The sequence below is a fragment of the Neofelis nebulosa genome, chromosome 7 (assembly GCF_028018385.1).
Source record: "Neofelis nebulosa isolate mNeoNeb1 chromosome 7, mNeoNeb1.pri, whole genome shotgun sequence".
NCBI lineage: Eukaryota > Metazoa > Chordata > Mammalia > Carnivora > Felidae > Neofelis > Neofelis nebulosa.
The window spans coordinates 107765886-108049960 of NC_080788.1; the positions used below are offsets into that span (position 1 = coordinate 107765886).

At 37.7% G+C, this 284075-nt stretch overlaps 3 protein-coding genes and 2 long non-coding RNA genes across 23 annotated transcripts; 3 read left to right on the plus strand and 2 right to left on the minus strand.

The window, feature by feature from the left end:
• The first annotated feature begins 887 nt into the window (after nt 1–887).
• LRRC9 (leucine rich repeat containing 9) lies at nt 888–120143 on the plus strand. 9 transcript variants are annotated; one of them, XM_058739205.1, is made up of 33 exons: nt 889–1472; nt 10275–10352; nt 10608–10826; nt 11994–12134; nt 12690–12753; nt 13060–13130; nt 17587–17769; nt 24857–25012; nt 27541–27737; nt 28601–28732; nt 34607–34783; nt 35532–35649; nt 44044–44173; nt 46133–46255; nt 47946–48061; nt 51709–51921; nt 58728–58847; nt 67191–67382; nt 68496–68621; nt 71241–71375; nt 72824–73001; nt 75029–75249; nt 76675–76797; nt 80974–81104; nt 83569–83677; nt 84362–84501; nt 88043–88179; nt 92988–93205; nt 97103–97171; nt 105468–105608; nt 110462–110606; nt 112036–112204; nt 119882–120142. In XM_058739205.1, the coding sequence occupies exons 2-33, from the start codon at nt 10305–10307 to the stop codon at nt 119937–119939; spliced, it is 4500 nt and encodes a 1499-aa protein (XP_058595188.1). In that variant the 5' UTR covers nt 889–1472; nt 10275–10304; the 3' UTR covers nt 119940–120142. The 9 variants fall into 9 exon arrangements, 8 of the variants coding, with proteins under 8 accessions (XP_058595193.1, XP_058595190.1, XP_058595192.1 ...); XM_058739206.1 differs by lacking the exon at nt 119882–120142 and adding an exon at nt 113045–114609; XR_009264501.1 differs by lacking the exons at nt 112036–112204; nt 119882–120142 and adding an exon at nt 104717–104846 and having other exon boundaries at nt 888–1472.
• On the minus strand, nt 36816–136954 carry LOC131517299 (uncharacterized). Of its 8 annotated transcripts, none has more exons than XR_009264502.1 (7): nt 136772–136954; nt 134619–134668; nt 125141–125227; nt 122208–122369; nt 110191–110251; nt 80746–80899; nt 36816–37023 (listed from the first exon to the last, which is right to left on the minus strand). It is a non-coding gene; the product is annotated as an uncharacterized LOC131517299 (long non-coding RNA). The 8 variants fall into 8 exon arrangements; XR_009264504.1 differs by having other exon boundaries at nt 136598–136954; XR_009264505.1 differs by lacking the exon at nt 134619–134668.
• A 79-nt stretch (nt 136955–137033) lies between these two features.
• On the plus strand, nt 137034–184387 carry PCNX4 (pecanex 4). Of its 4 annotated transcripts, none has more exons than XM_058739214.1 (11): nt 137034–137484; nt 150465–151209; nt 156958–157137; nt 157221–157735; nt 157972–158072; nt 158194–158316; nt 163900–164260; nt 174178–174281; nt 177323–178359; nt 178735–178921; nt 182263–184387. In XM_058739214.1, exons 2-11 carry the CDS (start codon nt 150512–150514, stop codon nt 182512–182514), a joined length of 3558 nt encoding a protein of 1185 aa, XP_058595197.1. In that variant the 5' UTR covers nt 137034–137484; nt 150465–150511; the 3' UTR covers nt 182515–184387. The 4 variants fall into 4 exon arrangements, with proteins under 4 accessions (XP_058595197.1, XP_058595198.1, XP_058595200.1 ...); XM_058739215.1 differs by lacking the exon at nt 137034–137484 and adding an exon at nt 146897–148190; XM_058739216.1 differs by lacking the exon at nt 137034–137484 and adding an exon at nt 151795–152208 and having other exon boundaries at nt 151109–151209.
• Nucleotides 184388–188497: 4110 nt separating this feature from the next.
• Nucleotides 188498–206967, minus strand: DHRS7 (dehydrogenase/reductase 7). Its single transcript, XM_058739218.1, has 7 exons — nt 206703–206967; nt 199585–199737; nt 196430–196536; nt 195752–195991; nt 193128–193250; nt 191705–191920; nt 188498–188722 (listed from the first exon to the last, which is right to left on the minus strand). The coding sequence occupies exons 1-7, from the start codon at nt 206833–206835 to the stop codon at nt 188675–188677; spliced, it is 1020 nt and encodes a 339-aa protein (XP_058595201.1). The 5' UTR covers nt 206836–206967; the 3' UTR covers nt 188498–188674.
• Nucleotides 206968–252376: 45409 nt separating this feature from the next.
• On the plus strand, nt 252377–265911 carry LOC131517301 (uncharacterized). The gene is made up of 4 exons (XR_009264510.1): nt 252377–253320; nt 254546–254618; nt 259803–259865; nt 262421–265911. It is a non-coding gene; the product is annotated as an uncharacterized LOC131517301 (long non-coding RNA).
• Nucleotides 265912–284075: the final 18164 nt, after the last annotated feature.

The following is a 284075-nucleotide window of genomic DNA, read 5'->3' on the forward strand; positions in this document are numbered from 1 at the left end:
AACAAATTCCTGTGAAATAAGAAATGTACAAGGAAAATCAGTCTATTTTTTCCATGTTCGTGTTTACAGTGAATATAGAAAAAAACAATTGAATCATGACAAGTATGTTGAATTGTTGATAGTTATAAACGGAAAGAGACATTTTTAAAATCTGCGCTTCTATTTTTCTTGAGAAAGTTTAAAACTAGTCTATTGAATGAGGCGGCCATCTGGTGACGGAAAAGAGCACTACAGGCACTATTTTGCATGAACTGAACGTCATAAATATTCTATGCAAACCAACTGAACCACAAAAAATTCAGCAGCGCTGTCCAACAGAAACATAATAGAAGTCGCATGTGTAATTTAAAAATTTCTAATCGCCTCTTTTAAAAAGTAAAATTTTAATAACGCATTTTTATTTAACCCGATATATCAAAAATAGTACTGAGTCTTCAAAATACTTGTGTATTTTATAGTACACTTCAATTCAAGTGTTCAAGAGCCACGTGTGGCTGTGGCTAGTGGCTCCCATATTGGGACAGGCAGATCTAGAAAATGAAATGACAGCTACAGTTCCTTTGATTTTCCTTTTCCTGAATGCATTCATTTCTCAGCCCTTCTCACCCTTTTAAAAAAAAGTTCCTCCCTGTCCCTCTTTAAGTTCTACTTTATTTTATAAATATGTTTTGCCTCTTGAACATTTTGGAGTATTTAAAGGACCCTCCAGAGCCGGTCCAAGAACAGTAAGAAGACCCTTGGAGGGTCCATCTCCTCTCTAGAGGCACCAGGGCATTTGCCTGCCTGCTCCGTCCTTCGATTCTGCTCGTTCCGCGCTCTGCAGCTTAGGCGGTGGTCAGCTACATTCTTGGGGCTCCGAGGCCACGCCAGGGCCGGGAGCGGGAGGGGGGATCGGAACGTGTCCTGGCTGTCTGGTCGCCTTATGACATCACAGCGACATGACTTTTAAGGTTCCAGTTCAGCAAGGCTCCGGCCTTCCAGGCCCCGAAGGTTAAAGGCTTTCAATGGGAGAGAGCCGGGACTGGAGGAAGCCACACGACTAGGTCTCTGCCATCATGCCCACAACTCGTTGCCTCCGGTCCGGTCCTCCCATCCTGCGACAGCAGGCGAAAAGCTGCGCGCGGGCACAATGACACCCGCGAGCAATAAGCTCCCCGCCATTTCCCAGCAGCACCAGCGGGGTCTTCCGGGTGGACCCCTACCTCTGCTGATTGGCTGGAGGTTGCGGCCACGTGATCCAGAAACGGATTCGGCCGCTGCTTTTCCCACCCCTTGATGTCCCCCTCCCCACTCCAAGGTCGCTGGAGGCGGAGGGCAGGTTTCCTAGGCAACCTCAGCTGGTCGCGTATACACACCAGGCCCTGGATTAGAGAGGGTGTCGTGCCTGCTGTTGCAAGAAAGGGATTAGGAAATCGGAGTGGACTCTGCTCTGTCTCGGATTGCCCTGGAATCCATCCTCTTTCTGGGATAAGGTGAGTGTGCCTCACCTTGTGGCCTTCGGGTGTCTTTGCTTCTCCCTCCGGCCACTCTGCCCACCCCGGAGAGGAAGATGGGAGAGAAGAAACACTGTGGTCAAAGGACCCCCCGTAATGGTGCAACGGAGATGGTAATAATGAGACAGTTCCATGTCTTTATTGAAGGCCATCAGGGTGACCAGAGCAAAGGTTAAGAGAAGAATAAAAGAGAAGGTGGCTCACAGTCACCTGTGCAGCCTTTCCCGCAGACGTTAAGGTACAGAACTGAGAGAATCAAGTGCTTATTGGCCAAATTTGATACTGCTCACCTAGAGCCAGAAAGGTGTTTGTTTGGCCCATCAGTGCTAACAGGTGGATTCTGATCTCTTTATACCCAAGGGAGGAGGCAATTTGACCATACAGGGCTTCTAGTTTGTAGAAAAGAAACTTGATTTTTCAGAATAATACCCTACCCAGCTCTCATGGCAGACAGAACATGGTGCTTTATACTCTAATTATTATACTCTGGTCTTGTATGGCAAATATTTACATATTATTATATTATATTCCAAGTTATACCATATAGGACCCTGTAGCATGACAATTAATTCAAGCCATTTAACAAACTTTTATGGAACACCAAGCAAGTGCCAGGCACAGTGATAGGTTCATTGACCCTGCCTTCGGTGAACATGTTACCTGGTAGGGAGGAAGGACTTTCAAGCATCACAGTAGAGTAGGACAGGTGCTATAAATAGAAAGTGTGCAGGCCTTAACAAGGAAGAGAATGATTATAATACTACCAGAGAGAATTAAAGTCTTCATACAGAGGACTCTTGATTTAAATTTTTAAGGATGTATGGAGTATGCCATAAAGTCAAGGGAAAAAGGCATTTTAGGAAAGGAAGACTGCATATGCCAAAATGCAGAAATGCCCCAGCCCATTCAGAGAACTATAGTTGTGGCCAGACTCTGAGGTGTTGGGAGTTTGTGGTTGATGAGCTTGACAAGCAGGCAGGGGTCAGATCATGGATACCATGAATACCTTCCAAGGAGAGTAGCCTAAATAGATTTACCTTTTGGGAGGTTGGCTGTTACAGTAGTGTAGAAGGTGGATTGGAGGGATGGATGTAGGACTGTAAGGAGAGCATCCAATTAAGGTGAAGTGATAAAGGCCTGAACTAACGCAGAGGCAAATATGATGGAGAGGAGGGGGAAAATGATAGACATTTAAGAGGTATATTCAGAAGGATTTAACGAGCAAGTGAATATGGAAGAAAGACTAAAAGAGTGGTTAAGGATATGCCCCAGGGTTCTAATATGGATGATTACAAAGATGGTGCAATTTACCAAGAGAAAGCATACACTAGGAGAAGAAAGCTGGCTGGAAAATATGACTCCAGGTTTGAACGCACTGAATTTAAGATGCCTGTGACACATTCAGATGTAGCTTTCCATATTGGAAATTGGATTTGCACAGGAAGGAAGTTGCACAGCAAAAAGGAAGATAAAAATTAGTAATTTTCACCAAGAAGGAAACAATTGATCAGAAAAGTAGATTTGAAATAACAAGTAGAGGGGCAAGTGGGTGGCTCAGTCGGTTAAGCATCTGACTTCGGCTCAGGTCATGATCTCACAGTTCATGAGTTCGCGCCCTGCTTGGGCTTCTCTCTCTCTCCGTGTCTCTCCCTGCCCTTCCCCTACCTGCACGCTCGCTCTCTCTCTCTCTCTCTCTGTCTCAAAATAAATAAGTAAAAATTTAAAAAAATATAACAAGTAGAGAGAAGACACGGGGAAAATGTCAAACCAAAGAAGAAATCTTAAAGAAAGGAGTCATCAACATTGACAAACGCCATGTCAAGGTCAAGTTAAATTGAGAGCTGAAACATGGCAAGTGTCTTTGACAATTAGAAGATTATTGTTGACCTTGGCAAAAGAAATGGTTGTGGCCTGACATATCATCAGTCAGACTGTAGTGAGTTAAGAACTGAATGGAGGTAGTGAAGCATTGCTAATGACTACTCTATCTAGAAGTTTTTCAGCGAAAATATCTAAACCCAGCTACTCATAGAATACAAGATAGGAAGACTTTTTTTTTTTTTAAGACAGGAATGATCTAACATTCATGTATGGAGGGAAAAGAAACTGCAGAGAAGAAAAGGTGGGAATATATGAGGAGGAAAATTTGACGGAATAGTATTCTGAAAGAGACTGACGAGGATGGGATCAGTACACACATTTTGGACAAGAGAAAGAATATTTTCACTAAGAGGGGAGTCAGGAAGGGAAAGAAATACATTTTTAGGAGGAAAAGAAATTTAAGGAATGTAAATCTGATGTCATCACTGTTCTCTGTGAAGACGGGAGACAAGATCATCTGCAGAGGAGGGGTGGGAGGGAGAACCTGAGAAGAGTGGCAGAAGTTTAGAATAGTCCCTATGTCATGAATCCCCCATCTGTATGTCTAGCCCTACTCTCACTAGGAGAGGAAGTCGAAGAGGAAAATATAAAATGTCTGTTGTTGAAGACGGAGGCAGCTGAAGTAGAGGCCATGCATTTGTAGTGACTTCAGCTCCGTGCTGGTTATATGAAATGTTTCAGCAGCACTTCACAGTGGAGAGGGGGAGGTGATTGGATCAATCTGAGATCGGAAGAGTGAAAGTTATAGAAGCTCCTGGTGGCTCCCGGTTCCCTGAAGGAACTAGAGGAGACCTGTGGTCTCTTAGATGGTCAGGCCCTGAAAAGAACTTCCCCAAAGTGGAGGAGAGTGGGATGGCCAACAGGACACAACTCTTGATGAAATCAGAAGCTTCAGCTGGAAGCCTTGGGTCTACTAATGACTGGAGGAAGCAGAGGAGGCTTATAAGTACCAGAGAGGTTCAGGCTCCTCATAATTCAGGTGCAGTTATTCAAATTATAGAATTGGAAGCTTTGTAATTAAATTTTGTTTTGCTAATTAATATTGGATTAGAACAGATTTTTTTCTAAATGAAGGCATTGATGAAAGAAAATAAGATGAAGTGGAAGGTAAGGCTGATATCCAAAATATACGTATTTTCTCTATCAAGAAAAAGTAGTCTCCTTGAATAAATAGAAGACTAATACTGTAAAGATGGAAGTTCTCTTTAAATTAAGCTTTACACTGGAATCTCAAAAACCCAAGTGAATTTTTAAACACTAAATACAAAATAAACATAAATTTTGTTTGGAAAAATAAATGAAAAAGTAGCCAAGAAATTTTTAAAAAAGAATATGATGGAAGTTAATATAAATCACAGTAATTAAAACAGGATAATACTATAGGAATAGATAGAGCTAAGGGAGAACACAGATTGGAAAGTCCCAAATTAGGCTCAAATATATGTGATAATTTAGTAAATAACAAAGGGAACAGTTAATTTCTTTCGAATAGACATCTTGGACATGGACTAGATAACTGGAATTGCCATTTGGTGACTTTGGATGTACTGAGGACAGGCTTTTTCCTTGTGTGGTGGTGGTGGGAATGCAGGCTTTCCTTTAGTGTTCACAGACATTAAACCAGAATGTAAGGATTTCTTAATGATGAGAAGGGGTGGTGGTACAAAGCTCTCCTTTACTTAATATGGCATCTGAATAAGCCTAGGGAGGGAAGATTGTGGCCCACATCTATGGACGGGCCTCTGATAGAGTACCTAATCCTCTCAAAATTGTTCCTTGCTAAGTGCTCCATTGCCTGGCTGCTCCTGCAGCCTATGCTGTAATATATGGGGGGGGGGGGGGGGAGGGAGGGCAAGAATGGGTTAAAGAGACAGTTGCAAGTAAAGATCGGTATCACCTTCAATATGGATCCATCATCTAACTACTTCTCACCATCCCCACTACCTCCACCCCACCACAACCACCATCCTCTCTCTCATGTTATCACAAGTGTTTCTTAACTGGTCTCCTTGCTTCTACCGTAGACGCCTACAGTCTATTTTCAACAGAGTAGATCTGGTGATCCTTTCCAAAACTTAAGACAGCTCATATTACTCTCCCCCCCAAAATCCTCATAGAGATTTCCATCTTACTCATAATACTAAAATGTAAAATCTTCACAAGGGCCTACAAATCACAAGACAGCACATGATCTGTCCCTGCAATACCTTTCTGATGTCACATCCTACCTGTCTCTATTTCACTAGCTGTGTTCCAGCCATATCATTTTCCTTGATATTTTGCAAACATGCTAACTATTCTTTCATCCTGTTCTCCTGCATCCATGGATGCATTTTCCCCAGATTTCCTCATAGCTCACACTCCCTCATTTCCTTCACCTCTTTGTCCAGATGCTACCTTACTAGAGAAGTCTTTTCTTTCCTCCACCCCCTATCATTTTCTGACTGGTAGATATTAGTTCCTCAACACAAATGTTAATGAATAAGTGATGAATTAGTAGAGATTCCAGTGTATTAGAATAATTTTCTGGCTCTTATTTTTCTTTGTGATGCTAGCTGGGGCCCCTCCCCTTCTCAACTCAGCATGGTCAGACTGTGTCTCCAGTTTACAAAGCCTGAGTACAAATACAGACTCTGATATAAATCTCAAAGTCTTTTGATTTGGTTCCCTTGGATGGCTTACAGCCACCATCTTCCAAATCACTGCTGGTCTGAGTTTGGGGAATTTTTTCGGATAGTTTTATAAAACTTCTTTCCTTGGTACGTTGAATTTTGGGCTGGTTTATACCAATGGGCTTTTCTCTCAGACTCATGCCATCTACTTCATTTTCATTCAAAAGATGCTTTGCTAATAAAATACTCAAGAATAAATTAACCAAAGAGGTGAAAGACCTGTACTCTGAAAACTATGAAACACTGATGAAATAAATTGAAGATGACAGAAAGAAATGGAAAGATATTCCATGCTTATGGATTGTTAAATCCATAAATATTGTTAAAATGCTTATACTACCCAAAGCAATCTACACATTTAATGCAATCTCTACCAACATACCAACAGCATTTTTTGCAGAACTAGAACAAAAAATCCTAAAATTTATATGGAACTACAAAAGACCCCAAATAGCCAAAGCAGCCTTGAAAAAGAAAATCAAAACTGGAGGTATCACAATTCCGACTTCAGGTTATATTACAAAGCTGTAGCAATCAAAACAGTATGGTACAGATACAAAAATAGACACGTAGATCAATGGAACAGAATAAAAACCCCAGGAATAAGCCCACAATTATATGGTCAATCTTCAACAAAGGAGGCAAGAATATGCAATGGGAAAAAGTCTCTTCAACAAATGGTTTGGGAAAACTGGACAGCTACATGCAAAAGAATGAAATTGGACCACTTTCTTACACCATACATAAAAATAAACTCAAAATGGATTAAAAAACTAAATGTGAGACCTGAAACAATAAAAATCCTAGTTGAGAGCACAGGCAGTAATTTCTCTGACACTGATCATAGTAACATCTTTCTAGATATGTCTTCTGAGGCAAGGGAAACAAAAGCAAAAATAAACTATTGGGACTACATCAAAATAAAAAGCTTCTGCACAGCAAAAGAAACAATCAACAAAACTAAAAGAGAACCTACTGAATGGGAGAAGATACTTGCTAGTGACATATCTGATAAGGGGTTAATATCTAAAATATTAACACACAAAAAACCCACAAATAACCCAATTAAAAAATGGGCAGAAGACATGAACAGACATTTCTCTAAAGAAGAAATACAAGGTGGCCAAAAGGCACATGAAAAGATGCTCAATATCACTCACCATCAGGGAAATGTAAATCAAAACCACAATGAGATCACTTCACACCTATCAGAATGGCTAAAATCAGAAACTCAAGAAATAATAAGTGTCAGCGAGGATGTGGAAAAAAAGGAATCCTCATGCAGTGTTGGTGGGAATGTAAACCAGTGCAGCCACTGTGGAAAACAGTAGGGAGGTTCTTCAAAAAATTAAAAATAGAACTACACTGTGATACAGTAGTTGCACTACTGGATATTTACCCAAAGAATTGGAAAACACTAATTTTAAGGGATATATGCACCCTCGTGTTTATTGCAACATTATTTACAATAGCCAAACTGTGGAAGCAGCCCAAGTGTGCACTGATAGAAGGGAAGGATGGATAAAGAAGAGGTGAGATATATATATATATGGAACATTTTTCTGCCATAAAGAAGAACAAAATCTTGCCATTTGCAACAACATGGATGAATAGAATATAAAATGCTAAGAGAAATAGCTAGTCAGAGAAAGACAAATGCCATGTGATTTCACTCGTGTGGAATTTAAGAAACAAAGGAACAAAGGAAAAGAGAGAGATAGACCAGAAAACAGACTCCGTTTTTTTGTTTTTAAGTTTATTTATTTATTTTGAGAGAGACAGAGTGCGAGCAACCAAGGGAGGGGCAGAGAGAGAGGAAGAGAAGTAATCCCAAGCAGGCTCTGCACTATCAGGACAGAGCCCAATGTGGGGACTTGAATTCACAAACCGTGAGATCATGACCTGAGCCAAAACCAAGAGTTGGATGCTTAACCAACTGAGACATCCAGGTGCCCCACAAAACAGATTCTTAACTAGAGAGAACAAATGGATGGTTACCAGATGGGAGGTGGGTGGGGTTATGGGTGAAATAGGTCAAAGGGATTAAGAATACACTTATCACGATGAACACTGTGTAATGTATAGAGTGTTGAAGTACTACGTTGTGCACCTGAAACTAATATATCACTGTACATTAACAATATTGGAATTTAAATAAAAACAATAACAGCAACAAAATACCTTTTTGAACATCTCTGACAATCAATGCCCCTTTCCTAGCATTGTTACACATTCCTTTCTTATTTTCACATTTCCCTAGTCATTTTAGTGGGATTTAGGGAGGGAAGAGGGATTTAGGGATGGACTCAAGTCACCAACTCATTTTTCTTAAAATTTAAATTTATGTACATGTATATAATTATGATTGAATGAATGAAAGTAGACATATACTTTTAAAATACATATTTAAGTAAAATTTTGTTCTAAGTATAACATCTGTATAGATAGCACACAAAATCTTAGGTATCTAATTTTATTTTCTCAAAGTGAATGTGTTCCTTTAATCAGCATGCAGATCACAAAACACATCTTCATCAGCACTCCAGAGCCCTTCTTTGCCTCCTCCTAGTCACCCACCCCTGAAAGGTAACCACCACTATCTGGGACTGCTGCTAAAACCATAGATTGGTTTGCTTTCAAATTTTATATGAACAGAGCCACATATTATGAACCTCACTGTGTTTGTGTGTCTTCCTTTGCTCAATATTGTGCTTGTGGGAATCTTCCATGTTGTATACAACAATAGTTTCTTTCTCATTCCACCTCTAGGTATAAACTCAGACTAAATGTGCACTAATGTCTCTTATGATAAAAATGTTCAGGGAAGCACCATTTAACTCCAAATTGGAGACAGTCCGAAAGTCTACTAACAGAATGAATAAATGATTTATTATAGTCTTACTTTTTAAAGTAAGTTTATGTATTCTTACTTTTGAAACATGCTTTTGAAAAGGTTTTTTTTCTTTTCTAGTTTTGCCTAGATCTATCCCCGTCCAACCTCTCACGCCTATTATATGTAAAAATAGACATACTCAGTTGTTAATATTAGTTACCTTGCACGCAGCTTTCACCTGCATGTTAACAACTCATGTTAACCACTTTGTATGTTTATATGTTTTATCCTTTCATAATCATACACACATGCATAACTACATATACATATATATGTATATTTATATACATATACATACATATACACATACACAGACATATACACATATACATACATATATACACATATGCATAACTGCGGGGGAATTAGTGTAAAAAGTGGGATCATGATATATATCATATCTACATTTTTGCTTTGTCATGTCATCATATTAAAACCTAGACTCCTATATTTTAAAAACAGTATGTGTCTAGAATAATATAATGGATATATTAAAAAATACAAAAAAAACTGAGTTAAATTTTATTGTAGCTATTAGATATTAAGCAGTTCATTATCATCTAAAATGAAAACACTGGCTCATTCATTTTAATAAATATTTATTCCCATACCAGGTATGTCACTAGTTCCTGAGGTTTCTTTTCTTCCCTAGTATACTTAGAGAGCTATGTTCAGTTTGGGACACAACAGTGTAATAGGAAGGATAAACTGGAGCCTGTTCGAAGGAGAGAAACAGGGATATCTCTAGTGAGAGAACTAAAAGACATGAGCTGGGGAGTGAGGTAAAGTTGTAGATGAGAGATGACTGTGTTCGTCAATATGGAAGAAAAATACTTGTTTTATTTGAACCCAGGAGGTAGAATAACAGTGGAGTGGAGTTATGGACAGACAGAATTAAATTCAAAATAAAAAAGAACTTTCTAACAAAGTTTTAGAGATGGAATGGACAGTCTTGGGGCCCAGACAGATACTTGGTATTACACTGTGTGAAAATTTCAGGCCACATGTGGGTGGTTTCACTTCAGTAGCTTTAAGATCCCTTTCAGGGGCGCCTGGGTGCTCAGTTGGTTGAACATCTGACTTCGGCTCAGGTCATGATCTCACGGTCTGTGAGTTCGAGCCCCACCTCGGGCTCTGTGCTGACAGCTCAGAGCCTGGAGCCTGCTTTGGATTCTGTGTCTCCCTCTCTCTCTGCCCCTCCCCTGCTCATGTTCTGTCTCTCTCTGTCTCAAAAATAAATAAAAACATTAAAAAAAATTTTTTTTAAAAAGAGCCCTTTCAACTTGGAATGACATGACTCTAGAATTTATTTCAACTTTTCACTTTCCTTAACAGGTATATTATGACCTTTATTTTTAATGGAAGATGATTGAATGTGAAAACCTAAACCAAGAAGAAATAATTAAGGAACTGGTGAGTCAAAGCCAAATTTATTTTCAACTCCATTTGCAAGAATGTTAAGTGAACATTTTTATACTCCTTTCTGGAGCTTATACTCCTTTCTGGTCTACCCCATGACCTTTGGAAACAGAGAAAAACCATTACATGGTATGACTTTCCTTCTTGTAAAAGTCAAAAATGGCATTGGTGCAATTGGCAATTTATAATTTCTAATGGCAAAAATATTTTCTTTTAATAGGTAATAACCCAATTTCTTTTTTGAAACAGTGTTTATGCAATGGTTTGTCTTACGAGATGGTTGGACAAGAAGGATCAGATATTTCAGAACTGGAGATGTTTTTCTCAGGGTATCCCCGTATAGTTGGATTATCATTATTTCCTAATCTAACGAGTCTCACCATTGTTGCTCAAGATATAAAGGAAATATCAGGACTAGAAACTTGTTTACAGCTTAAAGAACTTTGGATTGCTGAATGCTGCATAGAGGTAAGCGTAAACACAACCTTATGTGAAGTATTTTATGCTGAATTCTTTGGCTTTGGGAAAAAAAATTCCTTGAAATACATGCATGAGTCATAAATGAAAACAGATGAATGGGGGCGGGGCATACATGATGAATTACAATAAAACCCTTCACCCTGTAAAACAAAACAAACTAAACAGATAAATGGGTAAAATACAGAAATAGATTTCTACAAAGGAGAAAATAGAAATAAAGACATAGAAATAATAGACATATTCTACTTTTTAGTAATCAGATCAGATCAAATAATGCCCAGTATTGCTTAGTAGTAAATTGGTCCACTTGGTCAGTATTGGTTGTATGAAAATTGTAACATCTGTATTGAAAAGCAATACTGCAAAATGTATCATGAGTCAAGGAAAGGTGCATACCTTTTGAGTCAGAAATCCCTTGTTCTCAGATCTTATCCTAGAGGAGTAATTCAACAGCAGAAAACAACGGTATGCATGAAGTTATTTGTTATAGCACTATTTATAATATTTAAAAATGTGAAATGAATATTCTGCAAGTAAAGGTATTTTTAAGAAAATTATTATAAACTTCATGAGGCTGCACCTTGGTGGCCCAGTCAGTTGAGTGTCCAACTTTGGCTTGGGTCATGGTCTCACAGGCTGAGGGAGAGAGTGTTAAGCAGGCTTCATCCTCAGCATGGAGCCCAATTGATGCAGGGCTCTAGCTCACAACCCTGGGATCATGACCTGAGCCAAAATCAACTGAGCCACCCAAGCACCCCTGTATTTTTTTCTTTTTTTTTTTTTTTTTTTTTTAATTTTTTTATTTTTTGGGACAGAGAGAGACAGAGCATGAACGGGGGAGGGGCAGAGAGAGAGGGAGACACAGAATCGGAAACAGGCTCCAGGCTCTGAGCCATCAGCCCAGAGCCTGACGCGGGGCTCGAACTCACGGACCGCGAGATCGTGACCTGGCTGAAGTCGGACGCTTAACCGACTGCGCCACCCAGGCGCCCCTGTATTTTTTTCTTTTATAATGTTTAGTTCATTTTGCTGGCTACAGGTTTTTCAACAAAGTGTGATTTTTAAAAGAAAATGTGCTTATAATATACTCTATTGAAAGGATTAATTCTAAAACAGAAGTTAACACTATTCAGTCTCTTTTTTTTTTTTTTACAGAAAATTGGAGGTCTTCAAGAATGTAGAAATTTAGAAAAATTGTATTTATATTTTAATAAAATTTCCAAGATAGAAAATTTAGAGAAATTATTGAGATTGGAAGTTCTTTGGCTGAACCACAATACAATTAAAAATATTGAGGTAAGATAATTTCAGTCATTTATATGTAAAGTCAATTGTTCCTGTGGAGTTTTAACCACAATGTCCTAAATAATATAATGGTTAGGGACCAGAATATTCGTGACTAGTTTAATAATTGTTAAGAAAAACTAACACGTATATAGTATTTTATAATGTGTAGAAACTTCATATACATCGTTTTCTTTGTTCCTCCCACCAAGCCTGGGAGGTAAGGTATTATTTCTTCTTCAAAGGTTAAAAAAAATAGAGATTTAGAGAAATTATATGTAACTTGCCAAGGATTATAAACACACTCTGTGTGATGTGTTTTTCTTCTTACTCATCATCTTCTTTTCCTCTCCACTCCTGTCCCCCTTCTCTCCTCCTCCAATAATTCTCTCCATATTCCAGGGAAACAAAGATGGGTTCACTGAGACACCTACTTAGCTTCTGTGTTTGTGAGGTACACAGTACCCAGTGCTCAGAACACTTGGAGAACCAACCAGATAGATCAGATCATTTATAAGTATATATTTTACTAACTTCTTCTAAATTCTATATTGTCTAAATTTTTAGGGCTTGCAAACTTTGAAGAATTTAAATGACCTCAACCTTGCTGGAAATCTAATAAGCAGCATTGGTATGTACTGTTTCATTTGGAATATGAGCTAATGCTACAATAATTTTTTATCAGTATGAAAAGTACATTCTTAGATTTCGTTTTTAGACTCTTGTATGATAGTTTGCAAGGCATTTCTAAATCTGTGATTACAGGATGTGAAAATATTACCCACCAACCAGTTATTACTAACTATACAATGTTATTGTTAGTCTTACTTATATGCAAGCCATGATGATCATATATAACTAAAAAATATTATAGGATATGAGCAGGAGGTAAAATAAGAAATTTGATTTTTCTTTCATCTTGTTTTTTAAATTAAAGGTCGATGTCTTGATCCCAATGAACAACTGGAAAGATTAAACCTTTCTGGTAACCAAATATGTTCTTTCAAGGTATGTTTAAGTGGAACAGTCTACTTTTATTTACCAACCTAGATCATGAACCATCTTATTGCAGAAAATGTACTAAATAGTTCCCTTTTAAGGAACAATTTAATTATTTTGGACTAGCCAATACTCTTGGAAATTTTACAGGCAGCTGATTAAGTTAGCCATACTGCTCTGACACTTTTAAATCTAACACTATTTACTTGCCTTTGTTTTCCTCTGATCTTTCTGGCTGCACCTCTTCAGTTTACTGGTGTTTCTTCTCCTGGATCTAAAAAATGGACTCTTCCAGGTTAGGCCCAGGATCTTTTCTCATTGCTATCTATGTTCATTCTCTAAATAATCTCATCATATCTTATGACTTTAAATAGCTTTTATTCATTTATTACTCCTAAATTTCTACTTTCTCTAACAGCTATCTCTATTTCTACTTTCCCTAATAACTCCCCAGAACGACAGACATCTCCTATCCTAACTCAAACTGATTTCCCCTCCAATGAACCATCTTCTCCTGCAGCTTTCTCTACCTCTCTAAATGGCATCTCCATTTTCCTAATAACTTAAGCCACAACCCTTAGAGTCATTGTTTTTTACTCCTCTTATTTCTTCATAACCCATATCCAGTCCATCAGCAAATTCTATTGGCTCTATTCAGAATATGTCCAGTCTGACCATTTTTTACCACCTGTATCTCTACTAACCTGGTTCAAGACACCATCAGCTCTAACCTGCATTTGGGGTTGGGGGGAAAGCCTCCTAACAGGTCCCCTTGTGTTTACCCTTTCACTACTTGCTCCTTCAAAAAATATGTGAGATCAAATAATTCTTCCACTCAAAACTCACTCTTGCTTCTCCCACACTGTGTCTCTGACGATGCTGCTCCCAGTTTCCCTTTTGTTTATTCCATTTCAGCTGCTCTGGTCTCCTTACTGGTCCTTGAATACAGCTATCACTGTCACCTTAGGGCCTTTGCACTTGATGGGGTATTCTTCCCCCAAATATCTTCATGGCTCATCTCCTCATTTCTTTCAGGATTGCGTTAAGATGTTATGTTCTTAGTGACCTCTTTCCTGCCCAATTTAGGTAAAATAACAGCAACCTTACTTCCCTCCCTAACCTGAAGCACTCTTATCACTCTCCCTGTGTTTTCTTCTTGGTGCTTATCCACATCCCTGACTAGAAAGAATACAAGCTCCCTGAGTGCAGGAAGCTTGCCTGTTTTGTTCACTGTATTCACAATGCTTAAAACAGTATTTGACATGTAAAATCTCAAAAAGCATTTGAATGGAAGAGAGGAAAGCAAAAACACTTAATGTTTATGGGATATAATATGGCTGAAAACGTGGCATTTGTAATTTCGATGGTGTCAAATTGAAAGTGCGTATTCAAACACTTCCTCTAGACAGTAACGAAGAAAGATGAGTAAATTTACTATAGAAATAATTTTGAATGGATCATTATTAAAATACACATTCTTTTACTCAGAGAAGAATATAAGATGCCAAAAAGCTATAAGAATGAGGCAGAGTGTTATAAGCACTTTCACCAGAAATTTTAAAAACATAAAAAGTTTAAACAAAATTTTATTGGTCAGAGTCAAGAGGAAATAATTGATATGAACACTAAGGGGTTGACAGAATTTCAGCAAGCATTAGAGGAGGATCTTCTACAAATACAGTGGGAGGGACTCTTGATCTCGGAGTCATGAGTTTGAGCCCCATGCTGGGCATAGAGATTACTAAAAATAAATAAAAATTAAAAATACATGCAGTGGGAGGTAAGCATTCTAAGGTGAGGAGAACATTATGCACGAAGACATGGAGGTAAGAAAATCAAGGGGTATATTTGAACAACATCAGCAGAAGAGAGCAGACGGAGCTATGAAAGATAAATTCAGAATCCTGTGGGAGGTCATTTTAAGCTGACTAACGAGACATGAGGTGCTTAGGGAAAGAGCATTCCAGGCAAAGTGTGAAGGACCTAAACGGTGGAAAGAGCATGGCAAATTCAAGAAACTAGAAGTCTGTTGCTGGGACAGAGTGAGGGAGAGAATCATGAGTTGAGGCTGAAGAAGATAAGCACACAGTGCTGTGAGGATAAGGTATTGTCCTACCAAGAAGCCATGTAGAAGTTTATCTCTACTCTGGCTAGTGGAAAATCCAGAAAAGTGTGGTGGTAAAGAGCATAGCTACATGGAAAGATCTGTCACTTCTAGCACTGCCACAAGCCACAGGCAGCATTGTACTGTGGTAATATAAAGTGCAAGCAAAATAATAATGTAAAGCTTTTAGAATAATGACTAGCACACAGTAAGCACTCAATAGATATGCTATTTTATTATTACTACCATTTTAATTACATTAACCTATTCTATTTCAATCTCATCAAAAAATGAGGATACAAATTTGGATTGTAAAAATTTATTATATGGAATAAAACTTAAACAGTTCTCTAAAATAATGGCTATTTTTCAGAAAAACATTGAAACATGATTCACAGCAACTTTTACTATTGTCACATTAGGAATGTTCTCGAAACACTATTACCTTGAATTCTTATCTCTAACCTTTCCACCCACCCTAAAAAGATACTATCCTGGTGGTGATGGAATAACTTCTGCGCCACTTTCTGTCCATACCAGCTACCACAACCCTAACTTTTAGTGAGATTCTGTGCTTTTGTAGACTCCAGTGTCATCTGACTTTTGAGTGTAGGTGGGGGTTAGGGGAAGTTCCTGTGTAAGACTTCAAAGTTCCTATCCACCATAGCCCTGACTGATGGTCAAAGGCAACATAGCCACCCAGAAATCAGACAGTGTTTTCTCCTTGCAACAGTCTAATGGTTTACCTTCCTTGCTTCTGCAGAATTTGACCAAATAATTCTTTGCACAACTCTGTCCAGAAATCTCCATTTCAGAGCAGCTCTGCTTAGTCCTACTTCTGCCATGAGCCCAGTAAGAGCCTCAGGGCCAGCCAGTGAACCAAGTCACATTGGTCACCTGACCCTGTCTTACTCTTGACTCCAGCAGCCTGACTTCACTACTTACTTCCTCATTCCATTTGTACTTTATTTTTAGGACTAGTACCTCCTGGTTTTTGCTTTGGATTTCCTTTAACTCTGATTCTGAATCTACTAATTAGCATTACATCTGTTGAAGGCAAGCCCCACCATAGTACCCTTCTACACCAGGCCTCTGTCGTGAATTCTTCCTTAGTTTTTTTCAACACTTTAAAAATGCAATCACCATTCTAACCTTGTAGACTGAGGGCCAAAGCCTATATAGACTCTTAGCTTATGGACTTGTGTGTGCATAAGAAATTAGTAATAGAGTTGTGATAAATTCTATAACAAAGGTAAACCCAGTGGCTAAGAGAGTTCGTAGGAGGAGACTCTGCCCCAAGCTTGGGGGATGAAACAAGACTCCCAGAAAAGATGAGGTAAATCTGGGATGAAGTTCAATCCACTCAAAGGCAGCACGAATGAAGGTATAAAGATAAGGTAGGGTCTGGCACATTCTGAAATTTCAAGTTGCTCAGCACAACTAAAACATGAAATGTCAAAGTTGCAGTAGAAGAGGAAAGACTGAAGAGTTAAGCAGGGACCAGATACCAAATAAAGGAAGGTGTAAACAAGGACCTAAACTTCAGTGTAAAATATGTTCAGGAAAGACATTGGCCTGGAAGTGCATTATCAATCCCTTCCCCTCCACTGAATGTGAGGAAAAAGGGGCTCTCAGGAGGAAGCTAGGTTTTAGTTGCCATTAACTGGTAGAAAGGGCATTTACAGAAAACAAACAAAAAGTCCTAAAAATCAGGAATTCAGTGGTGCATATAATAGAACAGGTGTCCCCTAGCCTTTGATGAGAAAAACAGATCTGGAGGTCCAGGAGAATAGTAAGCACCCTTCCTAGGGTGGTAAGGGTGGGAAATGGTGGTGAAGGAAGCAGGAGACCTGCGGACAGTAGGGGCAATAGTTAGCAAAGGGGCTGCGTGGAGGAGGCACCGTTATCTTAAAAAATATATGTGCTCAAGTGACTGACTCCAAGGTTCCAGGTGGAATACATGATTTAGTAAATACTCTTTGGTCTTTTATTTTTAAAATGCATAGTTTAGAGAGTCTGCTATTTAACAATTGTTATCTATTCTTCATGTAGTTGACATGTTTTTCACTAGAGGAAAAAAACATTTTATCCATCTAAATCACTTTAAAATGTTTAAGCACATATTAAAATGCATTACATTAAATTATGGGTGATCTTAAGTGTTCAAATGGCTCCTTTAGAAATGGTCAGTTGTGGGATGACTGGCTGGCTTAGTCAGTGGATCATGAGACTGTTGATCTCAGGGTTATGAGTTCAAGCCCCACGTTGGGTATAGAGATTACTTAAAACTATAATGTATATAAAAAAAGAAATGGACAGTTGCAATTAATTAATTGAACATTATCATTGCTGTTGTTTTAGGACCTCACTAACTTAACCAGGCTGCATCACTTAAAGGATTTATGTCTGAATGATCCTCAATATAAAACCAATCCAGTTTGTCTGCTGTGTAATTACTCCACACATGTATTATATCACTTGCCTAGCCTTCAAAGACTTGACACGTTTGATGTGTCAGCAAAACAGATCAAAGAACTGGCAGATGTAAGTGCATCTTCAATCAGAAATCTGTGACTTAAGTTTAATTAACTGCTTCTTTCTGGCTATGTCCACATATGGTAGGTAGTAATATCTTGTCAGTTCTTGTCATCACCTCTACTTTTGTCCCAATGAGCTGGATATTTCATGTGAATATATATAAATAATAATATTAGTACTAGAATCTCAATGTTCTTGACAGTACTAGAAGGCAAAATAATAGAAAAACATTAGAATTTATAAAACTAAAAGAAATAAATCTGAAAAATGATCATCAGTGTTAAGAAGAAGTGAACTAGTGCTATATACATAAAAATTAATAAGGCCAAAGTAAAGTAGTAATGAAACAAGTAACCTCCTCTCATTTGGAATACTGCATATCAAAATTAGAAAATATCCATGGTTGATGGTAGTATTCTGGAATTAGGTAGACTTTAATATAATTAAGATGATTTGGGGCTCTCTAGAAGTATATCTACGCACACCGCCAGAATCTAGGAGATCTCTCAAATCTCAAATGGCTCAAGAGAGCCATTCCTAGGCGGCCACTGATGGTGAACCTCCCAGTAAAGGGGCTGGCTCCTTTCACATGCCACCAAAGGACCTATAATTTCAGGATGGAGTGCATAGGAATTCACCATATTTATTAATAGTCTTTCCAGATTATAGTTCTTCTTCTCCTTCCAGTCCAGTGAGCCACATTCATTTGTGCAGTTAATCGTCCAGTAGACAGGTTTTGAGTATCTAGAGTGTGGATGCACATGGATGTCCCCATATGAGGCCCTCCCCTCCTTTCCTTGTGGTTCATCCATCATGTCAACATAGATAAAGAATGCCTTTATCCATTTATCTTGTTTCTCTTGTCTTGCCAGCCTGAGGATTTATTCTTAGCTTCCATTCTCTCCTCTCTTTTTTCCAAAACTGAGATTATCCTCTCTCCCATCCCAGTCTGAAAAGTGAACTGTCTTGCAATATCAAGCAAAGGGCTAGAGTTCTTGTCTACTAGCAGATGTTCAGAGTCTTTGGAGATTCAGGGAAGAATGTCTCCTCTAACACCATTAAGTCAAAAATAACGGGAAAACTTCACAGTGACAATCATATTTTTTTAAGATTTCTGTTATCATCTGCAGAGTTCTACATTAGTCAGTTTCTTCAAAGGTGAGCTGGAAATGAAATTACTTGGCTTATTAACTTATCTAACAAATATTTAATACCTATTACATTCCAGGCACACCTCAGGTCCTAGAGATATAGAATGACCAAAACAGACAAAATCTCTGCTTGCTTGGAGCTTACACTCTTATGAGAGAAGACAGATACTCAGAAACTAAATAAAAGAACTAGTATGTCAGATAGTGATAAATGCTATGGAGAAAAAAGAAAACAAGGGTGAAGGAAACAGAATTATAGGTAGGGGCAGAGGGAGAAGTGTTGGCTATTGTATATAGAATTGTTGGGAGAGGATTCCTCAGGCAACACTTGGGCAGAGACCAAAGGAAGTAAGGGAGCAAGCTTTTCAGGGATCAGCAAATGCAAAGAATTTGAGGCAGGAGCCTGCCTCTCATATTTGAAGAACAGGAGGTTAGTGTGGGTGGAGCTGAGTAAGTGAGAGGAAGAGAAGAGATGAAGACCGGAATTGGGGGGTGGGGAGATCAGATGAGACTGTAGGATGTTAGAAAGACTTTGGCTTTTACTTTGAGTGAGGCAGAGCCCCTGGAAAAATTTGAGCAGAGGAGAGACAAAATGACTTATGTTACTTATGTTTTATAGGGATCCTTCTGGGGGCGCCTGGGTGGCTCAGTTGGTTAGGCGGCCAACTTCATTCAGCTTAGGTCATGATCTCACGGTCTGTGGGTTTGAGCCCCGTGTTGGGCTCTGTGCTGGCAGCTCAGAGCCTGGAGCCTGCTTCCAATTCTGTGTCTCCGTCTCTCTCCCTGCCCCTTCCCTGCTTGCTCTCTCTCTCTCTCTCTGTCTCTCTGTCTCTCTCAAATAATAAACATTTAAAAAAATTTGAAAGGGATCCTTCTGGCTAATGGGTTAAGAATAGAGGATTTGAGGGAAAAGATGAGCACAGAGAAACCAGTTAGATCCCAGTCACTTGGATGAGAGGTGTTGATGGTTTGATATAAGGTGATAGTAGAAGAGGTGGTGAAAAGTAGTCATATTCTGTAGTAGTTAGAAGGGGGAACCCATCTGGATTTGCTGATAGAGTGGATGTGAAGTGCAGAGGAAAGAAAGAAACAATAATTCCAAGCTACTGGCCTGAGCAACTGAAGGAGGGAAGAAGTCACTGTTTGATGAGATGAGAAAGAATATGGAAGAAGTCTGTTGAAAGGAAGAATCATGGTTTAATTTCAGACATATAATTTTGAGCAATCTTTCGAACATGTAAGAGGATATGTTCAAAAAGTAATTGGGTACATGAGTCTGCTATGTAAGAGGGTTGCCTGGGTTGGAGATATAAATATGAGAACTGAAGGCAGAAAGATGGTACGTGGAGCCAGGGACTGGATAAATCACCAAGGGAATGGTGTAAATGGAGAAGTGTGTCAGTTGGGTGTTGGAGACTGGGGAGGGAGGAGGAACCTGCTGATGAGATGGAAGAAGAGAACTAAGAAAAGCAGGTTCTTTTGACATTCTGCCTAAGATTGTCATACATTCGGTTTAGTCTTGTATATGTCAGAAGTAGTAGTATTTAAAGAACAAAATAAAGAATTGTTACACGATTCCTGATATCTTCTCTTAAATTATGTCATTATATTTCAGTTTTCCCAGTATAAAATATTTATCCTTTCTTCACCGTTTTAAGGCAAAAATAGGATATATTATATACTAATATTGCTCAACTTTTGATTTAGATCAAGATGATTTTTCACATTCAAAGTGTTTTTATGTAAGAATTGCATGTAGATTTCCAAGGTGCTTTCTTCATTACCATTCGTATGAAGACAGGTTGTGCGAGGGTGGTGGCAGTTCTCCAATGTGGTAAATTCTTGAGCAGAGTACTGTCGATTCTTCAAATTTTCACCCATGGCTGTGGAGTAGTTTGTGTAAACTATACGTGACAAGGAAAGTCAGGAGGACCAGCAGGGAGTCAGCATGGGAAAGAGGGAAGAACATGGGAGTTCAAGTCCGAAGACTTGGATTCAAGCTCCAGTTGCATCCATCACAACCTGCCACTCAGGCAAGGCATTTCCCTTCCAAAACTTCAGCTTTCTCGGAACTATTAAAATAGTGATGATAAAAATAGTACCTGTCCTAAAGGTTATTGTAGGGACCCAATGAGTTAATGGGCATAAAAGTACATTTGATTTGTTAAGTACTGTAAAAATAACCACTATGAAACTGTAGTTGAGCCTATGACTTTTCATTCTTTTTTGGTAATCAAAGAAGCAAATGGAACATGTTTTATCTTAACTTCACACGAACATGCAACTGAATTTAGCATTATAGTTAGACTATTTTACAAAAAAAAAAAAAACAAAAAAAAAACCACTTTTTTTTTTAAACTATAACGGACAAGTAATTCCGCCAAAGTGGAATGAATAGTGAAAATGAGTTTGACATTCTCAAAATCCAAACACAGAAAAGCAAGTTGAATATAGTAAGCCTACAAAGTTGATTTACTGTTTATGTACAGTTTACAACATAGTCTTCCCCATTTTTATGGAATCTTAGTATATACTCTCAAGGACAAAAAAAAAACCCTGATTAATAACTCTTATTGTTATGACACACTAAGTGATCATTGAAGAGTTCAGAAATAGTAAAATATCACAATTTATGTTCCCAAACGTAGATATAGGTATATTCTTAATAAAATATAAAAATAAAGTAGAAGATGGGGCGCCTGGGTGCCTCAGTCAGTTAAGCATCTGACTTCAGCTCAGGTCATGATCTCACAGCTTGTGGATTCAAGCCCTGCATGGGGCTCTGTGCAGAGCCTGCTTGGGATTCTCTCTTCCTCTCTCTCTGCCCCTCCACAACTCATGCTTTCTGTATTAAAATAAATAAAATTTAAAAATAATAAAGTAGAAGAAACTGTGCAAGGATACACTAGAAACTGAAATTAGTAGTTATCTGTGGAAAGTGGGGCACCTGGGCAGATGGGAAGCAGGTGTGGGAAGTACTTTTCATTGTGTATTTTTCAATTATTTTGGTGTTTGAAACATGAGCATATTACTTATTCAAAAATAAAAATTAAAAACAAAATAAAAGCAGTATTTTTTGTCCCCCCTCTGCCAAGGGACTCCCAAGTTAGATCTGAATTTTGGGCAAGCAACACATAATGTTTCAATATCATATTTATTAAACTTAGTTATAATTATTCACTTATACTCAAACATGATTTATTATTTATTTTTTTTATTTTTTTTCCAATATATGAAGTTTATTGTCATACTGGTTTCCATACAACACCCAGTGCTCATCCCAAAAGGTGCCCTCCTCAATACCCATCACCCACTCTCCCCTCCCTCCCACCCCCCATCCACCCTCAGTTTGTTCTCAGTTCTTAAGAGTCTCTTATGCTTTGGCTCTCTTCCACTCTAACCTCTTTTTTTTTTCCCTTCCCCTCCCCCATGGGTTTCTGTTAAGTTTCTCAGGATCACATAAGAGTGAAACCATATGGTATCTGTCTTTCTCTGTATGGCTTATTTCACTTAGCATCACACTCTCCAGTTCCATCCATGTTGCTACAAAGGGCCATATTTCATTCTTTCTCATTGCCACATATTACTCCATTGTGTATATAAACCACAATTTCTTTATCCATTCATCAGTTGATGGACATTTAGGCTCTTTCCATAATTTGGCTATTGTTGAGAGTGCTGCTATAAACATTGGGGTACAGGTGCCCCTGTGCATCAGTACTCCTGTATCCCTTGGGTAAATTCCTAGCAATGCTACTGCTGGGTCATAGGGTAGGTCTATTTTTAATTTTTTGAGGAACTTCCACACTGTTTTCCAGAGTGGCTGCACCAATTTGCATTCCCACCAACAGTGCAAGAGGGTTCCTGTTTCTCCACATCCTCGCCAGCATCTATAGTCTCCTGATTTGCTCATTTTGGCCACTCTGACTGGCGTGAAGTGATATCTGAGTGTGGTTTTGATTTGTATTTCCCTGATGAGGAGCGACGTTGAGCATCTTTTCATGTGCCTGTTGGCCATCCGGATGTCTTCTTTAGAGAAGTGTCTATTCATGTTTTCTGCCCATTTCTTCACTGGGTTATTTGTTTTTTGGGTGTGGAGTTTGGTGAGCTCTTTATAGATTTTGGATACTAGCCCTTTGTCCGATATGTCATTTGCAAATATCTTTTCCCATTCCGTTGGTTGCCTTTTAGTTTTGTTGGTTGTTTCCTTTGCTGTGCAGAAGCTTTTTATCTTCATAAGGTCCCAGTAGTTCATTTTTGCTTTTAATTCCCTTGCCTTTGGGGATGTGTCGAGTAAGAGATTGCTACGGCTGAGGTCAGAGAGGTCTTTTCCTGCTTTCTCCTCTAGGGTTTTGATAGTTTCCTGTCTCACATTCAGGTCCTTTATCCATTTTGAGTTTATTTTTGTGAATGGTGTGAGAAAGTGGTCTAGTTTCAATCTTCTGCATGTTGCTGTCCAGTTCTCCCAGCACCATTTGTTAAAGAGACTGTCATTTTTCCATTGGATATTCTTTCCTGCTTTGTCAAAGATTAGTTGGCCATACATTTGTGGGTCTAGTTCTGGGGTTTCTATTCTATTCCATTGGTCTATGTGTCTGTTTTTGTGCCAAACATGATTTATTATTTACCTAAAGTTCAAATTTAACTTAGAATCTTATCTTTTATTTAGCAATCCTATCTTTACCCATGTTCTCTTGTTTTAGATTTAAGAATTCAATAGAAAATTTTTACACTGACTCAAACATTCTTTATTGGATTTTCCATTTTCTCCAAATAGGCAAAAAATTAACACCACTTGCCATTTCTTTAATTACTGTTTTTCTTCTCAGTTGCCCTTCCAAAATAAGCTCTTCTTTATCAGGAATTTTTTATCTATTAATCATCATCTTACAAGCGTGTTTTTTCTGAACTGTTCTCTGTTACTGATGCCTTATTTTTTATAGAGGAATTTAGTGATTTCAATCTCAGAACTTCATAATATGTTGGGAAAGGGAATTCTTTTGGCCTGTTCATCATGCCATACAACTGTGTCTATTCTATATTTTATGCCAAATAATTCTGTTGGGATCTTGATTATCCACTTTCTAACAAATAAATCACATAACAAGAGCCTGCATCTATGAAAATACATGTCCAGAACAGTGTACAAGCCTTCCAAATTATTTAAGGTACAGATAACCTAATAAAGAGAAATGTCTTCATTATTTCGGGTAAACAGTTAAAACTAGGTCACATTTAATAGTGCATCTGATTTGCTTATTTTCTCCTCAGCTAGTTCCTTTTGACTAATATTACTTGCAGGTACCATTTAGCTGGTGTATTTCTTAATAGTAGATTTAATCTATTTATTATATATTTATTATAACTAGATAATCCACTGGTATTAAGATATTCTAGGTAATGGGATTAGATTGACAATTTAGTCATTTGCTCAATCTAAAACAAGTTTATTTAGAGCATCCTTTTATAGAATTGGGGGGAAAATCAAATTCTATTTCTTACCCATGCTTTTAAAAAATGAATAATGTTACATTTGCTTTTAATGCTTTTGATGTATTTTTCCCTAAGTTAATTAAATAGGAATAATGCAGTGACCTATTTGCTTTTTAGCAATATGCTTTATTAGCTAAATGATAAGATTTTATAAATTGAATTCTATCTGGAAGCACTTTATGTTGTCATCCTCGAAATAAATATGAATATGCCTTAACTTAAAATATTATCCACAAAGGAAATATTTGGAATTTTATATTTTGCTTATTGTTTAAATATAGCACTCTGTATAGCCGTTATCATTTCAGCTATCATCATTATGAGTTATTGGGCATGTAAAATTTTCCAGTGGTTATATAGAACATATCACACTCCCATAATGCTACCAAACTGAATAATGTTTTTTGCTTCAGCTGATCGTTTATTGGTTTTTATTTTCTCACTTTTAGACCACAGCAATGAAAAAAATAATGTATTACAATATGCGTATAAAAACTGTTCAGAGGCATCTTCATGAAGACCTTGAAAAATTGAATGAACGAAAATGCAAATTACAGAAATTGCCAGAAGAAAGAATAAAATTATTTAGCTTTGTGAAAAAAAATGTAAGATTCAGTATTGTAAAATTTTAGTGGCCATATCTTCAGAAAACTGGTGATAAGACAGCATTATCTTTTAAATTATATATATATGTATACACATATAGAAATAATTTTTTTATTACTACTTCCAAGTTTGCTTCTAAACCTTTGATTCCATTTGCTTCACCAAGCTTCATTGTGTGCTTAGAAATCTACAACTGTAAAAAGGTAGAGGCTTATAAATTTATAAATGTTTTAAAAAGCTGTGTAATTCAGTATGATTCTAAAAGTTATTGAAATCTATTAGAATTTATTTCAGCTGTATTTTTATTAGACATACTCAGGCTGTGCTCAAAATTAATTTTTTGGTCTAAAGTGCTAAAATTTCCCTTTAATAATACTTTTAAGGTATTAAAACCAGATGAGACCTTTAAAGCAAGCTGTACTTTGGTAGTTATATTATGTATGCTTTTTTTACTTAGAGTAAATTGGATTTCCTTTACCAACAGTAGGCTTTGAAAAATGAAGGATTATTAACCTCAAAATAGAACTTTTTATATATAAGAACTTACTGTATTTTTTTAAAGTGAGAAAATACAATTATTCTACAAGTGTTAGAAAAATAAATTATTTGGGGGTAGAGGAACTGGATTCTTAGTTTACACTTTACCAAAAAAAAAAAAAAATGCCACTGGGGAGAAAAAAAGAACTAAATTAAAAATGAAAAAACATGAAAAAAACTGAAGAATATATAGATGAATATGGTTAACTGATCTCAGCCTGCCAAATAAAAGGAATACTAGAAATAACAAAAGAACAGAATGTAGATCTGATTGCAAAAAATAAAAGTAAAATGCTTTGGTACTAAAAAGGATCATTAATAAAAATAAACAGTTTTCAGCAAACATGATGGGGCATCTGGCTGGCTCAGTTAGTAGATCATGTGACTCTTGATCTTGGGGTTGTGAGTTCGAGCCCCACACTGTGTGTAGAGATTACTTAAAAATAAATCTTTTTAAAAAACCATGATGGACAACCTTAGTATAAGCATTCATAAATAAACAAAACAAAAAGCAAATATTCAAATAGAAAAACTGAGCAAAGTACATAAGCTTCTGTTTCACAAAAGAAGAAATTAAAAAATGACTAAGATTTGAAAGAAGAGCTTAACTTGGTTATTAATTTCCAAGTGTGAATTAAGATAACAAAACCATTTTCTCCTATAAAATTGTCAAAGTGTAACACGTGACAGTACTCAGGCTGGTGAAGATGAGTGTGACCCTACTACACCACCAATGAAATGTAATTTGGGTCATATGTATTCACAGCCTAAAAAATGCTTGTAGCCTTTGACCCAGTAAACCTACTGGTAGCACTCTGTTCTAAGGATTTGGATAAAATTTACATACATAAGATATTTATCACTACACTATTAATAACAACAAAAAATTGGAAACTTACCTAATTGTTTAACTAAAGAGGAAGAATTATTCATTCTTAAGGTAGAGTAGTATACTGCCATTAAAAACCAAGTCTTTTAAATATATTTAATGCTCTTCCTAAAATAAGCAGGCTTGAATTAATAATATAATAGACATCCTTAAAGTGAAACATTAACAACATTTATTTTTGGATAAAAAATGAACCAGTATATGAAAATCATTTTATATCTATTTTTGTGTACAAATGCATGTATTAAGGAAAATCTGCAAATGTGAAAAATAATACCTGTAGATTAAATAAACTATAGCATTTTTATAAATATGCTTGATTTGCTTTTAATAGCTGGATATAGCCATTATAGAGGTGGGACAGATAATCAGTAAATTTCTATTTATAAAAATCTCTCCAATGTATCTTGAAATCCTACAAAGCTGGGGTTAAGGCAAGGCAATTGAGGTACTCACTGCAGGCCCAAAATTAGAGTGCTAAACACCTCAGTAATCACAATAAATCATATCTAATGCAATATTTTTTTTAAAAATACAAATGAATGCCAAAAAAGTCCACTATGAACAAGAAAAAACAATCAAAATTTAAACAAAAACATTGCCGTGCTGAGCCGTATATAGGAGACTGAGGCAAGAGGAAAAATATGCATCTCAATATACATGTTTTATATATTTTCTATGGTTGATTTTTTCCCAGAATACCAAAGTACTTAAAAAAAATACTGAAAAATTGAAAAGTAGGTGTGATAAATGTCACATTACCTTGAAGTTTAAATATTTTATTTATACCCAAACCAGTATTTGTTATAATTTTACTTTGGCTTTAATAGAAGGAAGCTCATCACTAATATTTAAAAATCAATTTCTTTGCTTTTCTCATTTCGATGAAAAGAACTGCCATGTTTGAAGTATTTAAGAATGTCCTTTGGTCAAAAGAAATTGACTGACTAAACTTGCACCAAAGTTGTAATTGCACATTTGGCATGTTTTTATGCGTTTGGCCTATTTATTATCTAGATTTCTATTTTATTTATTTAAATTAACTGTATATTTCATAATTCCACTAAAATGTTTTGCTCTATGGCACACTGATTTCAACAGCTGGAACGGGAACTTGCGGAACTCAAGGGATCTGCCAAAGGGCACGGTGATAGATCCAATAACAATAAAGTAGCTGAACTTGAAAAATCAAAGAAGTGTGAAACTGTCACAGAGGAGCCAAATCTTCAACAGAAGATACTGACCAAACTAAATGCCTTGAATGAAAGGGTAACATTCTGGAACAAAAAACTAGATGAGTATGTTTTATGAATTGTCTAGTTCAAATTTGAAACAGGAGAGGATAGAATGTTCTAGGCTATCAGTCGAGCTCAGTTCTCTTCCTCAGGGGTGGAAAGAATTATGAAGTAAAACACGGAATGTGTTTCTAGTCCCATTCCCAGCAGAGATAGACATCATTGATTCAAAGCCGACATACACAGTTTTTTACAGAGGCAATGCTTAATTAGGCACAGCAAACTTCCCCCTAGTGGCTTCTTGTCACATCACTGCTCTAGTGTCTGCAAACTAAAAATACTGATGGAGAAACTCGCCACATAGACCTGACTGAGCAAAGCACATACATAGTTGTCTGGAGTCACATAGAAACAAACTGGCTGAGTTTCAACTAGAAATATAAAGCAGAAGATTTAGTAAGTACCAATAATTTTTTATTTACTAGGGCATTAAATGGATAAAGTTAGTTTGCCCTGTAAATACTCCTACTGCTCCTACTGCTTCTACTACTACTCCTAACAGCTAACACTTATTTCTTACTCTGCCAAATTCTTTGCTAAGAGCTTTGTATGTATTTTGCATAGAATCGTCAAAAAAAAAAAAGCCTTTTCAGGTGTAGGTACTGTTAATATTGCCATTTTACTGAGAAACCGCAGCATCAAAAGATCTGCGAGCCATAAGCGGCAGAGCCAGGAGAGACTTCTAACCTTATTGCCAGAAACAGAATGTCTTTAACTTGGTTTAACTGTTAACACGAAGCTTTCTGTACCCATTGACAAACGCCTTATATTTTCATATCAGCCTTTTTTTTTAAATCTATTTTAACTATAATTTTAATGTTGTGATATTTAGGTTTTTCTAATAACTTAATTTTTCTCTTAAATAGGATTGAAGCAATTTATCATGTTGAAGTAAAACAAAAGAAGAAAAGCCATGGCTTATGGATCCCATTTTTGTTAATTGAGTTGGAAACTGTGGGAAATATCCACTTTGAAGAAGGCACTCGATCTGATGACTGGTAAATCTGTTTGAAATTTAATTACAGCCTTAAAAATAATTTTAGGTGCTTAGGGGTGCCTGGGTAACTCAGTCAATTGAACATCTGACCCTTGGTATCAGCTCAGGTCATGATTTCATGGTTCGTGGGTTCAAGTCCTGCGTCAGGCTCCATGCTGTCAGTGCAGAGCCTGCTTAGGATTCTCTCTCCCTCTCTCTGTGCTCCTCCCCCACTCATGCTGCCTCTGTTGCTCTCAAAATAAATAAACTTTAAAAAAATAAATAATTTTAGGTGCTTAGGATCATCAGCTAAAATATCAACTTATAAAATCTTAAAATGTCTAATTTTCAAAACACTTCTCATATAGAATGTTCATCCACTGAAGAGTAGCTGTTACCTATTTTGCCACCAATATGTTTTTCTGTTTACATAATTGCTGTGAGCTAATCTTCAGAACATCCTAATGATATTTCATTGCTCTTTACCCAATTTCCCTTAGCCCAAGAGCCAGAATAAATTTTTTTAAGTTTATGGCTAAGTATTAACTTTATATATGTTTATACTGTTCATTTCTTGACTGGACATGGCCCTGGATTCTGAATATTGTGTGAGAACCTACAACAGAGAAGGAACACAGGAGCAGGATTGGCAACAGCAGGTTGCAGACACTGGGGGAGGCACCACAGCAAATTTCCTGGGGGTCCATAGTCAAGGTCAAACCAGTTGTCTAGAGCTGGCTAGAGGCAGGGGGCACATGGACTCTCTGAGTTGAAATAAGGCATACACTTAAAAACCAGGAATTTGGGTTAAAAGTCCATTTAGGCAGAAATGCAGAGAGCCACCAGAAACAGGAAACGGGCATACACACTTCGTAATTGAAGCCTCCTGGTACAAACAAGGAAATGGCTGTGTTGCCTCAACTTGAGGGTACAACTTAGAAAATAATTCTGAAGGAAGGAAGGAAGGAAGGAAGGAAGGAAGGAAGGAAGGAAGGAAGGAAGGAAGGAAGGAAGGAAGGAAAGAAAAGGTTTGCAGCAGAAAATATCACTAATTATAACTTCCACATTTCTATAATCATTTCCTCAAAACTGGGGAGCTGTGAACAAGCCAAAACTTGCCCTACAACCCTAGAGCATACTGCGAATTTGGGTGTGTAGAGAGAAAGCAGGAAACACGTAAAGTGATTGAATGGACTTGATCCAGCATCCCAGCGGATTGTATTTGCAGTCAGTGTTGAAACAAACACTGACTTTTATGGAGTAAAATGCAAAATTCGTATTAACTTTTTATATGTTTATTTTTGAGAGAGACAGAGACAGAATGTGAGTGGGTTAGGGGCAGAGAGAGAGGGAGACCCAGAATCCAAAGCAGGCTCCAGGCTCTGAGCTGTCAGCACAGAGCCCGACGCGGGGCTCAAACTCACAAACTGTGAGATCATGACCACAGCCGAAGTCGGATGCTCAACCGACTGAGCCACCCAGGCGCCCCTGTATTAACTTTTTATAAATAAAAATATGTAATTGTTATGAATTACTTTAAGCCATAAGAAGTTCTGCCCAAGTAAGAAATAGACCGTTTAAGATATTTTCTCTTGTATCAGTACATCAATGGCCCAGCAGTTACCACTATTCACTTAACCACAATACTTGATTTTTATGTGCAAAGATATAAAGGGGATTCATCCCATTTCCTATATAAACAAATAAAGGCCTTGATTTTTCAAGTACAAAAATTGAATGGTGTCTGTCTGCAGGGTGCATGAAAAATTTTTCAGTCTTTCATTTATATTCACTCAACCTAAACAGATTTGTTTATTATTATTTCCGTTTCTTTTTAACTTATTGCAGAGTAGTCTCTTTACAAAACAAGTAGATTATAAGGAAAAAATACATAAAAGCAAAATGACTAAAAAGCCATTAGGTAACTATGTCAACCTGATAGTAAATTAGCTTGATGGATTTTGATAAGCATTAGCAATTGTTTACTTGGCTTTAGTAATAACAGCCTTGATCCATTTTAAGAAGAAAATCAAATCTACATTGGCAGAATTTGAAGGATTGTTTTTTACAAACTTGGCCACCTTAGCTGTGATTTTTTATGGATACTATGAAATAGCTCCTGAGGCGCCTGGTTGGCTCAGTCGGTAGAGTATGCGACTCTTGATCTGGAGGTCGTGAGTTCAAGCCCCACGTTGGGTGTAGTACAGTGTCTGCATATAGTAGGTACTTGGTATTTGCTAATCAATCAGTAAAGATAACTAAATGATTTCCTATGTGGTCCCTGCTGGCACACCTCCTACACAGAGAGCACTGTATAAAACAAAATAAAAGCCTTTTGTAGCAACCTGTTATTTTCCAAGTGATATTCAAACCTTTCACCCCAATATTCAGTGGGCTTCACCATATGGTGTTCAAACCATCCTACTACTTTTCCAACCCCTCCAGAGTCAGCCAAACTGTGTGTGCCTCACTGCTCTTGGGACACACCTGGTGCACCACCGTGGTTTCCTCTGTTCTGCTTCCTTCACCCAGAATACCTTACATCCTTGCCCTCACTCTCTATCATTGTCTGTCAAAACTTACTTTATCTTCAAGGCCAACATCAAGAGCCATCTTTTGTGAGGAATACCTTTGTCATCTTTATCAGATTAGTCATTATTATTATTCTCTTTGAATCTTCACAGCACTATGTTGCATCTCTCCTATCTTCTACTCAGTTATAATTTTGCCTATGTTTGTCCCATTACTTTTCTGCTCCATTTGTTTATAAACTCAGTGAAGATAGAGACTGCATTCTTATTCATCTTTGAATCTTTTCTATTGTGTTCACTTGCTCAGCATCCATCCACTGGGTTTCTACCATGGCCCAGATTCTATTCTAGGTGCTAGGGGTAAAAGTTACAGTTCCTGCTCTCATCCAGGCTGCCATCTGGTATGGGAGACTATGGAAATGAAGCAGTACTAAATTCTGGGATAATTGTTGGTCTGGAGAAGAATGACATTCAAACCAGAATGGGGGTGTAGAGAAAGTTTTTGGAAGTGGGGACATCTGAGGGAGATACTTTGATCTGAAATTTGAGGGACAGATAGAAGTTAACTATACACAGAATTAGGGGAAAGACTTGCTAAGCAGAGGAAACAGCATGTGGTGAAAAGGTATGGAACTATTATAATACATTTGGAGAACTACAGTATTTCCACATGACAAAAGCCTGATCATTAAAGCGCACCGCAAGCTGGTAGTTTGAATTTCGCCCTTAAGTCTTTGGGACCCCTTGAAAGAGAGGTATAAGAGATTTAGATATTATTTTATATAAGTTCCTACAGTTATTATTTGAGGTTCAGACTAGAAAGCATATATCTCAGGTCAGTAATGAGATGCTGCCCAGTGCATGTAGCACGTTACCAACAATGCTATGAGAAGTGTCCTCTTCTACGAGGAACTGATAATACGGAGTGTCACAGTACTTCCTAGTCAGTTATAGGTTTGGTTCTCCCTCCTCTAGCAGTATTCCGGCACTCTGTGAGTGATGTCTTCTCATCTCCAGCTTGATCAGGTGATTTATTGAATGGCTTTAGTTCTCTGATTCCAGATAGCACAGAGCCCATGTCGCATTAGCACGGGGGTTCCCAGTCTCCAGGGCTGTAGGAATTCTATGTGAAGAAGGGCTCAGCTACTGAATTTCCAGGAAGAGAAAAGCTCTATGAAAGGATTCCACTTCATGGAGTTTCCTGTGCCGTTCTTAGTTCTTGCATTCCTGGGAACTGAACTAGAAGCTAGGTATTGTCCATTTATCGCTTCTACCCGTTTACCCTTGTTACTATATGACAAAACTTTATCTAAATAAAATGCCTACAACACTTTCTATCAGAGTATAATAATAATAAAAATAGAGTGCAAGTAGTAATTAGAGCTTCAGTGGTTCCAGGATGTATTATGTAGGAGTGACTTGGGCTGATCAGGCCCAGACAGTGATCCCTCTATACATGAGCCTGGAGGTTTCCCACTCCTGGTGATGATGTAATTATTTATCGAGACCTCCGAACTAATTAGCAGCATCAGCTGGTTGCCACACTACTTATATGTATCTGTCTCCTAACAGACTGTGAGCTCCTCTGGAAATGGTTTGGTTTGGGCAGCTCACTTTTCAACTCCAAGGGAAGAGTAATTGGGCAGCTCTTAGCTGCACTGGTTCAGTCTTCGCTAGTGAGAAAGGCAGACACTCACTCTAAATGAGTTTGTCCCAGGGAAAGACCACCCACCAGGAAGCTCACCTCTGTGATCTTAGCCCACACTCATGCTCAAGCCTTTGTTGATATTGTATGCCAGTGAGGACCAGACATCTCATTACAGGTAAATGTATCGCATATAGGATCACTTAGCTTTCTTTTCAAATTGATCCATTTTATTTTATTATTATTATTGTTTTTTAATGTTTATTTATTCTTAAGAGGGAAAGAGAGAGAGCACGAGCAGGGGAGGGGCAGAAAGAGAGGGAGACACAGAATCCAAAACAGGCTCTAGGCTCTGAGCTGTCAGTACTGAGCCCAATGGAGGGCTCGAACCCATGAACCGTGAGATCATGACCTGAGCTGGAGTCAGATGCTTAACCTACTGAGCCACCCAGGTGCCCCCAAATTGATTCGTTTTAAAATCTCATCTTAGTCCAAATTCTGTGCTACTTTAAGATAGGGCATGGCCCAGTAAGGGCAGTAGAGAGCAGATGAGCACTTCCAATACATTTTCTTGAGATCTTCACATAGTTGGCCCCTTCTTCTCCTTTTCTTCACTCAAATATCTTCTCTGAAATATCTTACCCAGATCTATACTCAGTAGCCCCCACTCCAGTCCTTACCCCAAACTTCTCTTTCTTCAAAGCACTTGTCAGTTTAGAAATGATTTTATTTATGTATTGTTTATTTTTTGGCCAACTCCTTATAATATAGGCTCCATGAGAGGAGGGACCCTGCCTCTTTCACTTCTATATCCCTAGTTATGAAGTTATTGGCAGTAGTCCAAATGAGAGATGATGATGATTTGCAAAAAAGTAATAACAGTGATGGTGATGACATAGGGTTATAATCAGGATATTTTAGATGTAGGGCCAAAGAGATTTGACCAAAGAATTGGATATTGGTGAGACAGAGAGGAGGCAAGTTTCATTCCTGGGATGTTAACTTAAGCTACCAGTTAGATGCTGGTACCATATACTGAGATGGAAAACAGTCAGAAGGAGTAGGCTTAGAAGCAGGTGATGAATTAAGTTTTAGAGGCCTATTCCATATGCAAGTGAACATACCAACTAAGCAGTTGGATGTTCAAGTAGGGGTATATCCACCTAAATTGGGTAGAGATAAAGTCTGAAAGTAAAATGTTGGAATATATCCGTATATATAAAATATATTTTTTCTGTATATTGCCAAGGGACCAGATGAAATCACCTAGGAATAGTATTCATGGAAACAAAAGGAGCACCCAAGACTTATTCCAGGTGCAGTCCAACATTTAGAAAGCTGCCAGAAGAAAAAGAATCAGCAAAGAAAACCATTAAGGAGCAGCCAATAAGAAGAAAGCCAGAAATATATAGTTTCACTGAAGCCAAAAAACAAAGTGTTTCACTAATGAAGGATTACTCAAGCAACATGTCTTTCAGTCAAAACACATATCTAATCATTAATAAAAACAACTCTTACTTTTATGTTTCAAAGTTTAACATCTCTTTTATTGACTAAGTGTGCCCAGTTTGGACCAAAGCAGAGCTATGATATGACAATGTATCTTTAGCAAAAAATATAAAATATGGGTTATAACTTTTATTATATGTAACTTTGTGTTCTTCAACATTTTAAGGACAATGTGTTCTTTTCTTTATATATATTCTGTTTTCCCATATAGGTTTAACTCCTGCTATGAACTAATTCTCTCACGTTTTTGTACCTGGGACTTCAGGCCATATGGTATTACTGGAGTGAAAGTAAAACGTATCATCAAAGTTAACAACCGTATTCTGAGACTAAAATTTGAAGAGAAACTCCAGAAGTTTCTTGACAATGAAGATATGCACGATTCAGAGTAAGAAGTTAAATTCCGTAAGGAACATTTTTACAGAAGTCTGATTTTATTTTGTAAAGAGTCATTCTGTTTTAAAAGCTTACAATATTGGAGTGCCTGGGTGGCTCAGTCAGTTAAGTGCCCAACTTCAGCTCAGGTCATGATCTCACGGATCATGGGCTTGAGCCCCGTGTTGGACTTTGCTTGGAGCCTGCTTGGGATTCTCTCTCCCTCCGCCCTCTCTTCCCCTCCCCTGCTCGGTCTCAATCTCGCTCTCGCTCTCTCTCTCTCAAAAATAAATAAACATTTTTTTTAAGTTCACAATATTGAAAATATGCCTTGTTAGTAAATATTTCCTTTTCATGCATCTCCCTTGAGGAGGATGACATCATAGTTTACCCACACTGGGGCCTTTTTTAAGTTTTCATTCGTCCATTTTGAAAGAGACAGAGAGAGAGCAAGCAGGTGAGGGGCAGACAGGGAAAATCCCAAGCAGGCTCCTCGCTGTTGGCACAGAACCTGATGCAAGGCTTGAACCCACAAACCTTGAGATCATGACCTGAGCCAAAGTCAGACGCTCAACCAACTGAGCCACCCAGGTGCCCCTGGGGCTCTTTTTGAGACTGAGGGGGATTGGAGGCTTAGTAATGACACTGGAACATTCACTGTAAATGGGAAATATCCAGGGCAGGATATATGATTGTCTTATCTATGCCTAAGCTCTTTTGAAATCAATTCTCAAATTTTTTTTATCTTAATTATTCTTAAGGAGCTATCGAAAGATGCTGGAATGTCTTTTTTATGTTTTTGATCCTGAAGTTACAGTGAAGAAAAAGCATCTGCTACAAATACTTGAAAAAGGATTCAAAGACAGTGAAACGAACAAGGTAGCATAAAATGTCATTCAGAATAATGCTTTCTTCCTAATGAATAAAGCCCTGCCATTGGTTAGACAGGGCTTGGTTCTCAATCCTTTTATTCATATTTATAGCCAACTTCTGCTATTTCACAGAAAGCTTGGTGCTACAAAGTATAGTATCTTCCTTCTTTGGATTATACCAGAATAAGTCCATCAATTAATTTATCTGCCTAATATTTCTAGGTATCCTATTTTCATGGTGTGATCCTTTTGTTAATGATCTTGAAATCTATTTCTCTAATCTCTTTTAAACATTCTAGGGTCTTTTCCATCTTGAAAAAAAAAAAAGTCCATTCGCTGAACACTGCTATGCTTTCTGGTTGTCATCCTGTTTTTCTTTCTCTCTTACTGCCACCACTTCTTTATTTTCTACTTCTTTGTCTGCACCTTGTTCCCTGGTCACTCTGAGCTCCAAAATATCCAGTCACCCTTTCTCTGTCTTCTGCTCTCTTGCTGAGGCGGCTGTAACACCCTGTTGTACAGCAGTGCTCCCTCACCCTTTTCACATCATGGCGCACACAAAAATGATAATGTCATTGCATTTAAATCCTGGCTTTCCTACTCAGGAGCTAAGTGACTTCACCTCTATGTGCATTTTTATTCCTATCTATAAAATGAAGGTAATAATAGTATCTACTTCACAGAGTTGTGGTTAGGATTTAGTGAGGTATGCATTCAAAAGTTTTTGGATACTGGTACACCACTCCATGTTCATAACACCATTATTCATAATAGCCAAAAAGTCAAAACAACCCAAATGCCCCTCAAGACACAATGGATAAACAAAATATGATATAGCCATCCAATGGCATACTAGCCATAAAAAGGATTTAAATTCTGATACATTCTGATCCATGGTTAAACCTTGAAAGTATTACGCTAAGTGAAAAAAGCCAAACACAAATTTACAAATATTGTATGATTCCACTTATATGAGGTACGTAGAATAGGCAAATTGGTACAGACAGAAAGTAGAATAGAGGTTAGCAGGGGATGAGGATGGAAGGATAGGGAGTCATTCTTTAATGAGTGCAGAGCTTCTATGGGGATGATGAAAAGTTCTGGAAATGAATAGTGGTGATGGTTGCACAACATTGTGAATGTACTCCATGCCAATGAATTGCACACTTAAAAACGGTTAAAATGGTAGTTTTACTTCATGTACTTTTTACAGTTAAAAAAAAAAAATCACCAAAACAGCATTCCAGCCATTCAGTGGAGAATGGATTGGAGGGAGTAGGAGCTGATGGCAGGAGGTTACATAGGGGGGATACTGCAGCAGCAGGCCAGAGGGACAGTGGCTTCAGCAGGCTGGTGTGGTGAAAGTGCCCTTATGTACTTTCTGGAAGAGAAGAAAGAAAGAGGGGAGGAATAAAGGATTTGAAAAAGTAGAGTGGAGTGCTCAGGGTGATTCCAGAGAACTATGAACCATCATGGGCACGAAGGTTGGCAGAAAGATGAGGCTAACATTTCTGTGTGTTTCCTGCTTGCCCGACACTGTGCCTAGCGCCTTATCTCCTGCCGCTCCTTTAGGAGATGCGGTATCTCTAATCCTTCAAACAGCCAGCTATCCAGTATGGTAGCCACCACCCGCATGTGACTGCTGAGCATTTGAAATGTGACTAGTCGGAATTGAGATGTGCTAAAAAGTTTGAAATAAATCTCAGTTTTGGTATAGAAAAGAGATTATAATTTCTTATACTGATTACATATTGAAATGATAATATTTCAGATAGATTACATTAAATAGAATGTATTATTAAAATTTACCCAGTAAGTTCTTGGGACCAGTTCCTGGCACATAGAAAGTTTTTTGGGGTTTTTTTGTTTTGTTTTGTTTTTTGGGCTTTTTAAAGATTTTATTTAAATTTTTTTTTCAACGTTTTTAATTTATTTTTGGGACAGAGAGAGAGACAGAGCATGAACGGGGGAGGGGCAGAGAGAGAGGGAGACACAGAATCGGAAACAGGCTCCAGGCTCCGAGCCATCAGCCCAGAGCCTGACGCGGGGCTCGAACTCACAGACCGCGAGATCGTGACCTGGCTGAAGTTGGACGCTTAACCGACTGTGCCACCCAGGCGCCCCTAAGGATTTTATTTAAATTCCATGTGCCATACGTATGAGTTTCAGGTGTACAAAAGAGTGATTCAGCACTTCCATTACAGGTCCCCATGCTCATCACAAGTGCACTCCTTAATCTCCATCACTGACTTTACCCATCCCCCTCCCCACCTCCCGTCTGGTAACCATCAGTACCTTCTCTATAGTTAAGAGTCTGTTTCTTGGTTTGCCTCTCTTTTTTCCCCCCTCTATGTTACTTTGTTTTGTTTCATAAATTCCATATTAGAGTGAAATCATGTGGTATGTCTTTCTGTGACTGACTTATTTCATGTAGCATAATACTCTCTAGCTCCTATTATTCAGCCATAAAAAAAGAACATAATCTTGCCACTTGCAATGAGGTGGATGGAGCTAGAGAGCATTATGCTGCATGAAATAAGTCAGTCAGAGAAAGATAAATATCATGTTAGTTCATAGAAAATTTTAAAATAAGATTTACCATTATTCTCTGAAGTATTTGATACTATTGACTGCTCTTTCCTTTTCGAAACTCCCCTTTGGCATCCATAATATTACACTAATGTTATTCTCCTATTTTTCTGATTGTCATGTCTTTGTTTTCTTTTAATTCTTCCTCTTCCCTCTAAACATGAGAATACCACAAGATTAAGGCTTAATAATCTTGTTTTTCTCCACACATTGAGAAAAATTGTCTCATTAACATGAGAGTAACAATTACTCTCATTGTTAAAATCTTAGAAATGGAGTATAATTGGCTAGAAAAATCACTGTGTAGCATGTAGATCTAATAAGCCATATTTTTTATGCTATTATGTGCACACAGGAAATCAAGATAAATGTTTATGTACTGCATCGTTTAAGAGGTGGGATAAGATTAAAAAGCATGAGCTGTGTAAGCAGTTTAGAAGACAGATTTGGCTTAGGTTGGCAGTGACTTTGTAAGGCAGAGGGCTGGCTTACATCATTACTCTCTTTGATGCCCAAGGACTTGGTCAATAGACTTCAGGAGTATCATTTATTCCACTTGGCTTTCTCCAAAGTGTACGTCCTCAGCCAGCCCACCTCCTGCTCTCTGCTCTGACACCCACAGCTGCCATTCCTATGTGATTAACCGGTTTTATCTCCTTCTACAATATGTCTAAAACCAGCCTTTAATATTTTGTCCATAACCAGCTCTCTCCTTGTCTTATTTCTGCCAACAATGCTGTCACTCTCCACTGACCAGGTTCAAAGCTTTGAAATTATATCCAACCACTCCCTTTTTCATTATCCCTGTATCTAATCATTTACCATTTGTAGTGATTCTTCCTTTACCATATCACTTTGCATCCTTTCCCTCCCTGTTCCTATTGCCTGCCACCTCTTAGAACATTCCCTCTAATCTTTGCCAGTAGTTTCCTAATAGGCAACTCTGCCCTTGGTCTTCCCTCTATTCCTTCCACCTTTAAAAGGACAAATTAATCTTTCCTAAAACATTATTTTCATAGCACACACTGTATTGTTCTCATGATGAAAATCCTTCAGTCTCTTCCCATTACTCATGATAATGAAGTCCAAATCCCTCTGCCTTGCACTTAAGGCCCCTCAAAATCTAGCTTCAACCAGACTCCCTATTACCAAATACAACAAATATCCCAAATGAAGTATGTACTTCCTTTGTGATTCTCCTAAATATACCTCAGTGCCATGCCTCCTTTTGATGAAATGATCTTCCCTACTTTTTTCTTTTGGCAAACTTACCTTTCAAGTCTCGACTTAAGGACTTCCTCCTTTGCGAAGGCTTTCCTGAGTTCTCAGATAGTAGGATCCCTTTTACCTAGTTTACAGGTTTATCAGACAATCCATTAAAATGGAGAACTAGGGGGCGCCCAGGTGGCTCAGTTGGAAGAGCATGTGACTCTTGATCTCAGGGTCATGAGTTCAAGCCCCACATGGGGTGTAGAGTTCACTTAAATAAATAACACTTTAAAAAAGGAGAACTTTAAATAAATTATGTACTTAAGGAACACTTTAGCAAACTTAACATATATGCTGCTGAAGCGAGCACCCCTTCAGCAAACTTAAAACATATAAACTTACATTTCTTTTTTTTTTTCAGCTCCAACCTCTGCTGTTTTCTTTTTTCTTTTTTTCAATATATGAAATTTATTGTCAAATTGGTTTCCATACAACACCCAGTGCTCATCCCAATAAACTTACATTTCATTCATCTTTTTACATAGGGCCAAAGCCTCTGAGTATGAGGTTGAAACTCCTGATAATCTTTCTTACATCAGACCATAACCATATTACATATTAGTTTCAGTTGCTTTAAAGTTGAGCATGAACTTGAGTGCAAGAATCAATCTAGTTTTAGTTTGTATGCTCCCCCTTGCCACCACCAAACTTTTATATTTGCCCCATTTACACATGCTGTAGCAGAAGCTTTTAATGATTAGTCTCTACAGGATCTTCCCAATACTTTCCACTTATTTTTCACAGAAACAGCTCTCATCCTTGTTCATGTTTCATTGTTTTATTTCATGTGTATAATTTCAATAACAAATACAACTGGTATAAAACATTTAGGAACAAAATTAACCGACTTTCTGTAAGCATACAACACAACTGGGGAGAATAGAAGTACATCAGTTTTTTTTTAATTTTTATTATTGAAGTATAGTTGACATACAGTGTTATAGTAGTTTCTGGTGTACAACATAGTGATTCGACAATTCTATACATTACTCAGTGCTCACTAGAATAAGTGTAGTCACCATCTGTCACCATATAATGTTACTAACAGTATCACTGACTATATTCCCTATGCTAGTATTTTTTACAGTACCCTCTTATCCTTGAATTGTCACCATACTGTGGGATTTAGGAAGGATGGAAATTACTGCTTAATCCTGTGAGTCGGTTAGCGGAAGCTGGTTAAGTGGCAATCAGTGGCAGTTGAGAATTTTATTGTAGCACATTTGTTATACTAAAATACAATTGAGAGGAGTTAAGATGACACAGAAGTAAGCTGTAACCTCAAACACAGCTGTATTGAGGTTAGGTCACTTGAACACCCAGGAAATCGATCTATGGAGTGGCAGAAGGATCTCCACGGCAATCATGGTGTGCATCTCTCTACAAGACCTTGAGGACAGGGACTTTCTTTAGAGATTCCTAGTGGAAATCTGATTAATGAATGATGGATAGTTGAATAGATGGATGATAGTTGAATAGACAATCGTACCTGTTTCTATACCTTCATATGCTTTCTCCTCTTAAAAAGACTTTCTTTTAAGATTTCTGATTGGAATTATGTCTAATCTTTAAAGCCTAGCATTGATCCCTCACCTCTACAAAGACGGTTCTTAAAAACATTTCATTTAAAAAAGGAGATCTTATTTGACACATCTTGTGATGGTTTGTATTTTTTTAATGTTTAATGTTTATTTATTTATGTTGAGAGAGAGAGTACACAAGCATGAGCAGGGTAGAGGCAGAGGAAGAGGGAGAGGCAAATCCCAAGGAGGCTCCATGCTCAGCGTGGAGCCTGACACAGAACTGGATCTCATTGGATCATGTGACATCATGACCTGAGCCAAAATCAAGAATTGGACACTTAATTGATTGAGCCACGCAGGCACCCTGTGATGGTTTGTATTTTTAATTACTGGGTACAGTTTCCATCTTCCCCCCTCTTTCTTCTTTTCTTTTTTCCTTTTTTTTTTTTTTTTACATTTTCTGATTCTTTTTGTTGTTGTTATCTATTTATTTTTTAAATCATTTTATTTTTTAATCGTAAGTATACTCTTTAATCCCCATTCACTATTTCCCCCATCCTCCCACCTACCTTCCCTCTGATAACTATCAGTTTGTTCTCTATAGTTAAGAGTCTGTTTCTTGGTTTCTCTCTTTCTCTTTTTCCTTTGCTTGTTTATTTGTTTCTTAAATTCCACATATGAGTGAAATCATATGGTATTTGTCTTCCTCTGACTGACTTATTTCACTTAGCATTATACTCTCTAGATCCATCCATATCACAAGTGGCACAATTTTATTATCTTTTACAAATGAATTATATTCCACTGTGCATATATACCACATCTTCTTTACCCATTCATCTATCGGGGGACAATTAGGCTGCTTCCATAGTTTGGCTATTGTAAATAATGCTGCATAAACTTGGGGGTTCAAGAATAATTTTGAATTAGTGTTTTTATTTTGTGTGTGCAAATATCCAGTAGTATGATTCCTGGACTGTAGGGTAGTTCTTTTTTTAACATTTTGAGGAACCTCCATATTGTTTTCCACAGTGGCTGCATCAGAGTGCATTCCCACCAACAGTACAAGAGGGTTCCTTTTTCTCCACACCCTTGCCAACACTTGTTTCTTGTATTGTTGATTTTAGCCTTTCTGACAAGTGAGGGGTGATCTCTCATTGTAGTTTTCATTTGCATTTCCCTGATGATGAGTGATGTTGAACATCATTTTATGTGTCTGTTGGCCATTTGTATCTCTTCTCTGGAGAAATGTCTGTTCATGCCTTCTGCCCATTTTTTAATTGGGCTATTTGTTTTTTGGGTATTGAATTTTATAAATACTTTATATATTCTGGATACTAAGCCTTTATTGGGTAAATCATTTGCAAATATCTTCTCTCATTTAGTAGGTTGCCTTTTTGTTCCGTTGATTGTTTCCTTCGCTGTGCAGAAACTTTCTATTTTGATGTAGTCCTGACAGTTTATTTTTGCTTTTATTTCCCTTGCCTTAGGAGACATATTTAGAAAAATGTTGCTATAGCCAATGTCAGAGAGATTACTGCCTGTGCTGTCTTCACCATCTTCCCTCTCTCACTTGAGGACCAAGACCAGGCTATAGCTGCACAATGCCACGTACACAGCTTGTATCTAATGAATAGTTAGTGATGTTCATTGGAAATCTGATAAGGTTATATTTACTGGGATGTGGAATTTATGGTAACATGAGCAACATTTTAATATTTATATTTTAAAAACTTCTTTGGGGGGGCGCCTGGGTGGCTCAGTCGGTTGAGTATTCAACTTCGGCTCAGGTCATATCTCACAGACATGAGTCTGAGCCCTGCATCGGGTTCTGTGGTGACAGCTCACCCTGTCCCTCTTGTTCTCTGCCCCTCCCCCGCTCACACTCTCTCTCTCTCTCTCTCTCTCTCTCTCTCTCTCTCTCTCTCTCTCAAATAAATAAACATTAAAAAAATTTTAAACCTCTTTGGGTAACAGCTTTTAGTAAGAAAAAGTAAATAAGCAATTCAGCATTTATAGAAAACATATTTTTTAGATAATTTGGGTACTAATATTAAACTTGTAATAATTTCAAAACTCTGAGATAGTGACAAGGAGAAGCAGACCTGAGTTCAAATTATGACTTTGCTAATTTCTACTTCTGTCCTTGGATAGATTATATGATCTCTCTTAGCTCTAGGTTTTCTACTACTAAAAATAGAGATTTTATTTGTTCTTTAGAGCTTTCATAGCAAGTGATATGAATTTTAGAGTATTACTGTATTTCTTTTTTGTTGTTGTTGTTTATTTCTTTTGAGAGAGAGAGTGAAAGCATGAGTGGGGAGGGGCAGAGAGAGAGAAGAGAGTGAGACTCCCAAGCAGGCTCTGCACTGTCAGTGCAAAGCCTGGTCCAGGGCTCAAACTCAGGAACTATGAGATCATGACCTGAGCTGAAGTTGGACACTTAACCAACTGAGCCACCCAGGCACCCCTGTATTACTGTACTTCTGATAAAACATTTTTAAGAAATAAATATAGTCCCAATGCAAACTAAAATTTCCATGCATTAAGCACAATGAGATGTATCTGGAAAGCCACATAGATTATTAAACCAAGAACACTATTTATACCAAATCTTTATCCATGTATCTATATTTACCTATATCTCAAATATAAGTAAGAACCTACAGGGTTTTCTTTTTTGGAATTTACATGATTACTAGTGGAGTATCATTGAAAATGTGTAAGACTATAGCTCCTGCACCACACAGTGTTGTCAGTCCTGACTCTGGCTGCTTTTACAGGAACGAATACTGTGTATCACTTTTCATAAACCTATTTGCATGTAAATTTAAAGCATATTATATAAATGGCCTTACAGAATGAAGTTGTACCTGAAAGTTATCTACTGCTTTTCAATGAATCTAGCCCTTTTTTTTTTTTTTGCCCAGACACATAAACATAAACTAGTAAGCCATCTGTATTGAAGCTGAAGTACTGTCAGTTTTATAAAAATACTCAGCTTTGTTTTTTCTTTGCAGCTGCCTCTCAGAAAAGAAGCTGTTATTCTCGCTAACAGCCTAAGTATGTGTGAGGGTCCCAGAATTGAATTTCTACAGCAAAAGTACAAAGATGAGAAGAACTCTCCTGAGCATGAGCTCTTCAGGCATGGTAATACAAATATATGGTATTTCTGAACTTTTTAGTTTTAAGCCTTTGTTAATTATTTTCATAACATTTTTAATACTTGGCTTTATCAATCAGGAAGATTTTCCAGAAACTATTTTATTTAGTATTTACCAGTGTAGTGAAATACGACTTTCTGATCTGTAACTTTACAATTTATGAACAAATACTTACTGATTATTGTGTCAACATTAATAGAATGGGACTCATTTGTTACTCACATTTAATCCAATTTTATATGAAACAGGCTGCTTTTGTTCATTCGAGGGCCAAGCCAAGCCTAGGGTCCTCCTACTGCACCACCATCTTAGTTCCTTGCTGTCTACTTTTGTTCATTAACTTGTGTCCTAAAAATAAACTCAGTATATATGCATGCCTCTCTCTCTCTCTCTCTCTCTCTCTCTCTCTCTCACACACACACACACACACACACACACACACACACACACACACACCACCCCAAATTCATAGGAAAGAGAAAAGAGAACTTGGCACAATTATGCAGTAGTCATCATGCCAAGCACTTGGGAAGGCAGGACTTAATCATTTTCATAGATACAAGAAAACCTGGTTGCAAATCTAAAACTGGCTAAAGACAAACTGTAGTGTACAGATTTCTTTATAAATTGCCTCATAGAAGATAAAATTTTGGTACTTTATTCACAATGATCAGTACTTTATTTGCATCTTGAATATATAGATAGATAAAAGCATATGAGCCAATTTGCAGGACACTTCTGGGAGAGGTCCCCTTGTAACCACACACTGGGGAAAAGTCCAGCTCATTAGGTCCTCTTGCCTCACCCTTCCACTGTTCATGCTTCAGTTCCACCAGTATTATGGAATGTTTACTATGTGTTAAGCACTTGGTAGTAGTATGGATATAGTCTTTACAAACCAGACACAGTTGCTCCTTTATGGTATTGACAAATATTAATAAGCACACAAATAAATGTAAAATTAAAATTTTCATAACATAACAATTTCATAACAAAGAGGAAATGTTAGTGCATATTACCAAAGAATATATAATACGGAGAATTGACCTGGTCAGGAAGTAAGGGACACCTATTCTTTGGTCTCCACTATACACCTACTGAAGACTGGGCAGTCAGAAATTTGGTTAAATTAAGTCTATAAGAGTGATATTCTAGGTTCCAGACTAGAGCTCTGCTAGGATTATTCATGACAAACTACATGTGTCTTGCAGCCTTTCATTCAGTTAATGATAATCAGAAAATTAAGCAGATAATTGAATATAGAAAGAACTCCTTATTAAAAAAAAAAAACCATTTGCTTCTTTTTTCTCATGCTCTTCCATTCCCATCTTAAGAAACACCTCATCATGTTTTTCTAGATCCTTCTGAAATGTTTCCCAAAACAGTTAGGTTCTTTCAACTTGCATTCTGTAACTCGTATAGTGTAAAAAAAGTCATCTAAATGTTTTGTCTAGTGATTACAAGTTACATTATAGGATTCAGTGACTCCTAGACATCCTTAGGATTGAGAGAATCCAAAGGTTTCTTAGAAATCTAAAGGGAAAAGAAATGTTTATCCATTTAGTAGACATGTATTGAGTGCCTCCCATGATCTAAGTGATGTGCTAGGTGCTGATGATTCAGAGATGAATTTTTACCCAGTTAATAACAACAACAAAAAGTTTCTTACTTCCAATCACTTGATAAAAAACATTGCTAACTTATTTTCTTTCCTTATTCCTTTTCTGTAAAGCTTTGCTTTAATCACAGGAATCCTCTTTTATAATTATTTCATTTGTTCAACAAATATTTACCGAGTTTCTGTTTTGCTATACGATGACAAACAAGGTAGCAAGGATCTCTGCCCTTACAGAACACATAGTCAAGTCTGGGACTAAGAAGGAAGGTGATATGGGAAAATTACTAAAATGAATTACTGTTAAAATGATGTTTTATTCATATTTAGGCATCCTCCTCATTACAAAGGTTTTCCTTGGCCAGAGTGTTCAGGCTCGTGAACAGGACTCCATCAATCAAGCTAACTATCCAATGGTTAATTCAGTGTTTGCTCCTCGAAAATATTTACTAAGTATGTCTGCCGTAAAGAGAAATGTGCTTTAATTTTTCTGAATACAAAATGTTTGTATTTAATACAGATGTATAGAGCTTAATCTCTACTTAATAAAGTTTGTAAACTTTTCTAAAAAAAATCTAGTGCTGGCTACTAATGAACTATTTTTCTGTTCCCTGCTTCAAAGACATTTATATATGTGTGTATATAGATTTTTAATTTTGTGAACATTTATTTTTTGAGAGAGAGAGAGAGACCATGAGCAGAGGAGAGAGTCAGAGGGAGGGGGGACAGAGAGAATCTTAAGCAGACTCCATGCTTAGCATGGAGCCTGACACAGGGCTGGACCCTGGGATCATGACCTGAGCTGAAGTCAAGAGTCGGGTGCTTAACCAACTGAGCCACCTAGTCACCCTTGTAAACTTTTATATTTACACATCCATGCATACTGTTATATGAAATTTCATGTATTTTATACATATACTATGTATGTATTTCATACATCATATGAATATTATATACATATATGTGATATAATACAAATATATTACATATATATTATATATTTCATGTATAGTCTATGTATTTCATGTATATTATATGTATTTCAAAAGATAAACCCATCCTTTTTTTTTGAGAGAGAGAGAGCAAGCCCGAGCAGGGAAGAGGAAGAGGGGGGCGGGGAGAAGAATCTTAAGCAGGCTCCACACACAGTGTGGAGCCCAATGTGGGGCTCAATCCCATGACCCTGGGATCATGATCTGAACCGAAATCAAGAGTCAGAGACTTAACCAACTGAGCCACCCAGGCACCCCAAACCCACCCACTTTTAACAACAAAGGTTTTTGAGTAATACATTTGTCAAAAGTATATTTGAATAGAAAAATGACAAAGTATGAAAAGGAAAAGGACATGATGAAAAAAATTAAACCCTACTAGTCTATGTAGTGAAAAGGTAACTAGTAATTTCTAGAATTAAGAAACTGGCGCTTTACTCAAAGTCTACTAATTTAAATGTTAATCACATCTAAAATTACTTTAGTAGCAAGGTCTAGACTGCTATTTCACCAACTAGGCACCATAGCCTAGACGAGTAAACACATAAAATCAACCATCACAATCCACCCCCTGTCTATGTGGCACTCATACACACCTTCCTATGCCATACTAAATAGTCAAATAAATAAACTAAGAGTCAAAATGGGTGAGGATGGTCAAAAGTTAAAAACTTCCAGTTTTGAGATTTAAAAAAGTCTTAGGGATTGTAATGTACAGCATGACTGTAGTTAGCAATACTGTACTGGATATTTGAAAGTTGCCAAGAGAGTAAATCTTAAAAGTTCTCAGCACAAGAAAAAAATTGTAACTATCCTTGGTGATGGATGTTAACTATAATTATTGTGATAATTATTTTTCCATGTACACATGTATCAAATTATGTTGTAATCCTAAAGCAAATACAATGTTATATGTAAACTATATCTCAACTTTAAGAACTTAAAAATTAAAGGGTAAATAAAAACCTGCAGAAAGAAAATTAAACTGTCTAGGAGGGGTGGAAAAATAGGAAAAAAAAAACCAGTCTCAATAACGTAATAGTTGGAACTTACTGAATTTATTGTTTATTAATCTGTGTAATAATGAAAAAAGTATATTATGTTTCATTTTGAAGAGTGTTTTTCTTGTTTTGTTATTGATTTTACTCTAGATTCTATCATGGGACAGAGAAACTGTGATTGCAGCATTCGACAGTGCAAGTGGTTTGTCTTTGATCATGATCTTGTTTTGCCAGAATACATCGTTGAATTTGAGTATATTACAATGGTATGGATGTATTTTTAAAACTGGAATTCCTTAAGTAAGAAAAGAACAGAAATAGTAATTAACAGAAGTCTAATAATGTAGTGTCAAGTTTATACTATATATTTATACGTAAACATACATACAGTGGTTATTCTGTGAAGGGTTCATTTTCAAAAGAAATCATTATGACACCTAAACATTTTTATATGCAAATATGTTACATGAGTATATATGGCTGTAGTCTCACCAAAAAAGCTTCAAACTATATTGAAGGATATATAATAAACATAAAATCTGATTTCACCTCACCTGCAGCACCACTCCCTTTCATGAAGAAATCCACTATTAACAACTTCATGGGTTTGCTTTCACTGTTTTTTCTATGCATTTACGTATATAACAGCATGTAACATTTTACATAGTAGAATCAAGATCTAAGTATATTGTGATTTCTTTTTGCCTTTAATCATGTTTTGGACATATTTCCACTTCAGTACATATAGGTCTATACTTTATTCTTTTGGTGACTGCATTCTATCCAGTAATATCTAATTTATTTGACTATTCTCTTGTTCATGAAACATATAGGTTGTTTCCAGTTTTATTACTGTTTAAAAAGTATTTCAGTGAATATCATTATATATTCATCCTTATACAAATATGGAAGTTTCTCTGTAGAATAGATTGATACAATTGGATAGTCAAAGGATATACACATTTTAAATTCTGATACATTTTGCCAGTATTCTCCACAAAGCCTTGGCCATTTTACAAATTTCCAACAGTATGTGACAGAGCTTGTTTCTTTGCATGCTTACCAAAACAAGATATTATCAATCTTTTACTTTTCCACTCTGTGGGCAAGAAAAGGATATTTGATTCTTTAATAGGCTATGGATTATTTATGGTTTTATAAATCACTTGTTATTTCCTTGGACTTTTCTTCTTTTAAAATGTTTTTAATGTTTATTTTATTTTTGAGAGAGAGAGAGAGAGAGAGAGCAGGGGAAGGGCAGAGAAAGAGGGAGACACAGAATCTGAACCAGGCTCCGGGTTCTGAGCTGTCAGCACCCAGCCCAATGCGGTGCTTGAACTCACGAACCACGAGATCATGACCTGAGGCAAAGTCGGTCAGTTTACCAACTGAGCCACCCAGGCACCCCATCTTTTGACTATTTTCTATTGGACTCTATTTTTTTATATTGATTGGAAAAATCCTTATATGCATCCTGGATATTAATCCTTTATCTTATATATATGTTGCGAATATTTTATGTCACTTGTCTTTTAAATGTATTTGTAGCAAAACCTTATTTGTCATTATTAATTTGCAATTTCCTGGTTAATTTTTAAGAGGTCAGATCGCTCCAAATTTCCTGATATGGATTCTGGGTTTTATGTCTCATTACAGAAGGCTTATATAAATATCTTCTTTATTTTCTTCCAATAATTATATAGGTTGTTCTACAACTTTAAGTTTTTTTAAGTACATCTGGAAATTATTTTATGTCATGTGAGGGAGGAAGATCAAATAATTTTTCCTTAAAAATGGATAGCTACTTGACCAAGCATCATCTTTTTGTTCTATTTTGAAGTGCCATCTTTATTGTTAAAATTATTTTCATATATAAGGGGTTTATTTATAGATCCTTCTATTCCATTGATCTCTTTGTCTAATCTTGGACCCCTCCCACATTGTTTCGGTTATTACAACTTTGATGATATACTTTGATATGCGACAGGGTAAATTCCCTTTCCCTGCCCTCACTCATCTTTTAAAAATTTTTCTTGGCTATTCTTGAGCACTTTCTCTTCCAAAAAGAAGTTAGAATCAGCTTGTTAAGTTTTATTTTAAAATCCTATTTAGTAATATAAAAATAGGGAGGGGGACAAAACATAAGAGACTCTTAAATATGGAGAACAAACAGAGGGTTACGGGAGGGGTTGTGGGAGAGCGGATGGGTGAGGGGCATTAAGGAATCTACCCCTGAAATCATTGTTGCACTATATGCTAACTAACTTGGATGTAAATTTAAAATAAATAAATAAACACATACATACATACATACATACATACATAAACAAAGAAATAAAATCCTATTTAGGATTTGATTGAGATTGTATTGAATTTAAACCTTAATTTGGGACAAACTGTTCTGCAGTATTGGACTTCTCATCCAGGAACATGATAAGTTATTCCATTTACTCAAGTCCTCCCTACGGTTTTCTTTATTCAGGTTTTAAGTGTAATTCCGGGCACTTAGGCACTTATATTTTTACGTTGCTATTATGAATGAGACTGTTTCAGTCAAGTATGCTTTCAGCAAAGACCCAGACAAATAGTAGAAACCCAAACAAACTGTTAACATAACTCAAATAACAGGAAGTCAAGAGGTGGGCAGTCCTGGCTGTTGAGACTGTTCAGTGACTGATGTCAGCAAAGACCTTAGCTCCATCATCCATCTGCTTGCCACTTCATTAGCTCTTTTGATCTGAAGACTCAGTTCTTTCTTCACTTCCGGGAAGTTTTCTTCTCTTAATTCCTCCATTATCTTCTCTCTTCCATTCTGTGTTCAGCCCTCTGGAACCTTGATTGGTTAAACACTGGACTTTCTGAGTTGATCCTCCATTTCTTTTAATTTTCTCTCTCTCATATTTTATATCTCCATTTAAAAATTCTATTATTCTGGAAGATTTCCTCAATATTAACCTCTGCTAATTTGATCATTGCTAATTTGATCTGCTGCCATATCCATTTGGTTTCTCAGAGCATTTAGTGAATACTTTCATTTCACTAATTATTTTTATTTTGACTCTAAAGTGTTACCATGTTCCTTTCTCTTTTTTTAAGTTTATTTATTTATTTTGAGACAGAGAAATAGAGACACAGCACAAGTGGAGGTGGGGCAGAAAGAGAGAGGGAAAGAGAATCCCAAGCAGGTTCCACGCTGTCAAGCACAGAGCCCAATGTGGGACTCGAACTCACAAACCATGAGATCATGACCCGAGCTGAAATCAAGAGTCAGACACTTAACCAACTGAGCCACCAGGCGCTCCACTCAATTCTTTTCGATAGCAGCCTGTTCTATTAGGGATGCTTTATTCCCCCAGATTTTAAAATAATTCTCTTATGGACCATTTTTTTTTTCTAGAGCCACTTCTGTTTATGTTTTTTATGCTCATTCATCCACAGTTTTTACCATAATTACTTAATCACCTGCTAATTACCTAGAGCATCCTACTGCTATTTTACTTGTTCACTCTGAACATCAAATTTCTCTGGATCTGTTCTTCAGAGTGGTTTATCTCCCACATATGTTTTGGCTACAGGTTACATTTCTGCTCCCATTTGTCTGTCAGTTTGGTCCCCTCTGATTTGTGTCTCACAATTCTTAGTCTTTTGTTGGCACTCTCTCCACTGTTGAAAAATATTTAAAAATTATCTTTTGCCAGTTTTCAAGGACTTTTCAATGGGAGGGGATGAACATATTTGTTCTTAGCCCACAATTTTAATCTACTCTCACTGGTTTTCTAATGTGATTCTAATCATGATAGATATTATTATATAAACGAAAAAAACTTAATTAGTCTTTCTACATAGCCTATTTCTTATTCAAAGTGATAAATACAGCAACCAAATTTTCAATATTTTTAATAAATTTTTTTAGGTAAAGCCTCACTCTTTATTTTCTTCATTCAACAATGTTATTCTAGAAGAAAGCAAAAAAAATTCAGAAGGATCATTACTGTCTCAGGATTTGCAATTTGATGATGAAGTTATAAAAATGGATCCCAGGATCAAGCCCAGACCAAAACTTATTAATTTGGATGATAAAACAATACTTTCCCTTGCCAAGACTAACATTTACAGTCATATTGTGGTGAGTATTATAAGGAATAAAATTTGGGGACAGAAACCTTGAATTTGGAATCATAATCTACCATAAGAAGTCTAAAGATACTAAAGCACCTATCTGGTGATGCCAGTCATCATGCTGTCAAAATTAAAAGGACCTTGACCTCTCCTTCTTTGTGGACTAGATCAGATCAGTGTTGTCTGGTAGTAATATAATATAAACCATATATGTAATTGAAAATTTTCTATTAGCCATGTTAAGAAAGTTTTCTTAATTAAAAGTAAGATTAATTTTAATAAATCCAATTTTTCTAAAATATTAACATTTCAATATGCAATCAATATGGAGAGTCATTCATCAGTTTCATACTAAGTCCTTGAAATCTGGAGTATATTTGCAGATGACAGCACTTGCAGCCCATCTCAAATCAGACGAGCCACATTAGTGCTCAAAAGCCACATGTCACTAGTAGCTACTGTACAGGACAGTACAAGCCTAGAGGGTACCCTTCTAGTTTACAAGGGATTTTATTACTGAAAAAAAAAAAAAAAGCTTTCTTTAAATGACTAAGACAGTTAAGTTTCAAATCAGTTCCCAGGATTAGTCAACATAGAATATTAGAGATTTATCTTTACAAAATTAATTAACAATTTGAGTTACTATTGAAGTGACATACTTTATTTAATTTATTTTTAGTTAACATATAGTGTAATATTAGTTTCAGGAGTAGAGTTCAGTGATTCATGACTTACAGGTAACACTGAGTTCTCATCATAACAAATGCCCTCCTTAATACCCATCATCCCTTTAGCCCATCCCCCCACTCACCTCCCTTCCAGCAACCCTGATTTTCTCAATAGTTAAGACTCTGTTTTATGGTTTGCCTCTCTCTCTTTTTCCCTGTATGTTCATCTGTTTTGTTAAGTTCCACATATGAGTGAAATCATGTTATTTGTCTTTCTCTGATTTATTTTGCTTAGCATAATACACTCTAGCTCCAACCACATCATTGCAAATGGCAAGATTTCATTCTTTTTGAGGGCTGAGTAATATTCCATTATATAGAAATACATAATAGAATATATAGATAGATAATGGAATATCTATATCTATAGATATTCTATTATCTATATATATCTAATCTAATATGTATATATAGATATATAATGGAATATATATATACCACCATATATAATGGAATTATGTATACACACACACACACACACACACACACACACACACTCACGCCACTTCTTCTTTATCCATTCATCAGTCAGTGGACATTTGGGCTCTTTCCAAATTTGGCTATTGTTAATAATGCTACTGTAAACATCAAGATGTATATGTCCCTTCAAATCAATATTTTTTTATCCTTTGGGTAAATACCTAGTAGTGCAATTGCTGGCTTGTAGGGTAGTTCTATTTTTATCTTTTTTGAGGAGCCTCCATACTGTTTTCCAGAGTGGCTGCACCAGTTTGCATTCTCACCAACAGTGTAAGAGGGTTCCCCTTTGTCCACATCCTTGCCGACATCTGTTGTTTCCTGAGTTGTTAATTTTAGCCGTTCTCATAAGTGTGAGATGATACCTCATTGTACTTTTGATTTGTATTTCCCTGATGATGGGTGATGTTGAGCATTTTTTCGTGTGTCTGTTACTCAGCTGGATGTCTTCTTTAGAAAAATGTCTATTCATGTCTTTTGCCCATTTCTTAACTGAATTGTTTTTGAGTGTTGAACTTTATAAATTCTTTATAGATTTTGGATACTTATGCTTTATCAGATATATCATTTGCAAATATCTTCTCCCATTCTAAAGGTTGCTTTTTTCGTTCTGTTGATTATTTCCTTTGCTATGCAAAAGGTTTTTATCTTAACGAAGTCCCAATGTTCATTTTTGCTTTTGTTTTCTTGCCTCTGGAGACATGCCTAGTAAGAAGTTGCTACAGCCAATGTCAAAGAGGTTGATGCCTGTGTTCTCCTCTAGGATTTTCACATTTAGGTGTTTCATCCATTTTGAATTTATTTTTGTGTATGGTGTAAGAAAGTGGTCTAGTTTCAGTTTTTTGCATGTTGCTGTCCAGTTTTCCCAACACCATTTGTTGAGACTATCTTTTTTCCATCAGATATTCTTTCCTGCTTTGTCGAAAATTAGTTGACCATATAGTTGTGCGTCCATTTCTGGGTTTTCTATTCTGTTCCATTGATCTATGTTGAAGCAACTTACTATACACAGAGGCAACTCTACTGAGATATGAAGTCTACCTTCACACCTTGACTTTCAGATCTGTCCACTTCAAATCTGCTACCATTCTATGCAAACTACCATTATCTCTGACCTAGACTATTGCCATAGCCTTCTAATACTCTGTCATTCAACATTGCACAACTCCAGGAAGTGCAATTCACATTATATTCTATTAATGTGTTCTTTGGGTGCCATTCATAACTGAATATAACTCAATATGGGGGTTAGAGGGTACCACCTAGAGCTGCACAATAGAGGCTCTGTCCTGCTTTCACTTTGAGCCCCCAATTTATTCTGCATGTTGAAGCTAGAGCAATCTTTTCAAGATACAAATTTGCTCATATCTTTGTTACCCCTTACCACTCTCCCTTGAAATCTTCAAATGATTTTCCATTGTTTTAAAAGTAAAACCAAAGTCCTTAATATGGCCTATAAGATTCTGAATGGCCTGGATCCTGGCCTACCTTTCCAGACTCTTTCAATATTACCCTCTCTTTAGTTCTCCATGGTCAGCCTCCTTTCTGTTTCTTAAATGCATTCTGCTTGCATCCAACACAGATCCTCTGCACTTTCTAGTCCTCTGCATGGAATGTTCTCCCCTGACCCTCTTCTCCTAGTTAATTCCCACACATCTTTTAGATCTATACTAAAGCAAAGTTTTCTCTTACCTCTGAGTCTGCATCAGATTCCTTTGTTATATGCTCTGTGTCCTTCCGAGACTGTAAATTCCACAGTGGCTGAGGCTGTGACTATTCTTCGATATGTATATCCCCAGCACCAGGGCAGCAATGTAAGATGGTTCAGTGTGCATTGCACAAGAGGGCCAAATCCAAGGGGTACACTTTAAATCTATAGTAGTATATTTACTACAATTTTCTGACAACTGTTCATAGAATTTCTTGTGCTAACAAAATAAGAATATTGTGATAATTTTCTAAAAGCTGAAAATAGTGGTGTCTTGAGGAAAGGATGGATGCTGCTTCGGATCCTCTGTCCCCCACTCTCTCTGCCCCTTCCCTGCTGGTTCTCCCTCTCTATCTCAAAATAAATAAATAAACTTTAAAAAATAAAATAAAATAAAATAAAATAAGATAAGATAAAATAAAATAAAAACAATATCTTTACAGCAAATGGTTCTTACAAAGTGGGTTTGCTTGAACTGCAGAAGTAGCAAACAAATTAATATCTGATACACTGAGAAGACAAGTATCTGATTGATACTTGAGAAGACAAGTTATTCTCACATGACATTATCTTTCTATGTGTGCCCTGAAAGCTGAGATACAGATAAATATTCAGAAATTATTTTTATCTTGAAAGTCAATTACATTGTTCCAATGTGACATTTCTAGATCACTTGTTTATGAAGACAATTTTTTTCAAGTGACTATATAAAACAAAAAGAGAATGAAAAAATGTTTAAAAAATTTTTAATGTTGCTTTATTTTATTTTTTATCTTAATGTTTATTTATTTTTGAGAGACAGAGAGAGACAGAACACTAGCAGGGGAGGGGCAGAGAGAGAGAGAGAGAGGGAGACACAGAATCCAAAGCAGGCTCTAGGCTCCAGCTGTCAGCACAGAGCCTGCCATGGGGCTCAAACCTACAAACTGTGAGATCATGACCTAAGCCAAAGTCAGACATTTAACAGACTGAGTCACCCAGGAACCCCTATTTACTTTATTTTTGACCGAGAGAGAGAGAGAGACAGAGACAGAGACAGAGACAGAGACAAAGAGTGAGTGAATAGTGCAGGGGCAGAGAGTTGCAGGGGAGAGAGAATCCCAAGCAGGCTCAGTGATGTCAGTGCAGTGCCCGATGCAGGGATCAATCCCTTGAACCATGAGATCATGACCTGAGCTGAAATCAAGAGTCAGATGCTTAACTGACGGAGCCACTCAGGGGCCCCCAAAATATTTTTGAAAATAAGAAGTGTGGTCAATAGTTTTGAGTCTGCTTCTGAAAATATTTAGAAAACATCTTTTTTCAAGGGGGTGCTTTGGTCCAACTATGTTGTCGCCATCCACCAAATCTTCAAGTCTAGGAGATTAAGTTTGACCTTAACGAGTTATTATTAGGGAGGAAGGAAAGCTTCATGACATGATGGCAGCACCACCATCTGCATCATAAATGTGCAGTATAGCGATTATAAGAACATTCTTTGGGTTGACGTGGAGAAATTATTGTTTCTGCCCTATAAGGTAAAGAGTTCATATCTGAGTAATAAATTTTTTATAATAAAGCTTTAGTAATGAAAAGCTTAAATGCATGAGTTTGATTGGATTGAGCTTCCACAACATACATTTCTATAGATTTAAAGGGATTAAGTAAACGTTAAAAAAAAAAAACACAGCAATAGTTTAAAAAAAAAAAAAAGGTAGGCCTTCTTTAATTATCTTTGGTTTGTAAGATAAAAAACAGTGAGGAGGAGAATAAGACTTCAGAATACCTGGCTTGCTTGTGACCTCCACCTGACTGCCTTAATTTGATCAATACCCATAACACAAGAATGGAAGAACCTCTCATCCTAAACTTGCATATACTGCCTAAAAGCCAGGAAAACCTTCTAGGGCTTCTAGTAAAAATAATGGCTACTACAACAAGAATGTTTAGACATCACACCCTTTATTCTCCTTCCTTTGTGCCATTACTATAAGAGAAACCGAGGGTACACACACACACACCTCTTATTTTCTTTTCAGTCTTCCCCTCTAGATTGAGTTTTTTAGGACACCTAAAAATAAATAAAATATATAGAAATAAAGGTGGGAGATGGGAGGGAATGAGTGAAATAGGTGAAGGGGATTAAGAGTACACTCATTGCGATGAGCACTGAGAAATGTATAAATTGGTGAATCCCTATCTTATACACCTGAAACTAATATAACACTGTATGCTAATTATACCTGAATAAAAAAGAATATAGTTATTAGTTGTATGTCTGGCTTTTGCACCGATTTATTCATCTAGCATTTACTGAGCATTTGCTATGTTTTAGGCAATGAGTTAAGCATTGGGGGTTCAAAATGAGTTATCTTCCCTATCTCAAGGACATCATTTTAGCAGAGGAGACAGATATGTATACAAATACAAATTTGCAAAGGCAAATTTTAAAATTTTAGTATATCTTTAAGGAACAGGCCCTGTGTTTGTAAAGACCCTAACTTTGGCAACTTGTGGTTAGATTTAACTAAAGACAGACTGATGGTATGAATAGCCAGTGGATACTATTGTAGTAGTCCAAAGGACAATAATAGTCTGAACTAAAACACTTTTAGTAGTAATGGTATGGAATGGTTGGTTTGAGAAACATTTCTAGAATCAAATGCATATGGAAAAGAGGAAAACGGGGTGGTCAACAAAAACTTTTGGATAGATAGTCAAACTCTTAATCAGGATTGAAAAAATAGACTACCAGGCAGATATGTATGGAAAATGATGAATTCAGTTTGGACATGTTAAGTGTAAGGTATCTGTAGATACCAAAATGTGACCTGTAGAATAAAGTACTCTGCATAAATTGACCCTTCTTAACAATTTTAACTAAATTTTGACAACTATTTGACATTTAGATGTTTCTCCCTGCCAAGAATTTGGTTATATCCACAGTATAATAGGGCATAAGATGGTGGTGGTGAGTGAAGAGAGTTGGGAAGTAGATGCTTGATTTTATCATAATACCAATTTGTTGTGGATATTAAAACATTTTTAATTATATGAAAACATTTTTATATTAAATTATATTAAAACATTTTTCCTGTGCCACTGCTTATTCTGTAGACTATGCATAAACATAATCTTCACTTGATACCTCTCACGATGGTGTAGTGTAAAGACGGAAAAATGTATAGACATCAGGGTATCCTCTAAATATTAAAAAAAAAAAAAACCGTAATAACACTCATTTTGTCTAGCCCGGGATCAAATGGACAGGAAAAGTCTACGCCAAATTCTGATATGGAAACACTTTCCTACCTCCTTCTTTGAGTGTCTGTCCTCCTACTTTAGCATCCTCAGCCTTTCTTCTTTAGTCCTGTGCCTTCATACAGTTTTGTCCAATCAAGGTGTATCCTTGCCGTCTTCTCTCTTATGAGGTATCCTAGCCAATACCCAAAGTCTTTAGGGCCTATATCGTTCACTGGCTAGCGTGAGAAATAGATGTGCCTTAATAAATGTCTTAACAATGTAGTTAGCTATTTTCTAAAAAGAATTTTTAAGTCAGTTAAGTGTCTGACTCTTCTTGATTTCAGCTCAGGTCGTGATTTCATAGTCGTGAGATTGAGCCCTGAGTTGGGCTCCGTGCTGGGCATGGAGCCTACTTAAGAGTCTCTCTCTCCCTCTCCCTCTACCCCTCCCCCCACTTGTGCACACATACGCTCTTGCTCTCTTTCAAAAAAAAAATTTTTTTAGACTCAAGTGGAAAATCAAATTAATCAAGAACAGGGCCCAGTGATGCTATTATAAACTATACTTTTAAAAACATACATTAGATATATTTCTTATTGGCTCTCTCTCAATGTTAAAAAACTATGATATAGAATGTAATCTGTCTTATTTTTTTATTTATATTTCAATTTATTTCAGAGTCTGAATCTACATGGAAACAGCTTGAGTAAATTGAGAGATATCTCCAAGTTAACAGGACTTCGAAAACTTAGTATCAGCTTTAATGAATTTACCTGTTTAGATGATGTATACCACTTGGTAAGAACTGTCCTTTTGAAACTATTTAAGTAAAATAAAATTATTAATTTAATAGATAAATTATTTTTGTAATTATGACCTCAAATATACCATATTCAGGATTATACAGCTCAAATTGGGAACAAACATACATACATTATGATATGTTACTTTGTCTAAAATAGGTCTTGGATTCAGATTCCATTTGGAAAACCAATTATACGCCTGTGGTCATATCTGATTTCTAGCTACTTGAAAATAAATTTATTAAAACTACCCCAGATTTGTTTTTATTTTTTTTTTTTTTTTTTATTTTTAAATTTTTTTTTTTTTTTTCAACGTTTTTTATTTATTTTCGGGACAGAGAGAGACAGAGCATGAACGGGGGAGGGGCAGAGAGAGAGGGAGACACAGAATCGGAAACAGGCTCCAGGCTCCGAGCCATCAGCCCAGAGCCTGACGCGGGGCTCGAACTCACGGACCGCGAGATCGTGACCTGGCTGAAGTCGGACGCTTAACCGACTGCGCCACCCAGGCGCCCCCCCAGATTTGTTTTTAAAATGTCTTTTGGAAATTGTCATTTCCATTGTTTTCTCATTCTTATTTTTCTGCTCCTGAGTCCTTATTTCTTCATTCTCTAGTTTACTACTTCATATTGAAGGCTGTCAATTCTTCCCATTTGTTCATTGTTCATGTTGTTATTTCTCTTTTCCTTCTGCCTTGTTCTTTCTACCTGAATGTCACCCGCACGGACCTTGTTGAACTTGTGTTCGCCCTCTCACAGATAATAGGACAAATACAGTAATGCACATGTACCCATAGCTAAGCATCTTATCTGGCTTTTGTTTTCTTTGTTATGTATCATATAACAAAAATAATTACATATGTGGCTCCAGAACTCCAACCCAGCATCCCCTGTTTCCATGGGTCCCAGGTCACTGACATACCGTTTCAGAATATATCATCATCCTCAGCTCTTCATTCCCTACCTGCTGCTTTCAACCATATCAAAGCCCTTGCGTTGCTGCTTCTCCCACTCTGGTCAGAACTGTTACTTTGCTAACTGACCTTAAGTTTTATTTTTATTTATTTATTTATTTATTTTTTCAACGCTTTTTATTTATTTTTGGGACAGAGAGAGACAGAGCATGAACGGGGGAGGGGCAGAGAGAGAGGGAGACACAGAATCGGAAACAGGCTCCAGGCTCCGAGCCATCAGCCCAGAGCCTGACGCGGGGCTCGAACTCACGGACCGCGAGATCGTGACCTGGCTGAAGTCGGACGCTTAACCGACTGCGCCACCCAGGCGCCCCTTAAGTTTTAGTATTAAGCCCCCTTCCTTGTTTCTTTTGGTAAGCCGAGGTCCTTTGTAATAGAATCCCTGATAGTTTGGGTTCGATATACAGCTAAGTAAAGAAGACAGTTTGGGGTGCTTGCGTGGCTCAGTCGGTTAAGCATCCGACTTAGGTTCAGGTCATGGTCTCGGGGCTCTTGAGTTTGAGCCCCGCGTCAGACTCTGTGCTGACAGCTTGAAGCCTGGAGCCTGCTTCAGATTCTGTCTCCCTGTCTCTCTGCCCCTCCCCACCTCACGTTTCCTCTCTGTCTCTCTCTCTCTCAAAAATAAACATTAAGAAAAAAAGAAGGTAGTTTAATAGAGGTCCCAAGACTATATGTAAATGGTTGTCATGTTTTATTTAACTTTTTTTCTGATGATTTGCCAATGGTTCCAGAGGTTATGACAGCCATAATTATTTTGCTTAGGCACAAAATTTGATGAGTAAACTCTTAAGTCATGCAAGGCACTTAGATAGTGAGTGAGCTTAGCCAGCTTCTCAGCATGTATTTTGTAGTAGTTTTGTTGTTCTCCTTAGACGGAAAATTTTCTTTCAACATCATAGCTTCACAGCCTACTTATTAGATTAATATTACTGTGGACATTTTACAGGTAAGAGAACTGGACAAATATGCCTAAGTGGTGTTTTCAAATTTTAAGATTAGCAAAGGTAGATAGATAGATCTAGATAGATCAGATACATCAAGTATCTGATATATAATTATGTCTTGAAAAATGACTACAGGAATGTTAGGGGTGATCAGAGGGAGGAAATAATCTGTGTGTATTTTTTTCACCTTTTTATTGTAAAATAAAACAGATACAGGGGTGCGTGGGTGGCTTGGTTGGTTAAGCATCCAACTCTTGATTTCAGCTCAGGTCATGATCTCATGGTTCATGGGTTTGAGCCCTGCATCGGGCTCCATGCTGACAGTGTGGAGTATGCTTGGGATTGTTTTTCTCCCTCTCTCTCTGTCTCTCCTCCACATACCTGCTCTCTCTCAAAATAAATAATAATTAAAAAAAACAGATACAGAAAACTACGTACTTCAAGCACATGGCTTAGTAAATTATTATAAGGTGAATGTGCTTGTAACTAGCGCCCAGGTCAAGGAATAGAACTTTGTAAACTACAACATAAGCCCCTTCTATATATGCCCCATCCCTCCAAGAAATCATTATTTTGACCTCTCCAGTAATCCTCTCCCTGCATTTTCCCCCATAGTTTCATCACCCAAATGTGCATCCCTACCTAGTACAATAGTTTGGTTTTGCCATTCTAAAAATCGTTTAAGTCTCTTTTAATTTATAGGTTTCTCTTATAATTCCTTCTTTCCCCTTCCACTCCCCATAGTTTATCTGTAGAAATGCTTTGACCTTCCAATCCCAAGAGTGTCCCACAATTTGGACCCTGCTGATTTGCTTATGATACAATCCTACACAGCCCCCACCCTCAGTATTTTCTGCAATTTGGCAACTAAATCCAGAAATTGGATCAGACTCAGGTTCCATTCCTCTGGTAAGACTGTAAGAATCAGATCATGTGTGGTTGACTCATTTTTCTCATGCTGGTAGCATTATTAATGTCTATATCCATTAACTCATCAGTGATTACAAAATGGCAATATTTCTATTCTATCATTTTTTTTTTCATTTATTAGTTAGACTATTTTTACGTAAAGACATTTCCCCTTTTCTGTGATTTGGTTACCCAGTGGTACCACTCATGTAGAAAATGCAGAATAGGTGTTTATTTGCCTTTATTTACCAATTTTGAAGATAACGAATGGTTCTTTGTGATCTCCCAAAGACAAGCAATTCCTTTTTTGTTTTAATATCATTAGGAATGCAGGGTCTTAAACACATTTGATGAGAGTCCATCCATTCAATTATTATCATGATTAAAGCTCAAATTTTATCATCTTAACCAATGGAATCATCTTAAAGTTAGCTTCTTTTGCCATGACCATAGTGGTCTCTGATAGCTTCTTTGCCACCTGGCATAAAAGATGTTCCATGTCCATTTTCTGTATTTTCTTTTGTAGACATGGGATCAGCCATTTCTTCAAGGAGCCCTAGTTTCTTTTAGAGAAAAGTGGTATTTCAGGACCACAGTCTGGGTTGGTCATTGTTTCTAGGTCTTTCCATTGGACAGAACTTATTATGGGGAAGGTGTGTGTGTGTGTGTTTGTGTGTGACTATATATGTATGTATAACTAAAACTAACCTCATGTATTTATATTGGTATTTCCAATTCAGATTCAATACTGAAAACCTTTTAGCTTAACCTCTTCTCTGTTACTTACATCAGTATCTTTCTTTCTCTCACACCAATAATCCTCAGTTTCAAGGGTACAAATTGATAGCAGTGGACTATTTAATAACTGCTCATTGTTTTATCCCTTATTACACACACAAAAGTCTCAGAATAACAGCCCTGATACTCTCATCAATATGATTACTGGGAAGATTTTTTTTATTTTGTATATGTTCTTTCCATTATTCATTTTAAAAATGAATCAAAATGATCATTCTGTATATACTTTGTCAGAACATGTAGCCTTGCACTTTGTACACTCTCCCTTTTAGTTGTTTGGTAACTGTATATTTAATTCTTGTCACTAGTCCTTAGGTTGCTATCTCTCTAAACATTTTGATCATCTGAAAAATATTCTATTATAGATTCCTCAGGAAGGGCTTATGGGGACAATATCCCTTCCACTACTGCATGTAGATAATAGTTTTTCTATATCCTCTACACATGCAAGGCAGTTTTGCTAGATATAAAATCCTTGGCTCACAATTTATTTCCTTGGCCATCTTAAATGTTACTTGTTTCTTCTGACATAAACTGTTACTGTAGAAAAGTCTGATGACAGTGTACAATTTTTCCCTCATAAGTCACATGCTTTTTTCTTCTGGATGGCCAAAGAACTTTTTAAGTTTTTTTTTTTTTTTTTTTAAGTTTAGTAATTTTACTAGAATATGTCTTGGTATTGGTCGCTGGGCCAGTATTTCAGCTTCACAGTATGCTCTTCCAAAATACAGATTAAAATCATTTTTTCTTTCCTTTTTTTAAATTGAAAGTTTTAAGCCTCTTTTTTTGCTTCCTTGCTTCAGTTTTCTTCTTCTTCAGGGATGCACATTATCCACATGTTGAATCTTTACCTATCTTCACTATTTGTCACTTTCTCTTGTGTCCTTTTTATTTCTTAATTTAAAATTTTAAGTCGATTTGATTTTACAATTCTTTTTTACCTTCTGTTTCTCTTAAAGCATTACCTATTGTTTTACTTGCTTTTGTGTTTGACTATTTGTTTCTGAAATGTTTTTCTTTTATTTCAAATTATTTTATGGGTTCTTTCACCTTACTACTGAGTTTTTCTAATCCATATTTATATTATTTTTTATCTTGTATCATTCTTAACATCTTTTTGCTTGTTTTAAAATAGTAAGTTAATAGTCATGATAAGTTCTGAGCATATCTTTTTGGTGTTCTTTTATTGCCAACAACAATGTCTCTCTCTCCTTTCTGCACCCCCACCCCTCTCCCTCTCCTTCCTGCTCTCCTAACTTTGGGATTTGATCTCAATACTTTTCTGCTGCTCATTTTTTAATGAAATTATTTTTTCTTAACTTCTAAAACGAAGTGGAGTTAGGGAAAGCTTTCCTACCTTCACAGATCTCCCTCCTCTGTTGTTTATTTTTGCTTTAAAAAAATTATAGCACTTACTTTCTGACATTTCCCAACTCTACTCTCTTCCTCCACTTTGCTCTGAACTTTATCGTTTATTTGCATTTTTTGTCCTTATCCTGTTTAATTTTTGAGTTTATTCTTTGAGAAGGATTTTGTTCTAGAAGGGGGCCTTCTAGGGGAGTTTTAAGATCCATAAGTGCTGGACTGCCCCAGCTGCTTCAGACCTTTCTCCTGTGGGTCCCATGCATGCACTCAGTAATGAAGAGGGCAGAACTTCTCCCAGTTGTACTCAGGTTGGCTCCCATACTTTCCAGTAAACACTGGCAGCCTTTTGGGGTCTGTCTTGTTCTCAGGTCCATCAGATGCTGCCTGATGGTTCCTGCTTCCTCTCACATAGGCATGGATACCCCGTAGGGCTTGTGGTCGCTGTTGGTTTATCCCTACGACTTCTTTGGGGTCTTATTGGGCTACCTTGTCATGTAACTTTGTTATAAACGTTGTCCATGGAATTTGGGTTTATTTATTTATTCTGTTTTTGTGTGGGGATTCAGAGAGATTGAAAACTTATGCTGCCTCCACCTCTTTATTCTCCAGTAATGAGTTTTGTATGTGTGTTTAATATGAATTATGTTTATCTTGGCATTACAAAAAGTTATGATCTAGTTTAATCACTCACCTTCATTCTTTGAATTATTTTAATTTTTTTTAATGTTTATTTATTCTTGAGAGAGGCAAAGCATAAGTGGGGGAGGGGCAGAGAGAGGGAGACACAGAATCCAAAACAGGCTCCAGTCTCTAAGCTCTCAGCACAGAGCCCAACGAACTCACAAACTGCAAGATCATGACCTGAGCCGAAGTCAGACGCTCAACTGACTGAGCCACCCAGGCACCCCTCACATTCATTCTTCTGTCTTCTAAGTTTTTTTTAATTTACCTTGGAGATATCTCATTTTTACTCTAATTTTCCTTAAGCATGTCTCTAACATAGAGAGTTTCCATACCTGCCTTGCATGCTACAAGTTGCTTCTACTAGGTTGCAGAAAATAAATATATTATTCTTAAGTGTTCATCATCCTGGCCTTGCCTTGTAAATCAAAATACCCAACCTAACACTGTTTATATAATGGAAGACTTGGCTTCGTTAATGATGAAAACATATATATACTCTATGGTTTTTATAGCGTTTTTAAAAGTCTAAACAAGACATCCATACAATAAATTAAAAAGTCCTAGGCTGCATGTTTGTCATTCGCTCACCTGAACTATCAGGAAAAGAGTATCTGAAAGAAAACAATAAGAACAGATTTGTTTCTCTGAAAATAGCTCCACCATAGTCAGAGTAGGCCGGGGAAAGACAAATATATATATATATATATATATATATATATATATATATATATATAGAGAGAGAGAGAGAGAGAGAGAGAGAGAGAGAGAGAGAGATTATAGATCTATAATCTATATATATATAGATTATATATATATATATGGCTCTTTGCAATCTTAATCTAGATTATGTGCCTGATTTTTTATTGAAATAATACTTCTGTCTTATCTCTTCCAATGAAAAACTTATTGTTAAAGTGTTCTTGATGTCTAGAGAGAGCTAATTTATATTTAGAGAATGAACCATTATCCCTAAGAATAGTTAAAGGAGGTGTTGTGGGTTTTAATCTTTGTAAATTGGCTGTGCTATACTGTGATTTAAGGATTTAAACTGAAGCACAAGAACTATTAAGACAGAAAACTCTGCTACAAAACTGAAAATACTTAATATCTGTTTTATATCTTGGGATTACAAAAATGAAGATCCTATCCCCCTTTTCAAGGAAAGAAGACAGTTATCTTTTTATGATGCATGGTTCCCAAATGCTAGTCTGCATGTAAGTGCCAGAATTTGGGACAAGTTTTTACCACTTTATGATGAAAACTGGGAAAAGACAGGCCATGTAGTAAATCTTTATAAAGCCAGAAAGACTGTTCTAAGTCTAAGGACTTTATGTCCTTAAGGAAATCAAGTTCATTTTTAATCCATAGTAATATTACTTTTTATTTTTAAAAATATGTTGCAAAATATCTTCTTAAAGTTCTTAATCTCTTCTTTGTTCTAAGTCTGAATTAGTATACACCTTAAAAGAAAATTTTATTTGCAACAAATAGAAGTAACAAATTGAAGTCTTAAAGACTTCTTACAAATAACTAGATGAATATCTGAATAGATAAATGGCTAAAGACAAGACACAAGAAACAAAAACAAAATTTAAAAATGGCTCATACAAAACACATGGAAAGATGTTCAGCTTCACCGGTCATAAGCAATGTAAATTAAAATAAGGCAGATGAATTGGTGGGTATTTAAGAAAATGAACACTCTCATATTCTACTGTTGGAAGAAAAAATTGGTACAAACATCCTTGAATATTATTTAGCAGTATTTATCAAAAATTTTAACAATATAGAAATCCAAACTAAGAATCACATTTTTAAAAATCTCTTCTGAAAAAACATGAGAGTCTCAGTTAAAGTCTCATGATCATGGATGTCTGTGGTAGTGTTGTCAACAATTAGAAGCCACATAAATGTTCGTAGTAATATGTTTAAAATAATCCTAATTATTCACTTATTGGAATATTATACAATCAGTACAATATTGGAATATTATCCAAAACCATTTTAAAGAATACTTAATGATGCATGAATGTGAAAGGGATACAAATTTCTATGTAATACAATGTTTTGTGTAAGACTATGTGTGCATATAATTGAAACAATGTTTTCAGTGGCTCTTTTTTTTCTTTTTAAGCTTATTTATTTATTTTGAGAGAGAGAGAGAGAGCAAGCAAGGGAGGGACAGAGAAAGAGGGAGCAAGAGAGAGTCCCAAGCAGTCTCCATGCCGAAGGTGGAGCTGATGCGAGGCTCAAATTCACAAACTGTGAGATCATGACCTGAGCTGAAATTTCTACCTCTGAACAGAGGTGAATCTTTTTTAACCAGGCCATGGGTTCAATGGTATAAACCAGCAGCCCAGAAAGTAAAAGTGTAATTCCTTGTTTTGGGGGGATAAATTATCTTGTCAGTTACTCTTCAGTTTCTTTCCTAGGAAAACAAATACCTGCCTCTCTACCTTAGAAGGGTGAAGTGAGAATTGAGGGCTAAAAATAAAAGACCTGTAGCTCTTTGGGAGAATACATATGTTGATACCATAATGCAATGTATCTACTGTGTAGGTTTTCTGTAAGAATTACCAAAAAGCATGTAAATACTTAGTGAATCATAGAGACAAGAACTCTGTAAATAGAAACTGTGCACCACTTCTATTTGTATGTGTTGCAGTATAACCTTGAATATTTGGATGCAAGCCATAACCATGTGATAACGCTGGAGGGATTCAGAGGTCTGATGAAACTCAAGCACCTAGACTTGAGCTGGAATCAACTGAAAAAGTCTGGTGATGAAATAAATATGTTATGCAAACACACCGCAAGCCTTCTTAGTCTTGATATTAGGCATAATCCATGGCAAAAGGTACGCAGCAGATGTATTTATAAAAAAGCAAAGAATCATTTTTATTTCTAAGCCATTTTCTTGGTACTATTCAGCAGTAGCCAGAAATGGGAAAACTATCTTTGTTTTACTAGAATTCCTTTAAGTATTTTATAAGTTGAATTTAGTGTAGTGATCAAATGAATTAAATGTTACTATAAAGAAAGCTTTTTTTGATAAGGTCTAATAGTTTGAGAGTATGGTGGCTTTAAGAGTGTTAGATACCATTGCTATTTGCAAACTTTGGGAGGGATTATACAGTTCAGTGTACTAGAACCTATTGTAATGAAGCATGGGACCAAGAATAATAGAATACAGTGAGAGAAACAGACTATTAAGGGAGGGAATACATTTGTTACTTCCCCTGATAAACCTGCATTATAGAGGCTTATTTTCTGCTATAAAAGGAAATTTGATTAAACACTATTTTTTTCTCATCACAAAAATACAGAGATTCATGCTAAGAAATTTCAGTATTCAATGATTATATTTAAGGGTATCTCCAAGGATTTAAAATAAGCCCCAAGCCAATAATTTCAAGAATCCTCCTTTCCTTGCTTTTCAAAAATGAATATAAGACTGGGTTCAATATTTTAAAAAGAGGCTAATGATTGGTTCTGTTAAATTGGCCAAGTTACTGTGTTTATGTTGTTCTATTTCTTTTTTGCTCGGGAAAATTGAAGGGTATTTTTCTTTTGCCAAAGCAGACACAGAATGTGTACAGCTATCTTCCCGTTGCCAAACTAGATGCCAAGAGCTAAAGATCTATAGAGACTTGCACACGGAGCTGACTAACTGCTGATCTAGAAGAACAGGAGTTCACTGCCATTGTTCTCTGAGCACTTTTCACCACACTTTTCAACAGTTTATATAGCCAGAAGTCATCTGGCTTCAAACAAAACAGATTAGTTTTTAAACAGAATTTAATTTCAGCTACTGAAGAACTAAGTTAGGCCCTTATTTTTAGATATATGTAAGACAGTGGGAGATGCATAATTTTGAATTACATGGGAAGGAAAGAAGAAGCACACTCCTTTCCATGCCATAACATATGTAATATTTTGTAAAAATTAACCTTTTCTTATTTCTCCCAAGCCAGCCACATTAAGGCTGAGTGTTATTGGCAGATTAAAGGCTCTCACTCATTTAGATGGACTCCTCGTTTCTGAAGAAGAAACAATAGCAGCAATGAAATTTATTACTGGAACAAAGATTACTCAGGTTGGGTTTCACTGTTTAATATTTTTTGTGCTGTTTAGAATATACAAGTTATATATTCCATACCTTGCTTGTTTTTAAGATTTTTGTGTCTTCTTTTAGCATGCTAATAAAAAAAAAAACAATCAATATGTAACAACCATATCACTTGAACTTTTTTTCCTGTTTAAATGTATCTTATTTAAATGCCAACTGGTTGTATGGATTCTCATCCCTGCACACTACCCCCAAAATGCCTCCTGGGTAATTGTATTTTTTCCTAGTCAACTTGAAAACTCACCAGAGTCCTTTCTAGAGCCTACATGAAAACAAGCAACTTTCTGTGGACAAAGTAAGCTTAGAGGCCTTGATAAAGCATTTAGTGAATTACCTATTTAGTATTGACATTACTGGCTGAAACAAAACAAAACAAAACATAACATAATTAATGAACTTGGGCAGGGGGCAGGAAATTCCAATATTATCCAGATTAAGAATGCTGTACTCTGGCCAAAATAGCTGCAATCCTAAACATCTTTACCCTAGTTCTCTAGCTGTGTACTTCTTGTGAGGCATTTGAATATTAATTCCTTAATGTAATGTTTAATTTTGGATCCACTCAAAATGAAGAGAAGAAACTTTTTTGTTGATAAAAAAATATAATTAACTCCTGAAGAAGAGTTGGGGATTTATCCTACCAGAAATCAAAACTTACTAAAATCCTTTAAGACAATGTAGAGTTGGGACAGACCAATAGCACAGAATATAAAGACCAAATATAGAACCATACATACATGGAAACTTGATAAATTATAGAACTGCCTTTACAAACCAAGGAAGCTAGTCAATAAAAGGCACTAGGACAAGTGCGTTAAGACTTAACTGTAAAAGTCAAAATCAAAAATGTTTTAAAAGCAAAGAGCAGAGGGGCGCCTGGGTGGCTCAGTCAGTTAAGCATCTGACTTCGGCTCAGGTCATGATCTCACGGTTCGTGAGTTTGAGCCCCGCATCGGGCTCTGTGCTGACAGCTCAGAGCCTGGAGCCTACTTCGGATTCTGTGTCTCCCTCTCTCTCTGCCCCTCCCCTGTTCATGCTCTGTCTCTCTCTGACTCAAAAATAAATAAAAAACATTAAAAAATTTTTTTAAAAAAGCAAAGAGCAGAGATTATCATTATGTCCTTGAATGAGGGAAGAATTCATTACACAAGAAACCAAGAGCATAAATATAAAAGACTGGATTTGTCTACTTTAAAATTAATTCAACTGTTCCTTAAAGGGCACACCATAAAGAAAGTGGAAAAACAAGCTACATACTGGGAAAAGAAATATGCAACATGTCTAACTAACAAAAGATGCTATTTGCATATCCTGAATATACCAGGAAAAAGACTGCCAATCAAACAGAAAAGTAGGCAAAAGGTGCTGGAGAGGAAATCAGAGCAGCCAAATAATAGGAAAAGATGCTCCATCACATTAGTATTCAAGGAAATGAACATTAAAACTGCATGAGATAACAATTTACAGCCACCAATTGGCAAAAGTTTTAAATTTTTTTTTTTCAACGTTTTTTTATTTATTTTTGGGACAGAGAGAGACAGAGCATGAACGGGGGAGGGGCAGAGAGAGAGGGAGACACAGAATCGGAAACAGGCTCCAGGCTCCGAGCCATCAGCCCAGAGCCTGACGCGGGGCTCGAACTCACGGACCGCGAGATCGTGACCTGGCTGAAGTCGGACGCTTAACCGACTGCACCACCCAGGCGCCCCTTGGCAAAAGTTTTAAAGCCTGACACTATCAAGTTTTAGCAAAAATTTGAACTAAAAGTTACAATTGGTATAACCACTCTGGAAAACAATTTGGCATTATCTAGTAAGGCTGAATATATAGTTAACCCTATTACCTAGCAAGTTGTGTATATTCCAAAGAAACTCTTGCATGTATGCAGCAAGAGTCAAGAATATTCATAACAGCAGTGTGCAAAACTGAAATCAGCCCCAATGTTCACTGATGGGAGAATCGATAAGGAAATACTGTACAGCAATGACATGTGAATGAACTACAGCTACGTGCAGCAGCCTAGATGAATGTCACGAACACAATGTTGAGCAAAAAAGTAAGTCATAGAAGAATACATTTATATTATTCAATTCAATTCAATTCAATTATTCAATTCAAAGTTTCTAATATGTGTAAGATTAAATGATATATTGTTTATGGGCACAAACATAGGCCTATAAATAAAGCAAATGAATGGTAGATACAAAATTTGAGATTGTGGAGCATTGGTTGATTCACATGAGGTGAGTGATGGCTCTGGAGGGGAAGGAGAGGAAAAGGATTAGGATGGGGCACACAGGGAGCTTCCAGAGTGGGAGAAATATTCTAGCTCTGAAACTTGTTTAATGAATGGACTATATGGGTGTTTGTATTATAGCAATCTTTTATAACTATTATTTTGTAACGGTCTGCTAAAACAAAAAGTGAAATATATCTAGATATTGAGAACATTTTAAGGCAAAGAAAATATCATATTTTAAAATTATTCATTGTGCCACTCAGCAAGGAAAAAGTACTTTTAACTATATATAAATGAACCTCTATATTCCATTTCCTTTATTCATCATGTGTTTTTTATTTTATTAGTTATCGCTCTTACGGCATTCTAGTACTAAAGAGGAGAGACCACGGACACTTAGTATATGGCCTTCTGCCAAAATTCTGACACAGATTTCAAAATTGGGACCACATTTACATGTGAATGGAAACTGGTACTTGAAGGTAAAAATTAATTCTGTTTAACTAATATAAAAGCTTAATTTCAATTGATTTTTAAATTTTTTTTAACATTTATTTATTATTGGGAGACAGAGAGACACAGAGCATGAGCAGGGCAGGGGTAGACAGAGGGGGAGACATAGAATCTGAAGTAGGCTCCAGGCTCTGAGCTGTCAGCACAGAGCCCGACGTGGGGCTCAAACTCACAAACTGAAAGATCATGACCTGAGCCGAAGTCAGTCGCTTAACCAACTGAGCCACCCAGTCACCCCAATTTCACTTGATTTTTAATCAGCTTTGGTCCATGTGTCTTAAAGAGGGCACAGATAGGTAAGGAGCAGAAAACTGTAAGAGCCAAATTAAAATTAAACAGGGACATCAAGTCATGAGTGGTAATGTCATGGGGACTAGGCCTTAATGGCAGTCACCATAGAGCTGGAGATTTAGGATAAGTGTATGCTACAAGACCAAAGGGTAGATTTTGATAATGTATCAAAATAAGCAAGCAAACTTTAGAGCACAGAACCAGAGATCAAGCCAAAATTTTGGGTGACAAGGTAAAAGAAATAAAGAATTCTGGCATGACACTAGGGGAACTGGTCACAATTCAGCCAAGGATAGAGCACCAACAGCTTCTTTTTGTTGCACAGAGCATCCTTATGCCTCTTGCCAAAGACTGAAACTGGGTTAAGAGAAGCTGACCCTCGAAAAGGGAAGAAATCAATGGCATTATTTTATTACAGGATATATACAGACATTTAGCTGTGATGCATGCCCAGTGACAGCTCTGCCTGACCCCACGGCGAGTTTTGGAATTAGAACGGCCCTTTAAATTTGTCCCAAGTTGGGCTGAGATGGCCAGGTCTTTATATCCTTCCATCATTGGATTTGGGCCAAACTGGGAAGGAGCATGACCTTGCGCAAGGCAGCTCTCTGCAGCTGAGGCTGTCCCTGAAGGAGCTGACAGCCGAAATCTTTCTCCACAGCACTCCCAGCAGCTGGGACAAGTTTTTCACTGCAGGGGAATCTGACACAGCACAGTGTCCATAAGACCATATAAGTCCCTCTTGGGGTTATAATCTTGTCAAATTTTACCCTTTTGTAAGTTTCACAATGTCTTCAGTTCCTGAAGGAATTCTTTTTTTTTTTTTTTTTAAGTTTATTTATTTATTTTGAGAGAGAAAAAGTGAGCAGGGGAGGGTCAGAAAGGGAGAGAGACAGAATCTCAAGCAGTGCAGAGCCCAATGTGGGGCTCAAACTCAGGAACCATGAGATCACGACCTGAGCCAAAGTCAGACACTTAACAGACTGAACCACCTAGTTGCCCCTGAGCCCCTGAAGGAATTCCTTTGCTGTTACTTACCACATTTGAATGATTTTGTTAGCCTTTTTTAACATTGAGTTTCTTGATACCGAGTCAGAAGTAACATAAAATGTGAATTATTCTACAGATAACTGCTTTAAATTTAGATGGGCAACATCTCTTTGAAATCACAAATTTAGAAAAATTGGAAAATTTGAAATGGGCGTCATTCAGCAACAATAATCTCACTAAAATAGAAGGCTTGGAATCCTGTGTTAACTTGGAAGAACTCACGTTAGATGGAAACTGTATCTCAAAGATAGAAGGTATCTGAGAATTTTAAAATATTAAAATATGAATGTTTAACTAACAAGAGCCAAAAAGGAAAATGTGGAGGACAGAATTTTTTAGGAGGAAGATGTCTACAGAAGTTCCAAGAAGGTTTGGGGCAGAGTGTTCCGAACACTTACTAGTGGGATCTGTGACCAGTCACTATATGTAATGAGCCCAGCTAGCTGACTTTCAGCTCTGACTTCTCTCTCCTCTCCTCTGTCCCACCTATAACTAAACCTAGCACATTACAAACTAGAAAGTAATTAGTATCTGAATGAGAATGAATGAATGAATGAGGTGTGCTTTTGAAAAAGATAAAGCAGCCCAGTTGATTTTTCAAAGTATGGAATTAAGATTACCTTTGGAAATTTGAAGATTTCAACAAAAATGAAAACTACTCACTAGAGGTTGAAAATTATCAAATGTACTATATCACCTTTTATAGGGATCCACATAAAGTACAATGAAGCAGCTTTACTAATTAATGTTGGGTATGCACACACACACAAATATACACATTTATCTGGGTATAGAATATTTCTGGTTGTATGATGATTTCCAACGGCTAGAAAAGAGACTTAATTTATACTTCATTCACTTTTGAATTGCTGGATTATTTTTAGCACATGTGTGTACTTTTCCATAAAAGTAGAATATTCTATTTCAAAAAATTACATATGCAAAAGCAAGTATTAGATATCTTTAAAAACAGTGTGTATAACATTCATTATATTTTATTTTGATGGCTCTTAACAATCTGCTTATAAAACCTGCTTGATCGTAAGAATCACTTGGGACGCTTATTGAATATATAGATTCACAGGCCTCTCCTTTGTAGATTTGAATTACGTAAACCTGGGGGTAGCTCAGACATCTCTCTTTAGAACCATCACTAGTCTCTTCCATTCTCACAAAATAGGGTGTTAGTTTTCCTTTGTATGTGTAACTGAAAACTGTTTCCAGTTTCCTTTTTATTTCCACCCATCAGCCCACTGAAGGGAAGAATCCTCCAACCTATATTTTTCCTATTACCCACTTTTCAGAGATGATAGTTTTACCTCACTAAGCTTTAACAAATATTTCTCTTCTTTTTTCCAGACACAGATAAGTTTAATGTCCATCTAAGGATTTTTTTCTCTGATAGTGTTATCCCAACTTGCCCTAGATCAATTTACTCTCAGCTTGCATAGTCCCATGAATAAGGCTGGTGTGAAAGGCCAGCATGGATAAAATGTCCTGAGAACCAATTATTTGCCAAAAGCTATAACTGACATATTTCAAATGCAATTCCACTTAATTCCATAACCCCTTAGAGGTAGATTTCAGTATGTGCTTTTTATGGATGAGGAAAATGAGGCACAGAGGTTACAAAGTTTTACATAATATACTTATGATCCCAAATCTAGTGGTTCTACATTTGAAACCAACTCTGACTCCAAAGTTCTCTCTCATCTTTCAACTTGCACTATACTATCTGCAAAATACCTACAGCATATAGCATACTTAGGGGTTAGATTGTGGTGAGAGGTGGCATTTTCTCAAGTTCTGTCTTAAAGTAGTTTTAAACATGCAAAGGTAGAATTAGGCCAAGTGGTTCTTTTCAATACAAATAATGCCACAATGAGGAATACTTTCCAAAGTGCTGTATCTACTCCCTTACCTTTAATGTTTTAAAATGGGGGGCTGGTGATGATTTTGAGCTTTGTGTTATTGTGATGGTGAAAATCTTAATTATATAATTTGAAGGTTATTTGAAAGTGAAATTCAATATTTCCTACATAATACAGTCCCTTAATACCTAGGAAGACTGAGTCTACATAGAAATCCAAAATTGGAATTTAATATATTAGCTGGGACTTTATACACATTGTATCCTTCTTAAAAGTCAAAACAATGATAGTACTATAGAGTCTGTAAAGAGAAAATGTAAAGAGAAAAAGTAAAATGGCCAGCCAGTTATTTTTTAAACTAACTTTTCAGTGCTATCTGAATCATTTCTTGAATTCGCTTATTTTTCTAGGCATTTCCAAGCTGACTAAATTAACCCGCCTCAGCATAAATAATAATCTTCTCAATGGTCTGGAAAAACATACTTTTGATAACATGCTTCATCTTCACTCCCTTTCTCTTGAGAACAACAGAATTACTTCATTGAGTGGTTTACAAAAAGCTTTTACTCTGATTGAATTATACATAAGCAATAACTATATTGCTCTCAATCAGGAGATCTATAATTTAAAGGTGACTATCTCAGATGGTAATGTTTTTGTTTTTTTAAATATGTATGGTTTCTTTATATTATGAGCATAATGCATGTTCAATGTATAGGATTTGGAAAATACAGAAAAATGTAAAGAAAATAAAAATCAAGAATAACAAGGTTTACTGAATGTATTTGCATTCAATTTATGCGTGTATAAAAACATATGTATATGTAACCATGTCCCCAAACTGATAACCTACTAGGACAATTTTTTTTTAGTACTCAAATAAAATACCCAAGCCCCATCCCTTCTAACTAGTGCCTTTCTCAGTATTTCCAAGGACTCCTCAACCGGTTGGGGAGTAAGTCTTGAACATTTCCTGTTCTCAGAGGAATTCTTGATTACTTCTCACTTACTTACTGGTTCTTACTGGAGACTCCCAACTCTTTCTGGCCAACTTTGCCCAGCTTTGTCCTCTTTAATTCTCCCAAAGAAACGTCTAAAACTACTGTATAACTGAAGTTTTGAAGGCTTTCCTAAAGGTTTGAATAAAATGGACGTTTACTACAGCACAGAATAGGAATTCACTTCAAATACATTGTGTGACTTAACTATTTCTAAAGTTCAATGGCCATTTCCTACCACGGGGATTCTCACGATGGCCTCTTTCCTTTTGCTGATATCATACTGCTAGGGCTTGATCTCCTACCAAAAACTTATGTCTGTTTCCTGTCTTTCCTTACTTTCAGCCTTCTCCCCATCCTATTCCACAAATATAACTACTTCTTCTAAAGCTGCAGAGGCAACCTAATCAATGGTAGCAGCAACAAAATAAACCATTTTACATTGTGAGACAGAGTAGTGTTACTCCCGCTTGTCTTAACCTCTCCCAACCACATCTACTCTGGGCCGTTCCTGCACAACAAAGACACATCAAAATGTTCTAATAAAACACATTTTCCCTTAAGATGAATTCTGCTACTCTCTCAGAAGATAGAAGTACATGGGTTTATCCCTTATCAGAAGGCAGTATTTTTCATTCCTACTATATCTATATGCACACATGCATACTATTTAATAGGCCATTCTTCCATAAACAATGTATATTATTTTAAACTTAGCAAAGTTCCCTCCAAGTCTTTACCACTGATAGATAATATATTTAGCAGCAGTGTGCTAAAAGAAAGAGATTCTGATCATGTATCACATATCACTGAAATATTTTACAAAATTAAAACTTACTGGTCTGAAAGGATAACTCTTGCAATAAAACGTGTACTTAAAGTACTGTAATCACTAAGAAATGATAGAGTAATTCAAATATTAAAATTCCAGGGTAGTTAAACTCTTAAGGGGAAAAATCTTGCTGGAGTAATACACATAATGTATATGTGTATGGATAGATACATAGAGATAGAGATACATAGATATATCTTTAAATTTATGTGTTTTTATTACCCAGGGTTTATGCAACCTGGTCATTCTCAACATGTATGGAAACATTATTGTATGGAATCAAGAAAACTACCGGTTGTTTGTAATATTTCACCTTCCAGAACTGAAAGCTTTGGATGGAATCTCCATTGTAAGTTGTTTTTATGACTCACAGCATTTGGTCCAGCCTGCATATTTATATATCCATTGGCCATCATCATTTTGAACATTGCCTTATCACTAGTATGATACTCAGACTTAGGTCTCTAAAGCACATTTTTGATCTGGGTTTTTAAATATTCTCCTTTAGCCAATTTTCTTCTAAATTGAGATGGCAGAAAAGGGAAGATATTGCTTACATTTGCACCCATTGAATTCGATGCCTGACAAACATAAAGAGTATAGGGACAGGACAGAAAAATCTGTTCTGGAGCTCTACCATTCTCTTGGGCCTAAAAACAGCTCCCTATTTCCTAGAAAAATACAGTTGTTAATATTTAAGCAAAATATATTTGAACAAAAAACTGGTATGTCAGTGTTATTAGTAAACCGTAAGTAAGGCGATGTTGCTGTCAGATGGAAGGTGTAAGTCCAAGCTCCCCCACTTGGCCTCTGTTGACAACCTGAAGGCATGTGCTTTATTAACTTCTAAGCTCACATTGCCCATTGGCCTCCACTGACTCATAAATGCTCCGCCATTATTACTGTGTGGAAATGGAACAGGCTCCCCAAATATTCTCTAGTAACATTTGTGTGTGGGGAGGGGGTGCATTACTGCTGGGAGAGGATGAAGATCCAAGCCACTTGCTCAGCAGGGGGATGATAGAGAGGTGCCTTATTACACTAGGACAAGAGTGGAAGACTGTGTGCCCATCTGCTTTTACAGGTGTAGATGGGACCACAATTTATGCCATGGGTTTGGCTGGAGTAGACTCTCTCTTGTCTAAAAATTTTCTGGCTTGTTAGGCTTCCCCTTTCCTACTCTTTCAACTATAGAGAACAGGCATTTGTGTGAATTTTTGTTTTCTCTGGTTGGCATTTCTGGGTTTCTGGTTTCTCCAGCACCTAGTCCCGCATATAGGAGGCAAAAACAAAACCCAGTTGTAAAGGAAAACCCACATCTATGTGTTTCCTTTACTCTCAAAATTCCCCATACTCACAACACTTCTGACACCAGATGTGTGGGTTTTCCACATATGAGCAATTCTCTGAATTCTGACACTATGTATCTGGAGACAGGATCAGATCCCACACGCTCAATCCCCCAGCACTGCCCCACCCCACTTCACAAGTCCAGATTGGTACCTATGCTTCTGACTAACCGGCTATCAATAGGAGGTTCCCATCACTCTCTCCTTGGGTTTGATTAATTTGCTAGAGCAGCTCCCAGAACTCAGGAAAAAATTTGCTTACTAGATGACGGATTTATTATAAAAGGATATAACTCAGGAACAACCAGATAGAAGAGATGCATAGGGCAAGGTATACAGGAGGGGGCATAGAGTTTCCATGCTCTCTCTGAGCAAACCACATTCCCAGCACCTCCACGTGTTCACCAACCTGGAAGTTTTCTGAGGCCCCTTCTTTGGGGTATTTATGGAGGCTCTACTATGTAGGCATGGCTGATTAAATGACATTGGTGACTGATTCAACCTCTAGCCCTTCTCCCTTCTCCACAGGTCAGGGAGTAAGAGTGAAAGTTCCAACCCTCTAATTGTAGTTGACTCCCCTGGAAAACAGCCCCCATCCTTAGGGACTTTCTAAAAGATACCCTTTAACATGAACTCAGGTGTCGTTGAAAGGAGCTTGTTATGAATAACAAGACACTGCTTTTACCTTTATGGCTCTGAAGCAATTTCAGGAACTGGTGTCAGAAAACCAAATATTATAGCAAAACATGCCCCTATGTCTCTTATATAGGAAATCACAAGGGCTTTAGGAGCTATGTGCCTAGAACAATGGATGAAGACCAAATAAATATTTGTTATTGTATATTTTTTAATGTTTATTTATTTTGAGAGAGAGAGAGAATCCCAAGCAGTCTCCATGCTCAGTGCAGAGCCCCACATGGGGCTTGATCCCACAAAGTGTGAGATCATGATCTGAGCTGAAACCAAGAGTTGGACACTCAACCGACTGAGTCACCCAGGTGCCCCTATATTTATTACTATAAATCACATTATCATAGTACATTCCCTGATTTTTGATCCTATCATTTATAGCAAAATGATCATAAAATTCAAAAAACACTGTCATATTACTATAATCTCATTTAGTCATTATCCAGTTTGTAATCATATGAAAATGTCTCCCAGGGTGAAGCCACTCAGATTTGCAAGCTTTCATTGGATACCTTTTCAGATTCCACAAGCAGGAGTGGTATCAGAAAACACAGCTTCCCCTTTTCAGGCAACTGATATAATTATTTAAGAGACATTATCAGGGCACCTGGGTGGCTCAGTTGGTTGAGCATCAGACTCGTGATTTCAGCTCAGGTCATGGTCTTGCAGTTCATGGGATCGGCCTCTGCTAATTGCATGGAGCCTATTTGGGATTCTCTCTCTCTCTCTCTCTCTCTCTCTCTCTCTCTCTCTCTCTCTCTCTCTCCCTCTCTCCCCGCCCCCCCCCTCTCTCAAAATAACTAAACAAAGATTTAAAAAAGACAAAGAGAATATCATCTCTTGCTCTGAGCCTCTTTTGAAGTGTTAATGTAACATTGGATTTCCCTCATTACATAACTTACTTATTAATTTCTTTACCCATAACTGCTATTTCTCCTTCTCTCCATTTATACCCAAATTTTCCCCCTTTGGAAGGGACAATAGGCTGGGCCACTGTGCTGGCCTAGATTGCAGACAACAATACTAGTCTAGTAAGTGCATCCCCCTCAGTCAGATGGGGTGAGATTATACAGGTGCAGGACTGATCAGCTATTTTTGCCCCCCAGACAATACAACTAACATTCACTGTTAACCCCAATTTTGCCAGATGGGGTGAAGACAAAGCCCACCCCCATCAGGCCTTTAAGAATTTTAACATAAAGTTTAAAAACATAGTTGTAGTTTCTTGCTTAGGAATCATCCCTGTTTCCAGCCATAGTCCCTGATCAGGTAGGAAATAAAAGTTGAGGTGATGTGGAGAAAAATAAAAAGGATAGTGGTATATGAGCATAACCTTCCCTTAGCAAGGATTGCATAGTCACACCAGCATCCTTCCCCAGAGCCACCAGAAAAACAGAGAAGTCTATCCACTGGGGATAGCTTTAGCCCCACTCATGTTCACACTGAGTGTGAGCACTCTCGTAAAGGCATATAAATCAGCCCTTCATACTTTATCTTCTTGCTTTAGACAACTGACGTTTTAACTGCCTATTCCAATTCTCTATCGAGCTATTACTCTTGAGTAGGATATCTTACTGCCCGCTGTTGGACATTATGAGCTGTCAAGTGTGCTCCTTGGTCTGAAGAAAGAACAGTCAGCTGTCTAAATTGGCATGGTATCTTCTGTCTCTGTTCTTTTACAGCACTCTGAGCATTTGCATTTACAGTGGGTAAGCAAAACCCAGTCCGGAGTCAGTATCTATTTCTGTCAAGACTCTCTTGTAGCCCGTTAGGGCTACCAGAATGAGTCTGACTTGCCAAGTTTGTTCAAAGTCTTCCCACGAGGGAAATCTGCCACATGGCCATCTGCAGTCTCTGTCCCTTTTGCTGGCAGACAAAACAGTTCTTATTGGTATTCTGTGCCTCAGAGGGTGCAAGATAAAGATGTCTAGATTCAGTCCATCTCTGCATTGCTGTAGACCCCCAGTATTCACCTATTTCACAAACCCAGGTGGCCACCTTAAGTGAGCATATGGGGATATCTGCTTGTCAAATCCAATCACCTTTCAAACCTGGAAGGGAGTTCTGATGGGCATCAATGTGTCCTACTTTAATGTACTCCTCAAATTTCCATAGGGCCGTGCCCCATATGGGCATCTTTTAATAGGCCAGTTTTCCACTGCTCTTCTGCCTAACCATATGGCCAGGCCAGGAACAGTGGATAAAGGCCAAATATATATTTCTTATGATAAATCACAGCAATAGACCAGCGGACTCACCACAGCATCATTCCTCAGTCCCAAGGTCCCTAGCTGGTCTGCCTTCTTGTCTGCGCCTTTCAGTCTCCTTATATTTATTTTCTATATAATGTATAGGAGTTTTTGCTGTATTTAGTAGGAGGAATAGGGAGAAGTGAGTCCACTCCATTTTGACCTAAAACCAAAGAATTAATATCATTTAGTCATCTGTAAGAGAAGACATCACTTTCTAAATGTCCTTATATGTAGGAACCACCAGAGACTGAGTGTGCAAAAGACTTGTTTGGTGGCAGACTTACTTCTGACATGATTGCAGAACGACAAGGACATTCAAACTTCACCCAAATGCAAGAACTCAGTTGGACTTCATCATCCATCAGGTGCAATCATTTTATTATATGCTTTTTGATATAATTAAATATGCAATTATTGTAATTATCTAAGGTTTTTATTCACCTTATCCAAATATAACTAATAATTCAGAAAATCATCTTCCCTACTTCAAAATCTCATGCTAATTTCACCACTCATTAAAGTGCATTATCACACACTATGGTTTAAAATGTCAGCAATCTAAGACATTCTATGTCTTCTTCTCTAATAACCAAGCTTTTAAAATTAAAATTAAAATTAGACTAGGTTTGCTCCTCACATATGACTTTAACCCAGTGAAATCTGACTTTTAAAGCTACCATTCTTCTGATGTTCTTCTTCTCACTGTCCTCCTGGCAAATAATCCTTTTCTCTCCTCTCTTTTTCTTATTCTGCACTCTTCACAGACATCTTTAGCCATAATTTTAATTTGTGATGATGATCCTTTAAATTTAACCAAAACCTGAGCTCTTTACTTGAAAATTCAGTTGCTCTTTAGATAGCATCTAGAAGACAACATTCATCTGTTGTCACCCTAGCCAAAAATCTAAAGGTCATTTCTCTCTCCTTTGTCCTCCATTTATAATTGATCTCCATGCTCTACAGAGTCCATATTATAAGTATGTCTCATAATTCCCATCTTCTTTCTGTAGTCACTACCTTTGGCCTAGGTTGGGAAATGAACTATTTTAGAAACTCTCTTGATGATAGTTTTGGGGTTTTGTCTTATATAACCTTTCCTGAAAATCCATACCACCTTCTAAGATGCAAGTTTTATCAGGTCACTTCCCTTCTCAACATTGTTCAGTGGCTTTCCACTGTCTATAGTAAAATGTAAAATCCCTTTGTATGGCATAGAAGACTCATTCTATTTGTATCTCTTATAACCCTTACCTTCACTGCCCATTACTCTTTATACTCCAGAAATTCTAAAATATTTTAGTTCCTTAATCTCAATCACAAGATGCTGTTTCACATTTCTGTCTTTGCTTATGCTTGTTCTGCTAGCTGGAACTCTTTTTCTAATTGCCTGACAAATGCTTATAAATTCTCCAAGGCTCATTTGAAGGCTCCACTGTGTGCTGACTTCCCCAGATAGGTTTTTTTTTCTCCCTAATATTCTATTACATCTAACTCTATTATATCATTTTTCCTTTTTTATTTTAATTTTTCTGGATCCCATTTCATGAGGACAGAGACAGTATCTTTTCATATTTGTTACAGCTTTTCCAAATACATTGTCTGCACTTAGAAAATACTAATTAAAATATGTTGAATGAATGATTTATTAATGGATAAAAGTATGCCATAATTGTAACTACAGGGTTTAGGATTTGTTTAAAAAAGTAGTTAGGTTCTCAACAATAGCCAAATTATGGAAAGAGCCTAAATGTCCATCAACTGATGAATGGATAAAGAAATTGTGGTTTATATACACAATGGAGTACTACATGGCAATGAGAAAGAACGAAATATGGCCCTTTGTAGCAACGTGGATGGAACTGGAGAGTGTGATGCTAAGTGAAATAAGCCATACAGAGAAAGACAGATACGTTTTCACTCTTATGTGGATCCTGAGAAACTTAACAGAAACCCATGGGGGAGGGGAAGGAAAAAAAAAAAGAGGTTAGAGTGGGAGAGAGCCAAAGCATAAGAGACTGTTAAAAACTGAGAACAAACTGAGGGTTGATGGGGGGTGGGAGGGGGGGGAGGGTGGGTGATGGGTATTGAGGAGGGCACCTTTTGGGATGAGCACTGGGTGTTGTATGGAAACCAATTTGACAATAAATTTCATATATTGAAATAAATAAATAAATAAATAAATAAATAAATAAATAAATAAATAAAAGTAGTTAGGGTAACATAATTTACCCTTATGCTCTTCTCTATTAAGGCTCAAAGGACCAAGAAAGCCATGGACTAGGAATCAAACATATTTTTAACTACCAAAGCATTCTTGCAAAGTGGAATGCCATAAAAGTTTTCAGGAGATTGCACAGAAAACTCTTTTTTCAAAGACCTCACCTGCTTTCTTTCCCCTTTTCTTTCCCATCTCTAATGTATTCCTGGAATTTCAGAAATAATGTGTTTCACATATATCCTCTGCAGTTTATAACCTGAAAGTCTTACGATTTACTATATCAACTTCACTACAATTTCATGAATATGTATGTAAATTTATAAAGAAATAGGGATGTTTACTTTAAAAGTTGCTTTGTGATAGTGCTATGTTTATGTGGTAATAGACATGGTTTTTAAAGCATTCAAATTCTGTGTCATTCTCTTACATAAATGTCCAACAAAAACATGTATTTATCCAATTATTTAACCCATTCATTTTACACTAAGGCAATTATTTTTCATAGCACTTGTCAGATAGAGGCATTTTTTTCATGTTTTTGGGATTGTACATGAATGATTCACCTATATAATTTTCCTATCAAAATTATGAATGTATTTATCTCAATTCAGAACTGTGGATTTGATTCCAGTTGACCAATTTAGAAATGTATGTAATGTGAATCTACAAAACAATAATCTCACCTCATTCAGTGGATTAATCTATCTGCCTAATGTGAAGGTGAGTCACTCACAGATTTTACTTTTTTCTTTCAAGGTTTTCAGTGTGAGTTGTAATCTTATTTACTTTGGGTTCAAATATATTTTTGTGTTATTAAAGAAATTATTCCTAAAATTTTTTTTCACCAAGCAAGAGAAAGTACTACTTCCAAAATTATTTTGGTTGACCTCAGTTTTATGTGATTGTCTTATAAGCAGTAAATCTTCCTCTGCAGTAGGAGACGGGATAGAAGGGTGCCTCTACAGTGTGGGTATGGAATGAAATTGGAGGACACTGAAGTTCTCAAAGCAGCCTTATTGCCTCCTGTCTTATAGCTTTGGCTGAGCCATCTACAAAAGCCTTTTAAACATAGGGAAGTGGTGATCTCTCCAACTAAACAATTGTTTCATCTATATCGGGCTTGGAGAAATCAGGAGTGCAGATTGAGAAGCTTGAGCAGCTTTCTGGGGTCTCCATTATTTATTTGAAATATTGTCATTTCTTAGCAAGTCATATTATTCAAAAAAAACACATTCAAAGCTAAATACAGACCATTTGTACCATTTTAACACTGATATATTATTATATTATGTTGTATAATCCATTACATGTTAATAGTTTTTAGGATGTTGATAATCTCAAACTAAAGATATATATACAGCATTCATATTTGAACATCTGATTAATAAGGTATTCTTTCTGTAGGTCTTATGCCTCAACTATAATCATATTGAATCAATCATGCCCAGACTAAAACCTCAGACTCACTTGACCAACAGACAGCTACTCTACCAGAAAGTGCCTTCCAGTGGCTATGGACAACAAGGAACTTCAAAAATAAACAGGTACTATTCTTTTTCTCACAATTATATACAATTTTTGTTGGGAGTTTAAAAACCAGTAAGTCACATTAGTGATAGCAGTAACGTACATTTTTCTTACTTGATACTTATTTTATAGCTACATGCCAATAATAAATGTCACAAATAAAAAGATACTCAAAATAGCCCTTTGTCATTGCTTTTTCCCTGCTTCCAACATTTCATGCCCATTATATAAAAAAAGAAAATGAAGAAATGTTGTATGATTAATGTGTTTTAAATTGAGATACAATTCACATAGCATAACACTCACTCTATGTACAATGCAGTGTTTATTTTAGTATATACACAAAGTTATACAACTACAATGCAACCTCCATCTAATTCCAGAGCGTTTTCATCACCCCACAAAATAACTCCTTCCTTACCCAGTAGCATGAACTTAGGTTTCTTGTAACTTTTGTTTTGTTTGTGTTTCTAAATAATTCACCTGGTCACTTAATGCCCCAGCACCAATGGAAAAGATACTTTATAAAGAAAATGAGGACATACCTCCCACCTTCCTACACATTTTTGGTAGAACGTGAAGATATATATCCAAGACAAAATACTTTCATTCCAGTTATCCTAATGAAGAGCATTCCTAGTGTTTTCATCTATATTTATTGAAGTATAATTTACATATAATAAAACTCTCCAGGTTAAGTGTACAGTTTCATGGGTTTTGACAAATGTATTCAGTCACGTAACCATTCCTTCAATGGAACTATTCCCATCCCAGAAACTCGTATCTTGTTATAATACCCTCCCCCCCACCCCCCCACCCCCACACACCCTAGGTCCTGGAAACAACATTGATCTGCTTTCTATCCCTATAATTTTGCCTTTTTCTAAAATTTCATATGATTACAATCGTATAGTAAGGAGTCTTTTGTATCTGGCTTCTTTCACTTAGCATAATTCTTTTGAGATTCATCTATGTAGTTGCAAGTGTCAGTAATTCATTTCATTTTACTGCTGTGTTGTATACCATCATATAGATTATAAGACAGTTGTTTATCCATTTTTTGTGTTCTTTAATCTATTTTAGGATATATTAAGATCGAAGACAATATAATCATCTGTTAATCTGTGAGAGCAAAAAAATATGGAGGGTATAGATAGAAAAATCCCCAGAATAATCTTATTTTTTTATTCATTTATTATTGATGAGCCATGGGGTTGTTTCCAGTTTGTGGTTAGTTTGATCAAAACTGCAATGAACATTTCATTTATACACATCATTTATATTGGGGGCTATTCGTATTTTTCAACAACTTTACTGAAATACAGTTTACATACCATATTCACTCATTTTAAGTGTATAATTTTTACTAAGTTTGTAACTGTGCAACTATCACCGCAACATACTTTTAGAACATTTCCATCACACACCAGAAATATCCATCATTGTCCATTTGCAGCCAGTTCCCTTTCCCACCTCTAGCTCTAAGAAACCATTAATCCATTTTCTATAGAGTTGTGTTTTCTAGACATTTCCTATAAATATTATCATATAATATGTAGTCTTTTGTATCTGACTTCTTACACTTAGCATAATGTTTCTGAGGTTCAGCATGTATTCATAGTTCATTCCTTTCTAAGGCTGAATATGTTAGGTATTCCATTGTATTGCTCTGCCACATGACGTTAATCCATTCAATAGTTGATGGACATTTGGATTGTTTATACTTTGAGGCTAGTATTAATAATGCTGCTAAAACATTTGTGTAGAAGTATTTGCAAGCATTTGTATTTTTCTCTTGGGTAGAAACCAGAGTGAAATTCTGGGTCATAGAGTAATTTCATGTTTAACTTTTTAAGAAAATGCCAGAACTGGTTTCCAAAGTGGTTGCGCCATTTTACATTACTGAAAACAGTTTATGAAGATTCTCATTTCTCCACATCCTCACCAATACTTGTTATTGTCTTTTTTATTATAACCATTCTAGTAGATTTGAAGTGGTATCCCATTCATTTATAAGCATTTTCTGTCAATGACTTGGTTTTTCATTTTCTTAAATGGTGTCTTTTAAAGGAATTTAAATTTTGATAAAGTCCAACTTACCAACTTTTTCTCCTACAGATAGTGATTTTGGTGTTGTATCTAACAACTCCTTGTCTAATCTAAGGTCACAAAGATTTTGTCATGTTTTATTCAAAAAGGTTTATGTTTTTTCTTTTACATTCAGGACACATTTCTCATACATTTGTGCATGTTATGAGGTAAAATGTTAGTTCTAAATTCATCATTTTACATGTGGACATCTATTTCTTTAAGGTATTACCCGTGGGGCATGTGGGTTGCTCAGTCGGTTAAGCGAGTAACTCTTGATTTCAGCTCAGGTCATGATCTCACACTTGTGAGATCAAGCCCCAAGTCAGGCTCTGTGCTGGGCATGGACTCTGCTTAAGATTCTCTCTCACTCTCATCCCTTGCCCATGCAAGTGCTCTCTCTCCCCCTGCCAAAAAATAAATAAAATGAAATAAAATAAAATAAAATAAAATAAAATAAAATAATAAAAATAAATAAAATACTACCCTTTCCCCCACTGAATTGTCTTGTTACCTTTGTTGAAAATCAATTGACCATAACTGTAAAAGTTTATTCCTGAACTCTAAATTATATTCCATTGATCTGTCTCTCCTTTTGCCAGTACCAGACTGGTTTGATTACTGCAACTTAAAAGTTTTGGTGTCATAGATTATAAGTCCTCCAACTTGGTTCTTTTTAAAGATTGTTTTGGATATTCTGAGTTCTTCACATTTCCTTATAAATAACCATCTTAGAATAAGATGGCTTTTTTTTTTTTTCTGGGGGGAGAAATCTGCTGGATTTTTGATGCAGATTGCCTGGAATCTATTAATCATTTTGAGGAAAACTGCCATTTTAGTAACATTGAGCCTTCTAATCAATAAACATTGAATATTTCTCCACTTATATAGATCTTTAATTTATCTCAGCAATGTTTTGTAGTTTTCTGTGTATATATTTTATGTTGCTTTTGTTAAATTTCTTCTGAAGTATTTTGTTCTTTTTTATTCTATTGTGAGTAAAATTCTTAATTTCGTGCTCAGTTTATTGATGACATGTAGACATTCAGTTAATTTTTAATATTAATTTTTATCTTCTGATCTTGCTGAACTCATTTATTACTGCAATAATAGTTTTTTGGTGGATTCCTTAGGATTTCCTAAATACAAAATCATGTCATCTGAGAATAAAGACGGTTTTATTTATTCTTTTCCAATCTGAATGCATCTTTTTTTCTTGCTTGATTGTGCAGGCATTTCCTTTTCATTTCAAGTAATTCTTTCTGTACTTTGTCTTTACTATATAAAAATAGTTTTTATTTTAAGAATAAAAAGTGATCATTATATAAAATACAAAGATAATATTATTTAATTCTGATATACTAGTAAATTTTTTTAAACTTCAACTTATAGTAAGTATATATCAGACTTTTTATGATATAGCTTGTTTGAAACTAAGTTTATGGGCTCAAACTTACATGTGTGTTTCAGAGATACAACAAACAGTGAAAATTTGCCTCCAATAATGCATAGTTTAGAAGTTCTTCATTTGGGCTATAATGGAATTTGTAATTTAATTCAGCTACAGCTTAATAGACTAAGAAATTTAAAATTCCTCTTTCTACAAGGTGAGTAGCAACACTGTCAGTGTGTTTATTATTAAAAATTGATTTGGTAATCCTGTTTTAATATGCAAATATTAGCATCAACATTTATGCAAAACAGATTGACAAAAATATTTAGTAATCGCTAATGGGTTTTTCTTGGGTTATTTACATAATTAATGTAAATGCAATATTCTAGGGCTAGAGAATACTGCATCTGTAGCCCTAGAAAATGCAATGTACTGGCACTATATATGGTATTACATCATAATTTATTTTATATCACAGTTCGGTTAAAAAACCAATAGAAAGTAACCAGTGAGAAATTCACAAGTAATTATTAAACCCAGAATTGGGCTAAGCACTAAGAAATATACAGAAACACTATATTATTTTAATTATATATAAGATCATTGCTCTAAAGCAATTTAGGATCTACCTGTGGCAATATACTGAAAGAAAGATGAATCAGTTCTGAGTAACTATGCATTTCTAATTTAAGTGCAATAAGGTTAGAGAAAAGAGAAATTGAAACATATATGGGACTCTTTGAAAGACTGATAGAACTTAGATGGAAGGTGAACATGACCAAGAGTTTTGCAAGTAGTGTGGAGAAGAGTCACAAGAGCACAACTGTGGTGTCTATGGACCAACACTTGAAAAGGGACCAACCTGATAAAAACAGAGTATGCAGTTCTCTGAGAGAGGTATGAAGCTTCTAAACACGATCAATTTGAAGTATAATGCTCATTTTGCAACTGAAAATGAGTAAGAGTTGTAAATCTTTAGAAAAGTAGAATGAGAAGAAAAAAACAGTTTGAAACATTAGTCTAACAATAATTATTTAATGGCACAGAAGAAAGGTTGGAGGATCCATCACTGAGACATGTGGGAAGATATCTGTATAGTTGATCTGAGTATGGTAACTTTTTTCTGAAAGACAGGCTTTTCTAGATCATATTTTTAAAAATTTAATGCATCTTTTTGCCTATCAAAGGTGCTTATGAGTTGCTTTAAGACCATGGAGACTTAGCCTTAAAAGAACAAGAAACTGAGCACACCAATAACAAATTTTTTAAGATACACTGATGTACAAAGAAAAGCAAACAACCTAGCCCTGGAAAGTTTATTTTAATCTAAGACTATAGAAGGGAGTGTGTTCTCTTGCTGTGTCTAGCATGACAAATCAGAGTGGAGCAGCCTTATGCAGGAGGTGAGGCAGTTGACTGTGACAATAATGGCTACCATTAATTGGGTCATTAGGTAAAGTATTTGTTAGCATAGATTATCTCACAAAATCTACACAGCAATTCAACATGGTAAATAATTTTATATGCATTTTGCAAAAAAAGAAATTGAATCTCAGTGGGGTTAAATGATTTACCTAAGTTTGCACTAGTTAATGGTTTTCACCAGTGAATGGTGTCAAACACAGCTCTGTCTGATTCCAAAGCACATGCATTTTCTATCCACACAAAGGACATAGTAAGGGTCTGGGCTAGAGTCGTGTCAGTGGGAAGGGTGAGTAAAAGGTGACTCCAAAATACATTTTAAAAGAAGGAAATATTAGGACTTACTGACTAATTAAACATATAAGGAGATGAAAAATAGTTCAAGAGGTTTTCATGATTTCATTAGGAGACTGGGCAAAAGGAGGTACTAAAGCTAGATAAAGTCATTGTGAAAGGCTGCTACTTTGTAGTAAGGAATGATCAGGTTGTGTTATGACAATTTTGAGATGTAAAAATGGAAACTTTTTCAAGCAGTAGTAATGGACCACAAGTCAAGACTAAAAATTATACCAAAGGAGGGGACAAGTGGAGTCATAAGTGTATGTGCTTACTTAGGAAGTAAACACAGAGAAAGAATAAAAGGCCAAAAGAGATGTGGAGACACCCCCTCCCCTTATATACATCCCACTAATCCCCTGACCCAGCATTAAGAAGTCTGGAGAAATAAGACCCAGTAAAGCAATCATATAAGAAATGTTGAAAGAAAACCAAGAAATGCAGACCTTAGGCCATTTTTTTAAAGTAGGCTCCACACCCAACGTGGGGTTTGAACTTATGACCCTGTGATCAAGAGTCACATGACCTACCGGCTGAGCCAGCCAGATTTCCCAAGAAATATAAACTCTAAATATCAGAAAAAGAAAGGATGAACAGCCTCAAAGTCAAATGATAGGAAGAATAAGGTCTTTGAAAAAAATACTGAATGTAGAAACTGGATTAAACAAAAAGAACAACATTGGTAATTGTCAGATCAGATTTGTAAACATGCAAAGAGCAAAAATCAAAGTGAAAACAATGTAGAGGGAAGTGGTTGGATGGGCAGTGAAGATAACAGAGGTTGCATACTTGAGGAGCTTGTCCCTAAAAAGCAGGTAAGAGGTCAGAAGGTGGCTAGTGAAGTTATGAGCATATTTGGAGGTTTATAAAGAGGTGAGTTAGGTTAAAGACTGAACAGGAGGAGATGATTCTGAGATCAATCAAAGGGAGTACACAAATAAAAGCAATGATAAGATGAAGCCTGGCCAGGGTCCACAAGAGAGAGATTATGAACCAAACTTTCACCTGTTATGTTAAATTTGCAAGAAGATGAGGAAGGTGAATCTTGGGGGAAGGGCAGAGTGAGGCTGTACGGTAGCAAGTTAGAATCTTAAGGATTAGGAGTCAAATTTATCTAAAATATAACTATTTAGTTGAATAAGCGTGAGTTTTTCAAACAATGGTTAATGTTCCTAGTTAAAGAAATGTAAGATCCCTGAAATCACATTCAGCATAGTTTGGGAGTTTTCTTTCTTAAATATGTTTAATGAGCCTTCTAAAATGAATCCTGGCCAAAAGTATGCTATGGCAGACATTATTCAGTACTGGAAGCTATCCCATAATGATTTTTATACCACTGGCCTCAAAATATCAAAGGTGACAGTCTAAATGCATAATTTCATGAAAGTAATATATTAACACAACTGAGTCTCTTTTCTCTATCTGACTTACATAAACTTCATTTACAAGCAAGACACTGGTAAAGTTTCAAAGTCTGTGATTTAGTTCTGTGAACAATTTTATTGAAGGCTGTGATGTTATAAATTTCTCTAAAGAATAGAACAAAATAAGGTAAATTTGCCATAGCTCACCAATTCTGAGACACCTGCTTCTTATTTTTTAACATATCTGAAATCTGACCATGCATTAATGGATAGCATGTCATAGTTTACCTAACCGAGTTTTTTTCTCTTAGTATACATAAAATACTGACCTATCTTGACAACTGTTATTGTCTTAAATTCAATGAAATACGTTATATTTCAAGAAGAATTCCAACATCATGGAATCACACGTTCAGTCATATGTTAGTTTGCTAGGGCTGCCATAACAAAGCACCACAGACTGGGTGGCTCAAACAACGTACTTATTTCCTCACAGTTCTAGAGATGAGAAGGGCAAGATCAAGATGTCAGCAGGGTTAGTCACTTCTGAAGGCCTCTCTTTTTGGCTTTTAGATGACTTCTTTTCAGATGGTTTTCCCTCTATGTGCATCTGTGTCCTAATATCTTCTTTTTTTTTTTTTTTTTTAAATTTTTTTTTTCAACGTTTTTAATTTATTTTTGGGACAGAGAGAGACAGAGCATGAACGGGGGAGGGGCAGAGAGAGAGGGAGACACAGAATCGGAAACAGGCTCCAGGCTCCGAGCCATCAGGCCAGAGCCTGACGCGGGGCTCGAACTCACGGACCGCGAGATCGTGACCTGGCTGAAGTCGGACGCTCAACCGACTGCGCCACCCAGGCGCCCCTGTCCTAATATCTTCTTATAAGGACACCAGTCATACTGGATTACAGCCCACCCCAATGACCATAGCTGCCTCTTTAAAGACCCTACCCCCAAACAGAGCCACATTCTGAGGTACTAGGGTTAGGACTTCCACATACAAATTTGGTGGCGGCGGGGAGGATGTCACAATTCATCCCATAACAAACAAGGAAGATGAACAGTGAATGAAATATAGTGTGGCATAATAGAAGCAGCATTGAGCTTAAAATGTAAAAGGTCTAGGTCAGGCCTGGTGTTGCCACTTTTATGTCCCTGTGCAAGTCACTTAATTCCTCTGACTCCCAGTTTTCTGATTATTAAAAAATAATATTTTCCCTGTCCCATTTTGAGACTCTAGTAGAAAACACATTTAAAAGCATTTTGTCAAGTCAAGGGTCCTCTCATTATCATTATTATTAATACTTACAAAGCTATCGATTGCTACAGTAAAGAGAAATAATGGGTTGTAAAGGATTGAGATTTTATAGAATGTAATGTTTCATTCATTTTTAATTTTTTAATGTGGCTGTGGTGCAAAAATATGTTGAGAAATAAATAACAGCATAATTAAGGTTTATTCTTCCAACTTAACACAACAAATTCATTTATTTTAAAAAATATTTAGATACACCTATTTGAATACCCATTAGAAAAATCAGATATACTCAAGAAGTGTATCTTTTGCAGTGCTTTTTTGCAGTACTTTCATACATCTACTTTTGTCAATACCAACTATTTTAGCACTTAATTACTGAACAGACAGATTGGGTCAATTCAGTACATCGTATACTTCACATCTTGATCTCTCAAACATAAAGGAAAAATTTTAGCAAATGTTATTTGATGATAATGCTACCTTCCCACAAACTGCACTTCTATTTCTCCTTGGAAATACGTTCTTTTTAGCATTTTACTTTTTAAAAAATCATTTGATAAAAAATATTTAAGTGAAGATAGGTAGACCTTTGTTCAAAAAGTTTGGGCTCACTTGACATTATCATAACTTCTCTTTCTTCAGGGAATGAAATCAGTCAAATTGAAGGGCTTGACAATTTAGTAGTCCTTCAAGAATTGGTAGTGGACCATAACCGCATCAGAGCATTTAATGACAGTGCCTTTGCCAAACCAAGCTCTCTGTTGGCACTTCATCTGGAAGAAAACAGACTACGAGAGCTGAGCAAACTACAGTCTTTGGTAAAACTTGAGAAACTCTTCCTAGGATATAATAAAATCCAGGTAACATATTTTTTTTGTTATGAAATTACAAGACTTAGCTCCTCTGAGCATAAAGCTTCCAAACACATCAATGAAAACTTTGCTACTGTGTTACTTATCATTTATATGCCATATAAATACTCCATGAAGCGGAGACATATAAATAGTCTGTGATGCAAAGATGTCCACTCTGCTCCTAGATTTTAAACCCAACCAACCTTACATGTATCCACCTACTAAAAACAAGTTAGCTCTAAATGTTCTAAGGCTCCTCCAGCAGTCCTAAGAGATCTCTTTTGTTCTTGACTGCTCTTGTTCCAAGCTATTTATTTCCACATCTCAATCCCAGACTTCCTCTGGTTCTTTAAACTTGGCATATGTCCTTGGTCTACTTGATATTTGACTCAATTCCTGATAATGGACCTTGACCTGACTTTAATATTCCATCTCTACTGACTCAAGACTTTCTTATGTAAGGTCCTGCTTTAGTTTTACCTGTTCAGATTTCAACCTATCTCCAATGTCCTGTCCCAGTGAGCCTGACCAGACTCTCTGCCCAGACACAGTATGCAGATAAGAGGGTTGAAGGTATATATAACCTTATACAGCCCTAACATTTCTCTCAGTGCTTTGGTGATGATCTGTTAGCCCACCTCTTACCAATTTTACTGTTTTTGCCTATACGTCTAAGATAACCTCAAAGACAAAATAAAATGTGGATTGTCAGCCAAGAACAGAGACCAAGTATATCTTCCCCACATTTCATCAGTATATAGCATAGTGCCTGGTACATAGTAATTATGCAATCAATATTTGTTTGTGGCTCTACTTGCTACAGTTTAGAAACTCTTTTCTATAGTGATATAAAAGCCTGTTCAAGGCTAGAAGGAAATCATGAGCACTGTCCTTTTCTACATAGCAACTAGGAAATATACATACAGAGAAAAATGGCATACAACTAATTTATCAAGGTTCAAACAACATTCATCTGAGAAAAGCCTCCCAAACTGGCAATGATTCTTGCAAAGCTTTATTCAGAGGAAATCTAAACTGGGAAAATTTCAATCCTATGGGAAATCTTTCCATTAATAGTAACTGAACTGACACAAAGGATTGTCATATCAGACTTAACATGAATCAGATCATACCCAGTTTCAAGCTTTACTAATAATTTCAAGGATACACAGGGTCTGGGACATTACTGTGGCTCTCAGATCCTTTCTTTCTACATACTGTCTAGCTTACATTGAAATATAAGATCTCCAAGGGAGATTATGTGTGACAGATTTTGTGTGAGTGATCTCTTATAACAAGGGAGTGTTTCATTTATGAAATACCTCCACTTTATACTTGAGCTTACATGATATTTTATAGGGAGCCATGCCTGATAATTCTATACTTTTAGGTTTATTTGCTCTAAGCAGTCCTTAACCAGGGAGGTACTGCTAAGAGCATCTCATAAATAAGGACCTTTTTCCTAGTAAATATCATTGGTCCATTTGACAGCACAGCTATTTATCAGCATAACAGAGAGATTAGACCAGGGAACCTGCTTTTTCCCAGGAGTATCTGTGCCCCACCTCCCCATCCTCCTAAATCCCTACAGGAATGAATGAATGGCAGAATGGTTATTGTAACAACTTCCTCTCTAGTAACTCAAGCAGGATAACGCCCAGTCAAGGTTATTTTTTATCAAAATTTAATATAGCTAATGGACAAACTATATGACAAACCATGGGAAATTATACATACGTCACCGAGTGAAGGGGTATTGATTGTTTAGTGATCAGTCCTCTTTTGTTTATTTTTATTCTTGAAATAGTATTTTTCCTAGAACTTAGATTGATCATTTTACCATCAAACTTATTCTATTAATATTATAGTACCTTAACATGAACATACATTCAGCTGGGAAAAATGAACTAAGATGTGTAAAAAGGTTAAGTTAGAGATTCTGTTTAACTGAAAATATTGTGTTCTTCAAAATTGTAAACTCCCCATTCAAATTTTCTTTGGGGGAGAGATTTTTTTCCTCTGTATTCGTACCAACATGGGTAGGTGACACCAGCATCAACTTCTACAAATGGGCAATCAGATCAACCCTTGGGTTGATAAAGACTTCTAGAATAGAAGGGAAAAGGCTTAGAAAAATTAGGAAAACACTTCAAATGAAGGTATATGCAGCCCTACATTAACCTACTTTAAAATCTTTCATAAACTGCATATCCTTGATAACAGATTCTAGTGTGAAGCTTTTCACTTAGCCATCATGACCCATAATGTAGATTTGGAAAATTGTTGCCTGTAGTCCTGCCCTTACAAGTAAAATACCAGCAACACAACTGAAAGGTGAGTTATTTAATTCAGCTTTACAGTCCCAGTTGATTCCTGTGTCTAAATGACTCCCCTATCTGGCATCAGACAACTGTGTTTACTTTTAAACATCCCAGTAATCACCTGAAGCTGGAAATGACTCTAGGAAATAGTCCATTGCTATTTCTTGCCCTAAATGAAAGGCCCTACTTTGAGCCTAACTAGCTGCTACCTAAGCTATTACTATGATTGCCATAAGTGCTTATTCTGAGAATGTACTCAAAAGATAACAACCATTATATTTTGGTTAATGTTGAGCATCTGACTTCAGCTCAGGTCATGATCTCATGGTTCATGAGTTCAAGCCCTGCAACAGGCTCTCTGCTGTCAGCTCTGAGCCTGCTTCGGATCCTCTGTCCCCCTCTCTTTCTACACCTCCCCCACTCATGCTCCCTCTTTCAAAAATAAAAAAATAAACATTAAATAAATAAATAAATGGGAAGCCATTAGCCCTCTTTCCCAATTATGAACATATTTGTTTTCTTGATATATCTTCACACCAGCATTATCATCCACATATTTAACACTGTTTCTCATATTAATATCTTGACATCTTTGATTAGAAACTTCACTACTAAACACTGTTATACTCTGTTTCATTTGAGAAGATGATTGAGAAAAAGACTTTTCATATTTCTATGCTTTCCAGTCTTGCTTTGCTTCCACAAATAGGAACTACCTGTGGGTCAAATACATAATATCTCTATAGATAACTGACTGTCAGAGATTTTCCAAAGTCCTCCTAAATTTATGAGACTTCTATGATCAAAATTGAAAAGATCAATCACTGTAGTCAAATTCTACTTCCAAATGGTCTAAAATAGGTCTAAATGTTTTTATAGTTAGTAGATGAATTGGCTATGTCTACTTGTCAATCCAAATAAGAATAGGAGCATATCAATAACTTTATGTTATTACTATAAACTAGAAGCAAACTGAAGCTGAGCTTGTTGCCTAAATTTTTACAGAAATAGCATATAAAAAATAATTTTGCAAAACTTAAAATATACTCAACAAAGTTTCACCAATGACAAATAGACAATGTTAAATAATCCCATCCATACAGAAGACAAGTCATTCAACCAGAAAAATAGTTTTTCAACTATAAATACTCCCAGAAAATATATCAGGATGCAGTCCACTCAGTATCACATGTGCCTTTATGGCTAAGGTGTGTTTAAAATTATTTAGACTGGATTTACCTTCTTTTCCACACTTCTGGGTCAATCCTCTGGGGAATTAACCAACTATGATCTCAGCTTTAGATCATAACCTTTCTGAGAAGAAATTTGGTCTTTTCTTGCAAGTGCTGCTATATGGCCTATATCCCATGTTAGAATATTGTCTTTACCGATCATGCATTTTGAATTAATTGTACATAGATCTGTCATTAATCAACATTACAGGATTTGTCACTCAAGCTCACTTTGGAGAATTCAGCCATGAGCTAGCTGTAGTCCAACACTTACATATGATTACTTCAAATCAGTGTATATTTGAATATTTTGGATCTAACCAAATAATAACTTATTAACTTTGGAACAGGATATGACAGAACTGGAAAAACTTGATGGTATCTCTTCTCTCAGAGAGCTTACAGTTTATGGCAATCCAGTGAGTATGTTATTTTTCCAATTTATCAGTTAATTTATTTATAGTTGTATATAATTAATTTTTATATGTGAGAATTTTTTTATCTGTTCCCATATGTATAGACAGTTATCCAAGCACAATTTATTGAATACTGTCCTCTTACAACTTGTTACAATATAATCTTCCATTGTCACATATAAAAGGATCTGTTTCCGGATTCTATGTTGTATTCATTGGACTATTGTCAATCCCTGTACCAGTATTATACTGTGTTAATTATTAAAGTTTTATATTAAGTTTTGGTGTCCAGGAGAATAAGCACCTCCAATTTTCCTTCTCTTCCTCCTTCTCCTCTTTTTCTTTCTTCACTGTCGTGGCTGTTCTTGGCCCTTTACACTTCCTATGAGTTTAAGGAAACAGCTTTTGAAGCTATGTGAGAGTCTTATTGACATTTTAATTGGAATTGTATTCAATATATAAATTAATTTGGGGAGAAATTTGCCATATTTTCCTGTTGGAGGCTTTGGAAGGATTAAATAGGTAGCACTTTTATTTACCTAACATCTGAACAAATTGACAAATATGACAGTGGCAGATAGAGAGGTGAAAATACTTTGCTTAACCTTCGTGAGAAAGCCAAATGGGCGTGCTAACAGATCCCAGAAATAAGCAATCATCATCACCTGGTAACAGGAAATGCTTGAGTGAATTCTTTCCACATAGGAGGAGAGCTTCTGCTGGAGGAACAGCAGGCATTCTCCTAGCAATAAATTCTTTCCCAAGACAGGAAAGACAAGAGCTAAACATGCCCAGTCTAATCTTCCCAGGTTTATCAATTAAGTTACCCTGCTACTCTTGGTGGAAGAGTGAGGGATTGAGAGAGCCCACTAGTGCCACATCACAGAGCTATTTCCACCAAGAAAGAAGTAATAATAAGAGTCTCCCCTAATATTTGTAGTATTTAGACTTCCCATTCATAAGCATGAATGTCCTTACATTTATTTTATGTTCTTCAATAAAATTTATAGTTTTCTCCTAAAAGTTTTAATCATCTATGGTTTGATTTATTCTGTTGTTTTAATAGCTACTTTGAACAATATCTTTTTACATTTTTCTAATTATTTGTGGCTGAAGTACAGCAATTCTGATTTTTGCATTGTTCTGATTTTTGCATGCTACTCTATCTAGGAACCTTGTTGAACTCTCTTTTTAGTTCTAATGGATTGTACATTTTGTTGGATTTTCTCTGTAGACTATCATATTATCTACAAATAATGAGTATTATTTCTTTCCAATCCTTACATTTTTTAAATTTTCTTTACTTAGTGTGTTGACTAGGACCTCTAGTACAGTGTTGAATGAAAGCATTGATAGTAGGTTATTGACTTCAAAAATGCTTCTAAATTGTTACTATTAAATATGAGTTTGTTGTACATTATGGGTAGATAATCTTCAACATTTTAAAGAAGCTCCTTTTTTTATTTATTCCTGAGAGAGACAGTACAAGTGGGGGAGGGGCAGTGAGAGAGGGAGAGAGAGAATCCTAAGCAGGCTCCCCACCATTAGCGTGGAGCCCACGCTAGAGTGGAGCAGGGCTCCAACTCAGGAATCATGAGATGATGACCTGAGTCGAAACCAAGAGTCAGACGTTCAAACAACTGAGCCACCCAGGGGCCCCAAGGAAGCTCCTTTCTAATTGCAGTTTACTACCTGTTTTTATCATAAATGGTCATTGGATTTTGACTAATTGGCAATTCACTTTTTCTCTTTAATCTGTTAATATGTAAATTATATTAATAGACTCCAGTGTTAAACTGTCATTAATCCAGTGCTGAATACTATTTATTTGGTCATGTTTTATGCTTTGCTGGATTCAGTTTGCCAAGATTTCATGTAGTATATCTGTATTTATGGAAATAAGTAAAGTTATCCTATAATTATCTTCTTATGCTATTCTTTTAAATTCATCAAGGTTGTTCTTGCCTCATAAAATTAACTGGGAACTCTCTCTCTCTCTTGCTAGTCTATGAATTAGCATATATAGGAAAAATTCATTCATTTGAATCTGGGCTCAATATTTTTTGAAGTTAGGTTTTAAACTACTTATTCAAATTCCTTAATGGCTATAAATCTAGTAATGTTTTCTATTTCTTCAAAAGTCAGTATTGAGAAGTTATATTCTTCTATAAACTTGTAATTTTTTATAAATTTTAAATGTATTACTATATAATATTCTCCTGAATTTTAAAAATGTCCTCTATATTTATGTTTTGTCACCTTTTTATACCTAAATTTGTTGATTTTTACTTTTTCTCTTTTATTCTTGATAAGTCTTGCTTAAGACTTATTTTGTTTATCGTATTAGTATCTCCAAAGAACCATGTTTTGGATTTATCAAGTGGTTTATTTGTTTTTTATTTCACTAAGTCCTACCCTTGTTTCCATCTTTCAGTTTCTTGGAATTTACTTTTTTAAACATTTTTAACATTATTATTAAAACTATTTTTAGCATAATACTGATTCTGTGGTTCAGCTTTTATTTGTTTTTTTATTTTACTTCCAGTTAGTTAGCATACAGTGTTATAGTGGTTGCAGTTGTACAATGTAGTGATTCCACACTTAAATACATAACCTGATGCTCATTACAAGTGCACTTCTTAATCCCCATCCCCTATTTAACCCATTCCCCCACCCACCTCTCTTCTGGTAACCATCTGATTGTTCTCTATAGTTAAGAGTCTGTTTCTTGCTTTACTTCTCTCTCTTTTTACCCCTTTGCTCATTTTTTTTCTTAAATTCCACATATGAGTGAAATTATATGGTATTTGTCTTTCTCTGCCTGACTTATTTCACTTCACAGTATACTCTCTAGGTCCATCCATGTCATTTCAAATGGCAAGATTTCATCCTTTTTTATGGCTGAGTAATATTCCAGTGCGCGCGCGCATGTGTGTGTGTGTGTGTGTGTGTGTGTGTGGTGTGACATCTTTATCCATTCATCAATTGATAAGTCAATTGATGGCTGTTTCCATAATTTGACTATTGTACATGATGCTGCTGCAAACATCAGGATGCATATATCCCTTTGAATTAGTGTTTCTGTATTCTTTAGGTAAATATCCAGTGGTGTGATTGCTGGATCATCAGGTACTTCTATTTTTAACTTTTTGAGGAAACTCCATACTGTTTTCCAGAGTGGCTGCATCAGTTTGCATTCCCAGCAACAGTGCAAGAGGGTTCCCCTTTCTCCACATCCTCACCAACATCTGTTGTTTCCTGTGTTGTTGATTTTAGCTACTATGACAGGTTTTGATTTGCATGTCCCTGATGATGAGTGATATTCAGCATCTTTTCATGTGCCTGTTGGCCATCTATATGTCTTCTCTGGAAAAATGTCTTTTGTGTCTTCTGCACATTTTAATTAGATTATTTTGTTTTGGGGTGTTGAGTTTTACACGTTCTCTATATATTTTGGATACTAACCCTTTATTGGATATGTCATTTGCAAATATCTTCTCCCTTCAGTAGGTTCTCTTTTAGCTTTATTGGTTGTTTCCTTTGCTGTGCAGAAGCTTTTCATTTTGGTGTAGTCCCATTAGTCTATTTTTGCTTTTGTTTCCTTTGCCTCAAGAGACATATCTAAAAAGAAGTTGCTATGGCCAATGTCAAATAAATTACTGCCCTGTGTTCTCTTCTAGGATTCTTATTGTTTCAGATCTCACATTTAAGTTTTTAATCCATTTTGAATTTATTTTTGTGTATGGTGTAAGAAAGTGGTCCAGTTCCATTCTTTTGCATGTAGCTGTCAAGTTTTCCCAAACCATTTGTTAAAAAGACTGTCTTTTTCCATGGGATATTCTTTCCTGCTTTGTTGTAGATTAATTAACCACATTATTGTGAGTTCATTTCTAGGTTTTCTGTTCTGTTCCATTGATCTGTCTATTTTTATGCTGATACCATACTGTTTTGATTAATACAGCTTTGTAATATAACTTGAAGTCCACAATTGTGATCCCTCCAGCTTTGCTTTTATTTTTCAAGATTTCTTGAGCCTTTAAATGTCTTTTGTGGTTCCATACAAATTTTAGGATTGTTTGTTCTAGCTCTGTAAAAAAAATGCTGTTGGTATTTTGATACGACTTGCATTAAAACATATATTGCTTTGGTTATTATAGACATTATAACAAGACACAAAGAAGGGCACTATATAATAATAAAGGGGATAATCCAATAAGAAGATATAACAATTGTAAATATTTATGCATCCAACATGGGAGGACTCAATTACATAAAACAATTAATAACAAACATAAAGGGACTAGCTGATAATAATACAATAATAGTAGGGGACTTTAACATCCCAGTTACATCAATGGACATGATCATCTAAACAGAAAATCAACAAGGAAACAATGGTTTTGAATAATAACACACTGGACTTGATGAACTTAACAGATATATCCAGAACATTCCACCTTAAAACAGCAGAATACAGATTCTTTTCAAGTGCACCTGGAACATTCTCCAGAACAGATCACATATTAGGCCACAAAACAGGCTTCACCAAATTCAGGAAGATCAAAATTATACCATGCACCTTTTCTGACCACAACATTATGAAACTAGAAGTCAACCACAAGAAAAAAATCTGGATAGACCACAAATAAATAGAAGTTAAATAACATGCTACTAAACAATGAGTGGGTCAACCAGAAAATAAAAAAAATAAATTTAAAAAATACATGGAAACAAATGAAAATGACACATAACAGTCCAAAATCTTTGGGATGCAGCAAAAGTGGTTCTAAGAGGGAAGTAGATAGCAACGTAGGTCTACCTTAAGAAGCAAGAAAAAAGAATCTCAAATAAACAACTTAACCTTAAACTGAAGGAGCTACAAAAAGAACAACAAATGAAGCTCAAAGCCAGCAGAAGGAAGGAAAAAATAAAGTTTAGAATAAAAGATATAGAAACTAAAAAAATAATAGAACATATCGATGAAACCAGGAGGTAGTTCTTTGAAAAAATTAATAAAATTGATAAACCTCTAGTCGGACTCATCAAAAAGAAAAAAGAAAGGACCCAAATAAATAAAGTCACAGATGAGAGAGGAGAAATGACAACAAACACCACAGAAATATAATTATAAGACAATATTATGAAAAATTGTATGCCAAGAAATTGGACAACCTAGAAGAAATGAATAAATTTCTAGAAACATATTAATTACCAAAAGTGAAACAGGAAGAAATAGAAAATTTGGACAGACCAATAACCAGCAAAGACATTGAGTCAGTAATCAAAAAACTTCAACAAAAGTCCAGGATCAGATGGCTTCACAGGTGAATTCTACCAAACATTTAAAGAAGAGTTAGTACCCATTCTTCTCAAACTATACCAAAAAATACAAAAGAAAAGAAAACTTCTAAATTTATTCTTTGAGGTTAGCATTACCCTGACCAGATATCAAAACCAGATAAAGACGCCAAACACAAAAAAGAACTACACTCCAATATCTCTGATAAACAGAGATAAACATAGATGCAAATATCCTCAACAAAGTACTAGCAAACCAAATCCAACAATACATTAAAAAAAATAATTCACCATCAAGTGAGATTCATTCCTGGGTTGCAAGGATGGTTTAATACTTGCAAATACATCACATTAATAAAAGAAAGGATAAGAACCATCTGATCATTTCAATAGATACAGAAAAAGTATTTGACAAAGTACATCCATTCATGATAAAAAACCCGACACAAAGTAGGTTTAGAGGTAACATACCTCAATGTAATAAAGGCCATCTATGAAAAACCCACACCCAATATCATCCTCAATGGGGAAATACTGAGAGCTTTTCCTCTACGGTCAGGAACAAGACAGGAATGTCCACTTTCACCACTGTTATTTAACACAGTACTAGATTTCCTAGCCACAGCAATCAGATAACAAAAAGAAATGAGGAATCCAGATCAGCAAGGAAGAAGTAAAACTTTCACTATTTGCTGATGACATCATACTCCATATAGAAAACCTGAAAAACTCCACCAAAAAACTGCTAGAACTGTGAAATGAATTCAGGAAAGTTGCAGGGTACAAAATCAATATACAGAAATCTGTTGCATTTCTATACACCAATACTGAAGCAACACAAAGAGAAATTAAGGAATCTATCCCACTTAAAATTGCACCAAAAACAATAAGATGCCTAGGACTAAACCTAACCAAAGAGATGAAACACCTGTACTCTAAAAACTATAAAACACTGATGAAAGAAATTAAAGATGACACAATGAAATGAAAAAAAAAAAATCCCATGCTCACAGATCAGAAGAAAAAATATTGTTAAAAGGGAATTTACTTTAAAAAAAATTCTTAAGTAGGATGTCTAGTTCATTTTTAGGTTTCAAAACACTGCTTAGCAGCATATTAAAAGTTTTGATATGTAGTATTTTTCCTGTTCTTTATTTCTTTTTTTTTTTTATTTAAATTTTTTTTTTAACGTTTATTTATTTTTGAGACAGAGAGAGAGACAGAGCATGAACGGGGGAGGAGCAGAGAGAGAGGGAGACACAGAATCGGAAGCAGGCTCCAGGCTCTGGGCCATCAGCCCAGAGCCCGACGCGGGGCTCGAACTCACGGACCGCGAGATCGTGACCTGGCTGAAGTCGGACGCTTAACCGACTGCGCCACCCAGGCGCCCCTCCTGTTCTTTATTTCTTAAAATCTAGTCTCCAAAAGATTTCTTCTTTATTCCATGAATGATTGAGAGGTGTGTGTGTGTGTGTGTGTGTTGTGTCTGTGTGTGAATTTCAAACATATGAAGTGTTTTTTGTTATCTCTTTGTCATTTATTTCTGTTACTGTGTTTTGGTCAAAGGAGACAGTCTATACATTCTTTGGTATTTATAAGACTTTCTTTCTGGCCTATAATGTGGTTCATTTTTTAAACCTCTATTATATATATATACACTACATTAGAAAAAAATAGATTGTTGGCATGCCTGGGTGGTTCAGTCAGTTAAGTGTCCAACTCTTGTTTCAGCTCAGGTCTTGAGGGCGAGCCCTGCTTCGGGATCCACACTGGGCATAGAGCCTGCTTGAGATTCTCTCTCCTCCCTTTACCTTTCTCCTCCTCCCCCACTCACACTCTTTCTCTCTCTCTCTCAAAAAAAAAAAAATAATAATAATAATAAAATAGATTGTTTATTCATTCCCCTTTGATGGAAATTTGTCTCTTTTTGTCTCTTCTTCATGATCACAAGATGTGCTATATACTTTTTCTTTGCTGTCAGTCCCCCAAGAACACCCCCATATTCAGAGATTTGCTAAAAGAACTCAAGGGACTTAGCATATCATTGTACTCATGGCTAAAATTTATTAAATGACATAGTGAGGATTCACAGCCAGGTGATGAGGAAAAAAGACACAGGTGGAGTCTGGAGAATTGATAAGTAGGCTTCCTTATGCTCTTTCTCTCCCATGAGGGACAGAAGGGTCACATAGTACATACTCTTCACCCAGCAACAAAAATGCAGCAACATGTGTTTATGTTTCTACCCAGGAAATTCCACTACACTTAGCATTCAAGAATTTTGTTGGAAGTTGGTCACATATGTACCCAATGCCCATCACATACCAAAACTCCAGACTCCCAGAAGGAAAGCAAGTTGACCATAAAGCATATCATTTGGGTAAGCAGTCTAGGCACAGTGAACTACTTTTAATCACTTAAGGAATGGTGGGAACACTTCCAAAATCCAAGTACCAAAAACTAGTCAAGAGCTATCCTTGCAAGCAGACCTTTCTAAAGATAACAGTTTCAGGCCTACTATGTTAACTCTTCCTATATACCTTCTTATGTACACATGCAAATATTTTTCAGAGTAGGCTGACAAACTATGAAGGGATGGATTATACAATCCAACAGGTGTGTACTGAATTCAATTGGACAGTGCCTATGGGAAAATACCATATAAGTTTCAAAGTAATTACTCATAAATGAATTTTTATAGCATAATCCTATTCATGAGTTGAGATTGCCTGTAGTTAATGAACCATATTATATGCTCTAAAAAGAGACTACACGTCTAAATGGTAGTCTTGGTTAACAAAAAAGTTCTAATCTTCATTTAGTATAACAAGAAATTGAGAAATCTTTCAAAAAGGGAGCTCATATTTGTATCAGCTAACACTACAAATTAGCTATTATCTGTCATTTTTGGTGCCCAGGTTAAATTTCTTTCTCTATAAAGGTTAATCTTTGAAATAAAAGTTTTTTTAAGAAATACATTGTTATTTTTAACTTTATTCAGATTTGCAGAAAAACACTACATCGCCACATGCTCATATTTCGGCTGCCTAACTTACAGATGTTAGACGGAATTCCTGTGAATTCAGATGATAGGGCAAAAGCTGAATTTCAATTCTCTGAACTACAAGCAAAGAAAACTTCGGTAATACTTCTATTATTTATACTTTTCCTTTTAAAATATATCATTATTAACAAATTAAAACCAATTTACTGGGTAAATCTGGGCTATGATGTTCTGGTAGACTATTTTAGTATCTATTTTAGTGATTACTATCAAAAGCATCTTGATCTGGTGAATAGAGCATATACATACATGCAAATGCCAGGGAAGCTCCTTTTTCTAATAATGTAGTTTGATATAAAGAAAATTATTTAAAATCTTGGGGTGCCTGGATGGCTCAGTTGGTTAAGTGCCCAACTCTTGATTTCGGCTCAGGTCATGATCTCACGGTTTGTGACTTTAAGCCCACGTCGGACTTTGTGCTGCCAGCAAGAAGCCTGCTTCAGATCCTCTGTCTCCCTCTCTCTCTGCCCCTCCCTGCTTTCTCTCTCAAAAATAAATAAATATTAAAAATAAAATAAAATAAAATCTGTGTACCTCTTGCTCAATATGTGAGATAATGCTAGAAGGTAAGAAACTATAACATATCACTTCTATAAACAGAAACTAACAAACTCTTTCAGTTTAGCAGATAGGAAGGGAAGGAAGGAATTCTGACCTCAACACTCTGGACTATGTAGTTCATCTAACAAGGGAGATGTGTGCTTCTTTCTTGTCGGCCAGGATAATTGTGCCTTTTACCCATGAACGCTAAAAAGGTATCTGACCATGACATGAAAGAGTTTAGAGAGAGAAGCCACAAAGCATACCATTAGGAAATTCTGTCCTTGGCCACCAGAATTCTTCATGACCATCCTCCAAAGACTAAACTTAACCCAGAAAAGCTATAGTTTTTGAACAAAGAAGTAACCTTATTAGAGCTGTGCCTTTGCAAGATTTGAGAAAGAAGAGGCTGGAAGCAGGGAAACCAGTTAAGAGGCTTTTAGAGATTATGAAGACCTAGACTAGGGTGGGGCAGTTAAGAAGGTAAGTGAACCTCTAAAGTAAGTGAAAGCCAGAGAGCAAGGACATCAGTCAGTTAACAAATAACACTTTTGAAACTCATATTGAAAAGAAAAGATTACCATAGATGCTTTTACTTAATCAATGGATTACCCAGCACTCTCCATCCCTTCTGTAAAATAAATCGATTCCCAGAGCACACTGGAAGTTTGATACTAGAAGGCTCTTCTCCAGCCCACTTCTGCCTTCAGCAGATTTACACATTTATCAAGAGCTGGCTGTTTTGTCAAAAACGTATATGTCAGTTCTTTTATCTTAAAAAGCCAGATATGCTATAAATGCAAATTCTAAATTACTATTTGTATATTTCTATGATAACCAAAATAGGGTACTTTGGAAAATCTGGGTAAAGATCAATCACACACACACACACACACACAAATAGTGTCAAATAGGTTAGGAGGAAAATCTTGTAAAAAATGGGAGAAAATTATAGAAATTCAAACACAATATGTGGGAAAATTATTTTAAAAATTCTTGTGTTCAAATTTTCTCCACATGTCTTTAAATTCTTACTACTTTAAAGAAACCAAAACTGGAAGTTGTAGGCAAAACATTAAGGATAGCTTTATCTAAGAACAATGAGATAAAATACCAATCAAGGGACTCTTACAGAAAAGGCCTTAGCCATCACAAGATTCATGAGCGCATGTACATTTATGTTTTATGACTAAAAAATAGGGGTGCCTGGGTGGCTTAGTCAGTTAAGCATCTGACTCTTGATTTCAGCTCAGGTCATGATCTCATGGTTTGTGAATTCAAACCCTGCATCGGACTTTGTGCTGATGGTGGAGAGGCTGTTTGGGATTCTATCTCCCTCTTTCTCTGTCCCTCCCCTGCTTGCTCTCTCTCTCTCTCTCAAAATAAATAAAATTAACTTAAAAAAAAATTTTAAATAAATCTAAAAAATAAACATGAATTATATATACAATTCTTAGTTATTCCCTGATTTTTTTCATCAACCTTGACATTTTTTGGTTAACCAAGGAGCTTCTATTATAGGTCAAAGTAGTCACAGAGACTGCAAGACTTAAAGTTGTACAATGTTAATAAATATTATCTACATTAGGCAAAGGAAGTGGTTCATTTGTAGGTTATAGCTATAAAAATTCTAAAAATTATGCTTTGTGAAAAAAAAAATCTTAGCTACTAATTTGTATGACTTAACTAAGAAAGAGCACCATCTAATGTGATCTACTGAAATTACTGTCACAGGTCCTAGTCTTTCAAAAGAGAGCAAATAATCAAATAAAATTTAGGTCAGTGATCTAAGGCTCCTTTCCCCTGTCTATTTTATATTCCTGGAGCAAGTCATTTCTTACTTCCAGAAGTGGAAAACTAAAGGAAACTTGAGTTTCCCACTGCTGCTGTAATAAATTACTCAAATTTAGTGGCTTGAAACAACACAAATTTATTATCTTATAATTCTAGAGGTCAGAAGTCCAAAAACTGGTCTTACAGGGCTAAACACAGGCAGTTAGTCCTATATTTCTTCTGGAGCTCAAGGAGAGAATTTGTTCTTTGCCTTTTCAAACTTCTGGAAGTTATCTGCATTCCTTGGCTCACGGTCCTCTTCCAGCAATAGCATCACTTCCACTTCTGATTCCATCTGTACATCTTCTCTGTCTCTGACCCTCCTGACTCCCCTCCTTCTTATAAGGACTCTTGTGATTGTACTGAGACCACCTAGATAATCAAAGATCATTTCTTCACCTCAAAATCCAATGTAATTATGTCTGCAAAGTCCCTTTTGTCATGTAAGGTAATATATTCACAGGTTTTGGAAATTCAATGTGGACATCTTTTTTTTTTGGGGGGGGGGGCACTATTCTGCCTCCCATACCACATATGTGAGGGCTCCAGGTGAGAGAAGTATAAAAACTGTCACATTAAAATTTATAAATTGTATTTTAAGGTAATGTTGGCTAATTTGAAAAATTACATATAAATTCACCAAATTACATATAAAGAAATCACTTAGAGAAACTTTAAAGATCCTAATTTCCATATATATTTTTTTATTAGTTTCATGTAGCAGAGAAAATACACAAACTCAAATTTTAGTCGATAAGTATTTTACTAAAGGATTTGCTTCTTGGTTATTCTTTTCTATTTCTCATGTAGTGAACTCAGATTTTTCCCATTACTATATATGATATGATAATATGCCTTGAGTGAATCTAGACATGTATTCTTGCCATTTGAATCAGTGCCATATAAAAAAACTTAATTATTTTTCCACTTATTCTATATGTAAGCATTTTATTAAAAATTATTTTTTGATTTGTCTATACATGGTTAATAAAATAAGGGGGATATCCAAAGTCTTTATTTTAGAGAAATCCTTTTTTAGATCTTTAAAATTTTATAATGTTTATTTTTGAGAGAGAGACAGCACACACACACACACACACACACACACACACACACACGTGGGGGAGGGGCAGAGAGAGGAGACAGAATCCAAAGCAGATTCCAGGCTCTGAGCTGTCAGCACAGAGTCAGACACGGGGCTTGAACTCACAAATGGTGAGATTGAGACCTGAGCCAAAGTCGACACTTAACCGACCGAGCCACCCAGGCACCCGTATTTATTTATTTTTAATTAATCTCTACAGCCAATGTAGGGCCTGAACTCATGACCCCAAGATCAAGAGTCACATGCTCTTCCAACTGAGCCAGCCAAGTGCCCCAGAGAAATCTATTTTAAGATTCAGTAACAATGTTTATTTTCATGGCTAGAATAAAATTGAGCCATCATTTCTTTTAGCTATTCAGAAGACACAAAAACAATCCTTTTTCAAGTTTATCACTTTAGTCTAATTCATTTTTCTTTCAGTTACTGCTGTTCTTTCTTTTTTAAGAGCAAGTAAAGATAATTAACTCTAAAGTTGTCCTTTAAACCAAAACATTTTGGTCCTTTTGGTTTCAGAAGAAAATTTGACAACATTCTAGATTAGTGATGGGAAGAAACTCTAAAAAGGAATTAGTTAGGGAATTTGGGACTGAGCATCTTTAGTAAAAAGCCTGATACTTTAGTGCTCATTACAAAGCTGCATTCTTGTTGACACTTATTAAAACAGGGTAATTGGCCATTTTACACTAATGGCAAACACTTACATTTCTAAGTAAGTTGACTCATATATTCAGAATTCATATTTTTAAAAGTATAAACAAGGTCAGTCTTAAGACAGAGCAAGCATAAATTTCTAGGGAAACCAAGAGTCTCCAGCCTAAAATACTTGTCTCCTCTGTTTGCTGATTCCTGAAATTCTTTTAAAAGCCTCTTAATCCTCAACTAACTTAAAATGTAAACACCATTTAGAGAGTTAGCACATTCATTAAGTGATTGTTATAAGATGCTTTTCTTAGTCCCCATTTATTTACTTGTTTTTGAAAAACTAATTAACTGCAAGGCACCTGATGAGGTAATATGAGGATTATAAAGATGTTGAAGATATAACGCTTACTATCTAGAAATTCCTGCTCAGTAAAAAAGAAAAGAGAAGAGAAAAGAAAAGAAAAGAAGAGAAAAAAAAAAAAAAAGAAATGTTACAAAGGAGAAAAAGTTTAATTCTCATTTTCTTAATTCTACACTTACCTCATTGAGATCCTATGGAGAGAGGGAGATGCCGTCATACTAGTGATGAGTACAGTACAATCTGAAAAGACAGAACATAAGGTTCTGAGAGAGGTTAAGGGTTCAAAAGACTGTTTCAGTTTCTGCATCATACCAACTCAGTTTAGGCATATAACTCCTGACCTAAAAATTTTTAAATTATCAAGTGGGGCTTGCAGTAAGGACTAAATCTATTGATCTGAGTTTTGGAAATGAGACATTCATTCTTAACTGGTTTTATTTTATTATGTAGCTCATTCCTGTTACCAACTGTCCAATGGATGGTGGGTCATTTGGCCAAGTGAAAGCTCCTCCCATGAAGATAACAAATGTAATTCTGCCTAGTGGATTTAGCCATTACTTGGGATCTGACTTCACTTTAACTCCTGAAGCTGAAGGTATTTTGACAAAAAGTTTCAGAATGAATGTAAAAGCAAACAAACACTTCATTTGAAACAAAAATCTCACTTTGACTTCTAATACTACTTAAAATTGCATTTTTAAATTTACATTTCCTAAAATTGCATGTTTGTTCAAGTTTCATGTGGCCATTCTGACTTTAGAGTCTATAGTTTTGGGGAGTTTTGTTCAACTACTAATATTTTGTAACTAAACATTTGCTCGTAATGGGAACTTTGTGATACTTGCACAATTATTTTCTGAATTATGTATTTTCAAAGGCTTTGTTTTCATAGCGTATAACTGCTAAAACCAATTCTTTTGTACATCCTGCTAAAAGTAGAAATCAGAGGTTTAAAAATATCTGTGACAACAGATTCTTGGGGTACAAAGAGAAGATTGGATTTTATCCTTGAAACCACAAGTAAAGCATGCAGCTAATACTAGAGAAAAGTTTCAAGAGATACAGCTCGAAAGGAGGGAGTATATTAAAAGGACAGGGCATGGAAATGTATCCTTCTATTACATACCACATTTTAATTCAGGCTTAGATCAAACCTATTCCCTATTTCCATATCTTCACTGGCTCTCTTGTTGGTGAAAGTGGGGATAGCCACTCCTCTCAGGGCTCACCTTTTCCATTCCCTGTAACATTCCACTTTGCTTGGGACCACTGGTGGCAATAAAATTGAACATCATGAATTTATAAAATGATCTAAGAGCCTACCAAGAACAGTATATTGTTCTGTGTGATTATTTCAAGAAGAAACTCAGTTAAAAGAAACCCCAAATCATTTACTTTGTTAAGATGTTATTTTTTTAACTTATTTTTCATACTTCTACATACTAAATGGCTTTAAGATTTTAGTCACGGTGAGAATTTTTATGCTTCTGTCTGATAGATATAACTATTAGTAAAATAGGACATACTAAATTTTTAGCCTCCTTAACAGTACAATGTCCTCTTCGGGAATGGCATCAATATCTTTTTTTTTTTCCTGGCACTAGTTCAATCCTGAATTCATCTCCATAACGTCCTCAGATCTGTCTTCAAAATTTGTCTGTGACTATATTTGAGGTTTTTCTTGAAAAGTCTTATAATTTCTCTCCTATCTTCTGACTATGTGGCCCCGATTTTTATTTTGAAAAATTATGGTCACTTTGTCTGTACATTTATTACAGCACACAGCTCTAGATATTTATATTTTTAAAAATTACCTAGAAATAATCAAATAGATTCACTAACTCAGACATTTAAGCAGGATTGAGTGCTAGAAATATATTCCAATTCCATAATTTTATTTAAAATTTTAAATTCATGTTATGAAATATGTACAGGATACATTCAGCTCAAGGGCAGCCAAGCTTTATTACTTAATTCATTTCATTACTTACTGCTTCTCATTCTTTCACAATTCCTAATTTCAGACCAAAACAACAAGAATGCAGGGACTCTGACAAATAATCCTCGGAGCATCCATGCAGAAATAGCTTTTCGGCAACTCAGAGGAATAGATCCCTCTCCGCCTCTTTTATCACATCAGAATATGACATCTCCAACTACACAAATGTACCAGAGCAACCCAGATGAGGGAAGGTAAAACTATTCTGTGTTTTAACATCATTTCTCATCATTAAAAACAAAACTCCGCAAATTTGCTAGTCATGTATAAAAATAGAAAACATTATTGGATACTATTATTTATTTACTGAGAGCAGGGAGAAGCTGTCAGATAGCATAAGGCTTCTCCCACATTTACAAAACCTTTCCCAAAGTCCAGTATATTTACTTCATAATTCAAAAAGACTTAGAAATGGCTATCAAGGTAGAATAGTGCTCACCCGATGCTTACATGAGGGAACACTGAAATAAACACTTGTAATTATATTCTCTCTGAAGTCACTTCTCACTAAATGTGCAACATGATTCACTTACATTTTGAACAAGATAAATTCAACTCTGAAATCACGAAACACCAAGAATTTTGTTGATTCTTCAAACCTCTTCTTGTAGTTCTGATTTGCCTCTCCTCCAGTCTGGACCCTCTCCCTGGAGGCCAGCTCAGTGCCTAAGAACCTGCTAATTCTCATTAAGAATCCACTCTGTTCAACACCTGTCTGCCTAGATATCCAGTTATTACCTGTCCCCCAGCTTCTTTGGAGCCAAGCTCCAATTCATCTATTAGTGACCTACTCAACAGCAGATCTAGTGTAGGCCTGGCTCTTGATGTACTGACTTCCTTCCTATTATCAGTCCTCAGGATAACCTGATTTTTAAATGTCCAAAAATAGGATCATTTTCTCTACTGCACTGTCTTTTTGGAATTGAACACATATAAATTACAGAAATTATTTACTGCAGAATGACCTTAAAGTAGCTGATCCATTAGGAAAATAAGTCATATTATTTGACTTATAAATATCTTATTTCTGACAGAATTCCTGGCAGCCACTTTCCAAGATCAAATCGAATGTAACTGCCTAAAGAGAAATGAATATACACCAAGAAACCTATTTCTGTTTAGTAGTTGTACCAAAATTAGCAGACAGTGTTGGTGGAAATATAATATATAAGATAATCATGTTACTTATTTTACTGAAGCACTTCAGTTCCATATGATGATAATTTCTGTCACCCTGGTTGAATTTTACTTTAATATCACCTCTCTTAAACTTTCTTTATGATTATCTTAATTTTTCATTTGAATTTCTATATTAAAAAAATCATGAACCATTATATCCTACAATTTGAAAAGATAGAAGTAGCGTAAAACAAAGTCCAGAGAATCAAATATTTAGTGCTGATAGTGGAAGCATTTAGTTACAAACTCTTATTGTGGTCTGTCATATGAAGATACTAAGAAAAGGTAATTCTAGTAAATATGCATATTTTATTTGTTGAATATCTGTTCGTTTGAAGTTAACAAAAACTAAAGTATACATTTCTTACCAAACACAGCTATTACTAAAGCAAGTTGAGCTTTGCTCATTGAATTACAAACTAGTTTTTTAGGACTAAAATTGGGGAAAAGTACACTTAAGCCAGATCTGTCCTAAGAATTGTTTAGAGATGCAAATTATGGGCATCAGTAGTACTTCCTGAAGGTGGCTAATTGCAGGTGCAACCAGGCATTCGTGCTCTAGGAATAAAAAAGAACTATTTCAAATACAAAATGTGTTAATTGTACCCATAGTGTACAAGCAGTTTGAGGCTAAAAAGAACATATGTTCAAACTGAGTGGACACTTTTAAATTTGAGATCCTTAATAATTTATTTCACTGGAAATAATTTATCTAAAATTTTACACTGCATAGTACTAGGGCACATCACAAATAAATCAAATATGGTTTTGAATTTGATTGTTTTATTAGATACAGCTCTTTAAATTAATGACTAAATTGCCAATCATATTTTGATATAAATGGGCTCTACAATTCATGAATTATTCTACTAAAATTTTCCAAGTATTGGTTCAACACTGCATGTAGTTTTCATACTATTTTAGATGTTCCTTACATGAAAATAAATTTTTACTAAAATATTTGTATTTTTTAATCTACCTGGAAATAGGCTTAAAGATATTTTGGAAACTAATTCCAGTGTGTTTGCAACAATATTGTATCTTTTCTTCTTCAAATGCTATATATGCTTATGATTTAATCATGTAATGCTTAAAATTTCAAACCCAATACAGATTGATTTTATACTTTTTAATGTGTGGTTTTTAAACAACTGTTACTCTTAGCTGAAAATAAGAACCTTTGTTTAAAAAACAACTCTGCAGTTCTTATGATGTCCAGAAGATGTCTTTCTTGCCCTTTAGTTTTAACAACTGCTTCCCTTACAGTGTTTGGATGAGTGTCTGCTCTTCATTCTTTGTTACTAACTTGGCATCGCCAGCTTTTTTTCTTTGATGATAATGTATAAATCAAATACTGAATATGTGTTACTTTTATAATGAAAATTGCCTTTTCAAATAATAAATCTGGTGGGAAAAATAAGTGCAACTGGCTTTCACTAGACAAAAAGAATTTACAAGAATTAGAAAAGTATAAAGCAGGAAAACATAACTCATTATTCAGCATCCACTTAACATTTAGCATATTTTCTCCAACCATTTTTCCTATCCATTTGGAATATACTTGAGATGATCATTTGATTTTTATGTACTACACATTGTTAAATTTTGAGATATCATTTCTATTATAAATTTTTAATTACATCTGAATTTCCTGAAAGAAGTAAATGAATTTATAATACATAATTTGATATAACATTAAAAAATATTAACATGTATTTAGGCATTATTAGGCGACATACAGGAAATAGACACAGATCCAACCTTTAGAACATTTTAACATAAAATGTGATAGGGGCGCCTGGGTGGCTCAGTCGGTTAAGTGTCCATCTTCAGCTCAGGTCATGATCTCACAGTTCATAGGTTTAACCCCATGTTGGGCTCTGTGCTGACAGTTCAGAGCCTGGGGCCTGCTTCAGATTCTGTGTCTCCCTCTCTCTGTCTCCCTCTCCCTCCCCCCACTCACACGCGCGCACTCTCTCTCTCTCTCTCTCTCTCTCTCAATAAATAAAAATATTTTAAAAATGGGAAAATGTGATAAATTATTTCATATAAAAGCAATGAGGAAGATCATTACTAAGGTAATTTGCACAGTTCTGAATTTTTTTCTGCCATGATGGCAGATGACACTGACATGATATACAACATAATCCCCTGAAAATGCCTAGATAGGTTAAACTGTTGGTTATGTGCAGTTCATAAAATAATAGCTATAACTGCATCCCTTTCCTGTTCAACAAAACAAAAAAATGTAATTGAACATGAGAGATGTTTTTGTAGGAATGACTTTATTTTTGTAATGTTTTTTAATTTTTTTTTTATTACTTATTTTTGAGAGAGACAGAGCGGGAGTGGGAGAAGGGCAGAGAGAGAGAGAGGGAGACAAAGAATCAGATACAGGCTCCAGGCTCTGAGCTGCCAGCACAGAGCCTGATGCGGGGCTTGAACCCACGGACCACAAGATCATGACCTGAGCTGAGATGATGCCCAACTGATTGAACCACCCAGGCACTCCTAGGAGTGACTTTAAATCTGCCCTAAATTATTTAAGTAAGTAATTCACAAACTGAGCAATTTTAAGTTATAGTTACAAATTATTTGTAACATACCTCACAACTCATTACAACAAAACAGGCAAATAGTGCTTTAAATTTACAAACTACTAGCCCATATTTTACATAGTTTATCCTAATACCACTCTATGAAGTAGATAAGACATTTATTGTCTCCATTTATAAAGAAACTGGCTCAAGGAAAAGAGTAGATATCATACCAAATCCTAGGGTTTTTTTCCACTCCAAATTCATTACTTTTTCAATTACTACAAGTGAACTGACATTTAATTATTACTAATATGTAATCAGCAGTAGTAGAGCCCTAATGTATGTAAAAGCTATAAACTATTCATCCTCTTCCAGCTTAAGGAAAATGCATAATTTCCACAGTAAAATTAGTTCTTTGCCCCCAGCAAATGTCCTGACAGATTTATTTTGCATGCAGTCATATGCATGAATATAGACTTGTTTTAAATTAAAAAACATTTCCACAAACAACCTTGAAAACTAAAGTTAGGGCACTTTATAGGTTAGGAGCCTGTAACGCTGAACTGAATATAGATGATGTCAAAGTGATCTTCTGATTTCTGTATATGAAGATTGACCATAATAAAGTAATTATCCAATAAGAACTTTATTATTTACTTCTTTTTGTATTGTTCTAGACTTCTCTGATTGTTGACACAAAATTAACTATGGTCATGCACATATTTTTGCCTAGAATATTTAGTATGCACTGTGTGTATGTTTGCAGGCACTCATGACCAGTTTTAAAATAATTCTTGCATTTAAGTAACATGCCATTTCACTCTTTATTCATAATATTTCATACATTATAAAAACTGTTTAATGTTTTTAAACATTAGATCTTACTGTTTGTTAGTCATGCTATGGGCTCTTAGCTTCAATTAAATGTTACCTACATAAAAAGAAGTAAATTATTTACAGTTCTATAAGAGTAGAAGCAAGCACTTACAGCCAAGTTCTGTTGGTTATTCAATGAATCTGATCAAATCAGTTCTTTTTATGAGAAAGAAACTGGCTGGGTTTTTTTTTATTCCTCTTACTATAATACTTAGAGCTTCTGGATGACCTCTAAGTGCTTAACTACTCTTCTTATTCATCTCTCTGCATTTACCTTCACAAATAAAATATTTTTAAGGACTTTTTTAAAGTAATCTCTACACCCAACGTGGGGCTCTAACTTACAACCCCAAGATCAAGAGTCACATACTCTACCCACTGATCCAGCCAGGCACCTCAGTTGAAATATTTTTAAAGAAAAAAGTATAAAAATTGCAATTTTAGCTCACAGCTGCCTTTTATTAGAACTAGGTCAGCAAGAAGCACACAGTTATTTTATTAGTAATATTTTATTTCTGGAAGTTTTTATCTTATAAGAATATGAATTATAATATTCTTTATTATTCTTTGTCTTTAATTTGTGAATAAAAATACTTTGTAAACTACTGAAAAGACATTTCTCAGACCAAATCTGTGCATTTTTTATCTTTAAATTTTGTTTTGGTGATGATTTTTCCTTATAATTAAGATAAAATGAATGATTTTATAGCCAAAACATGAAATGCTGTAACCTCAAAATAGAATAGTATATTCTAAGGAACTCAGACGTAGCTTTGAAAGTGGTAATTATCTGAAACCACATTATTTATCACTTATGTTTTATGTATTAGACCATACCTTAACTATATGGTCTCTTAAGTAAATCAAAGGCCAACTCATCAATATCATCATTTTCCATATAAAATACATGTGATTCTGAAATGCTAAGTTTAAAATTAGAATAGATATTTCCTTATATTGTATCATTTAAAATAAGAGTGTTCCCATAGGCTCTGAATAAAATTCTGTTAATTAACTTACAAATGTTTAAATATATTTAATACCAGCAGAGTTACATTTTTAAACATTACAAAGAGAAAAAAAGGTTAGTGATGATCTTCCTATTTTTGTAAACCATTTATGGTTACATCTATTTTTAAGTAACAGTATCTATATTTTAAATAGAAAAAAAATAAGATCATATGGTTTAAAAACTGTAGATTTTAATCAGGGATCTGCATGTTTTAGAACTTGCTTATTTTAAAACATTTTTTCTAGAAAATGTTTTAGATAACTTTAACAGTTTGGCTGTACTATTTGATCCATCTTTAATTATAACATAATGCCCCCTCTTTCCTCAAAATGTTCTGCCAGTATGTTTCTCAAAGAACAACCAAAAGAGACTAATCTATAAAAAAATATATCAATAACATTTTTAAGTTTCCAATTATTTCTTATTTCTTCCCATCAATTTGGCTGAGAACAGGTATTTACAAACACTGGTAGCCTACTTTCTTATGGTCTTTCTTTTTTTTTTATTTTTATTTTTTTATGAAGTGCTTTAAAAGAGTTCAATCAACCTTAATGGTGCATTTTTAGTTAAGGAAATAGAATGCGGAGAAGTCAATTTGAGCTCCCAGACGAACAAGTGTCTTGAGAAAGAATAGGCATAAATGGGTTTAGAAAACAGGGAGAGTAGGAGTAAAATGCAGTGAGCAGAGCACTCAGGGAAGCCAGATACAATGGAAAGAGTAAAATACTGCAGAGCTTTTTAAGCTACATACAATTGGAACAATGGACTTGATCCAGCCATCTATGTTAAACTGTTAAAAGGTGAAAAGCAAGCTGGAATTCTATAAAGAGTGTTGAGGAACAGTAGATTGAAGAGCTTTAAATCTAAAGAGAATGAATGCAGTCATTCAATAGGATGGAAATGAAGTCAAAATTGGCATATTTCCCTGGTTAATTTACCTTGCGAAGGGCTCTGTTCAGTTTTAGGCATTAAGCCATTATTTGCAATGAAATAGTCTTTAAATTGCCACCTTTGGAGTTTTTAAGCAACACAGTGTACATCTATAAATTTCACATGGACATACCACATATTCATACACATATACATGAAAGTAAAAATACAACATATAGATCTCACATAATTGTAACAATTTAATACTATAGTTTACAGCCCACAGCACACTAAGTATGTCAAACTTCCCATTCTCCAAGAACAAAAAAGACTAACTTAGTAACAAAGATGCAAGTGTGCAAGTACAAAAACTTGAAAAAGAAAACTAATCTAGAATAACACATGTAACTCATAGACAAGAATGCTGTGAAATGATTGAATGGCTACATTATTTTTTATTAGCTAGCAGTCAATCAGAAGAGGTTTAATTTTACATTTTTGGAAAACTTTTACTGAATATGTTGATATACTTTCCTGATTTAGTAATTAGAATAAATGAAATTTTATCTTCAATGATTTATGCTAACTGGGCGACGGTTGTGCATGATTTACAATTTCAGAAAAATGTAGCTGAAGGAAGTGTGTGGCATGTATCTTGTACAGAGGATATCACCTTGAAAGTTGCTTATAGCCAAGGTCTGATGTTATATTATTATTATGTTTAATGAAGGTAGGAGTACATCTGTGGAAACAGATCTAAAACATCTATAAATAGAAACTAAGTAAGACTAAAGTCCAAACATGAGCAGGTTGGACTATTAACTCTCAAAAAGAATAATTATGAGAATGTTAAGTTATAAAATCATCATCCTTTTTTGTTACTACATACTTTAAATACTTATTTATTCTCTTTAGACTTAAGCATTAACTGACCAATACTGACATTATCAAAGATTTAAAGGGTAGCTACAACAGACTTCAACAATGAAGAGTTCCCAGTATCATGGAACTGTTTCAAGTTTTTAAACACTGATACTATTCCTTTGATATTTATCACTTATTCATTTGCATGTGTGATCAAGCTTACCACAGCTAAATGGCCTATATATTAAAGAGGTAAACACATGAATAATGTTATAGCAAAGAATAGAGGATACACAAGTAACAAAAAGTAATATAAATCAAAGAGCTGTCCTCCCACATAATAGATCACTTCTTTTCATGACATTATACCCTTATTGTTCTTTTGCACTTATAAAAGATGTATACCTCACCATCTGGGAGGCCAAAACCTCAATTATAGACAGTTATAAAATCTTCAATTGAACATATCAGTATAACAAAGAAAGCAATATCAGAACCAATCCCAAGATCTATGAAATTATTTCCTCTAGGAATTACAAACTTAGAAGACTTCAGGGACCTGCCAAATATGAAGGAGACCAGATATAAGAAAAATTCACAGCCAGAAATATAATCAACTGCACTTTCACTGAAATAAAATGTGCTAGTTTCTGTTTGCCCTCCCATATCTACTTTGCACCTTTTTCCTGATTTGTGACTCTAGAGAATGACTCATGGACAACATCAACCAGGGTTCTTGTTCTATCTGGCAGTTGGGTTAGCCAATGGAAGACACTGCAGTATATCAAAGAGAGTAAGAATGAATAAAATTTAGGCTTTAGTAGTAACTGTATTCCTTTACAAGGGCCCCAGCTCCTCTTGCGCTCTCCTAAAACTTTCTGGATTTTCACAAACTCCCACCTCTTACACTTCAGGCCTGAGGCTGTTGCAGATTTGCAATGTATCACCAATGCTGGTCTTTTATGATTACTCATCTGGTTTGAAACTGACACCTGACACCTTTTTCTTCCACAGAAAGATGTGTTTTTTGTTGTTGTTTTTTGTTTTAGAGAGAGAGATTGCATGTGTATGAGCCAGGGAGAGAGGGAGAGAGAGAGAGAGAGAGAGAGAGAGAGAGAGAGAGAGAGAGAGAGAGAGAGAGAGAGATCCCAAGGAGGCTCCACACTCAGCACAGAGCCCAATGCAGGGCTTGATCCCATGACCCTGGGAACATGATCCTGAGCCAAAATCAAGAGTCAGATGCTCAACCGACTGAATCACCCAGGCGCCCCTACAGCAAGATGTTAATGTAAGGCTGGAGTTGTGATGTGCAGCATGAAATATAGACTTGAATTCTAGGAACTACATTTTTTAATTAGTATTGTGGCCAAAAAAAAAAAAAAATGTGTTCACAAACATAGGAACTAATTATGGATAAAATCTTTGCAGTTTTTACATACTACTCCTGCAATGTCTATAAAATTCTGGTATTTCAATGAAACTTTACTTTTCAATTCACTAAATTCCATTTATAACAATTCATTCTCATTATCAAAATTGGGAAAACTAACTGCACAATTATTTCATGTTCATAAAGTTTGAAATCATGTAAACATTGCAATCTAGTCTTTAACTCCCCATTGTTAGAAGTGTCATGCTGGCCACCACTTGCTTTTCTGGAAATAAATTTTAGCCTAAGTAAGGGGGTTAGATTACTTCTTATCAAACTTGCAAAGATAAAATTTCTCTAGGATTGAGTAAAGTAAACAATATGTCTGAGTAACTACTAGGGAATGTTTTTCCAGAGAAATTTTCAGAGCATTTAGATGTAGTATCGGCCCAAAAGGCTGTCCTTAAAGCAATCTTCACTAGTGATCTGAGCCAAGAATTTTGTGGATGATTTGCACAAATCAATTTTCCTGGTTGAAAAAACTCTCTACAAAACCGTGGTTGACTAAGCACCAAACATATTGTGCAGCACAACAACCTATGGTATTGTGGATCTGGTTCATTAAGTTCTCAGTTCTATTCCACCCCCACCTGTACTGTAGTTTCCCCCTCGATTGTAGGTAATTTTCTATTTGGGGCTGAAAGCCTAAAGGATTATTTTTCTTTATTATTAAATCTTACTAACTATTGCTCTATGCTATGCTCAGAATTTTTCTCTTTCTTTTATTGGCGGCCAGTGTTTGAAGCTAATGGCCCTTCTCTGTAGTTGCTGATGGTGATTTTTTTTTATTATTCCTGTTGTTGTAGTTGTTGATTATTATGTTAGAAATTGGGGGACAGTGATTCATTTGCCTATCTTAATCTAGAAGTTCCTACCTGAAGATTTTCATGTCTTTCCCAAACACAAAAATAATTTATGTGCTACTTTACTGTCCAAAACACTGAGTAAAGTTCTATTAATCTAAAGGGAACGTAGTGTATTAAAGATTGTTTTTTATCAAAGCTAGTAGCAATAAAATGAGTTTGATTAGTAAATTCAAGAAGTATATACATAGAAACTTTTGAGGAAAGTTAGACAAAAAAGGAGATCCAAGAGAAGTAAAGAGTGTTTTGCATTTTTTCAACCCAAGGAGTAAGAAAATTAAGGATACTACCTGCCAAGGATTATGGTTTTGGTAAAGATTAACCTCATGACTACTCTTAGTTGTCCTGGCAATGGGAACCTCACCAATGAAAGTGGTATTATAATGAAAACAAAAACAAAACACCAAACTCATGCACATGAAGTACATGACAATCACAGGCAAAGTAACTCACGGTCTGGCTAGCTCTACCTTGGGAAGACGTCTAGGGATGTTGTTTGAGAGTGGTTTGTACTCTTTTTAATCAGTTAAGGTAATTAAGTGCTATGTATCCATACTAACTTACCCGTTATATTTATGGCACTCACAACCTGGAAGGGTTTTTGCATGGAGAAAATGTAGTTGCTTATTATCTTCCTGTCAAGTGTAAGATGGCTGGGGATTGAAGGAATTGTAGCTCCTTGTTTACATAGCTTTCCCCATCCTTTGCTGTGGGCCCAGGTTTACTCTGCACAAAGAGAAAAGTGGGATTAGAAGTAAGAGTCAACACAGAAGTTCCTTGCTCCCATCAAGAATCATACTGACCCCACAAATAGAGATAACTGGATTGTACATCTATGCTCTTCTCAGCAGCAGTAGAAAATGCCACAAATAATTTAACATTTGCACACAATTTTTCCTGTGACTTTTGCAAACATCTCAGCCATATCTTTAATTTACTGATGAAAAGAATTTCTAATCAGGTTCACCTTGACAAAATCTTTGTTTCTACTCAGAGTACATAATTGTCTCCTGCACTCAATAAACTGTGGTATAAGAAGAAATATATTCGATCTTTCTCCCTGGTTTCTGACACAACGCTCCAAAAACTCTTGGAATTTCCTGAGTGATATGAGTATCTTTTGTCATTCGTAAGGAATCCCTTTAAAGCACATCCGAGTTTATGCTAATGAGGTGACCCAGGGTGGGGCTCCTAGAAAGCATCTGGATGGAACTGATCATCAGAAAGACCAAGTGATTAGAGGGTTGGGACTTTCAACCCCACTTACAACCTCTGGGAAGGGGAAGCAGGGTGAAAGCTGGAGAGTAGAGATCTAGAACAACTCTTCAGTGAGGGCTTGATGAGCTTTGAGGTTGTTAAACCCACATGGCAGGATGGTTGGCACACCCAGTTCCACAGGGACAGAAGCTCCTACACTAGGGACACTTTTGGACCTTGCTCTGTGTAACTCTTCTTCGTCTCTATCTTCATAATATCTTTTATAAGAAGCTGGTAAACGCAAGTAAATGTTTCTCTGAGTTCTGTGAGCTACCTGAGCAAATTAGTCAAATCTGAGGAGTGGGTTGTGGGAACCTCCAATTTATAGCCAAAGAGTCAAAAGCACAGGTACCAACCTGAACTTCAGGCTGGTGTCTGAAATAGGGCCAGTCTTGTGAGATTGAGCTCTCAACCTGTGGGATCTGAAGCTATCTCCAGAGACAGTGTCAAAACTGAGTTAAATTTGTGAAACACCTAGTTGGTTGACTGAGAATTGGGAGAATTGCTTGGGGGTGTGGAAAAAACACACTGGAACATGTAAAGAATACTAGATAAATCATCTCTAGATAAAACTAACAGATGTCAGTATAAGCAGTGTATAAGCAGCATATTAGAATGGCCTCTAAGAATTGCCCCACAAGATACTTTTTAACCACAAATAGAACAATTGTAACTTTGCAGTAGAAAAACCTGGTAAACACCACTTTAAGTGATCAAATTTAATGTCACCAATAAAATATATCAATACCCTGATGTAATGCACTGATAAGAGCACATCAGTTCTGTGATAATCTCACCAAAAATACATAATCTGATCATGAGAAAATACCAGAAAAACTGAAACTAAGGGACATTCTACATGTAACAGGCCAATGACTTTTTAAAAAGGTCAGGGCATTGAGGGGCACCTGGGTGGCTTAGTGGGTTAAGCATCCAATTCTCAATTTCAGCTCAGGTCATGATCTCACAGTTCATGGGTTCAAGCCCCACTTCTGACTCCAAGCTGACAATGCAGAACCTGCCTGGAATTCTCTCTCTCCCTCTCTCTCTTCCCCTCCCCTTCTCATGCTCTCTGTCTCTCTCAAAATAAATAAACTTAAAAAAAAATACAAATAAAAAGGTCAAGGGCATTGAATAATGAAAACTGAGAAATTGCCGTAGATTGGAGAAAACTAAGGAGACATGACAACTAAGTGTAATATGAGGATTCTGAATTGGATCTTGGACCAGGAAAAGTACATGAGTGGGAAAACTAGTGAAATCTGATAACGTCTGTAGATTAGTTAACAGTAATCACCAATGTGAACAGCTCACACAATCAACAGGAAGGCTAGAAATCCAGGCTCACAGAATGAGCTCCATGGAGAGCTGAGTGGTTAAAATCACAGGTGTTGTCATGACATTGGAATAAATTAGGGTACCAATGCCCTGCTGCTACCTCGGTGTTACTGGGCCTTGGATGTTCCTGCTGCCATTAGAATGGATTCTAACTCTTCCTACTGCTTCACTGCCCATGATTACATTGAAAGCCCCAAGAAGATGGCCAAACGTACACTGCCTGCCAAAACCTTAATTAGGAGAGTTTAAAATAAGCATTGGTATTTTTCACCTTTCCGTGAGAGTTGTGGCCTGCCCACTGATGCTTCCACAGTGGCAAACAAATGAAAAGGATTCGAATGTTGGGCAGCTCAGTTGGTTAAGCTTCTGGCACTTGGTCGTGAGACTGAGCCCTGTGTTTAGGCTTTGGCTGGCTATGGAGACTGTTTAAGATTCTTTCTCTCTCACTCTCTTTTTTTCTCTCTCTCTCTTTCCCTTTGCCCCTCCTCCACTCTCACTCTCGCTTTCTCAAAAATAAAACAGAGTGGGCAGCTGAAAGATGACAAATATGCAGTACATGAAATGATTTAAACTATTTTATGTTTTTGTATTGTATTTTATTTATTTTGAGGAAGAGACAGCATGAGTAGGAGAGGGGCAGAGAGAGAGGGAGGGAGAGAGAATCCCAAGCAGGCTCTACACTCAGCTGGGAGCCCAACGCAGTGATCTCACAACCATGAGATCATGACTTGAGCCACAATCAAGAGCCAGATGCTTAACCCAAGCCACCCAGGCACCCCTAAACTATTTTAATGGAGTTGAACAGAAATATTGATGTTTATCTAGAAGTTTTTAAAAAGTGGCTTCACTAGAAGGTGTAAACTATGGGAGTTTGTTATTTTGTAAGGTAGGTAATTTCCTACCTTCTTTCTTCAGATTCCTTTGGGAAACTCTTCCTCAACTCTATGTTAGTGTGGGGGCTGCCGATGACAGGGGTAGGCACACAGGACCTGAAGTTGAGACATGGACATTGGCAGAGTGATTTCTTTCTTCAACTGCAATTCTTTTTTTTTTTTTTTATGAAATTTATTGTCAAATTAGTTTCCATATAGCACCCAGTGCTCATCCCAACAGGTGCCCTCAATACCCATCATCCACCCATCCCTCCCTCCCACCCCCCATAAACCCTCAGTTTGTTCTTCTTAACTGGAAGGATGTGTGAGTATGAAGCCTCTGAAGGCATTTGCCTTCTGCCACTAGGAAAGACTCTCTTTGAAGAATAAAGCAATGCAAACCAAGAGTGGAGAAAGTCCTAATAGTGGTCTTTGAGCCTCTGGGTGCTTTTTTTTTTTAATGCAGTCTTAAGATCTACTCTTGAATTTCTCAGTTATGTGAGCTAATACATCTTTTGGAGAGTTCAAGTTCTGTCATTTGCAACCCAAAGTATTCTGACATAGTGCAATGCATAAGATCTAGAAGAAATATACTTTCTGTTTTGAGTTCTAACAAAGAGTAATGAAGAAATACAGTATCCCCACTTCCCACAGCAGGAGTAGGAAGGATATTGGGTCATCAATTCATAAAACAGATTAGTTTTAAAAGTAAAGAAAATGCAACTCCTCTTAGAATCAAAGGAACTATGGCCTGGGGAAAGAAAAGCTGTTAAGTTAATTGCTTGAGAAAGTCAAAAGCAGGAGTAAAAATCCTAGATTAAAGTCATACCATCAAATCCATGTTTGGTACAAGAATTTCTTAATAGGAAAGAAGTAAGAGGGGTGCCTGGGTGGCTCAGTTGGTTAAGTGTCTGACTTCGGCTCAGGTCATGATCTCACAGTTCATGAGTTTGAGCCCCATGTCAGGCTCTGTGCTGACAGCTCAGAGCCTGGAGCCTGCTTCGGATTCTGTGTTTCCCTCTCTGTCTGCACCACCCTCACTTGCGCTCTGTCTCTGTCTCTCAAAACTGAATAAACATTTTTTAAAAATTTTAAAAAATAGGAAATAAATGTTTCATAAGGTTAATTCTTTTAATAAGGTTATTTTAAAAATTAGAATCTGGCCTGCATCAGGTGGTATAAAGCTTAAATAATGTCATAATAAAAGTCAAAGGATCCATTGTCAGATTTATCATTATATATCTATAAAATCCTAACTTCTCTGGAAACTCTGGTTTCTCACCTCTAACACAGCATCTCTAAAACTGTGATTGAACATTAAGAGTTCATTTCAGTCTGACAGTTACATTTTTTTGCTACTGCCAACATACATGAGCTTAGAAAAGCATGAAAAGTAGAATAAATTTCAAATCATACATTCGAGCATAACGCCATATAATTTGAGGATACTCATCTTAAAATTCTTTTTCCAATTGCCTTATGTATTTCATTTTTTCACTGTAGTGTACTTTTAAATCTATTGACTAACTCTTCTTTCAACTTTTGATGTATATCTAGTAATCAAGCCATAGCTGCAACCACTTAAAATTTTTTTATTATGTAATAAAATATACAGAACATAAAATTTACCATCTTAATCTTTTATTTTTTTGAATTGTGGTGAAATACACATAAAATTTACCATATGAACCATTTTTAATTGTACAGATCAATGGCATTAAGAATATTCATAGTATTGTGTAACTATCACCACTATCTATCTCCAGATCTCTTCACCTTCCAAAACTGATACTCTGTACCCATTAAACAATAACTTCCCCATTCCTCTTTTTCTAAGGCAACAGCTATTTTACTTTCTGTCTCTATGAATTTGATTACTCTCCTATAGATAGAACCATACAGTATTTGTCTTTTTGTGACTGGTTTATTTCACTTAGCATTATGTCTTCAAAGTCCACCCATGTTGTAGCATGTATCAGAATTTCCCCCCAAGGCTGAGTAATATTCCATTGTATGTACATACCACATTTTGCTTATCAATTCATCCATCAATGGACACTTGGTTTGCTGCCACCTTTAATGGAATAATGCTGCTATTGTAAATAATGCTGCTATGAAAATCAGTGTACAAATACCTCTTCCATCCCTGCTTTCACATCATGGGGAATATACCCAGAAGTAGAATTTCTGGATTTTATGGTAATTCTATGTTTAATTTTTTTGAGTAACTGCCATACCATTTTTCACAACAGCTGCACCATTTTATATTCCTACAAATAATGCACAAGGGTTCCAATTGAGAACTACTTCTATACATTGAAATGTTTTATTATTTTTAAATATGTTTCAAAAACATTGAAACGATCATCTAACCATGCTAATACAGCTATCATTTTCTAAAATCTAAGTCTTCTCATTTATATATCTCACAGAACTGTAATACTTTATACAATTTTTTATTTTTTCTGCATTCTACATCTTGAGCATTTTCCATATTACAAAGCCCAAAAATATCATTTTAATGTCTGTATTATATTCAACCAAAGGGAAATACTATTTTTTTCTTAATCATTAGACATTTGAACATTTAAGTTGCTTCCAATTTTATGTCATTAAAAGTATGCAATAAACAACATATGTTCATAAGTCCTTTTTCTTCTGAGGAATACTTTCTGTAGGAAGGTATTAATCAGTTAAAAAGTTTACATGTTTTTATAGAGTTGTGACAAATATTACTACATTTATTTCCAAAGGGGTCATAACAGTTTCTATTACCCTAGCAATCTCACCAGAATGACCCTTAACAGGAGGTAGTTATCTTTCCATGCATCTCTAATTCTCTAACAAGCTATCACCTAGTAAACACACAAAACGTGTTTACCAATTGAACTCATGAATGAATAAATAAGAATGGCATTTAACTGAATCTTCACCATTACCCAATCTTATTTGGTTGCTAATTTATGACAGACAGTGCATTTTAGATGGGGTTAAACTATTTTAAAGCAATGAAAAATTTGGCTTGCAAATCGGAAGGTTCATAAAAAATGAATCATGCCAGCATAAAGGTCTTTCTTGGTATTTAAACATGTTCCTATCCATTGCCAAGTGTAATGTAATTTCACTCAATTATAATCTTTCATTCTAAACATAAAATAGTATTGTGGGATCACTTTCCTAACTTGCCATCTTTTGTAGTATTGGGTAGATTAAACCTTTACTTAGCATTTATGGATCAGCAAACAAAATAGTATCAGCCATCCTCAACTCCAAACCAAAATGGAATTGACTCTAAGTTTTATCTTATTTTGTTCATTTTTCTTGTGAATTTCTATCCATTAAACCATGGGTTCTTTGACATTAAATAATGTTTCCTTTCCATCTTTGTATAAAAGTTTGCACAGTAGGAATCAATAAATATTTTTTGTATATAAATATATATATTATGCTATACATTTATTTTGTTTAATCTAATTGAGGATTTTAAAGAACATGGTAAACGTAAATTATATATGCATTAAAATACACATTAAAAGGACATCCTCTTCATGTTAAAGTACTAGAATAAAATTATCAGATAAAAAGGAAGACAAAGTATCCTGATATTCAGTGTAGTATTCAATTCTTCACAGGTTGTAAATTATAATGGGAATGTTACAAAACTGTCAAATTCTTCCCAAAGCAATCTTCAAGTTAATCAACATAGACAATCACTCTTTTCATTTCTATGGCAATAGGAAAATTTTAAGCAATATCTTTTGATTGGAGTTGTCTTGAAAATTGCTTTGTGTTGGAGGCCTTATTTTAAAATGCAACAAGCCTGAAATATTAAATGTAATTTGTCATGCAGCCTAGAGAAAGAATGAAGCATTTGGTACATTTTTCCTAATTGTTTCTGATTGCTGCCTGGGTAGCTCCAGCACTTCTCCATCTTCAAAATCAGCTTCCAGGGCTTTAACATCTTTGACCATTACTTTTAATCAAAGAGGCTGAACATAAAATAACGTGACTATTAGGTAGCAGAAATCTTAACAACACTGGCTTTAACATTTTTATTTAATTGACCTTAAAGACAGAGCCCTCAAAACGTAAATTGTTAATGAATTCTGATTAAAGTGACAAATTACCTAATGTTAACACTGACATAAATCACTGTCCCAGGAAAAGTGGTCAATACTAAAGTCAGCAGAATTTAGTTTTCCAATGATAATCATGTTTTGTTAAGTCCTGCTTAATAATAAAGTCCATTCTCATACTTAATGTGTGGTTACTTAGAAAACTAATACACATTAAAAATTTGCATGAATTTCCTTCACACTAAAAAGCACTGTTTTTTTAAATTTCCACTACTGTAATCTGAAGTTCCCATGTCCATTCATCCAAGAAGGAAGATATCACTTATTGAGTTCAAATTTGATAAGGAGGTGAAGAAAATATGTGCAGAGTCTAGTAAATAGGGATTATGAAAAGAGGACAAAATATTTCAGAATGTTCTCAGGTAGCATTGCTTTTGTTTCTGAACAGAATGAGTCATTTTGAGAGGAGATAGTAATGGGTGGGATATTCGTGCTATAATCAAAAGGAAAGGAAATTAGCCTAGGGCTCTCCTTGTTCACTTTCTCATGAGGCAAATATTCACTATGTGCTCCAGAAGAAAAAGGATAAAAATTCTTCCTGAAGGATTCCACATCACATTCAGGTACATATGTTTAGGATGTATATTTTTAAAGAAAATGTTGGGGGAAAGAGACACAGATTTAAAAAGAAGTCTTTTCATAGAGTAAGTGTAACTTTTAGGATTTCACGGTCCAGTGTTCTAGACCAGAGTATATTTAGGCATGCAAATGATAGAAGAACAAGTTGCACAGGGATACTGACTGAATTGTGCAATTAAAAGTGTATGCCTCTAAGCTAATTGAGCAATTCAGAATAAAAATATTTTCATTTGATTTTTTCAACATAGAACATGAGTTTTTTTTGGTTTTATTACACGTGTTAGGTCATATGTGCCCTTAAAAAAAGCTTGTCTCTAAAATTTTATTCATTATTTTTGCCAAGAGAAAAAGTTATATGGGAAACGACTTACAGGGAAAAAAATCCATAGGCTAGTTTTATATAAAAACCACAAATAAAAATTATCCATAGTTTCTTTAAGTTTTTATTAATATCAGTTAACATACAGTGTAACATTCATTTCAAGTGTACAATTTAGTGATTCAACACTTAACACATTCAGTACTCATCACAAGTGCCCTCCTTAATCCCCATCACCTATTTAACCCATCCCCAACCCATCTCTCCTGTTTGTTTCTTAATACATGGTTGCTTCCACAAGTTAATGCATCTCTTTCTTGCATGCTGCTCTTTCTGGTTACATTTTCCACTAATTACAAAGTATTTTAGGAGGAAAATTTCTATGTAAAAATGTGAATCCAATATTTGGCTTGAAGTTCATATGTAACAGAATTTTAACTTTGAAGACTGATAATTATTCTAACATTTGTTTCTGTACATTGGTTTTCATTGAGACTCAAAGCATAAAAAGCAGCTCTGGTAAAAAAAAAAATTAATTACTGGCATAAGTTTTATTAAAAACTGCTGTACTTTAAAATTATATTGTTAAAGATGAGCCAGATATGAAAATTTCTTCCATTAACACTTAGTTATTGCCAGTTCAATAAAATAACATTCCCATATATTTTATTTTACATATTATACATAACATACACTTTGTATAGATGCAAGTATTTTACATACACACATATCTGTAAAAATACATGTATACTTTACACATACACTAAAAATTAAAATTTTATATGCAACATACAAAGAAATTCTAATAATCTTGATAATGTATATATAAATTCAGCAAAGGCTCTAATTTACTATAAAATAAACTCACGTAAAGGATTCCTACAGATATATCACTGAAGTGGTCCAGATTCTAAGCAGTCTCTGATTACCAGAGCTCAAAATTTACCGATATGCCAAATAACTTACTGTAATTTTCAACTGAAATATAACATTTAAAAATAAATATAACATTTCTCTCCCTGTAAAAGCATCAATACTGTAACCACTTACTCATAGAAACTAGTAACTACATATTCCAATTAGTTTCTAGATAAAGGAACTAGTATAAAAACAAAAACCCACTATGCCACTTTTCTTGTTATATGATAGCTTGGTGGGTTTTCTTCTGGGGGGGGTATAGAGATATTTTTTTACTGTCAATTTAATTTTGTACATAATTTTATATTTAAGTATTATAAAAAACAATATGTATTGTTGAAAATATATTAACAGCACAAAAGAGTAATATAAAAAGTTCCCCTTCCCATCAAACCCCAAATTAACCTTAACTTCTATCATAGTTCCTCAGGTAGCCTTCAAAAATACACTTATACAAAGCATGCTCATGCATACATCTAGGTTTAATGTAAGATCATACTATAATTTTTGAATTATACAAACTATAATTTTTAAATGTTTTACTTAAGTTAGATATGTCTGCATAGCAATACATGTAGATATACCTCCTTTTTAACCTAATGTATTTAACCTGTTCCCTATTGAAGACTGTTTTGTATTTTGCTATTACAAACGTTCTAAGTACATCTTTGTACAAATATTGCTGCATACTTAGGTGAGAAATCTGTAAAGGTGGGATAACTGTTAAATATATTTCTAGACATGAAATTTCTGTTAAAGGCAACTGCAGAGCCAAGCAAAATTTCAAAGTGTATCTCCAATCTACTATCCCACCAAAACTGGTTATTGTTGTTGTTGTTATTTATATTTTATGTATACCTTTTGTCATTGATACTTAGTTTATGTACAAGGTTTTTATTTTTTTTTTTGTTCGTGTGTTTTTTATGTATGTATGGTGGTGTTTTTTTTTTTTCCAAACTGTGGTTTCATTTCCTATAAATATTTATCTGTGAGTAACCTCTAGTTTTCATATTTTTAAATATATTAACCTAAAGAGGGCATCACAATTTAAGCTGTAGGAAGTAACTCTAACCAGTGTGGACTTTTCCATTCAATAGCAATAATATCATCATGAGTCTGTAAAGATTGTGAGAAGGCATATAAACTTTCCTCTACCTTCAGACGAATTATACTAACTCCCTTTCCACCCCACTCCACACACATTCAATTACAATTTCAACCAAAATTTTATAAGGCAACTTGTTCGTTGCACTTCCTTATATGTTCATTCTACAGGAAAGTGAAGATAATGTTCACATGATCCTAAACAGTTGGTACATTTACAAATAAATGAGTTAGCAGGCAAATGCCAGGAAAAGGACATCTAAAAACTTCAGCTTTAGCTTTCGAAATGAGTATTAAGACATATCCTTGATAAAAGTGTCAATAGAAGAGGTTAATTTATGTTCCAATCTTAGTGTAGGACACTGGGAATAAACACTATGAAATCTGCACAGTCAGCTCTTATTTATGTGTACCAAAATATAAAGGGAAATCATTGTAAGTAATTGAGATCTATGTGTACCTTAATTTTTAGTAAAGAGTCAAATGAATGCGCATATGGATATTTACATAGAGTTTGATCTTTCAGTGATAGCTACATTCACAAACTCTTATGAAATTTAACCTAATTAAAAAATGAAACTCTAGCCTTTTAAATATTCCAACTTAGTGATTTTCAGTCTACCAAAAATTCTACTGTGCTCTTTTCAAACAAATACCTAAAAGAAGTTTCCAGTGGTGACAACTTTCTCAAGTAATATTAATTTAAACACTCCTGAAATTAAAATTTTAATCTTTGAAATTAGTGATATGAAATAATAATGAAATTTAAGAACTATATGAAAAATTTTAAATTCTTTTTTTTTTTTTTTTTTTTTTGAGAGAGTGAGAGTGAGCAAGCTAGCAGGGGAGGGGCAAGAGGGGGTGGGGAGAGAATCTTAAGCAGGCTCCATGCTGAGCATGGAGCCCAAAGCAGGGCTTAATCTCAGGACTATGAGATCATGACCTGAGCCAAAATCAAAAGTCAGACGTTTAACCAACTGAACCACCCAGGCCCCCCTTAAAAATTCTTAAAACCATAATCTGAGAAATTCTATCCTTCCCACTGTACACTCATCAGAAATTAATATACATTTTTCAGAATTATCATTTAGAATTTACAACATTTAGAATTTGTTGTAATTTACAACAAAGTTTAAAACCAATTAATGGCAAAGCTATGATTACAGTATACATTATTTATTTTATGGTCCTAATTATGAACGTTTACCTAGTATGAAATTTTTTTCTATGTTAAAGGAAGTTTCAACATTAAACTTTAAAGTTAACAATTAGTCACTCCTTGTCTTTAATTAATTTTATTGAAGTATAGTTGATATACAATGTTACATTAGTTTCAGATGTACAACACAGAGGCTGGACAAGCTCAAAAGTTATAGTATGCCAACTGCAAGTGCAGCTACCATCTGTCACCATACTACCCTATTACAATACCATTGACTATATTCCCTATGCTGTGCTTTTCATCCCTGCCACTTATTCATTCCATAAATGGAAGCCTGAATCTCTCTCGTTCACCCATTTTATCCACGCCACTATCCCCTTCCACTCTGGCAACCATCAATTTGTTCTCTGTATTTATCAGTCTGTTTCTGCTTTTTGTTTTTTTTTTAGATTTCACATATAAGTGGAAGAATGTGGTATTTTTCTTTCTGACTTATTTCACTTACCATAATACCCTACTCCTTATCTTTAATAGCCTCATAACTCAACGTCACCCAACCCATGTGCCTGTAAACACACTACAATTGCTACCCGCCACATGCCCATTCACATGGTCTTCATACACACTGAGATGCATATCATGTTTTGTGACATAAAGAAATTAGATGAAATGAGCCATGTAAGAAATAGATCATCTCATTTTATAATCCTTTTTTTTTCTCTCCTGATGGTTTTCTTCACGTTCAGTAATACCCAAACGTTGGCATTCTTTTTCAAATCTCATGATTCCAAATAACTTTTTTTTTGAATATGCTTCACGCCCATTGCAGAGCCTCACACAGGGCTTAAACTCAGGATCCTGAGATCAAGACCCCAGCTGAGATCAAGAATCAGATGCTCAACCAACTGAGTCACCCAGGCACCCCTCAAATAACTTTCTTTATGTAGAATACTCCTAAATCTCTATGTCTTGACATGTTTCCCAAGGTCCAATCCTATATTTGCAACCGGACATATCCCCCAAGTCCTTAAAACACGTAACGCCTCAAAGTGGATTATCTTTCTTTCACCCTCAAACCTATTCCTCTTATGCTTACTTTAGGGTTCCTCAAACTTTGTGGTCACACAGCTTGAAGGTTAGGCTCATCTTTTTTCTTTGGTCTCCTTAACTCCCCCAACCATCCCCACCCTGATCCAATCCTTTACCAAATCTTAGCTGTTCTATTGCCTTGCCCTGGAAGTGCAACTTTCAAATTCTCTGCAGCCACTTCTCCACTTTAAATCATCTTACCCTGTGTTGCTGCAGTTCTACATTATTTTCAGAGTCCTCTGGTCAATGACCTGTGAGCAATGGAGCAGAGTGAGGCTTTTATGATTTTAGGTTTGTCTGTTTTACTTTATGGCAAGAGGAGTAACTTGAAAATGAGCATTACCATTACACAAAAACAGGTATGCCGTGATAATGACTGGGTAAACATTTTCTCTGGCTGAAGAAGCAGGTCCAGATTTTTGGTAATGTTTCCTTGTATATCAATCAGCAGGGTTAACAGAAAAAAACAAAACAAAAACACGGATTTTTTGTTTAAACAAAACAAAAAAAGGATCTTGAAGACATACAGATAAACGCTCAATTCTAAATCTTTTATTTTACTTTTCTGCAGCTCAGATTCCTTATATTTGAAATGAGAATAATAAGCTATCTCATACGGTTAAGATTAAATAGGGTCCATAGGTACCTGACTTATGCTCTAAATATTTGTTAACTGAATGAATGGTGCTCTCCTGCCTGAAATACCTCCTTTCCCAGATCTTTATCCAGCTAACTTGTACTTATTTTATGGCCCCAGTGCCTATTTGTTCATCACACACTCAGTATTACTGATGTCCTTGTTAGTCTCTCATTATATTTCAGTAAATTCCTTGAGGATAGAATCCATGTGTTATTTGACTTTGAATCTGCAGCAATAGGTGTGATTCCTGGCAAACAACATCCACTACTTCAGTAAATGTTGAACGACTACTTTTTATACACTAGTAACCAAAGGCCTTGTACCATAAGCTTTACCAATTTTATTCTAAGGGCAAAGTAACCAACACATTGGAAAAAAGAAAAAATTAACAACCAAATATCTACAGCAGGTATCACAACAACAAAAATATTCTGATCGAATTCTATGTAATTGAAGGTGGCGAAAATACAGCCTCTCCTCATAAAGACAACAGCTCGTTCTCACTAAGCACTTAAACTGTGCCTAACTGAGCGATTTGGTTATTTAATCCAACCTACACAACTCCCTGTGCGATAAATTTTCTCTCTCTTATTTTACACGATTTGAAAACTGAGCACCAGGAAGACTAGGTAACCCCTAGATCACACAAGTAGGGAGCTGCGATGTCAAGATTCCAACAATTTGGGACTTCCTAATTCCAGAGCCTGTACCGCTAATCACACTACACCGACTTCTAGCAACTGCAGATGTCAGGTGGTATCCTGACCCATGATGACTAAGGCTAGTATGTGTTCCCTCAAAGTGAGGGAAACATTAGGGATGGACCAAGAGTACCTCTCCCCCTCACACTGAACTATGAAAGGTTCTACCCGCTAACTGTGTCAAGTATATGTACGTTATTGAAACTGCACAGGGTTTTCTTCCCACAATAAACTACCCTTTCCCTCTGAATAGAGTAATCCTTGGTTTTCTTTTCATATTAACACACACACCAATTTCCTTACAGCTTGAAAACCTAGATGCTCGAGAACCAAGCCACCATTTCCAGTGAAACCAGAAAACAAACCAAAAAAGGGCCGCATTTATAGTTTCGAGGTAAAGAGATCCAAACAAGGCAGTCCTTGAGCACTTAGAAGTCCCGAGTATGCAGAATTGCTAGTGTCAATCACACAGGAAACAGAAGTACCTTAATACTGACAAATTGGCTTCGGAGTTCCCTTAAAGGGCCTCTAAATCATTTGAGACCAATTTCCAATGTAATGCTCTAAGGGGCCAACTTGTAGACTTCCAACAAGCAATCCAGAAGGTGTCCAGAAGATGAGTAAGAAATCAAACTTCATGGAAAATGGAGGCGGTGGGCGCGGGGCATGTAACTTTAAACGGGCAAAACTAGGAGTTTGTGGCTACCTTCCAAAGATTCCCGTGTCTTACACTGCCACTAAGTAGTAACAGTGGGCCAGGGCTTTCCACACCCTCCCTCACTCCCCCCCGCCCCCCGCAATTAGGATAGGGGACTTTGCCTCATTTTATTAACAGATACCTTCCTCGTAGCATGATTCAATGATGGGCATTTTGGTTCCTTTAAAAATGCAGCCACAAATCCACTCGGGGAGAAAAAGTATGCAATAAAAGGGCAATAGCTAGGACGTATAGCCAGTTCCAAATCTTCCAAGCTGAAGAGGGCGTATGAAGTATCACTAAAAACATTTATTACCGTCCGTGTGCCGAGTGGCGATAGCCAAAGTGCGGATGCGGTTAATGCAAGTGCAAAACACCGAGCGGTTGGAGTCACCCTACACTCCAGAATCGGCGGTCAGACCGCCGGTAAACCAACGCTCGCGAAATGGCTGCCGTACGTAAATCGGCCAGAAAGCATTACTCCCTCCCTCGGGCACGTCACGTCACCAGGGAAACGGCGCTTTTGCGTAGGGGCGCGGCCCGGGTGAAAGTTCAGGGTTGGACCGGAGACCCCCGCCCCTGTGCCTTTGTGGATGCTTGTGGGCGCAAGGCGAGGCCAGAGTCCCGGAGTCTCCCACGGCCCCGGGTGAGGGGAGCGTGGGCCCAGGCCTGGAGTGAACAAAGCGCCCCTCTTCCCCAACTCCGCCTCGCTCGGCCGGCGGTGGGGTAAGCGCCCCGAAGCGAGCACGAGCCGGGGGCGGGGCGAGCTGGGGGCCCGAACCGCCCCCGAGCGCGATCCCGGTTCCGCGGCAGTGGCGGTGGCACCCGCCGGAGTTGACGTTAGCCATGGAAACGAGGAGCTGGCTCAGGCGTGACCTCGGGGAGCTGGTTGCCTGGCCGCTACAGCTTCTATGCCTTCGCGTTCGGGTCGCCGGCAGCCTCTGGGCGGGATCGCCCAACCCGGGTTTACCTGCAAAAATGCAGTCCCCGGGATGCCTTCGCACCGCCTCTGCCCTCGGGTGACTCGAGGTACGTTCGAACCCCGACATCCACCTGGGCATTTCTTGGTCACCTTAATTTCCAGGACTCTGCAGAGTCACGTTCTTGCAGTTTCAGTTGCCGCACATTTCTTGTTCTTCGCTATAAAACCTTCAAATGCTATTATTGCACTTTTTAGACGGAAGATGAACTCCGTGCCTAGAGGAATCAATCCAATGTGACTTTAAGTTTTTTCAGAAAACTGCTTTAGCCTGTTGAGTTACAGCGTTTTTTCTCTAAGAGACACTGGTCAGATGGAAAACGGTCCTCTGGGTCTTGATTGAGTGATGTCCTTGTTTCACCAATACAGTTTACAAACTGCGTCCCTTAGATATTCCTGTACTCTTTCCTTATGTCCAGCTTAGACCACTTTTGCCCCGGCCTGGTCAATTTACGTCCCCCTGAACATGAATAACTCTTTCACCCCTAATCTGCCTTTTTTCAAAACTCTGTCAAGGACCAGTGTTTACTTCAACGAAATCTACAACAGAGGTTATCTATTAGACCTGTGAATTGATTATTTGCTCTTTACCAGTCATTTCTCTTGTATTCAGCTATATGACATTAGGTACGTTCTTTTTGTTTGTTCGTTTTGTTAAACCGTTTTTTAAAGTTTGTTTATTTTGAGAGCGAGAGAGAGAGAGAGACAGACAGACAGACAGACAGTGCCGGTGGGGGAGGAGCAGAGAGAGAATCCCACGCAGGCTTTTGGCTGCCGGTGTATGCTGGGCTCCACCTCATAAAACCTTGAGATCATAACCTGAGCTGAAACCAAGATTCAGAGGCTTAATTGACTGAGCCACCCAGGTGTCCCAAATCATTCATATAATTAGGGCACAGACCATCCTTTGTATCATTTGGTGTCCACTGCCACCCATGCCAAATCTCCAAACTTTTATCATAGCATCCAGAGCCTGACTCTATGACCAGACAATGCCATTTTAGTAATTTAACCGGGGCACCTGTCAGCTACTCCTAAATTTCCTACTAGTTATTAATGGACAATACCTGGTCGGGGAACTTTTCTGTTTCTTTTTCTTTTGTAAAAACTAACACTACACTGTATGTTCACTAACTGGAATTTAAATTTTTAAAAAGTTTTAAAAATATTGAAGATTTTTAAAGAGTGTACAATTCAATGGTTTTTAGTATATTCATTGAATTATGCAAGTATTATTGCGGTCAATTTTAGAACATTTTCATCACCGCTAAAGAAGGCCCTTAAAAAGTAAAAACAAATGAAAAATTAAAGAAAAGGGGGACACCTGGATGGCTCAGTCAGTTGAGCATCTGATGCTTGATTCTGAGCTCAGGTGTTGATCTTAGGGTCATGGGTTCAAGCCTCACGTTGGGCTCCCTGCTGGGCATGGAACCTGCTTAAAAAAAAAAAAAAAAAAAAAGCCCTGTACTCTTCAGGAATTATTCCCTTATTCCCTACCCCACTTGTCACCAGCCCCACCAGCCCTAGGCAAACATTAACCTATTTTCTGTCTTTATAGATTTTCGTGTTCTGGACATTTCATATAAATGGAAGCATACAATATGTGGCCTTTGGTGATTGTCTTCTTACATTTAGCATTATGTTTTCAAGGTTCATCCGTGTTGTAGCCTGTATCAGTACTTCATTCTTGTTTATAGCCTAAAAATATTCCATTGGATGGATGTGCCACATTTTATTTAATCTGCTAATGGACATTAAGGTTGTTTCTACTTTTTGGAAAATTCATATTTCTGCTATGAATGTTCGTGTACAAATTTTTGTGTACACTTATGCTCTCATTTCTTTTAGGTAAATACCTAGGAATGGAATTGCTAGGTCATATGGTAACTCTCTGTTTAGCCTTTTTAGGAACTGCCAGACTGTTTTTCAAAGCCGCTGCACCATTTTACAAAACTACTTGCAGATTCTGTTTCCCCCACCACCTCACCAATACTTGTTTTCTGTCTTTTTGGTAACCAGTCAAGTGGATTTGAAGTGATACCTCGTTGTGGTTTTGCTTTGCATTTCTCTAATGAATGAGTAGTGATGTGGAAACTTGTGTACTTGTTGGCTATTAGTATATATTAGTATATATATATATTAGTATATATATGTCTATTGAAATTCCTTAAATTGATTTCTTTGTTTTGGTCACCATTGAGTTGTAAGGGTTCTTTATATATTCTAGATGTAAGTCCCTTATCATATATATGATTTGCAAAAATTTTTTCCCATTCTGGGGGTTGTACATTTTCTTGATGGTGAGAATCTTCTAGACATTTTCCCACTTGTGTTTATCTCTTATCAAGGAGTCCTACATGCCACTATCCTCAGGCTGGCTTGGCTAACAGAAGTTTCCTATTTTGACATTTTGGAGATTCCTGACAGGTCCACTTTTCCCTGAAAACTCTTTCTCCCAAATTATCCTTCTATTTCTCTAACCTCTAAAATTGCCTTTCATTTGACAATGGCTTGGTATGATCGAAAAACTCGGTCAGCCACCAACTGACATTATGTGTGGATTAAGTCACTTCGTATCACTGGTTCTCAGTATTCTTTTCTGTAAAATAAGTTGATTTATTTCTGGTAATCCCTGTGAATGGTAGACTTCATTCACCTGATACTTGATTTTGAAAGAAAAACTTGTTAATCACTTTGCATTTGTGATTGGTAAGATGTGTACAGTATGGGAGAGGTGGATTGGGATAGAAGCAGAAGTGTCAGCTGGCCTGGCACATTTGTGATGCACTGATGTGACCTTGGCTATTTTCTACCATTTTAGTTTTCCAAGAGTATGGAATGCTAACAATTCATATTCTAGTGTTATACATTTGGGAAGGATGATCCTTTGATCTATCTAGTTACCCTTTCCATCCATTGTTTTCTCTACAAACCAATTCCTATGAATTTACAGAAAACTCTTAGATTCAAAGATCCTCCCCAAATCTTGAATTTGAATAAATACCATTTTGTTGATCAGAGAGATGTTTTTGTGCTTGTTCTTTCATTTTAAGACTCGTTTTTTTTTTTTTTTTTTTAATGTTTGTTTATTTTTGAGAGGGAGAGAGAGTGTGCATGAGCTGGGGAGGGGCAGAAAGAGAGGGAGAGACAGAATCCTAAGCAGGCTCCATGCTGTCAGCGCAAAGCCTGATGCGGGGCTCAAACCCAGAAACCTTGAGATCATGACCTGAGCTGAAATCAAAAGTCATGAGGCTTAACTGACTGAGTCACCCGGGCACCCCAAGACTCTTTTTAGGTGCTTGAGTAGATTTTCCTTTTATTGGTGGTGAGAAGAAACTACTTACTATAGTAAGTGATAAACTATAACATGAAATGTGTTTTTCATGTTTTAGCACCAAATGCCTTTCAAAAGGCTCTTCAGGAATTTAGCTGTTTGCCATGGTATGCATTTAGTTAACATTTGTAATGTATTTTCAGAATTACAAATAAAAAATAAATAAAACTTTCAAAAAAAAAAAAACGCTCTGATAGTAACAGGTCATTTGATCCAGAGCAAATGAGAATTACTTAATCATGCATGCTTTTTGAGTACTCAAGGTTTGGCGATGTTGTTTCTTTTCTAGACATGCATGAAGTTTTTTCCCATATTAGTAAAGGTGGTGATGCTTAGAAAAGTAGAACTTCAGTATATTTCCTTTCATTTTTTTTTTTAGGTCTCTATTTAAGAGAGAGAGGGAGAGAGAGAGAGAGAGTGTGAGAGTGAGAGTATGTGAGCAGTGTAGGGGCAGAGAGAAAAGGAGAGAATCCCAAGCAGGATCCATGCTGTCAGCACGGAGCCTGATGCAGGGCTCAATCCCATGAACTGTGAGGTTACAACCCCAGCTGAAATCAAGAGTTGGACGTTCAACAGACTGTTCTACCTAGACACCCCTTCTTTCAAATTTTTTCATCAAGGTGCCCCTCCTTTCAAATTTTTTAAAATACTTTTGAGGAACATGGATGAGGCATTCTATTTATTGCTGACAAAGTTTGTGTAGGCATTTTTTAAACAAGCAGCAATTACTTTTTCTTGAAAAGTTTATCTTGTTTAATAATTCTATGTTATTTGTAAACTAACTTTGTTTATTGCTTATTCTCTTCATAATAATTCCAGAGTTACTTTTACCAGTAACAATTATTTGACAGGGAAATGATCTCTACCTTACTGGAGTATAATCTTCTTTGGATCAGACAGTAGCCTTATTACCATTACCTAGTACATTGTAGGTATTCAGAAGTTGAAATGTATCAAAATACTAAATTTTGTTTAACTATTTCTCTATAAAAGGAAGGATAACACATTTGTCTATATTAACAACTATCAAAATGAATTCTTTAATCCTCACCAGCATCTTCTGACAGTGCTTCAAGTACAAGTTAACATAGGGAGAGAAAAAAGATCATAATGTATGTCAGAGCTAATATCCTTCATGTATAAAAAGTTCTTTGAAATTAATAAGAAAAGTGAACACTTTTTTTTAACAAATTATTCATTTTTTTTTTTTTTTAATTTTTTTTTCAACGTTTTTTATTTTTATTTTTGGGACAGAGAGACAGAGCATGAACGGGGGAGGGGCAGAGAGAGGGAGACACAGAATCGGAAACAGGCTCCAGGCTCCAAGCCATCAGCCCAGAGCCTGACGCGGGGCTCGAACTCACGGACCGGACCGCGAGATCGTGACCTGGCTGAAGTCGGACGCTTAACCGACTGCGCCACCCAGGCGCCCCACAAATTATTCATTTTTAAAAGAGACAGAGCCTGAGTGGGGGAGGGGGAGAGAGAGAGGGAGACACAGAATCTGAAATAGGCACCATGCCTGCACACACAGCCTGATGTGGGGCTCGAACTCACAAACTATAAGAACATGACCTGAGCCAACGTCGAATGCTTAACTCACTGAGCCAGCCAGATGCCCCAAGAAGTGAACACTTAAAAAGAGGCAATTTACAAAGGAATTAGATGACGTTTATCTACATGTACACACATATGTATAGTGAATATTCTCAGAAAGATAGACCATGTTAATGAAATAATAAGATTCTATAAAAAGGAACATCCAGGCATTAAAGATGTACTCTTAGAAATTAAACATATGAGAGCAAAGATTTAATAAAATTTGACAAATATACTAGGAGATAGTAAGTTTCCTGAAAGTATAACAAAAATACAGTTGACGCACAAGGCAGACATGCTCAATATATGTGTGTGGATTCAGTGTCACCTCATACCTGTTAGTTTGGCTATTATAAAATAAAACGAAAGAAAAACTACAAGTGTTGGCAAGGATGTGGAAAAATCGGAACCCTTGTACACTGTTGGTAGGATGCAAAATGGTGCATCTGCTCTGGAGAACAATGTGGAGGATCCTCAGAAAGTTAATAGAACTGCCATATGATCCAGCAATCCCACTTATGGGTGTATATCTGAACATATTGGAATCAGAATCTCAAAGAGATATTTGCCCTCCCATGTCCATTGTAGCATTGTTTACCATAGCCAAAAAAACAGAAGCAACCCATTGTCCATCAACAGATGAATGGATAAAATGTGGTATATACACACAATGGAATATTATTTAGCCCTAAAAAGGGAAGGAAATCCTGCCACATGTGATCACATGGATAAGCCTTGAAGATATTATGGTAAGTGAAATAAGCTAGTCAGAGAAGGACAAATACTGCATGATTCTATATAAATGAGGTATCTGTAATTGTCAGACTCCTAGAAACAGTAGAATGAAGGTTGCCAGAGACTTGGGGGAGGAAGAAACAGGAGGAAGACTTGCTATATAAAGTTTTAGTTGTGCGAGATGAGTAAGTTCTAGAGATCTACTGTACAACATTGTATTGCTACTTAACAATACTGTATTATACACTTAAAAATTTGTCAAGAGGGTAGATCTCATGTTAAGTGTTCTTACCATAAAAAAATCTGAATCCAATAGAACAGAAAAAAAAGTGTGGATTCAATGAATGAAATTAACCAATCAATAAAAATAATGATAGATTAAAAACAAGTAGCCTTTACTAAACAAAAATTAGACAATTGACTAAGAAAACTTTAAATTTATTGTAATCCCCCGCAAACTACCACTTTTTGTTTATTGTTGTTATTATTATTTTATTTTCTTTAAGGGATTTTTTTCAGGTTGGTATCTTGCCTGATTCCTGCATTAAAGTTGAAAAATAAGAATTCCCTCCTAGTACATTGCCAGATTGATCTGTTTCTCACCCTTCTAGATAATGCTCAAATTCCAAATAAAGCAGCGTTTCTATGGCTATTTTGTTGGCCCACTTTCAGAGTAGCATATGAAAACAGCATATGGCCAAAATCAATGTTGTGATGCCATCTTTATCCCTTCATCTTTATTTTCACAGCATTTTTCCTCCTAAGCCTTGAGCCATTTTTCATTTTAACATGTTGGAGGCTGCAGCCATACAAATGCATCAGTCTGTTTAGAAATTGTCTCTGAGAATATATGCCAAATTCTCATTCAGGAAGTAAGTTTTAATTAGTCTGAATTTATTTTCCATTTTAGTAATCCAGATTAGAATTTAGAAGATCTCTCTGGGGGTACTCGGTGGCTTGGTCAGTTGAGCATGCCACTCGATTTTGGCTTAGGTCATGATCCCAGGGTCATGGGATCAAGCCCCATATAGGGCTCCTTGCCTTGCGTGGAGACTGCTTTAAGATTCTCTTTCTTCCTCTCTCTCTCTGCCCTTCACCCACTTGCTCATGTGCGTGTTCTCTCTCTCTTTCTCTCTAAAAATCGGAGATTTCTTGGTATAAAGAAAATATTTAAAAAATTTTCCAGGATCTGTAATTAAATTAAATATCTCACAATATCAGTTTATTTTTTTTGCTTTAATGAATTTCCAGTTTCTGTCATACAATCCTTCATATATATATAAATATACATTTATATATATTTAGTGTTTTATTTATCTTTGAGAGAGAGAGTGGGAGTGGGAGAGGAAGAGAGAGAAGGAGAGAGAAAATCTTAAGAGGATCCAAAGCAGGCTCTGCACTTACAGCAGAGCTCAAACTCATGAACCATGGAGCTCAAACTCATGAACCATGAGATCAAACTCATGAACCATGAGATCATGACCTGAACCGAAGTTGGGCACTCAACCACCTAAGCCACCCGGGGCACCCCCGTACAATCCTCTTTTATCTTTAAGATATTAGAAAAAAATATCCATACTAGAAGTAAGCTTTTCAGCAATCTGATATACTTGCTACTTGACAAATTTCCCTCATAATCTTTTTCCTTGTGTAGCGTTATTCATGACATTCCTCAATTGGTATACCTTTTCTTTTTTAAGTTTATTTATTTATTTTGAGAGAGGGAGAGACAGAATCCCAAGCAAGCAAGCTCCGTGCTGCAATGTATGCACAGAGCCCAGCGCAGGTCACAAACCCACAAACCCACAAGATCACAGCCTGAGCAGAGATCAAGAGTCTGACGCTTAACTGACTGAGCCACTCAGGTGCCCCCTGATTGATACATATATTTTTTAAATGTTTATTTATTTTTGAGAGAAAGAGAGCATGAGCAGGGGAGGGGCAGAGAGAGGGGGAGACACAGAATCTGAAGCAGGCTCCAGGCTCTGAGCTGTCAGCACAGAGGCCCATGCGGGGCTTGAACTGAGTGTGAGATCATGAGCTGAGCCGAAGTCAGACGCTCAACCGACTGAGCCACCCAGCCGCCCCAAGATAGATATATTTTTTAATTCTCCTTGGCTTGGCTAAATCTTTAAGATCATAATTGAAGCTGAGGCCAGTATTTCTCAAGCAATTTACAGAGAACACTACACACATGATCTGTTGCTAGATATGGTGGGAACGTTAGGTTTCCTGTTCGAGTAAGTTTGGAAAATTCAAATGATACATTTTAAGCAGGTTTGCAGTCGTGTTTTGTTTTGTTTTGTTTTTTTAACTTCAAAGATGTCTCTAAGTCTTTAGTTTGCTGATATCCACTGTGACTCTTCAAGATGATGTCCTAGTGTGTTATTTATCAAGCTTCTTTGACCATGGACTCCCTTTTAAGAAACATTGTGTAAGGCAAATAATTCTGTATCCTTCAGCCTTTCTTTTAATATCACATGAAAATAATTCAAATCTGTCTTGAGGGGACTCAAGTGTTAACATTCTCTTAATGCTTCATAATGTGCTCTCACTTCTTTTGTGATTGATCTTGCCTTATTTTGACTCTGTTACCTGCTGTTTTCTCTCTGCTTTTCACTCCTAGTATGAACTAGCTCCTTCTTCCTGACAAGAAGAAAGTTAAAATGTTGCATAAGATAGGGAGCAAATTACAATTGGATTTCTGTCACATTAAAATTCTACAGCCATTTACTTCTCTGTCCCAGAAACTCAGGCTCTCCCTCAGGCTCATCCTGTTCCTATAGGAACATACTGCTTTGGAATATACTGCTCTAGGCAAAATCTTCTCTGACCCAATAATACTATCAATAAGTGCCATTATTTATTCCATATTATCAATAAATTATTTTCTAAACATTTAAAAACTGAGAATAAAGAGTTTGCAAGTTTACTGTTAGTGGGGCAGGATATGCAGGAAGAAGGTTTTGAAAAAAAAAAACCGAACAGTAAACACTCCCAACTTCCCTTTTAAACAGCAGTATTTAGTGTTGTCTTTTAATTTTAATCATCTTATTTATACCATTAATGTATTACATGCCTCTCCATGCCAAGATATTTTGCTAAATATTATGGAGAATCGGAAGTGTCTCAAGATTTGGCCCCAGCCCACAAATAACTAGTTAGTAGAGAAAATAAATACAAATGAAAAAATAACAGGTAAAGAGGTGAGTAATACAAGAAGTGCCCTATGTTGATACATGTTACAAGATGAGAAGTATGGACAAGCAATATTTGTTATACAGAGAAAAGAGAGGCACAGTTTGACCTAGGCGTTCTGGGGAATTTGCAGAAAGGATTAGACTGAATGTCTAAAGTTGACTAAAATTACTAATTAGGGAAGGGAAGAAAGGGCATCCTAGGATGGAGAGAACATGAGCAGAGACACCACAGAGAAAAGGGTGGGATGTGTTTGCAGGGCAAGGGGCCGAGAGTTCCAGAGGTTATTTGATAATTTGAAAAGGTATCAAAATGTTCTATGTAAAATACACAGACACACAATCACATCGTAGTATGCTGTCTGGAACTTTTTACACCTATACAAGCTATATAAATCATGTATACACACAGGTATATATACTCTTTTTTTAAAAAATGCAAATGGGATCATCAATGTGTTTATTTTACTTTTCAACATGTCATGGCATCTTTCTGTTTCCGTATCAACAACAGATCTTCAGAGTATTTCACTGTTCGGAATATAATCACAGAATATTCCATCGAATAGGTAAGAACATTTAAACTAAACTCTACCAAAGATTCAGAAGTACTAAAAGGTAAATGAATATGGATAGTAACATGAAGCCAGATAATCTGATTGTAAGGTGTCTTCAGTTTCTGGCTTTCTGGCCCAGCGAGCCATTTCACCTTGTTTCTGATTTGCCTCAGTGGAGCAGGAGGGACCAGCTTTTACCTAACTCCCTGGGAAAATTTCAGGCACTTCCAGTCTCTTGAAAAATCCCAGGCCAGACATCCAAGTTCATTTTCCTTTCTGATGGCATCTTCTGTGGATAATTGAAATCAGAATATTTACACCTGCTCACAAGAATATGCCCTTACTTTACCTTAGACTTGTACAGAACAACATACCAGAATAAAGTACACTGAGCCTGACATCAAGACAGGAGATAAGCTTATTCAGAGGGGAGGGAAGCAGTCTTTTCATTCCTTAAGATTGAACCATCAATGACTAAGGTTCCATTTGGCCCTACGGTTATGTTATTTTGTGAGTATTTGCACGGCTGTCATGTAAGTAAAAGCTATGACTTGTTCTGTGCAGAACTAAGTCCAATGACTAGAAGACTAAATATGGTGTTTACAGTAAAGAACTTCCTAACAGCATAACAAGAGGTGTTCTAAAGTAGTCATTCTTAATGGCGACCTCCAAATCTTTCATGATGCCTGAAAACTGTCTCTAGGGCTGATATTGGTTGGGTAGGACTGACTTTCAGAAAGACTGTTTTAAACTGAAGAAAGAACAGAAGAAGAAAGAAGGAGAAAAAGAAGAAAGGCTGTTTTAAGATGGCTTTAAACTTGTGTGTATGTGGTAAAATACATACAACATTTACTGTCTTAACCATTTTTAAGTGTATGGTTCAGTGGTATTAAATGCATTCACATTGTTGTGCAGTCATCACCATCATTCATCTCTGACTCTTTTTATCTTGTAAAACTTTATACCCATTCAACAGTGACTGCCATTCTCTTCCCTCAGCCCATGGCAACCACCATTCTACTTTCTATCATTTTGACAAGTGCCTTGCCTTAGTGAAATTCTGCAGTATTTGTCTTATTGTGACTAGCTTTTTTTACTTAGCATACTGTCCTTAATGTTCATCCATGTTGTAGCATACTGCAGGATTTTTTTCCTTTTTAAGGTTGAGTAATATTTTGTTCATCTTTTCATCCTTTGATGGACACTGGGTTTACTTCTGTGTTTTAGTTATTGTGAATAATGCTGCTGTGAACATGAGTTACAAAAATCTCTTTGAGAACCTGCTTTCAATTCTTTGGAGTATATATCCAGAAGTCGAATTCCTGGATCAAATGGTAATCCAGTTTTTAATTTTTTGAGGAACCACCATACTGTTTTCCCCAACAGTTGTCTCATTTGATATTCCCACCAAGTGCACAAGGGTTCCAGTTTTCCACATCCTCACCAACACTTGCTGTTTTCTGTTTTTCTTATAGTAGCCATCCTAATGGGTGTGAGGTGGTATCTTGTTACAGTTTTGCTTTGCGTTTCTCTAATGATTAGTGGTGTTGAGTATCTTTTCATGTGTTTATTGCTATTTGTATATCTTCTTTGGAGAAATGTCTATTCAAGCCCTTTGCCAATTTTTGAGTTGGTTTATTCTGTTGTTGAGTTTTAGGAGTTCTCTATATATTATGGATTGTAATCCCTAATCAGACAGATATATGATATGTAAATATTTTCTCCCATTCTGTCGGTTGCCTCTTTTCTATGTTGATAGTGTCTTTGGTGTACACAATATTTAAATTTTCATGAAATCTAATTTGTCTGGTTTCCTTTTGTAACCTGTACCTTTGGTGTCATATCCAAGAAGTCATTGCCAAAGCCAGTATTGGAAGCTTTTATCCTATGTTTTCTTCTCAGCATTCTATTGTTTTAGGTTTTACACTTAACGTCCATTTTGAGTTAATTTTTGTATATAGTGTTAAAGGCCTAATTTCATTCTTTTGCATATCAATACTCAGTTTTCCTCACACCATTTATTGCAAAGACCATCCTTTCCCTATTACCTTTGTCACGTATTTGGCCATATATGTGAGGATTTATTTCTGGGCTCTCTATTCTATTTCATTGGTCTATGTCTCTTTCTTTATGAAGACAGCTTTAAACATAATTTTTCTTTTCCAACCCAACATAGGATCTCTGAGGTAGTACTTTGCTAGCTATCTTGTGTCAGGCAACTGTTTTTCAGAATAAGCTACTGAGTATATCCCAGGAAAAGGAAAAGTTGAAGGTGGAGAATCCACGTTCTTTGGTACTTCAATTTTTCTGGCCCTTAAATGGAAATAATCTAGATTAAAACACATATAGGTCCTATTATTGTTTCATGTTTTCCTAGTTTTGGTAGATTTTGGAAACTGATAACAGAAAGAGAAACTAAAAATTGAATCAGAAAGTGGTTTGCTTATGGTAACATAGCTAATAATAAGCATTTACTCTGATACCTAGAGTCTTTTAATTTCCAGTTTATTGTTCTTTCTACTGCATATTGAGCTGTCAATGGATTTTACTGAAATGTAACTATTTTATTTTTATTTATTTATTTAAAAAAATTTTTTAATGTTTAATTTTAAGACGGGGAGAGAGCATGCGAGCAGGGGAGGGGCAGAGAGAGAGGGAGACACAGAATCTCAAGCAGGCTGCAGGCTCTGAGCTGTCAGCACAGAGCCCAATGTGGGGCTTGAACCCCAGAACTGTGAGATCATGACCCGAGCTGAAGTCCAGTGCTTAACTGAGCCACCCAGGCACCCCCAAATGCTACTATTTTAGCAGGATTTGACTCTTTAAATTATCAGAAAATCCTAAATTTATTATAATTGCTAGATGATATGACTAACAGTATTTGTTTCCATATTCTATTTTCATTTCAATTCAAAGGAATCAAAGAGAATATGTTCATTTTATAGAGCAGAGTTTGGCCAACTATGGCCCACAGACTGAATCTGGCCCACAGGTATGGGTAAAAATACCATAACGCTTTATCAGAGCACAACCACTCATATCCATTTATGTATGTATTGTCTATGGCTGCTTTCTGCTACAACAGCAGAATTGAGTCATGTAGCAGAATTGAGTCATAGTAACAGAAATTATATGGTCCACTAAGCCCAAAATATTTACTCTTCTGCCCTTAGAGAAAAATTTTGCTGACCCTTATAATAGAGGAAAAGTTTAAAACCAAATATTGAAAACTCTTAGGAAAACGATTAAACCACTGGCAGATTTGAGTTGAAAGCACTGGCTTTTTGAATGTTTCTTTGCCTTCAAAATCTAAAAATGTCAATTTTAAGATCTAATTTAATTAGATCTGATTTCCATTAATTTAAGATCTAATCCCAAATAATAAGTTCTAGATAAATTATAATGAATATCCTTTTTTTCCCAAATAAAAAACAACTTTTCAACTGTTTGTTTAGTGCTGCATGTATGTCAGGCAATGGGGAGGAGCTAGCGGGTGAAATTATAAATCCTGCCCTTGAAGGAATTAAGGAGATAAAATAGAAATGTGGAGTTCCCCCCCATCTTTTAAGTATGACATTTTCAAGTAGTGACTTTTTTCTTTTTCTTAGAGACTGCTGTGTTACAGAAGAGGATGTAACTTTCAGAATAATCCTGAATGAGAAGGATGAGTCCAGATGTGCCTCTGCTGAATGATTACAAACAGGACTTCTTTCTGAAGCGCTTTCCACAGACCGTTCTTGGAGGCCCTCGATTCAAACTAGGCTATTGTGCCCCTCCTTATATATATGTTAATCAAATTATCCTTTTCCTGATGCCATGGGTTTGGGGTGGATTAGGGACACTTTTGTATCAATTAGGGATTTTGGAAGACTATTACACAGCAGCACTTTCAGGTGGACTGATGCTTTTCACTGCATTTATCATCCAGTTCACAAGTTTATATGCCAGGAATAAATCGGTGACCATAGAAAGAATGCTAACCACAGATATCTTAGCAGAGGAAGATGAACATGAATTTACAAGTTGTGCTGGTGCTGAGACTATCAAATTTCTCATTCCTGGCAAGAAATATATAGCCAATACAGTTTTTCACTCTTTTCTTGCTGGGTTAGTGTGTGGTCTTGGAACATGGTATCTGCTTCCAAATAGAATGTCCCTGCTGTATGGCAGTGCAGGAGGCGCTGTTCTACAGTTTGTCTTCGGATGGATTACATTATGTATAGGAGAATATTCATTAATTGTAAACACAGCTGCAGAGACTGCGACTTTCCAAACCCAGGATACTTATGAAATCACTCCTCTTATGAGACCTCTCTATATTTTTTTCTTTGTTTCTGTAGATCTTGCACACAGGTAATAAGCTACCAAATACTTTGTCACTTGCTTTGTTTTTAAGCATACATACACAGTATGAGCTCTCCTTAGTATTAAAAAACTGAATCTATGAAAGTCATCAAGACCAAACCATTGGGTGATAGTTGTTCTGATGATTAATCTCTTAGGAGTAATCTCTGTTAAACATTCATACTAACGTAGTAATTAAACCTTATTGAGGAGTTAAAAGAAAACTCTTTGGTAAGAGAAATCAGCAAAATTTCAATTCTGTGTTTCACTTTAAATAAGGAGCTGTGTGCTATAAGATAGCCTGGCTGAGACCTGTGAAAAGGAGATGGAATTTTCCTATGAGGGTATAATGAAGAATTTAAAATTTATACCATAAATATTATGTACAGATAGAGTGAATTTAAGATGAGTAACATTTCTAATTTTGTTATAATAACTATGTAGGATGAATACTGATTTTTTACAAATCAATTTGCTATAGAAGAAAAATAGACTTTTTTAACAAAACTGTTTACCAAACTGTTTACAAAATTGTTGGATAACCCCCTTTGCTCACCTTTTCTAAATCTGACTTTTCTTTCTCTGTTTCTGTAGATTGCAGCTTTCTCTCTCACAGGTTTATGTCCAGATAGAAATGTAAAGGCATTTAATGGACTGAATGTCTTCAAATTCATATATCAAAGCCTGTCCCCCAGTGTGATGGTGATTGGAGATGGGGTCTTTGGGAGGTGATTAGGAAAATGAGGGTGGGGCCTTGGTCTGATGGAATTAATGCCCTTATCAGAAGAGACACCAGAGAGCTTGATCTCTCTCTCTCTCCACCATGTGAGGATACAGTGAGAAGGCTGCTGTCTGCAAACCAGCAAGAGAGTTCTCAGCAGAACCTGACCATGCTGGCACACTGATCTTGGACTTTCAGCCTCCAGAATAATTTCTGTTGTGTAAGCCACCCAGTCTGTGGTATTTCATTATGGCAGCCCAAGCTAAGACAGATTTTGATACCAAGAGGTGGGTTGCTCCTGTAACAGATACCTAAAAGTGTGGAAGTGGCTTTCAAATTGGGTAATGGGTAGGGGCTAGAAGCGTTTTGAGGCTCATGCTAGAAATGTGGACTTAAAGGCATTTCTGGTGAGGTGAGAAATGAGAACATGTTCTTGGAAACTGGAGGAAAGGTGATTGTTGGTATAACGTGGCACAAAACTGTTCTAATTTTTATGGAAAGTAGAACTTGAAAGTGATGAAATTGGATAGAGAGTTAAGGAGATTTCCAAGCAAGTGGCTAAAAGAACAGCTTGAATTGAAGAAGGAATTGCTAAGCAAAAAATAATCAGAACTAGAAGATTTGGAAAATTTTCAGCCTAGCCATATTGCAAAAAAAATGAGAAAGCATGTTCTGAAGTGAGCACCAAGAGTGTGACTGGACTAACACTAAAGAGTTCAAGGGGTTATATGACCAGAAATACGGCCAGTTTGAACTAAAGCAGTCAGAGACCAGATGAAATGAACTAAGGCTGTTAGACTTCTTAGATTTGACAGGTCTTTAAGAAGAGGGGAAAAATGACCCCAAAAGTGATTCAGAGATTGTCAGGGCTACTTCCTTGGTTTCAACAAACTAGAAGCTGGAAGCCTTGGGTCTAGTACTTGCCCTGCAAAGCGTTGGGGGTGGGACCCACACCTAGAGCTGTTTGGGTAATGATGGCAACCCTGGAGGCCTAGAGGGCAAAATATGGAACCAAGAAGATTCTTCCTCAGCCTTAAGGTCTAATGGAATTTGCCTTGCTAGGTTTTGGACTTTTTTGGAACCTGTCACCCTTTCCTTCTTTCCTATTTCTCCCTTCTGGAATAAGAATGTTCATTCTGAGGTCACCTGGGTGGCTCAGTCGGTTAAGGGGCTGACTTCAGCTCAGGTCATGATCTCGCGGTCTGTGGGTTCCAGCCCCGTGTTGGGCTCTGTGCTGACAGCCACTTGGAGCCTTGAGCCTGCTTCAGATTTTGTGTCTCCCTCTCTCTCTGCCCCTTCCCTGCTCGTGCTCTATTCTCTCTCTCTCTCTCTCTCTCTCTCTCTCTCTCTCTCTCTCTCTCTCTCTCTCAAAAATAAACATTAAAAAAAAAAAAAAAAAAGAATGTCCATTCTGGGGCTGTCCCACTGTTTTATTTTGGAAGTACATAGCTTGTCTGATTTCACAGGTTCACAGCTGGAGAGGGATTTTGCCTCAGGATGGAGTGTACTTGAGTCTCACCCATATCTGCTTTAGATGGTAGTTAGATGAAACTTTGGACTTTAGCCTGTAGAATTGATGCTGGAATTTTTTAAGACTTTTGGACCTGTTGGGATGGAATGAATGTGTTTTGCATGTAAGAAGAACATGAATTTGGGAGACTGGGTTAGAATGTTAAGGACTGAATGTTTCTGCCCCCTGCCCTAACTCCCAATGTGATGGTATTTAGAGACGGGGTCTTTGGGAGGTAATCAGGTCATCAGGGTAGTCCTATTCTTATGGGATTGGTGCCCTTATAAGAAGAGAGACCGGAGAGCTTGATCTCTCTCCTTCCACCATGTGAGGATGCAGTGAGAAGTTGGCTGTCTGCAAGGCAGGAAGAGTGTTCTCACCATAACCCAACCATAATGGCACTGATTTCCCTGTCTCTAGAACTAAAAGAAATAAATTTCTGTTATTTAAGCTACCTGGTCTGCGGTATTTGTTATGGAAGCCTGAAATAAGACATTTAAAAATATTTAGCTATTTTGTATACTGAAACTGACCTATTCTTAGGTATCCAATTGCTATTCCTTAAATCTTAATCTCTTCTCATTGTGCTACATTTGTGGACCAGAGGACACTATAATATCCTTTTTCTTCATCCAGTCAAATATGTAAGGGAAAAATTAGTTTATGGGAAATTCATCTATAATTGCTCTGTTAGTACCATTACCATTTATTAGCTGTAAAATATGTTACAGTTAAATACTTGGTTTTGAAAAGTTAGGAATAAAATTAAGTTTACATGTGTATGTATACATTTGACCCCTTTTTAAAGATGGAGGTTTATAAGATTATTTTCACAATATAGATTCTTGAGTTACTGTCTCACTGTGCTATTTCTGAAATCAGAAATTATATACCTGCTATAATACATCTTTGCATTTAAATTGATGCTCCAGGTTCTTTAATTTCTTTTTTAAATCTCAGTTAATTTATAATTTGATTACCTTGAATTTCTGCATTACTCATTTCTGAATGAAAGGACATAAATGTTTTTAGTACATTGTAGTTGGATTTAATGTACAGTTTTAATGTTTACGGTTTGATCATTACAAAAAAGTTTTTGTTTTTTTCAACTAAAAGGAAAAGACAAAAGCAGGCCCAAATCTGTTCATATAGAAGAAGATGGCATATTTGTGCAGAAAAATTACCTTTCACTTGACTTAGAAATTTTTAGCTTCTGGTTAACAAACTAATAAAGAAGATGATCTTTATACAGTAGATATGATACTGCAGATAAAAATGTATGAAATGTGTGCACTGTTCAAATTTGAACAGTTGTCAGATATGTCAAATTGTTTCTTAATTTTATTTCAGAGAATGTAAAAGTTGAAGAGACAAGCCTCACAGTATAATAATATTTTCTCTTTCCCCATTCTTTATTCTACCCAGTACACTGTGTATTAATAATTTACTTTTTCTGTACATTTTCATCAAAGACTGGTATTAAATCTACAGTGCATAGACTCTCAGGAATTGTTTGAACATATGATGCATATTTATTTCATCTTAGCCACTATAAACATCTTTTTTCTGGACGTGGATATAGTGTAAAGAATTTGAAATTTTTTTATAGCTGTTAGAGTCAAAGTTTTTTTTTTTTTTTCTTGAGGTCTTAGATATTTTGCCCTAGAAGATTCCTATTACATTATCAGAAATAGAATTTAAACATATTTTCCATATGAAAGACTTGACCACAATAATCATTATTTGGGTCTGAGTCATAGAGGAAAGTGATCATGATGTGTGGTTGCTCAAAATACGAATGCTTATATTTATGTATGGTATTCTTGTATATAAATAAAATTTCTATGTCATTGCTTATTAAGAACAAAAAGATTTAGGGAGGTTAAATCAAACTTGGGTAAAATATTTCTTGAATATACATTATTTTTACACAAATTATACTATACTTAAATATATTAGGAAGAGAAATGTTGTCTTTAACAAGAAAAATAGCTACAGATCTGCGTGTTTTCCTTGACCTTCCTGTGGTTTATTATGTGTGATTTGATTTTCCTTTTTGTCACTTGAGTATTTTCTTCCCAGAATGAAATACATTTTAAAACTACACTACAAAAAGTATTGTCCTCTAATTTAGCATCATATTGTTAACCTTGTATTCATTAATTCTCTGCTTATAAAATTTGAAGGACATACATTATGAGACAGTGCATTAGCTGACATAGTCTTGATAGCTTCGGAGCAAACACATTATGTCATTATTATATCCATAGTTGCTATACATTTGCTTCTGGGCTGTTAACATATGCTTAAGTGGATAATTATTACAGAAGGTGCCTTTCTCCTTGACTTTGACTCCTAGCAGCTCAGGTATTCAAGTACAATTATGCTGTAAGTTTTGACATTTAGTTTTTTATAAGTTATCTTTTGAACACTGTAAGTACTAGGACATTATTGGTTTCTGGACAAAGTATGGTCAGCCTTGTTTCAAAAAAATTAGTAATATTTTGATAGTGTTTATGCTTCTGTGCTTTTGAGTTTTTGTTAAGTCATTCAAAGCCATCTGATTTTTAACTGGTAAATGCTGTACAAAGAACAAATTTCTCCACTTTATAGAAATCATCTCTAGTTTATGAAATTGTATTTTACAAGTTTGTATTCTCTATAAAATAAAAACAATATTATAAATGCTAGTTAAGTTCCCACACCAATCCACAGAGACACGTTCATAGCCTAATGTTGCCAACTTCTGATCTTGATTCTACTGACTTCAAGTTCTGGGACCTGGGGGTAAGAAAGTACTGGGAGAGTAGGAAAAAGAAAAGAGCTCTCTTCGCTAGCTACTAACGTTATGAACATCAGTAAGGCTTTGGCTTTCCTAGAGTTACTTACAATTTTAAATTAGAAAATTTTAGGGGCGCCTGGGTGGCTCAGTTGGTTAAGCAGCCGACTTCGGCTCAGGTCATGATCTCGCGGTCCGTGAGTTCGAGCCCCGTGTTGGGCTCTGTGCTGACAGCTCGGAGCCTGGAGCCTGTTTCGGATTCTGTGTCTCCCTCTCTCTGCCCCTCCCCCGTTCATGCTCTGTCTCTCTCTGTCTCTAAAATAAATAAGCGTTAAAAAATTTTTTTTTAATTAGAAAATTTTAAACTCTCAACAATCATTGGTAGAATTTTAGCCAATGTAGGTTAGACAATTACAGGAGAAATATTTTTGCTCTAGACTCAGTTCAGTTTTACAAATCCCTGAATTCAATTATTCAGTAAACTGCTTTTAATTACTTCTTTCCACATTGGAATCCACATATTTTCTAAGTGCTAATCTTGTACACAATTGAGTAGGGGTAGTGGCTGCTATGGGAGAAGGACAATGGTCACTATTTACAAATGTTGATATTTTGCAGTTTGGGACTAGGATCTTTTTGTAAGTGTTCCTTTGTTTTGGGGGAGTGGGTTGCATGTGTTTTATTTTTCCTGGGAAGATCCTCTCTCTATATTATTTTGTATGATTTAAATGTTCCCTTTTCTTATAGGTTTACGGTAAACATACCAGGTCTAGAACAAACGAATCAGATTTTACACATCTTGTTTATATTTTTACCCTTTCTGTGGGCACTCGGGACTCTGCCCCCACCTGATGCCCTTTTCTTATGGGCAATGGAGCAGATTTTAGAGTTTGGCCTTGGAGGCTCATCTATGTCAACCCATTTACGGTAATTATTTTAAATATTAAGGTTCTGTGTAACTTAAAGTATAATTTTTCTTTTCAATCAAATCTTTCTTTTTTTCTCTGCAGGTTATTAATAATGTTCATCATCTCTGCTGGAACAGCGGTAACATCGTATTTCATTCCCAGCACTGTTGGTGTGGTTCTTTTCATGACTGCACTTGGGTTCTTGCTGAGTCTTAACCTAAGTGACATGGGTTTTTTCTTCAAACACAGTGCAACTGGACACAGAGTTGGAACCAAATCTAAGGCTTTACCCAATGGGTCAGAAAAACAGTTTACTTGGAAGGAATGCCTTTTCTATATTATTATATTAGTCTTGGCTCTCATAGAAACTAGTTTGCTGCATCATTTTGCTGGTTTCCCACAGATTTCCAAAAACAGTCCTCAGGCTATTGTTGGCTATATTTTGATGATATTGCTTATAATACTGTGGCTACTTAGAGAAATTCAGAGTGTCTGTATCTTTGGAATTTTCCAAAACCCTTTATATCCAAAGAATGTGCAAACTGTGACTTTATTCTTAGAGAAGCAAAGAAGGCTTATGAAGATTGGTGTTATCAGACGGATTTTGCTAAATCTAGGTAAGAAGATAAAATCTAATTTTGTGTTTTAGCTAGGGAGTGTACAAAAATATTTCCATATTTTTGTAATATACAACATACAGGCGTTCATTCTTTTATGTTTTGGTTTGTTTATTAGTTTTTTTCAGTTAATTGCTTAAATGTGCTCATAGAAGAACACATATCAGCTAAAATAAAACGTGGTAGAAGAGGTTACTTTGCCTTAATTAAATAATGTCTTTTTTTGTTTGTCCTAGTGTCGCCTTTCGCTATGATAGCATTTCTTTCATTGGACAGTTCCTTACAAGAGCTCCACTCTGTGTCTGTCTCCATTGGGTTCACAAGAGCTTTTAGAATGGTAATCCTAATAAGCACTTAATAGTATTTTCTTATTGCTAAGCTTGTGATTTTGTTTATTCTAACAGTTTACTTAAATTATCCAATTCTGCCTAATAAAGTTGATAATTTTTGTACTGTAGGTGTGGCAGAATACAGAAAATGCTTTATTGGAGACAGTCATCATATCAGCAGTGCACTTATTAATCTCCAGTACAGATGTGTGGTGGAACAGAAGCCTGGATACAGGAATCAGACTCTTACTGGTAAGGATATGTTTCAATAGCTTTATTGAGATCTATTTCATATACCATAAAATCACCCACTTAAACAGTTCAGTAGTAGACAGAATTTTACAGCCATCACCATAGTCTAATTTAGACCATGTTCAACATCCCAAAAAGAAACCTCATGCACATTAATGTCATTCCCCCATTCCCTGTCCTAACCCCACTCCAGTGCCAGCAACCATTAATATACTTCCTGTATCTATGGTTGATTTATTTATCAGATCATGGATTTTTAGGTTGTTTCCACTTTCTGACTATTATGAATAATGCTGCTGTGAACATTTGTGTACACATTTTTGTACATGTGTTTTTGGACGTATGTTTTAATTTCTCTTAACTATATCTGCCTAGGACTGGAATTTCAGTTCATAGTAAGTCTATGTTTAACAGTTCAAGGTATTGCCAAACATTTTTCCAAAGTGGTTGCACTATTTTACATTTCTACCAACAACGTATGAAGATTCTAATTTCTCTACATACGTACTAACACTTGTTATTATCTGACTCTTTCATTATAATCATTCTGATGGGTGTGACATGCTATCTCATTGTAATTTTCATTTGCATTTCTCTGAATGCTAATGGCACATCTTTTCATATATTTATCAGCCATTTGTGTGTATTTTTTGGAGAAATGTCTATTCAGATTCTTTGTCCGCTGTCTGTGGATTGCCCTTATTGTTGAGCTTAAGAGTATTTTTTTAATGTATTCTGGATACAATTTCCTTGACAATATATGATAAATAAAAATTTTTTCCCATCTTGTAGGCTTTCTTTTTCTTGATAATATTCTTTGAAGCAAGGAAGTTTTAAATTTTGCTGAAGTTCAATTTATCTCTTTTTTCTTTTGTCACTTGTATTGTTCGGGTCACATCTAATAAACACTGCTGCCTTTTTCCAAATCATAAATATTTACTGTGTTTTCTTCTAAGAGTTTTACAGTTTTAGCTGCTACAGTTCAGTCTGTGATCTACTTTGAGTTTATTTTTGTGTATGATATGAGGTGAGTTCCAAATCCATTCTTTTGTATATGGGTATACAATTATCCCAGCACCATTTATTGAAAAAGCTATTCTTCCCTCAATGATTTTTCTTGGCATCCTGGTCAAAAATCAAATGAAATGTGTTATTTCTGGACTCTTCAGTTCTTTTCCATTCATGTATATCTATCCTTATGCCAGTCCTATACCGTCTTTATTACTACATTTTGTAGTAGGTTTTGAAATTGAGAAGTGTGAGTCCTCTACTTTGTTCTTTTAGAGATTGTTTTGATTCTTCCAGTTCCCTTGTATTACCATGTAAATATTAGTTTCAGCTTTTCAGTTTTTGCAAGAAGGCATCTGAAACTTTGATGGAGATTACCTCAAATCTGTAGATCAATTTGGGGAGTATTGCCACCTTAAAAATATTTATTCTTCCCATCCATCAACATGGCATGTTTTCATAGTTTTTAAAAAAAAATTTAACATTTATTTATTTTTGAGAGACAGAAAGAGACAGAGCATGAGTACGGGAGGGGCAGAGAGAGAGGGAGACACAGAATCTGAAGCAAGCTCCAGGCTCTGACCTGTCAGGACAGAGTCCAAAGCAGGGCCAGAACTCACAAGCTGTGAGATCATGACCTGAGCGGAAGTCAGGTTCTTAACCGACTGAGCCACCTAGGTGCCCCTCAAGATCTTCTTTATTTCAAAAATGTTTTGTAGTTTTCAGTGTTGCAAGTCTTACAGGTTTTATTAAAATTTTCCTAAGGATATATTTTTTGATGACATTATAAATGGAATTGTTTTCTTCATTTTTTGGTTTTTTTTTTTAATTCATTACTAGAGTATAGAATACAATTGATTTTTTTTTTTAATGTTTATTTTTGAGAGAGTGAGAGACGGGGACAGAGCGTGAGCTGGGGAAGGGCAGAGAGAGAGGGAGCACAGGATCCAAAGCAGGCTCCAGGCTCTAAGCTGTCCTCACCGAGCCTGTGGCGGGGCTCAAATCCACAAATTACAAGATCATGACTTCAGCCAAAGTCGGACGCCTAACTGACTGAGCCACCCAGGCACCCCTTGATTTTTTTTTAATACTGATTTTGTGTCCTAAAACCTCACTTCTATTAGTTCTGATAGATTTTTAGTGGATTCTTAAGACATTCTGTATATAAGATCATGTCATCTGCAAATTAGATATGGTAGAATTTTTTTTAAGGTTATTTATTTATTTATTTTGAGAGACAGAGAGTGGGAGAGGGGCCGAGAGAGAGGGAGAGAGAGAGAATCCCAGGAGGCTGTGCACTGACAGTGCGGAGCCTGACACAGGGCTCCAACTCACAAACCATGAGATCATGACCTCAGCTGATGTCAGATGCTTAACGGACTAAGCCAACCAGGTGTTCATAGTAGAGGTATTTTTTACTTATTTTCCAATCTAAATATCTTTCATCTCTTTTTCTTACCTAATTGCCCTGTCCAGAACCCCCAGTATAATGTTGAATAGAAGAGTGGACATCTTATGAGGAAAGCATATTCCATCTTTCTCTATTAAGTTGATGTCATTCTTTTACCATTAGACATGATATCAGCTATTGTAGATACTCTTTTTCAGGTTGACAGCTCCCTTCTATTTCTGGTTAATCTTTTTATCATGAAGGGTATTGGATTTTGTCTGATGCATTTTCTGTGTCTATTGAAATGGTCATGTGATTTTTGTCCTTTAATCTGTTAACATGGTATAATAAGTTGACTTCTGGTTGTTAAACCAATCTTGCATTCTAGGAATAAGTTTTGTTGTGATGTATAATCCTGCTTATATGTTGCAGGATTTGTTAGCTAGTATTTTTGTGTGGTTAATATTTATATGTTATCTGTAGCTGTCTTTTCTTGTCATGTCTTTGGTTTAGATATCAAAATAACACTGACCTCATAGAATGAGTTAGGAATTTCATACTAGTTATTCTTAAATGTTTGATCATATTTGATATGTATCTTAAATATTTTGTAGTATGTGGTATTTTGTAATATGGAAGCTATCTGAGACAGTTTTTCTCTGTGGGTAGCTCTTAAGTTACAAATTCAATTTCTTGTTACAGGTCTATTCAGTTTTTCTATTTCTTCTTGAGTTGCTTTATGTTTTTCTAGGAACTTGTCAGTTTCATCTAAGTGATCAAATTTATCAGCATACAGTTCATAGTATTCTCTTATAATCCTTCTAATTTTTTTCTGTAAGATTGGTGGTAAAATTATCTCTTTCATTCCTGATTTTAGTAATTTGAGTCTTCTCTATTTTATTCTTGGTCAGTATAGCTAAAGGTTCATCAGTTTTGTTGATCTCAAAAAACCAGCTTTTGGTCTCATTGATTTTCTCGATTTTTTAAAATAGTCTCTATTTTATTAATTTTTGTTAATCTTTATTATTAAAAATTTTTTTTTAATGTTTATTTTTGAGAGACAGAGCGTGAGCAGGGGAGGGGCAGAGAGAGAAATGGAGACACAGAATCCAAAGCTGGCTCCAGACTCAGAGCTGTCAGCACAGAACCTGATGTGGGGCTCGAACTCATGAGCTGTGAGATCATGACCTGAGCTGAAGTCGGATGCTTAACCAGCTGAGCCACCCAGGCGCCCCTAATAATCTTTATTATTAACTTCCTTCTGCTTACTTGAGGATTAGTTTGCTCTTTGTTTTCTAGTTTCTTTTCAACGTTTTTTATTTTTATTTATTTTTGGGACAGAGAGAGACAGAGCATGAACGGGGGAGGGGCAGAGAGAGAGGGAGACACAGAATCGGAAACAGGCTCCAGGCTCCGAGCCATCAGCCCAGAGCCCGACGCGGGGCTCGAACCCACGGACCGCGAGATCGTGACCTGGCTGAAGTCGGACGCTTAACCGACTGCGCCATCCAGGCGCCCCTGTTTTCTAGTTTCTAAGGTAGAAGAGTAGGTTATTGATTTAAGATATTTCTTCTGCTAACATAGGCACTTAAAGCTAGCTATAAATTTCCCTCTGAATACTGTTTTAGCTGTATCACAAGTTTTGGCATATTGTGTTTTTATTTCATTCATCTCAAAATGTTTTCTCATTTTTTTGTGTGATGTCTTCTTTGACCCATTGGCTATTTAGCAATATGTCTTCTAATTTTTTTTTAAGATTTTATTTTTAAGTAATCTCTGCACCCATTGTGGGGCTTGAATTTACAACCCCAAGATCAAGAGTTGCATGCTCTACGGGCACTAAGGAGTCTACTCCTGAAATCATTGTTGCACTATATGCTAACTAATTTGGATGTAAATTATAAAAAAAAGAAAAAGAGTTGCATCCTCTACCAACTGAGCAAGCCAGGTGCCCCAGCGATGTGTCTTTTAATTTCAAGATTTTTTAATTATTTATTTATTTCTGTTGTTGACTTCATTATGTTTTAGTTAAAGAACACACTTTGCATGGTTTGTATGAACATACTTGGTATGATTTCAATCTATTAAGGTTTGTCTTATGACTTCTGTTTCTTAATCTATAGAATACTCTCTAAAATAATGATAAATTAAGGATAGTTGCTTAATTATTTACCACTTCTGGTTCTCATGACTTAACAAGCATGTAATGCAAAACTTAGTCAACCTTAAGATCAAGGGGCGCCTGGGTGGCTCAGTCAGTTAAGCGGCTGACTTCGGCTCAGGTCATGATCTCGCGGTCCGTGAGTTCGAGCCCTGCGTCGTCGGGCTCTGTGCTGACAGCTCAGAGCCTGGAGCCTGTTTCGGATTCTGTGTCTCCCTCTCTCTCTGCCCCTCCCCCGTTCATGCTCTGTCTCTCTCTGTCTGAAAAATAAATAAACGTTTAAAAAAAATTAAAAAAAAAAAAAGATCTAGTTAGCACTCTATTGGTTATCTTTAGTATTAGTTTTTTATAGAGAGCCCAAACTTTTATTTTCTCTCTCTCTTTTTTAGGTTTATTTATTTATTTTGAGTGAGAAAGAGCACGCACATGTGTGAGCAGGGGAGTGGCAGACAGAGAAGGAGAGAGAGAATCCCAGGCAGCCTCTATGCTGTCTGCATAGAGCCCAATGAAGGGCTCACTTGATCCCACAAACTATGAGATCATGACCTGAGCCGAAATCAAGAGTCAGAGACTTAACTGACTGAGCCACCCAGGCACCCCGAGAGCCCAAACTTTTAAAAATGTAGACTCATGGGGCACCTGGGTAGCTCAGTCATTTCAGTGACTGACTCTTGATTTTGGCTCAGATCACGATCTCGTGGTTCCTGGGTTCTAGCCCTGCATCAGGATGTGTGATGATGGTGCGGAACCTGCTTGGAATTCTCTCTCTCCCTCTCTCTCTGCCCTCCCCCATTCACACATGTTCTCTCTCTCTCAAAGAGAAGTAATTAATTAATTAAAAATAAATAAATGTAGACTCATTTATTACTTGTGAGGTTGGAGAAAAATTATAACAAGTATCTCATACAAGAGCTATTTCCTCAAAAATATTGCAGCAATAATAAAATCATACAGTTTCTCTTACATGACCTTGAAAATTCATGAAGTCTTTAAGAATAAAAAAGTCATTTTTCCATCTCTGCAGGTTGGTATCATGCGTGATCGTCTGATTCAGTTCATCTCTAAACTGCAGTTTGCCGTGACTGTACTTTTTGCATCGTGGACTGAGAAAAAACGTCGAAAGTCAACCACCACTTTATGTATACTCAACATTGTCTTCTCTCCATTTGTGCTGGTCTTCATAGTTTTTTCTACACTACTCTCCTCTCCATTACTCCCCCTCTTCACCCTTCCTCTGTTCTTGGTGGGCTTTCCCCGACCTGTTCAGAGTTGGCCAGGAGCAGTGGGCACCACAGCCTGCATATGTGCAGATACAGTATACTACTACCAGATGGTCCCACATTTGACCACTGCGCTGCAGTCTGCAATGGCAGCTGGAAGTTTAGGTAAGTAAATGGGCTGTGCTCACAAAATCTTCACCAATGTATTTAAAGTACAAAAAAATGAATATACAGAAAAAGTCTTTTGATCCAACCATTATATAGATTCTAATACTATGATATATGGCAGAAGGACTAAATATGAAATAGAAGTATGTATCTTGCTTCTTATTTTGAGGTGTAAATAAAGTCACAAAATAAGAATAATAAGGGAAAATTTCATCAAGGTGATTTGACAGTTTTTTAAAAACATTTTCTTGGATAAAATCAGGTTATAGTCCTACCACTGAAACATGAAAAAACCTTATCTACCAGAACTTCCATGAATCTATAGTGAGTTCACATCAAGCAAATGCAATGCCTTAGATCCATAAAGATTAAAAACTAGCTTTATGTAATATCAGATTGAAGGGTTTAAGGGAGTTTGTTCATACCTTATTAGTTATTGTATAACAAAGTAAGCAGTCTGATGAGGTTACAGGGCAAGATGACAAAAGCTATGGCCAATGATCAGTAGCCTCCCAAAATGAAATACTTTGCAAATATCAGCAAGAAAAAATATTTTTGATGAGGATAAACTAATTTTATGAGTTAATGCTTTCATTGTACACTAACTAAAAATTCAACTATATTGCACTTCTTGAGGTTGGTTTTAGATAAAGTACAAGCTGATGCCAGAGGTGTGTTATCTCCTACCATTATTTACCTTAGCCCTTGAAACTTGTTTTAGAAATATCTAGTGACATCTTGGCAAACTGGTTCTAGGCAGAAGGTTAATTTCAAATCAGATTTTTTTTTTTAGTGTATTTGTTTATTTTTGAGAGCATGCACCTGAATTGGGGAGGGGCAGAGAGAGAATCCCAGGCAGGCTACACACTGTCAGTGCAGAGCCTGATGCTGGGCTTGAATTCAAACTGTGAGATTATTACCTGAGCCAAAATCAAGAGTCAGACGCTTAACCAACTGAGCCACCCAGGCACTCCTCAAATTAGAAGTTTAATGAAATGCTTACTTGGATTGAATTTCCTAATTATCTATTTGTTACCTAAAATATGTGAGGTGTGGCGTCTAGGTGGCTCAGTCAGTTAAACGTCCGACTTTGGCTCAGGTCATAATCTCACAGTCCGTGGGTTCAAGCCCCATGTTGGGTTCTGTGCTGACAGCTCAGAGCCTGGAACCTGCTTGGGGTTCTGTGTCTCCCTCTCTCTCTGCCCCTCCCACTCTCACGGTCTGTCTGTCTCTCAAAAATAAACATTAAAAAAATTTTTAAATAAAATATGTGAACTAATTTAGGAAAAACTTTGTAGTATACATTTTTTTATTAAAAAAATTTGTTGGGAGGGAAGATGGCGGCGTAGGAGGACGCTGGGCTCACTGCGTGTCCTGCCGATCACTTACATTCCACCTACACCTGCCTAAAGAACCCAGAAAACCGCCAGAGGATTAGCAGAACGGAGTCTCCGGAGCCAAGCGCAGACGAGAGGCCCACGGAAGAGGGTAGGAAGGGCGGCGAGGCGGTGCGCGCTCCACGGACTGGCGGGAGGGAGCCGGGGCGGAGGGGCGGCTCGCCGGCCAAGCAGAGCCCCCGAGTCTGGCTGGCAAAAGCGGAGGGGCCGGACGGACTGTGTTCCGACAGCAAGCGCAACTTAGCGTCTGGGAGGTCATAAGTTAACAGCTCTGCTCAGAAAGCAGGAAGGCTGGAGGACAAAGGGAGGGAGAGCTGCTGAGCCCCCAGACGGCAGAGCTCAGCTTGGCGGGGAACATCCCCCGCCCATCCCCCAGCCAAAATCCCAAAGAACCAGTTCCTGCCAGGGAACTTGCTCGCTCCACGCAAACACCCAACTCTGTGCTTCTGCAGAGCCAAACCTCCGGCAGCGGATCTGACTCCCTCCCGCTGCCACAGGGCCCCTCCTGAAGTGGATCACCTAAGGAGAAGCGAACTAAGCCTGCCCCTCCCGCCCCCGTGCACCTTGCCTACCCACCCCAGCTAATACGCCAGATCCCCAGCGCCACAAGCCTGGCAGTGTGCAAGTAGCCCAGACGGGCCACGCCACCCCACAGGGAATCCCGTCCCTAGGAGGGGGGAAGAGAAGGCACACACCAGTCTGACTGTGGCCCCAACGGTGGGCTGGGGGCAGACATCAGGTCGGACTGCGGCCCCGCCCACCAACTCCAGTTATACACCACAGCACGGGGGAAGTGCCCTGCAGGTCCTCACCACTCCAGGAACTATCCAAAATGACCAAACGGAAGAATTCCCCTCAGAAGAATCTCCAGGAAATAACAACAGCTAATGAACTGATCAAAAAGGATTTAAATAATATAACAGAAAGTGAATTTAGAATAATAGTCATAAAATTAATCGCTGGGCTTGAAAACAGTATACAGGACAGCAGAGAATCTCTTGCCACAGAGATCAAGGGACTAAGGAACAGTCACGAGGAGCTGAAAAGCGCTTTAAACGAAATGCAAAACAAAATGGAAACGACGACAGCTCGGATTGAAGAGGCAGAGGAGAGAATAGGTGAACTAGAAGATAAAGTTATGGAAAAAGAGGAAGCTGAGCGAAAGATAAAAAAATCCAGGAGTATGAGGGAAAAATTAGAGAACTAAGTGATACACTAAAAAGAAAAATATATGCATAATTGGTATCCCAGAGGAGGAAGAGAGAGGGAAAGGTGCTGAAGGGGTACTTGAAGAAATTATAGCTGAGAACTTCCCTGAACTGGGGAAGGAAAAAGGCATTGAAATCCAAGAGGCACAGAGAACTCCCTTCAGACATAACTTGAATCGATCTTCTGCACGACATATCATAGTGAAACTGGCAAAATACAAGGATAAAGAGAAAATTCTGAAAGCAGCAAGGGATAAACGTGCCCTCACATATAAAGGGAGATCTATAAGACTCGTGACTGATCTCTCCTTTGAAACTTGGCAGGCCAGAAAGGCTTGGCACGATATCTTCAGTGTGCTAAACAGAAAAAATATGCAGCCGAGAATCCTTTATCCAGCAAGTCTGTCATTTAGAATAGAAGGAGAGATAAAGGTCTTCCCAAACAAACAGAAACTGAAGGAATTTGTCACCACTAAACCAGCCCTACAAGAGATCCTAAGGGGCATCCTGTGAGACAAAGTACCAGAGACATCACTACAAGCATAAAACATACAGACATCACAATGACTCTAAACCCGTATCTTTCTATAATAACACTGAATGTAAATGGATTAAATGCGCCAACCAAAAGACATAGGGTATCAGAATGGATAAAAAAACAAGACCCATCTATTTGCTGTCTACAAGAGACTCATTTTAGATCTGAGGACACCTTTAGATTGAGAGTGAGGGAATGGAGAACTATTTATCATGCTACTGGAGGCCAAAAGAAAGCTGGAGTAGCCATACTTATATCAGACAAACTAGACTTTAAATTGAAGGCTGTAACAAGAGATGAAGAAGGGCATTATATAATAATTACAGGGTCTATCCGTCAGGAAGAGCTAACAATTATAAATGTCTATGCGCCAAATACCGGAGACCCCAGATATATAAAACAATTACTCATAAACATAAGCAACCTTATTGATAAGAATGTGGTCATTGCAGGGGACTTTAACACCCCACTTACAGAAATAGATAGATCATCTAGACACACGGTCCATAAAGAAACAAGAGCCCTGAATGATACATTGGATCAGATGGACTTGACAGATATATTTAGAACTCTACATCCCAAAGCAACAGAATATACTTTCTTCTCGAGTGCACATGGAACATTCTCCAAGATAGATCATATACTGGGTCACAAAACAGCCCTTCATAAGTTTACAAGAATTGAAATTATACCATGCATACTTTCAGACCACAATGCTATGAAGCTTGAAATCAACCACAGGAAAAAGTCTGGAAAACCTCCAAAAGCATGGAGGTTAAAGAACACCCTACTAACGAATGAGTGGGTCAACCAGGCAATTAGAGAGGAAATTAAAAAATATATGGAAACAAACGAAAATGAAAATACAACAATCCAAACGCTTTGGGACGCAGCTAAGGCAGTCCTGAGAGGAAAATACATTGCAATCCAGGCCTATCTCAAGAAACAAGAAAAATCCCAAATACAAAATCTAACAGCACACCTAAAGGAAATAGAAGCAGAACAGCAAAGGCAGCCTAAACCCAGCAGAAGAAGAGAAATAATAAAGATCAGAGCAGAAATAAACAATATAGAATCTAAAAAAACTGTAGAGCAGATCAACGAAACCAAGAGTTGTTTTTTTGTTTTTTTTTTAAAATGTTTTTTATTTATTTTTTTTTTTCAACGTTTTTTATTTTTGGGACAGAGAGAGACAGAGCATGAACGGGGGAGGGGCAGAGAGAGAGGGAGGCACAGAAGCGGAAACAGGCTCCAGGCTCTGAGCCATCAGCCCAGAGCCTGACGCGGGGCTCGAACTCACGGACCGCGAGATCATGACCTGGCTGAAGTCGGACGCTTAACCGACTGCGCCACCCAGGCGCCCCTAAAATGTTTTTTAACGTTTATTTATTTTTGAGACAGAGAGACAGAGCATGAACTGGGGAGGGGCAGAGAGAGAGGGAGACACAGAATCGGAAGCAGGCTCCAGGCTCTGAGCCATCAGCCCAGAGCCTGATGCGGGGCTCGAACTCACGGACCGCGAGATCGTGACCTGAGCTGAGGTCGGATGCTTAACCGACTGAGCCACCCAGGCGCCCCCAAGAGTTTTTTTTTTTTTTTTAATTTTAATTTTTATTTATTTTTTTTTTAATTTTTTTTTTCAACGTTTTTTATTTATTTTTGGGACAGAGAGAGACAGAGCATGAACGGGGGAGGGGCAGAGAGAGAGGGAGACACAGAATCCGAAACAGGCTCCAGGCTCCGAGCCATCAGCCCAGAGCCTGACGCGGGGCTTGAACTCACGGACCACGAGATCGTGACCTGGCTGAAGTCAGACGCTTAACCGACTGCGCCACCCAGGCGCCCCAAGAGTTGGTTTTTTGAAAAAATAAACAAAATTGACAAACCTCTAGCCAGGCTTCTCAAAAAGAAAAGGGAGATGACCCAAATAAATAAAATCATGAATGAAAATGGAATTATTACAACCAATCCCTCAGAGATACAAACAATTATCAGGGAATACTATGAAAAATTATATGCCAACAAATTGGACAACCTGGAAGAAATGGACAAATTCCTAAACACCCACACTCTTCCAAAACTCAATCAGGAGGAAATAGAAAGCTTGAACAGACCCATAACCAGCGAAGAAATTGAATCGGTTATCAAAAATCTCCCAACAAATAAGAGTCCAGGACCAGATGGCTTCCCAGGGGAGTTCTACCAGACGTTTAAAGCAGAGATAATACCTATCCTTCTCAAGCTATTCCAAGAAATAGAAAGGGAAGGAAAACTTCCAGACTCATTCTACGAAGCCAGTATTACTTTGATTCCTAAACCAGACAGAGACCCAGTAAAAAAAGAGAACTACAGGCCAATATCTCTGATGAATATGGATGCAAAAATTCTCAATAAGATACTAGCAAATCAAATTCAACAGCATATAAAAAGAATTATTCACCATGATCAAGTGGGATTCATTCCTGGGATGCAGGGCTGGTTCAACATTCGCAAATCGATCAACGTGATACATCACATTAACAAAAAAAAAAGAGAAGAACCATATGATCCTGTCAATCGATGCAGAAAAGGCCTTTGACAAAATCCAGCACCCTTTCTTAATAAAAACCCTTGAGAAAGTCGGGATAGAAGGAACATACTTAAAGATCATAAAAGCCATTTATGAAAAGCCCACAGCTAACATCATCCTCAACGGGGAAAAACTGAGAGCTTTTTCCCTGAGATCAGGAACACGACAGGGATGCCCACTCTCACTGCTGTTGTTTAACATAGTGCTGGAAGTTCTAGCATCAGCAATCAGACAACAAAAGGAAATCAAAGGCATCAAAATTGGCAAAGATGAAGTCAAGCTTTCGCTTTTTGCAGATGACATGATATTATACATGGAAAATCCGATAGACTCCACCAAAAGTCTGCTAGAACTGATACATGAATTCAGCAAAGTTGCAGGATACAAAATCAATGTACAGAAATCAGTTGCATTCTTATACACTAACAATGAAGCAACAGAAAGACAAATAAAGAAACTGATCCCATTCACAATTGCACCAAGAAGCATAAAATACCTAGGAATAAATCTAACCAAAGATGTAAAAGATCTGTATGCTGAAAACTATAGAAAGCTTATGCAGGTAATTGAAGAAGATATAAAGAAATGGAAAGACATTCCCTGCTCATGGATTGGAAGAATAAATATTGTCAAAATGTCAATACTACCCAAAGCTATCTACACATTCAATGCAATCCCAATCAAAATTGCACCAGCATTCTTCTCGAAACTAGAACAAGCAATCCTAAAATTCATATGGAACCACAAAAGGCCCCGAATAGCCAAAGTAATTTTGAAGAAGAAGACCAAAGCAGGAGGCATCACAATCCCAGACTTTAGCCTCTACTACAAAGCTGTAATCATCAAGACAGCATGGTATTGGCATAAAAACAGACACATAGACCAATGGAATAGAATAGAAACCCCAGAACTAGACCCACAAACGTATGGCCAACTCATCTTTGACAAAGCAGGAAAGAACATCCAATGGAAAAAAGTCTCTTTAACAAATGGTGCTGGGAGAACTGGACAGCAACATGCAGAAGGTTGAAACTAGACCACTTTCTCACACCATTCACAAAAATAAACTCAAAATGGATAAAGGACCTGAATGTGAGACAGGAAACCATCAAAACCTTAGAGGAGAAAGCAGGAAAAGACCTCTCTGACCTCAGCTGTAGCAATCTCTTACTCGGCACATCCCCAAAGGCAAGGGAATTAAAAGCAAAAGTGAATTACTGGGACCTTATGAAGATAAAAAGCTTCTGCACAGCAAAGGAAACAACCAACAAAACTAAAAGGCAACCAACGGAATGGGAAAAGATATTTGCAAATGACATATCGGACAAAGGGCTAGTATCCAAAATCTATAAAGAGCTCACCAAACTCCACACCCGAAAAACAAATAACCCAGTGAAGAAATGGGCAGAAAACATGAATAGACACTTCTCTAAAGAAGACATCCGGATGGCCAACAGGCACATGAAAAGATGTTCAACGTCGCTCCTTATCAGGGAAATACAAATCAAAACCACACTCAGATATCACCTCACGCCAGTCAGAGTGGCCAAAATGAGCAAATCAGGAGACTATAGATGCTGGCGAGGATGTGGAGAAACAGGAACCCTCTTGCACTGTTGGTGGGAATGCAAATTGGTGCAGCCGCTCTGGAAAGCAGTGTGGAGGTTCCTCAGAAAATTAAAAATAGACCTACCCTATGACCCAGCAATAGCACTGCTAGGAATTTACCCAAGGGATACAGGAGTACTGATGCATAGGGGCACTTGTACCCCAATGTTTATAGCCAAATTATGGAAAGAGCCTAAATGTCCATCAACTGATGAATGGATAAAGAAATTGTGGTTTATATACACAATGGAATACTACATGGCAATGAGAAAAAATGAAATATGGCGTTTTGTAGCAATGTGGATGGAATTGGAGAGTGTGATGCTAAGTGAAATAAGCCATACAGAGAAAGACAGATACCATATGTTTTCACTCTTATGTGGATCCTGAGAAACTTAACAGAAACCCATGGGGGAGGGAAAGGAAAAAAAAAAAAAAAAAGAGGTTAGAGTGGGAGAGAGCCAAAGCATAAGAGACTGTTAAAAACTGAGAACAAACTGATGGTTGATGGGGGGTGGGAGTGAGGGGAGGGTGAGTGATGGGTATTGAGGAGGGCACCTTTTGGGATGAGCACTGGGTGTTGTATGGAAACCAATTTGACAGTAAATTTCATACATTAAAAAATAAAAAAATTAAAAAAATAAAAATAAAAATAAAAAAGAATTTAAGAACAAGAAAAAAAAAATTTGTTAACGTTACTTATTTTTGAGAGACAGAGAGAGACAGCACGAGCAGGAAAGACACAGCAGAGAGAGACACAGAATCTAAAACAGGCTGCAGGCTCCGAGCTGTCAGCACAGAGCCCAACGCAGGGCTCAAACCCATAAACTGTGAGATCATTACCAGAGCTGAAGTCAGATGCTTAACCGACTGAGCCACCCAGGAGCCCCATGTAGTACAAATTTTTTAATGAATAATCATTTTTTCTCTTTCATAGGAAGTATTCTACATTTTTAATCTTTTCATCCAATTTGAATTAATGTTTATTATATAATACTATGCCACTTTAAAAAATACCTGAGGCTTGACTCACATTTGAAGTAATAAATAACTTAGCAGTAAGGTAGAAATTATACTTTATTATCAAATCAGTTACATTCAGCCAAGAGTGTGTCATAAAGTATTCTTGGCGGGGCGGGGGGGCAGTGGTAAAGAATGCAGTAACATTTCACACACATCTTATTGGCAGATAAAAGTTAGACATTACCAAGTACTGGCTGGGGTATGAGGAACAGGAATTTTCTGGAATTTGCTGGAAGGGAATATAAATTCATACAACCACCTTGAAGGGTAAACTAATAGTCTATAGTAAAGTAAAGATACACATATCCTATGGCCTAGGGATTCAGTTTTAGATTCCATAGTTCTAATTAGATTCTAATTGTGGAGAAACTCTTGCACATGTGTTCTGGGGGTTCCAAAGACTATATCCAGGTTTGATGATTTACTAAGAGGACTCACAGAGCTCAGTGTATATTTGTATTCACAGCTAAGGTTTATTACAGCAAAAGGCTGCAGAACAAAATCAAGAAAAGTTATATGGGGTAAGACATGGTGCAAGCTTCCAGATGTCCTCTCCCGATGGAGTCACACAGAACATGCTTAAGACCCCACGCACATGTTGTCACAACATGTGTGGTATGGTGACTACCAGTTATTTGGGCTTTTACTGGGGCTTTGTCATGTAGGCACCTGCCTAGCATGTACCAAAATTCCAGACTCACAGAAGGAAAGCAAGTATTCAGTATAAACTGCATTGTTTACACAAACTGTTTAGACACAATGAGACTTTTATCAGGGAGAATGGTGAGGATTCTTCTGAAATACAAGTTCCCAGGTGCCAGCCATCAGCCAGCTTTGCAAGCAGGACTTTCAAAGGGTAGCGGTCAGTTCTCCTGTGTTAACTCTTTACTGCACAATACGTTGTGTAAGCAGACTTGCACAAAGATAATTTCTGCAGTATCATTATATAATAGAGGAAAATTAGAACAATATGGATATAGTTATTAACATGGAAATGAATATTCAAATTTAGCTATATTCATACAATGAATTCTCAACCACAGGTACAATTAATGACTTTTAAGCTATTTGCAGTCAACATGGTCAAATCTCAGAGACATAATGTTGAGAGAAAACTAATTTCTAAAGGTTTTGTACAAGTGTGGCAGGTAGCATTGTATGTAAATTTTAATACCACAAAACATCTTTATATGTGTGTTTATAAAAATGTCCAAAATGCTTTAAATAATGTGAAGTTGGCTTTTATACATTTAATATTTATCCTACTATATTTAACATGTATTTAGGATTTTATATAACATAGGTTCTAATCTGTTGTTTCTCTGAAAAATATATCCTTGAATTTTTATGTATTATCACCTATAAATTTTCTCTTCTGTCCCTGTTCCTATAAAGACCTTAATTTAATGCCTCCTAATATGCAATGAATAATTGTTTCTATTCTTGACATGAAGACAGCATAAAAGGAGCTATGAATCAGTTCCAAGAGTGTTACCAATTTTGAAAATTCACATGGCAAAATAAAGCAAGCTTGAATATTACTTACTTTTTTTTTTTCTAATTTGTTTTAGGTCTCCTCTTACCTGGGTCTCATTACTTGGGCCGTTTTCAGGATCGTTTAATATGGATAATGATTCTAGAATGTGGCTATACTTACTGCTGTATTAACATTAAGGTCAATGTACATTTGAAACCTCTAGTTTTTTTATAGTACATGTGTAAAATTTTACCTCTTATAGACACATCATACACTGAATAGCTGAATTTAAGAGTATCAATTAGTTACCTGTGAAAACACTTAAGGATTTTTAAAGTATATTTCAATTAGCACATATTGATAGGTAGACTAGTACTGATTGTTTAATAGAGCATAGTAACAAAATATTGCCAGCCCCCTTTTTGTCTGGACCTATTCTTTTTATCCCTACTTGGTTGAGCATCTCAAAAGTGTGACTCAGTAATATTTTTTCCCTATATTATATATACATTCTCAACTTAATAAAAAACCTCTTCTGATCCTTACTACCCTACCTGCTACAGCATGTTTTTCTCTTCTTTTTAAAACAAAATTTTTTAAAACAATTGCTTATAATCAAATCTCAAATTTCTTTTCTCCTATCTCTCTTCAACTTACTCTAGGTTTTTGACCCTATTACCTATTACTGTACCAAAACTGCTCTTGTCAGTGTCTCCAGTGGCTATCACATTGGTAAATCCAATGATCAGTTCTCAGACCTGGTCTTGTTTGACCTGTCTGTAGCATTTGACACAGTCTCTGTCTTCTTTTTGCTTATTTCATGGGTCATTCCTTGTCAGCCTCCTTTGATGGTTCCTTCTCTTTTCCTTGATCTCTTGACATCAGATGACTTTGACATCAGAGTACCCCAGAGCCCAGCAGTCCTTGGTGACAACTGCATCCTTCTGGTTGCTCAGCCCCAAAACATTTGAACTTTAGTCCGGTGACATTTCACATCTGTTTACTTTTATGTCCCATATGCAGTCCAACAAGAAATCCTGTTGGCTCTGTCGTTAAGCCATATCCTATATCCTACCACTTCTCATCACCCTGCTATTAGCTATCTTTATCTCTTTCCTGGGTAATTGCAATAGTCTCCTAATTGGTCTCCCCACTTCTACCTGTGCCTGTCTCTTGTCTGTTCTCAACTAGAGTGATCTTTATAAAGTCTAAGTCAGATCATGTCACTTCTCTACTCAAAACCCTACAGTAAATCTTTTTTTTTTTTTTTATTCAGAGTAAAAGCCAGGGCCTTGAATGGTCAGTCTCCCTATTTCCTCTTGGCCTCATCTACTCCTTGAATCCTCTCAATTGTACTCACACAGTCAACTCCCTCACCACCTTCAAGTCTTTGCTCAAATGTCACCTTCTCAGTGAAGTCTACTATGGCTCTCCCATATATTCCCATATGTATTCCCACTACCATCCAGCACTCCTAGTCCTCCTTGGCTTGCTTTACTTTTTCTTTATTTTCATAGCACTTATACCTTCAAACAAACTATGTAATTTACTTATTATTTTCATTGTTGACTGTATCCCTTTACTTTCTAATGTAAGTGTCACAAGGGCAGGGATCTCCGTTTCAAGGGGTATATCCTAAGCCCCTGGAACAGTGTCTGTCTGGCACATAATAGGCCTGTGATAAATATTTGTTGAATGAATAATGAATGAATGAATTTTTTTGTCTTAGCACAGACTGGATAAAATTGCTGGTGACTAAAAAACTTTTTCTTTAGCTCATTGGTTCTCAAATTCAGTTCCCCAGATTAGTAATATTAACATCTACTGGAACTTGTTAGAAGTGGACATTCTTGGTCACCACCTCAGACCTCCTGAATCAGAAACTCTAGAGGAGGGCCCAGCAATCTGTGTTTTAACTGACCCACAGTGATTCTGACTCACCTAAAGTTTGAGAACCTAGTCTAACCTGTACAAATAGGAGAAGGCAAAAATCCATGCAAAATATTGAAGGCATTTTCATTGCTTCATTTAGGCTCTATTTTTAAAATGGGATGCTTTATAATACCTAATAATGTGGGTCCTTTATTGCTCTTTTGTGGTCTGTTATACATGGTAGTGTAAAGATACACTTTTCAGTGGCAATCTTTGTTTCTTTTTCATTTTTTCAGACACAACGTGGCTTAGTGCCATCTTATCAACATTTATATGTTATATGCTTTAAATATTACAAAGCACTTTTATTACTTAAATCTTCACACCCCTGTGTGCTAGGATTATTTTTCTTTGAAAGAGAAGGAAAAGGAATCTCCGGATAAGTGACCTACTCAAGGTTAAGTACTAGCACCTGGTAGAACCATGATTTTAAGATGGGTTTTGATGTCACATTCCATGTTCTTTCCCTGGATCCTAATACACCCTGACAGCATCGCCTTTTACTAAAGGCACTGGTAGTTTTGTAAAAATGTGTAAATAAACAACAATATTAATAACAATATAAACAGTGACTTCATGCATCCTCTTCAAGGGATTCCTTCTAGGAAAGTAATAAAAATGTGTTTAAAATTCATGCAAAAAAATAAAATAAAATTCATATAAAAACATTCATAATATTCATTCTATCAACATATATTTGTTGCATTCCTACTGTGTGCCAAGTACTGGTTTAGGCACTGCAGATATAATAGTAACCAAAAGATAGCTGTTGTATGGAATTTACATTATAGTTGGAGGAGACAATAACTGAATACATAAATCTGTATGATAATGATGATGTTATTATAATTAAAAAACTGGAACAGGAAAATAGTTGAATCAGTTATGGCATATCCATACAATAGAATAATGTTCTCATAAAGTAGGATACAAAACTACTGTATATACTATATCATTCCAGTTTTGCCTTTTGCCCTCTAAAAAATGTTTATATTTAAAAAAACTTTAAGTGTGATTCAACCTCAACTGTACATACCTATAGTCTTTAAAAATTGTGGTTATAGTCAATTAAATTGACTATTTAGCACTATTAATAGTAGCACTATTTTTCATCTCTATATGCAACAACAAATTACTAAAGTACTAATATGTTTGAGTGAAGGTGTAGCTCTTGAGTTAAAGAGGTTTTTTTTGCATTTTCCATATTTTCATTATGAGAATCCAATCCATGGGCATACACAAAAGTAGTTGCTTTTTTCTATGTAATAAGTACTCGTAAACTCAAGTACTTTTTATCTCATCTTTAGGGCTTAGAATTGCAGGAGACATCCTGTCATACTGCTGAAGCTCAAAGAGTTGATGAAGTTTTTCAAAGTGCCTTTGAACAAGAATATGCAAGAGTATGTTCTGTTAATGAACACTTTGGAAATGTCTTGACACCCTGTATTCTTTTGCCAGTAAAACTCTATTCTGATGCCAGGAATGTTCTATCTGGCATAATCGATTCTCATGATAACTTAAAAGAATTTAAAGGTGACCTTATTAAGGTACTTGTGTGGATACTTCTTCAACACTGTTCCAGAAGGCCCAGCATGCAGGAGGTTATTCACAAAACTGAAAATAAAGGGAAAGAATCTCTAATAATCCTGCCTGCTTTGAATGCTTCACCACAAACCCAATCCCTAGAAGACACAGATAGTTTAAATTCAGAAATTTTGGATGATTGGTCTGATGATAATGTTTTTGGTGATGAGCCAACTATCAAAAAAGGAAAAGAAGAAAAAGATCAATTGAAAGTTGTACCAGGTGTAAATTTGCCTATTCCGGGATCAGTAGAATCACAGGGGGTCGGTGATCATTCAGTAGGCACAGTTCCTGAAAATAATCTTTACAAGGCAGTTATATTGGGATACCCTGTTGTTGACAAAGGAAAACAAGAAGACGTGGCATATATCCCTCTCATGGAGTTCAGTTGTTCTCATTCTCACTTGTTAAGCTTACCTGAAGAGTGGACGTCTAACTGTTTGCCTAACTCCAAAATGAGGGAGATGAGCTCATTATTTCCAGAAGAGTGGTACCAGTTTGTTTTAAAGCAGTTGGAATGTTTTCATTCAGAAGAAAATGCCTCAAATGTACTGGAAGAAATCGCAAAGGACAGAGTTTTAAGAGACTTTTATGTTCATGCCGTAATGACTTGTTATTTTAGTTTATTTGGAGTAGATACTATGGTTCCCAGTCCTGGTCATATATTGAGAGTTTATAGTGGTGTTTTGCCTTGGTCCCTTGCCTTGGATTGGCTTACAGAAAAGCCGGAACTGTTCCAACTAGCACTGAAAGCTTTCAGGTAATTTATTTTGATTACATACAAATTGTAACTGGCAGAAAAATGATTTTTCAGATAACCTAGAAGGAGGAACCTTTTCTAATTGTAAAAAATAATCACTTTCCTAAAAATGAAAAACAAATGCTTAGTACGTATAGTGATTATATCAAGAGTACTTTAATTTCTACATCCTTTTATTTATGTGGAGAACCTATTTTTCATATGGCTTATTGAATTTCTTCATTTTCACTTCACTCCATCATTTCTCCCTGAAATATGTAGGATTTTAGTTCAATGTCCTAAGAATATTGATTGAATAAAATCTATTTTGTCTATAAAGTGGATTTTATAAATTTTATTAAAAATTTTAAAATTCTTTGTTTCTCCATTTTTAAGGTATACTCTGAAACTCATGATTGATAAAGCAAGTTTAGGTCCAATAGAAGACTTTAAAGAGCTGACTAACTGCCTTGAAGAATATGAAACTGACTGGTACATTGGTTTGGTATCTGATGAAAAGTGGAAGGAAGCAGTTGTACAAGAAAAACCATACTTGTTTTCTCTGGGGTATGACTCTAATATGGTAAGGTTAAAAATGTGTTTTTAAACATTTTCATATATTAGTCTGAAGGAATGGAAACCAGTTATAGAGTACTTGAACTGAGTGATAGAGATATAACATTCTGGGAGGGATATATTAATCATATTATTAAAGTATTTGTAGTCATGGCTTTATGGCCAACATAGTACAATCCTAGAATGACTGGTTATTTACTTTTGCAAACCTAATTAAAAATGTGTGGCCATTGTGCAGTAACTGACCTATAGGATAGCCAAGTAAAGTTCATTTAATTTACTATAGCATATTTGACTAAATGGATTAGATTCCTATGCCAAATTTGAGTATCACTTTGGATTGGACTCCTAGAAGAAAAACTAATTTATAAGTGGCAAAGCATTCCTTTTGCCACCATCCATGTTTTATTTGAAGCAAATCTAACCTGTGAAAATTCAGGGAGACTCCAAATAATGACTTTTTTTTTTTTTTTAAGAAAATAGTGCCTGTTCTCATTACATTTAAAATGTTATCAAGTGTGCACAATATGAGTCAATGTTACATGCTCATTGTAGGCTTCACACCTGGCATTGCAGGTGCTTCACAGATGTGCTCCCAATCAAAAATGATGAAAGTTACATTGAAAAACCATTTAAAGACTTGGAAATGGTGCTAAGGGCATATAGCAAGTGAAGAAACATTTATTCAAGAGTACTAACTAAAACCCAGTAAGAATAGTGAGAGACTGCAGTATTTGAACCAAGACCCATTCCTTCCCAACTCAGCAAGACAAGCTCTGCTCGCATTGATACAATCAAGAAGGGTTCCCTCTCACTTCAGCTCCTGGTTGGAGGACTGTTTTCCTGGGAGAGGCAGGGCTTCAGCATTTCTTACCTTACTTCCAGCTACCTGTTGTGAGGCTAGGTTCTGGGCAGGTGTGGTCAAGAGGTGAGAACTCCTTTCTGGCCAACCTATCTCTTTGGATGGAGGCTTTACTCTGGACTTGGTGCCACTGAGAATAACGGGGACCTGACCACCCTTACCTGCTTGGCAGGTGGAAGTTCCACACTGGGAGAGGCAAACCAGGAAGACCTGAGGTTAATGCCCTTCTTCTATGTCCTAAAGCAGAGCTGTCTCTCAGAAGCATGCCATTATCTGACCCCCAGATAAAGAGCTCTGGCTCTCAGATTTTGCCCAGTGGGAGATGCAGATCATTAAAAAAGAGAGAACTCTACATCTCTTCCCAAAGGAAATTATTTTATCTGCAACAGTGTGGAGACATTGACACCTAAGATGCTCTCAAAAACAACGGAGCTTGTGGTAAAAAGTAATTAAGGGATTGGGGCACCTGGGTGGCTCAGTTGGCTGATGAGCGAGTTTGAGCCCCACATCGGGCTCTGCACTGGCAAAGCGGAGCCTGCTTAGGATTCTCTGTCTCCCTCTCTCTCTCTCTCTGCCCCTCCTCTGTTCATGCTCTCTCTCAAAAATAAATAAAGCATTAAAAAAAAGTCATTAAGGGGCTATTGGTAAATTTGTTAGAGATACAAACTAAACTATAGGCTGGGTAGATGAACAGAACCAGGGAAAGAAACCATAGAGAAGAGCCTTCCTGTGATCAAAAATAGGAGCCAAGCTTAATTGGGTCAATCTGTGAAGCGATTTACATTGCAGGTCATTGTTGAAAACAAAGCAGCCGCCTGGCAATCATAGGAGCTTATTAGCAGCTGGGTGTGAGCACTTGATAGATGGAGAGAGCCCTGCTAAACCCATTGCCATCTCATGGTAACTGGGGACACTCACAGGCTGCACTCCCTGAGGAACCACATCAAAGGCTTCACACTTGTGGGAGAGGTAGGGATTAACTTCACTAAGGTCAGCAGCCACTCACTAAACTAAGCAAGTAACAGTAACATTATTATATAACACCGAAAACATGCAAACAAAACAAAAATAGATAAATAGGACTTCATCAAAAGTAAAAACTTCTGTGCTTCAAAAGACACCATCAAGAGAGTGAAAAAACAACTCAGAGAATGGGGAAAACATTTGCATATATCTGATAAGGGACTTGTTACTAGAATATTTAAAGAATATTCAACTCAATAATAAAAATACAACTCAATAAAAAAAATTTGTATTTAAAATCTGAGCAAATTATAAAATGAGCACAGGATCTCTATAGATATTTCTTCAAAAGAAGATATACACATGGGGCAATAAGCCAATGAAAAGATGGTCAACGTCATTTGTCTTGAGAGAAATGCAAGTCAAAACCACAATGAAGTATCACTTCATACAAGGACATACTATGATGGCTGAAATCAAAAAGGCAGATAATACCTGTTGGATGAGAATATGGAGAATTAGAACTCTTATACAGTGCTGGCAGAAATGTAAAGTGGTACAACATTCAGAAAACATTCTAGCAGTTTCTTAAATGATTAAACTTAGAGTTACCATTTGACTCAGTAATTCCACTCCTAGGTATATACCCAAGAGAAATGAAAGCATAGATCCACATAGAAACTTGTACATGGATATTTATGGCAGCATTATTTATGACTGACAAAGGGTGGAAACAACCCAACTATCCATCAAGTGATGAATGAATAAGTAAATTGTGGTTTATCCATACAGTGGAATATTAGTCCACCATAAAAAGGAATGAAGTACTAACACATGTTGCAACATTAACGAACCTTGAAAACATAATGCTAAGAAGCCAGTCCCAAAGACCACATAGTATATGATTCCTTTCATATGAAATTTCCACAGAAGACAAAACTATAGAGATAGAAAGTACATTAGTGTTTGCTTATGACTGGGAGAATGAAGGGATAGGAGGGTGATAGCTAAAGAGTACAAGGTTTCTTTTTGAGGTCATGAAAATGTCCTGAAGTCATGGAGATAGTTGTATACGTTTGAATATACCAAAAAACTACTGAATCACACACTTTATATGAGTAAATTGTATGGAAATGTGAATTATATCTCAATAAAGCTATTTTTAAAAAGAGCCTATTGTGTGATTGTCCAACGACTAGGATTTATGACTTAGGCATTGTTGAGGCCAGATAGGGTGAAGGAATAGAAAAGGAAACGAAATAGAAGTAGCTGAGATTTTGCCATTTGGGTCATTGAATGAATGGCTATCATTTCAAGCTTATTTAGAGAGCTACCAAAGAGAGGTGATTCTTGATTCTGAAGACAAGCAACTCATGTGTACGTTTTAATACACCACTTTCTGTTTAAGTTTGCCTAAGCACAATGGAATTTTTTTCTAAGTTTATAAATAAAATGTAATGACCTGAACATAATTTTTTTTTTCTTCTTCTTCTTCTTTCCTGTCCCCATTTTTTACTTTAAAGGGAGTTTACACTGGGAGAGTACTTAGCCTTCAAGAATTGCTGGTCCAAGTTGGGAAGTTAAATGCTGAAGCTGTTAGAGGCCAGTGGGCCAATCTTTCCTGGGAATTGCTTTATGCCACAAACGATGATGAGGAACGATACAGTATCCAAGCTCATCCACTACTTTTAAGAAACCTTACGGTACAAGCAGCTGATCCTCCCCTGGGATATCCAGTTTACTCTTCAAAACCTCTCCACATACATTTGTATTAGAGCCCATTTTGACTTGTAAACGTATTGTCATCACATGAGATGGGTTTTGTGTTTTTTTTTTTTTCCATTCTAGAAAAGTAACAATGTGATTCCTCATAACTTCACTGGACTTCTCTCTCTTCCTCCAAGTCCGATGCCTGAGAAAAGCTAAGCTCTGTAAAGTTGACTCTCTTAGCTATCTTAATGGTTAAAAAAAATCAAACAAACTTGATCTGACATGAAAGTTAGAGCTAGTCGGCCAGTATTTGTGCCCTGTGGATTGTGGTAGGTTTTAGCAAATATAAAACATTTGTGTAAGATTAGATAATAAATTTTTTAATGCCTCCTTAAATATGTGGTAGGTGACTTGCCTTATGGAAGTCAGCAGCTATGTGATTTTTACATACTCAGAAGACACACATACGTATCAGTGCTTTTAAGTAATGGTAATGGATCCTATTGAAAGTTGCAAAATGCATATATATATTTATTTGAAATACTAAATTTTATAGTATTTTCAAACTTAATGCCTTTTTAACATTTAACATGGTCTAAGTATTTTCATATAATCTATTCATTTTCTTTTCATATACTTCAATTCAGAAACCTTAAAAGCCTTTAGTAAAATCTCTTACAATAAAATATTTTCTTTTCCTTTCCCCGTATCCTTTTGATATACATGAAAGAAACTGGGTTTAACTTGTTTTTCAGGATTAATAGTGTTTGGTTACAACATAATGAGTTCACTACTAGAGGGCATTCTGTTGATCTGGCTCCTTAAGCATTTCTTTTTTTTTTTTTTTTTTTTTTTAATGTTTATTTATTTTTGAGAGAGAGAGAGAGACACAGAATCCGAAGAGGCTCCAGGATCCTAGCTGTCTGCACAGAGCCTGAGGCAGGGCTTGACCTCACAAATTGCAAGATCACGACCTGAGCCAAAGTCGGTCGCCCAACAGACTGAGCCATCCGGGCACCCCAGGCATTTCTTTTCAGTTGAATATACTGCTTCTGAAGAATGATTTACCCAATAGGACTAATGAGCACTAGTGTTGTAGGTATCTGAACTAAAGACTGAAAGAAATGGTAGAAAAATTTTCATAACATCAGGATATTCATTCTTTTGCTGCTTACAGATACAGAGAAAAGACTGGTGGTTGCATGAGGAGGGTGGTGGGAGATGAAATGGGTGAAGGGGATCAAAAAGAATAAACTTCCAGTTATAAAATAAGTTAGTCATGGGGATATAATGTACAGCACGGTGACTATAGTTAATACTGTATCCCTCATCTGAATGCTGTTAAGAGTAGCTCTTAAAAGTTCTCATCACAAGAAAAATTTTTAAGTGTGACAGATGTTAACTAGACTTACTGTGGTGATCATTTCACAATATATACAAATGTTAAATCATTATGTACACCTGAAACTAATGTTATCTGTCAGTGATAGCTCAATTAAAAAAAATAGTTAAGTTGGGGCGCCTGGATGGCTCAGTCAGTTAAGTGTCCTACTTCGGCTCAGGCCATAATCTCAGTTTGTGAGTTCAAGCCCCCTGTTGGACTCTGTGCTGACAGCTCGGAGCCTGGAGCCTGCTTCAGATTCTGTGTCTCCCTCTCTGCCCCTCCCCTGCTCGTGCTCTGTGTCTCTCAAAAATAAATAAACATGATCAATGTAGCCAATAAAGATATTAAAACATGTTTCCAAGGTCGTCCCTTTGGAAAAACATACATGTGGATTTGCTTTATTGTCTAATTAGATAATAAGATTTAAGATAAGGGATGATGAAATTTTCTTTGATCTTTAGCCTTAAGATTCACAAATCTTAATAGAAAACAATACTGACTCTTGCTTCAGAGAATAACCTTGGAAGTTGATTAAAAATCATTATAAGGTTTTATTTTTCTATGTGTTTTTTTTTCCTGAAGAGTATACCTCCTATACTTCTATGAGGCAATGGCAAACAATATTACAAATGAACGGTTAGGATGCTAAGGCAGACATAAATGTTTACTAGAATATGGCTATTAAAAAAGATGAGGACAGGGAAAAACAAATCAAAACCACAATGAGATACCACCTTACACCTGTCAGAATGGCTAACATTAACAACTCAGGCAACAACAGATGTTGGCAAGGATGCGGAGAAAGAGGATCTCTTTTGCATTGTTGGTGGGAAATCAGGCTGGTGCAGCCACTTGAAAACAGTATGGAGGTTCCTGAAAAAACTAAAAATAGAACTACCCCACGACCCAGCAATTGCACTACTAGGTATTTATCCAAGGGATACAGGTGTGCTGTTTCAAAGAGACATATGCACCCCCATGTTTATAGCAGCACTATCAACAATAGCCAAAGTATGGAAAGAGCCCAAATGTCCATCGATGGATGAATGGATAAAGAAAATGTGTGTGTGTGTGTGTGTGTGTGTGTGTGTGTGTGTATACACACACATACACAATGGAGTATTATTCAGCAATCAAAAATAATGAAATCTTGCCATTTGCAACTATGTGGATGGAACTGGAGGGTATTATGCTAAGTTAAATTAGAGAAAGACAAAAATCATATGACTTCACTCATGAAGACTTTAAGACACAGAACAGCTGAACATAAGAGAAGGGAAACAAAAATAATATAAAAACAGGGAGGGGGACAAAACAGAAGAGACTCATAAATGTGGAGAACAAACTGAGGGTTACTGGAGGAGTTGTGGGAGGGGGGGTGGGCTAAATGGGTAAGGGGCACTAAGGAATCTCCTGAAATCACTGTTTCACTATATGCTAACTAATTTGGATGTAAATTTTAAAAAATAAAAAATAAATATAAAAAAAAAAGATGAGGAAGGGTCTTAACATAATAATCTAAGTTCCTACCTTAAGAAACTAGAAAAGGGCAAAATAAACCCAAAGTGAGCAAAAGGAGGAAAATAATAAAGAGTAGAAATCAATGAAATTGAAAATAGGAAAATAGAGAAAATTTTGAAAGCAGTGGTTCTTTGAAAATTTTCAATAAAATTGATAGAATGAAATAAAGAATATCACTACAAATAGGGGCACCTGGTAGCTCAGTCAGTTAAGCATCCAACTCTTGATCCTAGCTCAGGTCTTGATCTCGGGGTCATGAGTTCAAGCCCTGCACTGGGCTCCACGCTGGGCATGGAGCCTACTTAAAATAAAATAAGAGTATCATTACAAATCAGACTTTAAAAAGATAATAAAGAAATACTACAAACTTTACATTCATAAACTTGACAACTTAAGAAAATGACTCAATTCTTGAAAACCACAAACTACTAAAGCTCGACCAAAACTAAAACAGATGAAATAGACAATCTCAATATCCTATAGCCATTAAAGAAATTACATTTTTAATTTAAAATCTCCTGAAAAAGAAATAATCCAGGCTCAGATACTCTGGCTTCTTTATTTTTATAAATATTTTTATACATGTTGTTGCATGTATCAGTAGGTCATTCATTTTTGTTCCATTATATGGAATAGTTCCCAGTTTGTGTGTTCCTTTCATCTGTTGATGGACATTTTGGCTTTTCACAATTTGGGAGACTATTATGTAAAAGTTGTCATGAACATGCATTTACAAGTCTTCATATGGACCTGTTTTCATTTTTGGGAAAATATCAAGGACTAGAACGGCTGGATCATATGGGGTGTACGTTTAACTTTTAAGAAATCGCCAAACTTTTTAAAATCAATTGTGCTACTCTACATTCCCACCAGCAGTATATGTGTATAAACTACTATTTCATTCATATAAAACCCTAGAAAATGCAAACAAATCTATAGTGACAGAAAGTATATCATTGGTTACCTGGGATGAGATAGGCAGGGGGAAGAGTCACAAAGGGTCACAAAAGAACTTTGGGGGCTGATGTTTGCTCTCTTTTTTGAGCTAATGATTTCATAAGTGTGGCCATATATGTCAAAACATATCAAACTTATACTTTATGTATACTTTATCAATTATACTTACATAGAGGTGTTAGAAATAATGTTTATTATTTAATAGGATATGTTTATTCAGCCTCTGAATAACTGATTGTGACTGAGGTCTCACGTGAATTACTGTGCACCCAGTAGTTGGGCAGACTAACCCTAAAGCGATAGCTTCTACTGGTAACTCTTCTAACCAACTCTCCAACTATCACCTTGCACAACCCCATCTCTGCCCCACTTTCAGCATGGATAGAATAAGCACACAGTTTCCTTCCTATTTCAAAGGGTGATTTGAGTTAGTGGCTAGGAAATGAGGGGTCAGTGCAAAATAATAAACACTTTTTAAAAAGTCAGTATGTGAACACTTGGGTTTCACAGCTCGTGACTACCTTTGACAAAATGAACTTTGACAAAAAGCTGCCTTTCCATTTAGGGCTGCTCACAAAAAAGACCAAGGAAGAGAGGGTTTATACACAGAAAAGCATGTCTTTATACATGTCATAGAAAAACACCAAACAGATGAATTTTTAAAGATAATTTTAATTTATTTAAGCCTCTTCATTGGCTGGAACAATTGAGCAAACTGAATTCATTTTTCCTTCATCCCGATACCATGCTATTTTCAGTCTAGGAGTTTTCATCCATGACATTGTGGAGGTCTGGCATACTCTCAGCAAACCCTAAACACTGGCAAGCACAGTGACAAGGTCTGGAGATTCAATGACAAATAAAACAAAACTGACCTGGACTCCAATCTCTTGAAACCTTCATGTAAATCCCACCCTTTGAAGGTTCAGTGCAAACCACCTTCTCCACAAAGGACTTCCACACTATTCTAAATGTGATGGAGGGGTTTCCATGGTGTAGTGGTTATCACATTCATTTCACACTACTCTATATACACATCTCTCCCTTTTCTGAACTGTTTGTGCTTACAATCTGTACCATGCCATATGACAATGTTATTTTGTAGTCCTCTAGAACTATTTCAACAATTCATCTTTTTGTTTTTACCCCAGGTGCAGTGTATTCAATTAATCATAATTCCCATTTTCATCACTGGTTGTGCAAGAGTTCTCTCGTGTATTTTATCTCCACACTGCACCCTCCATGCCCTCCGCATCCTAAGCTACCATTTCAAGTAATCTAATGTATATCTTTTCACTGTTTTCTTCCAAATGAGCACTACCTTCTAAGCACATGAATTTAAGTGTATGTAAACAGAATTATGTTATTGTAGTTCTTTACTTTTCTCCACTCATCACCATGCTTCTAGGATATATCAGTGTTGCTATGTGTTCATTTATTCTATGGCTGCTGTACTCCATGGTGTACCTCTGTCACCTTCCCCCTTTTGTAAAGATAGCCACCAGGGTGGCCTCCAACTTACCCAACAAATGTTCTAGTTATTTTATTTATGTTATTTGGACTATAGCTAAACTATTAACTGCTCATAAAAAAGGAACATGTTTTTCTTGTCAAGGAATATTTGCTAATTTTCTGTTGTGGCCTATATATGTTTTCTAATGTAAAGTGGTGAAGATTAAAGTAAAATTAATAATAATAACTAAAATAAGGAGTTGCCAATGGAGTCTTCCTGAGCTGAGTTTAATCCTGGCTTTACCCCCTACTAGCTGTGTGACTTTAGGAAAGTAATATACCTACTTGCTTTAAGCATCTCTTTCTTCTTCTATAAAAGTGGATAAAACCACATACCTTAGCGGGCTGTTATGAAGAATAAGCGAATTAACTCATACAAAGCAACTTAGGACAGCAAATGGCATATGACAGGTGTTGAATAATGGCTGCTATGAGCCCTACCAACTGTTTCAAACTATAGGCATTTGGACCCATCATCTCTTCTAAGAGTGTAAGGATCTTAGAGACAGGACTATTTCAGATACTTCTTTATATCTGCTCATTACCCCACACTGTTTCGTGTAATGTTCCATACGTTTACGTTTAATGGGTTATTATAATTATTTGGTTAGCATTCTGCTAACTTAGATTTTAAGTATATATGCTACAGTAAAATGCTTTTTTTAATCCAAGAATGTGGTATGTGTTAATACCTTTATTGCAAGATTCATGGAAATCTTCTATTATTTATTACATGTTGAAAGTTGTACCTATTAAAAAGTAAAATCAAAGTTAGTCTTCAGTATATAAAGATTGCTGATTTCATTCTCCCTCCAGTAGCTTAAAAAAAAAAAAATGCGAGTACTCCTCCTTCAGTCATGTTTTGTCTTCCAGGTTTTAAAGTAAGAGGCATCTGCATCCTGTAACAGAGGGACAGTAACATGAATCACTCTCTCTGTATATTTACCCCAGTTTTGTTTGTTTTTTGTTTTGTTTGTTTTTACAAAAAAAAAAGCTATATCATTTTTCACTGTTAAGAATTCTTAGGGGCGCACAGGCAGCTCAGTCAGTTAAGTGTCTCACTTCAGCTCAGGTCATGATCTCGCGGTTGGGGAGTTCAAGCCCCACGTCAGGCTCTGTGCTGACAGCTCAGACCCTAAAGCCTGCTTCAGATTCTGTGTCTCCCTCTCTCTCTCTCTGTCCCTCCCCTCCGCCTCTCAAAAATAAATAAACATTAGAATCCTTATAAAACCTGGGCAAAGGCTTAAATTAGAATAGAAATCGTAGTGAGAACTCTAGATCTACACAAACATATCTCTGTATCATATCTCCATATCTTAGTATCATTATCTCCTCTATCAGGTATAAACATCATTGATTAGCATCTGCTCATGCCATTTCTTAAATGCTAAAATCTCTATTATTACTCTTCTAGACCAGCATATCATACCTACACTAACTTGCCTTAATAAATACAAAGAATAGGTCAGGGTATTTAGGATTGAAGTATCTGACAGATAACTCTAAAATTATTTCTAGTTATTTCTAGTACATTGCTTAAAGAGTAAAACGAGGCAACCCAATAATCCTTGAGATGTGATATTTCATTTGGGAAGATATGCATTTACTACTTCCAAGAATTTGCACTAAGACAAAAAAATATGTAACAATTCAGTGCAGCTATTGTTCTTGATCCTGGAAAATAATATATATTCATAAAAACAAAGTTCCAGACATAATGTTCCCACCCTAAACAATAGAAACAAACTCAAGTATTATCAACAAGTACATTCAGTTTGGGATAAGCTATACTGGCATTATCTTAACACAGATGCCTTATAAGCAAATAGAAAATAATAGAAAAGAAGCAGGAGGAGAAAACCATAAAAAAAAAAAAAGTGAACAATTTTTTAAAGTTTATATGGTTTTACATAAAGAATGAGGAATTTGATCTCAGAAATGGTCTTCAGAAATGAAAGGATGCCCAGTTTCTCATTAAAAAAAAAGTGATTAGCAACAAGACCCATGTAATGAGCAATATGTTAAAGATGGTGGTAAGAAGAGAAAGGCCATCATTTTAGCAAAGTCTAGATGTAATCGAATGCTTGACTTACTGAGTAATGTCTATATTTTACAGTTATATAATCTATAAAGAAAACAAATTCACATTCTTGTGGATGTCCCAAAGAGTACAACTATTATAATAGCACCAAAAGTCTAGCCCCGGTCCCCCCAACTCCCGCATCCCTCAAAAAAGTAATTTCTATAATGTATTCTTTCTCCACCCTATTGCTTAACTCTTTGATCTTTATCTATTAGTTAAATATCCTGCTACCATCAAAACAGAAACATTAACAGCTAGTACTTAACAAGCAGGACATTCCCAGATGTGTTTTAAGGGCTTTCCATGTACTCACTTAATCTCTGTGACAATCATATGACTAAGTGCATCATTAGTCTCCATTTTGTAGCTGGGGAGATTGACATAGAAAAGAAGTCTGAGACTGAGGGATGAGGTCATGGGACAGAGCTGGGATTTCAACCCAGGTAGCCTGGTAAGAGGCTCCATGATCTTAAACAGAGAGCTATCACCTCCCTAATACTGAGGACTTTCTTTCCCAACTCTTATCCATCACTGGGCACAATACCACTATACCAGCTGCCCTCCAAATTTGAAATTCAGATGTAAATCTTTGATGAAGCTCTACCTTTTTTAAAAAGTTTTATTTAAGTAATCTTTGCACCCCCACATGGGTTTCAAACTCACAACTCCAAGATCAAGAGTCACATGCTCTTCATACCGAGCTAGCCAGGTGCCCCAGAAGCCCCACCTTTAGAACCAACCCACACTACCACATCCCAACATTACCAAAACACTTATAAATGGCTTGGTACCAAACAAACTCGTCCATATTACAACTTAGTAGAAAATAAATAGCCCCTTCATTTTTCAAGCTCTGGACTTGGTGCATCATGGAAGTTTTATAACCTTTAAGTCTCTTTAAGCATTTTGTTTTGTTTTATTTTTTTCACTAATTATTTTCAGGATCCTTCAAAAATTGGGAACAAATTAAGTGCCTAACAATTTGTGGACTGCTTAAATAGTGGAAGGTTATATAATGATACATATGGTATGCTCCCACTGAATAATGCTCTTTATATATCAATCCCTGCTAACATTTCTAAAAGAACGTAGTAGTCATTGAAAACAATTTCACAATAAAAAACATCCACAGAAATAGCCTTTCTTTGCATAATCCTATCCATAATTTTTGGCTTAACTCATTACATTTTCTTGCTCTTCAAACATTAAATTCTTGTGATGGTCACAATTTTCTCAGAAATAGTTCATAATATTCCTCACTTAGCTGTAGGAATGAGTGCCAAAAGAATGAACAATCACCATATTTTTTCAGACATGGACATTTTGGTACATCTCATGTGCACAGTGCTTCCAGAATGAGGCCAAAGGAACCAGCACTACACAGAGAGAGTGCATGATTTTTCACTGCATGGTAAGTGCTTTGACAGAGTAAAGCATGGGCTGAGGCCTCATCCTGGAGAGAAATTGGGAGGGGAGGCCATTATCATTCCAAGGAGATGGTACCAGGTAGGAATTTGTGATGAAAAACAGTGGAGAAAGAAGACATACATTGGTCAATCAGTAAGTTTTTAGAAGATAAAATGACAATCTCTGATTTGAGTTTACCTTGTAGAAATTTCTAAGACCAGTAGTAATTTATAGTAAACCAACAGATATGCCTGGGGAATACAACACTTCTTATATCTTTCGTATTTATGTCATAAAGTTGATGGGGAGTAAGAAAAGTTTTCAAGCGCTCAAAAATTTCATACTTTCTACAAGACTGATATGTATTAAGAATTGTATAAATTTGTCTTACCAAACCCTTCTTAAAGTTCTCAATTCGTTTCTTCCCTAATATGTTGGTCAGCCACCAGGCCCAGGTTGGCATATATTGCCACAAATATGCTATTAATAAAAAAGGGTGATCCGCAATCCAAACTTCTTTCAAATCATTGGCCATGCTGATTAACATCAGCCGCACACAACGACTGGTCGCCATCTTGTGGGACTGGGCTACATCAATGCCTACAGACTAAGAAAATGTTAAAAAAAAGTAAGTGAATGCTGAGTATTTATCCAAGATATTTCACAAAATTTTTTAGCTATAAAGGACTCAGAGGTCATGTAGTTGATGCTTTCACTGGGACCTCATGCCCCTTAGAAGACGTCATTGGTACTGATGGGTGTCTATAAACTGTAATGTTTCAAAAAGCCTTAGACAAATCATATATGACCAGATAAGATCATGCAGGCTAAATAAAAGATGAAGGTTCTTTGCTTTTATTTACATCCCCTTTAATTTAATGAAAATTATATATCAATTTAGCAATAAAGATTTTTAAATAAATTACTAATGCATATATTTAGCAAATGAAATTCTATAAACCATGGAGTCCATAGTGAACAAATCTGGTGCTGCTAATCCAGTTAACACACTACCATTCTACAAATAAATAAACTGAAGCCCATAAAGGTAGTAACTCATCTGTGTTCACACAGATCATTAGCAGTAACCATATCTTCCAAGTCACTTGATTCCCAAAACAGCGTGCTGCTTCTAGTTTACCTTACAGTCTTCACAGAAAATGTGAAAATATAAATCATATCTGTAAACATTTACACAGAAGCATAAACAGATTTATGTCTCAGCAGAAATTGATCTTCGTGAAGAAGGAGGAAAATTTCATGGTCTTTAGTGGGATTTTGTATCACTGGGTGATACTGGACTCATCGCAAGAAATTTGTCATCCACTTGGCAACTCACCATGTGCAGTCCAAGAGCTGAGGGAAGCACAGGCGTGTGGTCAGGCACAGGTGAAGCTAACATAAAATTATTGCAATCCAGCCAGGCTTTTTCTAAGCTCCTTCACCATAGCTCTTCTTTAAAATCCCAGTAAGATTTAATGTGCTAAAACTCAGCCACACAAATCCTTTCAATGTTGCTATAATTTGTGAAGTGATAGAAACTGAGTTTTTAAAATGTTGATAGCCCACACCATAGTGGATTACTTATAAGCAGTATCTTATCAACTTCTTTAGCCTTTATTAAAACTGAATGCTAAAGCACTAGCAGCTAAACTTAACAGCGGTCCTACTGCCATGAGTTAAGTTTTGCAAATAATTCATAACACAGTAACATGTTAGTGTAATATGTTAGAAAAAATTCTAAGCACAGTGATGCAATACCAATACATAACTACTAAAGCGTTCAAATTATTCTCCAACTAGAAGTTTTTTACCTTTGTGACTTCTTCAGACAGGGCATTCTTCACAACATTTGACTGCACAGGTCCTGGACAAATGTTAGAAACTACTATACCTGGGTATGTAGCAAGTTCAGTACGGAGGCAATTAAAAAAACCCTAATAGGCCAAAAACAAAAAAAAAAAACAAAAACAAAGAAAGAGGGCAACAAATAAAATTAAATACATGTATCTCATGTTTGCTATTAGCACGACATTACTTTTCTTCAACTTTTTATGTGGGACACTAGCACATTATCAAAATATGTTTTTAAATGCCAAGTAAAGGACAGGAAATCTCACTGGGCAAGTTTATTAAACATTTTTAACTCTAAGGGCAATCTAGGGCGCCTGGGTGGCTCCGTCGGTTAAGGGTCTGACTCCTGATTTCAGCGCAGGTCATGATCTCACGGTTCGTGGGATCGAGCCCCATGTCGTGCTCGGTGCTAACAGGGCAGAGCCTGCTTAGGATTCTCTTTCTCCTTCTCTTTCTGCCCCTCCACTGCTCACATTCTCCTCTCCCTCCCTCTCTCTCTTTCCCTCTCAAAAATAACTAAACACTAAAAAAAAGACTGGGGGCAATTTAGAACAGGCATCCTCAGGCATCACCATCTTCTGGTGGGAATAACTGACACCTTCTGGCAGAGTTATGTCTCACGGTAGGCGCAGGACAGGGGAAAAACTATCCCCAGAGACTCTGACACACCCTCCCCACACCAGTCCCCATCTCCCTGCTTCTTTTGTCCCTCAAAGCAGTCTCAAGTGCCACTGCTGGCGCAAGAGGGAGCAAGAGGGATTAAATACTTGACAGAAATTATCATAGAGGAAGAAGTCAACTTTTTCTATTTATATGACTATTTTAACAGACAATTTGTTTCAGCATTTATTTTTAGGGTTAGCAAGCGAGTCCGTGGCTGGTTAAAAATGTAATAGGATTGCTTCCTCAATGACTTTCATAAGAACAAGCTAGACCCTCTAGACTTGAAGATACTGGCTACTTCTGAACAAATAGGGAGTAAACATCTACTTCCCCTCCTCTCTTTTCCTAAATTAGGAAATGTTCCAAGATTACATTGGTATCAGCTGAGATAAGTATTGAAACGCCTAAACAGCTAATCTGGAGTGTGATCCAACATTAAAACAGTTACCAGCTCTTAATGCCAACCACTAACAAATAGCAGCTATAAGGGTTCACGCTGCCAGGGACCAACAAAGTGCCTGCCTCAGACGGACATGAAAAAAGTCTTTGTAAACCAATGAACTCTCATATCCTTAACCTCTCTACAGCAAAAGAGGAGAGAGGACACCATGAAAGCCAATACATCATGTTAAACCTCTCCTTGTCTGAAGTCACATCTAGTATAGTGTGTGAACTTTTCAGTGATAAATAAATTCACTCTATAGCTTGTTGGGAATCAGGGAAGGAAATGTGTTCTTCCAAAAGTACTTCCTAGTCCTAGTGTTCAGCTACTGGTTTAACTAACTGGAGTCTCAACCTGCCACACTGTATAACAGGATCAAATCCAGTAATAAAACAGTGAGTCCTGGAAGGCAGGCCAGATAGCTCAGGTTGCATTTTAGTGAAAGCACTCTGCATGTCAGGAAGATACTGGGCTGCCTTCCTTCATCCACCTGCCTGAGACTTGCCCATCTGCTCTGCAGGAAGTGACTACTACCCCATTACCAAATATGGGGAAATCATCAGTGTAGCAATCTGTTTCATCACTCTCTGCAACCGTCTCTCTCCACAGCAGAAAGAGGATACCCTAAAGAACCAAAGCTTCAGATCCTCATGACTCTGTGAAGGCCATTCAGCTGTTGCATCTCATTATTCCAACAGCGAAACATTCCACTTACGCTGACTTTCAACAGCATTAATTATAAATTATGTGTCTCCTACTGGCCTTAGGATCTAATTTGTTCTATGTTACAGTTTAATAATATTTGTTCATATCCATTCTTAAGCCAATATTAAAAAGTCATTTGTTTCTATAGTCACAGCTAGTAAGTTATTGTAGCCCAAATCAAGCTTTCTCCCAGCCTCTGCCTTGACTGGATTTTCTTCTTTCAGTGAAGCCACAGTAAATAGGGTCAAGACTAGTCCCAGTAGGGATACGAAGCCCAGGTCTAATCATCCAGCGGGGAGCTCCTACTTCTGACATGCAAATATATTTAGACTAGATAAAATAAATGCCAACTACAACGGGGAAGGAGAAAGAAGTCAGAGAAATGGGAAGGGTAAGTACATCAAGTGTGTGCGGAAGAAATGGGGGGTAGAGTTTCCATGAAGATGTGATAGAAATGAGGATGAGGGTGACATGTTGAGCAGACTATACACTTCTTTAGGGTGGGGACCATTTCTTATCTTTATATCCCCAGGATCCACTGCTATGCACAGCATGGCACAGTGTCAGTACTCAGTACATGTTTGCTGAATTAGGAAGAGGCGAGTGAGATTCAAGTATTTTTTAGCATCTTCTGGGGATGTCCTCTACCCAAGGTCTCCTTGGGTCTCTCTTGCTGTTCCCCTACATCACTGCCCCGTTCCAATGACCTCTTGCAGTGATGGTCGTATCTCCCATATACATATTTAGATCAGAGCTGAGTTTGAGCAGTCTTACCCGGAGAGCATGTTTGCTGGCACAATATCCACTAGAAAGGGGCGCAGATATGATACCCAGGAGGCTATTCACAGTAACAATCTTTCCTTGTTTCCTCTCGATCATGTGAGGCAGAACACACATTGTCAAGGACAGTGTCCCTAAGTAGTTAAGTTCTATTAGCTCCTTGTAGACGTCCAGGCTGGTCTCCACAAACAAAGAACGCTGAGATCTTCCAGCATTGTTGACCAGAATGTCGATCTAGTTAAATAAAATCAGAAAAGGGGCACTTTGGGGATGACCTGTAAATGGACTGATACAATTCTTAGGGATGGCTGGTTATATTGTTAACTTGAAGAATCATTGGAATGGAATGGTGAATTTCTAGCAGTCAGCAATAAAGAGATAAAATAAAAACCACAATTCACCTACGGAATTAATTTCCCATCATAAAAATAAAAGGCACAGTGAATTTTTACCTTCTTTTGTTCTACATGAAGGAATTAGTACTTAGTAAGGTATGGAAAGTACTAATTACATAAATCCAAAGACTTAAAGTATAAAAGACTCATGGGCATTGATCTCACTGCATGGACCCATTTGCCTAAAATCCTTTAAATGACAGCACACAAAGAAAGGAATCTCTTTTGTAGCTACCTATTTCAAAGCAAGACTTACCAATTCAAAATGGCTACTTACTTTACCAAACTCCTGGAGGACCATTTTGGTAGCCGCCTCATGGGAACTTCTGTCAGTCAGGTCAAGTGGCAAAACGAGTATATCTTTGTCTTTTAAATTGCCATTCTCTAAATAAAGACATTTAAAAATTAGTGCAGAAGTTGTAAGATAGTCCAATCAAGCTTCTGGCTACTTGGTGTTAAGTTTAATACCCACCCTATAACTGGACTTGGCAAAAACTCATTTCTGAGTGGCCTTGTGGAAGAATTTCTCTCAGTGACCAAGAGGACTGGCAGTAATAAGGCAATATCTAATCAGACAAAAAGCTGGCTGGGTACACAGGAAGTAGTATGGCTCTTCAACTTGAATACGGACAGTCTAACATTGGAACAGACTCTACAAGAAACCATGATTATACTACAAGCTAAAAAAAAAAAAATTAGAGCTTTTTCTTTAGAAGTACAGAGATATATTTGTTTCATCATAGGCTCAGAAAGTATAGTTGCTCTTTTACACACATTAAAACATAAAAACAATTTATGCTTCACATTAGTAAGACATTCAGAGTTAACCCAGTCACATGACACACAGAAGCTTCCTTCCAGACAAGGATTCAGGGATGCAAACATGGAACAGGACACCCTCAAAATTGCCAATCGAGAAACATGTTGGCCCTTTCTGTCACTACTCATCAAAAGAGTACGTTTTGAAATACAACCAGTAAAGCCAATAAGAAAGGCAGGTAGAGAAAATAAACGAGGTACAAAGGTTTTATGGACAAACTGTTAAGCTGTGAAACATCAACTGTTTTAAAAAAGAAATGGAAATGCTTGCACCAGTGATCTGACAGATAAAAGGAAAAGTCAGCCTTAGTCTAGCAGACACATGCTGACATGGTTCATTTCTGCCAGTACAGGACTTGCAAGTCTCAACAGCCAGAGGAAGTGTCCCAGTGCAAAGCATAAGAGGCCTCTGAAGGCAATATTGTGAAAGACGCCTTGTGGCCTTGCTACTGACTCTCTTTTCTGCACGGTTAGCTCCATCAGCAAACTGAAAGAAAATTGTTTCAAGAATGACAGGTAGAGAAATGACCCAAAGAATGGTCTGCTTGAAAATTCAAAATTATCTCATTTTAGGTACTGTTTCATGACAAATGATAACTTGTTTTCTTTCTTTTTTTTTTTAACGTTTATTTATTTTTGAGACAGAGAGAGACAGAGCATGAGCAGGGGAGGGGCAGAGAGAGAGGGAGACACAGAATCGGAAACAGGCTCCAGGCTCTGAGCTGTCAGCACAGAGCCCGATGTGGGGCTCAAACTCACGGACCTCGAGATCGTGACCTGAGCCGAAGTCGGCCGCTTAACCGACCAAGCCACCCAGGCGCCCCTGATAACTTGTTTTCAAGTGAACACATCTATACCAAAACCTAAACCAAAAAAAAATTAAAAATAAATAAAAATTAAAAAAAATTAACATTGTTGCTCCCTATGTATTACCTCAAGCTGCATTTTAAAACCTAATGCAATTCCTGTTCTTTCATTTTTTTTTTGTTCTTTCATTTTTATAACAAAAATCTTATAGTGTCCCATATGACTTTAATATCTGCTATTTCAGCAAAGTGAAGAAGGATCCTTTCTAGTTAAATTTCTATGGTTACACACATGAATGCCATATATAAGAACCAAACTGTTCTTTCTCTAAGACAAAAGTATAAAGTACATGGTCACTGAAAATCCGCCAGCATTCGGGGTGCCTGGGTGGCTTAGTTGCTTAAGCGCCCAACTTCAGCTCAGGTCATGATCTCACAGTTCTGTGAGTTCGAGCGCCACATTGGGCCTTGTGCTGACAGCTCAGAGCCTGGAGCCTGTTTCGGATTCTGTGTCTCCCTCTCTCTCTGCTCCTCCCCTGCTCGCACTCTCTCTCTCTCTCAAAAATAAATAAACATTAAAAAAAAAAAAAAGAAAATCCACTAGCATTTAAAAGAATTCGTGATCAGTCTCTAATATCAAGAGTCAGCACAAAATAAAAATAGAAGGCACACACAGATCAATGGAACAAAATAGAAAACTCAGAAGTAAATCCACAATTACATGGTCAATTAATCTTTGACAAAACAAGAAAGAATATCCAATGGGAAAAAAACAGTTTCTCCAACAAATGGTGTTGGGAAAACTGGACAGCAGCATGCAAAAGAATGAAACTGGACCACTTTCTTACACCATACACAAAAATAAATTCAAAATGGATTAAAGACCTAAATGGGAGACATGAAACAATCAAAATCCTAGAAGGGGATACAGGCAGTAACTTCTCTGACATCAGCTGCAGCAACTGTTTTCTAGATAGGTCCCCTGAGGCAAGGGAAAGGAAACAACAGCAAAAATAAACTATTGGAACTACATCAAAATAAAAAGCTTCCATACAGCCAAAGAAATAATCAACAAAACTAAAAGGCAACTAAAAGAATGAGAGAAGATATTTGCAAATGACATATCCAGTAAAGGGCTAGTATCCAAAATATATAAAGAACTTACAAAAACTCAACCCCCACAAAACAAATAAATCAATTAAACAAGGGGCAGAATTTGCAATGATGTGGGTAGAGCTACAGAGTATTATGCTAAGGAAAATACATCAGTTAGAGAAAGACAAATACCACATGATTTCACTCATATGTGAAATTTAAGAAACAAAACAAACAAGGATAGGGCAAAAAGAGAGAGAGAGGCAAACAAAGAAATAGACTCTTTTATAGAGAATAAATTGATGGTTACCAGAGGGGAGGGAGTGGAGGGATGGGTTGAATAGGGGATGGGGATTAAGGAGTGCACTTGTGATGAGCACCAGATGATGTATGTGTTAATCACCATATTGTACACCTGAAACTACTATAACACTGTATGTTAACTAACTAGAAGTAAAATAAAAACTTAAAAAAAAAAAAAGAAGAAGAAAAGTAGAAAGGCATCAGAAAAGAAAAGGAAGGGGCAAGAGCGGCTACTGAAGAGATGCCCAAAGAAAGAGAATTTGGATCTAAGCATTTGGAGTATCTGGAACCAGAGCAGATAATATGCCCAGGAAAATCCCACTCTTAACTTCTAAAAATCTCAAAATTGTATTTGAATGTGAATTCTGGCTGATTTCCAGGAAGCTGCTGTGGTTTTAGATTTACTCACCAAGGCACCTTCTCTTCACCCTTTCCAACTCCTGCACTCTTCTGGCTGACAGCACAAGGGAGACTCCTAGTTTAGACAGCTGGTAAACCAGCTCTTCACCGATCCCGCTCGATGCTCCAGTCACCCATACCACCATATCGGTCAGCTCCCATTCTAGTGAGAAATAAGTGCAGATTGAGGGCAGAAACTAAGCTCTGGATTACACCCATAAATCAAAGATTACCAAAAAGACAGTCTTAAACAATACCACAAAATATGAGGACATAATGTGCGGAGTTTAAAAATTCTAATAGCCTAGGGGTGCCTGGGTGGCTCAGTCAGTTGAGTATCTGACTCTTGATTTTGACTCATGTCATGATCCCAGGGTTGTGGGATCCAGCCCCACATAGGGCTCCACACTCAGCATAGAGCCTGCTTGGGATCTTCTCTCTCTCTCTCTCACTCTCTCCCTCTCTTTCCCCCACCACCTGCCCCTCTCCCCTGCTTGTATACTCTCTCTAAAATAAGACAACTTTTTTTTCACTATCCTATATTTATGGGCTTGATTCTGGTGATGTTCTCACAGGTATATACCTACCTCAAATTCACTGAGTTGTATATTTTAAATATGTAGTTTTTATGCTACTCATACCTCAATAAAGTGATATAAATTTTTTTAATTAAATATCCTCAGAAAGCACCTCCTACCTAATTTTTTTTTTTAAAGCATGAATACAAATATATTAGTAACAGTTATCAACACATTGTATTATATATTCCTGACTCTTGGGTGAGTTTTCCTGACTTTACTCTAGGACAAGCCTTATAACTTGATGATCTGACTCCCAGGCTCTATTTATTTATGTATTCAATTGAGAAAAATTAGTCTAAGTGAATAAAAAGTCTATCTGAATTGCCTTCTCACTTCCTTATCCATGAAATGAGGGATTCAGATAAGATGATCACTAAAGGTCCCATCCAGTTCTGAATTCTATTATTCTAATTTCTTGCAATGGAGGTATTGATGATGAATCTGAATATACCAAGCTCTACTCTAAGGTATGGTGGTATCATTCTGGATTTTTGTTTTCCTCATTTGTCAATCATATCTGACGCCTATCAATTAAAAGTCACTTTATAAAAGTGCTTGCTCCTCAAAGGCCTGAGCTTTCTTCTTGGAGAATAACAGTTCACCCAAGATTAAATGCACACGATAGAGAAATGAAATGCTGTACTCTGCTTGCCCAATCATGTTCTTGTGAAAAACTATAAAAATGTTACAGCTCTAAACCAAAGAGTGGTTTATTCTCCTTTCCTCCAATGAAAACCTTATTTGCACTGCAGGACATGAGAGCCACTGTCTATCTGAATTGCAGGGGAGGAGCTAGATGTACCTGGGCTTTTTTTTTTTTTTTTTAAGTTTATTTACTTATTTTGAGGGAGAGAGAGAGAGAGAGAGAGAGAGAGCATGCGCATGCACGTGCGCACCAGCAGGGGAGGGGAAAAGAGAGAGGGAGAGAGACAGAATCCCAAGCAGGCTCAGCGCTGTCAGTGCAGAGCCCAAACTGGGGCACCAACCCACGAGCTGTGAGATCATGACCTGAGCTGAAGTCAAGAGCCTGATGCTCAACGACTGAGTCACCCAGGTGCCCCACACACCTCTGATTTTAGATCATAAACATTAAAATCAGGAAATCAGTTTACTGTTTTAGTCAAACAAGTCTAAAACCTAACTGTCGGGTTAACAGTACGAGCTCTGATTTTAGATCATAAACATTAAAATCAGGAAATCAGTTTACTGTTTTAGTCAAACAAGTCTAAAACCTAATTGTCAGGTTAACAGTACGAGCTCTGGACTGCCAGGGCTCAAATCCCGGCTCCATCACACACAGCAGTGAAATGCCCCCATGTGAGAACTTGGTGCCTTAATGTTCACAACTGGAAAACTGGATTAATAACAAAACCTCCCTCAAAGCATTGTTGAGAAAAGTAAGTTAGTAAGTAAAGTACCCCGAGCAGTATCTGACATATACTCAGTGCTTAATAAAATGTCAACTCACTATTGCTAAAAGTGTTGAACAAATAGACTTTTCAGCAGCAAAACATAGAATATTCACCCAATAATGTATGTTCTAATTTCTCTAGCAAGGGGCAATGGGGTTACTAACTATAAAGGCTTTACATGTTTTTATTATTTCCTATGTGCTTAAACACAGTACCTTATTAAAATCCTTACAAGAAATTCATGAAATAAGAATTATCTCAATTTTATAAAAAAGGAAGCTGAGGATTACAGACATTAATTTACCTAACTAGACTGTAAATTCCCTTAAAACTGGGACCCTATCTGCCTTGTTCACTATTCAGTGCCTAGCACAGAGACTGGAATATAGAAAGAACTCCATCAATAACTATTCAGTAAACACCCAACAACCCTAGGAGAGCTGGGATATAAGCCCAGGTACAGGGCCACCAGGGTGGTTCAGTCAGTTAAGCATCCAACTCTTGATACCAGCTCAGGTCATTATCTCACTGTTCATGAGTTCAAGCACCTCATCAGGCTCTCTGCTGACAGAGCGGAACCTGCATGGCATTCTCTATCTCCCTCTCTCCCTCCCTCAGTGGTGGACTCTCTTGCATGCGCACTGTCTCTCTCAAAATAAATAAATAAGCTTAAAAAAAAAATCCCAGGTACATTTAGCTCCAAAGTCCACACCCTGACCACTAGCCTATGGTGCTCACATTTTAAAATGATCAATATTTTATTTCATTTTTTTTTAGTTTATTTATTTATTTTGAGAGAGAGGGAGAGAGAATGCCAAGCAGGCTCTGTGCCGTCAGCACAGAGCCGGACATGGGGCTCGATTTTACAAACTGTGAGAATATAATCAATATTTTAAAACCCAACTGTTTCTTAGCCATTCAAGAAACTATAGCTTGTCTTCAGTTAAAAGGTTTCATGTAAATATCTGAACTAAAGTTGCAACCATCCTGAATACTATGTCTAGGCTGTAATTCTTTCCCATCACATGATGTACTTTTACGGAAATGCACAAGCGAGAACTTCATCAGGAATGGTAGAGTGTATATTCAGATAATAATCATTTACTCACTCACTGACTACTCACTGTTCCCAAGTTCTGCAATACTCAGTCTACAGGGTGACTCTAGTTGTTTGTAACTATTTACTAACTAGCATAGAATAAAAATTTCTCCATTTTTACACCAATAAGCAAATATTACTTAAAACCAACAATGAAAACCCCTTAGCTCATGTGTACCTTAGTATACCTGCACTTCTGGCCCCTTTCTTCCCACCATGGAGAGGAAAGCTTTTGTATTTAGCACCAACTCTTGTTTACCAATTCCACAGAAGATAGCAGAAATCATGGTCTCCCCTACAGAGTCTCTGAAAGCAGATCCTCAGAGCTGGAAGGAAACTTAGCAGTTCAACCCCCAACCCAGTTTGAGAATTCTCTCAAGGCACGGACTAATGTCTACTTAATTCCCTCACAGAATGAGGAAGCTAGTTATCTCCAAAGCACCCCCTCCTTTTTAGACTAGTCTAATCATTCAAGGGGGGCAAGGATTTTTTTTGAGAGAGACAGAGAGAGAGAGAGAGAGAAAGAAAAGAGAGAGCATGAGAAGGGAAGAGGGGCACAGGGAGATAGAGAGAATCTTAAACAGGCTCCACACTCAGCACGGAGCCCCACACAGGGCTCGTTCCCATGACCCTTGGATCATGACTGAGCTGAAATCAAGAGTTGGATGCTCAACTGACTGAGCCACCCAAGCATCCCAAGGATTCTTTCTTCTACTGTGATATACCTTCAATTTCTGCTACCCAGCAGCAGTCAGCAGCAGTTCTGCCTTGTGGTAACAGAAAGAATAAAATCAGGCATGCCTCGCACATGACAATCCCTTGTATATTTGAAGAGAGCTGACGTGTCTTCCCTAAATCCTCTCATCATCTCTTGCTTCTCTAAGGCTAAATAAACACCTCCAGTGTCCATGACCTTCCCTCAGATGATATGGCCTCAGGTTTCCTCACTCTTTGGCTCACACCCCACTGCACAAACTCTAGCTGGTCAATGTTCCTATTGAAGAGAACTAGCCGCAGAAGGATCCAGGATTCCCATGGGGTCTGGACAATGGCTGGTTGAGCCACTGCGGTGTCCCCAGTGTGCAGCACAGAGGCCAGCACAGACAAGCCTTTATTCAGAAGACATCTGTTGTGGACTGCTATTCGTTGCTTCAGCGACTACACACCTCCCAGGCTTGCCTAATCTTTTCTGGCAGTCATTTCACATTTCACTCCTATTGAGGTTACTGCCAACAAAAACCCGAGTTTTCCCCAGATGTGCTGCTGCTGGAAACTTTTCCTGCTCTGGACTTGTGCCATGGATTTTTCTGGATCTGTGTCAGTATCTATGATTAGTCACCCTTAGATTTCACCATGTAAGATATACGCTTGGGAACATGGAGAGTTTCTTTAGAAGGATATGTGAAAGCAGAAATGTTGGTTGCCTCCAGAGAGGCATACTTGCTGGCTGGGGGCAACTTTTCACCGTAAGTCCTTTTGTATCTTTATTTTAAGTTTATTTATTTTTGAAAGACAGACAGCACAAGTGGGGGCAGGGCAGAGAGAGAGAGGGAGAGAGAGAATCCCAAGCAGGCTCCACACTGTCAGTCAGGAGCCCAATGTGGGGCTTGAACTCACACACCGTGAGATCGCGACCCAAGCAGAAACCAAGAGTTGGATGCTTAACCAACTGAGCTACCCAGGTGCCCCTCCTTTTGTATCTTTAAATTTTGTAGTATATAAGAATATTGTCTATTTTTTAAAGTGACAAAAATAATAAACCTATGGAGAAGACAAGGAGGATTTATTTTTAAAAAAAATTTTTTTTTTTTACCTTAATAGAGTCTGCCTATCTTTCCAATCTAAACCATTTTGGGAACCTGATGGGAACGTGAGTGTATCTCCATGTCCTTTAAGTTTGTTTCATTATCACCAGCCCCCAACCTCCAGTAGTCTTTCTAGTCATTTTTTTCTTAAAAACTCCCCCAATGAAATTGTAACTCCAGATACACTGTGTACCTCACATATATCTGTGCTTTATACATAAAAGGAGTTCTAGAAAGCTTACTCTTCAGTCAATGCAGGTTTAAGAATGACTAAATTTAAAAATGAAGTTAAGGGGCGCCTGGGTGGCTCAGTCCGTTGGGTGTCCGACTTCGGCTCAGGTCATGATCTTGCAGTCCGTGAGTTTGAGCCCCACGTCGGGCTCTGTGCTGACAACTCAGAGCCTGGAGCCTGTTTCACATTCTGTGTCTCCCTCTCTCTCTGACCCTCCCCCATTCATGCTCTGTCTCTCTCTGTCTCAAAAATAAATAAACGTTAAAAAAAAAATTTTTTTTTAAAATGAAGTTAAAAGTTAAATTAAAATTTAAAATTTAAAAGCCATCACTATTTAACATTACAACTTTATTTGCTGAATAACTTTTAATGTGATTTATTTACTTAGATAAATGACAATGTATCAAATTAATATGCAAATTAGTCAATTATACAAGTAAATAATAATAGCAATGTAATTAAATGCATGTTAAAATCCTTCAAAACTATTTTTCCAGCCAAAGTAAAACACTGAAAAAATTAAGTGAATTTCTTAAAAATTATTTTTGGTCACCTTAACTTTCAGTTTTTGCTTGATATGCGATAACCTGTAATTTAACTAGCTATTAGATATTCATTCATTCATTGTCTCAACGTTTTCCCTTTTCAGCACTTGACATGACTAATGGATCAAATAACTTCTACAGAATTAAGTTTTAAAAAGAAATTATTTGTATGTAATTCTCAAAGTCCAAGTTAACATAAAAGCGCTCAGGATCAAATGTAAATATCCACAAAGTAGCCACAAGGCAGCCATCAGGCAAGAGAAGGTCTGATCAAGAGAGGGTCTGACAATCCCAGCCATCTATCTGCCTGCCACACGTTGACTTTGCACAGGTGTAGTGTATTTTCCATGAACTCAATAATGTCAACACTCCAGATGTTATACCCAAGAAAATGCAACGAGAGAAATGAAATACTAAGGAATAAGATTTTGTCAGGTACAGTTGAGCTTTGAAGAGACACAAAACACTGTACCATCTAAGTTTTTGTTGGTTGGTTGGTTGGTTGGTTGGTTGGTTGGTTGGTTGGTTGTTGGTCCTCAAGAACCTGTTTTGACATCCTTTAAAGCCATATGGCTCCCCTTCCCTCCCAGACCCGTTTTGGAAGCAATGTATATCTTCTGAACTGCTAGCCATCACTTCCAAGTAAACTTCCTCACGTGCTTTTTGGGTATTTTCACACAGGAAACTAGGTACAGGGAAAGTCCATTTCCCTGAGCCCTTATGGATCCAAAGCCTAGCTCTGGCTGGGTCATTTAATGTCTCTGAATATTGGTTTCCCCACCTGGAAAATAAGATCAATAACGCCTGCTTTGTAAGAGTCTCTGTAAAGGCTGGAGGTCGCGTGTGTAAAGGGCGGTGCCCATTGCTTTTAGCGCAAAGAATGCAGTAGTAAACGACGACCAAATTTCAAGCAGGGCACAGATGAAAGTGGGATAGGCAGAATGCCCCTCAATGTGCCTGTAATGATCTATCTCGGGGCAAAATGCCAATCCAGGTCTTTCTAGGGGGATAAGTAGGTAGGTAGGTAACTCCGGGTTATTTCATTTTATTTCACAACTCAGAATGAGGGAACAACTTCAGGATGTAGAAAAACCGAGCTCCAGTTCTCGAAAGGAGGCTCCCGTACAAACTCAGGGGACTGGCAGTGTTTCTCGGTATCGTCGTCCGCGCACGCAGCAGCAGAATCCCTGGGAGCCTGATTAAGAACTTCCAGCACTCAGGGCGCCCCGCCCATTCCAGCGCCCTCTGACTTTGGCAACCAGGCATGTCCTCCCTGACCCGGACGAAAGACAAAGGGGCAGACCCGCCTTCTAGGCCCCGGCTTTTTCCTCCCCCACCGGCAGCCCCAGGGAAAGGCACGGAAGCTCCACGCCACCCGGAGGGAGGCGGGGACAGCGGGGACGGGCGCCCGGAACCCGACCTCCCACTCTGGAGGCGCGGCTGCGGGTCCTCACCTGGGCGTCGCCCCTGCCACTCGGCCCACAGCAGGGTCAGGTCGCCATCCGCCCGCAGGAAGCGCAGCAGCTGCACCACGAGCGCGAGAAGCGCGCACAGCGCCAGCAGCCAGAGCAGCAACTCCCAGCTCATCGCGGCCGCGCACGCCCGGCCCCGCCTGGGGAAACACAGAACCCGTATGAGCCGCGGCGCGGTGCACGGAAATCAGCGCGGCCGCCTCCTCGCGGGCCGGAGAGCCGCACCGCCCCGGCTCCGCCCAGAGAGTGGACAGGAGGGAGGGGCGGTCTGGGCGCGCCGCACCACCCGGCTGGGAGCCGCGCCCCGGGCCGCGTGGAGGGGGCGGGAAAAGCCCGCACGCCCCGCCCAGTGCCCCGTGCCCCGCAACTGCTGAGCATGCTTCGCCTGCGTGTACGCCTGAAGAAGGGTTGCTGCTGAGACGCCAGGCGTGGGTGACTTAAAGACTCGGCGGTACTGCCGGTACTACCGTAGCCACAAGGTTTGTAATATCAAGAAGGATTCTTTAACAGTTGTTTTGAGGGGATATAGTTCCAAGGCTCGGGTTGTGTCAAAAGGAAGAGCACAAAGAGTCCAACCTATGAATGCGACTTCCTCCGTCCTCATCTTTCTTAACTAAATAAACCCAACAAGCTATCAAACTGTTTTCCACCCCACCCCCAATTAACCGGGTCTCTGGAGTTGGCCCCTTGATTTAAATACGGAAAACAATGTTGCATAAGACACTTGCCTTCTTGCTGGAGGAGAAAGTGCAGTTTCGGCCAAGATTGTCCATGAGCACCAGATCTAGGAGCAGGATTGGGGACCTGAGCCAAGCTGGTTCCGTCCTCAGCAACCCTAAGTAAATTATTTATCTTTATGTACTCACAAACAGTAGGGAGGTTTAAATAAAAAAATGTAAAGGGCACAGTAGTTCATACACAATAATTCATTCTTTTATAATTATGAGAATTCATCCTCATTTATTATTTATTTCCATTATAATTATCACATCTTAGAGTCCAGCCTGAAAGACAAGGGCTTTGTTTATAAACTTCTATATCCTGGACCTATAGAATTACCCTTGCATGTGAAAGCAGTAAGAATGTTTAAATTGTGATGATATGGTTCTGATTCTCCGAGGAAGATGTACACTAACTAAACTTGGATCTTGGCTGATTGCTTACCTCTCTTATAACTTGGTATAATATTGCTCAAGAGCTGACCTCTTAACTTGTTACCTTTGCAATATGGGTTTTATCTTTCTTATGATAAGTGAGTTTTAAAATAAGGTGCTTAAAAATACCACACTGAGTCTCACTCCCATGAAAAAATTCCAAGAGTTTTCTCTGAGCTTGTTTCCCCTTCTGTAAAATGTAAGGACTGAATTAGATTTGGTGTCCCAAGCCAGACCATGCCATGTATGTATACCTGGATTCTCCATCACACACTCCAGCTTTGGGGAGGCTGAAAGGGGAACAGAGCTGTTTCCATGGAGAATTGTAACTAATACACAAACTATAATAAAACCACACAGTCTTTTCACCTCACTAGCACTTCTTGCACTGGAAAATGAAAACAAATTAATATACAAAATTTCAATATCATATATTTCATCTTACCTGAAAAGAAGCATCATTCATTTTGGAATTCAATTAGATGTTTATGAAAGAATCAGTCACGGTGATCAGAAAAGCAACAGTTATAGCTAGTATCTTTGCAGTGCATAATTATCCTGTTCACCGGTGGGAAAAATCCAACCTCAGAATATGCTGCTTCTGGTGAAGACACTCAGCAAGTTCTTCGTTATCACAGTAGCATCTGTCAGGATTGCCTCTTCCCATTTTGCACGGAATGTATCTCAAAACTTGGAGCCAAAGTACTCAAAGCAAATGAAAGACAGATGAATAAATAAAGGGACTCCCCAGAGGCTCAAGAGGCAGAAGAGGCAGAGCAGTGGAACCCTGGCCTCTCCTGGATTAGTGCATTCAGGAGCAGACAGAATTTCAACCAGTCATAAAACTCCAGTAATAAAAAAAAACAAAACTGATTCAAACATAAGCTACATTCTTTCCTCTATGACCAGAGAAACTTAACTGCCCGAGTCAAGGAGAAAAGCACTCTCAGCTGGGCCCCTCCTTCATTCCCATTTGGAAGGAGCTTTGGCTGCTCCCTCTGCACACATCTTGGTATTTTTTCATGAAGCCAGGGCAGCGCTGAAGTAAAGTGACCATCAAGGAAGTCCCCAGGAGCCAAAGCAATGGCCCCTCAGGACAGGGTCCTTTCACAGAGAAAAAAGATGAACACCATATGCTGTATTTCAGCAGCACCTTACAATGTGATTCTGACAGCACACAGACTTACTCTTGGCTGAACTGTTTTGGCAAACCAAAGCTTAGTTTGGTGCTAAATATCCTTGTCCCAAAGCCGTGATTTACATCCCAAAGTAAACAGCACAATTAAAAACAGAGAGAATAAATAAATAGATAAATAAATAAACAGTATAATCAAAACACCCCTAATTACACAAAATATCAAGATATTATTCTTGGTTAATTTCCACTAGAAATGAGCTTCAAAATAATTGCTTCCTACTAAATGCCTACATGTGTTAGAATTAAGAACTTTTTTTGATGTTTATTTATTTTCAGAGAGAGGATCATGTGAGCAGAGGAGGGGCAGTCAGTAGGGAGAGAGAGAATGCCAAGCAGGAGCTTGGGATCCCATGAACCACGAGATCATGACCTGAGCTGAAATCAAGAGTTGTCCACTCAATCGACTGAGCTACTCAGGAACCCCCTAGAATTAAGAATTTAAAAACAAGAGGGTTTTCAATCCACAAGCCTCATAGGGCCCAGGTAGAGTGCATAGAAATTAGGTCATGGCTGAGAATAATGGATGGTCAAACGGAGAACATGCTAGGTGTTGATGCAGTAGAACCTCCATCCTCTCTAATTTCTGAAATACCTTGTATGCTCTGATGTCAAAGGCTGTTCCTTGGCATAAGGCAAATATAACTGTAAAACAGTGATGAAAGTAAAAGACAGCGGCTCCCCTCCGCAATGTTTTATTTTCCAGTCTTGCCTACCATGCTTCCCCTTTCTTTTGTCTTGAAATGTTTAAAGAATGTTACTTGCAATAATTAAGTTTCCTTAAACAGCCCTTCCTTCTCCCTTTCCAATCTTATTGCAAACCCCCACCCCAGCTCCCCACTCCCATCCCCCTCTAGAAAGATTTTTGTGGCTCTCCGGAGACATAATCATCCCTTACCTAGTCTCACCTCTTTTTAGAATTACTTCTGATGGGAACGACATCTGATATCTCTAATTATTTTCAGGGCTAATATATTATTACTCTAATGAAACTTTAAGCTCCTCGAGATCAAGTAGCAAAGCTAATGCTTCTTTTGAAAAGTCCCAGTACTTAGTTTAGTGTTAATGCAACAAATGATAAGCCCACATTGAACTGAATTCTCTTTTCCTTGAAAGTTAAACTTCCTTGAAGTTCTGAAATAAAGTTGGTATTAGAATAAAAGTTGCTAGAACTTAACAAATAATCTTCCTGTGTGTCACTAAAATGCTTTGAATAAAGCTCCAACCAAGGCCTTTTGTATAACTGGTACCCTTTAAATTTCAGCTGTGATAGAACGGTACCCCCTTCTCTCCTTTTAGTAATGGTCATAATGGTCACTTTTGGGGCACCTGGGTGGCTCAGTCAGTTAAGCGTCCGACTTCAGGTCAGGTCATGATCTTGCAGTTTGTGAGTTCAAGCCCCATGTCAGGCTCTGTGCTGACAGCTCAGAGCCTTGATCCTGCTTCAGATTCTGTGCCTCCCTCTCTCTCTCTGACCCTCCCCTGCTCACACTCTGTCCCTCCCTCCCTCCGTCTCTCTCTCTCTCTCTCTCTCTCTCTCTCAAAATTAAACATTAAACAAATTTTTTTGTTGGGGGGCACCTTTGTGGCTCAGTCGGTTAAGCGTCCGACTTCAGCTCAGGTCATGATCTCACAGTCTGTGAGTTCGAGCCCCGCGTCGGGCTCTGTGCTGACAGCTCAGAGCCTGGAGCCTGCTTCAGATTCTGTGTCTCCCTCTCTCTGCCCGTCCCCTGCTTATGCTCTTTCTCTGTCTCAAATAAAAACATTACAAAAAAATTTTTTTAAGTAATGGTCACTTTTGATGGTATGGGCTGAGGCCTACTGAAGTCAACCAGGATGAAAGCAGTTGTGTGTAAGAAACTCTCACTTTCCATAATAAAAGGGTATATAAAAATAACTTAAAAAACCCAGATCCTCCATTATTGGCAATTCTGGGGGAGGAAAATAAAAAGACCCTATGAGTGGAAACAGGGACTAAGGAAGTCTGGGAAAAGAATATTCTTCATGAAGAACAAGAAAGGATTTGTGGGTTTTGATTGGGGATATTATCACAACCTTCTAGATACTTTTGAAATTTTGTTGGATGTGCTTTGTTTTCTTTTTCTTTCTCTTTCTCTCTCTTTTTTAGAGTATGAGTATGAACTGGGGAGAAGAGAAGAGGGAGAGAGAGAGGGAATCTTTTTTTTAAAAAAAATTTTTTTGTAACGTTTTATTTATTTTTGAGACAGAGAGAGACAGAGCATGAACGGGGGAGGGGCAGAGAGAGAGGGAGACACAGAATCGGAAGCAGGCTCCAGGCTCTGAGCCATCAGCCCAGAGCCCAACACGGGGCTCGAACTCACGGACCGCAAGATCGTGACCTGAGCTGAAGTCGGACGCTTAACCGACTGAGCCACCCAGGCGCCCTGTGAGAGGGAATCTTAAGGAGGCTCCATGCTCAGCACAGAGCCCAATGCGGGGCTCGATCCCACAACCATGGGATCATGACTTGAGCCGAAATCAAGAGTCGGATGCTCAACTGACTGAACCACCCAGGCACCCCAAGATATGCTTTTTTTTCATAGTGCCAGGTGGCCTAAGGCCAGGAGTTCTAAAGATCTGGACAGCATGTAAAGGCATAACCAACAAGAATTGTCTGGCCTCAAAAGCCCACAGTGTTCTTGTACAGAAATCTTGTAGCCATTGTGGACAAGTGCTCCTTGATCTATTCCCTGCTTAATGGAAGCATTCCTGCATCCCTCTGCATCTGTTTGCCTATACTCCATATATAAACATTCAGGTCATTGTTTAGTATTCTGATATTCTGCAGGCAGACATGGTCTTACTTGAATAGTCTTCTGTCTCATACAAATTATTTCTTTATCTTTAGTAATCTTATGGGATTCCTCAATAAGAAAATTTCACTGCCCTGTTGGCCGCATGTAGTTTTGCATGTCACTGAATTGTCTCTTGAGATTAGCAGATTTCCACATTATCTTGACTCTCTTAAACATGAACAGTTCACTATATTCTCTCACTCCCTCTCTTTCTCTGTCTCAGTCCCTGCCCCTGCCCCCTTCTGTCTCATTCAATGCTTCATTTTAAGTTTCCCCTTACATATAAGCAGTAAATTTTTTTGTTTCCTGTTACCTTTTTTAAGAGAGAAAGAGTAGGGGAAGGGGACAGAAAGTGACAGAGAGAGAGAGAGAGAGAGAAGGAATCTTAAGCAGGCTCCATGCTCAGTCTGACATGGAGCTCTATCCCACAATCCTGGGATCATGACTTGAGCTGAAATCAAGAGTCAGACACTCAATGGACTGAGCCACCCGGGTGCCCCTAGCAGTAAATGTTCTAATCAGTGGTGGTGGTTACTCAAGTCTACACATGTGATAAAATTGCATAGAACTATACGCAATGCACATACACCTACACATATATATGTATGAAGCTGGTGACATTTTAATAAAGTCTATAAATAGTGCTAACCACAATTTCTGGATCTGTTACTGTTCTGAAATTATATGAAATGTTACCAGTGGGGAACATGGAATGAAGAATACACAGGACCTTTCTGTACCATTTTTGCAACTTCCTGTAAATCTCTAATTATTTTAAAGTAGGAATAATTTGTTCCTAGGTGGCACCTAGGTGGCTCAGTCGGTTGAGCATCCGACTTCAGCTCAGGTCATTATTCGGCGCTCTTTGAGTTGGAGCTCCATGTTGGGCTCTGTACTAACAGCTCAGAGCCTGCAGTCTGCTTCGGATTCTGTGTCTCCCTCTCTCCCTGCCCCTTCCCCGCTCATGCTCTGTCTCTCTCTCTCTCCTTCAAAAAATAAAATAAACATTAAAAAATTTTAATGCTTTAAAGTAGAAATAATTTGTTATTATAAGGTGCTTGCACTACCTGTGAAGCAAAATAGTGTTATTTGAAAGTAGGCTTGGATTAATTATAAATGCAAATTCTAGGGCAACCACTTAAAAAAGGAAATAAAGAGTATAATTGATATGCTAAGAAAGGAGAGTGTATTAGTCACAGCTCCAGAGAAACAGAACCAGTAAGATTGTGTGTGTGTGTGTGTGTGTATGTGTGTAAGAGATCTATTATAGGAGTTACTTGTGCAATTATGGAGACCAAGAAATCCCATGATCTGCCATCTGCAAGCTGGAGAACCAGAAAAATGGGTGTAATTCAGTTCAAGTCTGAAGGTCTGAGAACCAAATGAGTGGATGGTGTAAGTCACCGTTCAAGACCAAATGTCCAAAGGACTTCAAGCTGTATTACAAAACTGTAATTATCAAGACAGTAAGCTACTGGCACAAGAACAGACACTCAGATCAATGGAACAGAATAGAGAACCCAGAAATGGACCCACAAACGTATGGCCAACTAATCTTTGACAAAGCAGGAAAGAATATCCAATGGAATAAAGACAGTCTCTTCAGGAAGTGGTGCTGAGAAACCTGGACAGTGACATGCAGAAAAATGAACCTGGACCACTTTCTTACCCATATACAAAAATAAACTCAAAAGGGACAAAAGACCTCAATGTAAGATGGGAAGCCATCAAAATCCTTGAGGAGAAAGCAGGCAAAAACCTCTTTGACCTTGGCCACAGCAACTTCTTACTCAACATGTCTCCAGAGGCAAGGGAAACAAAAGCAAAAATGAACCATTGGGACCTCATCAAAATAAATAGCTTCTGCACAGCAAAGGAAACGATCAGCAAAATGAAAAGGCAACTGACAGAACGGGAGAAAATATTTGCAAATGACATATCAGATAAAGGGTTAGGATCCCTTTATAAAGAACTATAAAGAACTTACCAAACTCAACACCCAAAAAAACAAATAATCCAGTGAAGAAATGGGCAAAAGACATGAACAGACACTTCTCCAAAGAAGACATCCAGATGACCAACCGACACATGAAAAAATGCTCAACACCACTCATCATCAGGGAAACACAAATCAAAACCACAATGAGATACCACCTCACACCTGTCAAAATGGCTAACGTTAACAACTCAGGCAACAACAGATGTTGGCAAGGATGTGGAGAAAGAGGATCTCTTTTGCACTGTTGGTGGGAATGCAAACTGGTGCAGCCACTCTGGAAAACAGTATAGAGGTTCCTCAAAAAAATTAAAAATAGAACTACCCTATGACCCAGCAATTGCACTACTAGGTATTTATCCAAAGGATACAGGTATGCTGTTTCAAAGGGGCACATGCACCCCCATGTTTATAGCAGCACTATCAACAATAGCCAAAGTATGGAAAGAACCCAAATGTCCATCTATGGATGAATGGATAAAGAAGAGGCGGTATATATATATACAATGGAGTATTACTTGGCTATCAAAAAGAGTGAAATCTTGCCATTTGCAACTACGTGGATGGAACTAGAGGGTATTATGCGAAGCAAAATTGGTCAGTCAGAGAAAGACAAATATCATATGACTTCACTCATATGAGGACTTTAAGATACAAAACAGATGAATATAAGGGAAGGGAAGCAAAAATAATATAAAAACAGGGAGGGGGACAAAACATAAGAGACTCTTAAATATGGAAAACAAACAAGGTTACTGGAGGGGTTGTGGGAGGCAGGATAGGCTAAATGGGTAAGGGGCATTAAGGAATCTACTCCTGAAATCATTGTTGCACTATTTGCTAACTAACTTGTATGTGAATTAAAATAAATTAATTAATTAAAATAAAATTTTTTTTAAATAATAAAAAAGGGACAATACATAAGAGACTCTTATGTATGGAGAACAAACAGAGGGTTACTAGAAGGGTTGTGGGAGGGGGGATGGGCTAAATGGGTAAGGGGCATTAAGGAATCTACTCCTGAAATCATTGTTGCACTATATACTAACTAATTTGGATGTAAATTTAAAAAATAAAATGAAAAAAAGTGAAAAATAAAAAAATAAAAAGATTAAATAATATAAAAATAATAATAAAAAAAAGACCAAATGCCCAAGAACCAGGAGCACTGATGTCCAAGGGCAAGAAAAGATGGATGTCCCAGCTCAAGCAGAGAACAAATTTGCCCTTCTACTTTTTTGAAAGAATTAAATGATGTGCACTTGTAATGGTGAGGGTGATCTTTACACAGTCTACTGGTTCAAATGCTAATCTCTTCCAGAAACCTCAACAAGGTGTCAGTTCTTCCCAAAGGATCTATAGGTTCAATGTAATTCCAACAAAACTTCCAGCAAGCTATTTTGTGGAAATTGACAAACTGAGTCTAAAGTTAATATGGAGAGGCAAAAGCCCAGAATAGCCAGCACAATATTGAAGAAGAACAAAGCTGGAGGGCTGACACTTTTTGACTTCGAGACTTACTGAAAGCCACAGGAATCAAGATGGTGTGGTATTGGTGAAAGAACAGACAGATGAATGGAGCTGAATAGAGAGCTTATAAATAGACCTACACAAATATAGTCTACTTATCTTTAGGAAAGGAGCAAAGGCAAGATAATGGAGCAAAAACAATCTCTTCAACAAATGGTATAGAACAACTGGACATCCATATGCAAAAAAAATGAATCCAGATGCAGACCTTCCTTGTACCTTTCACAAAAATTAACTCAAAATGGATCATAGACCTAAATGTGAATGCAAAACTATAAATCTCCTAGAAGATAACCAAGGAGAAAATACAGATGACTTTGAGTGTGGTGATGAATTTTTAGATACAACACCAAGGTATGATCCATGAAAAGAAATATTTGATAAGCTGGAATTCATTAAAATTTAAAATATCTGCTCTGTAGAAGACCATGTGAAGAGAATGAAAAGACATGCCACAGACAAGGAGAAAGTGTTATAAAAGACACATCTGATAAAGGACTGTTATCCAAAATATACAATGAACCCTTAAAATTCAATAGTACAGGGGCACCTGCGTGACTCAGTTGGTTAAGTGTCCGACTCTTGGTTACGGCTCAGGTCATGATCTCACAGTCGTGAGTTCAAGCCCTGAATCAGGCTCAGTGCTGACAGCTCGGAGCCTGCTTGGGATTCTCTCTCTCTCTCTCTCTCTCTCTCTCTCTCTCTCTCTCTCCCTCTCCTTCTCCCTCTCTCTCTCTCCTTCTCCCTCTCTCTCTCTCCTTCTCCCTCTCTCTCTCTCCCTCTTTCTCTCACTCTATAAAATAAATAAATAAATAAACAAACAAACAAAACAAAATTACAACAATACAAAAACAACCCAATTTAAAAATAGGCAAAAGATCTGAACTGATGTATATCAAGAAGATATATAGATGACAAGCATAAGAAAAGATGTTCAACATCATATGCCATTAGAGAATTGTGAATTAAAACGGCAATGAGATATGACTACATACCTATTAGAACGACCAAAATCTAAAGCACAGGCAATACCAGGTGCAGACAAGGATGTGGAGCAAAAGGAACACTCATTCATTACTAGGGGGAATGCAAAATGGTTCAGCCATTTTGGAAGACAGTTTGGCAGTTTCTTTCAAAACCTAACGTACACTTACCATATGGTCCAGCTATCATGCTCCTTGGTATTTACTCAAATGAACTGAAAATGCATGACTGTACAAAATCTTTCACAGCTTTATTCATAATTGCCAAAACTCAGAAGCAATCAAGAGGTCCTTCAGTAGGTGAATGGATGAACTATGGTATATCCAGAGTATGGAATATTATTCAGTACTAAAAAAAGTGAGCTATCAAGCCCTGAACAGACATGGAACAAACTTAAATGCATATCATTAAGTGAAAGAAGCCAATCTGAAAGGGTTACATACTGTATAATTCCAACTATATGACATTCGGAAAAGGCAAAACTATAAGTAAAAATATCATCGGTTGCCTGGGTTTGAGGGTGTGGGGTTAGGTAAAAACAGGCAGAACACAGAATTTTTAGGGCAGTAAAAATACTCTGTATGATATCATAATCATAGATATATTCTGTTATACATTTGTCACAGCGCATCGAATGTACAATGGCAAAAGTAAACCCTACTGCAAACTATGGACTTTGGGTGATAGTGATGTGCTAGTAGGTTCATTGATTGTAACAAATGTACCTACTGCTGCAGGATGTTGATAGTGGGGGATGTTGTGCATGCGTGAAACAAAGCATGGATGGAAACTCTCTATACCTTCTGCTCAATCTTGTTGTCAGCCTAAAACTATCCTTAAAAAAATAAAACTTACTAATTTTTTAAAATTGTGAATTTCACCTCATTGAAAAAAAGGTAAGTTTGGATTTGTCCCCCAAGTTATTGTTTGCCAACCCCTGACACAGATTCTTTGGGGATAGGGGCTGTTGTCTCTCCAATGCCTGGTATCTATAGTCATATAGCAAGCATATAAGTAGTATTTGTTTAGTTCAAGTCTTTGTGACAAGCTCCAACAGCCTTACCATTTTTTAGCCTTCTGTTCTTAATCTGTTATAAACTACACAAGACCTTTTTTCATTTCAACTGTTTTGGCTACTCCAGGCAATTCACAATTCTATATAAATTTAAGGATCAGCTTTCCATTTCCGTAAAACAAGCCATTTTGAGACTAGGGAATGCATTAAATGTTAGATCATGCTGGGTAGTATTGTCATCTTAACAATATTAAGTCTTCCCATCAATAAACATGGAATATCTTTCCATTTTTGTCATCTTTAATTTCTTTCAGCAATGTTTATAGTTTTCTGCCTTTTACCTCTTTGAGTAAATTTATTCCTAGTTATTTTATTCTTTTTGATGCTATTGCAAGTTGAATTTTTTCCTTAATTTCCTTTTTGTATTATTCATTGTTGGTATGTAGAAACACACTGATTTTTGCATGTTGATTTTGTATCCTTAAATTTTGCTGTATTTGTTAGCACTAATAGTATCTTGTGGATTCTTGGGGAAATGGATCATATCATGTGTGAATAGAGAAAGTTTTACTTCTTCCTTTTCAATTTGGATGGCTCTTATTTCTTTTTCCTGTTTAACTGCTCTAGCAATTGCAGTACAAAATTGAATAGCTATAGTGAAAGCAGGCTTTCTTGTCTTGGTCCTAAAGTTAGAGGGAAAGCTTTCAGTATTTCAGCATTGATTATGGTGTTAGCTGTGGATTTTTCATAAATGCCCTTTATCATGTTGAGGAAGTTTCCTTTAAAAAAAATGTTTTTAATGTTTATTTTTGAGGGAGAGAGAGCCCACACGTGAGTGGGGGAAGGGCAGAGAGAGGGAGACAGAGGGTCCAAAGCAGGTTCCACGTTGACAGCAGAGACCCCGATGTGGGATTCAAACTCATGGAATTGCGAAATCATGACCTGAGTCAAAGTCGGACACTTAACTGACTGAGCCACCCAGGCGCCCTGAGGAAGTTTCCTTTTAATCCAAGTTTTCTGAGTGTTTTTATTATGAAATGATGTTGAATTTGTTAAATGCTTTTTCTGCATCAACTAAGATGATCATGGGGGCTTTTTTCCCTATCAGTTTATTAATGCAGTGTGTTACATTGATTGGCTTTGTTATGTTAAACATTCTTGGGATAAACCTCACTTGATTATGGGGTATAATCTTCATAATATGCTGTTGGATTTGGTTTCCTAGTATTTTGTTAAGGATTTTTGCATCAGTATTCATAAAAAATATTTGCCTATCATTTCTTTTCTTATGGTTTCTTTCTCTGGCTTTGTTCAATGTACTGTTGGCCTTATAAAATAAGTTAGGAAGGATTCCCTTCTTTTCATTTTTTGGGAAGAGTTTCAGAAGGATTGGTGTTAATTCTTCCTTAAAATTTTAGTAGAATTTTCCCTATCAAAATTGCAAAGCCATTTTTCACAGAAATAGAACAAACAATCCTAAAATTTGTATAAAACCACAAAAGACCCTGAATAGCTGAAGGCCTTTTGAGAAAAAGAGCAAAGCTGTAGGCATCATGCTTCCTGATTTCAAACTATATTACAAAGCCATTTTAAACAAACCAGTATGGTATGGCATAAAAATAGAACAGACTAGAGTCCCCAGAAAAAAACTCACACATATATAATCAATTAATTTATGACAAAAGAGCCAAGAATATGCAAAAGGGAAAGAACAATCTCTTCAATTAATGTCAGGAAAATTGGACAGCTACATGCAAAAGAACAAAACTAACCACTATCTCACTCCATACACAAAAATTAACTCAAAATGGATGAAGACTTGAATGTAAGACCTGAAACCATAAAATTCCAAGAAGAAAACAGACAGTAAGCTCCTTGACATAGGCCTTGGCAATGGGTTTTTGAATTTGACACCAGAAGCAAAGGCAACAAAAGCAGAAATAAACAAATGAGACTACATCAAACTAAAATTCTTTTGCACAACAAAGTAAACCATGAACAAATGAAAGGTAACATACCAAATGGGAGAAAACGTTTGCAAATCATGTTACCTGAAAAGGAGACAATATCCAAAATATATAAAGAACTCCTATAACTCAACCACAGCAAAACAAAACAAAACAAATATCCAACTAAAAATAGGCAGAGGATCTGAATAGATAATTCCAGAGAAGACACACAGGTGTCCAACAGGTACAGATGAAAGGTGAAAAGATGCTCAACATCTTTCAACATACGGGTGAAGAGATGCTCAACATCACTAATCATCAGGGAAATACCAATCAAACCACAATGAGGTATCACCTTACACCTATTAGAATGGCTATTGTCAAAAAGGCAAAAAATAATAAATGTTGACAAGGATGTGGAGAAAAGGAAACCCTTGTGCATTGTTGGGTGTATGTAAGTCAGTGTAGCCAATATGGAAAACAGCATGGAGGTTCCTCAAAAAATTAATAATGGAACTACCATATGAGCCAGCAATTCCACTTCTGAGTATTTATACAAAGGAAGCAAAAACACTAATTTGTAAAGATATATGCATTCCCATGTTCATTTCAGCATGATTTATAATAGCCTAGACTTTGAAGAAACCTAAGTGTCTATTGATGGATAAATGATCAAGAAAATGTGATATACACATAGAATGGAATATTATTTGGCCATAAGAATAAAATCTTACCACTTGTGACAACATGAATGGAACTTGCAGGCAATATGCTAAGTGAAATGAGACAGAAAAAAAAATAGCATGTGATCTTACTTACAAAGGCTTGTGTAACCCCACCAGGTCCTACCAACCTCAAACCCTTCTCTCCATAGGAGCCACAGACCAGCCTGAGGACCAGTTAGGGACAGCAGACACCACTGATACTCTGAACCATCCCCAGCACAAACTCCAAACTAGAGTCCATAAAGGAACAGTGATGGGTACTGGGCCTGGGAGAGTGGGGCATGGTGCCTATACTACCTTGGTCTTGGCTCTGCACTCAGAAAGGTAACTCATCATCCATACTCAGGCTGAGGAAGCACAGAAACTTGGATGTTTAGACAGCAAAACTGATGACCATGCTTCTCGTTTGTACCAAAGGCACTTTTGCTGAATTCAAAGCATCTTAGGTAAAACTACCTATTGTCTGTCAGAGGCTTCCTTTTAAAAAATTAAAAAGCAAAATAAAGAAATGAATAAACAAAAAGCAGAAACAAACCCATAAACACAGAACAAACTGATGGTTGCCAGAGGAGGGGGAGGGGATGGGCAAAATGGATGAAGGAGAGTGGGAGATTCAGGCTTCCAGTTATGGAGTGAATAAGTCACAGGGATAAAAGGCACAGGTTAGTCAATGATATTGTAATAGCAGTCTACAGTGACAGGTGATAGCTACACTTGTGAGCACAGCATAAGGGATAGATTTGTCCAATCACTGTGTTGGACACCTGAAACTAATACAATATTGTGTGTTAACTATACGTCAAATAAAACATTTTAAGGCTTGGGGCACCTGGGTGGCTTAGTCGGTTGAGTGTCAGACTTCAGCTCAGGTCATGATCTTATGGTTCGAGTCCCATGTCAGGCTCTGTGCTGACAGCTCAGAACCTGGAGCCTGCTTTGGCTTCTGTGTCTCCCTCTCTCTCTTCCCCTGCTTGCGCTTTCTCTCTCTCGCTCTCAAAAATAAAACATAAAAAAAATTATAAAACATTTTAAGGCTTTTATTATGTAGTAAATTTTGCATCTTCTATTGAAGGCATCCATGAATAGGTCAGCACTGCCCTCTACTGGATGATCTGTGTTCATTACTCAATAATTGTGCACAAAATGACTTAAATAGGATTTTTGATATTTTTTTCTGAATTTCGATGAAAAAATGAATGGAAACTAGGATATTCTTCCATGCCTATTAAAATGGTTAGATAAAAAGTTCCTCCAAAAAAGTCTTAACTTTTTCTAGTTTTGAGAATTATACGTTTCAAAAATGAATTCAAATACATTAACAATGAAGAAAGAAAAAGCCAGAGAGACAGAAAGATAGAGGGGAGATGGAGAGGGAGAGGCAGAAAATAAATTCTCATCAGAATAAATGGGTAAATTTCTTACTTTGGCAACTCCCAAAATAAACTCGAGGAAATGCTTTCTTTGTGACATCACCAGCTGCAGTTCTTCTAATGTGTATGCTAATTCTAGCTCAGGGGATAAACTTTTTATCTTCTTCAGACAAAATTTAAGCTGAGTTAGTTTACTCAACTATAATGATCAGTACTCCCGCTGTGAAAATGTAGGTTCCTTTCAGAGAAGATTAAATTGTGGTTGGTTGGAAGTCAGCCAGCAAGCTGTTATACCTGTCATAGTAATAGCATTAAAACTGACTGAAATCCAGCCCAAATTTTGACTTATAAGGCAAGAAAAAATAAACAGTAATTAAAAGATATTACTACTTGAGGGGCACCTGGGTGGCTCAGTCGGTTAAGCATCCAAGTCTTGATTTCGGGTCAGGTCATGATCTCACAGTTCATAAGTTCGAGCCCCGCATTTAATTCTGTGCTGACAGCAGTGAGCCTGCTTGGGATTCTCTGTCTCCCTCTCTCTCTGCCTCTGTCAGCTCACACACACACACACACACTCTCTCTCTCAGAAATAAATAAACATTAAAAAAATACATATTACTACTTGAGTAGCACTTACAAAGCAAAAAAAAATAAAATAAAAAGGAAAAAAAAGGAATACCTATGCCATAAATTACTGTGACAAGAACACCTGGATGCAGTCTTAATAAAACATATGCCAGTGCAGAATGAGCTATCATTTCTGGGTTAAAGATTCCCAACCCAAACATTCCAATCCCAACCTCCACCATCTCTCCCAGAGACCCTGAAAAGAACACGGGCTTTGGCAGAGACAACCTGGATTCAAGTTCCAGCTCTGCCGTTCCAACTCAGGGCCTTGCTCTCCTTACCTGTAAGGTCGAGACAATAATGTGTAACTCACAGAGTCTGACAAAAACTGAATGAAGTGAAGCATGCAAATCACTTAACACAGTATCTGGCACACATTAGGTTTTCAATAAAGACATTCTTTTCCTTCCAAACTCCTATATCCACCCAGTTACGAGACAACTCCAGGTGACACACAGGCCATCATTTCCAAACAACATGTCTAGAACTCTTCTCCCTCTCTCTTTTCTTTCCTAAGTATGGCCACCATTATTCACCTCGTTATCCAAGTCAGACACTTGAACATCACCCTGAATGCCCTTCTCCTTCACATGTGCTTTAAAAATTCCTTTTCTGCCTGCAAGACTCAGTTCAGATGTCACTTCTCCTGAGAAAAGCCTGGATTTCTCTGCTCCTCTCAGGCTGAGTTAAGTTCTTGATCTTGTGCCATGTTTCCAAACTCCCCATATGTACATCTAGTAAAGAACTAGTTACCCCACATTGTGGTGACTCATTTCTCTTCCCCACTGGGCTATGGGTACTTTTAGAGCAGAGACTGTGTCTTATTCAGAGTTTTACCCCCAAGTTCCAGCATTGCACCTGCCACAGGAACATGCTGAAAAACATCTGTGTAATAAATGTTAAAATGGATTCATGAATTAATAATATGTTGTTGGAGTTTCTAAAATGCTCATCTTACTCCTTTCTTCTATGGAACAATAGAGTTAGGAGTCAGATAGAGAATGTCATGTGGCCCAACAAGCCAAAATCAGGCTTCCTAGTCCTTCCCCTCAAATTTAGATTTCTAGACTCTGGAAGTTAGGCAAGATTTGCCGAGCAGGCACCTGCCTCATACCTATCAAACACAGAGTGAGACAAGCTTGCCCCCAGAAGCCCACCCTTGGGCCTTGACCCAGCTGTGCTTACTGAATCAGGGGCAAAGGAAAATCTGTGCTCTTTGTAGGGAGGGCAGTTCTAAAAAGGAGAATGTATGTACTTTAAGTTGTTCCCTGCACAGGGAGCTGACTGAGGGGCAGGTGAGGCCTGAAATTCAGCTCACACTCCATTAGCCAAGTGGGGCATGCTGGTTTGAGTCTGTGTTGCATAAAGATACTGTCTCTTACAAGCCCTGTAGTCACCCCCTGAGGGCTGTGTCTACCCAGAGGGGACACAAAGCTCCATTTGAACTGGCTAGTAATTTAATTTTGATGAGCTAGGAAAGGAAGGGAAGAGCTCTCCCTAAGAAAAATAAATGAGGGTTGGGGCTCCTGAGTGGCTCAGTCAGTTAAGCGTCCAGCTCTTGATTTTGGCTCAGGTCATGATCTCACAGTTCATGAGATCGAGCCCCATGTCGGACTTCATGCTGACAGTGTGGAACCTGCTTGGGATTCTCTCTCTCTCTCTCTCTCTCTCTCTCTCTCTCTCTCTCTCCCTTGATCTCTGCCCCTCCTCTGCTCACTCTCTCTCAAAATAAATAAATAAAAATTTTTTAAAAAGAAAAATAGGTGGGGAGAAGAGAGTTAGCATTAACTGAATATCTACTATGTGCCAGACACTGGAATACATAATACATGATTTGGATAAACCACTTCATGTCGTTCAAACAAAGCTGTAAAAGTTGGTTATCTTCAGATGAATATACTGAGGATTAGAGCCAGGATGACCACATAAGTGATGACACTTGGATCCAAAGTCCATTATTGTACCACCGCTCCATGATACTTTGTACTCTGCCAACAGAACATCCTAGTATCAGTAACTTATTCTGTAGTATTCCCAGGAGCTAAAGAGCATGAAGTTGAACAATGCAAACAATGCAAATGTGAGCTGAGAAATGTGATCAAGGCACTACCCAGTTTTCAAACAGGTACAAAAGTTCATTCCAAGACTAGGGGCGCCTGGGTGGCTTAGTTGGTTAAGGGTCCAACTTTGGCTCTGATCATAATCTCACGGTTCGTGGCTTTGAGCCCCGCGTTGGGCTCTGTGCTGACAGCTCAGAGCCTGGAGCCTGTTTCGGATTCTGTGTCTTCCTCTCTCTCTGCCCCTTCCCCACTCTCACTTTCTCTCTCTCTCTCTCTCCTCTCTTTCTCTCTCTCTCTCTCTTTCTCTCTCTCTGTCTCTCAAAAATAAATAAACATTAAAAATTTAAAAAAAAATTCATTCCAAGACTACAACTTTGCAAATATTTTTTTTCTAAGCTATAAACGAAAGTTAGGCTCTTGGGTAAGCTCACAAAATTGTTTTTTGTGGGTTTGGAAGCTTAAGCCCTGAAATAGAACTTCTCTGATCTTCTGTGAATATTGAGTCCCTGATGGTCCTGGCCACCATCGCAAGCTGGTAAGTTCCAAGATGGATTGACTAGCTACATATACAGGGGCTTATAAAGCAAGTAATATAAAATGAAGGATCTATAGAAAAAGCCCTACAAATAAGGTTTGAAAAATCTCCATTGCAGGGTTTCTCAATCTCAACACTATGAACACTCTCATCTAGATAATTCTTTGTCGTAGGGAACTCTCTGGCACATTGTAGGATATTTAGTAGCATGCTACCCTCAACCCATAAAATGCCTATAAAAACATCCCAGCACCAGTTTTCTGTTTACAGCCAAAGAAATGTCCCTTGGAGGACCAAAATCACTCTCCATTGAGACGTTGGAATGCAATGGTCTCTGAACAATGGCTTACAACCGCTTCAGTCCTCTGTAGCTCTCAAAGGCCAGAAACCCAGCTTTCTACGGATAAACTACTAATATACAAAGACACATAACATTTTAAAAAGTAAAACACAAGTCTTGAGGGTTATGAAGGATTATTTGGAAATCCTTCAAAGATTTAAGACATTTAAATATCTCCGTCTTTTTAATACCTAGAAAGATTTAATACCATTTTCTTAAGTAAAGGGTGATCAAAAATTCCTTTCCAGTGTCGTAAAATATACTGTTCCCCAGAACAGTCTAAGATTTTTAGGTGAATTATGATATGCTTGTTTTCAGGTGGTGATTTGGAATCAACAATGGGCCTTTTCTTTGACTGTAAACAGAAAACTGTGGGTGTGGACATAATGAAGCAATTGTACCGTTGGAAATAGTGAGTAACTCACATCCCTCTTAGAGAGGGGAGGGTCATACTACCTTCACAGCACAGACCAAGAAAATTCCCATGATGCTAAGAGAAGTTTCAGATTCCACAAAATAATTTGAATCCCCTACTTTTTTCTCCCATCCCATTATTCTCTGCTTTCAAATGAACAAAAAGTGGTTACCTTCACAGGCTATCAAGCTAATGCCCAATTGCCCCATGGGGGAGTTCAACCTCTCTTTTATATGAAAATTAGAATTCTTATCTGATCAACATCAAAATCTCCATTCAAAGATGAATATAGAGGCAGGAGTTGCTGTAGCTTTCTAAATGTTACACAAAGCAGGCTGAGGAATCAAATTTCAAGACTCTTCTGTCCTGAGTCCTCAGTAAGCATTATACATTCTCCACTTGAACACTGAATTCTGGGGGCTAGCTGTTACGTTAAACTGACCTCTCTCCTGATTCACATCCCCTAATAACAAAGCTTTCAAAGACAGTTGAAAACCTTTATGGTACGTATATGTATTGTGGAGTGGTTAAGAGTGGGGACTCTGGACAAATGTCCATTGATGGATGAATGGATAAAGAAGATGTGGTATATATATACAATGGAGTATTACTTGGCAATCAAAAAGAATGAAATCTTGCCATTTGCAACTACATGGGTGGAACTGGAGGGTATTCTGCTAAGTGAAATTAGAAAAGACAAAAATCATATATATGACTTCACTCATATGAGGACTTTAAGAAACAAAACAGATGAACATAAGGGAAGGGAAGCAAAAATAATATAAAAACAGGGAGGGGGACAAAACAGAAGAGACTCATAAATATGGAGAACAAACTGAGGGTTATCAGAGGGGTTGTGGGAGGGGGATGGGCTAAATGGGTAAGGGGAATTAAGGAATCTACTCCTGAAATCATTGTTACACGATATGCTAACTAATTTGGATGTAAATTAAAAAAAAAAGAGTGGGGACTCTGGAGCCCTATGTGGACCAGGACCCAGAATCTCAACTCTCCACTTACTGGCTCTTGGGAGACCCTTGGGACCCTTACCTCAGCTTTGTGCCTGTTTCATCATCTATCCAATGGAAATAGTCAAAAGTGCCTACTTTTTAAGGTGCTCATGAGGAATAAATGAATTATTATTTATAAAGTGCATAGGCATGCCTGGATGGCTCTGTAGGTCCTGGATGACCTTGATTTCAGCTCAGGTCACGATCTCCTACAGTTGTGGAATGGATCCACACTCAATGTGGAGCCTGCTTGGGATTTCCTCTCTGCCCCTGTCCTGTGCGTGTGCATGCACTCTCTCTCTCCCTCAAAATAAATAAATAAACAAACAAGTAAACATTAAAAAATAACAAAGTGCATAGAATGGTGTCTAAGATCTAGCAAGTGCTATGCAAATATTTATTAACCAAAAGTATAAAATAAATAGAGAAACACGAGGCTTCTGTCCCATTAATGCAAACAAACCATGCCCTAGGGGAAAATTAAGAAATAGGTGTCTTGTCTTTCCTACCTGAACTTCCTTCTTTCTGTCTCTTCTTCCTTTTTCTATGTTCAACTTGAGCCTCCTTTTCAAGTTCCTACCAGGGTGTTAGCAGATCACAGTTGGTGACGTTTAAGGTTGCCCGTCTAAGCTTCCTTTTCCAAGGGGCCTTTGAATTCCCCTTGGAGACTCTGAAAGGCTGAAAAGTCAACAGAGCGTAAAGAAATGAATCTGCAGTGCTGACATGTCAAGGTGGAGTTGTATTTTCAGATGGGGGGATCCTTCTGTACCTGGGCTGCACCCTCCTGAGGCTGGCCCAGGGAGAATAATGCAAATTCATACCTTTGAACCTAAAAGTTAAATTTAAAAAAACAAGCAGCCTCAAATGTCTCTGTGCTAGCATATGGAAATTGTGTCACTTTCTTGAAATGAGTCATCCTAAACCCTAGTTAGAAGCAGAGATAATTTCCAGATGTCAAAAATTTTTTATTTTTCACTAAATAAAAAAGCAAGCAAGATGGAACATTGTTCTTAATACTGCTTCTCTTCCTAGCTGTTAATGTTTACTCACTTCTGATTTTCCTAAGATTATCCCCTTGTAAGCTGTGGCCTAAATGCATTTAAATTGCCTTTGAATATCCCAAGCAATCCTTACTACCATGGAAACAGAACCAAGGATATGCAAGATGACTCCTCAGGGGCATAATTTGGTGCTTTACATACTTTTGATTGGTTGTTCCTTGCTCTACACCCCTTCTCTGAAATGCAATCATGTTGGTTGTATTTATTTTTATTATCCATGAGAGCACACAATTCACCAAGTAGTGGAAAGTGCCATTCATCCATCAAAGTGCTTCCACAGATATTTATAATCACAGGCAGCATTAGCAAGGGCAAATCCGTACACATCAGAAAGCATGGGCAGATTGATCCAGAAGGATTTAGGCATTTGCCCAGTGGCCTATGAGGTAACCTACACTTTTGGTACTTTTGTTGGTGGAGGAGAAAAGGGCATGGCCTAGTGCACCAAAGAATGCTGCCTAATGTTGTGGCTCTTGAAAATGTGACTTGGCAGTTGTACAGTTCTGTAGAGGGAGTATGAGATAGTAACAATAAGGGACAAAAAATGAGAAATATCCAACTTACGACTCTTTTGGTAAAGTATTTATAACCTTAATAAAATACCTTAGCTGTTTCTCCCCCATATGTAAAATGGGCATTTCTGGAGTGTAGAGTTAAGGCTTGGGTTCAGTTTGAGGTCAGTGTTTGTAAACTAACGATCCTCTGGATGAAAGATTAGACGTAATAAATATTTCCCTTGCCTGTTTCATCAAGCATGATGAAGATGGAGAAAAATGTCAAGGTCATGTCTGTCTCTTTTGTTCAGTCTATTTCAGTATCTATCTGAGTATCTATCTCAGCCACTTATAGGCAGAATATTCTCATACTTTACAAATAACTGGAGTCATGACATGTGGAAAGGCACAAAATAAATATTTGTTTTCTTCTTTTTCGTCTTCCCTTTTTTGGGTTACTGGGAATTCTCTGGGCATATGTCAAGAGACCAGCCAGCTGCTTCTTAGAATAAATGATATCATGGCAATGAAAGGGCATAAAGACCAGACAAACTGGGCCTACCTGACCTTCACCTGGTATAGAAATGATTTTGACATTTAGATGCTGAAAGATGAAAATGTTGACAACTAAGTTTAATCTCTATAATATATCATAGTTCCTACACAGCTATGGTAAATATAAATAAATATTAATAAATATATTAACAGATATTTCTGATAGAAATATTTCTAATATTTCTAATAGATGAAGAAGATGGACTTATAGTTTCTGTGAGTGGATATAAAATTGGTACGTAGAAACTTGAAAGGAAATTTTAATAATCAGATAAATGAAAAAAGAACTATTTTTAAAGTTTATTTCTTTATTTTGAGAAATAGAGTGGAAGGGGCAGAGAGAGAGAGGGAGGAGAGAATCCCAGCCAGGCTCCTCACTGTCAGCATGGAGCCTAAAGTGGGGCTGGAACCCACGAACCATGAGATCATGACCTTAGCCAAAAACAAGAGTCATATGCTCAACCAACTGAGCCATCCAGGTACCCCCCTCCCCTGCTGCAAAAAATACCATTTTATAACTAATTAGCAAAAGCAGTTCAATTATCTATTGAATGCTCACTGCTATGGAAAAGGAGGCGGACATGTCTCATGTTTGTGGCCACCTGTATTTTTTTAAAACAAACTTATATTTGGGAAAGTTGTCAAATTATAAGTCCCGTCTCTTATAATACAGAACTCATTTTCCCAAGTTCCTTTTCAGCAAGGCTATAGACATGTAACCTACAAATACATGCAATTAAGAGCTTGATATAGAAGAGGGAAATGGGAGGAAGTACATGATGTGCAGAATTCATTTCCTGAGAGATGATAGCAGAGGTGTCCAGATTTGAGGGCTCTGGTATCTCACCGCTGTCCAGACTCAGCAGGTAAACTGGCGTGGTGTCTCCTGATAACAACACAATCTTCTCAGGAACAGCCCTACAGTGTGGTGTGGGTAAACTCCACTCCTTCATGACTGTGGAGCCTCCAGACTTACCCTCTGAATCAATAAATTCCTTAGTTTACAGCTAAGAATGCTGATTAATATACTATATACATTCATACATTCTTGGTGCAAATATGAACTGAAACACCACTTTTGTAAAGTGCTTTGGTATTATATATATCAAGATCCAGAAAAAAATCTTCATCTCTGACTCATTAACCTTCTTCTAAAAATTTATGCTAAGAAAATAATCTAAAGGAAGGAAAATGGCTGTGTGAATGGACACAATTTAAAATTTCAAGGCATTAGAAACAATTTGAAGATCGCCACCTTGAAAGGAAATTGTTCCCCATGGGGAACATTTAAGTCAGTTATGGCATGCCCTTGGCACTCAGTAGAATGCCAGAATTTCCACATGTAAGGGTTTAGGATATATAATTTTGTTGGAGGGAGGCCAGGGGGCTTGAAGCTGCATTTAGACAGAGAGCTTGCTCTTTTCCCTTAGACTGAATATTTATTTGGGGTTGCTTGTGGGGAATATTTAATGGGATTGGGGGGCACTAAAATCTTCCCCAGCTATCTCCCCTAGACCTGCCACTATTAGCAGAAAATGACACAGTAAATAAAGTAAAATAATTTTTAGGAACTTATGTAGCACAGTAGGAAAAAAAAATGATCATGATATCTTTATTAGGGAATAGAGCAAAAAACAAGTATATCTATGTAGTGACTACAGTTGAATTAGTAAATTGAGCCAGGTTTGGAAGGAAACACAGAAAAACAATGTGATTTATTGAGTGACAGAATTGTCAATAAATATTTTGTTCTTGTTTTCTGCTGATGTCATTCAATGCAACAAATATTTTTATGCCTTACAAAATCATCTTGTGGTCAAAATAATATCCTTTCTTTGGCAATGTTTCAGTGATATTATGGCAATACAGCCACCTTCTCGGTGAAGATGACTTTGATACCTATTGTCTTCCAGCAGAATTAGACTCAACGTGGGCTTTAGCTACTTTTGGTGTGTGTGGATCCACACGACCAAAGATAAAAGGCACACTCTAAGAAATCACCAGCCACGTAGGTCTTTCCACCCGAACTTTAAAAACATACCTGTTCACATGGAGAAATGATGTGCCCAACCGTGACCCAGAAATTCCTCTCCTAGGTGTTTACCGTGGCGAGATGATTGGCACACACGCACCAGTAGATACATACAAGAATATTTATGGTAGCACTATTTCTATTCACCAAAAACTGAAAACAATTTAAGTGTTCATTGACAGCAGAATAGATTCTTAAAAATGGGTAAATATATGGTGTAATCACATGATACTATATAATAGTATATAATAGTATCTACTTTTAGATAGTGACTGTATACAAACTACTTTTAGACTCAATCAGACAAACAAAGCTCATAAGCATAACAATGAATAAAAGAGGCAAGATACATGGTATGACTCCATTCATAAGTTTAAAAGCAGACAAAATTAAACTGTGCTATTTAGGGATGCATAGAAAATTGGTAAAACTATAAAGTAAGGTAAGGAGATGATTAACTCAGATGTCAAGATAGTAGCTGCCTCTGGGAAGGGAAGGGGAGAAGTAGTTGTGCTTAGAAAGAGGCACACTGTGGCTTCAGGCCTGGAAGTGTTCTTTCTTGATTGGATCGTGTTTGCAGATGATCACTTCATAATTTTGCATTAGATAGTGGTACATTTGTGTTTTACATTCCTTCCTTTGTGTATGTTGTGTGGAAATGAGAGTTCTCTGCAGGTCCTAGAGGCTGGTGCACTGGGAGGAGTCCCCTTTTAGTTCAGGCCAGGACCTTCTGCCAACAGAGACGCTGAGGTTGCAGCTTCTGGATCTGTAATTAGGGTGTCCATCACTGTCATGAAGAGTCATGAACACGGGCATGTTTATTAACTGGCCAGTCCCCAGAGGGCTTGTGACTCATAGAAGCTCTTTGAGATGAAGGGGAAAGCATTTCAGGGACTCTTAGCCTGGAGGCAGGATTCCAACACTTTTAAATGGAACCTAGAATGGGAGAGTAATGAGGAGTAAAGAGTTGTCTCTACATTTTGCCATGACCAGTGAGGCCACCTGAATCACTGCCTTGGTTATGAACTGCTGCCCAAGAAGATGTAAGTTAAGTCTATTAAGACTTCTTCCAACTGACTTGGAAAGCAAAATACCTAACAATTTGACCAATCAATTGATTGCATGGATGGTCTGCCCCAAACCAAACATGCTACCAAGAACCAGAAGTTTGTATCGATTACTTGTGCATTTGAAATCTATCATTTAAAACTCAAACCTGAGTTTTAAATGCTTCTAGTTTTCACAGGCTCTAGTTTAATTTTGTGTTCCTGGCACACTACGAAACTTGAGAAGAAGCAAAAGAGATTACTCGATCCTCTTGCATTGTAGTGCTGAGCTTGACTTAACTATTGTCTGGGTGATGTGCAACTCTGTAGGAGTAGAGATGAACTTCTAGATTCTTGTCTAATAGAGATGCAAATAATTTGTCTTGTGGAACAGGTAACCCCCAAAATTATATGTGGCTCTTTGGACACTAACTGCTTTTGTATATAACTCAACAATCTTAGCATTGTCAAAAATACCTAATTTCTCAAATGCTCTTTAGATAGGCTTTTAAATCAATTGGACAATCATAGGAAAAAAGGAAGGAAGGGAGGGGCAGGAGAGAGAGAGAGAGAGAGAGAGAGAAAGAAGGGAAGGGAAGGGAAGGGAAAGGAAGGGAAGGGAAGGGAAGGGAAAAGAAATGTTTGCTCTGTGAAAGTGTGAATAAGATAAACAAGCTACAGACAGAGAGACAATATTTGTAAACCACATATCCAACAAAGGAGTGGTATCTAGAATATATTAAAAAAATGAAAACTCAACACTAAAAAAAAGCACCCTAAATAATCCAAGAAGATGGCCAAAGTCCTGAACAGATATTTCACTGAAGATGATAACTAAGTACATGAAAAGGTGTTCACCATCAGGAGCTCCCAGGAAAATTCAAATTAAAACCACAATGAGATATGACTGCATACCTATTGGAATTGTGAAAGTGAAAATTAGTGACAAAACTAAATGCTGGCAAGGAATGTGGAGAAATGAAATCACTCTTACATTGATGATGAGAATATGAAATGGTACAGCCATTCTGGAAAACAGTTTGGTAGTTTCTCAGAAAACTAAACACACAAAAACCAGATGATGTAGCAATTGCACCCTTGGATATTTATCCCAGAGAAATGAAAACTTATGTCCAAATGAAAACCTGTACACAAATGTTCATAGTTGACAAATGTTCATTTCAAATGTTTTTCATAATAGCCCCAAAGTTCCTTCGACGGACGAATAGTTAAATGGTGACACAGCCATACCATAAATACTACTCAGCAGGAAAATAAAAAGAGAACAAGAGTGAGACACTAGTACATGCAACAATTTGGATTACTCTCCAGGGAATTATGCTCAGTGAAAAAAGCCAGTCCTAAAAGGTTACGTACTGTATTATTCTATTTACTTAACATTTAAATGTTAACATCTAATATTTCAATATTTAATATACTTTAACATTTTGAACATTTAACATTCCATTTATTCAACTTTCCATATTTTAAATTATTTGACAAGTTGAAACATTTATTTGCCCTATTTAATATGAAATTTTAGAAGTAGAGAACAGATCAGTGGTTTTCAGGATTAGGGATCAAGAGGGAGGGTGGGAGGAGAGGGAGGTAGGTGTGGGCATAAAAGAGAACAGGAGGGATGCTTCTTACTATAAAGGAACTGTTCTGTATCTTGACTATAATGGTGGACACATGACCTACAGATGTGATAAAATTGTGTAGAACCCCCTCCCAACACACACACTCATACACACAAGTACAATGAAATAAGAAATCTGTACAAGATCAGTGGATTGCATCAATGTCAATATTCTGGTTGTGATATTATTTTTTACAAAATGTTACCTTTGGGGGAAACTGTATAAAGGGTATCTGGGATCTTCTTGTGTTATTTCTTACAATTGCACATGGGCATACAATTACCTCAATTAACATTTCATGATTATATATAATATGCACACTCTTGGTATAGAAATATACAGAAAATAAAGAAAAAGTGTGAAGATAAATAAAAGAATCCTCAATTTCATCACCTGCAAATAAACAACTATTAAGACTTTAAAGTAATCCTTCCAGCCTTTTAAGAACTCATGTTAAAAACATTGGTGTCACTTTGTTTTATAAGCTAGTATTTTCACTTAATATACTGTGAGAAGTTTTCTGTATCATTATATAGTTTCCTATGAAATTATTTTTAATGACTGCATATAATTCCTTCATATAGAAAAACTACAGTCTATTTACCCAATCTCTGGTTTTATTCTATTTTTCCCTCTGATGAGAAATGTTCAATGAATATCTTTGAGGATAACCCTTTGGTCACATCCCTGATTATTTCCCTCAGATAAGTTTTAGGAAGTAGAATTACTGCTCAAAGAGTATGAGCATTTTTAAGACCTTTAACACTTTTCACTAAAATGCTCCAAAGTGGGGTCTTGGTGGGTCAGTTGGTTAAGCATCTAACTCTTGATTTCGGCTCAGGTTGAAATCTCACATTTCATGAGATCAAGCGGTGTGTTGGGCTCTGCACTGACAGTGTGATTCCTGCTTTGGATTCTCTCTCTCCCTCTCTCTGCCCCTTCCCATTCATGCTCTCTCTCTCTCTCTCTCTTTCTCTCTCGCAAAATAAATAAATAAATAAATAAATAAATAAATAAATAAATAAACAAACAAACAAACTTTAAAAAATAAAATAAGCAAAATAAAATAAAATAAAATGCTCCAGAAAAAACTTGTAGCAAAATACACTCCTATAAACAGTAAAATATTTATTCCCAAATCTTCACAGATAATAAGAATTATAATTTATTAAAAGTTGATAATTTGGGGGGCACCTGGGTGACTCAGTCCATTAAGCGTCTGACTTTGTCCCAGGTCACGATCTCACAGTTCGTGGGTTTGAGCCCCGCGTCAGGCTCTGTGCTGACAGCTCAGAGGCTGGAGCCTGCTTCGGTTTCTGTGTGTGTCTTTCTCTCTGCCCCTCCCCCACTCATGCTCTGTCTCTCTCTCTCTCTCTCTCTCTCAAAAATAAATAAGCATTAAAAACAATATTTTTAAGTCGATAATTCTTTGTAAAATTTTTAAGAGAAATATAGTATCTCATTTTGAAACTTTGTTTCCTTTAAATGTTAGTTCAATTAATTTTTTTTAATATATTAGCCATTACAATTCTACTTTTGGGAATTGACTTCCCATGTCCTTTATTCATTTTTCTGTTTCAGTAGGCAATGTATTTCATTACTGTAAGTGAGCTTTCACATTTTTTATATTCAAATCAAGATGTTTCTTAGTAGCTTCTTCCTTTTAATTTCAAGCTTATGAAGTCCCTTCTCACCTTGATGGCTGGTTAATAGTTTATCATCTATATTTATTTTTCATCTTTTGATATTTTCACTTTGTTTTTATATTTAATTTTTTTAATCTGCCTGAATTTTGGTGTAAATTATAAAAATATGGCGCACCTGGGTGGCTTAGTCAATTGAGCGTCTGACTCTTGATTTTGGCTCAGGTCATAATCCCAGGGTTGTGTGATCAAGCCCCATGTCGGGCTCTGTACAGAGTGTGGAACCTCTTTTGGATTCTCTCTCTCTCTCTGCCCCTTTCCCCTGCTTGTGCTCTCTCTCCCTCTTAAAAAATACATATAGATAGATACAGATATGACACCTTTTGTTAATTGTTCACCATTTGTCTCACCACTATTTATTGGGGGGCTTATGTTTTCTTCAAATTCAAATTTTAAATGCCATTTTTGTGAAGTACCAAACTTTTATGTGTTTTGATATTGCTTTCAAAGGTTTCTATTCTGTTCATTGTTGTGTTTACTGTTGGAATAGTCTCACTTTGTTTTCTTGATTGCATTGATTGATTGCACTTGTATATTGTAATGCCTGGAAATGCAAGCTCTCATTTTATTACTGTTCTTTTAATATTTCCTGACTATTTTCAACAATATATTTGACACATTTTTTGCTGATGTGAGCATCCAACTAAACGTAAATGTAGATTATGACCTGTTCTTCCACTTCTCCAACTGCTAAATTATAATAGAGAACATCTATTGAGTGCTTTGTGCCAGACACTGTTCCAAGTATTTTTACACACATCAATTCATTTAATGTTAGCAGTGACCCTATAAGGTGGGTATGTTCAGTATCTGTGTTTTACAGAAGAGGAAGTAGAAGCATGGAGAGGTTAAGTAAACTTGCCCAAGGTCACATAGCTAGTATGTGGCTAAACTAGCTGTTGCATATAACATGCCCACTAAATCCAGGCAGTTTGGCTCCAGAGCTCACTCTCTGTCAAACAGTATAGCTAGGGTGAATATTATCTTGGTTTGTTTTTTTTTTTTTTTTTGCTTTAACCTGGAAATACTATGAGGTAATAAGCCTGAGATACCACAGTGATTAAAAACCTGGTTCAAAGCAGCTTCGTATGCATATTCTATAGCAAAATATAGTTTCCTTTAGAGTGATGAAGGAAATTTTCTTTACATTATAAAATGGAACTAAGAGTTCTGAACCTCAACCAAGGAGAAAACAGGAGGCAGCAAACTATTAGTACTTCTATTGGTGCTAACTAGCTTACCCATCACTAAAATTATCTTCCTTATTAGTTTGTAACTCTGTCTAAAATTTCACTATTACAGATTCATTGCTCCAGGTTAACTCTCTAAGGTGTGAATAGCCCCTGGTGATATAATACTTGTCAGGGTATTTATTATCTATACTGTGGTATGATTCCAATTCCTCCTAAAACTAGCCCTGACATAATAGAAGTTGTCACAGTCCAAAGGGGAGATGGAAATAGAAGGCAATGTTCTTCTGGAGCCTGGAGAGAAGGAAGGTTGTAAGAGTAGTGATTGGGTGGTGGGAGACTACAGTTAAAAAAGAGGCAGCTGGCCAGTAGCCTCAAGTGACAGAACTGAGAGAGGAGATTGGAAGGTGGAAGAGGGTCCCATGGAGAGGCAGGAGGTGGGGAGAGGCTCCTTTCCTCAAAGTTTTCCCAGGACTGCAGCTGGGTGCAACTGAGCATTCTAAAAGGAGAACTTCCTCTGGGGATCGGGGAGTCAGGAAGGGAATGTGAAAGGAGTCCACACCCTTGACATTCACTCAGAAGCTCTGAGGTTCATTGGAAATGCTGCATGAAAAGCTATGTCCAACGGCACGCAAGCATACACATACAACACCATAAAAGGAGACAGCATTGTAGACTTTCCTCAAATCCTCACGGCTATGAATTTCTCCAACAAAGTTCTTGCAACATCATGGCCTCTACCAAACCTTCCCCCATTTGTCACTGCCACAATGATGCTGACCTTGAAATCCAATACCAGGGGAAAAAGGTGGGGGCTTCAATAGCATTCCTTTTATGTAAATTCTTACTAGCTCACACAAATATTTTTCATTGCTTTGTGTTTTATGGGAGGTATGAGTGGAATAGTTTAATGGGTATGCTGATTATAAAAGCAATGGATGCTTATTGTAAAAAATCAGTGATGTAGAGAAAGAAGAGAGTGAGCTTCTCCTCTCACCCTGCTACACTGCAGTGTGCCTTCCAAACTTTGCCAATGGCAGAACAGTGAGATGCCATTTTGTTTTTTTTTTTAATTTCTTTAATTCTTTTATTATTGATTGATTGATTTTAAATATATTTTATAGTCAAATTGGCTAACATACAGTGAGTAAATTGTGCTCTTGGTTTTTGGGGTAGATTCCCATGTCATCGCTTATGTACAACACCCAGTGCTCATCCCAACAAGTGCCCTCCTCAATGCCCATCACCCATTTTCCCCTCTCCCCCACCACCCCATCAACCCTCAAATTGTTCTCTGTATTTAAGAGTCTCTTATGGTTTGCCTCCCTCCCTCTCTGTAACTATTTTTTTCCCCTTCTTTTCCCCCATGGTCTTCTGTTAGGTTTCTCAAGATCCACATACGAGTGAAAACATGATATCTGTCTTTCTCTGACTGACTTATTTCACTCAGCATAATACTTTCCATAATACTTTCCACGTTGCTGCAAATGGCATGATATCATTCTTTCTCATTACCAAGTAGTATTCCATTGTATATATAAACCACATTTTCTTTATCCATTCATCAGTTGATGGACATTTGGGCTCTTTCCATAATTTGGCTACTGCTGAAAGCTTTGCTATAAACATTAGAGTACCTGTGCCCCTATGAATCAGCACTCCTGTGTCCTTTGGATAAATTCCTAGTAGTGCTATTGCTGGGTTGTATGGTAGTCCTGTGTTTAATTTTTTGAGGAACCTCTCTCTACACTGTTTTCCAGAGGGACTGCACCAGTTTGCATTCCCACCAATGGTACAAGAGGGTTCCCTTTAGTGAGATACCATTTTGGATTTTTACTTAACATGTTATTGTGGACACTTCTTTGTGTCAATAAATGTAGCACCCCAATTATTGGCTCCATAGTATCCCACTATATTTTCTGCTACATATGATTTATTCAACAAACAGAACAGATGGACACTGAGATCATTGCAATCTCTTTCCATTATATATTATCCTCACACTAATTGCTCCCAAGGTATTAATTTCCTAAGAAAAGAATTGCTGAGCTAAGTGACACTATGTATGACACCAAATAGATGTATATGAGCTATATTATATTTTATTGTACCTTTTAATACCTTCACCACTTGCTTTACCATGTCTTTTCCTTCACTATGTCTTTTCGTGGTATTCAGCTTTGTTCAGAAATCATTTTAAAACTTGCTCTATTGTTTCTTTTTTTTTTTGTATCTTGTAAAGCATTCTTTTTTTTTTTTTCACAGAACATCTTTTATTGTAACCAATTTAGCTTTCTTTATATAATATGAAAGCAATTACATTGGTCAATATGTCTTTTTGAGTTGTCTTTATGTAAAATTCAAGTATCTTAAATTTCTTATTTTTATCTTGTAAAACATTTTATTTTTTCACAGAACATCTTTTATTGTAACCAATTTAGCTTTCTTTATATAATTGGAAGTGATTACATTGGTTAATATATCTTTCTGGGTTGTCCTTATGTAAAATTTGGACACGTCCCTAAATTTCTCTCCCCCCTCTCTTTTTTTTTTTTTTGTTCAGAAGTAGAATTTAGTGATTCATCACGTATGTATAACACCCAGTGCTCATCCCAACAAGTTCCTTCCTTAATGCCCATCACCCATTTAGCCCATCCCCCCACCTACCTCCCCTCCAGCAACCCTCAGTTTGTTCTGTATAATTAAGAGTCTCTTAATGGTTTGCCTCCCTCTCTGTTTTTATCTTATTTCATTTTTCCTTCCCTTCCTCTATATTCACTTTTGTTTCTTTTTTTTATTTTTTTAAATTTATTTTTTATTTTTTAAAATGTTTTTATTTATTTTTGAGACAGAAAGAGACAGAGCATGAACAGGAGAGGGGCAGAGAGAGAGAGGGAGACACAGAATCCGAAGCAGGCTCCTGGCTCCGAACCGTCAGCACAGAGTCTGACACAGTGCTGGAACCCATGGACTGCGAGATATGACCCGAGCTGACATCGAATGCCCAACTGGACTGAGCCACTCAGGCGTCCCTCATTTGTTTTGTTTCTTAAATTTCACATATGAGTGAAATCATATGGTATTTGTCTTTTTCTGATGGACTTATTTCATTTAGCATAATATACTCTAGTTCCATCCACATCATTGCAAATGGTAAGATTTTACTCTTTTTGTTAGCTGAGTAATATTCCAATATATATATATACATATATATATACACACATATATATGTATGTATATATATGTATATATATATGTATGTGTATACATATATATACATATACATATACATATACATATATATACATACATATATATATGTGTGTGTATATATATATGTATATATACACACCACTTCTTTATTCATTCATCATTTGATGGCCATTTAGGCTCTTTTCATAATTTGGCTATTGTTGATGATGCTGCTATAAACATTGGGGTGCATGTGCCCCTTCAAGTCAGTATTTTTGTAGCCTTTGTGTAAATACCTAGTGGCACAATTGCTGGCTTATAGGGTAATTCTATCTTTAGCTTTCTAAGGCACCTCCACACTGTTTTCCAGAGTGATTGCACCAGTTTGCATTTTCACCAACAGTGAAGAGGGTTCCTCTTTCTCCACATACTCATGGACATCTGTTGTTTCCTTAGTTGATAGTTTTAGCCATTCTGACAGGTATGGGGTAGTTCTCTTTGTAGTTTTCATTTGTATTTCCCTGATAATAAATAGTGTTAATATTTTTTCATGTGTTCTATAGTTTTCAGAGTACAGATCTTTTACCTCTTTGGTTAGCTTTGTTCCTAGGTATTTTATGTTTTTGGTGCAATTGTAAATGGGATTGATTCTTTGATTTCTCTTTCTGCTGCTTCATCATGGGTGTATAGAAATGCAACAGATTTCTGTACATTGATTTTATGTCCTGCAACTTTGCTGAATTCATGTATCATTTCTAGCAATTTTTGGCGGAGTCTTTCAGATTTTCTGCATAAAGTATCATGTCGTCTTGTGAAGAGTGAAAGTTTGACTTTTTCCTTGCCTATTTAGATGCCTTTGATTTCTTTTTGTTGTCTGATTGCTGAGGCTAGGACTTCCACCACTATGTTGAGTAACAGTGGTGAGAGTGGTCATCCCTATCCCGTTCCTGACTTTCAGGGAAAGACTCTCAGTTTTTCCCCATTCAGGATGATATTAGTTGTGGGCCTTTTGCATATGGCCTTTATGATCTTGAGGTACGTTCCTTCTATCCCTACTTTCTTGGGGGTTTTCATCAAGAAAGGATGATGTGTTTTGTCAAATGCTTTTTCTGCATCTATTGAAATGATCATATGGTCCTTAACCTTTCTTTTATTAATGTGGTGTATTAGGTTGATTTGTGGATATTGAAGCACCCCTGCAGCCCAGGAATAAATCCCACTTGATCATAGTGAATAATTCTTTTAATGTACTGTTGGATTTGATTTTCTAGTATCTTGTTGATAATTTTTGCATATCCATGTGCATCAGGGATATTGGTCTGTAATTCTTTTTAGTGGGGTCTTTGTCTGGTTTTGGAATGAAGGTAATGCTAGCCTTGTAGAGTGAGTTTGGAAGTTTTCCTTCCATTTTTATTTTTTGGAACAGTTTCAGAAGAATAGGTATTAACTCTTCTTCACATGTTTGGTAGAATTCCCCTGGGAAGCCATCTGGCCCAGGACTCTTGTTTGTTGGGAGAGTTTTGATTACTGATTCAATTTCTTTGCTGGTTATGGGTCTGTTCAAATTTTCTATTTCTTCCTGTTTCAGTGTTGGTAGTTTATATGTTTCTAGGAATTTATCCATTTCTTCTAGATTGCCCAATTTGTTGGCATATAATTGCTCATAATATTCTCTTATAATCGTTCGTATTTCTGAGGTGTTGGTTGTGACCTCTCCTCTTTCACTCATGATTTCATTTAATTGAGTCCTTTCTCTTTTCTCTTTGATCTATCTGGCTAGGTGTTTCTCAATTGTGTTAATTCTTTCAAAGAACCAGCTCCTAGTTTCATTGATCTGTTCTACTGTTTTTTTTTTTAAATTTCTATATCATTTATTTCTAATTTTTTAATTTCTAATCCGTATTATTTCTTTTCTCCTGATGGGTTTAGGCCTTATTTGTTGTACTTTTTCCAGCTCCTTTAGGTGTAAGGTTAGGTTGTGTACTTGAGACTTTTCTTCCTTCTTTTTTTTTTTTTTAATTTTTTTTAACGTTTATTTATTTTTGAGACAGAGAGAGACAGAGCATGAACGGGGGAGGGGCAGAGAGAGAGGGAGACACAGAATCGGAAACAGGCTCCAGGCTCTGAGCTGTCAGCACAGAGCCCGACGCGGGGCTCGAACTCACGGACCGTAAGACCATGACCTGAGCCGAAGTCAGACCCTTAACCGACCAAGCCACCCAGGCGCCCCGAGACTTTTCTTCCCTCTTAAGGAATGCATGTGTTAACATATACTTTCCTGTTTTGACTGCCTTTGCTGTATCCCAAAGGTTTTGGACTGTCATGTTTTCATTTTCATTGCTTGCATATATTTTTATATTTCCTTAATTTCCTGGTTAACCCATTCATTCATTAATAGGATGTTCTTTAACTTCCACGTATTTGTGGTCTTTCCAAATTTTTTCTTGTGTTGACTTCAGGTTTCATGGCATTGTGGTCTGAAAATATGCATGGTATGATCTCAGTCTTTTTGTACTGGTTGAGGCCTGATTTGTGACCCAGTATGTGATCTACTTGAGAATGTTCCATGTCCACTCAAAAAGAATGTGTATTCTGCTGCTACAGGGTGAAATGCTCTGAATATATCTGTTAAGTCCATCTGGTCCAGTGTGGTTCAAAAGCCATTGTTTCCTTGTTGATCTTCTGTTTAGATGATCTGCCCATTGCAATAAGTGAGATGTTAAAGTCCCCTACTATTATTGTATTATTATCAATGAGTTTCTTTAAGTTTGTTATTAATTTATTTATATATTTGTCTGCTCCCAATTTGGGGCATATTTATAATTGTCGGATCTTCTTGTTGGATAGACCACTTTATTATGATATAGTGCCCTTCTTCATCTCTTATAACAGTCTTTGGTTTAAAATCTAGCTTGTCTAATATAAGTATGGCTACTTCAACTTTCTTTTGATGTCCATTAGCATCATAAATGGTTCACCATCCCCTCACTTTAAATCTAGAGGTGTCTTTGTTTCTAAAATGAATGTCTTTTAAGCAACATATCGATAGGTCTTGTTTTTTTTATCCATTCTGAAACTCTGTGTTTTTTGATTGGAGTCTTTAGTCCATTTACATTCAAAGTAATTACTGATAGATATAAATTTAGTGCCATTGCGTTACATGTAAAGTTGCTATTCCTGTACATTGTCTCTGTTCCTTTCTAGTCTTTGTTGCTTTTGGTCTCTTTTTCCCATTCAAAAGGTCCCCTTTATATTTCTTGCAGAGCTCCTTTAGTTTTTGCTTGTCTTGGAAACTCTTTATCTCTCCTTCTCGTCTGAATGACCGCCTTGCTGGATAAAGTATTCTTGGCTGCATATTTTTCCCATTTAGCAGATTGACTATATCATGCCACTCCTTTCTGGCCTGCCAAGTTTCTGTGTCTTATGTGTCTACCCTTGTAGGTTAAGGACCTTTTGTCCCTCCTCACTTTCAGAATTCTCTCTTTATCTTTGTAGTTTGCAAGTTTCAGTATGATATGTTTTGGTGTTGACCTGTTTTTGTTGATTTTGAGGGGAGTTCTCTGTGCCTCTTGGACTTGAATGCCTGTTTCCTTCCCCAGATTAGGGAAGTTCTCAGCTATAATTTGTTCAAATAAACCTTCTACCCACTTTTCCTGTTCTTCTTCTTCTGGGACTCCTATGATAGGAGTATTATTGTGCTTTATGGAGTGGCTGAGTTCCCTAATCTACATTTGTGATCTAATCATTCTTTCCCTCATTTTCTTTTCTTTTTTTTTAATGTTTATTTATTTATTTATTTTTTTTTTTTTTTAATTTTTTTTTCAACGTTTTTTATTTATTTTTGGGACAGAGAGAGACAGAGCATGAACAGGGGAGGGGCAGAGAGAGAGGGAGACATAGAATCGGAAACAGGCTCCAGGCTCCGAGCCATCAGCCCAGAGCCTGACACGGGGCTCGAACTCACAGACCGCGAGATCGTGACCTGGCTGAAGTCGGACGCTTAACCGACTGCGCCACCCAGGCGCCCCAATGTTTATTTATTTTTGACAGAGTGTGAGCAAGGGTGGGGCAGAGAGAGAGGGAGACACAGAATTCGAAGCAGGCTCCAGGCTTCATGCTGTCAGCACAGAGCCCAACATGGGGCTCAGACTCACGAACCGTGAGATCATGACCTAAGCCAAAGTCAGAAGCTTAACTGACTGAGCCACCCAGGTGCCCCTCTTTCCCTCTTATTTTCAGCTTCATTATTTCCCATAATTTTATCTTTTATATCACCTATTTGTTCTTCTGCTTCTTCCATCTTAGTTGTGACTACATCCAGTCAGTTTTGCATCTGAGCTATAGCATTTTTTATTTTGGTCTGACTAGCTTTTAGGTTTTTATCTCTATAGCAAGGGTTTCTCTGGTGTCATCTATGTTTCTTTCAAGTCTAGCTAGTATTCTTATGACTATTTTTCTAAATTTTTGTTCATGGGGTGCCTGGATGGCTCAGTTGGTTAAGTGTCTGACTGTTGGTTTCAGCTTAGGTCATGATTTCACAGTTCATGAGTACAAGCCCTGTGTTGGACTCTGTGCTGCTTGCTGGTGTTGAGCCTGCTTGGGATTCTCTCTCTCTCTCTCTCTCTCTCTCTCTCTGACCCTCCCCTGTTATTTCTCTCTCAAATAAATAAATAAAACTTTAAAAAATAAATAAATTCTTGTTCAGATATATTTCTTATATCTGTTTTGAGTAAATCCCTGGCTGTGATTTCTTCTTGATCTTTCTTTTGGGGGGAATTCCTCTGCCTTGTCACTTTGTCTAGGTTTCTGTCTTTTGCAGGTTATGAGAGTTTGTTATGTTTCCTGTCCCAAAGAGTAATGCTATATTAAGAAGGGGTCTTATACTGTCCAGAGCCTGGCACTTCAAGGAGTGTTTCCGGTGTATGCTGTGCGTACTCTGCTGTTGTGTGTTGCCAGCTCTTTCCCACAGGTCAGTCCTCTGCAGAGTTCCTCCTTGCTTGCAGTGGGGAATGTTTAGACCTTTAACTAGGTGTGCTTTGCTTTGTTTGTTAAAATAAGCCTGATTTAAAAAAGGGGGGGGGGGGGCTGATCCAAAAAAAAGACAAAGGAAAAGGAACAAAAAGACCAAACAGACAAAAAACTATAAGCCTGATTCCAAAGAAGAAAGAAAGAAAGAAAGAAAGAAAGAAAGAAAGAAAGAAAGCCTGATCCAAAAAAAAAAAGAGGAAGGGAAATTAAAACAAACAAAAAACTATAAGCCTGATTCCAAAGGGGAGGAAAAAAAAAAACAAACCTGGTCCTATTTCCACCAGAACTGAAGCTGATGCTTTGGAGCACTCTGTGATCAGTAGACTTGGTGCGTGCAGGGGGCCTGCACTGGTCTTCTGGGGGAGAGGTCCTGGGCTCTCATCAGACCTGCCCTAGTAAAGTTGCTCCTGCAGGGCACAGAGGGGTGGAGTTTGGTTTAAGCAGCTTTAACCTCCACTGGGGGCACTGTGTTGCTACACTGAAGTCAGACCATGCTGGGGGGAGGGGGTGGTGGGGGGGGGTAGTGGAAATGGTATCACCTAGTTGTCTCATCCCTGGAGCGGGGACTTCGTGCCAGCTGCTGTTCAGGAATCCCTCACAAAAAAAAAAAAAAAAAAAAAAAAAAAAACGAACAGTATCACCTCTTATGTCCCAGGCTTCTATCAGATCTCTGCCTTCACCCTATCTGTGCCCAGGCCATCAACATGGCTGGTGCCACAGTTCTTCTGTGTTTTATCTCTGACAAGTGGCTTGGATTCAAAACTCCAAATCTTAAAGGACCTGGCACAGCACAGACCTGCTCCATTCCTCCAGAGGAGAGCCTTGGCACACTGTGTCTCATGCAGTTTTGTCCCAGAAAAGCAGTCACATGGCCGTGCAGGTGCTTGGAGTTTATAGTGAAGCACAGTGAAAAGCAGCGACCAGTTTATCTGCCCTCTGCACACACCTCTGTCCCTTGCTGATGAATGGCTGCTCAGTGGTGCCCACCAGGTCTTTTGTCCTTGGAGAGGCAATATACCCTCTTCCAAATGTACTCCATGAAGGGGAACATTCTCTCCCAGTGTGACCTAGGGGATCCCCACACCACACTGTCCACTTCCGGGCCTCCGCCCTCCTTCTCCGTAGGAGCACCACTACAGATGCTTGGCTCTACTCTGGAGAATGGTGCAGACTTCTAAAACCTTAGAATTTGAGCTCCACTACTTACTTGTGAAAACTTGCAATAGTCAGTTCTTCTTGATCCTCCAGTCAATGGTTTTGGGGAAGAATTTTTCTTGCACAAACCTGACACATTGCTCTCTCTCCTCCTCTCTCTTTCTCTCTCTCTCCTCTCTCTGTGAAAAGGACTCCCTCCCCTCTGTGGTACCACAGCTTTTCTCTCCTCCAGTCTGCTTCTCCACACCTCATACGGGCCATGTTCTCTCCCTCTAATTGTGCAGATTGTTCTCTTAATCCTCAGATGGATTTCCTAGGTGCTCAAAATGATTTGATGTTAATCCAGCTGTGTGTTTAAGGGATGAGGCAGGAACGGGGTCCCCCTACTACTTGGCCATCTTAACTTCCTCTCCTGCCCTGTTGTTTCTTAGTCCATTTCACAATTGAGAGAAATGTGTGTTAGGCTAATAGGGAACTCACAGATTCTCATATTTGGAGCATCTTTTATTCTTTAGATCTTAAAGAAATCTTTCTAGGATCATCAGACCTCAAGATACTGGCAAATGAAAAGTTTCCATGAAAAGACAGCCATAACAAAAGAGTGAGGCTCTATGTTCTTGGTGTTCATTGTCATGTAATTAAATCTTATGAACATTTTGGTGAAAATGAGTTAGGTAGAAAAAGTGTACTTTTTTAGGCTTGATTATTTTGGGTCGCAAGAGAGAATCTGGGAAGGAGCTACTAACAACAATGGACTACCTTTTCCCTTTATGTTGAACACTGTATAAAGAGATCAAAGTCTTGTGTATAATCTCTTCCAGGGCCACTTAGCTGTACTTTCTTCATCAATGCCTACTGAACTTTTAAACCTAGCTGGACTTAACAAATGAGAGTTTGAGATTATGACCAACCAAGACCATGTAAATGGCACTGAGGCAGATCTATTAACCCACTCAAAGAGCAGCAGCAAAACGTCAGAGCAAATTAGAATGCCTTACCCTTAGTTCACGGACTGCAGGCTGTGCTGGACTAGGCTGAGAATCAGGCCATGGTGCCTGTTGTAAAATCAGTGGGAAAAGAAACAGAAAATATGTGAGTCAGGGTCAGGGATTAGAGCTGCGATTTCCATGACAGTGTTAGGATGTGGCTACAAAAGAAAGTTACAAATGAAAGTGATAGGAACCCAACAAATATGTGCCTAGAACCAACCAGATCTTCTCTCCTCCCCAGCAGGCTCTGTATATGTGTACATCTTTGTTTTCTTGCATCTCTTTCTCTCTCTTCTTGCTCCCTCTCCTACCTTCCTTCTTCCTGTCATAGGTGCTGAAAAGCCAGTGGCAAATGAGACCTATATCATTTCTCTGTCTCTATGAAAGCCTCCTTCCTTACTGACAAATTTTCTCTGGCTTTCCCATTCTAAAGGGTTTCTTCCTTTGTTTTCATTTTTTGGGGGAATAGTTTATACTATAGCTAAAACTGCTTTAGTATCCATTCACTCTTTTTTTTTTTTTTTTTTTAAGTAAGCTTCACACCCAGCACAGAGCCCAATGCTGGGCTTGAACTCACATCCCTGAGGTCAAGACCTGAGCTGAGATCAAGAGTCAGATGCTTAATCGACTGAGCCACCCAGGCACCCCAGTATTCATTCACTCTTTAACCAGTCTTTGCCACTAAAACCTTTTCTGCAACCATGGTCTCAAATGTTCCAAGTGATGTGATGGCCATTTGCGGATATCCAGCACAGAACTACCTTCATATGTGACAACTCTCCCATTCATGAAGCTTAATAGATACAGACTTCTTTGACCCATTATGCAAGTTGAAGAGGATCAGACTTATCCTTCTCCTTATGGGAATGTGAGTATATAATCTAGGTCTGGCCAATAGAATTGGCCAAAAAGGCAAAAGGAACTTTGGTTTCGGAAAGAATGAAGCAATGACAGGGTCAGTTAGAAATTACTCATAGAAGCAAGGGTGAGGTTGAACTTTCTGGTTAAATGCAGTGAATACCTCAGACTGGGGGAGCCTGTGGCAGTTTTTCACGAGACCTTTCCTTGGGCAAGACCCTAATCATGTTCCTTAATTCTCAGCTTCTTTGGTTCCTGCCAGTGTTCTTAGTCTGGTTCTTCATTCTTACTGTTTTGAGTTATCCAATATTCTTCCAACGCACCCTTTTCTGAAGTTAGCCAGAGTTGGTTTGTATTGCTTGCCACCACGAACCCTGACTGATAAAGATGTCCTCATCATGCAAAGACCCCTTCTGAGTTGCATCCTCCCTTAGCCCTTTGTAGCATTTGAAACTGGCTCCTCTCCCTCCTGAAACTTCTTTTTTATTGTCTTTAGTTACTATATACTCTGAATTTCCTCCTATCTCTCTTACTATTCCTTCTCTATACTTTTTTGTGGATTATTTTATGTCCCTCACTGTCTCTCATTCTGTCTTGACTTTCATTTCTCTATTTAAGGTCTCTCTAATGATCTCACCCTCTCTTATGACTTCAGCCAATCTTTAAACTTAGCCTATGGTCTATGGGACATCCTCATCCTTGTGTTCCATCAGTACCTCAAACTCAGCATCACGACATGATCCTGCCTCTGTTCTCTCGCCATCTGGATGCCAAACTTTGGAAGTATTGTTGATTCTTTCTTCTCCCTTCTCCTTGACATTAATTCCCATGTTAAAACTTTGCCTGTAGCCTGATGAACTCACAGGAGAAGAAATGTTCTCCTTTTCAAAGCATTGTCTATAGAAAGGCTATGGTACTAAATGATCTCTAAGATCTGTTTCCACCCCAACATTCCATGATTGTATAGATGCCAATGCTGCAGTAGATGCTGCCTCCAGTCATCATGCTCTTCTTTCCATGCCCATTGTCACCATTGCCATAAGCCCCTCACTTTGCCAAGTGGGGAGCATAGAGTACTAGTTCAAAGCAGAGGTTCTGTAATTAGGCATATGAAGTTCAGACTCTGGTTCTGCCTCCACTACTTATAAGCCATAACCTTGGGCAAGTTGCTTAGCTCATCTGAGCCTCATTTCCCATTTCAAATGGGAATACCAATAGTGTTTACCTAATAAGGCTGTTGTTGGGATTAAATGAAATAATACCTGTCAAGTACTGTGCCTAGAATCTAATAAATGCTAGATAAATGCTAGCTGTTATTATTAATTTTTCCTTATATGGTCAAAGTAACCTCCTAATTGTCCTGCCATCATTAATCCATCCTCCATTCCACTTCATTATATTTCACTAAACCTAGTTTAATAAAGTTGTATACTTTAATATACTGAATAGCAATTTTGAAAGTCCTCCAAAACACAAATTGGGTTTTTTTATGCCCCAAAACAATTCCCAATAACTCCAAACAACTTACCTTGACATAACCTTTCTTTTTAGTCACTCAGTCTCTCAGTTTCCCAGTCCCCTATTCCCAAGAGAAGAGCACATTTTTGTGAGCAGGCCATATCAAAGGCAGATAGCCAGCAAGCCTATAAGTGGGCTCACCCTAATCAGATGGCAATACTTGGTCCAATCAACTCTGATCAGAGGGTGAGATCTACTGTCCAATCAGCTAGGGCTGTGGGTGCACCAGGTCTCCTTAGAAGGGACTATGGGTAGGCAGGAAATACTTGACATCTCCAGTACAATAATATTCTTCTCTGCTCTATCCCATTGCCACCTACAGAATGCCTATCTATACTTCCAAGTCCAATTCAGTACTACCTCCTTCATGAAGTTTTTGCTGATCCTCTCAGCCAAATGTGACATCTGTTTCATTTCAGTTCCCACATGCTTGGTTTGCATCTCTGAATAGCAGTAAATATCCTATCTCCTCTTATAAGGTCCTTGTTTCTTACGTGCATATGCACACATCTTCTAACAGCAACTAGATTATATGCGCCTTCAATGCAACTTCGTGTTTTTGATTTGTTAAATATAACTGACAACCAATTTGCTTATGGTCCTCAAATATCAGTGGATCCTGGACCACCTGCATGAAAACTACCTGTGGCACCTGTTACAATACAGATTCCTTGACCCTGTCCCAGACCTAATGAATCAGAATGGGAAAGGAACCAAGGCCCAAGAATCTGCACACTAACAAGTCTCCCAAGAGATTTCTACACACACAATTATCTGAAGCCTCCACTGTAGCAATTGTTTACCCTCATGAGCATCAGCAGCTTTCCACAGTGTAGACCATAGAAACAACTGTGACCAGCTCTGAGCAAAGCAAGTGGTTCCCATTCATGACCTAAGCAAGCATACACTCCTCTCTCCAGCCTAATCTGGACCTTGCAATCCACATGATGTCCTGTCTTCACCATAGCCTGTGAACAGACTCTGATGAATTTTCATATGATGAGAGCCCATGGCACTGTTGCCTATGGCACTTTCATAATTGTAGCCCAGGAGAAAAGCCTAAGAATGATATAATGCATTGAGCTCTGCTCCGGGGTGCTAAACAACAAGATAGAAAAGCTTAGTCTTGCACTCTGCCACCTTGCTAACCAAACATGAAATCTGTGGTTTCTTGGTGAGGTTGCAAGGATAGCAGGTGGCTTGAGAGTGCGTGCGTGTGTGTGTGTGTGTGTGTGTGTGTGTGTGTGTGTATACAGGGACCATCTGCTTCTCACAATATAGATGGGAACTCTTCTGTGACCTAAGTTGAAGCTTAAGCTCCGGGGCCAGGATTCTCTACACCACCTGTTCGTTAGAGTCACTTGGGCACCTTAAAAAAATCCCTATGCCCAGGTTGCATCCCAGATCAGTTAATAGAATCTCTGGGGGTGAGAACCTGGCATCAGAACATTTTAACACCTCCACAGCCATTCCAATGTGCAGGCAGTTAAAAAGCTCTGTTCAATAAGAAGCAGATGCATTAGTTAATCTACATTATGGAGGAATTAACAACCTCCACTCATTGCTATCATTATCAGGTGAAGCCACAATGGCTTCTGCTGAAGCACCTACTAATTGACACATGGCAAAATTCTGACACTGCTAGATCTGAACCAGTGGCTTTCTCAGCCCCAGGTAAAGAATCTCACCAAAGAAACTCAAATTCTGTTAGACACCTGGATTTTATGACTAGTGCTCTCAACAGCTCATTCCTTGGTAAAATGAAGATAGCCTTTTGTCACAGAAGCTACAAGAACCCCTTGGTTCAGAGTGGGCGCTCCACTCTGCCTGTAGGTTCACAGATTTGTGTGCATACTTGTGTTTTCATACCCTTTCTTTTCAAAATGGTTGTTATTGAATTTTACAGTAAGGAAGGCAAGGAGGAAGTGATGGAGTGCTGACGTACAGTCTTGTCTGTTTCTATTTGGCATAATAATTATTTTTCAGTGGCATCACGTCATTTCCTAAGCACTATATGGATACTACCGTGTTCAGTTCCAACACCTCTGTGAGATAAGTGTTATTCCCAATCTACAGATGAGGAAATTGAAGAGCACAGAGATTAAACTTGCCTGAAGTCTAATTGAATCCAAATCTATCTGACTTCAAAATTCAGCTCTTAGCCACATTATACTGCCTCTTAGAGCATTTTTGTGGTCACATGCATGCCTCTTATCAAATGTCAAGTATTAATAAAATGTACTTTTTACTTTAAAGAATACCAGAAATTACTGATCAGACCCATAATTATAGTTTATGGATCTCCACAGGTACACCATGGTCAAAGTTGCTAAGGCAGGGTTACACCCAAATTGGATGCTTAATAAATGTTTGCTAATGAGTGGATGAATAGATAAATGATGGATAAGTCAATGTATGGATGGATAAACAAATGAATGTGGTATCTAATGGCAGTTTACACTATCTTTCTTTTCATATTAATCTCCTTGGAGGGAGAAGGACTATATTTTGTTAGCCATTGACTCTGTGCCTGGCACTATGTTCATGTAAGTACAGGAAAAGTAAGTATGGGCCATGGAATCCAAAATTATTCTGTTGGTAGAATTTGAGAAAATACATATATTTCAATATTTTTCTACAGTGAGAAGGCCTACATCTTACCTACACCCAGGAAAAAAGGGTATCAAAACAGTGGCTGAAAATTGAAAAATGTTGGGAACTTCTCATTGTTTTCTCTATAAAATAAGCAACCATGCATTTGGAAAATATGAATTTTTAAACATAGTCAACTCTTGAACACAGGGGTTAAGGACACCGATCTCTGCATAGCAGAAAATCCACATATAACTTTTGACTCCCCAAAACATAACTACTAACAGCCTACTGTTGATTGGAAGCCTTACCAATACCAATAACAATAACCAATTAATACTTATTTTGTATGTTATATACTCTTTTGTTACAAAAAAGTAAAGTAGAGAAAAGAAAATATTATTAAGAAATTCATAAGGTGGGGAGGTGCCTGGGTGGCTTAATCAGTTAAGCGTCTGACTCTTGATCTCAGCTCAGGTCATGATCTCATGGTTCGTGGGACTGAGCCCAGAATCAGGCTGTGCGCTGACAATGCAGAGCCTGCTTGGGATTCTCTCTTCCTCTCTCTCTGCCCTTCCCCTGCTCTTTCATGCTCTCTCTCTGTCTCAAAATAAATAAATAAACTGTGAAAATAATGAAAAAAAATCATAAGGAAGAGAAAATATATTTACAGTACTGTACATATATTTACTGAAAAATATCTGCATATAAGTGGACCCTGCAGTTCAAGCATCCTGTGTTTTTCAAGGATTAACTGCATCTTTTCCACTTTGGTTTTATTTCTCAATGTTGGGTATGCAAAGTTTCAGGGTTAACCCCATGAGAGCACTCAGGAGAACTATAAACAATCACAAAGTTGCTTCAACTGTAGGAGAGCAAGTGGAATCCTGGTTAGCATACAAAGAGCTCATGCGATCTGATGAACACCAGACCCCTCAGAGTTAGGAAGTGGAAGTATTCTCGCTCTCCAGAGACACTTTCACACTATTCCCCTTCATCCTACACTCTTACAAAAACCTCTCAGGGTGCCTGGTGGCTCAGTTGGTTGAGCATCCAACTCTTGGTTTTGACTCAGGTCATGAGCTCATGTGCTGACAGTGAGAAGCCTGCTTGGGATTCTCTCTCTCCCTCTCTCTCTCTGCCTCTTCCTCTCTCTCTCTCTCTCTCTTTCTCAAAATGAATAAGTGAAAAAAACACACACCTCTGCTCTTTGGTTCACACTGTACAGACATGCCCTACCCACCTTGTAATAACACTCTGCTGATCACCTTTTTGCTTCTTGCTCCCACCAACTGAAGGAATTTCCTGTCTACATGGCTCCCACCATTACCCTTGAAGATCTCATTATGCAAGGGCATGACCTACCCAGCATCCCTACATCTCAGTTCCTTTACCTCCTGATTCCTGATTATCTCCATTCCTCCACAGCCACCCTTGGTTACACTCTGCACTTGCTACCGCCAAACATTCATCACCTCACAAATCACAGTTTCAAACATCCCATTTCTTATTCATGATCTCACCCCTCCAGCTTTCTCGCTTGGCCTTATTAAGCTTTTAGATCCATGGATCCTTGCACCTTGGTTTTTTGGGGTGTTTTGTTTTGTTTTTGTTTGTACTTTTGGCCTCCCTTCCCCCATACCGGCTTAGATTCCTGGGCTCATCATTATAATTACCCTGTTGCAAATATGCTAGGTTTACTCAACCTCTTCTTTCATAGAATCTACTTACAGGCCCCCAGTCCTGGATGAACTTCACCATCCACCTCCCCTGTGTCGATGCCTGAGCAACTGAGTATTGTCACAAAAGTCAAAAAACCAATTCAGGTTAGTATCACAGTAAAATCTCAATTACAGATTTCAGTGGGTAGTCTACATGGCCCAGCAATCTTGCTTTTGTTCTCTAGAAAGTTTGAGTTCCTGTTCTTCCCAACTACTATTTCTCTGACTCCCTCAGTCTCAGAAGATCACCTGTTGCAAACATTGTTGATTTGTCCTTATTTATGAAATCCTGGTTTTGTTTCAGTGACATGGAATCACATTTGGGCTAAGCCAGCAGTTTTTAGCCTGTTATGTGAACCTTCAGGGGAACACAAAGCCTTTCCGAGGGAAGATGAGCTTTGATCCTCAATTACCTTGTGTAAATTTCTCTGCACTGATCCACCTGAAAATGTCCTCTTGGTCCTCTATTCTTACCTCCCTCTGGCAATTCCTTCTTTGACTTTATAAAAGAAACTCATGGGGCGCCTGGGTGGCTCAGTTGTTTGAGTGTCCGACTTTGGCTCAGGTCATGATCTCACAGTTTGTGAGTTCGAGCCCCGTGTCAGGCTCTGTGCTGACGGCTCAGAATCTGGAGCCTGCTTTGGATTCTGTGTGTCCCTCTCTCTCTGCCCCTCCCCTGCTCATGCTCTGTCTCTCTCTCCCTGTCAAAAATAAAAATAAACGTTAAAATTTTTTTAGGGGCGCCTGGGTGCCTCAATCGGTTGAGCGTCTGGCTTCGGCTCAGGTCATGATCTCACAGTTTGTGAGTTTGAGCCCCACGTTGGGCTCTGTGCTGAAAAAAGAAATAAAAAGAAATAAAGAAATTCATGCATTTCACTGTTGTAAAGTCTTACTTTGAGACATTGTACAGTGCTGCAAGCTCTGATGCAGTAAGTCTGAAATGTTATCAGAGAAGCTTTCTTTAATTAAGGCATCATAAACTCATGATAGGAATTCATGTCTTTATAACATATTTCCATTAGAAGTGATGCATAAGTTTAGAAATGGGGCATTTGACCCATATCAAAATATTCTGAATTGTGATATAGAGTGTGACAGTTGGAGGGATGACAATTTTCATTTAATAACGTATAAGAAATGTTGAAGGTGGTGTACCTTGTTCTATCTGTGGCAAGATTCCAGGATTTCTCTATCTTGGATTCATGTATTCAAGATTGTAAAAAGCATGCTGGCTAGTACCAATCTGCAGGAAAGCTAGTCTCTGAATCGTCACCATTCACAGTAGTGAAAAAGCATCAGATGAATACTTTCCTTTTATCTGTGTCTACAGATGGTCCTCAGTTGTATATTTTGTTGGATTTCAAGGAGGAAGAGGTGAAAAGTTTTATACTGACCTCTCACAGGTAAGCAATACAGCTTAGAGTAAAAGAAACAGGAATCAAAGTTAATGTTTTATATATCTGTCCAGACTAGTAGGAAAACATCTTCACTACTATTTACCCAAAGATTATTGAGTGTTGTAAATCCGCATTCATTTTTTCCTTAAGTGAACATCTCCAACTGGCTGTCAGCATCAAACACTTACTTACTAGTTTATTTAGACCTACCATCGTTGCACATGTTTTGGACTATCCCAACAGAAACATGCAGTGGATTCTAGTATGCACTTCACACCTATTGCTACAACGTTGTACAATCCCAGAGAGCGCCATTCCTAGGCAGTCCTGTTGACAACAATCATTACTGATCCTTTGTAAGCCTGAATGTACAAGGGCCCATTATCTTCTGCTCCTCTTTCTCTCTTATTTTCTGTAAATTTGCACAAAACAGATTTAACTGTACTGTGGAAAGTAGAATTTCTATTTAGGTACAAGTTTAGGACAGTAAGTTCATTAAATGCAAATGAGGATGTAAAGCTATCTCCATTCTCTCAGATTAAGGTATTCATTTCAAACAATTCTAACTGCTCAGCCCTGGACTTTATGTGAAGGGAGAAAACTAAACCTTTATTTGTTGAAGCGGCTTTTGGTTGGGTATTCTGTCATTTGCAACCAAAGTGTCCCAAACTGACTCGCCCTCTTAATTCATTTCTCACAGAGAATATTGCATTCATCAGACTGTGCCTCCCAACCGTCAATCCCACAGAATTTCCTGGACCCCCACACACTCTTTCTCTCCTTTTCCCACAGTGGAAGAGATGTCTTTCCTCTGAGTGAAGGCCATTCAGCCACATGTGGTTTGCCTGCCAACTGAGGACCTTGCCCTGGTAGTTACCCTCTCTGTTTTGCATCTTTAGCCTCTTACTCTGCACCCAAACTTTCCAAACAGCATTCTTCTATGTTCCACCTCAAGCAAACAACAAACAAAAAATTACCTCCCTTGATGACACCAGCTCCCTGCCTGTATTCTTTGTATTGCTCTTCTTTCCAGCCAAGCCTCACAAGACTTACTGCACTCACCATCTCTCTTTCCTTTTCTTCTTCGACACCACCAATCTATAAAAGCAACTCTTACAGTTGTGACAATTATGTCACTAAATCCAGCAGATACTTCTCAGTCTTATCATATTTAACTTCTTAGCAGCATTCGACACTGTTGATTACTGACCAGTTCTTAAACCATTCTCATTTGTCTCCTATCAGGCCACACCCTCCTGGCTTCCTGCACCCTGTGGCCATGGCATCTCAGACTCCTGTTCTGATTCCTCCTTCTCAAACTGCTTCTGAATATTGGCCCTCCTTGTGGCTCTCTCCCTGTCTTTCTCCTCTTCTTGTGGTCTGTTCTGTCAGCCCAGAATGATCTCATGTGTATAGGCAGTTGACGTTCAAATGTGTATCTCCAGTCCGATCTTTTTGCTGAGCTCCACCTTTGCATAAGTGATTGCTAACTTGACTCTCTATTTGGGCGGCTCGCAGGCACCTCAGACTTATGATTTACAAAATCAGACTCTTAATCTTTACTCACTCAAATGTGCTTCCCCCTTTGGTATTGATGTAAACATCAATAAATGACATCTTCATTTCTGCAGATGGTCTTGCTAGAATACTGAGTGCATCATCCCTGACATAGCCCTAATCCTCTCTCACCTCTTTCTCCTTCAACCCCAATTTCAATCCCAAATAAGCCATCATCAAGTCCTATCAATTTTACCTCTAAAATAGCCCCTGTATCAATTCACTTCTAGTTGTTTCCACTTTAGCAACAATCTAAACCACCAAAGACTTTTACTATAGCTTCTTACCTGGTTTTCCTTAATCTTTTCTCTAATCCATTCTTCACAAAAGAGCCAGGCAATGACTGAAGAGATAAAGTTAATCATGTCATTTCCCATTTTGAAATAGCCCTTCAATGGCTACCCATTGTACTTGGATGAAACTCTGCTATGTTTGTTTCTTTTTTCTTTATTTTTTACTCAAGTATAACTAATATACAGAGTTATGTTAGTCTCAGGTGTGCAATATAATGATTCAGCAATCTTATACATTACTCAGTGCTCATCACCATAAAGGTATTTATTTTTAGTATAGTTGATACACAATGTGACATTAGTTTCAGGTGTACAACATAGTGATTTGGCAAGTTTATACATTATGCTATGTTCACCACAAGTATAGCTACCATCTGTCCAGTTACATCGCTATTACAATATCACTGTATTCCTTATGGTATGCCTTTTATTCCTGTGACTTAGTGATTCCATAACTGGAAGCCTGAATCTCCCTTTCCTGTCACCCGTTTTGCCCAACCTCCCACTCCCTACCCGACTTTGGCAACCATCAGTTTGTTCTCTGTAAAAGAGTCTGCTACCTTTTATGTTGCCTATAAAGCACTACCTAATTTATCTCCCTCCTACCATTCCAATCTCATCATATGTCTCTCCACTTGGCTCACTGTGACCCAACCACATTAGCCTCTGTCTCTGCTTGACAGAGTTCCTTGAGAGTGCCAAGTTCTTTGCTATTCAAGGCCTGCTCAGTGTATAATGCTCTTTTCCAGGCTTTGCCTTCTAGTCTAAATTTAAATGTCATTTCCTCAGAAAGTCTTTTCCTAATGCCACAACCCAAGTTTTACCCCTTTCACTACTCTATCCACAATGTTCATCATCAGCTGGATTACTTTTCTTACATTTTTTGCTACTTTGAACTGTCCTCCTATGAACATTTTTACATATGTATGCAAGAGTTTCTCTAAGGTAGTGTTTTCAAACTGGGGGTCCCAATCTGCTGGTGGGTAGTAATAATATTTTTTTTTAAAGAAGAAAGAAAAATAAATAGAAGAGAATAGAATAAAATACTAGAGTACATTGCATGTAACAAGTAAATGTAAGCTTTGTTTCATTAAACTTTTAGTGTGTGTGTGTGTGTGTGTGTGTGTGTGTGTGTGTGTGTTGGATTACAAGTTAAAATAGATTTATTATTGCAGGTCAAAGTAAAAAATGGTAGAAAGCCACTATTCCAGGGTATATTTTAGGAATGTATATCTTGGGTCACAGTGTCCAATTATAATTTTAAACACAAATTATAGGAAATCAGAAACTCCAGTGGCAGGAAAAAATTAGATAGATAGATAGATAGATAGATAGATAGATAGATAGATAGATATTGCACTTTGCCCTTGGTTTACTCATGCTAGTTTCCATAAACTTTGTTCACATTAACAGTATCTTTTTTAAAAAAGGGATAAATTCTTAGAATAAAATATCTTACAGATATTATATAAGAGGTAAGTTATTTATGTAGAAATCAGTGTTGTTTAAGCACACAGAGCAGTGACAGAAACCAGGAGGTCTGAAGTTTTAGCATGCATTCTCTTTCCATAACTTTCCACATCACCAATTTACATTATGGCTAGAAATAAATCCTTCATGTTTATTTAAACACTAAAAGTGCAGAACACGTTTATTTTATTGTGTAAAACCCTACTGGAAAAATCCTGGCTGCTTAGGATAGTAATCCCCAATCCATGGGCAAAATACCACCTCCATGCGCTGTTTTCTATTCTCGGTCCCACTTGGTGCACTGCCGCCCTTTCACCCACCTTTGCCGCACAGCAGAGACCTGTCACTGTGCCAGGTTTACCAAGCCAGAGCAGACAGCTGCCTCGGTGCAGCCCTCGAAGGGAACTGAAGGACAATCTACCCTGAAGGATCCACCCAGTGCCTGACTTCCCACTGTCTGGTGTCAGCCAGAAGACCCTTGTTAAAATCCAACTACTTTACATAGGAGGAAGTCACATTTTTAAACCATTAGTTTTAAAAGCAGGACCAGGACCTTGAATGAATGGGATGGAAATAAGTGGGATCCTCCAGCTGGCTGGGGTAGGAAGCAGCAATGGAACCTTTAGTGAGGAAGCAGGCTGAGTCCCCCGGCTAGATGTGGAAAAGAAGGGCTGGAGACAAACCCTTCCTACTAGCAGTTTTGCTGTGCCTCTCAATACTGTCCCTGTCACTGTGGGGACATGTTGGGAGCACTAGGAGTCAGAGCAGGCACTTCAGCTCTGTTCTATTCAACCTCATTCACACGCTGCCTCCATTGTGAGGTTTCAGGCCTGGCCCCACGCTCGTGCTCAAACACAGTTTCCCAGAAGTCAGTATTGGGAATATAGAAACCAACCAAGTTTTGGATACCCGTCTGGTTTATATGTCGCCCTTTTATTTCTTTTGCAATTGTCTTTAGGACTGGCCTGACCCTTCTTTTAGCCAGCTTTGTTTTTTCAATCAGCTCCAAATAGATATTCCATTTGAGTGAAACCAGTACTGCCCTGTAGCCCAAGCCAGCAATGAAAAGAGGAATGCGAGATTTCAAAAGCAATAAAAGAAAACAAAACCAGACAGAGAACAGGTCTGTTTCTTGGGACACATCAACCTTACACCACGTTGCCGGAGTCACTTTTTATTGAAGATGACAAACAGATAAAATCCCTCCATAGCTGATGTAAGAAAGAAGTCTTTTGGTAAGAACAGAAATAAAGAGAACTCGGGTCCTGGCTGAGATTGCTGGGCCAAGATTCAGATGTGAAGGGGGAGTTGTGAATAGTTCCCTTACCTCTGATGTATAAGACTTGACTTGATTTTGCTCCCAGGAGCCCATGGGCTCTGACTTTGGGAGCAGGCGGCAGAGAGGCAGAGTTCCTCATCTTCAGAGTCCACAACTTCTACTTCATCACTTACTCACTCCCAGGCCAGGTTTTGATTAAACTCATTTACAGTAGGGTGTAAATGACAAATGTAGCTCCTTGTTTGGTTTTGACCCTTCTCCTAACAGAAATTCACAATACACATTATCATATTGGAGTATTGAGAAGTCCCACAGAGAAGGAACCTGTCTAACTTTGTTTTGTCCACAGTGTCCCAACTTATCTAACCATGGTCTTTTTTGTGCCCTCTGAATAACATCATTTTAGAGGGAACTAGCCTTGTGAGAAACGTGTTTCTTTAGGTTAAACAAATACCTCTGTCATTCTTTCAGCCAACAGTCACTGAGGCACAGTGTATGCTGGGCACCAGTGAGTAAAACAGGCACCGTTATGAAGCTTATATTCTTTAAACAATGTATGTCTTCTCCCACCTTACTAATATAATCACTCAGGTGAGGATGTGGCTGAGCCAATGACTGAAGACATCTGAAGGAAGATACTAACCAGATGAACAGGTAGGAAGTACAAGAAGAACAAGGTTCTAGGAACAGGGAACACAGGGACAAATATCTGGCATTAGGAGAAAGCATGGTGCCATTCAAGAAGCAGAGTGAGAGCTTTCCCCCTGTTGGAGGTGGAGGAGGTGGAGGCCAGATATAGTCAGGAAGTTGGTTGGAAAAAGATTTGTTTTGGCCTGAGGGTCCTTCCCAGTGCCACTAAAATCACACTACCTCTGTGCCACTCGGCACTTGCCAGGTTCCAGGCAGAGGCTCTATCAGGTAACGGCACAACAGGCATCAATGCCCTCGTTTTCCAGAGGAGGAAACAAAGGTCAGAGAAGCATGTGACTTTCCCAAGAACATACAGTCATTTGGGTCAGAGGCAGGATTTAAACTCAAGTCTGTCTGAGTCCAAAGCCTTGTGCTAATATAACGCCCTGGAGACAGCTGCCTGTACCGTCATGCATAGCCTCTCCAGAGCACCTAGTTCCTAAATGCTTCTGTGCCCTGGGGAGGGCACAGCCCGAGGATATGACACACACATGTCACATTAAGTGTTAGCACTGGAGTGGGACACCAAAAGGCACCTTTCAGGACTCAGAGTATAATTATGAGTGCCAAAAGTGGACACAATTTTCCATTTAATGCTTTAAAGTAGGCTGCACACCCAAGCTCGGAAAGGAAGACCAGGGTGCCCTTCGGAGGTCTTGATGCTCCCGTGGCTCTGACCATGAAAGGTGGCAGTGGCCTTTAAATGCCCCAGGAGCAGAAGCCTTGTGTCATCTCACGGACCTCCATGCCAGTGCTGCAGACCCCAGACCCCCTCTGGGAAGCCCCAGAGCCCTTAGAGAAAGTTTTTGGTGATGTGAATATGCCCGAGGAGATTCATGGCTGCCAAAAAGTGCTTGAGGTTGGATGGTGAGGCAAGGAGGAGTTGGTTTTAGGATTTTTAGACTTAAAGCTTTATCTGATAAGTAAAACCATGTCCTCAAAAATCCCTAGGTCCGATCTACTTCCTCTCTGGACTTTCTTAAATATACAGTGGCAGACAGGGCCAGAACCCCATGCTCCTGACATCCTCTATATCATGTAATCGTGTGTGTGCATGCACGTGCTTGGGTGTGCACACATACACTATGCTTTCCAACTGAGTACATTGTGCCTTGTACCAGCTATAACCCTAAAGGCAGTTAAATTCCAGGAATCCTAGAGCTCCTTAAATCTAATAATGGTCCCAGTTGGAGATATCCCAATGAAATGTCATCTTTGAAGCTAGCCTTCAGGATGCTCCCTTGGGCTAGCCATGTGAATACCCATTGGCTTCCATAGGGAGATAGTGGGAGACTCTAAAGGTGCAGCTAACTCCTGTAGATCCTACTGCCCTTCGGAACCTTGCCACCCAAAGAGGGACCTCTTTGTAGGGCACAGTCTTTCACAACAAATAGATCTGAATTTGATTCATAGTCTTGCTATGTGATCCTGGGCAAGACATTCAGCCTCAGTTTCTACATCTTAAAATGGATCTAATACCTTCCTGCTGGGACTGTTGCAATGATTAAATGTGCACATATAAATCAGCTCACAAAATCCTGGATACATGGTAAGTCCTTAATAAATGGTGGTAATTATTTCCTCAGTGACTACCAAGCAGAAGAAATCAAGGGCCCCAGATGGGTAAGCAGAAGGGTCTAGCAAAGAAAGTCTGCAGCTGTGTAATCTCTGGCTCTGGTGACCCTACCTCTACCCACTCTAACCTCCAGTTAGACCTAAGGGTTCCTGAATGGGCTGACAGGTGGTCTGGGTTATCAGCCATCTCCCTGAGCCAGGGTGTGTCTTCAGAATTGAGGCCACGAGGGGTAGTAGATCAGGAATTATCTTCACAATAGTTCTGCCTTCATGATATTAAAAATAATTTACACTCCCTGCATCTCACTTTTCTCATTTTTAAAATGAGAATAATGATGACACCTCTCCCACAGTGCATTTGTGCAGATTAATGAGACAATGTAAAAAGGTGCTTTAGGGTATAGTTATGTTTTATGATGGAGACAGAGAAGTAATTGTTCATAAATTTGGCCTCTGCTGGGAAACTTCCAGTAACAATGAGTTCACAGAAAGGATCATATTATTGATCAGTTATAGCTGTTTGAAGTTTTCCCTTTACATTAAAGCAGATGCCTGGTCTTCGTCTCAACCCTGACACATGGATTTCGTAGCACAAGTCCCAGATTAAATCAGAATCTCTGAGGATAGGAGCTGGGCTTATATTATTTACAGGCCCACAGGTGACTGCAGGACAGGCAAGACTGCTCACCACTGACCTAAGGATCAAGAATGACCTGGAGTTGGGGCAGAATTCTCTGGGGCTATTGATATGATCAAGTTCTATGGATGACAAGGACAGAACCCCACCCAGTCTGACTCAAACTCTACCCTTGTGGATAGGAATTTGTCTGGAACAAGAAACAATATATTAGGAAAGTCTCCAAGTGACTTATACCTTCTAGATTTATCCAACTTAACATCCAAATGACCAAATCTCAATGTATTCTTCTAATTGTCTCCCCTAGGTATCTCCGAAGTGTCTCAGTGGGAGCAAGAAAAATGGCCACAGCAAGGTTGGCTGAAAGGTTGGAGAGACTGAACACTGTCAGGCTTAAGGGCTGTCAAACATTGTACTTGGAACAAAGTGCAAAGTGAGTGGGGAGACTTCTCTACCGAACCCTACTTAACTGGTGCCTGTAAATAACTGGAGTAAAACGGACACATTCTAAGGCATGAAGAAACTTTAGCCACTATTAGTTTGTAGGTACATAAGAGATTCAGCTCACAGGTCAAGAAAGTGTTTCACCATATGATGTCTTTTGTATGGTAAGCTATTTAAAGTATAGAATACAAGCAATACAATTATAAGGAAAATTTTCTGACTTTTATTATAACATTTTGCCCCATGCTTTTCAACATATTTATATGCTTTTTAATGTTGTCCTTTCATATAAAAATTTTGTTATGCCGCCGAGCAGATTAGGAGCTCCTTGAGGGAAGGGATTCTATCCTATACAACCGATGTGGAATTCTGGGTGTTTGGTAAGTGCTCATCAAATACTTCATGGAACATTGAATATTGTGGACCTTGTACTTTATGCTGCTAACTCCAGGTCCAAGATACGGCTGGCTTCTGTGGAAAGTACCACCCCAGCACCTTATGTCAGACTATGACAAAATATCCCTGGGAAGCCCCCAGAAGTTTGTTTGGTTGCTTTCTGTTGTTGCCATCACTTGAGTGACATGTGGGTCTCCAGAGAGAGACTTTGCCTTCTCCTTTTCTCACAGAGCAACATGCTCACTGTTGGCTGAAGGATACGTATGTTTTATGGAGAGCAGATTAGGTTACACATAGGCATTGTCTTCACTACTCACGGCACCAGGCACTGCTTTGGGACAACAAGCAGTCTCCTGACTGCCACCACGGGTGGGATCCTTCGTAGCTCAAAGCTTTGACTCCCAACCTATCCTAGTAATCTGTCTTGCTTGTGCCATTTGGTGTTGAGATCCCTGATTTCTGAAGGCATAAAGTAACTTTTGCCCAGGATTTGACTTTCTCTCCTTCTAACCACTAGAGCCCACACCAACCAATCTCCTGAAGCGCTATTGTGTCAGGCTTGAAATGGAGGCTCAATATTTTTTGCTGCTTTAAGATGTTATAAAGTCCAGAGGCTCCCCGGTGGCCTAACTGCAAGTTCCCGTCCCTTGTCTCTTCATGCGGATGTCTCTTAGCCAAACAGCCCTCCTCATCATGGGGACCAGGCACACCACCTGTTTATCATTCATCGTGTGCAGGATTCAGTTCCCTGTCAGCCCACAGAATTACTCAAACAAGCCAATCACATCCTTCCTTGGGAGCCAGGGGGCACCTCACTGTCTTGATACTACAAAGTTTGCTTCCCACAGCCCCCACTTGTTCACCCTGACCTCAAGTGCAACCCTCATGTGACTCTGTGTGGCATGGAGTGTCCTCCTCCCCCAAGCTAAGTATATATGACCAATAAACTGCTGTTAATCTCGTCTGTTCAGTGTCAGGTGTCACAGCCATGCCCATAATCCCAGGGCGGGAATCCTCCCCTTACTGATGGGGTGAAGTGGAGGCGATTAAAACAGCTACGCCCACCCCGTTCCTGAAGTGAATCCTCTGGCTATTAGTTCTTGTGCCTGTTTCTCAGAACTCTAAAGATGCACCTGTTCCCTGTGGAGTTTTGGATTCTTCTGCTGCCCTTCTGGAGGGCTCTCTGCTGCATTTCCCCAGACTTACCCACCCTCAGTTCTTCACACTGAGCCAGTTACTGGCTCTTGCAATACCAACAACAACATGGAAAGGATTCAGGAGCCACTTCTTCCAGTCAATAACAAGTAATTATTAAATATTTCACTGTCTTTGTCTGGCAGCATTAATGTTCTCCAAATCTTCTTCAGTATTTTCCTACATCCATCCCACCATGCTGAGGGCATACACATATAGTCTGGGGATAAAGGGAGTTTCTGCTATGGAGACTCAAATGTCAGATAGTTATACAATAGTATACCTTAAAAAAAATAAAACTCCACTACTCTGAATAAGAAGCCACTTCATTTTTTCACTTTCTAACAACATGGAAACTCACCAAAGTAAGGTCATGGTAGAATGCACTATTAACTAACCTATCTACTTCTAACTACAGTTTGTACAGTAGGCTTTCACATGCCCTCAGGAGTCAGAAGGGAAAAAGAACACCCCTCCTGTGTTACCTCTACTGAATATTGGGGGATTCCTCCCCTATTCTAGGATGTAGATCTCCCTTCTGCAACTTTACGGCAGTCTGACCAGTTCACCTGAAGATTTAAAAATTAGATGTATTTGCATTAGCCAGAAGATATAGGTGAATATTTACCTAACTCCTGATTAGGGAAGGCCTAAGTTTAAAAGCAAAGTAAGAAACCCTAATGAGAAAAGGTGGTAGATGTAACTTTTTCTAAAATTATAAATTCCTAAGTGAAGTGAAAGGTCAAATTGGGGAAAAGATAAAACAGATTTGGCTGTCAATGTGTTCATGGTCTTACCACTAAAAGTAGTACTCACAAAAAAGACAGATATATATACCCCAATAGAAATATTCTTACAGAAAAAGCATCAAAAGGTATGATTAAGGAGTTAACAAAAGAAAAATACAAACCACCAATAGTTCTATCCAAAAGATCCATCATCTCTAGCAAACAAATAACTACAAATTAAAGTTAAGACGAAGATACTAATTTTTGTCTATCAAACCGGCAGTGAGTGGGCTCTCCCACCTTGTGAGTCTTGGAAGGCAGGGCTCATCCCTTCCTATGAGAGGTACACACACCAGCTACTCTCATTCCCAGCCTCTAGGCTTGGGCACTCAGATGTAATGACCCAAGATTGTGCATCTATTGCTTGTCATGCCTAGAAACTGGAAGAGAGCAGAACTCTTTCTGGCTGCTACAGCAACATCCAATTTCCGGGAGCTGCCGAGGTAGTGATGCCAGCATGGTGTCTGATGTCCAGGCCCAGGGCCAGTAGTGGCAGCAAGTGCAGGCTCCTATTCTGCCTCAGTGGCAGTAGCAGAGGAATTCTTGCTGCACTGGGTCAATAGTGAGCCATTGGCTGGGGCTCTGGCTGCCCAGCCTTCCTCCATTGCTGCCCATTACCTAAGCCTTAGGTTCTAACTTTCCTGACAAATCTGTGGGCTGCCCAACACCTTGTAATCAAATCTCACAGTAGTGTCTGTTGTTTGACTGATACAGTGTTATATACAGAAAGCTTTCCAACCTTATCATTTCACTTTCAGGACATATCTTAGGTAAATAACTAGATGTGCACATTTAAGTAAAGGATTTCCTTCTATGCCCTGTTGAGAGGAGCAAAAACATGGAAACAATCTGAATACAATCTCTCTACAATAGGGAAAATACGTGTGGAATATTATATAGTGATTAAAAATTGTGTTCTTAAAGAATATTAACAGATGTATAAATACTCATAATACTAAGTTTAAAAAGCAAAATGTTCAGTAAAAGTCCAGTTTTTCACAAATAACCACAATGTTAATGGCTTCTTTCTTTTGGATATAAGATTATTGGTTAAGTTTTCTTTTCTTTGTATGTATTGGGTAACTTCTTTTTTTAAATTTATATTTCATTATTTTTTTTATTTTAGAGAGAGAGAGAGCAGGGCAGTAGAGCAGAGGGGGAGAGAGAATCTTAAGCAGGTCCCACGCTCAGCATGGATGCAGTGGGGCCAGATCCCATGATTCTGGGATCATGACCTGAGCTGAAATCAAGAGTTGTATGCTCAACTGACTGAGCTACCCAGGCACTCCTATTTTGGGTAACTTCTAATCCTTCTAATAATGAACATGTATTGTTTTGCTGATATCCAAAAAAGTGAACAAAAGCTAAATAAGGAAACAAAATAGATTTACCTGAAATTATCAAATGGGTAAATTGGTCTTTTGTTTAGTTGTGTTTCCCTTTTGCAGTTTGATAGTAGATATTCAACTGGCAAAGAATGGGGGAGAATTTAACAAGCTTCTGAAGAGATCCAATACCCCATTTTCTGTAGGTTATAGACTGAATGCTTGTATCCCCCTCAAATTCATATTTTGAAATCCTAAGCCCCAAAGTAATGGTATTAGGAAGAGATTAGCTCATGAAAGTGGAAGCTTTATGAATGAGATTATTGCCCCTATAAATGGGACTCCAGAGAGCTCCCCCATCCTTTCTACCATGTGAGGAAACAGGAATAAGCCAGCCATCTATGAACCAGGAAGCAGGCCTCACCAGATACCTAATCTGCTGGCACCTTGATCTTGGACTTCCCAACCTCCAGGACTGTGAGTAATAAATTTCTGTTGTTTATTAGCCACCGGGTCCATGGTACTTTTGTTTTAACAGCCTGAACTGAGACACTATATTTTTTTCTCAGCTACCCAAAGAACTGTCTCAATGAAGCAATGATTTTAATTTAGGAAACTTCATTAAAACAAAACAAAAAGGAGCCTGGAATTCATTTGTTCACTCAAGGCAGGAGGTCTGAATTAAGAGAAAGATGAGACGATAGGTATATGGACTGAGGGAGAGGCCCACATAGGAAAGGTGGAGGGTCATAAAAGCAATACAGAGTCTAAAAACCCAGGGAAGAGAAATCTATCCTCATTCTCCACTGAGAACATGTTAATTGTCTTTGCCTTATGCTGATGCTGCTCTTAATAACACTTATTACAATGGCAGGGTGCTTTACAGTTTATGAAGCACTTGTACTTCCCCATATATTATTATTAGGCTCATTTTACAGGAGAGAAAATTAAGCCCTAGAGAAGTTAAATGATTCATTACATGTCTCATGTTATTTTGTGGCAGGACTAGGCCTACAAACCAGGGCTTTTGCTCTCGTGATTATTCCTGGAGGTGGCAGAGTGATTGAAAGCTTGGGCTCTGGAGCCAGATAAACCTGGGCAGGCACCCAGCTCTGCCCCTAACTGTGCGAACTCAGGGAAATTGCCTAGTCCTCCTCAGTTTCTGTTTCATCATCTCTGAGCGAGAGAGAAGAGCACCTACTCTGAGAGTCTCTGTGAGAAAAAAAGGCAGCTGTTACTACCCCACCATCTCCTTGACAAGCCTTGTTTTCAGTCTCCCAGGACCTACATCCCTGTTTTGAGTCAAATTGTGTCCTGCCCAAATTCATATGTTGAAGTCCTAGCCCTCAGTATTGTAAAATATGACCTTCTATGGAAATAGGGTCTTTGCAGATGTAAGGACTTAAGTTGAGGTCATGCTGAAATAGGGTGGGCCCCTATTCCAGTATGACTGGTGTCCTTATAAAGAGGGGGAATTTGGAGACAGACACACACAGGGAGAATGCCATGTGAAGATTTTAGCTATGCTGCCACAAACCAAGCTGTCAAAGCTAGGAAAGAGACCCAGAACAGATGCCTCCCTCGTGCTTTCAGAGGGAGCATGGTCCTGCTGACATCTTGATTTTGGACTGTGGCCCTCAAACTGTAATACAATAAGCCAGCCAGTTTGTGGTACTTTATTATGGGAGCCCCAGGGCACTAATACAATCTTCTACCCACTGTGGTGCTGGTATATCTGTGTCAGTACCTATTCAGTCCCATAAAGGGTTTTTGGTTTTGGTTTTTGTTTTGTTTTACCATCACTGGATTGCAATCAGGTTCTCTCTGCAATGCTTGCAGCCAAGTTCATTCATCGGAGATCATCAGAAGGGAAATCTTTGAATGCTGGAAAAGGAAACCTAGGATTAAAAAATAGGTTTAAAAAATAGTCTGATCGTAAAAGTCTCATTAAAAATATATCTTAACCATAAATGGGCTTAAAGTTGCCATTTACACTTTAACCACCCACCCCATTAGAGGGGGCTCTCCCTTCTAGCCATACTCATTCTGTAGCAATAATTCCCACCTTAGAATCCCTGGGGATGACGCTTAGGGAAGTGTATTTTTTAAAAGTTTTCCAAATGATTTTGATAGTCAGCTGGTTTTCTGTAATAAAATGCCATTATTTAATTAGATTTGAAAATATAGCCTGATTACAATAAGAAGCAAATTTAGATCCGAAAGAAGTAAAGTATATGCACTAGCTTCCTGTTGCTGCTTTACAAATTGCAAATTTGCTTTACTATTGCAAGTTATCAGAAACTCAATGGCTTCAAACAGTGTAAATGTATTATCTTACAGTTCTGGAGATCAGAAATTGTAAGATCTCCCTACAGCACCATGTTCCTTCTGGAAGCTCTAGGGAGGAATCCGTTTGCTTGCCTTTTCCCTCTTCTAGAGATACGCGTGACCCTTTCTTCATATCATTCTGACTTCTGCTTCCATCATCACATCCTTCTCTGACTCTGCTCCTCCTGATTCACTCCTACAAGGACACTTATGATTACACTAGACCTCAGGCTATCCATGATAATCTTCCTATCTCAATATCCTTTTTTTTTTTTTTAAAGTTTATCTGTTGAATTGGGGTGGGGAGCAGAGAGAGAATCCTGATCAGACTTGCATTGCCAGTGAGGAGTCCTATGTAGAGCTCAAATCCACGAACTGTGAGATCACAGCCTGAGCCAAAATCAAGAGTTAGACTCTCAGCCAACTGAGCAACACAGGCACCCCCCCCACCTCCATATTCTTTTTTTTTTCTTAATGTTTATTTATTTTTGACAGAGAGAGACAGAGCATGAGTGGGGGAGGGGCAGAGAGAGAGAGAGGGAGACACAGAATCAGAAGCAGGCTCCAGGCTCTGAGCTGTCAGCACAGAGCCCCACTCAGGGCTCAAACTTACAGACCGCGAGGTCATGACGGTCACTCAACCGACTGAGCCACCCAGGCGCCCTCTCAATATTCTTAATTTAATAACATTTGCAAAGTTCCTTTTGCCATGTAACGTAACATATTTGCACGTTCCAGGGATTAGAGGCGAACATTTTGGTGGAGCCATTATTCTGTTCACCACACTGTGAGAGTATTTGCTTTAAAATACACACACACACACACACACACACACACACACACACACACACACAGAATTAAAGAATTATAATTGTAAGATGTTAATGGTCCACACCCTCCCTATTTACAATTCTGGACTCTTTAGGCCTATTGCAGCTTGCAGACTGCCCTCTGTACACTCTAGTTTTCAATTAAGAAAACTATTAGTAATACATTTGGAATAAACTTGCTAGTATTTGAATGTCTTTGGAAAACAAGAGAATATAATCTTTCCTAACCCATTCCAGTTTCCAAAATTGTAGACTTCCTGGGCTTGGGACATTACAGGATTTCTCTAATCACTCCAAAAGATGTTAAATTTTAGGGGCGCTTGGGTGGCTCAGTCGGTTAAGCTACGACTATGGCTCAGGTCATGATCTCACAGTTCCTGAGTTTGAGCCCCATGTCGGGCTCTGTGCTGACAGCTCAGAGCCTGGAGCCTGCTTTGGATTCTGTGTTTGCCTCTCTCTCTGCCCCTCCCCTGCTTGTACTCTGTTTCTCTCTCTCTCAAAAATAAGTAAACATTTAAAAAAATTTCTTTAAGATGTTAAATTTTCAAAAATGTTTCAAGATGAAACCTGTTTTTATTCACCATAACTTGAAGCAAATGTACCATATATATTTAGGGATGTATAAAGAACTATGTTGCAAAAAAATTTTTAAGTATCATTGTAATATTGCTAGGGGTAGAGTAGAAATCATGGGCTTCAATGCTATATTAGTTATCTATTGTTGCTTTCAAATTACCCCCAAACCTTTGTGGCTTAAAGCAACAAACACATGATACCTCACAATTTCTGGTCAGTTATCTGGGGGTGGCTTAGCTGGGTTTTCTGGCTCAAGGTTCCTCAAGGGTCCTCTGGCACAGTGTACAATCAAAGTGTTGGCCAGAGCTGCTGTGACCTGAAGGCTCAACTGGGGATGGATCCCCTTCCAAGCTCATTCATGCTCTTGTTGGCAGGATTCAGTTTCTCCCAGGCTGTTGGACCAAGGGCCTCAGTTCCTCACTTGCTCTTGGCTGGAGGCAGCCTCTAGGTCCCAGACAAATGGACCTCTCTGTGGAGAAGACAGCTCACATCATGCCAGCTTCCTTCATCAGCACAAACAAGCTGGAATGGAAAGAGAGAGTTCCAGCAAGACAGAAACCACAGTCATTTGCAACTTAATCTTGGAAGTAACATCATTACTTTTGTCACATTCTGTTTGTTAGAAAGGACTCACTAGGTCCAGCCCACACTCAAGGGGAAGGAATTACAATGTGATGTGGATAGCAGGAGGTGGGGATCATTGTGGCCATCTTAGAAGGCTGTCTACTTTAGATGCTATGGATCCTCCTGTTCTATTGCTTTATGACCACCTACCCCCTTTTCCCTTATTCTGGCTGCCAGTCACACTGGGTTTGTCATGATTACTACAGGAATGGATGCAACTAGCTTTTCAAAATGACCCTGTCGTTTCTAATATGTTTTTAGATGTCGATAAACCCTACAGCGACTTCCAACTGTGTGCATAATGTTAAACCTCTGAGATCACTGCTTTCCAGCCCAGATTCCAAATTTCCTCCAGCTCATCCTTCCAAAAGGCTTATCAAATCCTATCATTTCCCTATTGAATCTTGCATGGCTTACCGGTGTCCTTCTATAAAACTTCAATATAGCATATAGGCACCTCAGTTCCTAAGCTGAGGCCCACCTCTCCCTCATAATTTTTTACTGCATTACTCTCCTTTCCAAACAAAATAACCAGGCACTATTAAATTATTTGAAATTGCTTGATAACTTCATATGTTTTTGCCCAATATTGTGTGCAAAATGTTATTTCTGCTTGGCGTGCTTGGGTGGCTCAGTCAGTTGAGTGTCTGACTCTTAATTTTGGCCCAGGTCATGATCCCAGGGTTGTGGGATTGAGCCCTGCATTGGGCTCTGTGCTGAGTGAGGAGCCTGCTTAGGATTCTCTTTCACTATCTCTCTCTTTCTCTCTCTCCCTCTGCCCTTCCCTCACTCACACATGCTCTCTCTCTCTAAAAATGAAAAAAAAAATTTTTTTTAATGTTATTTCTGCCTGAAATCTATCCTCTGTCCCTGCCCCTTCACACTACAAACAACTTTCTTCACTAACTTTCCTCAACTTTTCACCTTCTGTCTTCCACTTGGTCAGAAAGCCACTGCCTCATGTTTTACATATTGTTACAATTCCATCCCACTCCCAGGTACAAAAATACATTCCGGTTGTCATCCACTCTGTAATAAATCTCCTTAATATGTAGTAGTATAAAATAATTATTTATTATGTTAATGGATCTGTGGGACAGGAATTTGGACCAGATGGAGTGGGGATGATTTCTCTCTGGCCCACATTGTCTAGGGCATCAACTGGAAGACCCAAAGTCTAGGGATAACTTGATGACTGTGTACTGAAGTCAGATGAAGTCTTATTCATGACTGATGGCTGATGCTTGCAGTTAGCTTGGACCTTAGCTGGGGCTGTGCAATGACTTCTGACACCAACTACCCAGAGTTGGGCCAAAATGCACAGGTTAAGTGCACAGTCATCCACAAGATTTCCCTCACCTCAGACACCAGCCACATGTTTGGGGTCTTTAGGCCACCTTCACTTCTGACCAGCTGTCTAAATTCAGAGGTTCTCAGTACTCCTCAGGTTAGATCATTGATTTGTATAACTTATAGAACTCAGGAAAGTGCTATTCTTATGATTAATTTAAAGGGTACAAATCAGAACTAACCAAAGGGAGAGACAAATGAGGTGAGGTCTGGGAGGGTTCCGGATATGAAGCTTCCTTTGTCCTTTCCCTGTGGAGCTACAGCATGTCACTCTCCTAGCACATCGATATATGATAATATACAGAATATTGTCCACCATGGAAGCTTACCCAAACTTCAGTGTCCTGAGGTTTTTTTGTTTTGTGTTGTGTTTTTATTTTTGTTAAGTTTTTATTTATTTTTGAGAGAGAGAGAGACAGAGAGACAGAGCGCCAGCGGGGGAGGGGCAGAGAGCGAGGGAGACACAGATTCGGAAGCAGGTTCCAGGCTCTGAGCTGTCAGCACAGAGCCTGATGGGGGATGCGAAATCACGAACTGAAAGTTCATGACCTGAGCCAAAGTTGGATGCTTAACCGACAGAGCTACCCAGGTGCCCCACAGTGTCCAGAGTTTTAATTAGGGTTCCATTACATAGACATAATTGACTAAATCGCTGACCATGTGACTCAGTCTCCAGCTGGCGCACCCCCACCCCCACCCCCATCTCATAAGTTGGGTTAATATCACCCAGTTCAAAGCCCCAAACTTCTAGTCACATGACTGGTCTTTCAGGCATAGGCATCTTCTATCTTGAGTCATCACATTTGTTTGAATTACCTAAGGTCCCACATTAGTCAGCCTCTCAGCATAAACTATCAGGGAACAGGATGAATAACAAAGATACTCCTATCACTTGGGACATTCCAAGGTTTTAAGGGCTGCTTCCCAGGAACTGGGGAGAAAGGCCAAATTCTTTATTGCACAGGTTGTCAACTAAAACACCTACACATGGCTTCTACTCACAACATGGTAGTATGGTTTCAAGGGCAAATGTTCTGAAAGAGAGAAAACCATATGGAAACCATATTGCCTTTTAAGACCTAGCTGTGGGAGTGATGCGGTGTTGTGTCAATCATATTCTATTGGTTGAGGCAGTTTTAAAGACTTACCTAAGATCAGAGGTGCCTGGGTGGCTCAGTCGGTTAAGTATCTGACCTTGGCTCAGGTCATGATCTCACAGTTTGTGAGTTCAGGCCCTGCATTGGGCTCTGTGCTGACAGCTCAGAACTTGGAGCCTGCTTCAGATTCTATGTCTCCTTCTCTGTTTGCCCCTCTCCCTGTAATAGGAAAAGAGGATAAAATAGGCAGAGAGGGAAGGATTAGAACCTGAGGTCCCTGGGTGGGGAAAAAACACATATTTTGGAACAATGCTGGGAGTGTTGGACCACACCAAACTCCCTCAGGCTTAAGGTTCCTCTTAAGAATGTAACAGATGGGGCGCCTGGGTGGCGCAGTCGGTTGAGCGTCCGACTTCAGCCAGGTCATGATCTCACGGTCCGTGAGTTCGAGCCCCGCGTCAGGCTCTGGGCTGATGGCTCGGAGCCTGGAGCCTGTTTCCGATTCTGTATCTCCCTCTCTCTCTGCCCCTCCCCCGTTCATGCTCTGTCTCTCTCTGTCGCAAAAATAAATAAAAAAAAAAAACAAAAAAAAACGTTGAAAAAAAAAAAATTTAAAAAAAAAAAAAAGAATGTAACAGATCCCACCTACTCCCCCTCAGGTTTCCCTCAGGAATTTGAGAAAGACCTAAGTGTGGCCATAGACCACTCCTCATACAATGAAAATGAGCCAATCAGGAATGGACAGCCCAGCACTTAGAGCTATCAAGGCAATAAGGGTGGATCCTGAGAAGGAACAAGGGGGGCTGACCAGAACCTTATAAAGCAAGGACCCTTGCCTATAGTCTTGGGCATTCACTTTTGAATGTGCCCTTTCTATACAGAGAGCTTTCCTATTATTCTTCCTTTTTAATCTTATACTCTTAATAAACTTTTGCCTACTGCTCATTTTGTGTCCACCTCTTCATTCTTTGAAGCGGCGAGACAATGAATCCCGGGTATTGTGGTAAAAAATCCTGCAACACCCCGCTCACGCTCTGTCTCTCTCTCTCTCAAAAATAAATAAACATAAAAAATAAATAAAAATAGAAAAAATAAAGACTTACCTGAGATCAATGGGAAAAGATATAAATCGTCTCCCATCTTTTGATGGAAGAATGGCAAGGTTTGGAAGAGGAGAGGTAGACCTAGACCTAGAAATATGATAAGGGTCCTTTTGGAGGGGGGTATTTATTTTGAGAGGGGGGGAGAGAGAGAGAGAGAGAGAGAGAGAGAATGAGAATATCCCAAGCAGGCTCCCCACTGTCAGCACAGAGTCTGATGCAGAGCTCAAACCCATGAACCACGAGATCATGACCCGAGCAAAGTTGGATGCTTAACCAACTGAGCCACCCAGGTGCCCCTGATAAGGGTCTTTTTTGAAAAATAAAATCTGACCTAACCGTCCAAGGCTAAAGTCCTCCCGGAGGCTTACAATGTCTTTGACAATTCAGTCTCATACTTTTCATTCCTGGTATCTAATTGCCTCTTCACACTTAGCTTCCAATCCAGTTAAGACAGTCATGCCCATCTCAAAACTTTCCCCTCTGAAAAGTCCCCTCCAAATGCAAATCCAACCTATCCTTCAAGGAGTAGCCCTATTGTGACTCTAGGAGCCAGAGAAAATTCCCATTTAAATCGGTTTAACAAAACAGAGAATTCATTGCCTCTAGAAACTAAACAATCCAGAGAAGGGGCTATCTCTGTACATGCCCCTAGAAGCTCTAAACTCTCATCATTCTTCCTGCTAACAATCATAGAGGAACAGGATGGCTTTCCTCTAAGGACTCCCAAACAATTCCTAGGATTTACTCCAATTTGTCCACGTAGGTCATGTGTCCAACCCTTCACCAGATTCTGGGGTCAAATAAAGGAATTATACTGTGAGGAAGAAGCAGTTCCTTCTTAAGAAATGTGCATTACTGTTACCAGAATATGGAAGAGATAGAAGCCCAATTCCAGAGTCCAGTTCCAATTTCATTGCTAGAGTAGTGGAATGTTAAAGATGGAAGGAACTGTAAAGATTATTGGATTCAACACCTTCCTTTTACATATGTGAAAATTTGAAATTCAAAAAAGATGAAATGACTTGCCTAAGTTGCACTTGGTGGCATAGCATCAGAGCCAAGACTGAAACCCTGGGTTCTGATTCCCCAGGCCAGAGGGTCCTTGTATAACCTGATGTCTTAATAGATGCCAAGATTATATTTTAAACTGTAGTTTCATGTTATAAAAAACAGCAAAAGTTGGAGTCACATGGGATTCACATTCTATCCACTCACTTGCTCTGTGAATTTGGACAAGTGACTTAAGCCTTCTGAGCTTCCATTTCTCATCTGTGAAATACAGTAATGACAGCTACCTTGAAGGAATATTGTTGAGATTCAATTAGATAGTGCAGAGATAAAGATTCTAGCAAAAAAGGAAGTGCCCAATAAATGGTAGTCATTATTTTTATCTCTTGCTATGTTTAATGGGATTTGACACATACTGTGTTTTTTATTTTGAACTTGGTGTTTGACTAACAATTCTTTCCATAGGTGTGGGGGTTGTGATTTATGTCTTCTAGAGCATTTTATCCAGTCAGTGAAAGTTCTTGTCCTTAACAGCCTTCAGACAAATATTAATAACCAAAAAGGATGTATCTAATCCAACTTAGATAGAATTACAAGGAGCATATCATGGACTTTTAAACACCCTTTTGTAACATTGCTTTTGGGAATCTAGGCGTAGGAAGCAGAAATTTTATTTGTTATCAGTTCCATGTGTTTCTGTATTTTAGCTTTTGCTTTTGAATTCACGCAGGACTGACATGTGATGATGACTTTAGTGATGACAATCCAAATAGTCTAACTGCCTTTAAGGCAATGTTTATGGGTACATAACCCAGATATGATACACATGACTCACCAGGCCATATAAATCACTGGTATTTTATATCAGGCCAAGATTTTTTTTTGGCATCCCATGTTTCAAGTACTCACATTGTTCCCTTTAACCTTTCCGTGCTTTTGTTGTGATTGACAACACAAAAGAGTTTTGTATGTCTTGCCTACTTGGATAAAGGTCAGTAATTTTACTGACCCCTCCCCAGGACACGTACATATGGCTCTTTAGAACTAAAGATTCATTCACATATTTTATTAAATATTTATTTCAAGAACTTATGATTTCTATAAAATATAATTTAAATAACAAATTATTTCTAACAGGTATTTCTAATAGAATGGATATGACATATATCAGAGTCTGGTAAATTGGAGGTTTGTGCTACATTACATCAACTATTATTTGTATCCTTTTCCATGTTTAATGGATTTGACACATAGGATCTTCATCTGTACTTAGTTTGGAATGATGGATTATTTTCCCAGTAGTAGATGCTTATGATTTATGCCATCTAGTGCACAGGCTGAATTTGGCACTATAGGCAGAAATTGTTGTTTGGTCATCAATGCAGAGACTACAGATTCTAGTCTGTAGAATCTGTATATAGACTACAATTGTAATATAATAGCCATAATAATTTTTATTATGAAATATTTCTTGGGTATCTATAATGTACAAGTTATAAGATTATTAAGCGTAAAATTAGTCATGATCCTTTTCCAAGGGCCTATTCTAGGTTTACTTTGAAAACTACCTATATATGACCATTAAATTAAAGGAAGAAAACTCGTAGTAAATAAGATTAAACATGTGAAGTGTTTGTATTTCTTTCATTGGTCCATGAGCAAGACTGAAACTAGGTATGGCTATGGAAGAAGTAGAATTCATCTTTAATTTTATTGAGGTCTTTGCCAAATTCCTTTGTAAATTTCTTTTCCCCTCTCCCACTAATGCATGTCCATGGAACTTGCTTCCCAAGTATTAAAATTTGACTATTCAAAAGATCTAAAAACTTTCATATTAAGATGTAAATGTCCGCCGTAGGTAAGGACACCTAAACTATCATTCTCACTGGATAGCACAAGGTATAAATAATTAGTCGAATTTTATTTATTTTTTTTATTTATTATTTTTTTTTATTTATTTTGGGACAGAGAGAGACAGAGCATGAACGGGGGAGGGGCAGAGAGAGAGGGAGACACAGAATCGGAAACAGGCTCCAGGCTCCGAGCCATCAGCCCAGAGCCTGACGCGGGGCTCAAACTCACGGACCGCGAGATCGTGACCTGGCTGAAGTCGGACGCTTAACCGACTGCGCCACCCAGGCGCCCCAGTCGAATTTTAGTCTTCAGCCTTCAGATGTGTGTTGGGAGAGTATCAAGGGGAGAGAGAGAGGGTAATGAGGTTCTTGGAGAATATTTTTGAGGGCACTAAGTATTCACCTGAAATTGAACCACTTAAATGGATGTCTGTGTTACCTACTCTTAATTTGGCCTTTCCTACAAGGTACTTCTTGCAACATTTCACTATACTTACCAAGAAAGGTTACATGATGAGTCATTGGCAAAAATATCTAAGTATAGTTCTCAGAAAATGAAAACATAAGCTCCAGTAACAAGAGCTCTCTAAAAGACCATATTCCTATCACCAAAATGTAATCATTCTATGCCATTTAAAGCTGAAACTAATTTCACTTCCTCTTTAAGGATTTATGAAACTGACATGAAAGGATTTTTCTACTTCCACTTTTGCTTTTCTAAAATCTCTTCTCCATATTGCAACCAGAGCAAAACGCAAATCAGATCACATCATCCCCCTGCATAAAAACCTCCAGCGGTTTTCCATCACACTTAAAATAAAATCAAAATCCTTAACTGTGGCCTATAGGTACCCTGACTACATAGCACTCTTTCCCGCCTTGACTGTGCCCCAGACATCCCTGAGTTCTGTCTGTTCCTTGACATGTCAAGATCACTCCCACCCCAGGGCCTTTGCTCTTGCTTGGGTCTTCCCTTAGATTTTTACATGGTGGCTTCCTCTGTGATTCAGGCCTGCCCAGCTGCCACCTCCTCTAACAGGATTTCTTTCACCAATTGGTATAAAGTAACCTCTCCTTTGCCCCCTCTCCCATACTACTTGCCTACATCATACTTTGCTCCACATCCATTATTTATTCCTCTGTAATGAACTTGTTTGTTTTGTATTAATCCCAAGTAAGGTCTATGAAAACTGCCCCTCCTCTTCACCATAAGATCCCTCTAGGTGGGTGCCTGGGGGTTCAGTCGAAAAAAAAAAAAAAAAAAGAGCCCCTCTAGCCTCTAGAGCAGTAGCTGGCATTTTCAAGGTACTCAATATCTATTGATTAAATAAAATGCATGGTGACTCAAGTCTATAGTATAAAAATTACAAATACTATAACATAATATATGTTATATATTCTATATATATATACATATAGTTTTATATATATAACATATAGTTATATAGTTTCATACACACACACACACACATACATAAAATCTAGGGTTTGGAGTCAGTCTTTTAAAGCAATATAAGAAGAACAATCCAGGGTTTAGGTTCAGAACCAAATGGTTACCTCTGGTATAGATGACATGAAGTGAAACTCACATAAAAAGGGTCAGCAGTGGTGGGATTGGCAGAATACTCCAGCAGGCCTCAGTAAGCCAAAGGGCTAGAAGTCAAAACAAACCTTCAAGAGAACAGTTTTAGCCCTGCAAGGGACAAGTCTATATGAACCTAACTAGGCCTATGGAAGAGATAAAATATTGCACAGCAGGTGTCAAATCATTTACAATGTATTATTATTAAAAATATCACATTATGTGCTTTAAAGTAACAGTTACATTTTCTTGTGTGTCTGCACACCATGGTATCAGGCAATGTGGTAGGTTCTTTCTGTGCAAGATCTCATCTGTTTCTGCAAGGCGATTATTCCATGTCCTGATGAAGAAACCAAGGCTAAGAGAGGTTAATAACTTGTCCACAAGATAGAGCAGAGATAGACTTTGGGATATCCTCTTTGGCTCTAATATGTTTAAAGTATTTAAAAATTATTGTTTTGAATATCTTCAAAATGAATAAATATGCTCTCCTCCTCCACAGTTTTCACCATGGCCTGTTGGGTCATACCCAGCCTGATCTCACACTTATGGATCTGTCTGGCCTCTACCATAGACTCTAGAGTTCTCTCTCTCTCTCTCTCTCTCTCTCTCTCTCTCTCTCCTTCTCTGTATGTCTCTCTCTCTATCTCTCTCTCTCTATCTCTTTTTTTTTTTTTCATGCACAGAGCCTGACGTGGGGCTAGAACTCACAAACTGCAAGATCATGACCTAAGCCAAAGTTGAAGACTGAGCCACCCAGGTACCCCTAGAGTTTTCAGTCTCTGATGCTAATCTGAATTCTTCCTTCTATGGGCTGCTTCTCTACAAAGAGGCCTCTGCCATGTTTGTACCAATAACAGGTTGAGAATGTTCTCCAAGGACCCCCTGAGTGGGGGTCAAAGGCCGTTATGCTGGCTTTTATCTTATTAAGTGGGTTTTATAAATAATAAGCCAAAAAGAAAGGAGAGAGTCTTCCACGAAGGGAAGAGAGAAGTTTTCCTTGAATGGAAAGAGCAGGAGAATGGAATTGGTGACAGTTGGAAGCAAAACTCTAAGAAAAGTTATGATTTTATATGGAGCATGAGAAATATTTTGCTGTGTAACATGCTGTGTAATTCCTCTCCCAAGACATCTTCAGTAAGGACACCATTTGGGGACTGGTTCTTTTTTCTTGGATGGGAAACTGCAGTAGAAAGGGCCTAAAGAAGGGAGAAAGTCATCCCAAGAAGGCCCAATCAGTTTCTGGAACAGAAAAAGCAGGGACTTTGGACTCAGATGGTCCTAGGTCTGCAAAAGAGCTCTTTTTCTCAGCCTTAGTTTCCTCTTCTGTAAAATGAGAGGTGGGAGGAAAGGGGAAGTAACTTTTTTGCAAAGTTATTGTAAGAATTAAATAACACCCATAGGGGCCTGATGTGGAGCTTGGCATATTCTGGGCCACATTCATTCCCTTCCCCTTCTATTGAATTACAATTGTCTTCTCCGTAGTTCCTAAGAATTGGCTCTAGCTCTACTCTGCAGAACATGAAGACATTCTATTACCTTCATGATAGAAGCTCTTCATGTGATATCTTCATGTGATAAAGCTCTAGTTTGTCTAGAGCTTTCAAGAAAAGGCATATCAACATCTCTATCAATCCCTCTCAAGCTTTAAATGACTTAACTTTTCAATTACTGCTTTTACTACCCAATTAGAAACACTTTTATGAAACAAGAAAGAGATGAAAAATGAATCAACATACTGAACAAACCCTTCAACTATTAAAGAATAAGATAAGTATACATCTCATCTTGTAGCTTTTCTAAAGGCAAAGGATGTATTTTGGTAGCAAGCACCTTATTAAGTACTTACTAGGTGTCAAGGATGTCCAGGTCTTCTGCAGTATTGAGCTGCTCTTAACTACAAATAACTGAATACAAAAATAAGAGTGGCTTAAACAATGAGAAATATTTATTATCCACCCCTGTCCCCAAATAGATTCCCAAGGTAGGCAATTGCAGGGAGAGCTCAATGGCTCAACAATGTGCAGGACCCAACCTTTGTCATCATTCACCTCCTCCGTGTTACACTGATTCTTTGCCAGATGGCTCAGAAGTTCCAGGCTCAGACATAAACGTAACAGCTTATGGTTGAAGAAGGCATTTTCTCTTGGGTGACTCTTATTATTAGGGAGAGTAATCTTTCCCAGATCCATCTCCCAAGCCTTTTCCCTGGGTTCCGTTGGTTAGAATTATGTCACATACCCATGCCTTAAGCCAGTGCTTCCCAATTTTTTCACATCATGACACAAATAAGAAAGACAATGGTTTGTTTGTTTTAATGTTTTACTTATTTTTTTTATTTTTTTAATGTTTATTTGAGAGAGAGAGACAGAGACAGAGACAGAGTGTGAGTAGGGGAGGGGCAGAGAGAGAGACAGACAGACAGATAGAATCTGAAGCAGGCTCCAGGCTCTGAGCTGCCAGTGCAGAGCCCAATACAGGGCTCAAGGTCACAAGCCGTGAGATCATGACCTGAGCCGAAGTCGGACACTTAACCGACTGAGCCACCCAGGTGCCCTGGAAGATTATGGTTTTTATGACATACAGGGGTACCTGAGTGAGGTTGCTTGTGGCCAGACAAGACAGTCTCAGGTTTCAGTAGTTGACCCTTACTGGAATATTCCAAAGGCATAAGGGATCAATACTGTGTCACATCTCTAACCCATTCAATACATACCAGCATGTGCTGGCACATAGATTGGGACACTGTGCTCTAGACTACAAGACAGACTGAGAGAGCATTATCCATATACAAACTGTAGTGGGAGAAGGATCTACCAGTGAGAAGAAAAAAGGACATGGTATTCAAGGGTGCCTCGTCTATTCTAAATCTTACAATACAATGAGAAGAAGTGTACTTGACCTTTGAACAACACGGGATTGAACTGCGTGTGTCCACTTTTTCGCAGAATTTTTACAGTACAGTACTATAAATGTATTTCCCCTTCCTTACAATTTTCTTACTAACATTTTCTTTTCTCTGGCTTGTTGTAATGATACAGTATATAATATATATAATATACAAAATATGTGTTACTAGGTGTTTTGTGTTATTGGTAAGGCTTCTGATCAACTGTAGGCTATTAGTTGAGTTTTTGGTGAATCAAAAGTTATAGGCAGATTCTCAACTGTACAAGGGGTCAGCATCCCTAAATCCCTGCCATGTCCAAGGGGTTTGAACATGGAGAATGAAATTGAGGCTAATAATTTAAATGACTTGCTTAAGGTCACAGAGCCAGTAAGTGGCCCAGTTGGCACAGTGGATGAGAACCAGTGGAATGCTGGTAAATGTGTAACAATCAGCTTTTCCAAATGTAGTTCTGACATGCCTGTTGGTTAATATTTAAGATAAAACTGAAACAGCAAACGTGTATGGGGACTTACTTTGTCAATGATCTGAGTAGCTCTAGCACAGAACTGGATGTTGTATACCAGTCACCATGTAACAGCTATAGACATAATATGCTTTGTATTTGTCTTTATTTATTTATTTATTTATTTATTTATTTATTATTTAGTTAGTTAGTTACTGAGTGAGAGAGAGAATGCTCCCACACACAATCAGGGGAGGGACAGAGGGAGACCCTTAAGAGAGAACCTTAAGAGTGTTCTACTCCCAGCTCAGAGCCCCACATGGAGCTCAATCTCACAATCCATGAGATCATGACCTGAGCTGAAATCAAGAGCCAGACACTTAACCAAGTGAGCTGCCCAGGTGCCCACAACATGCTTTTTAAAGTTTAATCTGCATTGACAGTTTCTCTGTCACTTACGTCTAGACAATCAACAAAGTGATAAGCTAAGTCCTGAATGGTGGCACTTGCTGATTTCCATGGTGTAAATACTCCTTTCATAGCCAATTTCAAGCCACTAAAGTGAAGTCACTGAATAGAGCAGTGAGAAGAGATGTGCAGTAACACATTACAGAGAATTTTCACCACACAGACACAAGACAGGTAACCTCAAGAGCACAGATAATAATAAGCTACATTAAAATAATTTGGAAGTGGTGAGTTTTTAATACACATTATCTTTGCTTAAATTTTATTTACTTTGAAGTTTTATATAATTTAATTTTTAATAATGGCTTTATTTAACAAACTACTGGCAAACTCCTTGAAAATCTAAGTGTGCTCTCAATGCTAGTATAAGCCAGCTCCACACACCGCTATTGACTCTAAGCCCATACACTTTCCACTGAGTCTCCTTGCTGCCTTTATTACTGGCATGTAAAAGCTAGAGATGATCTGTAGGATGCAGGGGAAAATCTGGGTACCAGCCATTACTTCTGGTGCCCCTGTATTGCTGCTACTGGACACTTCGTTTTCTCCTATGGAAAAGGATGAGAACAACAGTCCTTGCCCTGCCTACGCACAAGGGATGTTGTGAGGATTAAACTGGTTGGTCTAAGTGAGAGTGCCTTGAAAACTGCAGAGCCAGATACAGAAAAAAGTCTTTATTATGCTTGTCATTTCATCACTGGTGTTCAACCAGGCCACCATCAGTAAGGATACAAAATGGAGGGAGGGGGGCACCTTGGTGGCTCAGATGGTTAAGCATCTGACTCTTAATTTTGGCTTAGGTCATGATCTCATGGTTTGTGAGTTCAAACCCCCACATCAGCCTCTGTGCTGACAGTGTAGAGATCCTGCTCGGGATTCTCTCTGCTCGCATGTGTGTTCTCTCAAAAATAAACATGGAAAAAAAAAAAAAAGGATGCAAAATGTGTTGCAGCTTTCAAAGATATGGTTTGAGATCCTCTGTAATGCCTACCATAGACAGTAAACCCAGAAAAACTGTTTCTGAGAAGTCCAAATTTTTGCTAGTCTTCACTTACTGAGAGTAGCTATCTATATTGGGAGAAAAGAGATTCTTTTTACTCATTTCTAGCTGTTGTTGGATTGTCTGAGGGGATCTCTCCCTGGGGGTATAGAATGCTTCTTTTAATTATTGAATAAAGATCTTTTGATTTTGTAATTTTGATTTTTCAAGCTGCTTTCCTTTTGGGGCCACACAAATTCCCTAAGTTATTTTGTATGGATCATGCCCCTCTGCTGAAGGTGGTTTCTACGTGAATTTGATTAAGTATCCCAAATATCCCAAGTTGAAATTCTAAACTTGATTGCCTTTATAAAAAATGTATACCTTACGCTTGCTGAACTTCTCTTTGGCCTGTAGACAACTTTTCTGCCAGAGTCTTCCCACATCAGGCCCTTTGCCTATGCTGACCCCTCTGCCAAGAAAGCTTTCCCCTGATTCTTTGCAAAGTTAACTCCTCCTCATCCTTTAGCTCAAATGCTACCTTCTTACAAAGGTCTTCTCTGAAGACCTGTTTCAAATCATCTCCCCAATCTGTTTTCTTCATAGCACTGATCACAATCTTAATTTCCTTATTTGTTTGCTTTTGTGTCTATATCCCTGATTA

What these genes read in the sequence shown, in the direction of transcription:
- LRRC9 (XM_058739205.1), top strand. Translation starts at nt 10,305, where the DNA reads ATGATTGAATGTGAAAACCTAAACCAAGAAGAAATAATTAAGGAACTG. An exon ending in AATTTGAGTATATTACAATG is followed by an intron (nt 48,062 to 51,708) that starts GTATGGATGTAT and finishes AAATTTTTTTAG; the next exon opens with GTAAAGCCTCACTCTTTATT. An exon ending in TCTATCTGCCTAATGTGAAG is followed by an intron (nt 83,678 to 84,361) that starts GTGAGTCACTCA and finishes TTCTTTCTGTAG; the next exon opens with GTCTTATGCCTCAACTATAA.
- PCNX4 (XM_058739214.1), top strand. Translation starts at nt 150,512, where the DNA reads ATGAGAAGGATGAGTCCAGATGTGCCTCTGCTGAATGATTACAAACAG. An exon ending in TCTATGTCAACCCATTTACG is followed by an intron (nt 157,138 to 157,220) that starts GTAATTATTTTA and finishes TTTTCTCTGCAG; the next exon opens with GTTATTAATAATGTTCATCA. An exon ending in ACTGCTGTATTAACATTAAG is followed by an intron (nt 174,282 to 177,322) that starts GTCAATGTACAT and finishes TCTCATCTTTAG; the next exon opens with GGCTTAGAATTGCAGGAGAC.
- DHRS7 (XM_058739218.1), bottom strand. Translation starts at nt 206,835, where the DNA reads ATGAGCTGGGAGTTGCTGCTCTGGCTGCTGGCGCTGTGCGCGCTTCTC. An exon ending in GGTGAAGAGAAGGTGCCTTG is followed by an intron (nt 196,537 to 199,584) that starts GTGAGTAAATCT and finishes GTCTTTATTTAG; the next exon opens with AGAATGGCAATTTAAAAGAC. An exon ending in TCCTCCAGGAGTTTGGTAAA is followed by an intron (nt 195,992 to 196,429) that starts GTAAGTAGCCAT and finishes TTATTTAACTAG; the next exon opens with ATCGACATTCTGGTCAACAA.